Source organism: Ziziphus jujuba, chromosome 5 (genome assembly GCF_031755915.1).
Source record: "Ziziphus jujuba cultivar Dongzao chromosome 5, ASM3175591v1".
Classification (NCBI taxonomy): domain Eukaryota; kingdom Viridiplantae; phylum Streptophyta; class Magnoliopsida; order Rosales; family Rhamnaceae; genus Ziziphus; species Ziziphus jujuba.
Window position 1 is genome coordinate 784,697 of NC_083383.1, and position 271,406 is coordinate 1,056,102.

General features: G+C 34.9%; 46 protein-coding genes, 1 long non-coding RNA gene, 4 other non-coding genes and 1 pseudogene across 83 annotated transcripts in view; 29 read left to right on the forward strand and 23 right to left on the reverse strand.

Moving 5' to 3' along the window:
- Nucleotides 1–1,174: 1,174 nt before the first annotated feature.
- Nucleotides 1,175–5,025, reverse strand: LOC107416066 (3-hydroxy-3-methylglutaryl-coenzyme A reductase 1). Its single transcript, XM_016024520.4, has 4 exons — nt 4,023–5,025; nt 3,321–3,502; nt 2,165–2,511; nt 1,175–2,068 (listed from the first exon to the last, which is right to left on the reverse strand). Exons 1-4 carry the CDS (start codon nt 4,949–4,951, stop codon nt 1,817–1,819), a joined length of 1,710 nt encoding a protein of 569 aa, XP_015880006.1. The 5' UTR covers nt 4,952–5,025; the 3' UTR covers nt 1,175–1,816.
- Nucleotides 5,026–9,308: 4,283 nt separating this feature from the next.
- LOC107416035 (cinnamoyl-CoA reductase 1) lies at nt 9,309–12,334 on the forward strand. Its single transcript, XM_016024479.4, has 6 exons — nt 9,309–9,555; nt 9,965–10,134; nt 10,335–10,520; nt 10,693–10,855; nt 11,680–11,869; nt 11,964–12,334. Exons 1-6 carry the CDS (start codon nt 9,438–9,440, stop codon nt 12,097–12,099), a joined length of 963 nt encoding a protein of 320 aa, XP_015879965.3. The 5' UTR covers nt 9,309–9,437; the 3' UTR covers nt 12,100–12,334.
- Nucleotides 12,335–12,622: 288 nt separating this feature from the next.
- On the forward strand, nt 12,623–14,702 carry LOC107416048 (cinnamoyl-CoA reductase 1). 2 transcript variants are annotated; one of them, XM_060817689.1, is made up of 6 exons: nt 12,623–12,860; nt 13,098–13,270; nt 13,389–13,574; nt 13,677–13,839; nt 14,013–14,171; nt 14,341–14,702. In XM_060817689.1, exons 1-6 carry the CDS (start codon nt 12,728–12,730, stop codon nt 14,364–14,366), a joined length of 840 nt encoding a protein of 279 aa, XP_060673672.1. In that variant the 5' UTR covers nt 12,623–12,727; the 3' UTR covers nt 14,367–14,702. The 2 variants fall into 2 exon arrangements, with proteins under 2 accessions (XP_060673672.1, XP_060673671.1); XM_060817688.1 differs by having other exon boundaries at nt 12,630–12,860; nt 14,013–14,202.
- A 547-nt stretch (nt 14,703–15,249) lies between these two features.
- Nucleotides 15,250–17,256, forward strand: LOC107416049 (cinnamoyl-CoA reductase 1). The gene is made up of 6 exons (XM_016024496.4): nt 15,250–15,391; nt 15,690–15,859; nt 16,023–16,208; nt 16,363–16,525; nt 16,626–16,827; nt 16,956–17,256. Exons 1-6 carry the CDS (start codon nt 15,271–15,273, stop codon nt 17,104–17,106), a joined length of 993 nt encoding a protein of 330 aa, XP_015879982.3. The 5' UTR covers nt 15,250–15,270; the 3' UTR covers nt 17,107–17,256.
- Nucleotides 17,257–19,768: 2,512 nt separating this feature from the next.
- Nucleotides 19,769–21,758, forward strand: LOC107419790 (cinnamoyl-CoA reductase 1-like; annotated as a pseudogene).
- Nucleotides 21,759–22,524: 766 nt separating this feature from the next.
- LOC112491992 (cinnamoyl-CoA reductase 1) lies at nt 22,525–24,568 on the forward strand. The gene is given in 6 exon segments (XM_048475158.2): nt 22,525–22,578; nt 23,277–23,337; nt 23,340–23,461; nt 23,644–23,806; nt 23,907–24,108; nt 24,246–24,568. Coding segments are annotated over 6 exon segments (735 nt in total). The 3' UTR covers nt 24,379–24,568.
- A 2,265-nt stretch (nt 24,569–26,833) lies between these two features.
- On the forward strand, nt 26,834–28,815 carry LOC107419792 (cinnamoyl-CoA reductase 1). Its single transcript, XM_016028601.4, has 6 exons — nt 26,834–27,152; nt 27,234–27,403; nt 27,531–27,716; nt 27,857–28,019; nt 28,196–28,385; nt 28,526–28,815. Exons 1-6 carry the CDS (start codon nt 26,918–26,920, stop codon nt 28,659–28,661), a joined length of 1,080 nt encoding a protein of 359 aa, XP_015884087.3. The 5' UTR covers nt 26,834–26,917; the 3' UTR covers nt 28,662–28,815.
- Nucleotides 28,816–32,499: 3,684 nt separating this feature from the next.
- Nucleotides 32,500–35,908, forward strand: LOC107419828 (uncharacterized). The gene is made up of 6 exons (XM_016028643.4): nt 32,500–33,492; nt 33,781–33,904; nt 34,151–34,280; nt 35,101–35,137; nt 35,264–35,504; nt 35,642–35,908. Exons 1-6 carry the CDS (start codon nt 33,262–33,264, stop codon nt 35,716–35,718), a joined length of 840 nt encoding a protein of 279 aa, XP_015884129.1. The 5' UTR covers nt 32,500–33,261; the 3' UTR covers nt 35,719–35,908.
- A 194-nt stretch (nt 35,909–36,102) lies between these two features.
- Nucleotides 36,103–40,653, forward strand: LOC107419827 (SWI/SNF complex subunit SWI3B). Of its 3 annotated transcripts, XM_048475810.2 has the most exons (8): nt 36,109–36,207; nt 36,390–37,971; nt 38,102–38,526; nt 38,663–39,049; nt 39,593–39,731; nt 39,912–40,045; nt 40,123–40,316; nt 40,635–40,653. In XM_048475810.2, exons 2-7 carry the CDS (start codon nt 37,782–37,784, stop codon nt 40,273–40,275), a joined length of 1,428 nt encoding a protein of 475 aa, XP_048331767.2. In that variant the 5' UTR covers nt 36,109–36,207; nt 36,390–37,781; the 3' UTR covers nt 40,276–40,316; nt 40,635–40,653. The 3 variants fall into 3 exon arrangements, with proteins under 3 accessions (XP_015884127.3, XP_048331767.2, XP_060673343.1); XM_016028641.4 differs by lacking the exon at nt 40,635–40,653 and having other exon boundaries at nt 36,103–36,207; nt 40,123–40,375; XM_060817360.1 differs by lacking the exon at nt 40,635–40,653 and having other exon boundaries at nt 36,114–36,207; nt 36,357–37,971; nt 40,123–40,375.
- Nucleotides 40,444–42,487, reverse strand: LOC107419831 (psbP domain-containing protein 3, chloroplastic). 2 transcript variants are annotated; one of them, XM_016028644.4, is made up of 10 exons: nt 42,305–42,487; nt 42,149–42,221; nt 41,853–42,025; nt 41,685–41,759; nt 41,512–41,592; nt 41,309–41,391; nt 41,109–41,184; nt 40,877–40,995; nt 40,756–40,800; nt 40,444–40,655 (listed from the first exon to the last, which is right to left on the reverse strand). In XM_016028644.4, the coding sequence occupies exons 1-10, from the start codon at nt 42,405–42,407 to the stop codon at nt 40,629–40,631; spliced, it is 855 nt and encodes a 284-aa protein (XP_015884130.1). In that variant the 5' UTR covers nt 42,408–42,487; the 3' UTR covers nt 40,444–40,628. The 2 variants fall into 2 exon arrangements, with proteins under 2 accessions (XP_015884130.1, XP_015884131.1); XM_016028645.4 differs by having other exon boundaries at nt 41,685–41,753; nt 42,305–42,484.
- A 1,787-nt stretch (nt 42,488–44,274) lies between these two features.
- Nucleotides 44,275–50,240, forward strand: LOC107419841 (AT-hook motif nuclear-localized protein 10). 3 transcript variants are annotated; one of them, XM_016028658.4, is made up of 6 exons: nt 44,275–44,481; nt 45,164–45,699; nt 46,671–46,723; nt 48,023–48,154; nt 49,248–49,409; nt 49,610–50,240. In XM_016028658.4, the coding sequence occupies exons 2-6, from the start codon at nt 45,171–45,173 to the stop codon at nt 49,835–49,837; spliced, it is 1,104 nt and encodes a 367-aa protein (XP_015884144.1). In that variant the 5' UTR covers nt 44,275–44,481; nt 45,164–45,170; the 3' UTR covers nt 49,838–50,240. The 3 variants fall into 3 exon arrangements, with proteins under 3 accessions (XP_015884144.1, XP_015884143.1, XP_024930535.1); XM_016028657.4 differs by having other exon boundaries at nt 44,276–44,481; nt 45,134–45,699; XM_025074767.3 differs by lacking the exon at nt 44,275–44,481 and having other exon boundaries at nt 44,722–45,699.
- Nucleotides 50,241–50,334: 94 nt separating this feature from the next.
- LOC107419840 (uncharacterized) lies at nt 50,335–53,583 on the reverse strand. Of its 2 annotated transcripts, none has more exons than XM_016028656.4 (5): nt 53,007–53,583; nt 52,094–52,436; nt 51,597–51,868; nt 51,188–51,384; nt 50,335–50,966 (listed from the first exon to the last, which is right to left on the reverse strand). In XM_016028656.4, the coding sequence occupies exons 1-5, from the start codon at nt 53,194–53,196 to the stop codon at nt 50,526–50,528; spliced, it is 1,443 nt and encodes a 480-aa protein (XP_015884142.1). In that variant the 5' UTR covers nt 53,197–53,583; the 3' UTR covers nt 50,335–50,525. The 2 variants fall into 2 exon arrangements, with proteins under 2 accessions (XP_015884142.1, XP_024930533.1); XM_025074765.3 differs by having other exon boundaries at nt 52,094–52,542; nt 53,007–53,147.
- A 1,130-nt stretch (nt 53,584–54,713) lies between these two features.
- Nucleotides 54,714–56,006, reverse strand: LOC107419799 (heavy metal-associated isoprenylated plant protein 28). The gene is made up of 3 exons (XM_016028611.4): nt 55,617–56,006; nt 55,268–55,340; nt 54,714–55,109 (listed from the first exon to the last, which is right to left on the reverse strand). The coding sequence occupies exons 1-3, from the start codon at nt 55,620–55,622 to the stop codon at nt 54,910–54,912; spliced, it is 279 nt and encodes a 92-aa protein (XP_015884097.1). The 5' UTR covers nt 55,623–56,006; the 3' UTR covers nt 54,714–54,909.
- Nucleotides 56,007–58,770: 2,764 nt separating this feature from the next.
- On the forward strand, nt 58,771–64,207 carry LOC107419815 (increased DNA methylation 3). The gene is given in 10 exon segments (XM_060817010.1): nt 58,771–59,032; nt 59,606–60,216; nt 60,219–60,275; nt 60,278–60,553; nt 60,632–60,771; nt 60,889–60,986; nt 61,301–61,572; nt 61,691–61,779; nt 63,137–63,320; nt 63,460–64,207. Coding segments are annotated over 9 exon segments (1,956 nt in total). The 5' UTR covers nt 58,771–59,032; nt 59,606–59,645; the 3' UTR covers nt 63,729–64,207.
- A 1,912-nt stretch (nt 64,208–66,119) lies between these two features.
- LOC107419812 (probable inorganic phosphate transporter 1-9) lies at nt 66,120–68,808 on the forward strand. The gene is made up of 2 exons (XM_016028625.4): nt 66,120–67,001; nt 67,480–68,808. Exons 1-2 carry the CDS (start codon nt 66,307–66,309, stop codon nt 68,396–68,398), a joined length of 1,614 nt encoding a protein of 537 aa, XP_015884111.1. The 5' UTR covers nt 66,120–66,306; the 3' UTR covers nt 68,399–68,808.
- Nucleotides 68,809–69,063: 255 nt separating this feature from the next.
- LOC107419814 (cysteine protease XCP2) lies at nt 69,064–70,744 on the reverse strand. The gene is made up of 4 exons (XM_016028627.4): nt 70,196–70,744; nt 69,867–70,102; nt 69,601–69,741; nt 69,064–69,444 (listed from the first exon to the last, which is right to left on the reverse strand). The coding sequence occupies exons 1-4, from the start codon at nt 70,659–70,661 to the stop codon at nt 69,226–69,228; spliced, it is 1,062 nt and encodes a 353-aa protein (XP_015884113.3). The 5' UTR covers nt 70,662–70,744; the 3' UTR covers nt 69,064–69,225.
- A 5,109-nt stretch (nt 70,745–75,853) lies between these two features.
- Nucleotides 75,854–78,872, forward strand: LOC107419813 (protein CUP-SHAPED COTYLEDON 3). Its single transcript, XM_016028626.4, has 3 exons — nt 75,854–76,207; nt 77,171–77,445; nt 77,832–78,872. The coding sequence occupies exons 1-3, from the start codon at nt 76,006–76,008 to the stop codon at nt 78,657–78,659; spliced, it is 1,305 nt and encodes a 434-aa protein (XP_015884112.1). The 5' UTR covers nt 75,854–76,005; the 3' UTR covers nt 78,660–78,872.
- Nucleotides 78,873–79,551: 679 nt separating this feature from the next.
- Nucleotides 79,552–81,308, reverse strand: LOC107419826 (uncharacterized). Its single transcript, XR_001581636.4, has 2 exons — nt 81,021–81,308; nt 79,552–79,774 (listed from the first exon to the last, which is right to left on the reverse strand). It is a non-coding gene; the product is annotated as an uncharacterized LOC107419826 (long non-coding RNA).
- Nucleotides 81,274–86,940, forward strand: LOC107419824 (monosaccharide-sensing protein 2). 3 transcript variants are annotated; one of them, XM_025074399.3, is made up of 8 exons: nt 81,274–81,415; nt 83,132–83,159; nt 83,266–83,503; nt 83,736–83,854; nt 84,090–84,650; nt 84,872–85,809; nt 85,917–86,104; nt 86,306–86,940. In XM_025074399.3, exons 4-8 carry the CDS (start codon nt 83,776–83,778, stop codon nt 86,748–86,750), a joined length of 2,211 nt encoding a protein of 736 aa, XP_024930167.1. In that variant the 5' UTR covers nt 81,274–81,415; nt 83,132–83,159; nt 83,266–83,503; nt 83,736–83,775; the 3' UTR covers nt 86,751–86,940. The 3 variants fall into 3 exon arrangements, with proteins under 3 accessions (XP_024930167.1, XP_015884124.1, XP_015884125.1); XM_016028638.4 differs by having other exon boundaries at nt 83,132–83,503; XM_016028639.4 differs by lacking the exon at nt 81,274–81,415 and having other exon boundaries at nt 82,947–83,503.
- Nucleotides 86,941–87,129: 189 nt separating this feature from the next.
- LOC107419825 (protein MULTIPLE CHLOROPLAST DIVISION SITE 1) lies at nt 87,130–89,518 on the reverse strand. The gene is made up of 5 exons (XM_016028640.4): nt 89,043–89,518; nt 88,633–88,908; nt 88,334–88,500; nt 87,733–88,120; nt 87,130–87,577 (listed from the first exon to the last, which is right to left on the reverse strand). Exons 1-5 carry the CDS (start codon nt 89,085–89,087, stop codon nt 87,407–87,409), a joined length of 1,047 nt encoding a protein of 348 aa, XP_015884126.1. The 5' UTR covers nt 89,088–89,518; the 3' UTR covers nt 87,130–87,406.
- On the forward strand, nt 89,325–89,396 carry TRNAW-CCA (transfer RNA tryptophan (anticodon CCA)). Its single transcript has one exon. It is a non-coding gene; the product is annotated as a tRNA-Trp (tRNA).
- Nucleotides 89,519–91,769: 2,251 nt separating the features above from the next.
- Nucleotides 91,770–92,710, reverse strand: LOC107419816 (RING-H2 finger protein ATL80-like). The gene has a single exon (XM_016028629.4). The coding sequence runs from the start codon at nt 92,534–92,536 to the stop codon at nt 91,967–91,969; it is 570 nt and encodes a 189-aa protein (XP_015884115.1). The 5' UTR covers nt 92,537–92,710; the 3' UTR covers nt 91,770–91,966.
- Nucleotides 92,711–94,860: 2,150 nt separating this feature from the next.
- Nucleotides 94,861–96,891, reverse strand: LOC107419821 (outer envelope pore protein 21B, chloroplastic). Its single transcript, XM_016028633.3, has 5 exons — nt 96,654–96,891; nt 96,308–96,382; nt 95,456–95,608; nt 95,272–95,370; nt 94,861–95,089 (listed from the first exon to the last, which is right to left on the reverse strand). The coding sequence occupies exons 1-5, from the start codon at nt 96,744–96,746 to the stop codon at nt 95,006–95,008; spliced, it is 504 nt and encodes a 167-aa protein (XP_015884119.1). The 5' UTR covers nt 96,747–96,891; the 3' UTR covers nt 94,861–95,005.
- Nucleotides 96,892–97,034: 143 nt separating this feature from the next.
- On the forward strand, nt 97,035–101,031 carry LOC107419817 (dolichyl-diphosphooligosaccharide--protein glycosyltransferase subunit 1A). Its single transcript, XM_016028630.4, has 10 exons — nt 97,035–97,266; nt 97,563–97,607; nt 97,803–98,437; nt 98,547–98,694; nt 98,774–98,950; nt 99,302–99,370; nt 99,523–99,612; nt 99,960–100,118; nt 100,204–100,428; nt 100,659–101,031. The coding sequence occupies exons 1-10, from the start codon at nt 97,174–97,176 to the stop codon at nt 100,848–100,850; spliced, it is 1,833 nt and encodes a 610-aa protein (XP_015884116.1). The 5' UTR covers nt 97,035–97,173; the 3' UTR covers nt 100,851–101,031.
- Nucleotides 101,032–101,202: 171 nt separating this feature from the next.
- Nucleotides 101,203–102,786, reverse strand: LOC107419820 (peptidyl-prolyl cis-trans isomerase FKBP18, chloroplastic). Its single transcript, XM_016028632.4, has 6 exons — nt 102,552–102,786; nt 102,229–102,299; nt 101,964–102,050; nt 101,701–101,850; nt 101,558–101,617; nt 101,203–101,452 (listed from the first exon to the last, which is right to left on the reverse strand). The coding sequence occupies exons 1-6, from the start codon at nt 102,784–102,786 to the stop codon at nt 101,396–101,398; spliced, it is 660 nt and encodes a 219-aa protein (XP_015884118.1). The 3' UTR covers nt 101,203–101,395.
- On the reverse strand, nt 102,180–107,841 carry LOC107419818 (MLO-like protein 9). Of its 2 annotated transcripts, XR_009638858.1 has the most exons (16): nt 106,946–107,841; nt 106,370–106,427; nt 106,042–106,280; nt 105,827–105,943; nt 105,683–105,740; nt 105,503–105,591; nt 105,220–105,294; nt 105,043–105,131; nt 104,870–104,919; nt 104,702–104,742; nt 104,430–104,603; nt 104,184–104,219; nt 104,008–104,075; nt 103,850–103,910; nt 102,552–103,703; nt 102,180–102,304 (listed from the first exon to the last, which is right to left on the reverse strand). XR_009638858.1 is itself a non-coding variant. In XM_048475030.2 (15 exons), the coding sequence occupies exons 1-15, from the start codon at nt 107,090–107,092 to the stop codon at nt 103,332–103,334; spliced, it is 1,674 nt and encodes a 557-aa protein (XP_048330987.1). In that variant the 5' UTR covers nt 107,093–107,841; the 3' UTR covers nt 102,180–103,331. The 2 variants fall into 2 exon arrangements, 1 of the variants encoding a protein (XP_048330987.1); XM_048475030.2 differs by having other exon boundaries at nt 102,180–103,703.
- Nucleotides 107,639–107,710, reverse strand: TRNAD-GUC (transfer RNA aspartic acid (anticodon GUC)). The gene has a single exon. It is a non-coding gene; the product is annotated as a tRNA-Asp (tRNA).
- Nucleotides 107,842–108,035: 194 nt separating the features above from the next.
- LOC107419773 (protein S-acyltransferase 21) lies at nt 108,036–113,405 on the reverse strand. The gene is made up of 10 exons (XM_016028573.4): nt 112,919–113,405; nt 112,278–112,391; nt 112,060–112,180; nt 111,385–111,572; nt 110,981–111,049; nt 110,671–110,742; nt 110,438–110,566; nt 109,850–109,930; nt 109,559–109,765; nt 108,036–109,121 (listed from the first exon to the last, which is right to left on the reverse strand). The coding sequence occupies exons 1-10, from the start codon at nt 112,961–112,963 to the stop codon at nt 108,219–108,221; spliced, it is 1,929 nt and encodes a 642-aa protein (XP_015884059.1). The 5' UTR covers nt 112,964–113,405; the 3' UTR covers nt 108,036–108,218.
- A 2,382-nt stretch (nt 113,406–115,787) lies between these two features.
- On the reverse strand, nt 115,788–119,471 carry LOC107419768 (MLO protein homolog 1). Its single transcript, XM_016028567.3, has 14 exons — nt 119,018–119,471; nt 118,821–118,878; nt 118,440–118,675; nt 118,214–118,330; nt 118,062–118,122; nt 117,755–117,840; nt 117,569–117,643; nt 117,393–117,481; nt 117,261–117,310; nt 117,092–117,132; nt 116,797–116,970; nt 116,627–116,662; nt 116,398–116,526; nt 115,788–116,262 (listed from the first exon to the last, which is right to left on the reverse strand). Exons 1-14 carry the CDS (start codon nt 119,141–119,143, stop codon nt 115,834–115,836), a joined length of 1,707 nt encoding a protein of 568 aa, XP_015884053.1. The 5' UTR covers nt 119,144–119,471; the 3' UTR covers nt 115,788–115,833.
- Nucleotides 119,472–120,498: 1,027 nt separating this feature from the next.
- LOC107419785 (uncharacterized) lies at nt 120,499–123,794 on the forward strand. The gene is made up of 5 exons (XM_048475610.2): nt 120,499–120,708; nt 121,705–121,837; nt 122,527–122,623; nt 122,967–123,053; nt 123,404–123,794. Exons 1-5 carry the CDS (start codon nt 120,648–120,650, stop codon nt 123,548–123,550), a joined length of 525 nt encoding a protein of 174 aa, XP_048331567.1. The 5' UTR covers nt 120,499–120,647; the 3' UTR covers nt 123,551–123,794.
- Nucleotides 123,795–124,493: 699 nt separating this feature from the next.
- LOC107419772 (glyceraldehyde-3-phosphate dehydrogenase B, chloroplastic) lies at nt 124,494–127,472 on the forward strand. The gene is made up of 8 exons (XM_016028572.4): nt 124,494–124,771; nt 124,919–125,032; nt 125,523–125,687; nt 125,815–125,982; nt 126,085–126,245; nt 126,404–126,465; nt 126,599–127,055; nt 127,155–127,472. Exons 1-8 carry the CDS (start codon nt 124,673–124,675, stop codon nt 127,288–127,290), a joined length of 1,362 nt encoding a protein of 453 aa, XP_015884058.1. The 5' UTR covers nt 124,494–124,672; the 3' UTR covers nt 127,291–127,472.
- A 763-nt stretch (nt 127,473–128,235) lies between these two features.
- Nucleotides 128,236–132,944, forward strand: LOC107419848 (serine/threonine-protein kinase/endoribonuclease IRE1b). Of its 2 annotated transcripts, none has more exons than XM_016028668.4 (6): nt 128,236–128,807; nt 128,939–129,173; nt 129,500–131,001; nt 131,379–131,551; nt 131,842–132,088; nt 132,367–132,944. In XM_016028668.4, exons 1-6 carry the CDS (start codon nt 128,653–128,655, stop codon nt 132,815–132,817), a joined length of 2,763 nt encoding a protein of 920 aa, XP_015884154.1. In that variant the 5' UTR covers nt 128,236–128,652; the 3' UTR covers nt 132,818–132,944. The 2 variants fall into 2 exon arrangements, with proteins under 2 accessions (XP_015884154.1, XP_048331712.1); XM_048475755.2 differs by having other exon boundaries at nt 128,692–128,822.
- Nucleotides 132,945–133,830: 886 nt separating this feature from the next.
- LOC107419786 (glucan endo-1,3-beta-D-glucosidase) lies at nt 133,831–136,240 on the forward strand. The gene is made up of 2 exons (XM_048475547.2): nt 133,831–135,551; nt 135,798–136,240. Exons 1-2 carry the CDS (start codon nt 134,090–134,092, stop codon nt 135,827–135,829), a joined length of 1,494 nt encoding a protein of 497 aa, XP_048331504.1. The 5' UTR covers nt 133,831–134,089; the 3' UTR covers nt 135,830–136,240.
- Nucleotides 136,241–144,151: 7,911 nt separating this feature from the next.
- On the reverse strand, nt 144,152–148,923 carry LOC107419857 (glutamate receptor 3.3). 8 transcript variants are annotated; one of them, XM_060817376.1, is made up of 7 exons: nt 148,625–148,923; nt 147,593–147,952; nt 146,121–147,466; nt 145,749–146,026; nt 145,472–145,503; nt 144,979–145,385; nt 144,152–144,710 (listed from the first exon to the last, which is right to left on the reverse strand). In XM_060817376.1, exons 2-7 carry the CDS (start codon nt 147,858–147,860, stop codon nt 144,237–144,239), a joined length of 2,805 nt encoding a protein of 934 aa, XP_060673359.1. In that variant the 5' UTR covers nt 147,861–147,952; nt 148,625–148,923; the 3' UTR covers nt 144,152–144,236. The 8 variants fall into 8 exon arrangements, with proteins under 8 accessions (XP_060673359.1, XP_015884166.1, XP_015884169.1 ...); XM_016028680.4 differs by having other exon boundaries at nt 148,621–148,923; XM_016028683.4 differs by having other exon boundaries at nt 148,573–148,923.
- Nucleotides 148,924–150,559: 1,636 nt separating this feature from the next.
- Nucleotides 150,560–153,610, reverse strand: LOC107419784 (uncharacterized). The gene is made up of 9 exons (XM_016028594.4): nt 153,415–153,610; nt 153,264–153,290; nt 153,070–153,149; nt 152,382–152,454; nt 151,991–152,048; nt 151,576–151,627; nt 151,383–151,407; nt 151,188–151,279; nt 150,560–150,972 (listed from the first exon to the last, which is right to left on the reverse strand). The coding sequence occupies exons 1-9, from the start codon at nt 153,517–153,519 to the stop codon at nt 150,921–150,923; spliced, it is 564 nt and encodes a 187-aa protein (XP_015884080.1). The 5' UTR covers nt 153,520–153,610; the 3' UTR covers nt 150,560–150,920.
- Nucleotides 153,611–156,318: 2,708 nt separating this feature from the next.
- Nucleotides 156,319–160,296, forward strand: LOC107419851 (F-box/kelch-repeat protein At5g42350). Of its 3 annotated transcripts, none has more exons than XM_025074841.3 (3): nt 156,319–157,040; nt 157,792–157,868; nt 158,269–160,296. In XM_025074841.3, exon 3 carries the CDS (start codon nt 158,358–158,360, stop codon nt 160,092–160,094), a length of 1,737 nt encoding a protein of 578 aa, XP_024930609.1. In that variant the 5' UTR covers nt 156,319–157,040; nt 157,792–157,868; nt 158,269–158,357; the 3' UTR covers nt 160,095–160,296. The 3 variants fall into 3 exon arrangements, with proteins under 3 accessions (XP_024930609.1, XP_048332439.1, XP_015884158.1); XM_048476482.2 differs by lacking the exon at nt 157,792–157,868 and adding an exon at nt 158,084–158,164; XM_016028672.4 differs by lacking the exon at nt 157,792–157,868 and having other exon boundaries at nt 156,320–157,040.
- Nucleotides 160,297–161,430: 1,134 nt separating this feature from the next.
- Nucleotides 161,431–166,209, reverse strand: LOC107419842 (U-box domain-containing protein 44). Of its 2 annotated transcripts, none has more exons than XM_048476481.2 (4): nt 165,516–166,209; nt 164,229–164,800; nt 163,832–164,141; nt 161,431–163,225 (listed from the first exon to the last, which is right to left on the reverse strand). In XM_048476481.2, the coding sequence occupies exons 2-4, from the start codon at nt 164,781–164,783 to the stop codon at nt 161,649–161,651; spliced, it is 2,442 nt and encodes an 813-aa protein (XP_048332438.1). In that variant the 5' UTR covers nt 164,784–164,800; nt 165,516–166,209; the 3' UTR covers nt 161,431–161,648. The 2 variants fall into 2 exon arrangements, with proteins under 2 accessions (XP_048332438.1, XP_048332437.1); XM_048476480.2 differs by having other exon boundaries at nt 164,229–164,810; nt 165,516–166,207.
- A 1,221-nt stretch (nt 166,210–167,430) lies between these two features.
- LOC107419856 (uncharacterized protein At5g43822) lies at nt 167,431–169,684 on the reverse strand. Of its 2 annotated transcripts, XM_016028679.4 has the most exons (6): nt 169,409–169,684; nt 169,160–169,278; nt 168,904–169,083; nt 168,601–168,657; nt 168,154–168,218; nt 167,431–167,936 (listed from the first exon to the last, which is right to left on the reverse strand). In XM_016028679.4, exons 1-6 carry the CDS (start codon nt 169,538–169,540, stop codon nt 167,893–167,895), a joined length of 597 nt encoding a protein of 198 aa, XP_015884165.1. In that variant the 5' UTR covers nt 169,541–169,684; the 3' UTR covers nt 167,431–167,892. The 2 variants fall into 2 exon arrangements, with proteins under 2 accessions (XP_015884165.1, XP_060673351.1); XM_060817368.1 differs by lacking the exons at nt 167,431–167,936; nt 168,154–168,218; nt 168,601–168,657 and adding an exon at nt 168,664–168,819.
- LOC107419855 (uncharacterized) lies at nt 169,685–172,081 on the forward strand. 2 transcript variants are annotated; one of them, XM_016028677.4, is made up of 6 exons: nt 169,685–170,041; nt 170,417–170,534; nt 170,755–170,910; nt 171,159–171,205; nt 171,427–171,514; nt 171,683–172,081. In XM_016028677.4, the coding sequence occupies exons 1-6, from the start codon at nt 169,865–169,867 to the stop codon at nt 171,775–171,777; spliced, it is 681 nt and encodes a 226-aa protein (XP_015884163.1). In that variant the 5' UTR covers nt 169,685–169,864; the 3' UTR covers nt 171,778–172,081. The 2 variants fall into 2 exon arrangements, with proteins under 2 accessions (XP_015884163.1, XP_015884162.1); XM_016028676.4 differs by having other exon boundaries at nt 169,718–170,041; nt 171,150–171,205.
- On the forward strand, nt 172,057–182,245 carry LOC107419791 (uncharacterized). The gene is made up of 29 exons (XM_016028600.4): nt 172,057–172,168; nt 172,358–173,047; nt 173,153–173,246; nt 173,375–173,450; nt 173,845–173,909; nt 174,024–174,068; nt 174,176–174,276; nt 174,365–174,506; nt 174,886–174,947; nt 175,077–175,150; nt 175,231–175,301; nt 175,914–176,001; nt 176,078–176,150; nt 176,243–176,338; nt 176,689–176,797; nt 176,886–176,979; nt 177,073–177,156; nt 177,246–177,402; nt 177,641–177,837; nt 178,212–178,256; nt 178,535–178,563; nt 178,663–178,784; nt 178,860–178,907; nt 179,322–179,446; nt 179,541–179,836; nt 180,267–181,125; nt 181,350–181,424; nt 181,751–181,870; nt 181,958–182,245. Exons 2-29 carry the CDS (start codon nt 172,705–172,707, stop codon nt 181,979–181,981), a joined length of 3,714 nt encoding a protein of 1,237 aa, XP_015884086.1. The 5' UTR covers nt 172,057–172,168; nt 172,358–172,704; the 3' UTR covers nt 181,982–182,245.
- Nucleotides 182,246–193,708: 11,463 nt separating this feature from the next.
- On the reverse strand, nt 193,709–196,221 carry LOC107419767 (WUSCHEL-related homeobox 8). Its single transcript, XM_016028565.4, has 3 exons — nt 195,585–196,221; nt 194,276–194,759; nt 193,709–194,081 (listed from the first exon to the last, which is right to left on the reverse strand). Exons 1-3 carry the CDS (start codon nt 195,814–195,816, stop codon nt 194,075–194,077), a joined length of 723 nt encoding a protein of 240 aa, XP_015884051.1. The 5' UTR covers nt 195,817–196,221; the 3' UTR covers nt 193,709–194,074.
- A 252-nt stretch (nt 196,222–196,473) lies between these two features.
- TRNAG-GCC (transfer RNA glycine (anticodon GCC)) lies at nt 196,474–196,544 on the forward strand. Its single transcript has one exon. It is a non-coding gene; the product is annotated as a tRNA-Gly (tRNA).
- Nucleotides 196,545–198,694: 2,150 nt separating this feature from the next.
- On the reverse strand, nt 198,695–200,494 carry LOC107419776 (HMG1/2-like protein). Of its 2 annotated transcripts, none has more exons than XM_016028576.4 (8): nt 200,346–200,494; nt 200,201–200,249; nt 199,942–200,049; nt 199,555–199,612; nt 199,423–199,467; nt 199,262–199,342; nt 199,056–199,154; nt 198,695–198,965 (listed from the first exon to the last, which is right to left on the reverse strand). In XM_016028576.4, exons 2-8 carry the CDS (start codon nt 200,239–200,241, stop codon nt 198,948–198,950), a joined length of 450 nt encoding a protein of 149 aa, XP_015884062.1. In that variant the 5' UTR covers nt 200,242–200,249; nt 200,346–200,494; the 3' UTR covers nt 198,695–198,947. The 2 variants fall into 2 exon arrangements, with proteins under 2 accessions (XP_015884062.1, XP_015884063.1); XM_016028577.4 differs by having other exon boundaries at nt 200,201–200,255; nt 200,346–200,467.
- A 4,592-nt stretch (nt 200,495–205,086) lies between these two features.
- Nucleotides 205,087–207,875, forward strand: LOC107419794 (uncharacterized). 8 transcript variants are annotated; one of them, XM_016028605.4, is made up of 4 exons: nt 205,132–205,291; nt 206,492–206,678; nt 206,791–206,840; nt 207,084–207,875. In XM_016028605.4, the coding sequence occupies exons 2-4, from the start codon at nt 206,603–206,605 to the stop codon at nt 207,684–207,686; spliced, it is 729 nt and encodes a 242-aa protein (XP_015884091.1). In that variant the 5' UTR covers nt 205,132–205,291; nt 206,492–206,602; the 3' UTR covers nt 207,687–207,875. The 8 variants fall into 8 exon arrangements, 7 of the variants coding, with proteins under 7 accessions (XP_015884091.1, XP_024930169.1, XP_048332341.1 ...); XM_016028606.4 differs by having other exon boundaries at nt 205,136–205,291; nt 206,556–206,678; XM_060817705.1 differs by having other exon boundaries at nt 205,142–205,291; nt 206,556–206,678; nt 206,786–206,840.
- LOC112492147 (small nucleolar RNA snoR101) lies at nt 206,001–206,063 on the forward strand. The gene has a single exon (XR_003056488.1). It is a non-coding gene; the product is annotated as a small nucleolar RNA snoR101 (small nucleolar RNA).
- Nucleotides 207,876–210,883: 3,008 nt separating the features above from the next.
- Nucleotides 210,884–215,803, forward strand: LOC107419832 (uncharacterized). Its single transcript, XM_016028646.4, has 9 exons — nt 210,884–211,484; nt 212,179–212,224; nt 212,310–212,388; nt 212,476–212,521; nt 212,623–212,721; nt 213,730–213,798; nt 213,880–214,222; nt 214,355–214,503; nt 214,747–215,803. Exons 1-9 carry the CDS (start codon nt 211,011–211,013, stop codon nt 215,578–215,580), a joined length of 2,139 nt encoding a protein of 712 aa, XP_015884132.1. The 5' UTR covers nt 210,884–211,010; the 3' UTR covers nt 215,581–215,803.
- Nucleotides 215,804–216,854: 1,051 nt separating this feature from the next.
- Nucleotides 216,855–220,023, reverse strand: LOC107419833 (glycosyltransferase family 92 protein At1g27200). The gene has a single exon (XM_016028648.4). The coding sequence runs from the start codon at nt 219,816–219,818 to the stop codon at nt 217,992–217,994; it is 1,827 nt and encodes a 608-aa protein (XP_015884134.3). The 5' UTR covers nt 219,819–220,023; the 3' UTR covers nt 216,855–217,991.
- A 5,402-nt stretch (nt 220,024–225,425) lies between these two features.
- Nucleotides 225,426–229,617, forward strand: LOC107419850 (probable serine/threonine-protein kinase PBL21). Its single transcript, XM_016028671.4, has 7 exons — nt 225,426–226,113; nt 226,213–226,248; nt 226,417–226,589; nt 226,818–227,007; nt 227,654–228,045; nt 228,488–228,827; nt 229,174–229,617. The coding sequence occupies exons 1-6, from the start codon at nt 226,035–226,037 to the stop codon at nt 228,791–228,793; spliced, it is 1,176 nt and encodes a 391-aa protein (XP_015884157.1). The 5' UTR covers nt 225,426–226,034; the 3' UTR covers nt 228,794–228,827; nt 229,174–229,617.
- Nucleotides 229,618–235,774: 6,157 nt separating this feature from the next.
- LOC107419854 (probable serine/threonine-protein kinase PIX13) lies at nt 235,775–239,137 on the forward strand. Its single transcript, XM_016028675.4, has 6 exons — nt 235,775–235,989; nt 236,307–236,734; nt 237,336–237,471; nt 237,612–237,748; nt 237,850–237,973; nt 238,419–239,137. The coding sequence occupies exons 1-6, from the start codon at nt 235,911–235,913 to the stop codon at nt 238,829–238,831; spliced, it is 1,317 nt and encodes a 438-aa protein (XP_015884161.1). The 5' UTR covers nt 235,775–235,910; the 3' UTR covers nt 238,832–239,137.
- An 8,861-nt stretch (nt 239,138–247,998) lies between these two features.
- On the forward strand, nt 247,999–261,227 carry LOC107419822 (uncharacterized). The gene is made up of 39 exons (XM_016028634.4): nt 247,999–248,260; nt 249,040–249,116; nt 249,220–249,319; nt 249,649–249,756; nt 250,223–250,339; nt 250,796–250,946; nt 251,292–251,539; nt 251,660–251,848; nt 252,025–252,101; nt 252,193–252,310; nt 252,501–252,584; nt 252,873–252,968; nt 253,112–253,213; nt 253,522–253,590; nt 253,883–253,978; nt 254,071–254,178; nt 254,629–254,742; nt 254,965–255,048; nt 255,174–255,302; nt 255,711–255,909; nt 256,026–256,166; nt 256,253–256,296; nt 256,978–257,061; nt 257,163–257,231; nt 257,331–257,407; nt 257,712–257,781; nt 257,893–258,042; nt 258,380–258,445; nt 258,530–258,674; nt 258,833–258,897; nt 258,996–259,061; nt 259,266–259,359; nt 259,666–259,702; nt 259,842–259,899; nt 260,025–260,135; nt 260,227–260,294; nt 260,394–260,460; nt 260,582–260,650; nt 260,757–261,227. Exons 1-39 carry the CDS (start codon nt 248,234–248,236, stop codon nt 260,838–260,840), a joined length of 3,858 nt encoding a protein of 1,285 aa, XP_015884120.1. The 5' UTR covers nt 247,999–248,233; the 3' UTR covers nt 260,841–261,227.
- A 439-nt stretch (nt 261,228–261,666) lies between these two features.
- On the reverse strand, nt 261,667–267,276 carry LOC107419823 (protein NLP4). Of its 2 annotated transcripts, none has more exons than XM_016028636.4 (5): nt 266,670–267,276; nt 265,001–266,036; nt 264,189–264,233; nt 263,201–264,107; nt 261,667–262,994 (listed from the first exon to the last, which is right to left on the reverse strand). In XM_016028636.4, exons 2-5 carry the CDS (start codon nt 265,895–265,897, stop codon nt 262,123–262,125), a joined length of 2,721 nt encoding a protein of 906 aa, XP_015884122.1. In that variant the 5' UTR covers nt 265,898–266,036; nt 266,670–267,276; the 3' UTR covers nt 261,667–262,122. The 2 variants fall into 2 exon arrangements, with proteins under 2 accessions (XP_015884122.1, XP_015884123.1); XM_016028637.4 differs by lacking the exon at nt 266,670–267,276 and adding an exon at nt 266,251–266,617.
- Nucleotides 267,277–270,802: 3,526 nt separating this feature from the next.
- LOC107419839 (catalase isozyme 1) overlaps nt 270,803–271,406 on the reverse strand; it is a 3,408-nt gene continuing 2,804 nt past the window's right edge. Inside the window, 4 exon segments of the mRNA NM_001323871.1 lie at nt 270,803–270,813; nt 270,816–270,874; nt 270,997–271,090; nt 271,190–271,257. Coding sequence (NP_001310800.1) covers nt 270,816–270,874; nt 270,997–271,090; nt 271,190–271,257 — 221 coding nt within the window. The 3' untranslated portion in view covers nt 270,803–270,813.

Sequence of the window (271,406 nt, forward strand, 5' to 3'; positions counted from 1 at the left end):
GTGTAATTTTTAGTAATTATTAATATTGTCATCTTACCACAAAATTAAATCTGAATAAAAAAAAACAAAAAAATATGCTATTTATCAACTCAGCTACAACCTCAGCCGCAAAGAAAAGATGAGTTAATAACGGAGCATGTATTAAATGTTCATACAAGCAAGAATAATCAGCCGATTAGTGCTTGAGAAATGATTATCTGAGATCCAGGAAAATAATGTTAAATGATGCCCTTTCCAAGTTGGATTAGCGCAGCTATTACGAGTTAAAACCATATTAAATAAGGATAAGTAGGTTATTAATTTCACATGCTGTTGTCACAGCGATCCCTAAACAATGAGAATGCCAACTAATGTTTTGTTGGTTTTCTTCTAATCCCGTCTGTCTAAGGATTGGTCAAACTGCTTTTTTTTGGCCTTTTGCGCTTAAATTTAGAGGTCGTAATCAAATTATGGGACGGAAGAGAATCTGTTCACTTGATTAATTTCAAGCAAGCAGCAAAATGACAATGTAATAGGCTATGCTGTCATGGAAACTTTTTATGATTTACACATGTTTTATTTCTATAAGCAATCTATTTGAAGATTAGCGGGCCAATTTCGTCACGGAAATAGCTTTCTCTTTTTTCTTTTCTTTTTTTTAAAAAGTTTAACATAAATTGACAATAATTTATGGTTTTCTTTTAAAAAAAGAAAAAGAAAAAACCATTTGAATTGACATGCCATACTCGGGAATAGCAGGGAAAACAGCAGACCACCTTGATGTAAAATGTGTCGACTTGACAGATGAAATGAGTACCACCCAAAAATAAATAAATAAGTAAAAAAAACGAAAAACAGGAAGAAGATAAATAGCGTCGCGGCAGAGGAACATGACAAACTCAAGCTCACGGAGAAGCTGGAATTAATGCAAGAAAGAGAGACATAGCACTGGAAGGTTGAACCGGGAATCGATTCTCATGCTTGCCAGCTTTCTCACAAACTCTTAACTGATATTTTTGGTGAAATGAAAATGCTAAACTATGAAATCGTCCATTCATTTTCTTTTCTTTTAACATCCTCCACTCTTCATTTTTCCTGAAAAAATCGTTTAATATTAATCATGGATTTCACAATCTGCGATATATGGGTCGGATTGAGACAGCGGCTGTATGTAAAAGCGAAAGTTAGGCTAAGGTGAGGCAAATCACTTACAAGCTACATTCTTCAATTAAAATTCAAAATCTCTAGTTACTGCGTACAAAAGCGACAAGACACAACTTCACAAGGAAAAAATTAAAAAGCGACAAGACCGAGAAAAAAAAAATGAATAGAAAAAAACAAAACATCGATCCACTTGCAACCTTTCCACGTGGCCATCCGGTTCCCAACTCAAACATATTACTACACCACACCTAACAACAAAGATGAGAGGACAAAGAGAAAAACGAGAAAATTACACAATTAGGAAGAGACACAAACCATATATATATATATATATATATATTAGGGTGGGCCGTGGGGCGGCTCTCTGCACTGCTTGTATGTATGCATATTAACATCCTAAGTGGCAGAGGGTGGCGGAAGGAAAGAAGGGCAAGGAGAGAGAAGGGTGTACAAATAGCCATGTTATCTTTTCTTTAGCGGCAAACTTTACAGCTATGGAAGCTGCCAATTCCACATGTGCAAATGCAACAACATCATCCTCCAAAATTTTCCCTCCCCCAACATCCCAACTCGGTGTCTACTCCTCTCTCTCTCTCTCTCTCTCTCTCAGCCTCTTTTTGCTTTTATTTCCACTTTCATTTGCAACAGTTGGGACCACCTTTCTTGTCTCTCCTTATGTTCCTTCACTTGCTGCTTTGGACACGTCCTTGCTGGATCTATTGTATTTCATGTGACTCTTCACAAGCTGCCCAGCTGCAATGGCAGACATCAATGACAGTTCCCCAGCCAACACCGAACCGGCCACTATAGTCGCCAACAGCCTTGAGTTCGATCCTGGCAATTCTTTACTCGCACCCTTCACACCAAGCAAATTCAAGCAAGCAGACTGCGAAGCAAGCTGAGTCCCACCTCCAACCGTACCAACCTGATTAATGTAAAACACAAATGTAACCCCCATCAAGTTCTCCATCAACTATTTCCATTCATAAAACCACATCAGCACATATAATGTTTCCATTACCTCAATTGAAGGCATTGTCACAGAGACATGAAGGTCCTTCCCTTCGTTCACTGCTTCCATCATGGTAATGCAGTGTGAACTCTCAATATTTTGTGCCGGATCCTGGCCTGTGGCTATAAATATTGCAGATACAATGTTGCTGGCATGGGCATTATATCCACCAAGAGCACCAGCAACAGCAGAACCTGCAAGGTTCTTGAGCATATTAAGCTCTACAAGGGCAGCTACATTGGTTTTCAAAACCTTCTTCACTACCTCTTCCTTTATTATTGCCTCACAAACAACTGATTTGCCACGTCCCTCGATCCAGTTTACAGCAGCAGGTTTCTTATCCGAACAAAAATTTCCTGTCAAATATTGGCAGACAAACACCATAAGATGGGACGCCTTTTGCTAATAAACCAGACACATCATAAAATAAAAATCCATAAGTATACAACTAACACCATCAAGAAAACGATAAATATTGAAACTAGATGATACAGTTGAAAATGTCTCACATACTAAACTTTGGTGAAAGCACATGGATTTAATATAACAACTAACCCTGGTAGTTGTAATGAAGCACCCAAATGAAGATTCTTCTGTGATAAACACTGCCACATTCTATAATAGATGGCTTTTATAATGACAGTGATGTTAAAATGTCAAAGCTACATCAAAAAAATTCATAATTGGAAGGGGGACAATTAACATCGGCGATAATGACTTCATTACAGAAAAGCCTGTATGATTAATAATAAACTAAGATACGTCCTCCTCAATACCAATATTAGAAATGAAACCTAATAAAAATAAATTCAACCATTCAATTCAAGAAAAGAACAGTGGGAGAACTCATAAACAGTACAATGGTGAAAACAACCTTTCCAACTTGTCTTCGTAACAAACCAAGTTCAACACTATGGTGAATCAAGAAGATTCAATAATAATGACACCAATAGAAACAGAGGAATGTTTCTGTGCATTAAAAAAAAAAAAAAAAAAAAAGAGTATCAAATTTTTACTACACAAATTAAATCCAATATCATGCAGAACAAAAGAACAAAGCATAACACTCAGAAATCATTTAGCCCGAACCGAGTTGAAGTAAATTTTACCAACAAGTAAACCAGAAAATGTCACCTACCAAAGAGAGAAGCAGAAAATAACTAACCAGATATGCCAATAACATCCATGTCAGGAAAATCGCTTTGAAGGAAATCAAGGACATTCTGCACCCCTTTGGAAACCATGTTCATTCCCATGGCATCGCCTGTGCCGCAGGTAAATCTCATATAGAGATTCTTCCCAGCAATAGAGCACTGAATTCCTTGGAGCCTTGCGAATCTACTAGACCTGAAACCAAATGAAGAAAATATTAGTAAACCAATTTCTTGCTAAAGGGAAGGTTTTTTATTTATTTATTTTTTAATCCTTTGGGTTAACTAACTGATAAAACCAATAACCTCCGTGCTAGGGAAAGTAGGAGGAATAATTGGCCGCCAGCCAGTTCCTCTGGGAAACCCAAATTCAAATTCTGAACTTTACCTTTTCTTTGTCTTTTTTATAAATTTACGTTCTCAGCACTCGAACGTAAATTTTTTTTATTTTTTTATTTATTTTATTTATTTTTTGTATTTTGAAAAAACAGAGAGGTGAACTAACCCATAAAGAAAATAAAAAATCAAACCCAAGTCCCAGTCTAGATAGACTCCAGTCTAAAAACAACATAGGCATAAATACAAACAAAAGAAGCGCATTCACTTTTTTTTTTTTTTTTTTTTGGGGGGGAAAAAAAAAATGAAAGGTAAACGAATAAAAAAGGACTCGTCACATGAAAAAAAACAAATGAGGAATGAATGAAACGCAAACAGACCTATTAAAGACGACGGCGAGAGTATCGAAATTGACAGGATCTTCCAAAAAGAACTTCAACTCCGCAGCCCTCTTTGCCGACCCGAACCTGACGACGGGAGCCCTAGTCATGCCGTCTCTCAAGAGCATGCTACTGGCCCCGCCCGACACATGGATGGCCTTACACCCTCGGTTGGTGCTGGCCACCAAGCACCCCTCTGTCGTCGCCATCGGCACCGAGTACTCGAACCCATCCAGCAACAACGGACCGGCAATTCCAACCGGTATCTGAACGTATCCGACCGGCATTTCACAGCACTGCCCTAGAATCGACTCGTAATCAAAGCCTTCCAGAGGCAAACCATGGAGCGACCTCCCCGTCGTCCTCTGAATCGCCTCGCGCCTAACGGCAGCTGCTCGCTTGCAGTCGCCGATCTGCGATTCCAGCGAGTACGACGGAATCGTGCCATCGACGACGGATTTCACGATCTCCTCGTCTTCGTGGGAAGACAATGTTGGGGGATCTGCTACCAATTTGGGGGCGGGGCAAGGAGGAGGTCGGAGGAAGTTGTGATTGGCATCGTCGTCGACGAGGTCCCAAGCGTCGTTGGAGGCGCGAGCAATGAAGGACTGGACGAAGTCGATGCCGAAGAAGCCGAGCAGGTAGATGAAGGAAGCGATGAGGGAAACAATGGCGGCGATTTCAGAGAGGGTGACGACGTGGAGGGGAGTGGAGGTTCGGATCTTGTCGCGCCAGCGGTGGAGGAGGTAGTAAGCGACGGAGAAGAAGAGGGTGAAGAAGACGGCGTTGGTGAGATAGAGAGGCAGTGGGAGAGCGTCAGACGCTTTGGGGGTCGTTGGGGATGGTGGAGGAGGGCTTTGGTGGTGGTGGTGGTGTTTGGGATTGGGAGATGACCGAGGAGCTCTGGGCGGCCGCCGGCGGATATCCATTGGCGGTTCTCCGGCGGAAACGGAGACTAATGGAAAAGGAGGGAAGAGCGACGGTTTAGGAGGATTTGCGTTGTGGGAAGACCTTTTATAAGGAGTATGGACTTTGGGACACGTGTGGGCTTCGCCACTGCATTTTCATTTTTCATTTTACAGCTCACACGGTCTCTCCGCACGCGCTATTCTTTGTTTTCTACACTCTTCGTTTTATTTTGGTAAAGTAAAAACCTCCTTTTCCGTTTCAACCAAAAAAAAAAAAATTTTGATGATAATGCCCTCCTTTCTTGGAGTAGTCCTTTTTTTTTTTCTTTTTTTCTTTTTTTCCGGAGTGAATCTCCTTTCTTGGGGTGGTCGTAGAAATAGATAGGTTTGCTCACATTTTAATTTAACTCCATTGATTCTACTCAAATATTAAAAAAAAAAAAATTTCCATGTAATTTAATACAGTTAATTTTTTTTTTTTTTTTTTGCTTAGTTGACATAAATTATTGTTTTATATATTAATCACGAGGTAAAAGTGATATATGGATTAAATAAAAATGAAAATGTAATAGAAAGGGCCAAGTTATAATTTATAGAAACAAATAGATGTAAGGGAATGTGCCCAATACCCATGTTTGAAAAACGATAATGAAAACTATCATCTCTCTTCAATCTTTTTTGTTTTACTCCTCTATATATATTCTATCCTCAATGAAAATTAAAAATAACATAAATAACTTTTTTTTTCCTTCGTCTAGCATTTCCATTCAATTTTTGTTTTTCATCAAATCCTAAGATCTTAAAATTTCATCTTCTCCAACTCAATATCCCTCTCTCTTTTTTATTTATTGTAGAAATAATATATACTTTTATATTGGTTGCTTTGCAGTGTTAGAAACGCATTTGCAATTTGTTACCCATTTTCTGAACTTGTCGGCTTCACTTTATAGATTTCATTTCAGATATTCTATGTTTTTTCTGGTATCCTGTTATTGGATTTTTGACGATTTATGTTTATCTGTGTTTGGGTCTAATTCAAAAAGGTTCTGGGGTTGTCTCTTTTACTCTTGATTTCGTAGGTATTCTTTGATTTGTAAATTTTTTTTAAAGAAATATATATAGAAAAATATTCTTTTATTTCAGATTTTTAAAATCGAACTAGCTTATGTGTGTTTTTTCTTTAGTAAATTGGATTTGTATAAAAATGGATTATAACGGAGATTAGAGCTGGTTTTACTTTGTCGTTCATCATGAGTTTGAGACATTACCACATGATCATTCACTATAACAAAAACTCATTGATCGGAATTTGCATTCGAAATACACCTTATTAGTACCCAGCAATGACTGAATCTTTAAAGCCGGTATTAAATTTTCATGTGCAGCAGATTCCTTTCATGCTATGAGACTATCGTGATATTCATTCTAACAAAATATAATAAACAATGAAAAAGAAAAAGGTTATAGAGACTTGGTGAGAAGCAAAGGAATGGAAAGAGTGGTGAGAAGAAGAAGAAGAGAAACAAGGGGCAAGGAGTTTTAGACTTTTTTTTTTTTGGTAAATTTGCACGCCGACTAGAAAGAGTGATTGAAGAAAAAAAAAAGTTTTTCAACTTTATTTTTTTATTATTTTATATTAAAAAGGGCAATTTTGAAATATTAAAAAGTTAATGGGTAAAATAAAAAATATATGAATGGGATGGTCAATTTTCATCGTAATCCATAAACTAGTGGTATTGGTCCAAATTCTCCTAGATGTAATTATAAAATATATAATGGAAAGGGCCAAAGTTATAATTTTGGTTTTATGGTAAGTAAATTAAGGAGCAGCCCGTAATATTGGAGTTATGATGGTGTGGACTGTGCAGCGTGGCGGATCATGGTTGGGACAGAGGAAAAGGGGAAGTTGGGGTGTGTCATGTTTGTGGGTTAAAGGGCTACCATATTTGTCCAATCTACCTAAGCTGGCCGGTCCCTTCTCTCCCCGCCATTCACATGGTACTACAGTGAAACCAATGATTTAACAACAAAAACGAATTGTACCCCTTTTTTTTTTTTTCCACTATTCTAGGTCATTTTTCCATAATTTATTATTATTAATACTCATAGGTCTACTTTTATTTCTGATTTTTTTTTCTTTTTTTTTTTTTTGGGGTTTTTGCGTTGGTGCTTGATGCATTGTATCCTTAAATTAGTTTTGTCCACTCTTCAACAGTTATGAAACATGCTGTGGAATTTTTGTACGGCTATCTAATTTTGTAATTTCATTATTTTTTGCTGTAATAATTGTGATTCACGTTTTTAAACTGTTAAAAAGTCAAACTTGGAAAATCTACAAACAAATAGAATTTTAAGCTAAGAAAAAACAAAAAGTGAAAAACCAAATGCAGATGTGAGCATAATTTATGGTTCAATAGATTTAAAAAAAAAAAAATCTGACTATTATCTATTTCAAACGGTTACTTTCACTTTTGAAGGGAAAAAAAAAAAAAAGATAGAGAGAGATAAAGAAAAAGAGAAAAAAAAATTAAATTGATTAAATCTTAATAAACAGTTAACCAGAGCAGGATGTCGACACCCTGGATGTGAATGTATGTGAATGTAGCAGCTTCTTCATTGGAGCGGGAAAGATAAAGGGTTAAATTAAATTTTGAATTGAAACGAAACTAGTTATTAATTATTTAATGACACGAGTAATCAGTAATTAGAGAGCGACATTAATGACCAACTTAACTTTAAACTCAGCTCCAGGGGATGTGAGTGCAGTGTGAATAGTGTTGTGAGATTGACTGGATACCATTTATAGTTAAAGCCAAAATGGAGTTATTCACCAAAAAAAAAACATAAATAAATAAATAAAGCCAAAATGGAGTTTGAAACTTGTTATAATAGTTTTTGCGGGGTTGGTTTGTGAAATTACTTTTCTGCACTGGGCAGCTGCATTTCTCATTTCAAGTTTGAAGAAATACAACCACCTTCATAAGCCAATACATACTCAGTATAATCATATTAGCATTAGCGTAGGGTTTTTCTAAGAAAAGAGGGATTAATAATTGTATTCAAATTAATGGCATGGAATTTTAGAGAATAGGAGCTACCTAATGCCATTTATGATTGGTCCCTCTGTCTGTAATATACGCAAGAAGGTTATATCACGGAATATCTGTACGCGTAAACGAGGACGACCGAGTAAAACGCACACTTCATTTTTATTTTTTGGTTTTGTTTGGTTTTGTTTTTGGTTTTTCATTAGAAACCAACGCTAATTAGTTGTAGAAAGAATATTCATAGAAAATCCTCGTCTCATTCCTTCGGTACTTCTTCTAGATTCTAGTAGCTCCTGATGAAAGCCCAAGTTCCACGTGGCCCACGCCTTTTCTTGAATTATTATATTAAAAAAATATATACGTATTGGAGTAATTATGTAAAATTTATGGTTTTTCTGGTAATATACAAAACTTTTATAGTTTACAGATTGCTAGAATAGAGTGAAAGGAAATCCAATGCAGGCATGCGTATTTATGGCTATGGCGATTGTCGCCTCTGCAACGCATATTACGTTGAAAAGTCAATCCTCTTTTTCACTTGACTTTGTTTGTTTGGAATTTTTTCGGTCGAATGCTTTGTTTAGATTTGGATGAAAATAAAGGAGGCTACAACTCTCAACTTAAAAAACTCGGAATGGAGTTATAAATTAATAAAGCCGGGGTCTGAAAAAATAAACATTTCCCGTTTCCACATTAATGATTAATGATTCATAATTAAACTAAACTAAACTAGTCCTTTTTTTCTTTTTCAGGGAAAAAAAAAAAAAAAAGGGAGAAGAAGGCATAAACTGGGCCATAATATATATAAGATCTTAAATAAATAAAAAAAATTAAAAAGTAGTAACCTTTAACTGGCCCGGGCCCTCTCAATTGAATTCAACCCAGAAGCTCCCAATTAGTATTTATTTAATTTTTTTGGGTTAATATTTGGTTTAATAAAGTGTCAATTTACTTTACTTTTCATAGAACTCAAAAATAAAATAAAATAAACTTTTATTTTCATACAAAATTAAATTTTAAACGCGTAAAAAACTAAATTGAGTGAAGACTCGCCGTCAAGCTCAAGTGGCAGAGTTTCCACACCCCAGCCTGTGTGTGCTCGGGATCGAGTCTTGGGGAAGCAGGGGTGCCTGGGGGCCCAGCCACACTAGCAAAAAACAAAAAAAAAACCTAAATTAAATGAGAATGGGCTGACTAGAAAGCCCATTTTGAAAACCCAATTATGAGAGCAGAAATCCAAATGCACGCCTTAAACGAAACGACCAAATGATAGCCGAAGGCTTTCATGATATTTGTTCCAGAAAAGGAAAAGAAAACGGAAGCGGTACGGTTAATTCTTGGATGCGTAAACTTACATATAATAATAAACATTTACTTAGGGGTGACAACCGCGAGCTCTAGACGACAATAGGTCTTGTGTGTTGAGAGAGAGAGAGAGAGACGGCGGGTTAGGTTTGGGCATGGCTTCTGTTGAGAAGGGAAGGATTTGTGTGACAGGGGCAGGAGGGTTCGTTGCCTCGTGGGTTGTCAATCTTCTCTCTAAAGGCTACGTTGTCCATGGAACTGTTAGACAACCCCGTATTTCCATTTTTTCATCTTTTTCCTTCTTTTCCATTTATTTATTTTTAACTTCCAAAACCGTTTTCTTGCTTTTTTTGGTTGATCAAAACCTTTTCTAGCTTATTGACTTTTACTTTTCGTGTTTCTCATGATTATATTAGATGTTCTGTTAATCTTAATTCTTGACTATTAGTACTTGCTTCATGTTTAATACATTATTTTATGAAATATTCCTACTTTCTCACGTTTTTATTTCAGATATATGTATATATATATATATATATATATATGTAATAACCTGTGCCTTTAATAGACATAAAGATTTATTTTCAATATAACATAGCAGCTTGAATATTATTTTCTTGGTTAAAGAAATATTGAAAATGGCCTAGTTGTGTGAGTACTAGTCCCTGCTAATTTTGTGCAGAGGATGACAAGTATGCCCACTTGCGTAAACTTGACAAAGCTCCCCAGAACCTGAAACTATTCAAAGCAGATTTATTGAACTATGACTCCATGCTTTCGGCGATTGAAGGATGCAGTGGAGTATTCCATGTTGCTAGTCCAGTGCCCTCCACAATTTCTTCGAATCCTGAGGCAAGAATCTCTCATGCAGTCAGTCTCACTTTGAATGTTCTTTTTTCTTTTCTTCCCCTCAAATTCATATCACTTGCAATGTCTTATACTGTTAATTGGTCACTGTCTTAGGCTCCTAGCATCATTGCAATTGAAGCATTTTGTGCTCTGCCTTACTTATGACATCGAAGTATTTTGGTCCAATATTGTATGATGTGCAGTTGGAGGTGCTTGAACCTGCTGTAAAAGGCACTCTTAATGTTCTTAAAGCATGTCTTGAAGCAAAGGTCCAGAGGGTAGTTTTTGTATCGTCGGTTGCTGCTGTGGTTATGAATCCTAGGTGGCCCAAGGGACAAGTTATGGATGAAACATGTTGGTCTGATAAGGAATATTGCAGAACCACCAAGGTACTTTGAACAGAGACATTCTATTGTTTGGCAAACTAAAAATGCACGTAATTTTTTCTGTTTCTCTGTTTTTAAAATATGATATGCATGGCAATTTAATGACATAGATCAAGCTTGTGCTACATAAGAATGTTTGCGTGGGTACTAACTGTGCATTTTTATTTTTTACCAGAACTGGTATTGTCTTTCTAAAACAGAAGCAGAAACTGAGGCTTTGGAGTTTGGAAAGAAAACTGGGCTTGATGTTGTTGCTGTTTGTCCCACTTTCGTTTTTGGGCCAATTCTCCAGTCCAGTATAAATGCAAGTAGCTTGGCTCTCATTAAACTTTTGAAAGGTACCTACTGGGTTGACATCCCTTCAGGCTGCATCGTATTTTATAGATTTGCATTTGAGTAATATTGAACTGAAATTTCAGTAATGTATTTGAGTAATATATTTGAGTGATATTGAACTGAAAATTCTAAGCTGAAAAGTAAGTTATTGTCGTTTTTGACAGTCTAGACTTTATTCTTCAAATCTAGAATTTCATTAAGTTGCATGTATGGCTGCACTTTTTCTTGTATAGCTAGGGTGCATTTGGTTTGTGGAATGTAAGTTAGTAACAAAGGAATGGAATTGTAATGGATTCCTTTGTTTTGGTTGAAATATAGAATTGCTGAGTAAATAATGATTGAATTTGTTATGATTGGTTTATATAAATCCTATATGCGTTAATAGATGAAAGATGGGAGAGGAGACATAGAAAAGAATGAGAGACATTAATAAGATGATGGAAGGAAATAGGAAAATTACAGAAATATTAGAAAGTGAAAAATAAAATAAAAATGTTGGATAGGAATGTAGATAGTCTTTAGAAAAAGAAAAAAAAGTAAAAATAAAAAATAAAAATAGAGGAACAAAAACAAAGCTAAGAAAGGATTGATTAGATTGGCGAATTCTTAGCCCTACATATGGAATGAAAATTCTCTCATCTTGGCTAAATAGGCATTCCATAGAAATGTCCACTACTTTAGATATAAACCAGCCAAAGAAGGGAAGAAATATTCCAATGGAATTCCAATCCAAGGTTGGTTTTATCAACTAGATTCTATTTATGACTTACTTATTTTTGATAGATGCTATATTGAACAGGCCTTAACAATGTTATAATGAATGCAGGAGGGAATGAGTCGGTTGAAAACAAGCTTCGGATGATAGTAGACGTACGGGATGTAGCTGAAGCACTGCTTCTGGCATATGAGAAACCTGAGGCTGAAGGAAGATACATATGCACTGCTCATGCAATCAAGACAAGGAATCTGGTGGATAAGCTGAGGAGTATATACCCTCATAACAATTATCCAAACAAGTAAATAACTAATGCTTTCTACCATAAAGGGATTTTCATATTTCCTGTAAATGTTGTACTAATACAAGGCTTATTTGGCTACATATAATGGCAGCTTTGTTGATGTAGAAGAAGAAGTTACGCTGAGTTCCGAGAAGCTGCTGCAGAGGTTGGGATGGAGGTACCGATCATTGGATGAGACTTTGATTGATTCTGTAAAGAGCTATCAGGACAATGGACTCTTGGATTAGGACTACTTTACAATGTTGCTGTCAGGCCGTGCCTTGACTTTCCAACTTAGAGTTGTTGGCTTCCTCAACAACTACAAATTTGGCATTTGAACAATGGTAATAAGCAATGTGGTGTATTTGAGCGCTTAGACCCTTGCATACGTTAGTTTAGGGATCAATCGAGTTTTGATCCCATTGTATCTAAAATTGTATAATGGCAGTTTCAGATGATGGATAACACTATCTATTTCGTTTCTCTTCCCGTCATTCCAATTCTATCTTGTCTAATTTCTCTCGTACCCACTAATTAAACAAAGGCTATAATTATCTGCGTGCCAAATCCCATGGAACGCAAAGCTCACAAGCAAAGCAAACCAAAAAGAAAAAGAAAGGGAGGGTCACGTATGAAGTTAAAAATGTCGTCGGATGGGATTGAGTGAGAGCGTGCGCGTGCGTGACCCCTGCGCCGCTGAGAGTCGTTGACCTAGACAAAGTAGAAACTCAGTCGTTTTGTTTGTGTATTTTACTAATTTTTCTTTATAGTAAATGAAAGCTACAGTTGTTTGGTTGTTGGCTTTGACTTTTGAAATTGAAATGGTTTAATGTTGAGATCTCCAAACTCCAGAGAGAAGGTAGGTGAGGTCTGGAAATGGCTTCTGTTGAGAAGGGGAAGGGAAGGGTTTGTGTGACAGGCGCTGCAGGGTTCGTCGCCTCGTGGCTTGTCAAACTCCTCCTCTCTAAAGGCTACGTTGTCCATGGAACTGCTAGAGTTAGACAACCCGGTATTTTCATTTATTTATCTTCTCTTCCAACATTTATTTTGGGCGTCCAATCTTCAAGTTTTCGTGATTCCTTTCCATGTTTATTTTTGTTACGTTAATTTTAAATACATTCATGAAATATTACTAAAATTTCTCTCGTTTAATTGAATCCGGATCTAAATATTAACATTGATTAATTTTGAAGTGGCTGTACTCTAAATAGATTATGAAGTCGTGGTCCTTGCTAATATTGTGCAGAGGATGAAGAGAAGTATGGTCACTTGACAAAACTTGAAAAAGCATCCGATAATCTGAAACTGTTCAAAGCAGATTTATTGGACTATGACTCCATGTTTTCAGCAATAAAAGGATGCCATGGAGTTTTCCATGTTGCTACTGCAATGCCCTCCACAGCCATTTCAAATCCGGAGGCACAAGAATCCCTTGCTTTTGAACAATTAATTAGCCACACACACACACACACACACACACACACACACACATATATATATATATATAAAATATAATATAAAATATTTTGTACTTCAGATAGAGTTGGTGGAACCTGCGGTGAAGGGCACGCTTAATGTGGTTAAAGCGTGCGTTGAAGCAAAGGTGAAGAGACTAGTTTTGGTGTCATCTATAGTTGCTGTGGGTAGAAATCCTAATTGGCCCAAGGGTCAAGTTATGGATGAAACATGCTGGTCTGATAAGGAACATTGCAAAAGTATAAAGGTATATGTAATGGGTAGTAGAATTGAACATTATATACAAATATTAATTTCCTATATGTTACACTGACTATTATTATGTACTTTAAACATTTTTACCTGCTAGGATTGGTATGCTGTATCGAAGACGCAAGCTGAAAGCGAGGCTACGGAGTATGCAAAAAGAAGCGGGTTGGAGTTGATAACTGTTTGTCCGGGTCTTATTTTGGGGCCGATTCTACAGTCCTATGCAAATGCAAGCACTTTGGTTCTGCTTAAACATTTCAAAGGTACCTCATCCGTAGACGCCCCTATATTATTACATACTATGAATTGAGTATATAAATATATATATATAGGTACCTCATCCGTAGACGCCCCTATATTATTACATACTATGAATTGAGTATATAAATATATATATATATATATATATTTCGAGTATTGATATCAATTAATTCAGGAGGAAGTGACTGCGTAGAAAACACAAAGTGGATGATGGTAGACGTACGGGATGTAGCAGAAGCACTGCTTCTGGGATATGAAAAGGCTGAGGCTCAAGGAAGATATATATGCACGGCTCATGATATCAACACACATGATCTAGTGGATAAGCTGAGGAGTATATACCCTCATAACGACTATCCCAACAAGTAAACAATTAAGCAGCCTTTTAAATATATATATATATATATATATATATTTATCAAAAGGAATTCTTCTATAAATATTAAATATATGTATATGGTATTAATATTTATTAATTGGCGTGCACCATACAATGTATGCAGGTTTGTTGATGTGGAGGAAGAAATAAATCTTAGTTCCGGAAAGTTGCAGAGGTTGGGTTGGAGGTACAGGTCATTGGATGAAACTCTTGTTGATTCTCTGAAAAGCTATCAGCATGCTGGACTTTTGGATTAAGATAAAGGGGAGGACTGCTTTAGCATTATTATTAAACTGTTTACTTTTCCATTTTTAAATGACTGGTAATAGTCGAGGACATCTAGAACTAGTACTGTACTGCTGTGTTGTTGATATGTTTTTGTTTGGTCAGTGGATCCTATATGTAATAGTTATACATAACGAGCTAGTTGCTTGTAATTATAAAATATATCAATATAAGTAATTGTAACGCTGGTTGTTTGATTAATTCCTGGAATCTATCCTACAGTTAGAGGAATTACTAGATGCCAAGACGACTAATCCCTACTCCTGAGTCATCGTCATTGACGATGGATCTATTTCGTTCATATGTTTGTCCTTGTCCTGGTCCTGGGTCTCCCAAGAGGCAAGACGTTGTTAATCAAGTTGTTGAGTATGAGTCGGTGTATTTATTGAGTTGGCCCTCTGCCTCTTATGCAGCCTATTAAAAGTTTATTCACTTTGCTCTTGCTGGAAACGCAAATGGGCTAGTCAATATCAGTTGCTGTTGCCGACTCTGTGAGCCAAAGGGAAACCGTGGCTTTCTTATATGTATAATTTAATATTCCAAAAAGGCACCATTTCTACTATTAATATAGCATTTTTATTTATATCCAATTTTAAGGGATATTGTGGTCTTCTAGACGACACATGCTTCCATTTTGGTGGCGGACTAACTAATAGTGAAGTTATTGGTAGAGGGTGGAATATAATTATATAAATACATATATATATATATATATATATATAGAGGGAGAGAGAGAGAGAGAGGGGGTAGGTGAAGCTATGAAATAGTAATGGCTCTGCATCACAAGGGCAGTGTTTGTGTGACGGGCGCTGGTGGCTTCGTTGCTTCGTGGGTTATCAACCTTCTCCTCTCTAAGGGCTACCTTGTCCACGGAACTGTTAGACAACCTGGTATTGTATTTTTTTCTTTTTTCTTTTTTTAAGCTGAAAGACAACCTGGTATTGTTAATTTCCATTTATTCTTCTCTCTTCCTGACCCCTTTCTCTCTTAATTTGTTTCCATTTACATCCCACAAGTTGCCACTTCCTATTTTACGGATGTGTTTGAGCTTATATTTCCCATTCCCTTAATTTGCCCAACAAGTTGAAGTTCTGGCAACCAACAATGAATGGAAAAAAAAAAAAAAGAGAGATTAATTTCGAATATTTATCTTAATTGTGACTTCTTTTGCTTGCAATTATTGTGCAGAGGATGAGAAGAATGCTCACCTGTTTAAACTTGAAAGAGCAGAGGAAAAGCTGAGACTGTTCAGAACCGATTTGTTGGACTATGACTCCATGCTTTCGGCGATTGAAGGCTGCGATGGAGTTTTCCATGTTGCTAGTCCAGTGCCTTCCACCACTGTTCCAAATCCTGAGGCATGCATGCATGAATCCTAATTCACTGTATATTAATATATATGGGAGTTTTCCTTGGTCTTTCAATCAATTAATTCACATCATATAGTGACTTTATTTTTGAAAAAACAGTTTTATGTTTGCAGTAGTCTCAATTATATATCTTAATTTGATCTCTTTTCAGGTAGAGGTGGTGGAAACTGCTGTGAAGGGCACACTTAATGTAGCAAAAGCATGTGTTGAAGCAAAAGTCAAGAGACTAGTTTTTGTGTCATCTGCTGCTGCAGTGGGTATGAATCCCAAGTGGTCTGCGGGTCAAGCTTTGGACGAAACATGTTGGTCTGATAAGGACTACTGCAGAACTATTAAGGTAGGTGAAACTTGAGTTACAAGCATTAATTAATAATGCTGTGTATGCACAAGAATATCGTGATCTTGACATCTCTATATACATATTTATAGATATATAGATATATTTGCAATTAGTGAATGGTGTAATTTCATTTCTTTTCCGGCCTGCACAGCACTGGTATAGTCTTTCTAAAACAGAAGCAGAAAGTGAGGCTATGGAGTTTGGAGAAAAAAATGGCCTTGACGTTGTAGCTGTTTGTCCCAGTCTTGTTTTGGGGCCGATTCTACAGACCAATGTAAATGCAAGCAGCTTGATTCTGCTTAAACTTTTTAAAGGTATGTAGCTTAATTTGCAGAATTTATTTGGATTGAAGTTGGAGGAATAATATACATATATGTATATTATAGAAAATTCTAATAAGCTCAATTATTAAAGGAGGAAATGATGAGAGTGAGACAACATTGGAAAACACGGAAAGGAGGATAGTGGATGTACGGGATGCAGCTGAAGCAGTGGTTATGGCATTCGAGAAAACTGAGGCTCAAGGAAGATACATATGCACCTCACATCCAATCAAGACAAGCCATCTGGTAGATAAGCTCAGGATTATATATCCACATCCCAATTATCCCAACAAGTAATTAAGCTAGCTGAATTAATAAATTCCCATTCAATATATATTTATATATATTGAACCAATGGTTCAGATATATATTGTGCTAAACCGTATATTTGTATGTAAATATAATGTGTATGTATTGGCAGCTTTTTTGATGTAGAGAAAGATATAAGACTCAGTTCCGAAAAGCTGCAGAGGTTGGGTTGGAGGTTCCGAGCATTGGATGAAACTCTTATGGATTCCTTGAAGAGCTATCAGGATGCTGAACTTTTGGATAATGTCATACATGCTCTGTAATAATATGCCAACTCTCTCACTCTCCTACTACCCTCACACCCAGCTTAATTTTAATGGCGATTGGTACATCAGCACTACGAGACCAACGTTGGTGCAACCCAAGTGAGAAATAACATTTTTCTATTCCAAAAATAAAAATTTGAATTTCTATTTTTCTACCAATTACATGCATATATACATCATTGAGTGTTACAACGGGCAGCGTAATTAATCAATGGCGATGACATCATGCATAATTCAAGCCATTCATTCGTCATGCAATTATACATTTTATTAAAACAGGGAAGGGATCCGGATCTGGTGTCATTACAATTATCCAAACAATCTGATCCAATCCACGAATGTGGCCAACAAAATCAAAACTGAACAGCCCTTTAATAGACCCTCCTGAGTCCTCATATATACGTATATATATATATATATATATATATATATGAATGACTTGGGTAAATTACCTTAAAATTACTTAAAATGTCATTGTGCGATTTCAGTTTGAAATTTTAATTTGTATGAATTAAGTTCTGAAGTTTCAAAATAATTGTAAATTAGTCAAATTTGTAATGGTAGTATTAAAATTGACTGTGTTCGTATAGTATGATATCATAATTATTTTTTAAAAACAATAAAAAATATTTTAAAAAATACATTTATTATTTTTTTCATTTTATATTTATGGTATTTTATTTGTGAAATTGTATCCATTTCTCTTTTTATTTAAATTAAAATATCCACAATCATAATTAAATATTTTTGAATCTAAAATTAGATAAAAAAAATTAAAATAAAATTGGCATTTTTAGTCTAATAAAAATAATTTTATTAGATCAGAAATTAACAATAATTTTTTATGCCCAAATAAAAAAATTAGACCAAAAATTTGAAAATAAAAAGAAAAATTTTTGATCTAATTTTTACCATAATTCATTTTTCAGACATAAAAGTAATTTTTAAAAAAAATAAAAAATTATTTATTAGTTTTTTCATTTTGTAGACTAAAGTGGTTTGATTTTTCCATTTTTGAAAAATTTGACCAAATAAATTATAAACCAAGATAGATATGGAAATGAATTGTGGTATATTTTTCCATTTTTGAAATTTTTTTTCCATTTGATCAGAAAACAAGCCATTCAAAATGGAAAAGGAAAAAATAGAACAAAAATTATAACAAAAAAGAAAATGAAGGCCATTTTTCCATTTTTTTTTATTTTGGTCTATTTTAATTAATTTTTCCATTTTTTTATTTTTGGCCTCCATTTATTTTATAAAATGGTCGAATTTTCAATTTTTTTAAACAAGTATTTTATAAAAAATTTAATTTAATTTATAATTTTTGGTATAATAAATTTATATTTGTTAGACGAAAAATTTCAATTTTTTTTAATCTAATATTAGGTCAAAAAATATTTAATTATAATTGTGGATACTTTAATTTAAAAAAAAAAAAGAATTGAAAACAAATGTAATTTTTTTCAAAATTTTTTTAAAAGAAATTATTATTTTTTTAATTTTTGGTGAAATTTTTATCTTGGTATTTTGGCCTTTCTTTTTTAATTCTGGGCTTAAAAATTATTTTTAATTTTTGGTCAAATAAAATTATTTTTATTAAATCTAAAAATTCCAATTTTATTTTAATTTTAATTTTTTATTTAATTTTGGATCCAAAATATTTAATTAAGATTGTGAGTATTTTAAATTAAATAAAAAGGAACGGATATAATTTTTCAAATAAAAAATTATATATATAAAATAGAAAAATAACAAATGTATATTTTCAAAAAAATTTAAACATTTCTATTTTTAAAAAATAATTATGACATCTTAGCACTATAAATTTTAACATCACTGTTATAATTTGAATTAATTTGTAACGGTTTTAAAATTTCAAGATCTAAATTGCACTAATAAAAAATACAACATAAAAAATATTATAATTCTAAAACCTCAAAAATATTAAAATGCAATTTAGTCTAAATATTTGAAATAAATAAATATGAGACAGAATGTTGCGGTGGCAATTACCAAAAACAGTGACAAGATTTTTTTTTTTATGTTAATTAAGAAGATCTTCAATAATAAATATGAATTACTATTTATATAATATAAAAATTGATATTATTTAAATTTAAATAATATAAATATACAATTAATTTAAAAGTATTATCTAAAGTTAACGTGCATAAAATGTATGTACAACTATTAATTAATTAAATATTTTTATAGTTTATTTTTTTAAATCAATTTGTTAAAAAATATTTTATATTTTAAAAAAATTTAAATATTGACAAACTTTTCAAAAGTAAAAAATTATAATAGTGTTTTTTTTTTTTAACCGTATCAACATTTATTTTATTTTAAATAATTATTTATTTCTTTAATATGATAAAAACAATTAATAATAAACGAAACTATTAAGGTGCAGTATTGTTAAAGTTTCCTTTTTTTGCTTATTGCCTGGTACGTAGCAAATTTGTTTTGAATAAATTCAAATAAAAAAAAAAAAAAAACTGGTTTTGTATAAATAAAAAAATCCAAAGCCGATAAGACGTATGATGAGCGAAAAGTCAAACTAAGCAGTGAAGTTAAAAAAAAAATAAATAAATAAATAAAATTAAAAAATAAAATATATATAAAATATGCATATCCTCACTGAGCAGGGAAGAGCCAAGGGTCAATAAACAAATAAAAGAAAAACCAAAACAATATATATATAAATATATATATCCCCTCTCTCTCTCTCTCTCTCTCTCTCTCTCCAACGAAAATCAAATTGGAATGGCATTGGATTTGGATACGGAGAGGCAGCAATGAATGAAGGGGTATGTGTTACAGGGGCAGGAGGATTTGTTGGCAGCTGGCTTGTCAATCTTCTTCTCTCCAACGACTACTCCGTCCATGGAACTGTCAGAAATCCCCGTATGTATCATTCTCCTCTTTGTCTTTTTATCCAACCAATTTTGTCTCTCCGGATTAATTCACTGCCGCTTTTTCTTGCAGAGGATACCAAGAATGGTGCCTTGTATGAGCTTCCCAAAGTTTCTCAGAATCTTAAACTCTTCAAGGCAGATGTACTTGATTACCATTCTCTTGGTCCCGCAATTGCAGGCTGCCACGGCGTCTTTCATGTTGCCAGTCCTCTACCGTCTTCCACTATCAAAGATCCCCAGGCAACATTGAATAATACCCTTGCTACTACTTTTCATACTTAAAATGTCTTTTTTTTTATTTATTTATTTTTTTATGGTAATAATTTGAACAAATTAAGTCAATTAATTAATTCTGAAGAAATTAACCAAAGTGCAGACAGAAATGGTTGTGCCTGCAGTAAAGGGCACATTTAATGTTCTAAAAGCTTGTGTGGAAGCAAAAGTAAAGAGAGTTGTTGTTGTATCCTCTGTAGCTGCTGTTATTATGAACCCCAATTGGCCCAAGGGTCAAGTGAAAGATGAAACCTGTTGGTCTGATAAACAATACCTCAAATCAATTCAGGTCTTAGATCATTAATATCCAGACCTATTGTTATTCTTTGTTCTGCAATCTCTCTCACTCTAAATTAAGCTGAACCACCATAAAAATAATGGTTTCTACGCCCGTCTCAATCCAATCCTGCAGACATGGTATCATCTTTCAAAGACAGAAGCTGAAAGTTTGGCCTTGGAGTTTGGCAAAACAAATGGACTTGATGTTGTTAACTGTTTGCCCTTCCCTTGTTTTGGGGCCAATTCTGCAGTCTACACCAACTTCAACAGCTTTGCACTTCCTTAGCCTACTCAATGGTACTTGTAGCTTGTAGATGCACATCTCTTTAGTTATGCACCTTTTTTTTTTTTTTTTTTTTTATGTGTTGGTGGATGAATTTAAGGCGTATCTTTTTTATAAAGTTAATGGTTCCTGCAATGTTGCTGTGGGCATATCGTATATTTGGTAAATATTTGGGCCTGTGGGTATCATATAGGAGAGTACAAAACATACCAATTAATGCATTGGTTAGTAGTGGACGTCCGTGATGTAGCTGAAGCACTGTTGATGGCATACAAGAAACCTGAGGCAGAAGGAAGATACATTTGCACTTCACACTCAATCTGGTTGGATGATCTGGTCGGCAAGTTGAAGAATATTTATCCCGACTACAACTATCCCAAACAGTACTCAGCTAACTTTCATCTCCCTTTTTTCTATCATCCACTTACTTCCGGATCTTTTCCATCTCTATTTCCTTTATAATTATACATTTGTTTCTTTACTTTTTTATTTAATTACCATACCACCCGGTTCTTAAAACAGTGTTACCTTTTTTACTTGTATATATATATACATACATACATATGTATTGGCAGCCTTAGTCGAGGGGATGGAGAAGAGGATCATAAGCTGAGTTCAGTAAAATTACTGCGGCTGGGTTGGAGTTTTCGGCCATTGGAGGAAATTATCGTTGATGCTGTTGAAAGCTACAAGAAGGCTGGACTTTTGGATTAACAAATAGTACTAGTTCCCAACTATATTATGGTCTTTGACAATTTATAATATATTATGGTCTTTGACAATTTATAATATATTATGTTCATGAAAGTCAATAATTTAACATGAATCTATGTACTCTATCAATTAGATGTATTCCGTTGATATCCTTGGAAAGTATTCTTTTTTGGACTTAAGTCACTTGCCTAAAACTATATGATTTTGTTATCGAAATTAAGTTGCTGTGGGATCTGACCCTTCTCCCATATTCATCCCCTGTGGTCTTGTCATCTGTGGAGGTATTGGGTTTTCTTTTGCCCTTTGACCCTTTCACTAAAATCAGTCATTTCACCTTAGGCCTGTGTACGTTCTTTCTAGATTGCTGATTGACAGTTGTCCTGATTTTGACCTCTGGTTCTAATCAATAAATATTTAACTTTTCGGGAATTACTGAAAAAAAGGGTGATATTACAAAAAGTTAAATTTCATACTAATAGATTCTTCAATCATTACGACTTGAGAAATTTTGGCCTTCGGTTGTGCTTTAAATGCAATCTTAGCTACCAACAAAAAACAAAAGAAAAAAAAAAGAAAAAAGAAAAAAAAAAAGATTATATATAATAATGGATGGATTTGGTGGACATGTTTAAGACCAATAATTCAAACTACATATATTTACCCCAAAAAAAAAAAAAAAAAAAATTCCAAACTACATATAAAACCGCAAAAGGTTATATATATAGCACCTTAATTTCCTCTAGGAAATAATAATAATAATAATAATAACAAACAAACAAACTATAAAACCATGGATAGGCAATGCATAAAAGTATAGTACTAATTTGACTGATTATTATGTTTTGTAAGACAGTTTCGTTGAAGTAGAGGAAGAACTAAAGTTGAGTTCGAAGAAGTTGCTGAATTTGGGATGGAAGTATAGACCATTAGAAGAGAGTATTGACGATGCTTTTAAGAGTTATGAAGAAAAAGGTCCTTTGGGTGAAGACTGGTCGACTGGTTTAAGTTCCCGGAAAATAAAGTCACAAAATAAGAATAGCTAATTACATAATATGCTTGCCAATATTAATGGTTTATAATTAATTATCAATGAAAGTCAATGTTTCAATTATGATTAGATTGAAGTTATTTAAGATATTACAGTCTGCCAATTTTAGTAAAATGGGAGTATCCAGTTTTTTTTTTTTTTTTCCGTTAAAAAAAAAATATTTCCTAATAGTATCATAGTTATTAGACCGTAGTCCTGCGTCATGTGGCATTACTGCATGATACTATATGAAACAATAAAGTGGCTTGGCAAAACTCAAATCTTAATTTCCAAATCCGCATATATGAAGACTGAATAATTTTCTTCCGCTAAACTAGATTATCGAATTATGTTGTGTTGTATGCATCGAACAAATAATATAATGTAGCAGATTTTTTCTCATCTTTATAGGGATCATTATTAATATCTTATAGTTTTTTTTATTCTTTTTTTTTTTTAAGAAAAAGTAATAAAAGAAAAAGTCAAAAAGAGTGAATACATGACTGTTTTCCAAAAGTAGTAGACTAGTTGAGGCATGCATGAATCCTATGGGAGTCTTCCTTGGTCCTTCAATCAATTAATTCATATCATATAGTGACTCTACTTTTGACAAAACAGTTTTATGTTTTTAGGAATCGCAAGTATATATCTTAATTTGATCACTTTTCAGGTAGAGGTGGTGGAAACTGCTGTGAAGGGTACACTTAATGTAGCAAAAGCATGTGGTGAAGCAAAGTCAAGAGACTAGTTTTTGTGTCATCTGCTGCTGCAGTGGGTATGAATCCCAAGTGGTCTGCGGGTCAAGTTTTGGACGAAACATGTTGGTCTGATAAGGACTACTGCAGAACTATTAAGGTAGGTGAAAGTTCAGTTACAAGCATTAATTAATAATGCTGTGTATGCACAAGAATATCGTGATCTTGACATCTCTAGATACATATACATATATATATATATATATATACACATATATAGATATATAGATATATTTGCAATTAGTGACCGGTGTAATTTCATTTCTTTTCCGACCTGCACAGCACTGGTATAGTCTTTCCAAAACAGAAGCAGAAAGTGAGGCTATGGAGTTTGGAGAAAAAAGTGGCCTTGACGTTGTAGCTGTTTGTCCCAGTCTTGTTTTGAGGCCGATTCTACAGACCAATGTAAACGCAAGCAGCTTGATTCTGCTTAAACTTTTTAAAGGTATGTAGCTTACTTTGCATAATTTATTTGGATTGAAGTTGGAGGAATAATATACATATATGTATATTATAGAAAATTCTAATAAGCTCAATTATTAAAGGAGGAAATGATGAGAGTGAGACAACATTGGAAAACACGGAACGGAGGATAGTGGATGTACGGGATGTAGCTGAAGCAGTGGTTATGGCATACGAGAAAACTGAGGCTCAAGGAAGATACATATGCACCTCACATCCAATCAAGACAAGCCATCTGGTAGATAAGCTCAGAATTATATATCCACATCCCAATTTTCCCAACAAGTAATTAAGCTAGCTGAATTAATAAATTCCCATTCAAAATATGGCTATATATATATATATATATTGAACCAATGGTTCAGACATATATCGTGCTTAACTGTATATTTGTATATTTATATATGTGTATGTATTGGCAGCTTTTTTGATGTAGAGGAAGATATAAGACTCAGTTCTGAAAAGCTGCAGAGGTTGGGTTGGAGTTTCCGAGCATTGGATGAAACTCTTATGGATTCCGTGAAGAGCTATCAGGAAGCTGGACTTGTGGATTAGGAATAATATCATGTAGGATAATGTTATACATGCTCTGCAATAATATGCCAACTCTCTCACTTTCCTACTACCCTCACACCCAGCTTAATTTTAATGGCAATTGATACATCAGCACTACGAGACCAATGTTGGTGCAACCCAAGTGAGAAATAACATTTTTCTATTTCAAAAATAAAAACTTGAATTTCTATTTTTCTACCAATGACATGCATATATACATCATAGTGTTACAAAGGGCAGCATAATTAATCAATATATATATATATATATATATAACTTGGGTAAATTACCTTAAAATTACTTAAAATGTCATTGTGTGATTTCAGTTTGAAATTTTAATTTGTACGAGTCAAGTTCTGAAGTTTCAAAATAGTTGCAAATTGATCCAATTTCTAATAGTAATGTTAAAGTTGACGGTGCTGATATCAGTATGATATCATAACTATTTTTTAGAAATAAAAAAATATTAAAAAAATACATTTGTTATTTTCCATTTTATATTTATGGTATTTTACTTGGAAAATTGTATCCATTTTTTATTTAAATTAAAATATCCACAATCATAATTAAATATTTTTGAATTCAAAATTAGATAAAAAAATTTAAAATAAAATTTGTATTTTTACTCTAATAAAATAATTTTATTAGATCAGAAATTAAAAATATTTTTTTATGCCCAAACAAAAAAAATTGGACCAAAAATTTGAAAAAAAAAATTGATCTAATTTTTACCATAATTCATTTTCAGAAATAAAAGTAGTTTTTTTAAAAAAATTAAAATTATAAAAAAAAATTAAAATTATTTATTATTTTTTCATTTTGTAGACTAAAGTGGTTTAATTTTTCCATTTTTGAAAAACTTTTGACCAAATAAATTATAAACCAAGATAGATATGGAAAAGAATTGTGGTATATTTTTCCATTCGACCAAAAAATAAGCCATTCAAAATGGAAAAGGAAATATTTGACCAAAAATTATAACAAAAAAGATAAAATGAAGGCCATTTTTCCATTTTTTTGATTTTGGTCTATTCTAATTAATTTTTCCATTTTTCTATTTTTTGCCTCCATTTATTTTATAAAATGGTCTAATTTCACTTTTTTGAAAAAAATATTTTTAAAAAAATTTAATTTAATTTTTAATTTTTGTTATAATAAATCTATATTTGTTAGACGAAAATTTTCAATTTAATTTTTTAATCTAAGTTTAGGTCAAAAAATACTTAATTATAATTATGGATACTTCAATTTAAATAAAAAAAGAATTGATACAATTTGCAAAGTAAAAAACCATTCATATAAAATGGAGAAAAACAAATGTTTTTTTTTCAAAATTTTTTTTGAAAACTTAATTTTTAAAAAAAAAAATTATTTAATTTTTATCTTGGTATTTTGGCCTTTCTTATTTTAATTTAATTTTTTATTTAATTTTGGATCCAAAATATTTAATTAAGATTTTGAGTATTTTATATTAAATAAAAAAGGAATAGATATAATTTTTCAGATAAAAAAACCATATATGTAAAAATGGAAAAATAATTTAAAAAAAATTTAAATATTTTTATTTTTATAAAATAATTATGACATCATTAGCACTATAAATTTGAACATCACTATTAGAATTTGGAATAATTGTTAACGATTTTAAAATTTCAATATCTAAATTGCACTAATAAAAAATCCAACACAAAAAATCGCATAATTCTAAAACTTCAAACTATTAAAATGCAATTTAGTCTAAATATTTGAAATAAATAAATATGAGACAGAATGCTGAGGTGGCAATTACCAAAGACAGAGACAAGTTTTTTTTTTTTTTTTTTTTTTTTTCATGCATAACAAGCTAGTTGCCTGTAATTATAAAATATATTAATATAAGTAATTGTAATGCCGGTTGTTTGATTCTTTGAATCTATCCTACAGTTGAGGAATTCCGAGATGCCAAGACGACTAATCCCTACTCCTGGGTCATCGTCATCGACGATGGATCTATTTCGTCCACATGTTTGTCCTTCTCCTGGTCCTGGGTCTTCCAAGAGGCAAGACTTTGTTAATCAAGTTGTCGAGTGCGAGTCGGTGTATTTATTGAGTTGGCCCTCTCCCTCTTATGTAGCCTATTAAAAGTTTATTGACTTTGCTCTTGCTGGAAACGCAAATGGGCTTGTCAATATCAGTTGCTGTTGCCGACTCTGTGAGCCAAAGAGAAACCGTGGCTTTCTTATATGTATAATTTGATATTCCAAAAAGGCACCATTTCTATTATTAATATAGCATTTTTATTTATATCCAATTTTAAGGGATATTGTGGTCTTCTAGACGACACATGTTTCCGGTTTTGGTGGCGGACTAACTAATAGTGAAGTTATTGGTGGAGGGTGGAATATAATTATATATATATATATATATGGGGAGGAAAAAAAAAAAAAAAAAAAAACTGGTTTTGTATAAATAAAAAAATCCAAAGCCGATAAGACCTATGACGAGCGAAAAGTCAAACTAAGCAATGAAGTGCAAAACAAACCATCCATAAAAATAAAACATGCATATCCCCACTCAGCAGGGAAGAAAAACAAAAACAATATCCTCTCTCTCTCTCTCTCTCTCTCTCTCTCTCTCCAACGAAAATCAAATTGGAATGGCATTGGATTTGGATACGGAGGCAGCAATGAATGAAGGGGTTTGTGTTACAGGGGCAGGAGGATTTATTGGCAGCTGGCTTGTCAATCTTCTTCTCTCCAAAGACTACTCCGTCCATGGAACTGTCAGAAATCCCCGTATGTATCATTCTCCTCTTTGTCTTTTTATCCAACCAACTTTGTCTCTCCAAATTAAGTTACTACCGCTTTTTCTTGCAGAGGATACCAAGAATGCTGCCTTGTATGAGCTTCCCAAAGCTTCTCAGAACCTTAAACTCTTCAAGGCAGATGTACTTGATTACCATTCTCTTGGTCCCGCAATTGCAGGCTGTCATGGCGTCTTTCATGTTGCCAGTCCTATACCGTCTTCCACTATCAAAGATCCCCAGGCAACATTGAATAACACCCTTGCTACTTTTCATACTTAAAAATGTCTTTTTTGATTTGTTTTTTATGGTAATAATTTGAACAAATTAAATCACTTAATTAATTCTGAAGAAACTAACCAAAGTGCAGACAGAAATGTTTGAGCCTGCAGTGAAGGGCACATTGAATGTTCTAAAAGCTTGTGCGGAAGCAAAAGTAAAGAGAGTTGTTGTTGTATCCTCTGTAGCTGCTGTTATGATGAACCCCAACTGGCCCAAGGGTCAAGTGAAAGATGAAACCTGTTGGTCTGATAAACAATACCTCAAATCAAGTCAGGTCATAATTCATTAATATCAACACCTATTATTACTCTTTGTTCTGCAATCTGCATCCTACAATCGTATCTCTCACTCTAAATTAAGGTGAACCACCATAAAAATAATGGTTTCTACGCCCGTCTTAATCCAATCCTGCAGACATGGTATCATCTTTCAAAGACAGAAGCTGAAAGTTTGGCCTTGGAGTTTGGCAAAACAAATGGACTTGATGTTGTGACTGTTTGCCCTTCCCTTGTTTTGGGGCCAATTCTGCAGTCTACACCAACTTCAACAGCTTTCCTCCTCCTTAGCCTACTCAATGGTACTTGTAGCTCGTAGATGCACATCTCTTTAATTATGCACCTTTTTTTTTTTTTTCCTATTATTATTATTATTATTTTTATGTGTTGTTGGATGAATTTAAGGCGTATCTCTTTTTATAAAGTTAATGGTTTCTGCAATATTTGGTAAATATTTGGGCATGTGGATATCATATAGGGGAGTACAAAGCATACCAACTCACGCATTGGTTAGCAGTGGATGTCCGTGATGTAGCTGAAGCACTGTTGATGGCATACAAGAAACCTGAGGCAGAAGGAAGATACATTTGCACTGCACACTCAATCTGGCTAGATGATCTGGTCGACAAGTTGAAGAATATTTATCCCGACTACAACTATCCCAAACAGTACTCAGCTAACTTCCATCTCCCTTTTTTCTGTCATCTACTTACTTCCGGATCCTTTCCATCTCTATTTCCTTTATAATTATATATTTGTTTCTTTACTTTTTATTTAATTACCATACCACCCGGTTATGGATTGGCAGCCTTAGTCGAGGGGATGGAGAAGAGGATAAGCTGAGTTCAGAAAAATTACAGCGGCTGGGTTGGAGTTTTCGGTCATTGGAGGAAACTATCGTTGATGCTGTTGAAAACTACAAGAAGGCTGGACTTTTGGATTAACTAATAGTACTAGTTCCCAACTATATTATGGGCTTTGACATTTTATATAATATATTGTGTTCATGAAAGTCAATAATTTAACATGAATATATGTTTTCTATTAATTTGATGTTTTAATCATATGACTATTTATAGAGTTTGTTTATATCAATAATGGGATTGACTTGTTTATTTAAATTTTTAATAGAATTATTTGTCATTTATTTTTTTTAATATTTCAATTGGTCCATTAAAAAGTATTTATTCTCTTTAAAAATCCAATTGATTTATTGTTTGTTTTATTATTATTATTATTATATTATTATTATTATTACTATTATTTATTAATTATTTTGTATCTATATATATATATATAAATAAATTGAGAATGAGCCATTAGTGATATATACTATTCACATATTGAAGTATCAGGGTTTGTCTATTTGGTGAAAATTTAAAAAAAAAATATTAAAGAATAGTATATCCATTAGGCACTACTGTTTATGTTAATATTATATTCTATTTTACAGGTAGATTTGATAAATTAATTGCTGTATTTAAAAGTTAAAAATTTAATTAAATATAATTTTATAATTATGTGTGAAGATGATGAAATTTTTTTTGGCTAAAAGTGAAGATGATAAAATTATAGTGTTATAGTTGATATATGATTAATTGTTTATTATTATGGTAGCACTAACATTCGATGTATTCCGTTGATGTCCTGGGAAAGTAATTTTTTTTGGACCTAAGTCACTTGCCTAAAACTATATGATTTTGTTATCGAAATTAAGTTGCTGTGGGATCTGACCCTTCACCCATATTCATCCCCTGTGGTATGTCATCTGTGGAGGTATTGGGTTTTCTTTGACCCTGTCACTAAAATCAGTCATTTCGCCTTAGGCCTGTCTACGTTCTTTCTAGATTGCTGAGCGACAGTTGTCCTGATTTTGACCTCTGGTTCTAATCAATAAATATTTAACTTTTCGGGAATTACTGAAAAAAAGGGTGATATTACAAAAAGTTAAATTTCATACTAATAGATTTTTCAATCATTACGACTTGACAAATTTTGGCCTTCGGTTGTGCCTTTAATGCAATCTTATTTAAAAAAAAAAAAAGGATTATATATAATAATGGATGGATTTTATGGACATGTTTAGGAGCAACAATTCAAAATACATATATTTACCAAAAAATAAAAAATTCCAAACTACATATAAATACCCCAAAACGTTATATGTATAGCACTATAATTTCCTCCTAGGAAATAATAATAATAATAATAATAATAATAATAACAAACAAACAGTTTATAAAACCATGGATAGGCAATGCATAAAAGTATAGTACTAATTTGACTGATTATTATGTTTTGTAGGACAGTTTCAGTGAAGTAGAGGAAAAACTAAAGTTGAGTTCAAAGAAGTTGCAGAATTTGGGATGGAAGTATAGATCATTAGAAGAGAGTATCGATGATGCTTTTAAGAGTTATGAAGAAAAAGGTCCTTTGGGTGAAGATTGGTCGACTGGTTTAAGTTCCCGGAAATAAAATCACAAAATAAGAATAGCTAATTACATATATATGCTTGCCAATATTAATGGTTTATGATTAATTATCAATGAAAGTCAATGTTTCAATTATGATTAGATTGAAATTAATTAAGATATTACTGTCCGCCAATTCTAGTGAAAAGGAAGTATCTATTGTGTTGTATTGTATACATTACAAATAATATAATATAATGTAACAGGTTTTTTCTCATCCTTTTGGGGATCATTATTAACATCTTATAGTTTTTTTATTCCTTTTTTTTTTTTTGAAAGGAAAAGAAACAAAAGAAAAAGTCCAAGAGAGTGAATACATGACTGTTTTACAAAAGTGGTAGACTAGTTGTTGCATAATTAATAGCACCAAAAGAAGATGAGCGGTCCCCATACGGTTGTAATGGGTCCCTCCTTGGTCCCTTTCAAGTTTGAACACAACTCAATTGCATTTCATGTTAGTTTTTTTTTCTAAGACTGACTTTTATATATATATATATATATATATTTTTTTTTTGCTAAATAAAAAAGGTTTTTATGAGTATTATCTGTTCAGACTTTAAAGATTAATAGGCCATTAGTTTCTAATTCTGTGAGAGTCCGCAAACTGCCAATCCATGATTTTTATTGCCCTTTTTCATAGTAATATATACACATACAGGAGTCATATCAAGGCTCAATAAGCAAATATAATAAGTCAACGGCTAATACTCAAGCTTAGTTGTATGTCACGTGGATTAGAAAGTTCACACAGAAAGGAAGCAGCCAGCTTGAGTGATTAGAAATTGGAGGCGACCAGAGTGGGAATGGGGATTGCTTATTAATGCGCACATACCTACCACGAAGGGTTGAATTAATTATTAAATAATGGTGTGATATAAAACGTAGAACCAAGGATGAACTATTCATGCCACTGGTTGCATCATGCGTTGTGATTTGTGAGGGTCCCTTTCTTCCTACAGAGACGCTCGAACTTTATCCATTTCTCGCTTTCCCACTTATTATTATTATTATTATTATTATTATTTTGTATTTGTGTTGCATCTCCTATAAACTGGCTTTGGCATGGGAGTTCTATGTTTGTTATTAGAGGATTTTAATTCTTTTACTTTAATATGATATGTTGATACCAAATACACTAATGCATGAGTTCTAATTCCTCCATCTCCAATGTCCAAAAAGTATATATGTTTATTTTATTTTGTTTTTTTTGGTACATTCAAGTATGTTGTTTAATCATTTACCCAAAAAAAAAGGTATGTTGTTTAATCCAACCAAATACGGATTTATATGAAAATGGATTCCGTCTAATACTTCATGTCATAATTTATACCTCAAACATACACTAGGCAAGAACAATTTATAACTTAAATGTGTACTTTTATATAAATATATAAAAATATGTATATATATTTTTTTGGTGAAAAAAATGTATACTTCTATATTTACTCAGTGATATATATACATTTAATTAGTAATTATTACAAGTTTTTAAAAAGATTATTTTTATTAATGTTGAGCTTGAGATTCTTGGATTAAAGTAGAGAATATCTCACACGGATATTATACTCAACCAGAAATAATTAAATAGATAACATAATTTTTTAGTCTATATTTAAAATTTTTATTTTTATATGTTAATATTCACATCTCTATAAATAGATTATATTAAATATAAAAATCAATAAAATTTTGATTATAATTAGATTATATTAAATATAAAAAATCAATAAAATTTTGATTATAACATAAATTTATTTATAACCTTTAGAATTATTCATGAGGTATTTACAATTAAAATAAAAATGCTTAATTAGATTAGGCCCCATATGCCTAATTTAAAAGGGAAAAGTGTCTTGAACATGTAAGCTTATAGGTGAAAAAATATATTGAATCAACTCAATTTATAGAAATAAAAAAAGCAAACACAAAGTTGAAAAAAAGAAGAAGAAAGATTTGACTTTTGGAAAATCCTAATTCCTAATAAGAAGGAAGGTGCAGAGCAGAATGGAAAGGCAGTGCATGATGAAAGTGAATATGAAAATGAGGATGATCATTGTTGGACGTGAACAAATTGCGCCGGGAATGGATGTGTTGATGTTTAGTGCATACGTGTAAGCAAAGCAACTAAACTAGGGTTTAAGAATGAGTCCCCAGGCAGTGACGATACCAACAGACAGAGAGAGAGAGAGAGAGAAGGTGGGTGGGACCTACAATTCCCCACATTTATTTATTTATTTATTTTTTTTTGCTTGAATACAATTCCCCACATTTGTCTATTTAATTATATATATATATATATATATATATTTCGATGAATGATGAAATGTAAATCATGAGTGTCCTTTCTTTTTGTTTTTCCATGGACAGCCATGAAATCTCAATTTCTGGACTGCTCCGCTTCCTCTACTTTGTTGTTCTACTAGTAATTACCATGTTGTTGTTGCAGTTACAGCCATTTTACTAGTACTCTAATAAGTGCTGCTACTGCCAACTCCCAAGTCCAACACGACAACCCGCAGCTTCACCAACTTCCCTAGATTCTTCTACTTGTAGCTTTTTCCTGCTCATCATTCTTCTTTTTCTCTTTTCTTCCAATAAAGCCCAACCCCATGCTCTCTACGGTCAATCCAATCCTCCCCCTACCACCGACCTCAACCTTTTCTTGGCCCATCTAGCCTTTCTTTTGCTTTTTTCTCTTTTTTTTTTTTTTTTTCGATTCCTCTTTTTCTTTTGTTGTGATTAATTATTGGGCTTATTTTGTATATCACTGTGCATCAAGATCTCTTTTTCTTTTTATTTTTCCTTTTAGAATTGACCTCGTGCTGCTGTTCCCTCGAATCTCTTTGGAATTCAATGGATTCCAAGTATATCTCAGTGAAATTTAGGGTTTATCTAGGGTTTTTCTTCTAAGATGTGGCTTTGTGATTGTTGGCTCTGCATTAGTATCTCTTAGTAACATATACTGTCAACCAATCAATCCGATCGTCTTTCTTTATTTCCTTTTTCTTCTGGGGAATCTTCCTCTTTCGCTTTCAGAATTTGGAGTTTGGTTTGTGACCAAATCGTGTCTTTCATGGCTTATCAGTCGGTTCCGGGTCCGGGTTCGGGTTCGAGTTCGAGTTCTGGCTATAATTTTCTGAATTCCCCTTTTGGAGACACCACCTACACCAAGGTCTTTGTGGGCGGCCTGGCCTGGGAGACACAGAGCGACACCTTGAGACGTTACTTCGAGCACTTTGGGGAGATTCTCGAGGCCGTTGTCATCACCGATAAGAATACGGGGCGATCCAAAGGCTATGGTTTTGTGAGTGTATATTTGTTTTCACTTTTAGGGATTGTGTTATTTCTGTTATCATCTTCCATATGCCAAATGTCAAATCTTTATAAGCTTTTTGAATGATCTGTGAGAGCTATTATCAGTACTGCCGGTATGAACATTTTTTTTCTTTTTCTTTTTTTATGTTTCTCCTCAACAGCATTTCATTTTCAATGTAATTGTCATTTATGCCAATCGAAATCGGCTTGTTTGTTTCTGTTTAGTGTTAACAAAAGAATGACTTGGTTTCGGTTTGTATTTATGTGGAGGGTTTAGGTCACTTTCCGGGAACCAGAGGCTGCTAGAAGAGCATGTTCTGATCCAACTCCAATCATCGATGGCAGGCGGGCAAATTGTAATCTGGCTTCTCTTGGGCGGCCCCGGCCACCTATGCCTTATGGTACTTTCCATTATTTTGGTTTATAGTCTTTAGATTATATATATATATATATATATATATATTTGTGTGTGTGTGTGTGTGTTAAATATTGTTTTGCTTCCTGTGATGTTAAGATTGGAAGTTTAAACGATTATAAGATTATACTATAACAAAATCAAATTAAATTTCCATGGCTCTTGCTGAAGCTTTTCACTAGTCCAGCAGACAGTCTCTGATTGTCAACACTTCTTTATTTCTTTCTCATAGGACGTCTCAGACCAGCTGCTCCAAATATAGCAAACATGCAAGTTACCCGCGGGGCTTATGTCAGTGGTTTTGGCTTCCAGCAACCAGTCTCTTATAGCTATCAACAAGGTCTAGTTTATCCTCCATATGGGTAAGTTAGGAGAACTGGTAGTCACTAGTTTCGATTTTGAGCTTTGCATGTCTGGATTCCTAGCATTGAGTTAATCTCTGGTTTATGTCCTTATGGTGACCTACTCAGACAATATTTATCTTAATTTCTTTCACTGTTGTAGCTGACTTCTTAAAATGTACCTTTCCTTGTTATTTTCTCTGACCAATATAGTTTTATTGGGAGAGTTGATGCATTGGGTTATGTATATTAGTATTTGCTGAAGACTAAACCAAGGCTCAATACAAATAAATGTCTGATATCTGTGACGTTAGTTTTGGCTGACTGCGGAATAAGGGGTGACCAGTTAGGTCCATTGGGTGCATCTCCTTTGCAGCTACTTTCTCATTCTCTCTTCCTTTCTGTGGCATATACCAATCACAGCATGCATTGCCACATAGAATATTGAGAATACTTAGTCATTCCCTTGAAAGCAGGGTTGGTTTTGTCCAGACTACAGTGATGTGACGTGGTGTGATTGGTAATTGCAGGAACTCAAAAAGTGTTAGTTGCGGAGGATATGTGCCCCCGGATCAATGTTAATTGAACAGGCAAGACTTATGTGCTGTTTGACAAGGGCCATGGATTGAGTTATTAGTCTCACTATCTTTTGATTGATCTCATACACGAGATGACGTTTTCTAGAATAGGAATACGTAGACTATAGGTGTAAATCTTGGTTCTCTGCTTGTAATTAATGATGGTGTCTTATGTTCTTTATTTTCATGCAACACCATTCACCTTAAATCCTTGGTTGGAGCTGCACTTTCGAAAGAATGTATTGATTGTTTTCTCTATGCAGGTATACGACATATGGACCCGAATACATCTATCAACAGGTCAATAGTGCTCAAAATTTGCATTTACAATTGTCATTTACAGTTATTAGGTTATGAAGGAAGTATGAGTATGGCGTGTTAGTCTTGCAATTCTAATTTGTTTCCTCTATGTCAATTTTCCTGTAGGGTGGTTACATTCCTTATTCGGGTCAGCAGTACCTTCAGATATATGGAGTGCCTGGGACAGTTAATACAACTATTTATCCTTCTTATGGACAAATGGGTCAAACTCCTCCTAGTGGTCAGAGTTATACAACTCTGCATGGATATGCAATGCCCGGTCATCAAATAGTGCAGTTTGGTGGACCTAGTGTTAATGCTATAACAACTTCACCCATGCCTACAATTCAAGCACCATATCCTACAGGTATATATCCACACTGTTTGACTAGTTTTCTTGTCATTTAACATGAAGACCTTTTGAGTTTTGTGCTCCAAGTATGCATAAAAGTCTCAAGCCTTACTTATGAGTTGTATTATATGGTGGATTTATGTGGAACACAGGTTTCTTAGCAACTATAGGGTTGGAACATGACATTTGTTTTATAAATATCCAAAATAGAGGTTTGTTGAATAGCTAAATGGAGTTGAGTGTGGCAAGAACTAAAATTGAATGATGGACAGCAGGAGAAGGTGCAAAAGTAATACATTCTTTTTTATCATTATCAAATACACATTAAGGGCTAAGTGAAAATATAACTTGGTAGAGGATTTGTCAAGGTTGATATCATTTACCATTTAGGAAGAGCTTATGGAGCATGGAACTGCTCTGTTTTTTAAACAGGTATGGCAGCACCTGTTGTGGCTCAACCACAGTTTATAGTTCCTGCTCCTCAGTATATGCAAGGTAGTGGTTCGGACCAAACAGCTGGGTGATGGGATGATTGAGGTTAGTGCCATGCTTTTGGGATTATTCATATCATGTAAAAGCCTATCTTGGACATAATGTTGTAATATGTTCATGGGTGCAGGTGTCCTTAGATTGCAGCAGGACTAAGAGCAGCGGAACTGCTACTTGAGTGGCAGGCTTCGGATCTAGCCTTGCAAATGATTTGTTTTGCATTCTAGAGGTATTATTTGTTTGTGCCATTAAATATTTGTTAGGAGTTGTTTTTACTACAATATTTTATTTTAAGCTTGATGATAATGTGGGTTCCTTGCTTGCTAAGATTTTCATTGAATGGTCACAAGTGTTTGTTTATTGTTTGCTTTTATGCAGAGGGATCTAATATCAGATATGAATATTCTGCAGGTCATACATAATCATGCTCACCAGAGACATCAGATGTCAGATTCCCTCCTGATGGCAGAGAAGGAATGTAGGGAGGATGCAGGCTGCCAGAGGCTGCTCTTCCTTTGGGGACCCTTTATGATTATTGTACTCTACTTTTTTGAACCACGTTGTATAGTTCCTTTGCTCATCAGGATTGAGTGGCGGACTTGTCATTAGATTTGATTATGGGTGCTGGAAACGGATTCTAGCAGCCCATATACATACATATATATATATATATATATATATATATATATATGTAGGAACAACACAAGTAATATGAAAAAAAAAAAAAAAAAATTGATAGAATCAACATATGATTCTTTTGTTAGTGTAAGTAGTAGTAGTAGCGCAGCAGTCCCCCAGCATTTTGGGGGTGTATAGTCTCTGGTGTAAAATGGTGTATTTTGTGGGTCTGTCGTTAAAATTGTGATATGCCTTTTTGTGCATATCTTGTGATTCAAAACTATGGAACTCCTATAATCTATGGATGATTTTGGGAGCCTGGCTTCAAACAAAAGGAGAAGCTTCAGGTATATTCTATGCTAAAAATAATGAAATACTTATGTTTTTTCATTTTCCTCCATTAAAGGTGTGTTTTTAGTATTCGTACTCGGGCTATCTATATTTCCTATTTGAAGGGCCGGGTTCAGAGGTCTTTTGAGTATGAGGTAAAAAATATCTTATTCTTCTATTCTTACATTTTAAACCATATGGTGTCAGAAAGAATAGCAAGGTGACCTAGCCTAGAGGGTTTTCTTAGTTATGCTTATTTAAATTAACAAGAAATCTTTATTTTATGCAATTCTTTTCTTTGAAACTCTTAGGATTGAAGGAAGCATCGATTTTATACTCATTATTTTTTAAAAAGAGAAAATTTTGGATAACAGAATAACTGTATGGTGATATATGATGCAAATAAATTTGTGAACTAGTAAAAAGCCAATACATTTCAAAAACACAAAAAAAAAAAAAAAAAAAAAAAATCTACTGAGTCGCTAGTTGTTGGTTTTTTTGCATTATTATTATTTTTTAATTTCCATATTTTTTTATTTCAGTCTGACGGTGAGTCGATATTCGTATTCTGATAAAATAATTTGGTGCCTGCTCTTGTCTCAAAAAAAGATAAAAAAAAAGGGGTGCCTGTTCTGTAACATTCAAAAACCGTGTATATTGTTAATACGGGTGGCTGGGCTGGGCTGGGCTGGGAAAGTAGGACATTGGACCAACATAAAAAAAACAAAAAAAAAAAAAAAAAAAGAGGAAAGAAAGAAAAGGAAAATACAATGCAAAAAGCTCAGTGTGTATGAGACGCAATCGAAAAATAAAAATAGGTGGCCGTAATTTGGGAATTTACCAGGTCAGAAAAATATGGTGATGGAGGAAGAGAAGAGTCAAAAATCCATGTCCCCGGGCAAGCAGAGCCAGCCCGTGAAACCTGAAACAGCGGCCAGCGACTCCCAGGACGCCGTGGCGGCGAAGCCAAGCCCAGCCCTAAACGCCCCCAGTTCCCGTCCTTCCTCCGATGCCGATGTAGCCGCCCACCTCCCTAGCTATTCCAGTATGTATATATATATATATATGTCTATATTTATTGTATCCCCACCCCAGTCCCACCTCAATTTAATGATAATTATTATTAGTATTATAAATTTATGAATTTACAAAAAGAAAACATAAAATTGATACAGGTTGGTTTTCGTGGGACAAAATCCACGAATGCGAAGTGCGGTTGGTGCCGGAGTTCTTCGAATCGCGGTCTGCATGGAAATCGCCAAGAGTTTATATGTACTACCGCAACTCCATAATCAAGCAGTACAGAGACCAGCCATCGCGGAAGATCACGTTCACGGAGGTGCGGAAGAGTCTAGTGGGGGATGTGGGATCAATACGCAGAGTGTTTGATTTTCTGGAAGCTTGGGGACTCATCAATTACTCCCCTTCCGCCCTCCAAAACAAGCTCCTCAAGTGGGATGACAAGGATTCCAAACCCTCTTCTTCTGATCCTCCTGCTCCCCCCCCTCCTCCTCCTCCTACTTCCAAGGACGACGTCTCCAAGAGGAACTGCAACCACTGCAAGTCTCTCTGCAGCATTGCCTGCTTTGTGTGTGATAAGGTCTCTTTCCCCCCACCCCTACACTACCGTTCCTTTTTTTTTTTTTTAAATTATTATTATTATTATATATATATATACACATATATAAAGTAAAATTATTATTATTATTTATTGTTTATATTTACACATGGAGCAGTACGACATGACTCTATGTGCTAGGTGCTATGTTCGTGGTAACTATCAAGTTGGTGTGAGTTCTTCAGATTTCAGGAGGGTTGAGATCAATGAAGATTCCAAGAGTGATTGGTTGGATAAAGATACTCTGCATCTTCTAGAAGCCCTTTTGCATCACGGCGATGACTGGAGGAAGGTTGCACAGCATGTTGGTAGAAGTGAGAAGGATTGTGTCTCTCATTTCATTAAGCTTCCTTTCGGCGAAGAATTTGTTGACCGCGAGTGTTTTCAAAGCATGGATCCTAGGCATGCTGATTGTGGACCCGACACCCCTGCCACCACCTCATCCTCCACCAAAAGAATGCGTCTCACTCCTCTTGCAGATGCAAGCAACCCAATTATGGCTCAGGTTTACATGTTTTCTTATTTCATTGATATTATTATTTCTTTTCTGACATTCAGAATTTTAGGATTGTTTGCTAATTAATTTATTTAAGTTCATGTCCAGCTTGGTACAATTATCCAAACCATTTTCTATAGAAAATTCATTCATTCAACACCTACTGCATTATGGTTTCTTTCCGAGAAACTTTACCTGTTAGGTTTCTGCCTGATCCTATTGGCTGCTTGTGAAAATCACCAGGGGCTCTGACCACATTGTCTAAAGCTTTATTCCCTTTTTTTTTTTTTTTTTTTTTTTTTTTTTTTTTTTTGGGTCACTTGGGTTAGTCGAACCCTAGCTAAATTATGCGTTATAACTTCACATGGAGGGAAGTGAAGCTTATTCTTCAGTTTGTCACCTTGTCTAGATAATGAACATTGATTCTGAGTTTCCAAGAACAATGTTAAGCTTGCATCGTGCATTCACATGAGGTTGGCTATGATATTTCATTTTTGACATTGCTGTTTCCCTGAGTTGGCTAACATTGATTTTTTGTGCCATGCATGTCAGGCTGCCTTTTTGTCGGCTTTGGCAGGTGTGGAGGTTGCAGAAAATGCTGCCTGTGCAGCTGTCACAATGCTTTCTCAGGTTGATTACAGATCAAGTGGAGGGGCTCGTGGACCTCAAGACACTAATACAAGATGGAATAGTATGTAGTTGTGTAATACATGTTGCTTATTAAATCTTCTCTCAAGCATCTGACATTGTCTTTGCTATGCATCGGAAATTATGTTGTTGTTTAATAGCTTAGGAACTATTATGTACTTTCATAAGGAGCTATTGCTAGACCATCCAACAGTGCATGATACTGGTTTACCTTCTGATGCAGAAGTGGATGCTGCATCCAACGGAAACACGAACCTAAATACAGCAGCAGAAGGAGCTTGGTTAGATGCAAATTCACAACTTGAGAAGGAAGAACTTGATGTCGAGAGAGCCATTTCTGGGATTACTGAAGTGCAGGTGTGTTACTTTTCATGGTTACTGGTTGGTGCGCTTGAGTTAAAAACTTATTTGCTAATGGTTATAAGTCATTGCAGATGAAAGAGATTCAAGATAAAATTGTTCATTTTGAGGCGCTAGATTTGCAGATGGAGAAAGAGTGGCGACAATTGGAGCAAATGAAGAACATGCTCTTTGTTGATCAATTAACTTTTTTGTTTCATAAAAGTTCAGCGCAAAAAACTGGATGAGGATGGAGAGAATTGTAAAAACGGATTGGTGTTGCATATTTGTAAGAACTCTGGAATCTAAATTAGTCTATTTTGAAATAGTTGGGTTCCCCTTCTGGTATAGGCCTTTTGATTGATAAAATTTTTTCCCGCGTCTTTAACTATTTACTTTTGAGGCAGCATCAGAAGGGAAAAATGCATATTACAGTTGGCCGGGTGTTATTGATTGAAATGAATAAAATATTTACCATGACAATTATAACTATTATTTAGGAAAAACAGAAAAATAACTAAACTGGTAGGAACTGAAAATCCATATATATATATATATATATAATATGTTCTTTCTTCTGTTTGTGGCTTTGGTTCTATTCTCAAAGGAACCTAAAGGATGTGACTGCCTGCAAAAGCAAAGAAAGATGGATTTTCAGAAAGCAATTCCATCATCATATCGTCAAAAAGGGGGAATGTTTTGATATAAGGCTATCCGTTCAATCTCACCTTCTCAATTTGGGTACTGTATTTCTCTGATTCTTCCTCTACGAACTGCATCAAAGTAGTTTACTGTAAGCATTTAAATATGGAAGAGGAAAGTAGGGAAGAAACTAGACTTGTTATATACCTGTCCGGTGACTGTATATAATTTGTTGTAATAGCCGTTGGAGGACATCCCAAGTGCCGACAGCAGATATCTACGACTTTCACCAGGATTTTGCAGCGAGTACGTGATGTAATAAAATCCTGGACCATATTTAGCGTTTTTAAATTAATCAACGTATGATCCTACACTGGTATAAAAAGAAAGAACGAAAGAGAAAAAAAGTGTGACAGAGATAAAAGTCCACTGGAAGTACCATTTTTGGCTTTGGAATCTTGAAGTTTCGCAGTGACTCCTGGGGGTCTTTGCCAGCTCCTATCTAATCCGCTTACCTATGAAGAGATTTTAATTTCATATATGTATAGATTAAGATATATATATATATATATATATATATATATATGTTATATGTAATGCATGTATGAGAAAGAGAAAGAGAAAGAGAAAGGCACACACCAGAGTCTCGGCAAACTCTTCAACTTTGCCAAAAGATTCCATCTTTGTAAAATCAGGGCCTATCCCAGTGATGACAACGCTAACTGAAGCCAAACCCCACCCAACCATTATTCAAATGAATTAATATTAATATGTAATGGCAATCGTAATACGTATCTAAAATTTATAGCAATAAAAATAAAATAAAAAAAAAATGTACCTACCATTAGAGCTAGAAGCCTCTCCTGGGTAGAAAGCGGTTACGGATTTAAATCCATTTGGCTCTCCAGTCCCTACTTTCCAGTCTGCACTCCAAATTGAAACACATGGATTAATGTTAAGATTAAATAAGAATAGAACTGCAATTAACAAAGTTGCAAATCAAATAGAAGTACACCTTTGGGAATCAATATCTTGAACTTGTTCACATCATCAGTGTAGAGACGGAAACCCTCAGGCACCGCATCTGAAACTTGATAAATGCATTTCGCATTAGTAATACTACTTAAATTAGATTTTTGAGATTTGAGATTTGAGTATTAAGAGAGACCAAAAAAAGACGCACTAGTATTGTTGTTGCTATTGTTGTTGTCCACCGACGCTGCCGACGCATCCCAAACAATTGCCGGAAAACAAGATGCAGCAGCAAACAATGTGGTCGTCCCAATCAAAATTTGTCTTCTTCGAGCTCCTCCGCATTCTTCCTCTTGTTGTTGTTGAATATTACTATTGCCAAAACTGATGAGGAATCGGAATAGGAATTCAATTCAGCAAAACTATATTAGAAGGGAGCATCATCTCCAAATCTATTAACCTAAACATCAAGCAGAAGAAGAAGAAGAATTGATGAGGAGCACAGACCATGATTGTTTCTTATGCTGGCTGTTGTTGCTGCGAAGAAGCGTGCTGAGTCTGAATCTGGATGAAGTAGTTTCTGCAGAAATTGTAAAATAATCTGAAATTAAATTCAAATGGATTAGATCAGGTGGGGATAAGGTATCGTATACCACACCACACCTAGTCTTAAAGTGTTGCATAAAACTGACGGGTGGCTCATGGAATTGGGACGTCTCGCTGACGTCGGAGGACCAGGAGCACACCAACACCCAACACACGCCATGTCTTTTTTTTTTTAGATTGCCTTCTCTCTGTTTCTGCTTTCTGTTTCCTACAACTTTTTACGCCCTTTATTTCTTTTTTTTTTTTTTTTTTTTAACTCAAATACAAATTATCCTCTCTACAGTATATATATATATATATATATATATGTAAATGTCTTTCTCTATTTTTCATCCTCCTTCTGAGTTCTAACATATTTTCAGTTAATTTCTTAAAATTCTGATGTATAATTCAGAGATTAAAGAAAATGTAACCTTTGTAACTTTTTTTTTTCTTCTACCTTTGCTTTCAATATTATTAAATTCATTTCTTCTCCCTTACTAAAAAAAAAGGAAAAAGAAAAAAAGAAAGAAAGCATAAATACGGAATTCAATTGGTGAATTGTCTTTGTTTGATTATTTTATTTTAGTTTTCAAAAGCATGATTGGGCTACATAATTCATTTCACAGAGACAACAAAAGAGAAATATTTGTCCAATATTGTCGTCTTTTTCTTAATATCTGTTTATGCATCAATAAGAAAAAAAATATTCCATGCTGATCATGTCCTACAATTAAAAATCCTCTAACTGTGGTCTGAATTTGCATATCATAAATTCCTCATAACTTTACATTCTTTTCTTTTTTCTTTTTTCTTTTATGACATTTCACCTATTGTCACCAAAATATTCCTTTATTACCGAATAGTATGGGATAAAAAATTCTGTAAGATTTTGATGCACTTGCTATATTTGTGTAACCCGGAAATAACAGCAAGTCTTTTTGTAGGTTTGATTTGCATCTCACTCACCTTCAATTTAGAAAACATGGTAAAAAATTTAGAGTTTCTTATAAATTGAATATATTTCAAACATACAAGTTTTTGGGATAGTTTTTTTTTTTTTTTGAAGAACAAGTCGAATAGTTTAAATGATAATATTTTTTAAGAAATTAAAATTGATAAAGAAAAAAAAAAAACCAATAATGAATTGATTTTTTGTTGAGCGTTACTCAAAACTCTGATCCCAGTCAGTAATGTTTGAAAGTTTTGGAGGGTTTAGATGAGGTGGCAGTGGATGGTGAAAGAGGCAAGAGATCACTGGAATTATGTACACAAAGTTGAGTAGTTGGTATTTAGTCAAATTTAAGTCTCTTCTTTCCACTATATGTTTAACTTCTTTTACATACCAACTGCCCATTACCAACCCATCTTCTATTATTATATTTATTTATCAAACCCCTTTTTTATTATTTTAGTCACCTAAATTAAAAAAAATATATATTTTTTTAATTTTTTCATTGAATTTTCCATTTATTATTTTATTTTTAACGTATTTATTTTTAATATTGGAACGAAGATTTTAACTCGATCATATAGGGAACCATTTACCACTGGATTCACTGTAGTCATCATTTTGTTGTGGGTATTTTTTTGTTTTTATCTGTAGAGTTAATTATTTATGAAAATACTAGCTATTAAGAAAGAGAATTATAATTGAGCATGACTCCAACAAAATTAAAATAAAAAAATCAACCAAAAAAAAAAAAAAAAAAAAGAAGAAGAAGGAGCCAAATATAAGAGATGGCGAATACGTTACACGTGCGGAGAGTATTAGAAAGTGAGATACTCTCTAAACATAAGCAACACGTGGATTTATACAAGTTAAACTTCAGACAGCGAGTGGGTTAAAGATGAGAAAAAGTGGGGAAAAAAAAAAAAAAAAGCAATTAAGACGTTGGAGGAAACTAAAGAATTAATTATTATTTACTATGATTTCTTTATTTTTTTGGTGGGTATAAAGTAAATTAGGGGTGCTTTTTACCTGTTTTTCATTTTCTTCCTTTTTTTTTTTTTTTGGCCTAAACAAAAATAATAAAAAGCCCGAAAGAGGTAAACCATGGCATGGAAAAAAGAGAAAACCCAAAATAAAAATAATAATAAGATAAAAATATCTTAAATAAAATATAACTAAATATTCATATTTCTCGCATTTCTTAGAAAAAAGCTTTGGAGCTGCTCTGCCTTTTCGTTTCCAAACCCTAGAATTCCCTTCCCTTCTAAATTTCGGCTCCCTGCTTAATTTTTCTGAATTATTGGTAAGTTTGTAGTTATTTTTTGGGTTATTTTCTGGTTTTCCTTAATTTTAACTGTATTTTTCTTTCTTTTTCTTTTACTGTGAAATTCGAAAAAATATATATATTTTTTCGAAAATTGTCCGTCTGTGAGTAATGCTGATTTCTGCTCGATTTAAGCTTTAAGTGATTTTTTTTTTTTTTTCTGTGATCCACGTTAATTTTGTCAAAAAAAAAAAACTTTATTAATTATTAATTATTATTATTATTATTATTATTTTTAAATTTTTCTGTGATGGTTTTAAACCAGGTAACTAGATTTTATGCTATCCTTGTAGTTATTAGGGTTTTCTTTTATGTTTTTCCTATTTACTGGAATTTGCTTAAATTTTTATTCCGAGATTTGAAGGTAAGTAGATAGCAAAAATTTGGGTTTAGGCTTTGATTTCTACCCTGAATTTGAAACCCATCCGTTGAAAGTTAAAGCTCAGTGCAAAAATGTTTGCTTTTCTGGGGATACTTGGATAAGCTACTGTTTATTTCGCGAAGAAATTATCTCAGTCAGTGTGAAAAATTAAATCTTTGGAGGGTTTTAGAGTCGTTCATTCTCGGTGGTACTGATGGTGATCTAAGTGAATTTTAATTTTTTTGGTTTGACAAAAAAAAAATCTTCCAGGGAAGGGATTATAATTATATAGAATTTTAGTACAAAAATGTCAGGATCTGAGACAGGAGTAATGACAAGTAGAGAGCCTTTCAGCGTGGGCCTCCAGAAAAGTCCGCTACCATCACAGCCGGTCATACAGAACATGCGTTTAGTGTATAGTGCTGACGGGACAGCTGTTTACAAGCCCATGGCCGCCACGTCACCTTCATACCAGTCGTCCGGCGTTGGCGTTGAGACCGGCGCCGGAGCTGTTGGCGGTGGGGATGGCGGCGGAGATGGTTCAGCGGGTGGGGCTATAGTGCCACAGGGGATAAATAGTGAGCCAATGAAGAGGAAAAGAGGGAGGCCTAGGAAATATGGGCCAGATGGCAGCATGGCATTGGGTCTGGCACCTGCACCTCCTGCTGTCACGGTAACCCAGTCTAGTGGAGGAGGAGGAGGATTTTCACCGCCGCCGCCGCCTGGTTCTACAGTTGGCCCTCATGCTTCAGGAGGATCCGCCTCACCCACTTCCTTGAAGAAAGCCAGAGGCAGACCACCAGGTTCAAGCAAGAAGCATCAGTTGCAAGCATTAGGTATCTCATTTTGGTTTTTTGTTATTATTATTATTATTATTATTTCTTTTTTCCAACTTAAAATCTGTGTGGGTTTTGCTGGCTTACTGTGTCTTTTGATTATGTATGTATGTCACGTGATGAGATTTTAATGTTTTAGCTGTTGGGTTTTCAAAGGTTACAGTGGGCTCTATTTGACCTGTTCTAGCGCCCCGTTGACCTTTTTTTTCTTCACCCCCCCCCCCCCCCCCCCCCCTCTCTCTCTTTTTAAACACATTGCCGCTCAGAATTGTTCTTTGGTTTGGGGCTTTGACAGCAAAAGGGATTAGTTAATAAAGGTGTGTATGCGTGGATATAGACAATAGGTTTATGCTTTGTTTGATGATATAGATTCTTAGTTGTTAAAATTACTTATCTAACCCTGTGTTTTGTACTTCCACACTGTTGCCTTATAGAAAAATCTTATTATATATTCCTTTTATCTTCATTTTTCCTTCATGATAATATATAATAAAATTTCATATTAATAGCCCCTAATGGTTAATATATATTATACTTTGGTACAATGAATAAGTTTTTATTAATTATTACTGTTATTTATTATTTTAGTTTTTTCTTTTGTTGATTTCCTGTTCAGTTTTAGGTTAAACAATGCCAATGAAGTTTTGATAACAGTTGCTTTGCTGCCTAGTATTTCCTTTTAATTTTTTCTTTTTGTTCCCCTCTTTTCCTTAAATTCTATAGTATTTAATGTCGAATAAGTGCAAATACTGCTAAAATAGTGTTTTATTCCTGCATACCTTATAAAAGCAAACAACAAAATGAAATGATTAATCTTTGTCTCCGTTTTCAATTCATTTCACTTTAACATGCATTTATTAACCTTATAATGTTTGTTATTTTCTTTCTTCTTCCTTTAAAATTTTCAATTGATGTTTAAAATATGTTGTAAATGGTGGTGTTTCTTCTTTTTTTGGGGGGGCAACTTGCAGGATCAGCTGGGTTTGGATTCACACCACATGTTATCACTGTGAAAGCTGGAGAGGTTTATATTTGTCCTTCCTCTGGTTTTACATTTATTTATTTTGGTTTCTTCTGCCCATTCTTAATTGTATATTTTTCTCAATGCATCTGGATATCACTGTAATTTTGTTGAACTCAATAATTATCTTGTGAGATGGTATGTTTTGGTTCCTTGCATTCAAACATTCACAGCACCTAATTTTTTGGTGCCAGTGTATATTGTTCGCACTATCTACTTGCATATAATTTTGTGTTATTTTTGCCACATTGATAAATGTTGCATTTTTTATTGACAATTTAATTCAAATTGAGCTTTTGAGAACATTTGCTCGATTTCAGATTTTTTTTCAAGTTGTATTATGTCATATCTGCGAGTGATTAAGATTTTTGCAATTTATAAATCACGTTAATAAATATTGTTGCTACTGGATTTTTTTTTTTTTTTTTTTTTGTGATGAAATTGCTACTGGATTTGTTAAATTCAAATAACTTCATTGTTTGAATATTCCAGTACATTAAAATGGCAGGCACGATTATCTTTTTAATGTGTTATTTTTTATTTTATTGTTATTTTTTCTCAAGATTTCTCTTTCTTTTCCTTTTATTTTACTATTTTTGATGGGACTGGTGTGAGAGAACTGGAATCTGGAGCTTCCATTTAAGAAAGTTTTAAACATTCATTTTTCCTAAAAGGTAAACCTTTTTTGTATTAATTGGCCACACACATTTTTACTACTTTATTTTACTAAAATGAGAATTTCAAATGGCTGATTTATCATTATACAAATTATTTAATTATTCTTTTAAATGAAAAAACTCTGCTAATATTATTTAAGAAATGGTATCCTGATTTTTCCTACCCACCTAAATATTTTATGATAGAGAGAAATTCTTTAGAACCTGGACTAACAGAGTTTGTTTGTTTTGTCTACGAAGCTGTACATTCTTTCTTTTGCTAAGTGCTTATGAAGTTCATAATCCACAGTTGCTGCTGCAAATTCCTTACTCGATTCAGAGTGGGATAGAGCATCTTAACTGCAATAGGTTTCCCTTTAAACTAATTAGAGAAAGTATGAGTTTGAATTAAAAAACTAAATATTTTCACTAAAAATGGAGATAAATTAAAAGCTTCTGGACATATCAACTGAAACTATTATTTTTAATTTGAACCATTTATCCGAATGGTTACCATCAGTTCTCCTACGTAAGGGTGGATTGTTTATTTTGTTTTTTTCTCCTTTCTATGTTTAACTATGTTTGCCTTGACTTGTCATTTTATATTTGATCATGGAATTGGATTTCAACGTATTTGGTTTTTCAGGATGTATCGTCAAAAATAATGTCGTTTTCTCAGCATGGTCCAAGAGCAGTTTGTATCCTGTCAGCAAATGGAGCCATATCTAATGTTACACTTCGTCAGCCAGCCACATCTGGTGGAACTGTAACGTATGAGGTTTGTGAGATTACTGGTGAATTCTCTATTGGTGATGCCTTGATTACAAGTTGAAACTTCAATTTATGAATTGTTGACTACCTGATAATTTTTTTCCCAGTGTGATATTTGACGACTTAGCTAAAACCTTAGTTGTCAAAGTACATGTTGCAACAATTTCTGATGTATAAGAGAAGTGGATTGCGTATCATAATGTATGAGATACTGTAAAATACATTCTTCAATAGCAATATGTTTAATATATATTTAAATTACTTATGTATCTATGAGCATGTGTGATGTAATTTGTGTATGCATGTGTACATGGTATTAGGTGTTTATAGTGTTTCAAAAAGATTCTATCTATAGCCCACTGTATCATATAAATCTTCAGCTTAAATACGACCATCAATAACTTAAACTAGGAACGTCGTTTAATGTCATCATCATGCCAACGAATCTTTGCTCTCTATTTATTTTTCTAAAAAACGACATAAAATTTATGGCAGACTTCTCCCTATTTTCCACAAAAGTTTTGTTTTGATTCCTTTTTGCATGTTGGTGTATGATACAAATAGTGGGTCAGATGATATGCAACTATTTCTGGTTCACCTTAATTATTTTTATCATTTTTATATCACACGTTTCATTTAACAACCATGTTATATCTTATCTGTTTATCCATCATGCAAGAATGTAGGCAAGGTAATTGTTGTCTGAACTCTGAACTGAGATGGAACACATTGTATGTTATAAAATTTTTAAAATTTCATTTCAGAATATGTATAAATTCATTATTGTACAAGTAGAGGGCCTACCTTAAGTTTCTTTGTTCCTAAATGTTTTCACCTGAAGTGCTTGTAGTTTTGTGAGAGAGGTAAGTCCATATTTGCAATGGTTATCAAACCTCTTTAATGTATACCTGTCACCAAATCTCAATTCAGACAAGTGATTGTTGTCGTTACGTGATATTAGTTTTGGGAAGTACATATGGTCCCTGACGTGTCATGGTATACTGTTATAACTTACTACTGTATTGGATTAGCTTCATCTTAAAACTATATCTACTCATGAAATTTGCACTGTAAAATTTAAAAATATATTTCATTTGCAGGGGCGGTTTGAAATTCTTTCACTTTCTGGTTCATTTCTTTTATCTGAAAATGGTGGTCAGCGTAGTAGAACTGGGGGTTTAAGCGTGTCTTTATCTGGACCAGATGGTCGTGTTTTAGGTGGTGGTGTTGCAGGGCTTCTAACAGCTGCTTCCCCAGTTCAGGTATAATTACATTTTAGTTTAATGGAAGATGAGTTTTACCATAAATTTTTTTATCCCATTGTAGCCCTTTTGATGTTGATGATGTAAACTGGTTGCGTGTCAGTATAGGAGAAGGCAATGTACTTAATAAATACTTGACATATATTGTTAAGAAAAGGATTATCTGTTCATGCAGCTTTGACTTCCCATTCCCATTGCAGGTAGTTGTTGGGAGTTTTATTACAGATGCTTGCAAGGAATCAAAGATAGCAAACATGGAACCTTTATCTGTTACACCAAAACTTGTAGCTGTTACCGGACCAACTGGGGCCAGCAGTCCACCGTCCCATGGAACTCTTAGCGTGTCTTCAGGTGGCCCAGGGAGCCCACTTAACCAGAGTACAGGAGCATGCAATAACAATAATCCGCAAAGTATGCCATGGAAGTGAATCCTTTGTAACTTGTTTCATTTATACTAATTTGTGTAGAAGGAAAGAGCAATAATATCGTGTTTTGCAATCTCCTGGAAGTCTCTACCTACGTTTGTAGTTTCAGCTTAGTGTAAGTTTGGTAGAATAAGGAGCGTAGAGTGAAAATTTAAACTTACCTTATGTAGGTTATTACAGTCTTAGATTGTTAAATCAGTTGGTAAGAGGAGCGAGTGATACATAGAATTAGAGGAAAACATTGTGCTTCAAAGTAGTCTTTAGGTTAGGACGAGATGATGATGTAGCTTAGCTTGTAAGTGGTGGTTTATTGTAGTTTGTTGTTGTTGTCGTCTATAATGTATGTTTAACTTGATCTTTGTTTCCCTAATGATGAAGATGGTAATTGGTACCAATGTTCCTACAATTATTTTTCTTATTTAAGCTTCAGCACAATTTCGGATGATCTAAACTTCTGGGTCAGGTAGGTAACGATGATAAAGATGAAGTCCACTGGAATCTCACGAAAATTACGTTTACTACCATTTGCTCTTCCAATGCAAATATGGAATACGGAAAGCTGAGAAAATATCGTTGTTTACATTTTCTTTGGGACAGAATTTTTGAACATGAAGACATATTTCCTTGCACGAAGAGAAATTTTGAATTTTACACGGGTATACATAAATCCAATAGAATACAAAATGAGAATCTAGGCTAATTTCCTCGCTCTCTTCAAGAGAAAACGCAAGGAAAAGAACCCAAGAGCAAAAGTCTGCCAAAACCATCCTCTTGAATTAGCCGGATCCACCCTTTTAGCCAGGTGCCATGCATATGCAGCCTCCCCAATATGAGCTGCCACAGATAGAAGGAACACCATCCTCATTATCCACATTGACCTGAAGATGAAAAGGCTAAATCCTCTCAAGAGTGGCACAGGTCCTATGTCTGGTAAATAAGCTGCACAAAATAATGTAGTCATTCCGATCACACAAAATAGCCATGCGTAAATGGTTGGTCCATCCATGCTTTTCTTTTTCTTCTCTTGCCAATATGAGATTGTTGCTGCCATGCCTTCCCGAGGAGTTACCATTGGAATGTAACCAAGTTCCTCCTTAGCTTTAAGGAAGGAGAAATAATGGGTGATACCAACCTGTGAATAACAACATTATTAATTCAGTAACTGCTGAAAGTTCTAAATTTGCAAAAAGAAAAGATCTGACTCGCCATCCAACAGTTTCTCAGAATGGATGGCACCACATTCTTCCCCTCCCCCCATCCCACTACTTCTTCCCGATTTCATTTGTGGCACTAAGCATGTATAACCCAGAGTACCTTGAGGTTGCATGTGAGACAGAGAGATATTAAACAAACCTTGTATACTTCTGCAGGAAGGATCAAGGGCTGAGGAAGCCACCATTTATTCAACCATGGATATAACATCGTATAGATTGCCCAGAAAATCCTGCCCAAAAGAAGAGCATGTTGGACAGCTAAGGAAGTTTTAGGTAGGTCATAACCCAGGCTTCTAAGTAGAGGCCGGACGAACTCGAAAGTGTTGATGGGAGAGCCTGAAAAAAAAAACGAAAAAGAGAAAAAAAAGAAGTAGGACACTTTAAAACTTTTAAATCCCAATTTATTATTATTATTCTTTTTTTTGCTGACAACGTATAAACTCAAGTTTCATTTTAATCAATTATGTGCCTTCAATCAACAATAGTCCTGGACCACAAATTTAAAAGAGGGAGGAATTAGAAGAGTTATGAAAGTGGTTCATTGTTACCATCAGATACAAAATATGGCTGGCCAGCAGCTATTGGATGTCTCCCCTTCCCAGGTATGTCATCTAAAAGTCCCATGCTCGCCAATATTAATGCGAGTACCAGGTTATCAACATATATCCAGTCAGTTTTCACACTTGGATCCCCAATTTTAAATGGCAGTAGGCCCAACTTTGCCAGGAAAACTATACGCGGGAGGTGCCTTTCTTCACCAGGTCCATAAATAGCTGCCGGACGAACTGCACAGGTATAAAGAAATTTCCCATTCTTCTTCCTATCAAGCATGGAGACAACCAAATACTTAAAATGCAAGTACAGTGGGAAAATCCAGTCAATATCAATATCAAGCACGTTAATGCTATAAATGATGAGAGGTCTAGACGGTTTCAGTTCCCAGTATCAATATGGTAAAACAAAATACCAAACCACAAAGTCCACAACCACAACTGCAAATTACTTACAAGGACAGCAGAAGTAATCTCACAATCGAATCACTTACTTCAAGGGACGACCATTGCTCTTTAGAACCAACTGCTCAGCAATGGATTTACCACGTCCATATGGATCAACATGGTCATCCATTGGAAGATAAGGCAAGGTCTCGTTTCCATTCACGATCTCTTTCCCACCGAATACAACATTGTACGTGCTAACATAAACAAGTCTTTGTACCCCATACTCAAGGCAAGCATCTATGATATGGCAGGTTCCATTTATGTTTATCTCATCCACACGGCCAATTTGCAGCATTTCTTTTCCAGACATGCCGAATGAAGCAATGTGGAAAACACAATCCGCACCGCGGACAGCCCTTTCAACATCCTTCTTTTGGACAATATCACCTATCATTATTTCAATTTGGGTCAAGTCGAAGAAAAGCATATAACCAACCAGGACCCAAAAAGAAGGGATTCAAAGCATGCCTGTACTACTAATGTAAGATCCATGCTGAGCAAAACACCAAAAAGAGTTACAAATTAGCATTTTTTCCTACCCGAGGACAGGATAATAGCAACTACTCTTTAAAGCATCCAAATAAATTAATTCATGCATTGTAGTTTCAGTGCAAACAACTCGTTATTTTCCACCATGTAAACAAAAAGAAACAATTTTCTTTTTACTGTTTTTCTTTCAGAAAGAAATGGTATCCTGTAGTTTTTTTAACAAGTTAGAGATAGAAATTTGGAGGGAGTTTGACAAAAAGCCATGGCTAATTTGCTAAAAAGAAAAAGTAAAGAGTGACTGTAAGACCGATTGACCAAAAGAAGAAGAAGAAACGTAACCCTAAAGGTAAAGGGTGAAACTTGATGAATATCAAATCCCTAATCCCAATGATGGACCTCCAAATTGCAGCAGCAATGTCAAAATATGCAAACTGAAGACGGATGTGATCTGATATCGGAGAAACGCACCTTGGATGCAGTGGACTCCATGTTTGTGGAGATCGTTGGACCAAGGCGAGGTGGATCGAAGGTCAAGGGCTTTGACCGAGCGAGCACCTCTTCGGACAAGCTCCAAGCACAGAGCCCAACCCACAAATCCCAACCCACCGCTGACGACGAACGTGTTGCCCTCTATGCCTTCGTTCTCGCTTAAGTGCATTTTTTCTTTTTCTTTTTCTTTTTTTTTCCCCTCTTTATTTCTTCTTTTCAAATTTTCTTACTGCCTCTGCATTTATTCTTCAATTCTCCATCTTCTATTATAGATTCTTGGCCTCGCACCCATCATATAAATATTTTTTTTCTAAAAACTGTGGAAATGAAAATAAATATTACACGTTTTCTTTCTTTATAATCTGTTTTGGTGCCTGCAGGCCATGTGCCAAGTCAGACCTAATATATCTTGTGCACTTCATTTTATCTTTTATACGTTGTTGTTAAGAATTAAATTGCATGCTCTTTCATCCATGTTTAGTTAGTAGCAGCCCTTGATCTTTTTCCATGCTCATCCTTCACTTAGAGCTTCCAAATCTAATCCAAGAGCTTCCAAGTCAAGTCCACAACTTCCAAAGCGCTACTCGGGCTAAACATAAACAACACTCTATCTATGCGCTTTCTTGAATGAGATTAGAACTTTTTTTTGTAAGTGTATCTTAAAGTGGGCTTTAGTTTATCATGTTTGTGGGGTTAAATTGTATTGCTTTTGAGTAATTAAACAATTTGAATTTTCTCATCCATCAGCGCCTTCATAATGTTTTCACCATTCTTAGAGTGACATCAATATTGTTGCATCCTTTCAATGAATATTTAAATTAATTATAAGTCATATTTCGTTCATTTGATTTTTTTTCAATTTTGTTTTAATTGTATTTTATATTTAAAAAATATTCGTTGAGATCTTTTCTCCATATTCATAAAGATTGTTTGTAAAAAGTACAATATAAAGTACAAAATGAAAACATACGGAGTAATATTGACTTTTAATTTTTTTTTATATTTATCAAAAATAAATTTATTTGTAAATTTTTATTAATTAATTTTAATATTGTAAGACCAAACAATGTTAAAAATTGAAAAATATAATTTAGACAATTTATAGATAAAAATTAACAAACATATATTTTTTAATATATATAGAAAGTTAAAGGTTTCTAAAAAAACGTGAGATCTAACTAAATATAAAGGCAAAATCAGAAGGTCAAAATGGAGTTTTCCTTTACTTTATTTTTCGCCCTTAAATATATGACCAATTGTTATCTCAATGCACAGATTTCTTGTTAAATAAAATAAGAGTAAAATGTTAAGAATTTGTGGTCATGCATACTAATATGTACTAGATAAAAAGGTAACCATGGCAAAGACATCAATTTGGGTCCCCCAAAAAAAAAAAAAAAAAAAAAAGAAAGGTAGGTTTTGGAATTTGGATATTTTGCCTTGTGCCGCCTATAAAAATAAAATAAATAAGTCATTCATCATGACAAAAGAAAAAGATACTTGCATGTCATGATCATTAATCTATGATTGGAAATTTTGGAACCCATAGAAGGAGAATCTAGATTATGAAGTTTCACATTGATATATATATATATATATATATATATATATATGTATATAATCTCTATTATCAATTATATCATCCATTCAGATTCTTTGAGTCAAAGAAGAGAAGTTGGCAAAAGCTGCAAAAACTTAGATCCTTTTGTTTCACTCTATGTATCATCAATTCAATTTAACATGTGGCAATTCCTTTTGTAAAAGAAAAGGGGAAAAGGGGCATTAAAAAATAAAAATATATCAAAAAAATAATAATAATATGGAAAATCACAAACACACAAGGGACAGGGATAAGGGTTGAGGGGTTGAGTTAAAGAAACTTCTAGAAGAAGTTGTTGAAGTTGCTGAATCTCAAGCTTCCATAACTGGCACTGGCATAAGCATGGAGGAGCTCGTTTTGGGCAGACCAGAAATCAGCTTTCAAACCCCCTCTTCTTATTGCTTTCAGTATTTTGTTCCTGTGGGCATAACCTGTTACCACTACTTTCTGACTGTTTGCATCCACTTCCACTTTTTCTATCCCTGTTTTAATAATATTTAAAAAATTAATAATAATAAACACAGAAAACAAAGAAATTATATATATATATATATATATATATATATATATGTGTATATTTATATTGCTTCGCAGCTGGTTGGAAGAAAGATACAGAATCAATAAAGAGCACAAAACAAACCTTTTAATTTTGATAGGCATTTCCTGAGCCTCTTCTCATGTATACCAACCATCTCCACCTTCAATTCAACACTCTGCAACCACAAAGTTAATGGACATCTATATAAGATAAGAAAGGTAATGTTATGTTATTTGATGATTTTTTGTTGGGAATGGGGAATGGAACAGATGCAGATCAATCAATGCCTCTTGATCTCATCATGAATCAAGGCAACTTTAATCAGTTTCCCATGAAACAAACAATAGAACTAAAAATTCCCCTTAATAATTAAGAAAATTGAAGCTACTGTATGCTGAAGACAAATATCTTAGGGAATGGATTTGCGAAAAGAATTAAAAGAAATAGTTACCTCCATATATATATATATATGTATGTATGTATGTATGCAACAAGTCTAGACTGGAAATTAGTGATGAGTGATTGATGTAGAAAATATTAGAACAAGAGGAAGAAAGTGAAAGAAAGAGTGGATTCGAAACAATCAAAGGAGCGGAATTATGGATGAAACAGGTCGGGAATGTCAGGCGGCTATATATAAGAGAGGGAACATCCTAGAAAAGATGGAATAAACAGTAAAGTGGGGTCTTGGTTTTTGGGTCTAGGTAGACTGGTAATAGAACGAGGCAAAATTGTCTGCTTTGCTTTGCCCCCCCCCCACCCCTTTTTTTTTGGTTCAAAGGGAAAGGTAAAGGAATATTTATTTAATAAACATATATGGCAAAACCAGATAAGAAGAAGGAAAACGGTTAGGACTTCTTTAGTAGAAGAGAAGAGAGAGAGAGAGAGAGAGAGAGAGAGAGAGAGAGAGAGAGAGAGAGAGAGAGGTTCAAGGCTTGCTTGGTGTGTTGAAGCTAGCACTTTGAAATGATTGGGTTTGACGAGTCCAACTTGGCTTTTTTCACGATCTGATCGGGGGGATCTTTGGGTTGGGAGCAACAGCAATTAACATATTATTACACTTGGGCCACTCTCGTCTCTCTCGAAAGGGAACATATCTATAAGGAAAAGACTACAAGTACAATCGACAATTAACTTCATACTTAAACAGGAAGCATTATTTGCTGATCATAGATCATCTCATCTCAACCGTCCATATATATATGTCGCCATAGCCAACAAGTAACAATTTTGTAAAACCAATGATCCATTTCTTCATGGATATTCAACCTGCAGAAACGTGGCATGCTTATACGATTTCTTGGGTTATTAAAGTTGTTGTGTCACAGTCACCATGCATAGTGGTCGTCCATATTGCAAGCAAAAGAGTGCAAAAAGAAAAAGAGAATAAAAACTTAAAATGAAGTCGACCAAATAAAAACTACATCAGCAAGTTTGGTATTTTCTTTTTGTGCGCCCTGCGGTTTGCTTGGCCCATATAATATTGGATACAAGATACCATATAATATTGGATACAAGATACTACCAGCCTCCAACATACATATATATATATAAATACCGATGGTAATTAATTAATTAGGTCCGCTTGTTTGTGCTCTTGTTACTGCGTACCAGATTTATTACAATGATCATGAAAAAATCATTTTGGTTTTCAAAAAATATAACATGAAGAAATAGGGTGGGCTGGCACAGTTGGCTAGCGTGTGGGTGCCATAGCCTCTGAGTGAATAGTGATCATGTGGCGCTGAGAGAGAGAGTTGGAGCCTCTCTCGCCCCATAAATTTGTACAGTGTGTGATCCATATCCATGGGTACCCAAAGAAAACGGGTCAGTGGAGCCGACAATGATTCGATTCGATCCCAGATGCTTGGGGATCAGCAGCAGGAATGGAGGACGAAGAATTTGCTTTTAACCAACCAGATTCAGCATCTCGAATTTTCACACTGAAACATGTCATTTTCTCGAGAATCTCGCATCATTGGACTTTGGACATTCCTCTCTGCTTTTTGAACCGTTTTAGCGGTTTCTTCACCTTCCCAAGTGACTGTCTCTGTTTCGTTTCTAATAACGTATATAAAATTAGTTTATGGTTTTTAAGAAAGTGAAGTCTGCAAGGAGTCTGGGTACGCGAAACAAAAAGAAAAAGATGTGTTTGATTCCTCGTAAATCCTAATCCTCCCGCTAATTGCCCTTTGGTCTATAGGATTTTGGCTGCAATTACTCCATCAAAGAAGAATGATTACTTTTGTGTAGCACTTTTACTCGCATGCCAAAGTCATTAACACGTAGTTTATATGTTTTATTTATGTGAAAGGTTACTACAATCACCACAAATTCCATGAAAACTGGAGCGGTTTGATCACTACATCCATGTCCACGAATCAACGACTAATGTTCACTTAAAAATATAAAAAAATAACTCTGCAATCTGCATGAAATTTGAATTTTGGAAATCTAATAGAGGGCGCAAGAAAGATCCACTCGGTAATCTCCTTGGTTTTCCTTGGTTAAATCTATATATTAAAAGCAATTTTCTGCTCATGGTTTAGCTGGCTTTTTGTTATTTTATTATTATTATAATTTTGGTAATATGGCTTTCTTGTTAGCACAAGCAGATTTAACGCAACATATTGGAGAAATTCTCCTTTTTTTATTTAATGGAAATAGTGAAAAAAAAATATTCAATACTTTATGCATATACTTGGAAAATGATGTATGGTGCATATATATAATGAGAATGCCATATTTTAAAATTCAACACCCATTAGCTTTTGATTTTCAATTTCCTACGTTCCTCATCTTTTTGTCATTTAATAAAATTGATAAGGAAGTTTAATTGATTATCCCAAAAATAACCAAATTAATATATTTTTTTTAAATGCCGTTATTTGTAACCACAAATTTATAATTAGAGACATTTAATTTTAATAATTTTTATATTAAAATTTTAAAAAATAAACTTTTTAATAATAAATATTTAGATTATCATATGCCAAATATGTTTTATTGATTCTTCTTCTACTTTGAAAGTAAATATAGTTTAGGGTTTCAAAATAATTTCTCAATTGAGAAATTATTTTGAAACCCTAAACTATATTTACTTTCAAAGTAGAAGAAGAACCATACCCTCCAGTGAAACTATCTTCCAATGAAAAAGAAAACAAGAGAGGGAGAATGAATATAGTTTCATTTTGTGTGGGGTAAAAATTGCTATTCACTTTACAGATGGTAATGTAAAAAAGGAATGTCAAATGGATGAATTATCATGGTTTAAATTTTTTAATAGTTGTATCATTAGATGAGCCTATGAGTATGAAAAGTGACAATTTTAAATTCCCTTTAGTTTGCTGAATTGGGCATTAATAATATGACATGTAAAGTTTTAAAACACGACTCATTTTCTTGGAATTGTGTACCACATACATGTCCAAATTAGTACACATGTGTCACATTGTATGCTGAATAATTTGACAACTTTCTGATATTCCATAAAATTGTATAATACATGAAACAAGCTTACCATTCTAATAATTCTTTGTTATATATAATATTTTTACAGTGCCTATTACTGTCCCACAAAGGGCTCTATGGGGAAACCCAAACATCTCCTCCAAGTCCAGAAGGACACACCCGTGCTTTGACTTGGCAGCCCGTGATTGGGTGTTTACCAAGGGATACGCTGAACCCACAGGTTTCGTACTTGAATGAATCACACAACTCCACCCTCCTCCTGCTTTTCCACACGGGACTCAGCAACTGATTCGAAATTTGACACTCAACATTGCTCATTGCTCAGTGGTCACCGTAGGGGACCAGAGAAGCGCAATCTTCTGACGGCATCGTCTCACCAGCGGCAACACTGAGGGAGTAAGTCAGAATTTTTAGCCAAATACTCCACTTTATAGAGGGTTTGAGTTTTGATTTTTGGATCCTTAGTTGATTTTTTTTGGAATTTAGGGATTATGGTCCGCCCGTTCTTTATTTTTATTTTTAGTTTTTTTGGATCAAAAGGCCCGCCGCCCATTTTAGTGTAGGAATAGGATGGCATAAGAGAACCATGTGTCCAGCCGATCCAAAGCCTTTTCTTTTCTTTTGTTACAAACTTTGAACATTTTCTTTTATATGATTATTGTGCTAGTATCTTTTACAGTCCTCTACCATTTTTTACTCTACGAAATTTTCTTGCAAAATTATCATCTTGGTTTTTGGTAGGAAGAGGATGGCATAAGCGAACCATGTATCCAACCCAGTTGGCTATCGTTAATGCTTATCTGAGTTGAGTTTAGAACTACTTTCCTTACAAGTTTTAGAACTACTTTGATTACAAGTTCCTCTGAGAATCTAACCATGATTTGTTTGATAAATTACTCGTGTGTGTTTGTTTGTTTACATAATTTTCCCTTTTGTGGTTGATTTAGTTTACCTTTTGTGATTCTGTAGGGTTCAATTATTCTTTAAAGAATAGGCTACAAGATCGAGCATGAAGTTGCAACATAAAAATGACAGTCCTAGAGGTTCAGTTAAACCGTCATTTGATTACCAGCACTTTTTGCTTAACTTCATCATGGGAACTTATTTAGGTCCTGATATCAAGTCTGATAACCCTTAATACTCGCTATTTCAAAGACTAGCTGAAGGTTCATCCTCATATGTATTGAGTGACTTGGGCCCATCGTACGTTAGTATGTCTCTTTTGGAGAATTTATACTACTATGTCCTGAGAAATGCTCATCCTAGACTGCGATTGGGACGAAATATTTTGCATAAGTATCTGAAGGGCAGTCTTAGTTTGCCAAGTAATGGTTGGCAATTCACAAGTTTTTTTGCTCCGAATCTTCATGAACAGATATGGTATCATACAAGTTTCAGGATCATTAAAGGAATTGTTTTTATTGGTGATCCCGTTACATCACATATTCAAGAGGATGATTTAGAAAAGTTCAAATCTTTATCTGGTATGGATAGTTTCAAAATAAATTTAGACGAGCTCTTGTGTCTTGAACATGAATACCAGGATAGCAAAGACAGTGAGCAGGATTGCATGAATAATGGTGAGGAAATGGTAATTCATCTGTGAGGTTTATCAAAAAATTTAAGAGAAGGCGCCAATGTGACCCCTTGCCAATGCATTTCCTCATGTTGTTGCTATGTCAAAACATTATAGTGAAGAAGGAGAGTTCCCAAGGACGTACAAGTCGGATGGGCCTGCCATTATGCCTCTTTTGTCTGTTCCAAGTGTGGAAGAATGTATCTCAGGTGCATCTACAGTTCTGTCTGGGACTGCCAGAAAAGCGGTTGTTGGACCTCCAGTCGGTGTTGTGGATGTTGGAGTTAGTAAAGTTGCATATTATTTTCGAGTTTCTCTGCCAGGTGTCATGAAGGCCTATCGTATGTTTCTCATCTTTCCAGATTTATTTTTTACTTACCCTGCTGATAGATGATGTTTAATAATACAGTGATTTTCAGTTCGAGTTGTTGGTGACGGAACTTCTATACGTCTATATAAAGATCCTTGGTTGCCTCGTTCGGGAAGCTCACATGTCTTATCACCAAGGTGTCTGGATTCTAATTCCAGTGTAGCATGCTTAATATGGACCTTATTAATTTAATTTTCTCTGATGAGGAAGCTGCTATTATCCAGAGCATACCAATTGGTGGAGTGGGTTGCTCCGATCGTTTTGCATGGAGATACAGTGAGAATGGTGTGTATACTGTTAAAACAGGGTATTGGGAAGCAAGAAAACTTGGTATTGGCAGTAAGCTTAGTGGTCCGAGCAATGGACATGTTTTGTGTTGGTGACGCGATATTTGGAGACTTCAAGTGCCCAATAAAGTTAAGATGATGCTCTGGCATTATTGTCATGAGGCAATTCCATGTTTAAACTCTTTAGCCTCTAGACATGTTGCTGATAATAGTACCTGTTTTATTTGTGAATCTGTTACAAAAACAACTTTGCATGCCTTATGGGGTTGTTCGAGAGTGGTTGATTTATGGAAGAAATATGATTTCTATGCTCAGCTAAAAGGGAGACCGTATGATTCTTTTGCTGGTTTATGTTACTCTGCCTTTGATCTTTTGTCTAGCTGCCAACGTGAGATTTTTGCATGGACTTGTTGGTGTTTATGGAATAATAGGAATGTCTTATTGCATGGAAATTGCGTTCAATCAAATTCTTCCATTTTGGATACAGTAGCTCGTTTAAACTCTGAATATAAAGAAGCACTGGGCAGTTCTGCAGTTAGTAGATGTGTAAGAGAAAATCTTTGCTGGTCACCTCCACACGGGGATATTTTGAAAATAAATGTAGATGCTTCAGTCAAAGCCTGTAATCAGAAGTTGGGGATAGAAGTTGTTGTTAGAAATGCTGCTGGTGAACTGATGGGGGCTTTGGCTAAACCCTTCACAGGTTCATAGCCAGTCCTTTATGCAGAGCTTTTGGCAATTCATGAAGCATTAATTTTCTATTTGGAAGCAGGTTTTACTTGTGGGGAAATTGTTAGTGATTGTCTTCGGACTGTGTTTAGTGAATGAGAGGAGTATTGGGCACCAATTGGATCCTTTCTGTTTCTTGGTTGAAAATATACAAGCACTGCTGTCCAATAATAATTCTCTGGTTTGTTCTTTTAATCCAAGAGAAACTAATACTATAGCTCATTCTATTGCGAATTATGCTACTGGGTTAAATGTTTTAGAAACCTGGCTTGAAGTAGGCCCACGGTGGCTTATTAGTGCTATCCAAGCTGATTATTGTACTTCATTTTCCTAATTAATGAAACTATTTTCTTTTATTAAAAAAAATATATATATATGAGGAATAAAATAAAAAAGAAAAAAAAGGGAGTTAGACAATACGACGTCATTCCATTGCGGAAAGTCGAGAGTGGAAGAAACGAACGTTTATGTCTAGCGGGCGGGCGGGCGCAGTAGGAGATGGCAAGTGGCAAAGAATAATTGGGTGGTTTTAGGAAATGGTGGCGCTGCGCCATTTCTTCCGTTACTTTAAATTCCCGCGGTGCCACAGCCGCAGGCATCCTCCGCAGTAACTGAGTGACTCCGGTATTCTATCAATCATCGACGCCGGCGTCGTTTATCCAGCGGCACCCATCGCATATTCATAGCCCTCGTGTCGTGCGTGAGAGCGAGTAAGAATTTATTCATATTGCCCACAAAAAAATTAATATTTACAGTATTAAATTAGAGTTTGATTTGCTCATAATATGGGATTTTTTTTAGGGTTTAACTCCTTGGCATTTAATGTCAAATTTGCTCATTCATTCACTCTAAAAGAAAAAACTCCCAAATTGAAACTACGTCGTCGTTTTGTGTCCTGATTTGCCTCTCTCTCTCTCTCTCTCTCTCTTTCTTCACTATTCTTTTGCTCTCTCCTTATGGCCGCAGAGGGAGATAGAGGGCATTCTTTTCCCTTTTCCCTTTTCCCTTGCGAGGAGTTGAAATTGTTTGTTACTTTCTTTTTATTTTTTATTTTATTTTTTGTACCTCTTAGCTATTATTATTATTATTATTATTATTATTTCTTTTCTTGGTGAAAGTTCACAGCGATTATTTTTACCGTATTAATCTTTCAAACACGTGCCTTCAATCCACCAATACATATAATATTATGAAGGATGATAAAAGTGTTTGTACAATGAACGGTGAGGCTGTGGTTTATCAACTTCTGGAATCCAATGTATAAACTTGATTCTTTCTTTTACCAGCTGATGAATAAATCATTTGATTTTTTCTTTTGCCAGCTGATGAATAAATTATCTTCTTCCTTCTTTTTTATCATCATCATCTCTTTCTGCCTTCAACCTCCCACAATCTGAATTTCACAAAAAATATCAGGATGCAGGATACACAATTTTGAAGTTCCTTGAAGCTTCAAAAATACATATCATGCAATTCAAATCCCCTACTCTCTTTCACAAAGCTTGATTAATTGCTTAAATGTCGTAAAAAATGTGTAGATGGATGGTAGCGTGGATGATGAACAGAGTTCTGCTGATCAACCACAATTGAAGCCCTCCATTGTTTTAACTGGAACAGCAAAGGAAGGGAGTGCTGGGCCTCCTGTTGGTCTTGTTGACATTGGTGAGAGTGAAAATGCCTATCTTTTCCGATTGGCACTTCCTGGTGTCCGCAAAGATCAAAGTGAGTTAGTTCCATATAAACAAAGCTTAAATGGATTTTATTTTATCTTTCCCTTACTCGAATCTTTTTAATTATTATATCGGATATTTTTACATTGGTAATTTATTTTCTCTAAAAGGGTAATGATTTGTTGCAACAGGTAAGATGAAATGTCAGATCCAACGCGATGGGAGAGTTCATATTGAAGGAGTGATGACAGGAGTTGGGCTGTTGAGGGACTCATCGACTGTTTATCAGATGAAAGTGCAGCAACTATGCCCACCCGGTCCATTTTCCATTTGTTTCAATCTCCCTGGTCCTGTAGACCCCCGTTTGTTTTCTCCTAATTTTCGGCCCGATGGCATCTTGGAAGTGGTGGTTATGAAATACAAGACACACTCAGCACAACAATATCAGTCGCACCAGTGAACTTTGCATAAGATGTTTGTTTGTTTTTTTTGACCTTTATTCATTTAGCTTTCCTTTTTCCAGGGCAATGCATTCTTCTTATTCTTTTTCTGTTTCCTGCAGGTAGGGGAGAAGAGATAGATGGTTGGCCACAGATACTCCTAACTGACTTGCAAAATGACTATTTTTATATTGTGTGTTCTGGGAAAGATTGGACATAAATGTACCAAACATCAAATGTCAACGTTTACTTTGCTTGATTTGGTTTAGAGATGTTCATACACCTGCACAATTGTTTATCATGACTTTCAATAGGTTTCTGTAGTCTCTACTTTTGTAACAATTTGTGACAGTTTTTGGATTTTGTTGTTCGAAACTATATGCTAAACTTTGCATATAGTCTTTAGTAGCCCAGTTTGAAAATGAGGCGGTTGAGTTACAAAGACCTTTTGCATTTTATAGCTAATGGCAGTGTAATAAATTTCAAAGGTGAGCTGGAATATGATGTGGAAATTATGGCACGAATTCCTTTTTCGTTGATGGAGCGAAATTGCGGAGATTTATATATGAAAGTCAGTCTGCCCAATGCCTTTCTGCGAAGTGTTGAATATCGAATATAATATTTGAATAAGAGGAGCAATGCAACTGAGAGGATGTAATAATGGTTAAATTTCAACCGAAAGGGAATACAAACATCCTAGTCGTATTACTATAGAATTACAGTGAACTGTTTTTCCGGGGGGTCATCGTGTATTTATTTATTTATTTTTTATTTTTTTTTGGTGGACGTGGTCATTGTGGATTTATTGTTTTGTTTATTGGTCAAGTTTTTTTAGCAATTTTTCATTAAAAAAAAAAAAAAAGAAGAAGAAAAAAAAGGGTCTTTTAGCAATTAACATGGTCCAAACCCTGTGTCACCACCATAAGGTGGTCCACACGGACGCTATATTTGTCTTGGAGCCTATAGCCATAATGAAAGTCCAACCCACAATTCTTGTGGCAGCTTGGTTTGTCATAGAATTAATGGAAATACATTTTAGGTTTAGGATTGGGTAAAAATAAGCTAGTAAAAAACGAGTCGTAGGGCTAAATAGTGCTTTGGGATACGTAAATTAAGGTTAGATTAAATCAATTTTACGTTGTCGAGTAACGATTACTTTATCTTTTAATAAAGAAGTTTTTGAAATCCATATTTATCTTTATCATTCCAGAAAATGGAATACCCTCTGACAAATTCACTCTATTATTACCTCCTATTTAGGTTTTATCTTATTCATTTATGCATCGTCTAATTGCCATATGTGTCTTTACTCCTCAATAAATAAAAAAAAAAATATATATATATAATAAAAAAAGAAAAGAAAAGAAACTGGCCTCTTCAGAAAGAAATACTTACTGATCTATGAATGAACAATTCATTTTTTGAAGTTAAACATGGTCCAGCCTACTCCTGCTTATAGCCACGGTCTATGTGCTTTTTTTAACCGTAGAGGAGAGGATACAAATTCCACTACAAGGTTTTAGTGAAAACTTGCCGTAGCCCTAGCACCATTACTTTTCAAATAGACATTTAACGTACAAGATATTTGGTACGAACGGGAAAAATGAATACAAAATAAAAGAGTGTAATATATATAGAGAGAGAAGAATAAGAAAAGGATGACAAGCTACCTACCAACATGGCACACATTTGTCAATTTTCACGTTTATCTTATAAAGTGGACATTATTATAAGTTTCAAGTTGTTATTGGCAATAGTAAACCCTCCTCGTCCATAAAATTTAAATCCGCATATTCGTAGATGTTGATAAAGTGCTTTACATTGAAACTACCGTTTCATCTCCTTACAAACAAAAAAGAAAAATGGATAATGAAAAAAAAGGGGAAATGTTGACATTTTCGACACAGATAGAAGTGTAGAACTTAAAAATTCTAACGAACAGTATAATTGTATGATTTTAAAATCGAAAAAAGAACTACCTAACCATTTAAAAAAAGGGGGTAGGAAAATATTCCAAGATACCAAACCAAATGCAGGAGAATGCACCTAACCAAACGTAAGAGTCCTTGGAACAAGAAGCGAGGAAAGGAGCAAACAATGTCAAAATCAATCCCAATTCACAGCTCGCATCGCCCATCCTAGTTCAAAAAAGTCCAACCGAAATGCACATTGAATTATCTTTCTACGCCAATTATGATCCTTATAATATTACATGTGTGACGCAAATGAAGAAGCATGGATCCGCATATTCATAGAATCATGAACTCTCAGTCAACAGTCCACCCTTGCTTCCTTGGATCACATCACATCACATCACATCACATCATCGTCGACCTCCACGAAATTACCCTCTGCCTCTTCTTGCCTGTGACTGCGTCGTTAGATTGACTGACTTTTCTTCCTTCCGAAACCAAAAAAAAAAAAGAGAGTTCCCAAACAAAACGACCGCTTTTAATATTAATATATAATAAATAAATAGATAAATAGAACTTTATTAAAAACCCAACTCCGCGCCGGCCCCCAAAAAAAAAGAAAAGGCTCCGTCTCCAAAATTGGTATTGAAATTGAAAAACAAATACCAAAATTGAAAGTAAAAGCATGGCGTTAAAGGTGCTTTCAGCGCTGGACTCGGCGAGGACTCAATGGTATCACTTCAAGGCCATCATCATCGCCGGCATGGGGCTGTTCACGGACGCTTACGACCTCTTCTGCATCGTCCCCATCATGCGATTCATCGGAAGGGTGTACTACGAGGACGCCGAGAACAAATACCAGGTGCCGCCGGTGGTGGTTTCCACTCTGGTGGGGCTGGCTCTCGTGGGGACGGTGATAGGGCAGGTGGTGTTCGGAAGGCTGGGAGACCGAATCGGAAGGCGACGGGTGTACGGGCTGGCATTGATGCTGATGGTGCTGAGCTCCATAGGATGCGGATTCTCCATCTGCAGAAGCAGGGGGTGCGTGCTGACCAGCCTGGGGTTCTTCAGGTTCATCCTGGGCGTCGGGATTGGCGGCGACTATCCCCTCTCCGCCACCATTATGTCGGAGTTCGCCAACAAGAGGACGCGTGGGTCTTTTATAGCGGCGGTGTTCTCGATGCAGGGGATTGGGATTCTGGCCGGCTCCACCGTAACTATGGTGGTCTGCTCCATCTTTGACGCGGCATCTAAAGCAGATAGAAAAGACAAGCCCACTCCCAACGAGGCTGATATTGCATGGAGAGTCATACTCATGATTGGTGCAATTCCCGCTGCCTTAACTTACTATTGGCGTATGATGATGCCTGAAACTGCGAGGTACTGTATTTTTTTATTTAAAAAAAAGAAAAAGAAAAAGAAAAAAAAAACAACTATTCTACTAGACTACTCCTTCCTCCAAATTCTTATTAAGTAAATTAAATTAAATTGGAATTTGATTTGGTCTAAAGACTCTATACTGGTTGCTGCCTGCATCAGATGATTGGTGGACATGATGAATGAGTTATATACTGGTTGCTATCTGGGGACTTTTGTTTGTTACAAACTTAAACTTACAAAGAAAGTCCCCTCTGCTTGTGGTTGCTGTTGCTTCAAAATTATATAGGGTAATTGGTTGAAAATTAAAACATAACATAGATAATTTAATTTTCTAATATTCTACACAGAAATATTGGATAAAAAATTAAAAAAAAAAAAAAAAAGGCATTGAATTTCAGTTTGAAATGGAGTAAGTAAAGTAATTAATAAATTTGAGAGTGGCTCATTCTCAATTCTCATTCTAAATTTATTTATGCAGGTACACAGCTCTTGTTGAGCAAAATGTCCTCCAAGCCGCCAAGGACATGGAGAAAGTCCTTGACGTTTCTATAATGCAGATTGCAGAGGATGAACCCCAGCCTCTTCTTAATCCACCCTCCTATCCCCTTCTCTCCAAGAAATTCTTCCGCCGCCATGGCCGCGACCTCTTCGCCTGTTGCACCGCCTGGCTGCTGGTGGACATCGTTTTCTACAGCAGCAACCTCTTCCAGTCTCAAATCTACAAGCGCTATCTCAAAGACAAACACGATGTCAACGCCTTCAAAGACGTTTTTTATGTTGCAAGGCTCCAAACTATCATTGCCATCTGTTCCACCGTTCCCGGTTATTGGTTCACTGTCTATTTCATCGACCGGATTGGACGAGTCAGAATCCAGGTCATGGGCTTCTTCATCATGGCCATTGTCTATTTCTCCATTGGGATTCCCTACTACATGTATTGGAACAAGCATACCAATGCCGGTTTCATGATCCTCTACGGCCTAACCTTCTTCTTCTCAAATTTCGGTCCCAACACAACCACCTTTATAGTCCCTGCAGAGCTTTTTCCGGCGAGGTTCCGATCTACATGTCACGGCATTTCGGGGGCTTCCGGGAAAGTTGGGGCCATTATAGGATCGGTCGGCTTCTTGTGGGCTTCTCATAATAAAAAGGAGGATGGATATCCTAAAGCAATAGGAATGACTGCCTCATTGGTCATATTGGGTGGAGTCTGTATTTTGGGAATGTTTGTCACTTATTTCTTCACACTTGAAACCAAAGGAAGATCGTTAGAAGAGAATGAGAATGATGATGATGAAGCTGATGGAAAATGGTTGCTTAGATCTTTCAATACTGGTTTTGATATAATACTTCCACATAATTCATCTCGCAATAATGGAGTGGGTGGTGCTGCATAGCTATTAGCAATATATATACATATGCATATATACAAGGTTTTGTATAAGAACCCGTTTGGAAAGGTCGTCTCTCTGTTTTTACTTTCTCTTGGACAACATATACACCTGGAGGCTGAGTACATTTTACATTTACATTGATTAGGCTTGGAGGGTTTGGATCATGGCAGATTCCTCGACTGCTTGTAAAGCTAAGCTTGCAACTTTTTCTTTATTTCTCTTTTTGTAATCATTCATAGCTACAGCTATAGCTAGCTAGTGTCATCAATTTTCGGTTATAAATTCTCGTACATATAATCTTGTGTTGCTGCATCTTCGTTGGTTTTCTTGTGTCACTGGCAAAAGTTCTTTCGACATTGGACATTATATTTATACATATGAATGAATTTTATGGGGCTAGCAATTGGATTGCAGAGTGGCCAGAGTAGATTTATTACTGTAGCAAATATAGCCTTGTTGTTGTGTGATTGTTTGATTGGCCGAGTTCTGCTCATTTATTTGGGCTCATGTTCAAATGTATACTTGAATTGCTTGACCTATTTGTTACAAACTCTTGGGCCTATACGGAGCATGGACTTACATTGCCTTTACCATTCTCATCCTCTGTCGAAAGGGTGTCGTTTTGTCAGAAAAATGGAGATGGGACAGAGAGATAAAATTGGGCGAGCTTCTGTAAATTCGTGTTGTATATTGATTTATAAGATTACATTTTATTATATTACATTGCATATATTGGTTCACCATAATAATTTCATTCTGTGGAAAATAATAGATTGATTGAAAATTGGTAAAATTAAAAATCAAAGGCACAATGTTTTGTCGATTGACGACTAGCTCTTGTTTTTCGTAGGATAAGAAGCCATTTTGTTGATTCCGCATAGGCCTTCTGGCTTTCCTGTGTTTCTTTTCATTCTGATGTAACCTTTCTCTCCCCATTTTGGTCCCCAGGAGTTCTTCACAATGATGTAATCCAATCCCTTTGATGATCCATAGCCAACGGCCGCCACGCCGTGGTCTAGATGGTTTCCACAGTCACCATCGAAAATGCCCTGCCCAATAATCATAATAATTAATGATTCATTTACATACATATATATATATATATATATATATATATATATTTATATATGTATGTATATATTTATACATATATTGGATTTGAGAGTATGAGATCATAAATTTAAAATTTAATTATTATAAATTACCCCTCTATAGAATTGAAAATCCCTGCCAGAAGCCTCAATAGCCACGCTCAAAGGTTGGTTTGCAAGTGCCTTTAAGAGGCTTCGTTCATCGTTTATGGGGACATCGTGATACCCACTAATGGTCACTACCTCTTGTTCATCCTGTTAAATAATTCACCATTCACCAAACCAATTAAAAACCATGTACATATGTCTAAACTTCACATTAATATATTATAACATGTGCAAACTTATTATTTAATCGATATATATATATATATATATACCTTTTTCATATCACAGGTTCCCTCTTTCATGATATACGGATAGTCTTCTTCCTTATGAATACCGCCATTAGAAACAATGTAGGCAAATGCGTAGTCCATGAGACCCCCATTACACCCATTGTTGTGGAGATTGTCGCAGTCAATCAGCTCTTGCTCCGACAAAGATGTCAAATTCCCAGTAACAATCTGGTTTATGCCCTCCACGGCTGCCACGGTTGAAAACGCCCAGCAACTTCCTATATAATTAATTTGATCAAATATTTTTCTGTACTGAAATTAATAGAGTACTATATATAGGATATAGGATATAGGATATAGGATATACTTACCACATGAGCCTTGGTTCTTAACATGAGTCACGGCTCCTTTCTTTCTCCAATCCACAGATTTGGGCAAATCCGCAACATCTTTGTAAGCGAATTCATCAAGGGACGTATGCTCTCTCCTTGTTTGGTCAGCTTTCAGTCCCAGATACATGTTGTTGAATTCTTCATGGCTCAAATCTGCAAACTCGTTCAATCCAAGCCAATAGTTACTAACTTTTTTGTTTGTCTCATCGATGTGCTTCAGATTATCTTTAAAAATCTCAAATCTTTGCCGCTTTTCTTCAAAATTCTCATAAACTTTGCGATGTTTTGATATCCAGGACTCAAAGAGTTGGATAAGTTTGTCTATGCATGTCAAGTCCTCAGGAGAGTAGCCGACGATGGAGAAGTCACGAGCCAAGGCCAATGAGGCCAAAAAGGACATGGACAAAGCAAGAACGAGTAGCTTGTAAAGTGAAAAAGAAGTCATTTCTTTCTGTCAGCGGGAAAGTTAGGAGAGAATAATCTGACGAAGGTGGGGGGTGAAGATTACGAGGGTTTATATAGCCATTAGCTATATATGTCATGTTTTCATATCATATAGCATATATATATATATATATATATATATACTACTTTCAAGTCAAGTTATTTTGGATCATTTTCCACTCTAGCTAGACCGAGACTTTAAGCTTGGTTTTCCCTTTGTTTAGGTTAGGTGGCTTTTAATCCGAGCCAGTTATGATGGATATATATGCCTCGATTGAAAATATTGCACAAATCATCATCGCATCGAAGACATTAATGTCATGGCCACAATATTGATTATACTTCCACAACCTATATTAATTAGCCCATCCATTCTAAGACACCATATGCCACGATCGGCATTTCACATTAATTTCCTACTCAAGTTTATAAATTTGTTTCTCCACATCGCGCATCAAATTGTAGGAATGGAATTTGAATTTCTTTATATTTTATTAAATATGAACTTGCCGGTGTTTTTCATATACATCACTTTGAATCGCATCGCAATTCTTTTCAATAGAAACTTATATAGGAAAAAAAAAAATTGGTTAATTTGATGCTTATGTGAATAAGAACAAAAAAATCATACATTTACATTATCAACAATTAAGACAAATATGTCTAGAGAAAAATAAAATCTAACATAAGTACTTGTTAAAGTGATGTAAAATATAAGATGACTACTTTTTATGACTACTTTTTAATAACTTAAATTTTACCAAATTGAAAATTTTATATATTCAAACTGTGACAACTCCATCAAAAAAGAAAAAGAAAAACACGTATAAATTAGCAAAGATATGTATTTAATTTGTTTGTTTTTAATAATCTATATATATATATATATATATATATATATATATATAATTTTTAGATTTTAACAAATCATGCCATGTGTCACATTATATAATGATGCAATCAATCTTTCAATTTGGATAAGGGAGGCATAGCTTAGGCCTCCTCCTTGCATGTACCGTGGTTGGGTATAGGCTTGTTGTCCAATATATAGCATATTAGCCGAACGTAAGTGCTGTAGCCATATGTGTATATATATGTAGCTATCCACATATGCATAATAATTAAAATCCATATATATATATATATATATATATATATATGTATCCAAATTAAACTGATCTACCCTAAAGGCTGATATTTGATGATAGTAGGGAAAAAGAAAAATTGAATTGAATAAAAAGGCATGCATGAAGTATAAGGTGGGTGCAATTCAAGCTCCCTCATTCTGCTGCAATTTACAAATCATTATGACCTCTCATCAGCCCCCAAAAGCAAAGCAGCAGGAATTGGCAACCAGAGCTATGTATTAATATAGTTTTTTTTTTTAATTGTTATTATTATTTTTATAAATTTAATTTTGTTTCAGTTAACAGATATGAGCAGCTTTTAGTACGGTGCATGTGGGTGTGGGTTTGTGAAAATTATGATTGGTTTTTTGGCATGGATTGCAACACAGTCATTGCCATAATAATTGCAATTTTTTTGTTCTTTTTTGTATTTTTGGGTAATGGTGACCAAAATTTTCACAAGATGTCCTTACCTTATGATGATGGGTTGTTTTCCCATCGTTTCAACTCTCAAGTTGGCCAGCTACTAAACCTTGGAGTTGTAGGCATGCACCACAATCTGTATCAACTTCTTGTTTCTTGGCTGCTTCCTTAATCTATATATATATATATATATATATATACATATATGTATATCTCATCATTTTTACCAATTACACTAATCTTTTCTTACCAATAATGATGACTTCTATCACACCAAGAGAAAAATATATAATACAATGGAAGTACATACTCCCTTATCTAATATACATGTGGATTTTATGAAATGGAATCATCATGGGATCCACATTTGTATTAAAAAGAGGAGTATGTACTTCTGTTCCATCAGAAATATTTTCCACACCCCAGGTTGAAAATAATATTGGGATTCTTAACTTTTGGACATTTGCAATTTTTCAATGAACTGTGAGTTGGTATATTAATATACTATTAGAAAGTAAAAACTTAATTGTTGAATTGTCCATTATAGTGAAAAAGAAAAGAAAATTTTTAAGCTATTTTATATATAAGAGTGTAAAGAAACAGTTAGGTTATTTATTTATTTGTTTTATAAGGAATAAAAAGCAGCAAAGCATTAACAAAGGTAGGTTGGGGGGCATTCAGCCATGACCATTTAGGCAAAAATAGAGTAGAAGAAAGCAAAGCCAAGAACAAGAGAAGAGGCTGGTGGTCCCTGCCCAGGTACCCACATCCCTCTAATTGTTTTATTTATTATAATTTTTGGGGTAAAAGTTTTGAAAACATTGGATTGGTTTGTGGTGTTGGCAATGTTATTTGTGCGATCGGGGAGGACCCACAGGCAGCAAGCGCAGTAGGCAGTAGCAATGGCCTTCGACTTGTCCTGTCACTCAGCAGTCCTCCTCGCACGTGTGCCTTACATTCTCCTCGTTTTACATTGTAACGGCTAATCATCAATGCCACCTGAATACATATTTATGGTTAAATATAAGATTATTTCCATTTTCCAAGGATAAACAATTCAATTTTATTTAATAAAAAATAAATTCTAATAATCAATAATTCAACTGAATTTGAGATTGTATATAAATATTATTTATTTGTCTATTTTTAGGCAAAAATGTGAGGGTAACATATATTATAGCAAAAAATGTAGTTTTAGAGAGAAAATAAATAAATAATGAGTATGTAGGACAGGAAATTGAAAAGGTGGGCGTTTGCAATATTTAAGAGGGGGCTATCCATGAATGATTGAGATTGAAATTGAATAATGGAGGGAGGGACTGACCATTTTGCTTTTTTCCATCTTTCTCTCCTATCTCCTATCTCTTTCTTTCTCGTAGGGCGGGTGTGAGAGAGAGGGAGAGTAGGTCGGTGGTGGCAGGGCCGTGCCTGACTCCTCTTATTTAATATATAATGTAACACGCACACAAACTCCTCCAACTTTACTGTAATTGTACAATCCCCCCCAACCGCAGGAATTTCATTTCAGTCTTCTTCTGCTCTATGGAATGGCTTTGCTCTTTTTATTTTTATTTTTATTTTTATTTTTTTGAGTAATAACTTGATTTAATAATTCATTTATTTATTTATTTTTATAATCAAAATGTAGTAGATTCCAACCGCACACTAGTACTGTTTCTGAAACTGGTGTATGATTGATATTTTGGCTACATCTATGATTGTGAATTGAAGCTCATGATATCATATCCATATATGGGATTTCTTTTTGTGTGGTGAGGTAGGGAGCGAATCTCTATTTGTTTCACCATGCATACAGCCATCCTTAGTTTTCATTATGTTTGTTTGTTATACACTAAAGAATAGAAGAGAAAGAGACAGCCATCTTATAAGTCTGCTCCTTCTCATCAAATAAGATTAGTCTGGTAGTCAATTCTTTTACACTTACTAAAGCCCTTTTAAAGTGGAAACCATCAGGACGGATAAAAAAAAAATATATATATATATATATAGATATATTAAAAAGGTCTGCATCTTCTCTTATCCCACGTCTCTCGTATATTTTCCCAAACTTTCTTCTTTCAACCAAATTTTGGAAAGGAAATCATATGCTACTTAAAAAAATAAAAAATCAACTAACTCAGCTGCCGGAGAGCCTGAGGCTGAGCTGCATATAATATATATAAATATACAGGTACATTCGTAATATTATTGGGGTCCAAATCTCGAGACACAAAATCCAACATATCTATCCATACTCTACTCTATGGTCCATGTATGTATAGCCCAAAAAAGGTGTACGCTTCCCTGATACCATTGGTTGCTGCCTCTTCCTCACATCTTATTTATGCAAATGCAACCTAATAGTGATGCATGACTTGGTTTGTTTTGTTCATCTGCAAAATGATAATAATAAATAAAAGAAAGAAATAAGAGCAAAATGCAGGGCTAAACATGTATTTGCTCGCAGGGCTAAACATGTAGGCTTATGTAAGCTAGCAATGTGGCAGTTGTTATATGTATCTTTTACTTGCGTAGGTCACTAAGATCCAGACGCCTTTGTTTTTCAAAACCCACCCGAAATAATTTTTACCTTTTTCATTACCTGATCATAAGCTGCACGTGCACGCCGACGCTCGCTCCTTTCTTGGATTCACAAAAACATATTAACATGCATTTATACATATATATATATATATGTGAAATCATTATCGTACAAATTGGTTAGGATAATTAATGATGTTCCATACGTAGGTTTTGATTAATTAATTTTTACTGTATTTTAATCTTATAAAATCAAAATCCGTTGTTGTGATAGAATTGTACATATAAATAAACGAAAATGGAACGCATTTTAAAAAGAATCTAAATCCCACCAGTCCACTAATCCAGTTGGGTAGCACGGGACTTGGTTCTTTTCCGTCCGTGCCTGTGAGGGAGTCGTGAGTTATCCAAATGGGTTTCTACTCCAACTATTAGGTTCTGTGACTGTGGAGTACTCTCAAGACTCACATGTACAACAATAATATATACATATATACATATAAAAGGAATACGATGGAGATATGGTTAGTTTATTAAAATGTGAAAGAGGACCAAACCATGACACAGAGAGAGAGAGAGAGAGAGAGAGAGAGAGAGAAAAAGATATGATATTGGGGTTAATTAGGTGTTGTTTAACTTTAATATGTAATAAAAAAAATAAAAAAGAGAATTACGTGGTGGTGATATCACTATTGAGAGGGAAGCCTAATGTCATTGCTATCAGAAGGCTCTGACTCCGTTTCTATCAATCAACATAAAAGATAATAATAATAATATAATAATATTATATATGCTCACAGACGCACGCATAAATCTGTGAAATCAACTTTAGCATTTACTACATCCACAACCACAACCACAAGGCCCACAACTCCCTCCAAGAGTCCAGTCCTCTTAGTTTTTGTAAAGTATATGCATAAGGAGTAGACCCCACCCCTCTTTGTATACTAAATATTATTACTTTGCCACATTCGGAAGCCTCTCAGGTGCGCTACTGTAGGCCCCTACATAGCCCTTTTTTTTTTTACCACCCAAAATTTGTCCGACTTTTAATTCCCCTCCCCACCCTGTCAATCAATATCATCAAACCCCTTCCTTTAGCTCCTTCATCTTCGGTTTCAGTGTTTCCTTTTCCTTTTCATTTTCCTCCTCCTCCTCTATATATATATATATATATATATAGCATTACATCCGCTTGCTTCATTATCTCACGTACCCCTTTTTCTAAATTATTAATTTGTGGTCTTTGGAAAAATGTTATCCATCGAAGAAGTTCTTTGTGAGCTTAGCGGGGGAGACGTGAATGAGCAGGGTCTGCCTCCGGGGTTCAGGTTCCATCCAACTGATGAGGAGCTCATAACCTTTTATCTGGCTTCAAAGGTTTACAATGGCACCTTCTGTGGCGTCGACATTGCCGAGGTTGACCTTAACCGATGTGAGCCTTGGGAGCTCCCAGGTATACTTACTTATCATCATCTCTACAAAACCCGTAGACTATATATACATGTATATACACACATATGTAAGAATATTCCCCCTTTTTTCCCTTTTCTCTTTCGAATTCAATTTACCTAGGAGGTAGCTCAATCACTTTTTGTTTTTTTTTTTACTTGCTTTAGCTAGATCCCTTAATTTTTTATCTTTCTTTTTTATTTTTCAATTCCCCCCAAAACAAAAATTATATATATATATATATATATATATATTGTGCTTAAAGTAATATTATACTATTCAATGTCACTCTTCTTTCAATTTGTTTATAACATAATCACTTTTTCACTGTCACTTTTAAACTAACCTAATTAACGTATGTACAGCGGATGAGTTAGAGTTACTAAGTTGTATCACTCCCTAAAAGACATAAATTAATAAGCTGGATTTATGTATACCGTTCTTCATGGATTTCAAAGATTAATCCCTTCACCTTGTTAAAAACCACTCCAACAGCATAGAATTACTTTCGAACTCATTTGATTGCTATTTGATGGGAGTGAGTTCCATAGGTGATTAAGTTATATTTATAACTACTCTCTATACATATACATATAATAAGTTATAAAAGTGTCGCTAGCTGCATATAAGTAAAATACGTACCAATAAGCATATAGTAATGTTTAATTAATGGGGCAGTTTGCGCAGAAAATCTAGATATCGATCTCATCTTACAAAGGAAGGAGGCAGATGAAATAAGTTTCTGACAAAATTTCAATCATTTAATAAATGCGCGTCGGATTTGAAGTGGGAAAACAGAAACCAAAAAAAAAAAAAGAAGAGAGAGAGAGAGAGAAAGAGAAATGGGTAATTATTAATTAATATTTAATAGAAAATAGAAATGATAGGGAGTGGTGTCCGGGTGTCCCATAAAGATAGATGAAAGTAATGAGTTTTGTTGTCCTGTGGCTGTTGCTATGTTGTTCAGATGTGGCAAAGATGGGGGAGAGAGAGTGGTACTTCTTCAGCTTGAGAGACAGGAAGTACCCAACGGGGCTAAGAACCAACAGAGCAACGGGAGCTGGATACTGGAAAGCCACTGGCAAGGATAGGGAAGTTTACAGTGCCTCTTCAGGAGCCCTTCTCGGGATGAAGAAGACCCTTGTTTTCTACAAAGGCAGAGCTCCAAGGGGCCAAAAGACCAAATGGGTCATGCATGAGTACCGTCTCGATGGTCACTTCTCTTGCCGTCACACCTGCAAGGTTAATTCATCTCTCTTTCCCACGTGCCTCCTCCCCATCTTTTCTTTGATTTGTCGCTTTCCGAGTTGACTTATTATATTTTTATTTTTATTTATAGTATACTATTTTATATAAATATATTTTGAGCTGTTTGCTCTTCCATGCCCTCGACTAGACCATTTTCATTTTCTCTTTTAATCGCTTTCACTTTGGGTTTCCTTGGTTTGTTATTATATATTCTAGCCTTTGGTGGAGGAGGGGGGTCAGTCTTTTATTCGAAAGTGATATGACTGATTTAACATGCACTATATATCTACATGTGTAATGTTAGTGTATATGGTATTATTCGGTGTATGTATATTTTCCTAATTAATTCCCTTTAGAAATTAAGTTTAATCTTCTTGCAGGAGGAATGGGTGATATGTAGAATATATCACAAAACCACGGAGAAAAAAAACCCATTATTCCAAGGACGCCAAAGTTACCTCATGGAGCTGGAGGGTGTGGGCGTTTCTTCAGCCACAGCAAGTACCGGTTGCTTACCTCCATTGATGGAGAGTAGTAGCAGCCAGACTACATTATTGGAATACCAAAATGAAAACGCAATGCAAGGCCTACAAAACCACCCATTTGTGATTCCGCACCAAGAGAATGATCTTAAAAGGCTGATGATAAGCCCAGGTGTCTCCCAACCCCACCTCTTCCCAATGAATGGGTTCCAACCGGACTCCTCCTCACCCACAACAAACAAAAACAGCAACATCAACAGCAATCCATTGCCATCATCGATGCTCTTCAAGTCCCTCCTCTCACATCAAGATTGCACTTTGAAGGAACGAGCAGCAGCAGGTGCTAGCAGTACCAGTAGCAGTACTATTCCCAAACAGAAACAGTGCAAGACAGAGTGCAACTTTTCCCTTCATGATGGTAGCTTACAGTTGTTGATGGACAAGAATGATCAGCCGAACCCGTATCATGATCGTGATCATGATCATCAATGTCAAGATCCATTGGCGCTTTTTGACATGGATTATAGTGCGCTGCTGGCTGCTGGGGGAGTAGGAGGGGTAGGGGGTTTCACTTTCTCATCGTCATCGGCCCCTCCTACAGCTGCTGCCCCAGATGCTGCAGCACTTGCTCACATGTCCACTTCACTTCCTTTCAACTTTCAGCCCTTGCTACATATTCCTCCCACCAAACTCCTCCCCGAAGATTCTTGGCCTCTCCATCCTTAAAATACCTTTTTTTTTTTTTTTTTTTTTTCCACTTCTTTTGCTCAACCATATTACTTATATCCTAGTTAAAACATTTCCTTTTATGTATGCATACTTAATACCACCATCCAACTTATCTATTGTGTATACACATATATATTTGTTCTGTAGTATATATTAATTAAAACCAAACCTTAGCTATTTATATATAATATCTACGCATTGCTCCGCTTCCTTTTCGGCTTTGAGAATGGATTTTAGGAAAAATATATATATATTGTAAAATGGTGCAATGGGCAAGTTATTTAGGTTAGATTGGGATGTCCATAATGAATTTGAATGGCATCGATTGATGCTGTTCATGTATTTGACGTTCAAAACGATTGATGGGATTGAATGCGGGGCCCCCCAGCTCTCATCCAATGCATCTCTGTCCTAAATAATCTCCGTCGATCATTGACGTTGTATCAGTTTTGAAATTATTACCCATCCTTCAAACATATCCGGAAAGTTGGATATTATATCTCACATAAATGAAAGTAGAATATCATTTAGGTGGTATGGAATATGCATCACAGGTATCTGTGACATGCATGCAAGGTATATGTTGGTTAACCAAATCAACCGTCCACGTGGCACAAAGGGTACATTTTTTTCCTTTTATCCGCGAATATATTCAAGGAAAACTCCTTTTTGTCTTGGCCCAAAAACCAACAAAAAAAAAAATTTAATTTTTTGATGTGGCATTTGAGCATTCAAAAAGACCATGCACTATGGGCCTACAGGGCACAAATTCTTTTGGGTGGAGAGCACAAAGCCTCATGAAGCCCAGAGAAGCTACCTTGCTCCCGTAACACCTTTTGATTAAGATGTTTCTGGTGAAAACCCCTTAAATTAAATTAAAGGCAAGTAATGATCATCCAACAACACAAGCTGAAATAATTTGCTTTCAAGGTGCATTTAGTACAATCAACTACTCTTCATCAAAGTTGTTTAAAGGTAACAAATACAACCATTCACTGTCCAAATGCCTAGGCATGAAATCGAGAAATTATTATATCCCGAAAATTATTACATACCAAACTTCAATAGAGACCACATTTGGAAGCATCCATACCTAAGCAGTCAAGATGTCCCTGCACCAACAGAAAGGAAGTTCAAAAATTATCTTTAACAGTAAATCCATTATATATAATTTCTAATGGAAAAGCAACAAACGAAACACCTTCCGAGTTTGAAACACCATGCCTATGTTTCCTCTAGTAATATAACAATTTATGGCATCGGCCATCTAAAACGATCACATTTGACATGAAAATAGAGATTCTGATAATTTCCACAAGAAAACATCAAAGAGGCCACAGGGCAGACTTATCTGGGCACCCTTTGGATACCCAGATGAGACTAGAAAAAGTCTCTCCTACAAAGATTGCACGCTGGTTTACATTGAACAGGAAAACTTGTAGAAAAGAAAACAATAACGACTGAAAGAACCATCCACCAAGGACACAGGTTATCACGTGAAATTCCAGGAGAAAAAATTCAACAACTAAAAAACATTTCTGTTTGTTGAAGCTGCTGAAGCTGAACTGCTTTAAAACACATACCATATTGACTAATCAATTCTGTCTTCATTTCCTTTCAAGTTTCTCCTAGCTGGATATAAACTACAGCAGATAAAATGGTTACTATGGGAAGATATATTTCAGGGGAATTCTATTCGTATTGAAGGACAAAATGATATGTCTGTTAAGAATACACAAAACCCACAACATGGTTTTCAAAATATCAGAGTTAAAAAGTTCATTGTGGGGCACATTTCGGGTTTCTCCACGATTGACCCCCAAAACAAAAACAAAAAAAAAAAAAAAAAAAAAAAGAAAAGGAAAAAAAGAAAAGGGAAATCAATGCAGAAAGAGTGTAAAAGAAATATCAGCCCAAAAAAAGAAAAATGTCTAGCACAAAGCACAGTGTAATCTCGTGAAAGTTACTAGCAGACCTAAATGACTGACTAAGAAAATTGTTAGCTACATAATGCTTATTTGTTACTTACAAGGTCAAATTTGTAGCCAAAAAGGTAACAAGGCAACTTCACCCAATGACAATATCTAGCAAGTCATGCGGGAAAAATATCCTCCGTCTAATAGGATTGTTATTGAAATCCCACAAGAAAACCCAAGTTGTCCTATAAAAATATCTTATTTTCCAGAATATGGATTCGGACCAAAAAAATAAAAAAAGACCGAAGAGTAAAATCTAATAGCGATTGAATAGAAATGAAACGGCACAAAAACAGAAATACGGAAATTAGAAGCTGAAATTGCAAGCAGAGATTATTAAAATCGAAATGAAAAAGGGGGAGAAGGAGGGTAGTAAACGGACCGAGAAGCAAAATCCCTCGGTGGATCTATTTGTCGAATTTATGATCGTTCTTCGAGGAGGCGGAAGACGATGCGTAATCAGGCGGAGAGTAGATCAGAGCAGCCACCATGGCTCCGGGAAGCACCACGTACTTTGCCAACACCGCTAGCTTTGTCACCAATGGCTCACCCCTCATCCACGCCATTTCTGATTTCTGATTTCTGATTTCCGATTTCCGATTACGGATTTCCTTCAAACTTCTTCTTCTTCTTCCGCTCCCAAGGTCCTAACTACGCTCCAGACCAGCCGCCACGCCACCGTGGATCCACTACTCGCTAGCAACGCCTTCTGACTGAATGGGCCGACCTGGGCCGAAGTTTTTCAAAAGAAGCCCAGCTATCTCATCTTTCACTAAGGTCTTCCCAATCTCAATTATTTTGTTATCTCTTCAAAATTCCAAATTAATTACTTTTAGAACCCAAAAAAAAAAAAAGGTTTGCTATTTTGTTTTTGAGATTAAAAATAAAATAAAAAAATAAAAAAATAAAAGCAAGAAAACCAAAGAATAAATAAAGTTAAAAATAATGTACAATTATTGTATTGGTGATATGCCCCTAGGAAGGGTGGGATTCATGAAACATTAAATTAAGAAAAGTAGATAAATAAATAATAGAAGGGGATTATATGATAGGGGCCAGGGCAGGGGTGGAAATTTAATGTTAATTAGAAGGTTTTGGTTGTGGATGAGGGTGAGGAGGAGCATGGTTGTGATGGTAGGTTTGAAGGTGAGGAAGAGTGATACAGGGATGGTGCTTGTACTCCTCCAAGTCATTGTACTTTACGTACGGACTGCTCTCCAGGGGAAATTGCAAATGCATAGTTGATGAGGATGATGTTGGTTCCTTGATTACATTATTATTTTGTTCACTTGCTTTATCTGTCTCCCTCTCCTCCTCTAATATCTCCATTTCCTTCTGGTTTCTCACCATCTGTTGTCCACTGCTTGCCATCTTTAAAATTTTGTCTCATCAACAAACTCTTCCTCTTCTCCTTCTTCCCGCCCTTACTTGTATGATGTATCTCAATCTGTGCTGATATATTATTTACCACAAAATCCCAAATGCCAATCAATGCCTTCCCACGTTACCCCCGAAATTACTGGGCCTCCTCTGTTGCCAGTCAAACTTGGGCCAAACTTTTCCTTGGGCATGGGTTTGTGGTGTTTCGGCTTTCAATCCACCCCTCCTGAATTAGCCTCCAATCCGAACAGCAAAATATGGCCCTTTTCTCTATCCACGTGGCGTCTTCTTATGTTTATACATATACGTAGCAGCTAATAGTCTCCACCTTTGACGGGTAGATTTTCAACAGATAGTGTTACTCTTCCCAAATTAAGATGTTTTTAATTTTAATTTTTTCTTTTTGTTTTTTGTTTCGCTATTTATATAAATATCTCCTTTTTGCTGACATTTGGAGCGCGGTTTTACGTGTCATGGGGTTTTCCCTCTTAAAAATCTTATCTAGTGTGGAAATTTCAAACGGGTCCAACACTGATTTTTTACACTATTTATTAGGCTGCTCTGTTCCTTTTTTTTTTTTTTTTTTTTTTTTTGTACAATACTTTCTTAGGGTAAAAGTATTTACCTCTCCTTTTCCTCAAAACAAAAAAAGCCATATCAACTGGAATTAAGTGCCTCTATATGTACTAAAAGTGAAACAGTTCACCTATTCGAATAAAGACGAATTTTACAGGAAAGGACGTAGCTACGAATTTTTCAATAAGTAGTCACACCACGTTAAAAAATAAATAAATAAATAAGAGCCAAAATACCTCACGGATTCTTCTGGATTGTTAGGACCGTTTGGAAAGAAAAGATCAGTAGGTTACACCCTCCACACTTCGTGTGTAGTTACTGCTTTCCTACTTAACTACAAAAACTACTCCCTCTTTTTTTTTTCTTTTTTTCTTTTTTTTTTTCCGAAACGTTTAATGTTTGTTCAGCTCACTGTATACACTGTTTCAGAAAAGCTCACTATGCATCTCTGTCTATATATATTTTTTCCTACATGATATCTTAAATTGTTATCCTCTCCAAACGTTAATATTTCTGGTTCCTGGTTGAATTTGGCAGTCAGTGACTCGGTTCAAGAGCGTTGAAGGTTCGTTGGCAAAATCTGTTTCTTCATATCTCTCTCACAGTTGAGTTTCTGCAGGCTACAGGATCCTAGTCTTGAAATAACTCAGGCTTTTTTTGTCTGCATACAGAGCGTCTAACCAAGAAGTCAGCCAGTTATCTCTCTCTCTCTCTCTCTCAAAAACACAAACACAAATACACATATAAGCGCTAGAAAGATTGCAGCGACTCAAAGCTGTGCTCTTATCGATAACCTCTCCCCTCCAAACCATCTCTTTTCTTTTCCAGCTTCTCCATTTTTATTAACCCATTGAGTCTCTTGCCCAAGCCTTATCTGACATCCCATCTCTACCCAATTTATCTCTCAAGGTAAGCAATCGAAACGATCTCATCGCTGAGGTTCCGTGGATGTTCCTGTTTTTTTTCCTACCTCTATGGTACCTACAGTTAATGATATTGTAAATTAACTGGTTGATGTGGGTCTATGGATTTGATTTCTGTTGTAGTGAATAATGTGTAAGATCTGGGTGTTTAGTATACATGAACCGTAGCTGATTTAATTAATTAACATTAAAATCTGGATGTTTCTTCTTTCCAAAAGGTTGTTGGGAATTGGGAGGATTTGACTTATAGGTGAAAATATGAAGGGAGCTGTACTGGTAGCTATTGCTGCTTCAATTGGCAACTTTCTGCAAGGCTGGGATAATGCAACAATTGCTGGTACTTCACAGATCAGTTTTTAATTATTGTGCAAATTTTCCAAGTCTTTATTTATTTATTTATTTTTTTGGTTCTATTCGCTTTGTGCATTTGATGAAGTTCTAACTTCTAGTTACAGATGCTTCTCTGTTTTGCTTTCTTTTGCTGTTCATTGATCCTTCTTAAATTTGATTTCTTGTCATATACTAGTATGAAACTTTAAACATATGCATGCAATTCATTTTGTATTTTTCAGGGGCTATTGTTTACATAAAGGAGGATCTTGCATTGGAAACCACAATGGAAGGCCTTGTTGTGGCAATGTCACTGATTGGAGCGACGCTTATTACAACATGCTCAGGACCCATATCAGATTGGCTAGGTCGGCGGCCAATGTTAGTAGCCTCATCTGTACTTTATTTTGTAAGTGGGCTGGTAATGTTGTGGTCACCAAATGTGTATGTCCTATGCTTGGCAAGGCTTTTAGATGGGTTTGGAATTGGTCTGGCAGTAACTCTTGTGCCAATCTACATATCTGAGACAGCCCCATCGGATATAAGGGGTTCATTAAATACTCTTCCACAGTTCACGGGTTCAGGTGGCATGTTTTTGTCATACTGTATGATTTTTGGGATGTCATTCACGACGTCACCAAGCTGGAAGTTGATGCTTGGGGTTCTTTCCATTCCCTCTCTTCTCTATTTTGCATTTACTGTGTTCTACTTGCCTGAATCTCCAAGATGGCTTGTGAGTAAAGGCAAGATGGTTGAGGCCAAAAAGGTTCTTCAGAAGCTACGCGGGGTGGAAGATGTTTCAGGTTTGTTACTTTTCGCTGATTTCCTAAATTACTACTGTCTGTATGTGAACATAAGAGCATAGCATTCTCAATTCTTGCTAATTAAATTGGCTCAGTTGCTGAATGGTCGATTTTCCTCTCTCAAACTGTGTTTGGGATATTTAGCACTTAGAGGTGTGGGAAAAGGCTAGAATTTTGGATTTAGGCCATGCCAAATCTTTCTCAAGAATAGTTGGTTGCAGGGGAAATGGCATTGCTGGTAGAAGGCCTTGGAGTTGGAGGTGAAACATCAATAGAAGAGTACATAATAGGTCCGGCTGATGAAGTTGCTGATGGTGAGGAACCTAGTGATAAGGACAAAATCAGGTTGTATGGACCAGAACAAGGCCTTTCCTGGGTTGCAAAACCTGTTACAGGGCAGAGCTCTCTTGCCCTTCTCTCTCGCCAAGGAAGCCTGGCTAACCAAAGTGTGCCTCTTATGGACCCTCTTGTGACCTTATTTGGTAGTGTCCACGAAAAGCTTCCGGAGACAGCAAGTGCGCGAAGCATGTTTTTTCCAAACTTTGGCAGCATGTTTAGCACAGCGGATGCTCCTCGATCCAAAAATGAACAATGGGATGAAGAAAGCTTGCACAGAGACGGTGAGGGTTACACATCCGAGGCTGCTGGGGGAGACTCTGATGACAATGTGCATAGCCCGTTGATCTCGCGCCAAACCACAAGCTTGGAAAAGGATATGCTCCCTCATGCTTCCCGCGGCAGCAGTCTGAGCATGAGGCGTCATAGCACACTCTTCCAGGGAACAGGGGAGACAGTTGGTGCTACCGGTATCGGCGGTGGCTGGCAGTTGGCGTGGAAATGGTCTGAGAAAGAAGGCGAGGATGGAAAGAAGGAAGGAGGGTTCAAGAGGATTTATTTGCGACAGGAGGATGTCCCAGCTGGGTCCCAACGTGGGTCCATCGTTTCACTTCCTGCTGCAGAAGGTGAGTTCATCCAGGCTGCTGCTCTTGTCAGCCAGCCCGCTCTGTATTCCAAGGAACTTCTGGATGCACATCCACTTGGACCTGCTATGCTTCACCCTTCCGAAACTGCCTCCAAATCTCCAATCTGGGCTGCTCTTCTTGAACCCGGGGTTAAGCATGCGTTATTTGTTGGAGTTGGAATTCAGATTCTTCAGCAGGTACTAACATTGATTTTTTCACTAATTTATCTTTACTGTTGATCAATGGAAAGGAAAGTGTTACTTCTCCGATTCATCACTTCATTGATTGGGTTTGAATGGTGTAGTTTTCTGGGATAAATGGGGTGCTCTACTACACCCCTCAAATTCTGGAAGAGGCAGGAGTAGAAGTTCTTCTTGCAGACCTTGGCATCGGTACGGAGTCCGCATCATTCCTTATAAGTGCATTAACCACCTTACTGATGCTTCCTTCCATAGGCATAGGCATGAGGCTCATGGATGACACCGGCCGAAGGTGATTTCCATTTTTTTTTTTTCCCCTCTACTCTTCTTTGCCTGCATTAAATTGTCAGGTCTTTCAATCAAATTACATCATCACATTTTTTTTTTTTTTGTACATATATATATATATATATATATGCTCTGTATAAAGCAGAAAGATAAATTCAATAGTAATTTTTAACAAAAGCAATGGTCTTTTTTTTTGCGGTTTCAGGCGGCTTCTGTTGACAACAATTCCGGTGCTGGTAGGGACGCTGGTAATCCTAGTGATAGGGAATGTGGTGGACATGGGGTCGGTCGTCCACGCAGTGATCTCAACCGTATGTGTGATTGGGTATTTCTGCTGCTTCGTGATGGCTTATGGGCCAATTCCAAATATCCTGTGCTCTGAGATATTTCCTACAAGGGTTCGTGGCCTGTGCATTGCCATATGTGCGCTGGCGTATTGGATTGGAGATATTATTGTCACTTACACAGTCCCTGTAATGCTAACTTCAATTGGATTAGCAGGCATCTTTGGCATTTATGCAGCTGTTTGTGTCATCTCTTGGGTATTTATCTTCTTGGAGGTTCCAGAAACCAAAGGCATGCCCCTCGAAGTCATCACTGAGTTCTTTGCTATTGGAGCAAGAAAAGCTCATGCTGCCAAGAACGAATGAAGGATTTGTCTTTCTTTTCTATTCGTGGTTCAATTTTGACATTGTATAGTTTAAAATTTAAATTGTTTGGAGATCACCTCACTAAGGAGGTTATAACGAGTCGAGTGGTTTTGATTATGCCGTGTTTCTTAACAATGGGGAGTACTTAATACGAAATCTTTTTAAATAAAAGCATTCAACAATCTCAGTATGCTGAAACTGAGCCAATTCTGTGGTAGAGTACGAAATTATTGTTTTACACCACCATCGGGATGGTGACAGGAAAAATAAGATATGATATTAATAAACAACTACATGTTCCAATTAAACTAACAAGATCAAAAACAATTCCATCCAAAAAAAAAAAAAAAACAAAAAATAAATAAAAAAATAAAAAATCTACACGTATAACGAGTTTGTTTATAAAACGTGAAACAGAGCAAAACTTGTTACGCAACATACAACTTTACAATGAACATGGTTTAGGTAAGACTCTCTAGAGAATAAAATTGCATTCCGCAAACAGTTTATACAAGGATATGAAACCAAACGATTCTATTTACAGTCCACCCTTCACTTTTACCAGGACCTGTCTTGTAGATATTAAAATGCCAGCAATCATTGCCAAGTCTTTGGAAAATGAGAACAATAAAATAGGACAGATGAAGATGCACTACTTATGGTTTCTGCATTTCCTCTGATTCTGATAAGGGAGGCTTGCTGCTACTTGCATGATCATTCAAAAAGTTTTCTTCACCACGTTCTATTGGCTTTGAATATGATTTGAATGCTCTCTCAAAATCTTTAGCATTGCCGGGCTCGATCACTAATTTGTTCAGCTTTTGGTCCTATAGAAAAGCAAAAACACTTACCATGAATTATACCTCCAAGACAATGAGTATGGATAATAAATTAAGAACATTTTCACTACGAAAGCTGAGGAGGGGGGATAATAGCTTTTCTTTCTAGAAATAAACACTAAAGCAAGGTTAACAGTACTTACACTATGTAAAGCTTCAAGCTTTCTCTGCAGTGCATCATGCTCAGCTTGAATGCGGAATGGAACACCATGTTTTTGATATACATTGTTTTGTGCTAAATCTTCATCAATGTCACTAGCAGTGGTGGCGAATGGATGATTTGCAGGAATCCACCTTACCGTATCAGGGTCAACATCTGGAGGTATAGAATCCCCCTCCTTAAGGAATATCGTTGGTCTCTTCCATTGGTATGCTCGTGATCTCCTTTTCTGATGTATAGCTTGTTCCTCTTCCGTAAGGGTAACTGGGGCTAGGCGGTAAACCTTTCCACACATCTCTACGGTTGAATTGTTCTTACCCACCTTCACCAGTGGATTATCGAATGGGTCATCATACTTAAGAGGCCTTGATCTGTAAAAGTCATTGTAAAAATAAAAAAACAAAACCTATCACTTGTGTGCAACAAGCAGTTATATAAACAAACTTTTGGCAAGTAAAAAGGCATCAACTTTACACAAGATAACAGGCAGATCTTTAAAAAATGCGTTTTCAAAGGAAACATCACACAGAAAAAAACCTAACACAAAAGCATTTGATAACAGGGTTTAAGGATTGGAACCATACATGCCTCTTCTATCAGATCTCAGTTGGCCACGTCTGACTAAATCAGCTACAGAGCCAGGACGGCTATACCTTGACTTCCTCACCATATAAACTCTCACAGCCATTACCAAAAATGCTGTTGCAATACATATCCCAATTGCAAAATGGGATCCCATACGTTGTCTCATCTAATTGAAATACCCATCCAAAAAGAAAAAACAAAAGCCCCAATACCTTAGAATCAGCGTGCCATTTCTATATCAAAAACCCAATATTCAGGAAGGAAAAAGAAAAAGCAATACGAACAAGCTTTTTTTTACCCCGAAAACAATGGGAGGAAAGGAGCTGATCATTCCTTGCAATTTGCGAACTGGGTCTTGGATAATCGTAGTCTCAGCTTCACTCTTCACTGTCTCATCTTGGGAACTCTGGTCCTCGCAACCAGAGTTTGCGGAACGGTCAATGGCTCTCAGCACAAACATTTGTCTGAGCGACAATCGCCGAGTCCAGTTAAGTCGACCATAACTCGAGCTAACCTCTGGTCTGAGCTCTACAACATATGAAGGAATGTGGTGCTTGGAGCCCAAAATTGAGGGCTACAATTTCAAATTCAAATCCCAAAAACAAAAAAAAAAAAAACAAAAAAAATGGTAAGAAATCATCTGACTAACGACGAAAGCTGTCAATTTTTCGATTTTCTAAATTAAAGGAAAAGGACTGAGAAACTTGCCTGAAAAGGAAGGGATTGGAATTGAATAGTCCAAATCGAAGTCATCGGAGAATGACGATGGAATGCTTCAATTTCATTCCCGGAAACAAGATTGCATCGAATGGGAAAATTGAGGTATTCGCTGAGCCTGAGAATTTGGGATTAGGGTTTTGAAGAAGAGATCGCAATGTGGAAAGTGAATTAACATCACAAATCCAGTCAGGCAATTCTTCCTATGGGTGTAGTGATGCTTACACTTCGCTAGGAAATATTATTATTATTCTGCTCCCAAAAACTACCAGTGGATCCGTGGCGCAATGGTAGCGCGTCTGACTCCAGATCAGAAGGTTGCGTGTTCGATTCACGTCGGGTTCAAGCCCCGTTTTCAAAAATTAAAATTATAAAAGATTTAGTTTATTTTATTTTTTTCAAGGGCACTGAAAAAGCTAGGTCGTATATACAGCACAATTATCAAACTCTTGAATAGGTTGTCCATAAAAAAAAACGAAAGAAAAACACTCCCGAATAAGAATATTAACAAAGCCACTAGTTTTTTGCCCTTTTGAAATTCATACCATAAGAATACGAAAGAGTCTTAAGTTTGTGCTTTGAACACTAGCTGTACTTTTAATAAATTTTGTTAATTGAAAAGGCATAGTTGTCCATATGAGGTCCATGAATTTGGGTGGGTCAGAAAAATCTTAAATTAATTGGACGGTTCCAAAGAAAAGGGAATGTAATTAGTTTTATGAATAAAGAAATAATGAAATATAGCAAATAGAGGTGGTCTAATACGCTTCTTGTTAGGTCAAGACAACTTAAAACCAAAAATTGCTATTCACCCAAAAAAAAAAAAAAAAAATACAAAAGTTGCTTCAAATGGAATTGCTTTATGAGATCTTTGCAAGTGATGTGTGTTTTTAATGATATCTTAAGACATCTTTCTCTATAATTTTTATCTGTAGTTAGAAAGTGCGTTGATCTTATATTTAATTTAACAACAAAGTTTATTCCGTTGATGAGTTCAATTAACTAAATTGCCTTTTATGTCACCCAAACCCACCACGACATTTCGCATACCCTAAAAATGCTTTTGTTATCTTTCGTTTAATTATGTTTTATTCCTTCCACCTACAGCCTCTGCCCTCCTTCCAACTTGAGTACTGCGGCTAAGGTGATTCTATTAATTTATAACATATATAACTCAACAACATGTGTTTTTTCCTTTTTTTTTTTTTTTTTTTTTTGGGCTATAACCTTTTTAATTTGTTAAGATGGCTTTTGCATTTTTCTTATACTCAATACACTTTAGCAGCTTCGACGTATCCACAAATTAGTCAGTAGGAAAAAAATAAAATAACCAAGCCTTTCTAAAATCTACGATTATTTTAATACGAAAAAGAGCCTATCATCTTATATTAAAACCATTGTTTCATGTAGTCGTAAACAACTTTGCTTCATACAATTTCCATTTTGAATTATTTACTCATTAATTTAGAAGTGACGGTTAATATTATCAACCAAATGTACTTGGAGAATGACAGGGACTTGATACTTGTTTGAATGATTGAAGGGGAAAAATACAAGGTAAAAGAAAAAAAAAAAAAAAAAACTTTAGTGACATTAGAGCAAGTAATACGGGATTATATTAGTATGTAAAAAAAAAAAAGAAAAAAAAAAAAAAAGGGTATCATGGAGGAAGGCGACTCTCATTTTTAAATGTAAAAATTCTGGAGGAATGGCGAAAGTGACGGGACCTTGTTGAAATTTAGACAGACCCTCGTAAAGTGGGCATCTTTTTTCTCCAACATTAAAATTCAACCAAGTGTAAGCCTTTGTTTTCCTTTTTCCTTTTATTCTCGATTCCACCACGCTCCCCCACCTCTAAAATAAAACCAATAACCTCAAACTCTTTGCCTTTTCTAATTTCTATGGGCTATATGGAGAAACATCGACCAAATCAGTGGGAGGAGTTAAAAGAAAAAAAAATGAGGAATCAGAAAACAGTAACATAAGCTATGATTGATTTGCTTTAAAAAAAAAACAAAACGTCCCTATTCCAAAATAATGAGACCAACTCGACTCGACTCGACACTGTGGGGGCATGTAAATCACGCAAGAGAAACTTTTTACTTCAACTTTCACGTCCATTAATCATGAGTCCCAAAGACTATATAACATATACCCTTTTCCACCCTTTGTAGACAAAGAATAAAATAAAAATCATTTACCAAAAGAATAAACTAAAAATGGAAAAAAGTAAACAATTTCTCCTTCTCTTTTCATTTTCAGCTAGATCGTCAATTGGCAATTTTTTTTTTTAATTTTTTTGTTTTTGATATATAGATCCTCAATTGGCATTGGAAATTCAAACTCAAATTTGATATATCCCTTCATTTTTAAGATATCTTTTGCAAATAAAACTGACTACTATATCACTCAAATTGTCCTCGTGCGCCATTTCCATTTTCATGATCTATTAAAGACATTTCCATTTCCATGATCTAATGAGGATGCCTTTAATCGAATCAATTGGATTATAGAATACTGGAAATTTACCATCAACAAATTGTTTTAAGAATTTCCCCAAAAAAATATTTAAAAAAAAAAAAAGAAGACAAATTGCTTCAAGAAAAGGCAAAAATATTTTGAAGTCTACTCCTTTAAAAAAAATTTAAAAAAAAACTTTTTTTTTTTTTTTAATAGTTTTCCGTTTTGTGCTGCCAAATTCTTAGAGAAGCTCAAAGATATCACATATAAATATACAATTGTACGTACACCAATACAATCACAGAGAGTCGGTCATCTTCCTGTGCAATTTCCCTTAAATCCTATAGATTTATACCCATAATCCAATTTAAACCGAATATGGACTAGAATAATTTTAATATATGGAAAAAAAGGAAAGAAAAGGGAGTCACAGAAAGTAGAGAAAGAGCCTAACGCTAGGACAAGAACCTATTGATATCGTCCTCTCGCTCCTTTAATCTTACCTCGTTTACAGAGCTAGAGCTCGCCGGAAAACCACCGCACTTCTGGCACCTTGTGACCACCAGAATCTGACGGCAGGAAGGGCAGGAGGAGTGGGATCCTAGCCAGGTGTCTATACAGGCCACGTGGAAGGCGTGGCCGCAGTGCGGAAGCTCGCGGATCTCGTCGCCGAGGGCGAACTCGGCGAGGCAGATGGCACAGTCGGTGAACTTAGAAGCGCAATCGGCGGTGAAGGTGAGCTTGGGGAGGGAGCGGAGGGTTTTCTTCTTGAGGCCTTTGTTTGGTGGAGGAACTGAAGGTCGAGACGAGGTTGCAGCGGCCGTTGATGAAGAAGGAACTATGGAGAGGCGCCGGAGCCAGGCGCATCGAGCGACGGCCACCAGCCCCAGCACGCAGATTAAGGCGCAAAGCAGAGCTGCGAGGATTACCACAAAGTCCGAGTCTACGGTGGCTGAGTCAGGCGCTGACGACTCGGCCGTGGACGACGAATTCACGCCGCTTAAGAATCTGAAAGGACGAGTCATGTGATTAGAGATGGGAAGGAGGGAAAGTCACAGTTTTTGGTGTTTTCTCTGAGCTCTCGGTGCGAGACTGCGAGTAACGTTTAAACTTTAAATGAAACCAAATGAATTCATCAAATACGCAATTATTATTATTATTTTTCAAATTAGCCATGTGGATGGGCCCGTCCTCCCACACCCAAATCCCAAGATGGGCATATGATTTGATATCTAGATTTATTATTCGCTTACTTAAACGCCCACTTAACAATTTGTTTTGGTAATTATACGCCCGCTTAACAATTGTAAATGAATGTTACCCACTCTATACATCCGACTTCGTCCACAGTTGCAATCTTGTGTGTGCCAATTTTTCCTCCTTTTATAAAAAATATATATTTTTAAAAGATGGTTTAACAAAAAACCTCATTTTTTTTTCTAGATATATATCTTTTTAAAGAAAACACTTTCATCCCAATTTTCGTGTGATTTGTTCTTTTTTAGGAATTTTGAACCGAAAAAGCAAGAATACAATAAAAGGGTATTTCAATCTAAAAAAGAATTTATTAGTATACATAACTGTTCTGGTTGGCAGCTGTCTTTCTTTTAACTCATCGAGCATAAAATTGTGACTCATCTAAGAAGAACCAGAAAGAAGAAAGCTGAAAACTAAGAGCCAATTAAAACCAACCACCGTAAAAAACACACACGCACTCTCTGCTACCAACATCGACCTTAATTTTATTTTCTTCGGGTGATAAATAACTTTTTAATTCAAGAAATTCCAACCCAGTCTCTACCCTACAGCTATGACTTGTTATTTTCCCCAAAGAAAAAGAAGAACATTTCATTTTGATTGGAAGTGTAGAATTTAAAAGGGAAAAAAGAAAAGAAAATTGGAGTCCCAACTGTAGAATAGCTTTTTGTTGTTGTTGTTGTTGTTTTTTTTTTTTTTTTTTTTTTTTTTTTCGGGTGAAATTCCAACTGAATGGTTTGGTGGAAGATCCACTCCATAATACATTCCACAAGGTGTCAGTTACAGTACAGGTGTGGGGCCTCCCAAGTCCAAAGGTCCAATCTCCTGGTTAGGAAAAAAACCAATTAACAATGTAAGCTTGTTCGATCAATTGGCCACGTTGAAATTCCGGCCACGTGGCCACAAAAGCTTTGAAGATTTCAAGACTCGGTTTTCTTCTTCTGCCTTTGTTTAGGACATTCCCAAATCGAGGAAAAGCGAGAGAGCGAGAAAGAGACCCGTCACCCACCCAAAAATTAAAATGATACTTCAACTAAAACTAATAAGTGAGGTGGACAACATGCACACCTTCACATATTGTGGAAACCAAACCAATTCATTTTCAAGTATTTTACTCCAACGCGATAAGTTCGACTTTAATCCATTTATCTTACTATTACTACTTTCACAGGATATGTGCATATCGCATTTTGCAATTGCCACTTCGCAATTACCATTTCTGACCACTACGAGTAAAGAGAGAAGAAAAAACCTACTGCTGCTTGTCGACAGAACCCAAAACTGGATCCTACAAAAACGTACCCTGGAAAAAACGAAGAAACTGATTCATATATATTGTATTTGTAGAAATCGATAAGGCCCAAATTTGCTTGGATAAAAATATACCCGCATGCTTTTCCTTCCCTTGGTCAAATGATTATCCTTCTAATCTAATGCTTCATCTCTCCCTAATGGTATACAATTAGCTCTTTTCCAAATAATTATATAACAAATCAGTTACCAAAATTCTATGCGCAAATGAAATGCAAATCATCCATACCTTACAACCACTTAATGCTTACATCTTAACACGAAACATCTTTCCTACCCCACTTTAATCCTACACACCCATCAGTGCAAGCTTGCCTACCAGTTGTTGCTAACCAGCTTTGGAGGTACAAACTAAGTTCACTGTTTTTCCTCACGAGCTAAACATATAATTGGACATGCAACCCCACCAGCCCACAAGGGAATAGAGTTCACATTTTTCTTGGACATAAAACCCATGGTCCCCCGCACTCACTCTCAAGCAGTACCATACCATAATATAGCATGACAGCTATTTTATGACCCAACTTCTTCGTATGCAACATATAGATCAGACCAACTAAGCAGACAGACACCTCTTAAGATCCACTACACCTTAACACTAGCATCACATTATTCTCTCAGTTCTTGACAAGAGAAAAACTTCTGAATGAGCAAGTACTCAGCCTACAATCTGGGAGACAAGCAGGGCCTTTCTTCGATGGGTGACGAAATTATTCCATCTCCAAGGCTATCCAAAGTACCAAAAATCTTTTGGGGAAAAAAAAAGGAAAAAGAAAATCAATTAAGGGCCCCCAAAAATCTGGCAATAACATTACTCACTAATCAGTTTCAGCTGAGAAGCTGTCCATTATAATTCAAAAATAGAATAATATGCTCTGCATTGATACATGTCACCTCAAAATTATGTCAAGCTCTGTCTTGTCTTCTCACAAATCAAATCTCACATTCCATCTACCATTACTATCAGCATTTAATGTCCAATTGTTTTCTCTGATCTGCACATATGGAACCTAAGGAGAAGAGACAGTAGCAGCGCATACGTCAATATAGTAATCTAATAATCTAAGGAAACTCAAGGTAAAGACTCAGTGAAGAATTGAACTCATCATCATAGTTAATCATCCAAACTAAGTCATCAAGAAGAAGAAACAAAAGATAAATAATCTTTCATAAATCTCTTTCATTCTGATACCTGTTCTATCACTTCATAGCCAAATTTGAGCCTAACATCTTGATCCCTCTGAAAATTCAAAATACTCCAAGTAAATTCAGCAGCACCTTTCGGCCTCCTCTGTCAAAGTATTAGAATAAATTAAGTACGATAACAAATTTTGAATCAATAACGCAGCTTTTTTAAAGCTCAAGGTAATACCGACCTCTCTTAATTCTTTGTCGGCATCGCATTGTCCCTTGATATTAAAGCTCAATTGGCCGTCAGTTGTCACAGGGAATGACTTCTTACCACGGATGTTGTACCGCAGTTTCTCATGCTTATCATATCGTAATCCAACACCTAAGCTTGCCGAGAACTACAATGGCATATAAAACTTAGAACTATATATTAGGAACAATACAAAAGAATTGCACATGAATTGCTCCGAAACTCTGTTTGTTTAAAAGAAGCTCCTTTCAGCAGCACACATTCTTATGCAAATGTTTAAATCTCTTTGACGCTTTCCATTATAAATTCCATTTTGCAGTTTCCATTAAACTCCTTTTCAGCACTTGTCATATAAATATTGGTTAAAAATTTTGTTTTGGTACTTGTCTTCTTAATGGAGGAAAGGCACTGTGTCTTTCTTAGTACAGAGCTAAGAATAACTGAAATCCTGAGCAGAGAAGCTAAAAGACACTTGTGTCTAGGCCCAAAAAAAAAAAAGGAACTAGGGAGATTTTTCACAACGTGCAAAACACAGAAACATGCTAAGTTGTTTGTTTTTATCATTATTATTATTATTATTTGGCTTAAAGCAAACATGCCAAGCTATTAGTAATTCAAAACCGTTGTTTTTCAGTATATAATTGAGTATTTTTCCATCCTAAAGTATTGACAGTTTAGCACAAGCTATTTTGATTTGAGAGTTATTCTGGCATCGTTATTATATTCAACAAAGTACACATCCTTTTACACGTCTCATCCTCGTTTGCTCAATTCTACTTCTAACTTATTCAAAATAACTCATAACTCTTTCAAAAAATATCAAATGAAACCCACAAGTGGAACATACATCTGGAAAGAAGCGTCTCAAAACCGCACTGAGATGACTCGGAGTTCCAACCCTTGTATCCAGCTCCGCATGAACCTAAACACAAAGTCTTAATTTAGCATCCAATACTGATTAAGCTAGTAATAGAAATAAACGTAACCTTATGCTACTAAATCAGAAGGGAAAAAAAATGTGCATATATATATATATATATATATATATATATATAAATGTAGCAACTCTGGAATAAAGAAAGCAGGGAAACCAGAGAAAAAACACGAAATCGAGTAAGAAACTGGGAAAATGATTTAAAAAAAAAAAAAAAAAAAAAAAAACAAGAGGAGGGAGTTAGGGGAGGAAACAGTACCTGCAAGTGTAATTTGGAGTCGATTGGGATTTTCTCCTTAGCATGGATCTTTAAAGCTTTGGAATCACTGCGATATCTTAGGGAGGTCTCCATCTGAGAGATTCGAGGAAAGTCAAAATCCACTAAAACCCTAGTTCCAGATGGAGATAGACATGGCGGGGGGCTGGGAGGGAAGCAATCTTATCAGTATACCTTCCTGTCCTCCTCCACTCCGCTATCCGACCCTCCAAAGTCCAACCTCTTACCAATGATCCAATCCAAGCAATGGTCATCGTAACGATTCTCCCATCCAATCGTAGCATGCCACGTCGTTGTTCAACTATATAGCCCAAGCCCAAGACCAAGCCCGCTTTAGTGAGCCCAATCCATAGTCTCCATCGTCAGTCATCCAAATTCCCACTCGTGGTTTTTAGTAGGTACTGCGAAAATTCCCATTCGAAAAGGAAACCCGTTAGCAGTGTCAAAGAGCTTGTGATATTCTGGTGTTTGAGTTGGCCAGTTGGTGTGTCAACCGGCGAAAATGGGGTTGAGGTTGGATCTGTTTTTGTTTACCATCGGCATTCTATGGGGAGCTGTGGTCTCCGATCTGGTCCTCTCCAAGGTGGACCGGCGCGTAAGTCTCTTTCCCTCTCATTTTCTAGGGTTGAGGGTTTTTCTATCAACTTAGATCTCTCACTCTCGGCTTCTTCTTATCTCATTTTGTTTGATCAGATTCAACTACTTCTCTAATTGTTATTATTATTATTATTATTGTTGTTTTCATGTTTTGGTTGTAGAATATTTCTGGTTATTTTGTCCCATTTTTTACTTTGGAAAAATAAAAAAAATTAAAAATTCTCATTCCCGTAGCTGGGTCACATACAAGTAAGTGGACTTTGTGTTGACCTTTCGATTGTTTCTGGGTTGTAGATAGATTTGAGATCACAAGCCGTGCGCATCGTTTCGACACTGAAGGTATACTTGCTTATACTTCTTCTTCGATGCCTTAATTCGCACCATCATTTTCATCATTTATAATTAATTTACCTTTAAAGGACCTGGATGAATTGTTCTTAATTTCAGCAGATTCAATTTGAAAGTGTCAACAACTTTTTTTTATAGGTAGTAATAATAATAATAATGAAATGTGCTTTGACGGTTCTATTTTAGGTGGAGAATGAAGGAAGCGATTTGGTTTCGGAGGTTCTGTTGGCGTTCCCTGATAACCGGATAAAACATTTGGCATATTTGGCTGCTTCACCTAACGAAGGAAAAGGAAAAGCAAAAGTTTCAAGTAATGCTTACCCTGTAGAAGCAGCCCAACCTAAAGATGTGCCTCCGGGCTTGACCTTTTATTCGGTATCTCTACCAAAGGGACTGGGCAAGGGGGACAGCTTAACCTTTGATGTATTGGCTGTCTTCACCCACACCTTGCAGCCATTTCCTGAGAAAATTACTCAGGCTGATGTGCAGCTCCTAGTCTTCCAAGAAAGTGCACACTACCTCTCTCCTTATCAAGTCAAAGTCCAATCCCTCAGTGTTAAATTACCTGATGCAAGAATTGAATCCTATACAAGATTAGAAAATTCAAAGATTCATGGTTCCGAGATCAAATATGGTCCTTATGAGAATCTCCCTCCCTTCTCATACTCGCCTATTGTTGTACATTTCGAAAGCAATGAACCTTTTGCTGTTGCCCATAAATTGGTTCGAGAGATTGAGGTTTCCCACTGGGGTAATGTTCAGGTGACAGAGCATTACGATCTTGTCCATGGTGGTGCTCAAAGTAAAGGGGAATTTTCCAGGTTTGACAGTGGTTTATTTTTACATGTATCTTTTATTGTTAAGTGATACAATGCTTATTGAAGGTTTTATTTATTTATTATTATTATTTTTTTCCTTATTCTGCTGCAGGCTTGATTATCAAGCTAGACCTCATGTAAGGGGTGCATCCGCCTTCAGGCGTCTTGTTGCAAGATTGCCACCAAGAGCTCATTCTGTCTATTACAGGGATGAGATCGGCAACATCTCAACATCTCATTTATGGGGTGATTCTAAAAAGGTAACTATTTTATTTCATTTGAGTGGACCTTTTCAACTATTCGTCATTGTTTTATTGAATTCTTCTCTATGAATTACAGACCGAACTCGAAATTGAACCTAGATATCCAATGTTTGGTGGTTGGAAAACTGCTTTCACCATCGGGTATGGCTTGCCTCTTCATGACTTCTTATTTGAGTCAGAGGGAAAGCGCTTGCTTAACTTCTCCTTTGGTTGTCCTATGAATGAGGTGGTCATTGACACTCTTATTGTGAAGGTTTGTATATGAGCATATCTTTGAGACTGGATTTTAACTCTTTATTGTTCCAAGTGCTATCTGGTAGTGTTTATGTTGCTATAAATTTGCTTAGTCTTTATGCTGCCTTGTGCATTGTAAACTCCTCTTTTGGGTACGGAATTTGATTTCAGGTCAGAATTAGTCCTGCATAATATTTGTGTTATATTTATTGCATGCCATCTTGTAGACTTTATGCCAGATGGTAATTGTAAGTGGCTTCCAGTAACTTCCTTTTAGAATGTACTTTGCATCTATTTCTGTCAGGGATGCATTTAAAAGCATGAATTAGGGTTCATGTTCTCTAGTCTAATTTGTTAATTGTGACTACAGGTTGTTTTACCTGAGGGCTCTAGAGACATCTCTGTATCTGCTCCATTTCCTGTAAAGCAATGGCAGGAGGTATTAAAAGCCTAAGTTTTGATGTTATATTGGTGCTTTCTGTAATCTTTTGAATGTATTATCTTTGTTATATTCTTTATGTATATGGAAATGACTTTCATCAGTTATATAAATAATGGGTATGACCTCTTTATGTATATGGTTCTCTGCAGAAAAAAATTTCCCACTTGGATGTTGATGGTAGACCAGTGGTTGTGCTGGAAAAGACCAATGTTGTGCCAGAGCATAATCAGTATTTCCAGGTAGATTGTTTGCCTACTTAAGGAGGTGGAAAATTGCTTAACGTGGTCCTTTGTATTATCAAATAAAAAAGCAATGTTGTGTATGATATATTTGTTTATCCTGAGCAGATTATATTGTCTACTAAACCATAGTGTTATTTTTGACCAAATTAGTAGGAAATGCAAATATCCATCTTTTGTTATTGAATGTTAGATAATTTTAAGTTTTAATAGTAGCATAGATTTTGACAATCTATTTTCATAGAAGAAGTCAATGTTCATTGACTTATGATACAGTTATGTTTTCCTTGTCATGCAAGAGTTATCATTGTGTTTAACGTGCATTGATATTATGACTTGTTTTGCAGGTCTATTACAAGTTTAACAGCTTTGCGATGCTTAGGGAACCATTGATGTTGATATCTGGATTTTTCTTCTTTTTTGTTGCCTGCATTTTATATACGCATGCAGACTTGTCAATCTCCAAATCATCTGCCTCTTATTTGGCAAAAATGCAATGGGATGAAGTAAGTGGATTTTTCTGTCTAATATTTAGTTACAATTTACAATCAGAAAAATAAGCCTATTTTGTGTGGCTCTGCATTGCTTTAGGTGCAAGCAGCAGTTCAGCAAGTCCAGAATATTGTCAACCGTTGCCTAACAATACATGATAAACTGGAAGCATCATTGTCGGACCTCTCTAGAACAGGGGATATACAAGGCTGTAAGGCAGCTCGAAAAGCCGCTGATGGCTCATTGAAAGAGCTGATAAAGGAGCTGAAGCCCCTGTTGTCATTCTTGCAATCATCACAGCAGGCTGCTCAAATATTGCCCAAGGTTTTGTTACTTTTTAATTTGTTTTGGGGGATATCTATAATAAGTGGAATTTCTGTGCAATATTTCAGTTCTGAATCTTCTAATTATGATAAATGTTTGGTTTAGCGTTTGTGTGTTTTTTAGAATGTAGCATTTTATTACCTTCTGGGATACTTTTAATACGTATATTGATGTTGCATTGTTGCTATAAATGTTTATTTGACATTCAATTATATGCTTAATTTATATAGGTGGAGGAGCTGGTGGCAAAGGAGAAAGATTTGCAAGAAAGATTAATGGCCAAACACGGTGCAGTGGTTGACTGCTATGAGAAGAAGTACGGGGGAAGGGAAATTGAGAATAGGGTTGCTCAACAGCAGCAAAAGATTACTGCACTGAGGCACGAGGTTGACGACCTTCTTGAGATTATTGATGAAATTTGAGACTTAGCTAGTAGAATGTCAACAACCTATGAAATTTTTTCCATGTCGTTTTTGGTTAGCAAAAACTATCCAGCTACAGCAAATAGAGTTTAATGACCCAAACACAAATGGGTATGTACTAGTAAGAAAAGTTTTGATGGTCATAATGATATTATTTTCCTCGGAGCACTTTCAAATTGAATTTGCTGCATCCCCACTCGTATCATGCGATCTCTTGTTCAGGTCATTATGCAGAGTTTCTCTCTGCTATGTTCTGAGTAGCTGTTTGATTACTAGTCACTGGTCGCTTCAATGGCATATGATTATTTGGATGTGATTGTCTATAACCCTTCTTGATGGGCAATTGCGCGGATTGAGATTTAATTAGTTATTCGAATTGGACGCAAAAATTGCATGTACAAAGAATCGATAGTACATTTATGTTTTCAGTGTAAAAGAATCATTCCACTCGATTGTCGGTTTCTTTCGAACTAGTAGGTTGCTGTTCAACTGCAAAGTTTAAACCAAAACTTGACGAGTTCTGATAACCGAAATCAGGCCTGGTTTCATTCAGGCGGGATCACTTGTAAAAGCTCCAGATTTAGTTCAAAAGTAGACCCAGGCTGCAAAACATGGAGCAAGTTATAAGTGCACATATGATAAATACGCGTTCTAAAGCCCATTAAAAGATGGAACAAATTTTGCAATCAAGATTTAGAAGTGCTTACAGGAATCTCGCTCATGCCCTTTTGGCCATACCCTGCCTCAGGAGGAACAATCACGGTACGCTGCAAAACAGTTTATCACATTAATGGTAAATAAGGCTGATATGAAGAAGGAATTGTAAGGAGGAGAATTTGAGAAAGCGAACCTTTCCCCCAAGTTTCATGCCTTGAACAGCAGAGTACATAGCAGGTGGGGGTTTGGGTGCAGCCTGTGCAGAAAACAGACCATTTGGGTTGTCAACAAAATCACGCTTGCGTTCTTTTCCAGGAGGTGCTCCAACTTTGAACTCGTATGGCTATTCCAACAAATGAATGTCAGCATGAGAATAGAATCCAATGTAACTCCATTCATTTTTATGACATTGCTCATGATCATCATGGTAAGTAGAGACGATATGAGATTGAGAACCTGAGCTATAACACGATTTCCAGCCAACAGTTTTGATTCTCTACTTGACACAGCCGTTATCCCACGGTATATGCAGTCAAAGTGCACCTGTGCAACTTATCCACACAAATATAACTTTTTTTTTCTTGATATAAGCGATATATTAAACATTGTCAAATCAATTTGGTAATTAGTATCTTAAAACGTAAGCAAACAAGCTTGTACCTAACACAAAAAGGAAAAAAAGTATCAAGCAATACTTGTATTATTGATGTTTAGGATAAACCTGAACTGTTGATCCCTTTTCTGCTACTGGACCATTTCCTTCGACCAAATCATAGTATTTCAGCCCATCAGCTGCTCTTAACAAACAAAAAAACGGAGCAAAATACATCATTTCAAATGCTAGGAACGGAAATCAAATGCCTTCAAAGCAGCTATTTTGCTAGACTGTTTACAAGATTCCACAAAATTAAATCTAAATTTTTGGAGTGTTTGAAGCTAATCTCTTACTGTATAGAACAGTACAAACAGATTCATCTAAAAGTTTCAATTATACGCCACTTTACAGTGATTTACGAGAACCCAGAAGGATAAGAAAAGACTGACAGCTAGTAAGATAGTCTTCAAGAGGGATAGTCTTCCTGTTGCGCCTCTCTCTGGCATCGGACGCTGGAGACAAAGATAAGAGGCCCAATGGCATACAAGTTGCTATGAGAATTGCACTCCTTCTGGAAATGGGTGTGGAAATAACGACTTTCTGAGCCCTTGTCTGCTCTTGGTGTTCGACGGGTTTTAAACAGACTTGTAAAACACGGTGACGACCAACCGTAGCCATGGCCATCAGGGAAATTGGAATAATAAACAGAGAATCGAAGCCAAAACCATGGCATTTTTTTCATTTACAGCCCTTCATACCTCATCTATCCCTTCCGACGAAATTACAATTACATCCCCACATTTTGTCATCCTTATGCACGTGTAGATTGTTGGGTTGGGTTGACCCCATAATAAACATATACGAAATCCAAACCAAATCTTGAAAATGTATAACAACATATATTGAATTCGAATACAATAATCTCCTCAGTTATATAATTTGATTTACAAACAAAAAAAAAAAAACAAAAAAACAAAAAAAATAGAGAGTGAAATATCATACTCTTGGACTTGAGGTAATTGATTAATATTTGATGTGTGAGATGAGGCCTAATTCAATTCATGCATGTTAAAATTATGAATGGATTTACAAAATCCAAAAAAGAATGCTGCTGCTGCAATGGACTTTCTTATGACTGCCAAGGTTGTGGTGGGTGGAGCTTGGCCAAGTCTGAATTGACAGAGCACGTCAAGAGAAAAATTGATGTATTAGATGTGCAACATCGATCATTAGACTCCACTGAGAAGGTCCCTTTCAGCATATGGGAAGGAACTGTTATTAGGAGAAGGTGGCTGTTGCTGTTGCTGTTTCCCTTGAAGATCCACACTGGCCATGATGTTTGCAGTGTGGTTGGGGCCTGATGATGAATTTGATTCCATGTCTGACAGTCCATCGCCCTGGCCATGGGTTACACTTCGAGGACCGCCAACTGGGGTATGCACCGGAGAGCTGTCTGTGGGGCTTCCACCCAATACCGCTGGAGGAGACCGTACCTTCTCATCAGCCTTCCTCTTTCCACCACCAGCAGCATTTTTACGCCAATTCTTTAGGGCCTTGGAAGTTTGATCATCAAAGATTGACCTCTTCATGGTTGATCCCATCTACATACACACACTCACACACAACAAATAATTGTTAACCGAGTCTAAGACCTGCTTGGTTGGTTTTCATTCTTGTTCTGAATCAACGATTTTAAGGGTCAGTTAGTGGTAAACAAACAGAAATAAATTACTAGTATTGGGAATACCTGTGTCACCAAAGCATACAGGGGAAGAGTAATGTAGCTGCACACGAATTGGATAACCACCCTGCCCAACATATAATTTTCACAAGCCAAAGTATGACTAATAGATATAGGAATGCAACACCCCCATAAATCATATCACAATGTGCCAGAAAACGTACCCAAGAACAACTCTGAATATCACAAGACCAAAATCTTCATGAAAACAAGATCTCAACCCAAACTCATACTGCACCAGCACTTGAAGCATTTAGCATCCCACAAGTGGATCATAAATAAGCAAAATAACTATGAGACCAAGGGATAAAAGCAGAATAATGGTTTAATTATTACTTACCCATATCCAAAAGAAGTATGTTATCTCGAACGCATTCTGGACATGTAAGATGCAGAATCAGCTGCCCGAAAAATCTCAAGAAACCTCAATTTGAGGAAAAACAAGAACAAAAAATGGTATTTTTAAGGATTACTGGCCTAACTACTGCCTCGTTATATATGGCATTATACAGAACTAGACTAAGAAATTATGCTGAAAAAAAAAAAAAGAATCTTAATTGTATCTCTACATGTCATAAACTTAAACCTGAAACAGGACGAAATGGATGAGATAGAGGGATAATTCGGGCCAACTAAACCAAAAATGTCTGTCTGAGACTTGTACTAGAGGTATCCCTTGCACCACAGCATGTCTTTCTTGGATTTCAAGTGCCATTCTTGTTATAATTGCTTGAAGCTTTGTTCCCACTGCTAAGATTACCTTCAAGCATTACAATTATTAGTCCTCCCCATTTCAACCATATTCCCTCAAGCTATACACCATCCCAAACTCTTTTTCTAGAAACAATATTTACTTACAACGAGAGGGAGTAAGGACAGCCAAAACGTAGCCTCCCATCCTGAAAATAATAAAAATAAATCCAATCGGTAAATAATATATAAAAAACAATTTATAATCTTAGGTTTCAATTAATATATACAGACGTAAAACTGAATGACTAAAGAAGCTGAATCAGGCAGACTAACCATGAACGTTGAGAAGCAAAAACAACACCATTGCAGCCCATAATAGTGGACTGGAATCACCAAAATATTACGTCATGAAATGCTTAAGCTCAAGCAAAATAAGGAAACTTGCTTATTTCAAAAGGCCAAAATTTTTCTATGAAACAAAAGTTGTAACAGAGCAGCGTAATTACCTGATCCCCACAACTACCTTAAAGTCATCTTCTAATGACCGTTTGATATATTTTTGAAAGTCAAACCTACTTCCAGGGGCTAAATGAACCTGTAATTAAAAGCTTGTATCAGTCAAGTAAGCTATTAATTTGTTCTCGTTATTGTAAAAATGTTCAGATACATTTAAGAAACTTAACAGTGACAAATCCATGTCGCATGGTCAAGTAGTCAGCTTTACGAACAGACCTAAAGAATTGTCGAAACAAACATACCTGCAAAGGTGAACATTCAAGAAAGACATTAATATAAACAAAAAAGGGCAACCAAAATATTCATACAATGATATAAAATTAGGTTCATGAATCAATATTGATATTCCCCACAAGTCAAAAGAAAAAATAAAGAAACCATATGCCTCATATAATTCTAGAGTTTTAGCAAATATACTTTCATTGTGAAGGTAGTAATTAATTTTCTTACAAAATAAAAGGTGACTGGTGTTTTAGTCCAGATTCTTGTATGATCCTTTACAAAAGATGTTTCATGGGTAAGCCTGAATCTTGATGGATCTGTATAAGAATAACAAAAACACCCCACTTGAGCACAGAATTACTTGGACAAAACTAACAAACCAACTAGTAATAGTAAGAAGAGAAATACCATTCATGAATTCCTGGTGTTGAGTAGTTTCTCGTTCCCACTCTTTCCACCCACGGATCTGCATATAAGAGAAGAATTGAAACCTAACTATGAGTTCTAGATGAATAAGCTGATACAGTATACAAATTATGGCAGACTACCCACCTTTAATCTCCCAAGAGCCATGGTTATGGCACTGTATATTACATGAAACACTGCCAAAAAGAATATGAAGATGTGCAATTGATGTAACCCATTTACTGATATAAGCGGCACATGCCCCTATATCATAACACTTCCATTATCAGTATTACCAAACAGGTAAAGGAAAACACAATTTATATTCATTTCTTAATGGTACACATGCACGGTACACTCACCGGCTTGCACTCAGCAGATTCGCCTCCAGCGGATAAAAATCTTCGCTGATACCATAAAAGCCTACGATGATGTTCTTCTCCACCACTTTCAGACTCATGATCTCCTGTTTCCGACATAGCTTCACTTCTATTGGAGCAAGGCAACATTGTATCTCCATACTTTGACCGGATACAGATTTTAGCAATGTAAGTTTGCCCAAATGTCAATAGCAGAGAAATGAATCCTAGAACCATAAGTTCTGCATTCAACATAATATGGAATTAATTGCAGAAACAGTCATTTAGTAATTATAAAACCAAAATACTCAAGCTCTGATGGTGGTTTTACCCCCTTTCACTTTCTCAAGGGCTTCATATAAAGCTTTCTTTTTCCTTTTTTGAAACCACTGAAACCCAGAAACCACATATAGTAAGTTTAAACAAATCCTTGAAAATATGCATGATCGAATCTAATTCAGCTTTGATTGTATAATAACCAAAAAAAAAAAAATGTACTACTTTGCCCAAGCTATATATATATATATATATATAACTAAAAAAGATGAGCAATCAAAAAACAGCAAATCTTATGCGTTTAAGCACTTTCAGTAATGCCTAAATCTCCTCTGCCTCCATATATTTCTTATAAACATATTCAAGAATTCAAAAAAAATTCGTTTATCAATGCGATGCCAAATTGGTCTATATCAAGAGAATTCTCTATCTAGAAAAGCAATACAAACCAAAACCCAACTAAACCAAGAAACAGATATTCAGATGAGATAAAATTAATTAACCAATGTGTATTAACCATGTATCAAATAATATTAAGAAGAAAAAAAATGCAATGAATGATAAGTTAAAAATAATAATAAATGAAATGAAAAATGAAAAAGAGAAAAAGGAAAATTAATATGATGCTCACTTCTCCGAACATGTGAAGAACTTTCTCCAAAAGGATAGAAATAATAATGATAACAGCACAGACAGCGGCCACAGCCCATGTAGGCGTTTGGTCAAGCTCTCTCGCCTTAGTATGTCCTCCTCCATGATCTCCTCCTCCACCTGCCATTCCCAACACCTTCTCACCTTATACGCCAACACCTTCTCACCACCACCCTTAATCCCACTTCTCATCTACCTCCTCCTATTCAACCACTCTCCAAAAAATCCCACATTCATCCTTGTTTATTTTATTGTTATTATTTTTTAATATGTTTTTTTATACAAGTTTCCTTCTGTTTAGAATTCAGAAATGAGAGGATTCAAGAACACCATGACATTCAGAAAAACATTTTTTTTTTTTTGTTTTCGCATTTCCTTTGTAACGGTACTGAACCGGGGATGTATAAAAAAAAATAGAGAAAATAACAAGTGGCGGTTGGAGTTGGAGATTGAACGTGTTAGTGGTTGTTTAATTACGTATTTGCCATTGGAGAATTTGTTAACCAGAGTGTTAGTAGGGATTCTTGGCTAAATAAAAATTCAAAGGCACAAACACGGCCACGATTGGTCAGACATGGAGATAGCCCCTCTACTTGAGTTTGGGCTTTCATGAACTCAGTACCTTATTTGGGCTTGACAGAACTGGATCCATCCAAAAAAAAAAGACAAAAATCGCCGTTGCCGGGGATCGAACCCGGGTCGCCCGCGTGACAGGCGGGAATACTCACCACTATACTACAACGACTTGTTGGTTTTGACACTTACTGGTTTAAATTAACTTATTCTCTTATCCGTATTTCAAAAGAAAATGTGAAAAACCACTTTTTTTTTAGACAATAAAAGAGAAAAGACTGCATGGCGTGGTTGCTGGGTACAGATGCTTGTCTGCCAGTTGACCAAGGGCTTCATCTGTAATACCAAGACTCTTGTATCACCAAATTTATTTTCAAAAAGCACAGTTATTTTTCATTATTTCTCATCTTTAAAGAGAGCAGGGTGTTACCGTATTTTTCTCATGGCAGAGGAATGGAAAATCTCATTAAAAGGAAACAAATGTGACGAATACAGTCTGCAAAAATTGGCAACTAGAATGAGGAAAACCCAATAAACTGTAAGAACAAAGTTGAAGAATCCAGGATTACAAGTTAGTAACAGCAAAGCAACCTACACATGGCATGTAAGAAAAACCATTTTAAAAAAGCTTCATACTGCCCAACTCTACGTATGTTGAAAGAAGTCGGTTTTTCTCATTCTCAAGACAATCTGGAAGAAGGAAACCGATTTTGTTGATTATCGCTTGGAGTGAACACAGGAAGCTGGCCACCGCTCTGTGCTCTACCCTGTTGATATGTAGAACCTCGATCCAGAACACTAGTCAGTGAATTGCCGCTATTTCTGGTCCCTCTAACAGGTTGTTCATTCACGACAGGTCCCCCGAAAAATATAGATTGACCTGTGTAGAGCAGTTCTGCTCCAGGAACCTGTGAAGAAGAGCCAACAGGCCTGGAAGATGAGGAGACGAAACGTCCAGCTTCTTGATCCCAAAAGACAGAAGATCTCGTGTTTTCTGCAGTACTAAAGTTATTCTTTCTCGTGGGGATTTGCGATACATTTTCATTGCCTTTGGTTGGTTTTGCTGAAGACTGAGATTGATCGGTTGATGACTGATAAATGGGGTTGTAGTGATCTCTGTTTGAATTTCTCTGTTCTAGTGGTGAAGGGATGACGTTAGAAACGTGGGGACCGCTAAAGCTGCTAACACTATGATGAGAAGCTTCAATATCTTCCCGGCTAGCTCGACTTGGTGGATATGAGCTCCTAGAAGGAGACAACCTTGATGGTCCTGCTTTAGCATTTTTGTTCTGGAACCCTTGATCAGTAGTACTAACTGGACTGCTTCTTCCACTTATACTGCTGGTGGATACATAATCAGCATCATATGCTTGATGTCTAGAAGCAACCGGGCGAAGCACGGATGACGATGCTCTTGCTTTATTGGCCGCCTTCATAGCCTCATTAGAATCCAATTTTGCAAGCTTCCATGCACTAATTCGAACTGGACGCTGGGATTTCTTTCCCTTATCAGGCTGCTGTACAGCATCTGGATCGACAGTGGATGGTAGACGTCCTGGCTCCAAGTGAGGAATAATTTCATCCTACATTTGCAGGATCCAAAAATGATCAAACAAGAAAAATACTTGCTATAAAGGAGAACTGTGCATCAATGAATGTGACAAGTTGCTCATGAATTTTCTATTAAAATCACTTAAAATTATAACTATTATTTAACCAGGTCTTTCTCTATTTTGTGTATAATCATAAATTTGTTAGCATTTCAACATAGATGATTTCAATCTCTGGACAACTTGTTAGAAAACATGAGTTCTGTATGATAAAGATTACAACACTTATATTGAAAAAATACAGGTGAAGTACTCAGCAAAACGGGGGAGAGAAAATTTTAACACAATCAACTCTTAAAACTCATTAACATAACTTGGTATTTATGATATATTTAAAATATGCACCATTAGTTTATTATTAAGAGAAAAAACTCCTAATTCTGTGGAAACATAGATAAAGGTGGCAATACCTGGTGGTCCACGAAGATTCGTGGAGGGGTACACCAAGCACCTTTATATTGCAAACTCATCCCAAGAGAGCTTCTCCCACTTATGGCAGTCACGGCTGAACTAGTTGGTGAAGAAGGCAGACTTTGATGATCACCTCCATCTAAAGATGGTCCAGGAGGTTCACTTTGTGTTCTCATGGCAACAACATACTCATATGTTGTGATACCCTGGATTACAGCAGCATAATTAGCATATGCATAATCAAAAAGCTGGAGACAGATAAAAGGGGATAAAAAGTGCAATGAAAACACCTTCCGTATCAAAATCATGTGGAAGAAAAACAATTCTCCCAAAGGCACAGTAGCCAAAAAGGAAATAGACGTACATAGGGCCTGCAAGCATCATAAACAATTTTTCTGTAAATAGAATATAGCACAATGGCAAATTTATCATTTCTCAATTTTAATTGAAAATACTAAGTCCATTATCAATAGTGACCAATACCAACACACCAAAACCACAACAAGGTCATCACCGCTAATAACATAATTTCCACTCAATCCCACCAATCTTCCAGAGCCCTATCATTCCACCAATGCCTCACTGTGTTTCCATTATGCCACTACTTCCACCAATATTATTGCTACCAGCAATATGGTTTACTACCATGAAGATCAGTATCACCATCAGAACCATTGTTACAATGCTTATTGATCATCAAACAATCACACCATTACAAAAATGATTTCCTGATTTGTGTGAAACTTGAGTAATAGCAACAAATGGAACCTAACATGTTTTTATTTAAAAGAATAAGGGAAAAACAAAAATATAAGCAAACACAATCAAAGATAACAACCTACGTGAAGGCAAAATGGAAAAAAATGCATAGAACTTACCACCACAGTAGCAAAAGGGGCTCGAGAGAATCCAACTCCAAGTTTGTCAGCTATCTGACTATTCATACCCTTTTTATCAACAAAGCACCGAACAAGGACAGCAATACCAACCCCAAATTCGACCATAAGCTGGACCAAATGGACAAGATAGGAGGGACTATACTGAGTAAAATTTGGAAGGATAAGATAGACTAAAAAGCATAATCCAAGGAACTAGAAGTTAAAAGCCTTACCCAAACAAGGCTTGTCGCCATGAGGCACACGAATGTGATATAGTTTTTCCTACCAACACAATTATTCAACCACTGCATCAAAGATTCAGATATTTAGTCATGCACATAATCAACAAAGATATTTAGTCATGCATATAATCAACAAAGATATTGTGTACAACACATCATTGAGACAAGTTACTTATTATGTAAATAAAACATAACAACAAGCAGTAGCAGGATGGTTAACTAACTAATCAACTGGGAAGGCAGATAGCCAATTAAGAAAGTAACCTGAGTTACACTACACGCATTAATATTCAGAACTTACCCGACAGTGATGATCAAATCCATCAACACATTTGTCACAACTTCTACAGTGTTTACTGAATTTACGTACCTACAAAAGCACATAACCATATCAAGTGATCCTAAAATTAAATGTTCTCCTCAGTTTACCGGCAACATGCAACAATATGTTGCATTTTAAAATTAAATGAAAGTAAGCCTTTAAATATTTACATAAACAACATAGAAAGCACATTCTAAATAAATAGTATGGATATGACATGTCCATGACAAAATATTAAGATAAAATGGTAGTGTCATAATTGGGAAACAATTGAACCATGTGTTTGTTTGTTTGTGCATGTTTTAGGACTACAAGGATCTCAATTGTCAAACAAAAGCAGACTGCTTGCACAAGGAATGTAATTCCCAATAAGGATCCTATACCTCAGCATTGCACAATGTACAGAACAAAGCATCCTCTCCTGACTGTTGCTGCAGAATTTCATCTTTGCAGCAATCTTCTATTACAAGAAAACCACAAAAGAAAGCTCCAAGTTTTGAGCACCAACTTGAAGTGTGCCTATAAGGTCTTCCTCCATTATTTAATTCCATTTTTCTGGGATCTTCAATACCTGTTATAATAACACACTGTAAGTGGCATTATGAATTCGAAATAAATAAAGGCATGGGAAGGTGCTTACATGCTTAAATTATGATGCTCAATCCCAATAGATGGATAATGAGTCACATCCTCACTTTAATAAAGCACATGATGATGAACAACAACTTTTGCATGTGCTTCAGCCAAAAAATTTCAGATTGGCTGGGTAAATGAATAGGTGAATTCCTAGGTTAAAAGGTTTGACATCATATAACAGCCCATATACATTTGTTTGAACTTTGTGCACAGCCTCTCTGGACATCGATCTAATATTCATTTTCACATGGAATGGTGTTCATCTTGATACACTAATCAACCAGCGTCCAATTACATCACAAGGTTGAACTAAAATTGAGACAAGCAAGAATGTGACAATGACTTAAATTATAACGTATCTAAAGAGATTTTAATACAATATAACCACAATCAAATTAACAGATTGCAGCTCAAACACTGACCAGGCACATCTGCGTCATTCTGTGATCTGTAGGTAGACATGTTGTCAGCTTCAAGCAGAATACCAGGATCAGCTGGATCAATGGCTGTGCATCGAACATAAAGGATGAAAACAGCAAGGGCCTGAATGTCAATTCAAGCCATAAGACAATGAAAATAACCAAAGTGGTGGATTTTAGAGGAACCAAGAAAGCAGAAAGATAGGAAGGATAGAGCTTACAAAGAAAGAATAGACACCAATAGCTGCATATTCATAAATATTCTTCCCAAGAAATGGAGCAAAGAAGGCATAATATGCAACAGATAGCAAGAAGAAAACTGTTATAGCCACAACCTGTGCAAAACAAAAGAGATGAGCATATCAATTGTTGAAAAAGGCAGGAAATACATTCACTAGTACCCTCAAAGCTGCAAAAATACAGGCCACCAATTGATGATGACAATGATTTGAGTATAAAAAGCATGCTGATTCCATTGCCATTTGACTATGTAAAGCCCCAGAAACATTAACCGTGATGTTCTTTTCAGATGTAAAACAAACCTTAAGATTTTACTTGGTTAATTTTCGACCAACTTATTTTGGTGATAAAGTATGGAGCGAAAAAAAGTTCAAGCAATACCTTCTTCTTTTTGCACAAAAAAGTTATACATGTATATATATATCCAATTGGTTCACAAAAGCTAAATAAAATACTACAATTTCAGTAAACAAAAGCCTCTTACTCTTGTTTCGATAGTAATTATTTAAACAGCCAAAATATGAGCAAAATGAGGAGATATTAATAATGCAATTAAGGTGCACAATTGAGAGATAAAAACCCTACTCAAAACCCCATTTGCACAAGTATGTAAACAATATACCTGGAAAGTGTGAGCAGGGAGTTCCCATCCATGACGCCGAGCCATGGCCAAGAACCAACTTCAAACTCGATAATAGTCAATAACATCAGAGAAGAAAATCCGCCATAGAAGGTGAAGCAACTCCAAGCAACCCCAGAGCGCAAAAGCGATATCAGATTCTCCAAGTAACTAGTTCAGAACTGGCCCATTCTTCTTCTTCTTCTTCTCCTCCTTCTCCTGCTACAACCCACATTGAAATCCAAGGCTTAAAAATACATCTTCTTTGATATTTTCAATCTCGACCCAAATGATACAAATGCAATTTCAGGACAACCCGTTAGGTTAAGTTGGACTTTTAGGGCTTGTGGAGTCAAAATCAAGCAGTGTTTGGAAGAAGATGAAGAAGAAGGATAAAAATCTTTGGAATGCGTTTGATTTTGATACCTGGTTTTCCACTCTGTTTTTTAATATAGATACCGTTCTTTTGTTTGCACACACCAAACTGCATGTGCCGGCAATTTAATTTATTATAAATTAAATTAAATTGGCTCCGCATTTAAGGAAATGTACTTCTGACTTTTATTTTATAGAAAAACAATTAAATATCACCCAATCAAAATTCTTTCTTAATTTGCTTATGCTTTATCATAACCGTCCATCAAAAAATCACATCACCACTCGGTTTGGTAACTCCGGATATGTAGACCTTTTTATTATTATTTTGATGGTGAATCCAAGTTCAATTTCATCTTTCCGTTAAATTGTCAAAATCAAGCTATGGCCCACATAATTCAATACAATTACAGACTCATTCACTGTTATCTATGAGATTTATATCCCATAGAAGAAAATAAACATCCTCTAATCTACTTTTCTCTATTTCTGGGCTTATTGACATTGTCAAAATTGACAAGGAGCTATAAGTTGACCCAAAAAACAAAATTAAATTAAATTAAATAAAATTAAAAGATCCAACGAATTATTAAACAAAATCAGGTGTATAGCCCAAGTGAGATGCCTTTAACATTAAACAAAATGTTGGCCACTGTTTTGTTCAACATGGACTTAAACTTTTGTCTTAAAGCTAATGTTGTTTTATCGCAAATGCCTTTAACTTAATTATAATATCACTTATCCTATTATATATGGATGGCTGTCTTACTTTGATTAATGAATTGGAATCTCTTTCATTTTCCTTTTTTCCTAAACCTTTTTCAGAGACAAGGCGACAAAACACAACCATATATAATTTCTATTTTATTTCGATAACATTTACTTTTTGTGTGTGTGTGTGTGTTTTTTTTTTAAATTGACATTTATTTTTGGGTTGGACATATACCTGCAGAATAATTAATAAAATATATAATTTTTAAAAATAAGGTTCAATTTTATCCCATTTGAACTTCAATTTGACATTTTTATAGTAAACATTAACATGATAATGAAACATAACGACGCATACATATAGGTGTTAAGGTTAGAAAGTGAGAGAATTGACCAAATATATTCATTAATTATAGGTATGATTATGAATCATGTTTATTAACTTGCTTAGTTTCCAACTTCACTGAACGAACCTCGTTAATATTTCAAACAATCATACATTTCTTTAACTTCAGGCTTGCAAGACAAGGATTGAGATTGATCTATAATGTATATGCTTTGGATATGATATTAGGCTGGATTGATTGCTTAGTAGATTTATTTCATCTCTAGCATTATTTTTTTTTTTTTTTATAAACGTTAGTTTATTTTATTATTATTTTTATATTTTTTGTAATTTAAGTTTGTTGAGATTGAAAAAAAATATATATTATATTTTTTAAAACTAAAATATTATATATTTGTTCTTAAGTTTTGAACTCAGCCTTTTCATACAATGATTTCCAATTCAATTTCTTCTATTTTGATATAAAAAATAAATAAATAAAAGGAAGAAAAAATATATTTTATACAAACATATTATATATGTGATGGAATACTAACAGTGTGACTAAATATGTATATATATAATGATGTGGGTAACATAAATTTAAAAAGGTTTAAGAAGATTTATAATAAAGTCAGCATTTTAATGATATACTGTTTTAGAAGATTGGAGAGAATTACTATATATATTTTTTAGCCCAAAAAAAAAAAAAGAAAGAAAAGAAAGAGAATAACTATATATAGTATTTTTTTTCTATTCTTCTAGTATTTTTTTTCTTAGATTGAAAAGGAAACATATTAACATACTAAATGAATATGATATATAAATTGATATCGTTTAAATTTTGATGATACAAAATATATCATCAATTTTAAATTATTCTTTAAAAAATACAAAATTATTTGTAATTATTAATTAATTATATAAATTTTATTGAATTTTTTCTTTTTTGAAAAATTATTTTTAGAAAATTAACCTTTTATGAAAAATTTTGCTTTTAAAAAATTTCACAATGTTTGATAAAAACTTCAAAAAATAGAATATCACTTTAAGAGTGTCTTTTTTTATGATCACGTCAACAAAGTAGAATGTTTAAAAAAATCCATTGGAGAAGTTTTTTTTTTTTAAGTGGCTATTTATTTTCTAATGTGACCCCAAAAAAAAAAAAAAATCAGCACTAAACAGAATATTGAAAATACTTAAGTGCGAACCAGAAGAAGATACTATTTCATGTATAGAAGAAAAAGAAAAAGAAAAAAAGATAGGATATATTCAGGAGCCCTAAACCAAAGAGGAAAGAATGGGTTATTAATTGTTTAAGTTTTCCCAAATAATAGAATGATTGAATTGCATTAACTTTCAACTTAACAATTTAGTTGTAGTATATAGGAAAAGGCTAGCAAAACTTAATTGATCCCATTTAGTATATACAATTAACAAAACTGCAAGAAGGATGGGATTGTTTTGTGAATAATGATAAAAGAAAAATATGATAAATTGATGATTATCAAGGCTTAACAAAGGAAAAATCATGACTTTGGGGTTCATTAATGCCATTATTAATTGTTAAAACTGCAAGTGAGTGTTGATGAAGGTTTGGTGGTGATGATCCATGATCGGCCTGGTCATGGGGTGGGGAACCTTCAATCTCAGAGAGGTCGAGGTCGGTGTCAGATTGATAAGATCTTGGGGAATTCATAACGCTTTCGATGTCTGAATGGTTATGGTTGGACCTGTACTTGTGGTTGTGCAGCAGATGCAATGGGGATGTGCCATGGCTCGGTGTGTTTTCACCGCTAATGAACCCTGAATTGGACCCATCTCCTCCTCCTCCACGTTTCCTCTGTTTCTTTCTCTCTTTCGCTGCCTTTTGCCATTTTTTGAGAGCTTTGGCTGTTTGCTCTTCAAATATTGCTTTCTTCATGTGAGACCCCATCTGCACATACATAGCATATATATAAATGGATTAATACATACATACATGTATATATATATATATATATACACACCACAAGTAAATATTCAAAACCAAAATAAAAACAAAAACAAAAAAAAATAGAAAAATGCTTACTTGAGTAACCAATGCATAAAGAGGGAAGGTAATATAACTGCATAAGATCTGTAACGCTACCCCGAGAAAAACTCTTGTCAATATTGCTGGTAAGTTTTCATGGAAGCATGATGTGGGCCCAAATTCATACTGCATACATCACAAGCACATCTGTCATACAAACCTTTGAATTTCTTCCAATAAAAATATCCATATACAACAAAAAATACATAGTTTAATTTTGACTTACACATATCCACAAGAAGTAAGCCATTTGGAATGCATTCTGTCCAAGATCACCCAAATTAATTAGTATATAGTGATCATTTAAAGCAATCCATGTATTATATTTTATATATATATATATAGAGAAATATATATGTAATAATTTGCATGTCTATAATAAAGTAAAAGAGATACCTGGAAAAGCGTGAAGTGGATTAGGAAGAGAATCCATTCAGGGCGATTAAACCAGAAATACTTGTTGCTTGGCTCCACCACAAGAGCTCCTTTCACTACTGTAGTTCGTTCTTGGATTTCTTGAGCCATCTCCATGATGATTAGTTCAAGTTTTGTACCAACAAGGAGAAGAATCTGCAACCCATTATTATTATTATTATTACTATTATACTGCAAATGCTTATTTAGTTAATTATAGAAAACATGTGAATTAATTTCATTAATTTTTGGTGAGGTTTTTCTTAATTTGTCTTACAATGAGCGGTGCAAATGACAACCAGGTTAGCGTATACCATTCTGCACAAACACACACAATACACGTGGAATTAGACTTTCAGATTATGATGAACACCCCGATAATTAAGAGACTTTTTTGTGTATTTTGAAAGAGAGAGAGAGAGAGAGAGAGTAAATTATATATTTACTGTAAACGTTTAGAAGCAGAAAGATGATTGCAAATATCCACAGAGGAATGCTGCAAATTAAATCAATTGTTATGTGTAAGTAGAAGAAAATGAATTGGTAGTGGCAGAGTTAATTAGGATTGAGAAAGAAACCTAACACCCACGACCACTTTAAAGTCATCTTCCATTGATCTCTTTACGTACTTGTGGAAGTCAAATTTGCTATTTGGCGCAAAATGTGCCTGCATTTTGATACACAAGGCATTTATTAATTAATTGTCAGAATTTTATTAAATTAAAAATTGTAGCTATATTAAGGAATTACGAACGTTAATAAATCCTTGACGCATTGTCAAATAGTCGACTTTTGTCACCGAGCCAAAGAATTGTCTGAAGAATGCCACCTGCATAAATTTAATTTCTTAACAAAATTTCAGAAAATTTAATTTAATTTAACAGTTGAGCGGTTTAACAAAATTTCAAAAGGAAGGTCAACGTTAGGGATCAAGCCTTACAATCCATCTAATTCCGGGTGTTGTAGAAAAGCCAGAGTGACGTTTCACAAAGGATGTTTGATGAGTAAACCTGAATCTTGCAGGATCTGTATGGATAACAAAGTCAAAACCCCTCCTTTAATTTTAACAGTGCCCTTTAGTTTGGACCTCCAAAAATAAAATAAATTACTGTCTTCAACTTTGAAGACCATAATGAATATGTTATATATATATATATATATATATATATATTATGTACACATAATCCTACCGAAAAAAAGAAAAAAAAGAAAAAAGAATAAAAGCAATAAATTATAGCTTATTATACCATTTGTAAACTGATATTCCAAGGACGATGTTTCTGATTCCCAAGACTTCCATTTCTTCATCTGCTCAACATTAATTTTTGCTTGGCTAAGTTTTGATTAATTTCTTGTTGTAGGGTGAGAGTAAACCCGTGTAAAAGTCGTAAATACTTACTTTGGCCTTGGCAAGTACGATGGTAACCACGCTATAGAGAATATGAAACACAGCCAGGACGAATATAAATATATGCAACTGGTGCAAACCAGAATATGTAATCAACGGAACCTTACCCTAAATTCCACATAAAAAAAAAAAAAAAAAATTAACAAATTAAATCATGAATTATTAACTTCTCCCTATATTTTATAGTAAAGTTAAAGTTGTGGCATGCTTTGCTTACATATTTAGAGCAATACTCTTCTTTAGCAGGTGCCAAGACTCTGCGCCATATATCATTCTCAGCCAGGGAAAGCAATTTTCTCCTGTTATTTCCACCATCATCTTCCTCATCCTCCTTTCCATTGCCAAACTTGCAGGGAAGCATGGTATCACCAATTTTTGCTGGGATGCATATTTTCGTTACATATTTCGTACCCACGGTCAGTAATAGGGATATAAAACCCAATAGCATTAGCTCTGTCAAAAAAATGAATAAATGTATGTTAATTAGGTTTAACTTTAGCTTAGTTATCCACTGACAAGTGACAATTAACCTTCTATCATCAATCTACGTATATATGATGGAGAAAATAATAAATATCAAAATTAATTCAAGTCTGACCAGCTTTAATTTTCTCCAGAGCTTCACTCATGGCCTTCTTACGGCGTTTATGGAACCACTGTCGTCATTACAAAAGAAAAGTATAAATATAATTATATAAATAGGTAGATGGTACTATTTGGATATACAAACAAAAACAGAATCCAAATTAGCTAGGAATTAGGAAATTTGGAAAAAAAAAAAAAAATACTAAAAACCTTAGATAGGGAATGGATTGCATGCTCTATCAGAATAGAAACGATAACAAAAACAGCGCAAACAAGAGCAACAGCCCAAGTGGGTGTATCTTTAAGAGTCCTTTCTCCAGGAGAACCAGAAGCCATGGCCTGCTCTGGATGATCTAGCTGTCCAACTAAAATTAAGCTGATAGATTAAATGTGAAGAGGGAAGCATTCATAGTGAGAGGTTATAAGTAATAAGGGTGGGGGTTAATTAAGTAGTAGAATTAAAAAACAAGGCAAAGCGTGTTTTTGGAGAGGAAATCTCACGCTGTAGCCTAAAGAGTTGTCTATACTGGATGGTTTTTAGTGCATGGTAGGTAACCTATTATCTATCTTATGGTGTTTGGGTTGGGGGAAGATTTCAAAACACCATTATTCTAAACATTTTTAATGGAAGCCGGCTATTGCAGCCAAAACAGAGACCGACATTGCAAACGGTCATGGAATATCGATTTTATATATACATATATATATATATATATATATATATATATATAGCAATCATAGTCTACTTATCAAAACTGGCGAGGTTTACAATAATATTATTCAACAGAAGGAACTCATATTTGCCTCGTAAATTTATATATTTATATACTTGGTAGTAAAGTACGAAGAAGCGGTCACAAGGAGTTCCAGAATGACTCGGGAATTATGGAAGAATATGTATATCTTACCCAGTATATATAAACACCGTAGATGCGTTGAATGCTTTTTCTTTTTTTCTTTTTTTTGGATATTTAGGAACCTCTTCTTGTTGTTGATGATGGAGATGGGTTGCCTAGAAGACACCGAGCTTATCAACTATTTAGTTCTTCAGTATTAGCGCCATCTTTTGTTGTTTTTCAGATTGGCCTCTTGCTGCTCAAATATGTTCTTTTTTTTATTAGTTATTTATCTTTTAAATCAGATTCTTTAAGATTTGGTATTCCCAAATACTCCATGTAATATTTAATAAATAATACTAGACTTCTTTTGGTGGTTAGACCAAGTCCTCACATACTATACGTTAATTTTAAGTTAGGCTTGTGAAAAGCCAGATAAAATCCATTTTAATTTTACCACTGGTCCGTCCGTCGTTGAAGGATTGCAATATTAATATGCAATCAAAATCCTCAAATAAATAAAACTATTCCCACCTTTATTTAACTTATCAGAGAGCCCAGAAAACCCGTTGCGAGGTGTCCTCACGCATTGAATGAATATGAAAGCAATTGATTGGGCTTTCAAGCCCGTTGTTTTTGAGAATCAGCCTGTTACAAAAGTCCAGGTACTCCTTTTGCCCGGAACAAACAAAAGGAAAACCCACTCGCAAATCCGCAAGATGCTATTGTAAAACGACACCCCCTTTTGGTCGTTTGAAAAATCGGACGAACGGCACCGACTGGGGAGATTCAAGTAGACTGTAGATGTAGCTCAGCCTATCAATATTTTTGTAGTTTGACTCTTTTACGAAACTAATAAAAAATTAACACATAGATATCATCGAACGCACTCTCGTTTTTCTCTCCTTTCCACCACTGTCTCACTCTCATATCCTTTTCTCTCTGGCTGGCTGTCTAGCTCGCTCGCTCGCTCGCTCAGTGTTGTTGTTGCTGTAGGGAAAACAATGACTGCCCTTTCCAATTCGTTCATGTTAACTAAAAATCCTGGAATCCAGCTATCTTCCGGTAATTCAAACCCCCCAACTGATTGTTCTTTTTTCGCTTATTTTCACTGCTTCTTTTCTTTTTAAATTTTCCGACCCCAGTAGATCTTCTTGCCCTTTGGGTTCATCATATCTGCTTTGCTGCGTTGCAATGCAATCCTGAATGTGCATAAATTGTTGCCGAGCTGCTCGAATCTTTTAGCTATCAAGAAATCGGTGTCTGTAGCGGCAAATAGTTTTGATTTTTGCGGTTAGGTGTGATCTGGGTTCTTGTCACATTTTGGCGAACTTAATTGGTAGTGAAGGGAAATACAAAATAGGTTTTATGGTTTGTCTCTTGGAGAATTTAGATGTTAAGACTGACATGCTCCTTTTTAACAACGTCTTGCGTTAAGAAAAATGAGAGGAAATGGATATTTTTCATTTCGTGTTTCTTCAATTTTCTGACAAATCCCTTTAATTGTTTTTCTATTCATTTCCTATATATCGGTTATTTCAAACTGTTTCTGAAATTTGTTGTGCCGGTTTAACTTTAACAACATGTTGCTTAGCTGTTATTGTGAGCCCCATCTCAGTTCTTATGCATTTCTGATACCGTCAAAATGTTAGGTGTTATCTGTATCTGTATGCATTTCTTTATCCATGTAGCGTTAAGAAACCTGTGGAATTTGATAACTGAAAAAAAAGAAAAAACTATTGGATCATAGTAGCGTAACGTTTGATTTCATCTAGAGCTTTTGCGTTGTTGTCTAATTTCCTATATGTTATAACATGGCGGTAAATTTTGTCGGGAGGGTAAAGAACCTTCAATGAAAAATGAAAAACGGCCTTCCATTGGATGTTCTCATTATTGGGTATGTTTTAAATGCGTATGCATTCTGCATGCTTCTCCATATCTAAGACACACTAACCATGTTTCCGGGAGTGTTTTGCTCACTTACTGAGTGTTAGTCTGTTTTTATCTCCTTGGCTTTGGCATGCTATTAATCTTTCTATTCTTTTTTCAAAATATTTCTAGGATGTCCTCTGAAACCATCAGACCATTGCTTTGGGAGTATATGCCCATCTAACTTGTCTATCAGTCACAAGCGTGGAAGGAATGTTCAACTTTGTACCTCCAGAAGGCCCTTTGCTGTTCAAGCTGCATATAGGTATGCTTTGTCCTTCGTATGTGTCCTCATGTTCGTAGTCCTTGTCTATATTTTGTTGTTGCAATATTGCCAACTGAAATGATTTCATGTAACTTGTTTGCTAGTTTAGCTGTTTCTAGCTGCAGAACATCAACCAGTGAACTCAACCGGGTGTTGCGATGCCTGGTTAGATTTAATAGATAAATGGAACAAGGGACAGAAAGAATAATGACTAAAAGTTGAGACCTGGGATATGGTTTTGAGTTTCCTTCTTCTGTTTTCCCCACCCAATTTTCCTGCTTATCAAGTGAAGAAAAAATATGGGGGTTTTTCTAGTTTAGGAATATTTTGGTTGATGAGTTAATTTGTGGGCTGTAGATAGCTCTGTTTATTCTATAAGATGTCTTTGTGAAAGTCTCTCCTATTGAATAAAAAAGAAAAAATCAATACAACCAAGCGCTATCCTTATTCTTATATGTATGAGCCTCTTCGCATATGGTCTGTTCTCATGTGGCTTCTAATGGTAAATAGAATTTCAATAAATGTTATTACTCCAAATGTAACTTGACTTGTGGATGTCTAATTGGGTGTCCTTTTTATCATGTTTTGCTTTGTGTATATGTTCTAGCTTTCATTAGATCAGGGTTATTTGGGGGATTTTCCATAAATGACTATAAAATCTTATGTTGTTCCTGCTTTTATGATTACAGTGATGGTGGAAGGGCAAACAGTGGAAGCATTTTTATCGGTGGCTTTGTTTTGGGGGGACTTATAGTTGGCACACTGGGTTGTGTATATGCACCTCAGGTGGTACTTGTGACCTATAACATTACCTTCTATAAATTCTTGGAATCATTATTCTGTGCCATGCAAATGACAATGAATAATTAAGTATCTTAATATAAGTGTTTGTAAAATAATGTATTGTATAGCTAAGGAGTTTCTTACTACTAAATAATTTTAAATTATGCTTTGTAGTTCCTAAGCGATTAGATTGAACTATTTGGACTTTAGATGCACTGTAGTTTGTGGGCTACATGGCTATAAACTTCTCATTTACAGTCATATAGCTGCAAGCCAGTTTAATCATTTTCTGCCTGACCAGTTTTTTTTTTTTTTTTCTTTTTTTCTTTTTTTCTCTTATAAACAGATCAGCAAAGCACTGGCTGGAACTGACCGGAAGAAGTTAATGAGTAAACTGCCAAAATTCATATATGATGAAGATAAAGCTTTGGAGGTGAGAAGTTGTTCTTTGCTAATTTCACAAGCCATTCTCATGATAAATGCTTTGTACTGAAATTTGCTTTGCCTAATTTATCTACGAGAGAGCCTTTTTCTATTTATATATTGAATTTAGTTTTATTTTTTATGTTTTTCTTCTTTCACTATGCTGTGGACGGCATGTTTGTGTTTGTCTTTTTGACATTAATTTCATTGTTTTCAGTTTTTAAGTATTTCCTTAAATGTCATGTAAATTCATGGTTTAGTTCATACTCTAATAATAATCTCCCATAAAGATCGATCAAAGAAGTTCGTTCAACCTCTTTATGCTGAAATTTGTCTTGGCCTTTTAATAATTGCTTCCAGAAACAGCGAAAAAAGTTGGCTGAGAAGATTGCACAGCTCAACTCTGCTATAGATGATGTTTCTTCACAACTTCGTACAGAGGATGCCCCAAATGATGCACCAAATGGAGTAGCTGTGAACTCGGATGAAGTGGAAGCCGCCATATGAGATTGCTGTGGTTTACAGTATTGTACCTGTTTCAGATTGGGAAATAATATTTTGAATTTCTTGCAATGTTTTCCTCTACTGCTCGAGAATCAATATACTTTGTCTGTTTCAATATAGCGCGTCCCAGCTTGAGTAAATAGATTGTTACTAATATTTGGAGTGATTACTCATTGTAGCAGCTGTTTTGTGCTGCGCATGTTTTCTTTTATGAGTATCAATGAATTAGAATGTCTGCTTCGTTTGATAGCCTGTCTCGTTGCAGAGAATTGTGAGATGAAGAAATCTCCTGGAGGTCATAATTGGATTGGCAAGCAAATTCTTTTTCCTTTTCTCTTTTTTACTCCTTTATGAGCAAGATGAATTTCTCATTTTCTTAGTTCAGTATAATGGGTTAATCGTTTAAATAGGCATCAATTTTTCATAACTTTTATTTTATTTTATTTTTGAATATAGTATTATTATATATTACTATTTCTTTAAACAAGGAGAACTCCGTATGTGCTTACAATCTGCCTGAAAATGATTCTCAATCATACAAGATTCGGTATTCACCTTTCTCCCTACAGTGAAATGACAGATATTCTTCTTGAATCAAAGCGTTTTCTACCATCCACTATGATTCGTTGTCAGCCATAAATCTCCTAATAATAAAAAGGATAAAAATCTATGGCATTAGCTAGATGTAGGAGATTATAGCTAAGCCTTAATTTAGATTGTGCACGTTAGAAATTGGACACATTCATTTTGACGCATTGTCCATGCAAGCATCCATCATATGGAGAGAGCAAATAAAATAAATGTAAGGGGCAATGTAGGAAAAGAGAATGGGGTTGAATGGTCTATGGTTCATAATATTTTTAAGTGGCAATTCCAAACACGACCTTATCTATGTATATCTTCTTATACAGCGCATGCTCACCACACATTCCTTCAAACACATTGCAACCATAATTTCCAAAAGAAATAAAATAAAATGCAAAACAAAGTAGAGGAAGAAGTCTTAGAATAACTGAATAAAACGAATTCAACTCTTTCTCTCTTTATGTATGTGTATACATATATAAGTATAAAGGGTGAGAAAGTCCAGTAGTGTAGCTTCTATTGCAGCTAGCTCTATCATCCATGGCTACCCACGCAGCTCTAGCTTCTTCAAGAATCCCAACCAACACAAGGCTTCCTTCCAAGGCCAACCACTCTTTCCCCGCACAATGCTTCTCTAAGGTTGTCTGCTCTCCTTTCCTCATCGTCACTTTTTCTTTCTTTCCTAATTCATCAAGTTTTAATTAATGCGTACTGCCCATGAACTTGTTTAATTTATTTTCTCTCTCTATATATATATATGTATATGTCTTTTTCGGGGGTTTGCAGAGACTGGAAGTTGCTGAATTTTCTGGGCTGAGATCCAGTTCTTGTGTAACCTTTGCCAAGAATGCCAGAGACTCTTCCTTCTTTGATGTCGTGGCTTCACAACTTACTCCTGTGGTTCGTCTTACTATCCACTTAATTTTCTATTTATTAAACTATCTATATTCTGATTTATATAAACGTAAAATACTTATAATTTACTTATAATGTATATACATATATATATACATACACATATAAGCCCGACCCCAATGATCAAAAAAATATATGCAAACACACACACACATATATGTATTCATGTTGTACGTTTAAACTTATTTTGATCAGGGTAACCAACGTTTTTCCATATAAACTGAACCCAGCTCTATATGTAGATCCATCAAGCTCTGTTTCCGAAGTGTTTGCAGGTTTTTGTATAATAAATTTACGAATTTTCTACAGATTTTTACATTGTGACTTGAGATATTAATCCTGAAAACATGTTGGTGGATTCATATAGGTTTACTTATGTGACAATGGATGCTTCCTATATATATATATATATATATGTACATGTATGTTGCGGGTTTCAGCACTAAAAGAATTTGAATATGTTGGTCATGATCAGACAGCAGGATCATCCGCACCTGTTAAAGGAGAAACAGTGGCCAAATTGAAGGTAGCAATCAACGGGTTTGGACGCATTGGGAGGAACTTCCTCCGCTGCTGGCACGGCCGGAAAAACTCACCCCTTGATGTCATTGTTGTCAATGACAGTGGAGGTGTCAAGAATGTAAGGAAGCTCTATAATTTAATGTACCGAATTCTCTTAGTTAAAGATTTTTGGAGAATTGATTAGTTAAGAATTTGGAATTAGTTCCACAATATGTAATATAATAAGCAACTATATGTATATACAGGCTTCACACTTGCTGAAATATGATTCAATGCTGGGGACCTTCAAAGCTGATGTGAAAATTGTGGACAATGAGACCATTAGCGTTGATGGGAAACCCATCAAGGTGGTCTCTAACAGGGACCCTCTCAAGCTTCCATGGGCTGAGCTTGGCATTGACATTGTTATTGAGGTAACTAAATCCTCGATCATCTCACCAAATACCAAAAATTGATTAATTCCATAAATAAAAACATTAATATTAACATAATTGGAAAATTTTGAGCGACAACAGGGAACAGGTGTGTTTGTTGATGGCCCTGGAGCTGGGAAGCATATTCAAGCTGGTGCCAAGAAAGTGGTCATCACTGCTCCAGCAAAAGGTGCTGACATTCCCACCTATGTTGTCGGAGTTAATGAACAGGATTACGACCACGATGTTTCCAACATCGTCAGGTAAGTATTCAATATTAAGCATCTTTTCAGTGTTGTTGATTAAGCTGTCAATTCTAGCTATGATTCAGCATTAAACATCTTTTTAGTGTTGTTAATTGAACTGTCAATTCTAGCTATGTACATGTATCCATAATGTGGGGTGTTGAATGCGTTTGCAGCAATGCTTCTTGCACCACAAACTGTTTGGCTCCTTTTGTGAAGGTCTTGGATGAGGAGTTTGGTAACTAATTAAGTCTAAGCCTTGTGTATACGCATCTTGTAGCAGTTACTAGCTAATTAGGAAATATAAAAGTCAATGGACCTGTCCTATATACGGCTTGACCAATGGATTTTTGCAATATGCATGCATGCAGGCATTGTGAAGGGAACCATGACAACCACTCATTCCTACACAGGAGACCAGAGACTGTTGGATGCATCACACAGAGACTTGAGGAGAGCAAGAGCAGCAGCACTGAACATAGTGCCAACAAGCACAGGTGCAGCGAAGGCGGTGTCACTGGTGCTGCCTCAGCTGAAGGGGAAGCTGAACGGCATTGCCCTCCGTGTGCCTACACCCAACGTCTCGGTGGTTGATCTAGTCATCAATGTGGAGAAGAAAGGAATTACAGCAGAAGATGTAAATGGTGCTTTCAGAAAGGCAGCTAATGGACCATTGAAGGGCATTTTGGATGTGTGCGATGCCCCTCTTGTTTCCGTAGACTTCAGATGCACAGATGTCTCTTCCACCATTGACTCATCCTTGACCATGGTCATGGGTGATGACATGGTCAAGGTGGTTGCCTGGTACGACAATGAATGGGGTTACAGGTGAGAAGTGGTCTCTCTGCACATCTTCAATTAACAAAATGAACAAAATATAATATTTAATGTTTTAACTTTAATGTATAATTTGTTTGGTTGATGCAGCCAAAGGGTTGTGGATTTGGCACATTTGGTGGCGGCCAAGTGGCCAGGCGCCCCAGCAGCAGGGAGCGGGGACCCATTGGAGGATTTCTGCAAGACAAACCCAGCTGACGAGGAGTGCAAAGTATATGAAGCTTAATTAAACCATCAATTACATATCATGTGGTCATCCTTTTTTTTTTTTTTTTTTGGGCTAATTGTCTTACAGGGGGACCAAATGGAGCTTACTTTGTTCCCAATGAAAGCTGAGGAGAGGGACTAAAATCTTTTGTCAACTTTACCTATTAATTTAATAAGCTGTCCAAGATTGATTCTAAGGCATACACTATTCACCCAACCAAAAAAAAAAACCTTATTTTCTAAGTTTTTTTTTTCTTTTTTTCCTTCAATATATTTGGACCTCAAATTTCCAAAAACAAATAAATTATATATCCGATATAAATAAGAAAAATAGATGCAACGTAAAGGAATGTGGATGCAATGTGAATTTGAGCTCCATACCTTTAAATTTGGCTTGAAAGTTCATTTTTCAGTTGTATTCGAAAATTATAAGTACCTTATTACTAGGTCCTGATTTATTACTTTATTATAAACTCTGCATATTAATCAGTTACTAGAAATTTATATTGTATGAATAGCCAATTTCTCAATTGATGGTAAAAGACATGGTTTCCTGTATAAAGATCTAGTTCGAAAATATTATAGTAATAGCAATAAAGCCATTTCCTCAAAAATAAAATGCATATTACTTATTTTTCCAAATGAATAAAAGAATACAACCATTAATATAAATAATTTTGGCCGTTTGGTAATGTTTAAATTACAATAATTTGTATAATCTTTATTTGTATTCTATAATAATTTTTTTTTATGTTTATAATCAACAAAGATCTAAATATAACTTCATCTTCATTATCACAAAAAAAAAAAAAAATTCATTTTCATCTTATGGCAGAATCGGTTATAAAAAGAAATAGTTATAAACATGAATAGAACTTAGAAGATAAATTAAATATTGTACAAATAATTCCATAAAATTTGCTATTACATGTCTTTACAAGTAATTCGTCGTGTATCTTTTTTTATTTTAAAGGCAAAGAACTATTTCTATTTCTTATAGAAAAATATATTTTAAAAAAATTTTGAGAAATATAAAAAATATGTTAAAATTTCCACGAATTATTTTTTTTATTTTAACGCGGCAATTTCCTACTTACTTGTTAAGTCGGAGTTACCCGATGGGGCACCGAACCCGAAAAGTCAAAAATGGAGGATGTGCGAGTTCCGTAAGCTGTAACAGATCAAATAATCAAAAAATTGCAAATGATGGAAATGGCAAAGCAGCAAATTTTGACCTTGCAATTGGATGCCTGAGCTGTTGGCCTCCCAAATTTCCAAAACCCTAATTCCCCTTGATTCCGTTATTTGTTGCCAATTTCAAATTCTCATATTGCTTAAAACCGCTAGATCCGAACCCCAAATTCCAATCTGAATCTTAGAAATGAGACGATCTTTGATTATTTTTCTGCTGCTGGAACTATTGTTTGCTCCAATTATTCGATGTTTCTCAAACTTGGCAATTTCTGAGAACTCCCTCTCCAATCCGTATCTCAAGGGCTTTAATCACTTCAGCAGCTCTCTTTTGCCGTCCACACCGTGAGCTCTTGTTTAGTTTGGTTTCTTATTTTATTTGAAATTATCAGTCATTCTCTTTCTTTCAATCAATAGTTGTAATTCTTTTTTCTTTTTTTTCTTTTTTGTCGTAATTTAATTTATTTTTTATTCAGTAAGAAAGATGCAGCAGTGGTAGTTGCTTTGGATGGAAAAATATATTACGTAGACGCTAATTCGAAGGAAATTCTCTGGTCATTCTCGTCTGGATGGCCCATTTATTCTTCTTATCAGATTGACAATGACAATAGTAACAGTAAGGTTAATGCATCTGAGTCCATTAATGACTTCTATGTTGATTGTGGCGATGATTGGGCACTCTATTTGCATAGCAAGAGCTTTGGTAAAGTGGTATGCAGCTAGCCTTCTAACCCACACTTTTGTATTTATAATTATATATATATATATTGGGTTTAGCTACTTTTTAAAAAGTGAAAATCTCGTTCTGACCCATTATATACACATATTCTGTTAAAATGCCTTTGTTTGAGACTTGGTGCATTTTCATAGTCCATACAGCTTGAATCTTTGAGTATTATTATCTTATTTTTTCGGTCGTTGTCATTCTTCAATAAAATCTATTAGGTTTATGGGTTTCCTCCAGAACCTCCATCTTGGGCCATCTAGAATAATGTGATTGCATTTCATAATGTGACAATGGCTTTTCCATGTTTCAGAAACTGCCTTCGGGTGCTGAAGAATACGTAAAAAATGCTCCATATCTGTATGACGATGGAGGAGTCACATTAGGATCAAAGAGCACCACGATGTTCCTTGTTGATGCCAAGTCTGGAAAAGTAATTTATACTCGTAAGTTGGCTAATTCTCCTCTCTTATCAGGGGTTCAGAGTGGTGAAGAAAATCCTGTTCTATTGAAGGAAAATGCTGAAGAGTTGGTAGAGTCCAGTCCCGTTGATCTTGAAACAGTTGAGCAGCTGCTTTACATCATGAGAACTGATTATGCACTGCAGCATTATTCTCCAAAAACTGGCAAAATTTTATGGAATGTGACAGTTGCTGAATTTGATGCTTCCTTTCGGTTTCCCACTATCGAGGATGAGCATGGAAAATATAAGGGTCATTTGAACTCACCATTATTTCATCAGCTGAAGCCTGCTATTCTTCGTATACGTGATCATAAGTTGATGGAATCTCCTTCTGTATTTGACAGACTAGACGAACGACTTCCACTTTCTCTGCCTGATGAAGGACTTTCACATCCTCACCAAAAACGACTTCCTCTGCCTGCTCATAATCATTATCTTCCCTCTTTGGCTTATAGCCAAATTCCGGTTCCTTCTGATGGCCAAGAATTACTTGCTCTTCCCGTATCTGAATTTGAGGATTCTGGGATCTTGGGTACCCATGATAGGAGTTTTGGTAAAAGGAATATTACTAGTGTAGCAACTGAAACTATAGGGACTTTTTATCAACAATATTTAATCCAAGTACTTCCCATTCTTTTATTCATTTTGGGTTCAATCTTTTGTTTTGTGGCATTCAGAAAACAACATCCTCCTTTAAGTAAGGTGGCCGAAGCGTATAAAGTGCAAACTGGAGTTCCTAGAAAAAAAAGGCCACGGAGGTTGGGAAACAGTAAGAGTTCTGTCAATAATGAGAAAAATTCAAAATACATCTCAAATGAGAATAATAGTGGGGTTTCTAATGGACTCACACGTATTGAAGGAGGTGAAAGGAAACCTCTGCCAACCCTCAATGATATTGTGGATGGTCACTTAAATGGACGTAGGATCGGTAAGTTACTTGTTTCCAACAAAGAAATTGCTAAGGGAAGCAATGGCACTATTGTACTTGAGGGAATCTATGATGGTCGTCCAGTAGCTGTTAAACGGCTTGTGCAGACTCATCATGATGTAGCTCTGAAAGAGATTCAAAATCTTATTGCCTCTGATCAGCATCCAAACATTGTCCGTTGGCATGGAGTGGAGTATGATCAAGACTTTGTTTATCTCTCTTTGGAGCGTTGTACTTGTAGCTTGAATGACTTAATTTTTTTTCACTCTGCATCTTTTCAACATCAAACTATCACCAAGGATCAGGATTCCCAATTTTCAAAAGAGTATACCATACAACTACATTCAATGATGGAAAAGAATGCAGGTATTGAATTGTGGAAGGCTGATGGATATCCTACTCACCAGCTGTTAAAATTGATGAGGTTAGTCAAATGTCCTTCCACTGCATCTCTGTTCTTATTCATACGCAAGTTTCTTTTTATATTATATAAACAAATAGGAGTTTGAAGTACTAAAGGCAGCATATGTACTCTGCTTCTAAACAAATGTTTGAAGTGAAATACCTACTGCAGCACCTTATACTGGAGCAACAAATTATGACAAACATTGTTTCTTTTATCGTGTTCGTTATTTATGTTGTATTGTGTTGTCACAGTTATTCTGTTTGGAAAACTCAAAGTGAATTCATGAAGTTTGACTTGTAAAATAAGAGGGCCAAGTTTTCAATTGAACAGGGCTCTTCTAGCAATTGCAAATATTACCTTAAGAGATACTCAAGATTGATGAAAATCTTTTACAGGGATGTGGTTTCAGGACTTGCTCATTTGCATGAACTTGGCATCATACATCGGGACCTGAAACCTCAGAATGTTTTGATTAGCAGGGACAGATCTGTAGGTGCCAAACTTTCAGATATGGGCATCAGCAAGCGCCTCATTGGGGACAAGTCTTCCATAACTCAGCATGTGACTGGTAGGTTTCTATAAAAATCTTAATTAGTAAATGTTTTTCAATTCTTGATGTGTGCAGCATAGAAAATGTATTTGTTACATAAGCCTCTGAGGAAATTTTGTCAGTTTGGAAACTATATGGCCTTTGGGTTTTCTTATTGAGTTTTTATTTTCTATATTCTCATGGTTAAAGTTTTGAACTTTTGTTATAATTTGGGAGTACTTTACCCTTTTCTTTTAATATACATCTTTAATGCTTTAATGGCTATAATGAATCTGTTCTCTTTATATCTGTGTCTATGTTGGCCACAGGTTATGGAAGTTCAGGTTGGCAAGCACCTGAACAACTTCTTCATCAGCGCCAGACACGTGCAGTAGATTTATTTAGTTTGGGTTGTGTTCTCTTCTTCTGTGTCACTGGGGGTAAACACCCCTATGGCAATAATTATGAGCGCGATGCAAATATCGTGAATGACCGGAAAGACCTTTTCCTTGTCGAGAATATGCCTGAAGCTGTAGATCTTTTTAATCATCTCTTGCATCCCAACCCTGACTTGAGGTAAGGTTCTATGCCTTGCTCTTGTTTTTTAGGAGAATTTGAGTGGTTTTATCATTATCTATAACTTGAAGAAGTAAAATATTCTATTTAGCCGGTATTAGATTCTGTTACTCACGATGCAGTAAAAGATATTTCTGCTTTCTCCTAATCTGCAATAGAGATGAATTGGGATACTGGATCCCCAAATCTATAGTCCAAGGCATATGCGTTGGTAAGTGTCTTCTGGAGTTGGAGTGAAAGTTTATTCTTGTGATGACAAGTTTGTAATATGCTTGTAGGCCAAAAGCCAGAGACGTATGGCACCATCCTTTCTTTTGGAGTTCTGAGATCAGACTTTCGTTTCTTCGAGAAGCTAGTGACCGGGTTGAATTGGAAGATAGGGAGAATGGATCTAAACTCTTAAATGCATTAGAGAGTACCGCAACTGTTGCCTTCAATGGGAAATGGGACGAAAAATTGGAATCGGCATTTATTGATAATATCGGCAGCTACAGACGGTACAAATTTAACAGTGTTCGTGATTTACTGCGTGTCATACGAAACAAGTTAAATCACTACCGGGAACTTCCCCAAGAAATCAAGGAGATATTAGGGCCAGTTCCTGGGGGGTTTGACAGTTATTTCTCAAGCCGGTTTCCAAAGCTCTTAATTGAGGTTTACAGAGTAATGTATGATTACTGCAAAGAGGAGGAATTCTTCCGCAAGTACATAGAAAGCAATCTTATCTAGGCCTCACTGCTACAGATACCGTTCTTTCGTTCCATTTTGTGTACATTTTGTAACTTTTTCTGTAAGTAAAAAGAAACTGTATCATATTACAATTTACAATGAGTATAAAATAAATGCTAAATATACATTTTCTTTCTCGAAAACAAAAAATAAATAAATAAAATAAAAACGAAGAAAGAAATTTTTGTTGAACCTTAGGAAAGCGAGAATGATTCCCTCAGCTAAAGTCTGGCATTTTTTGGTAATAATAAGCTTTTAAGTCTCGTGCGCAAAGGAAGCAGCATAATTAATGTCAATTTTTAGTTTGTTTACTTTGAGCATCTTTTCTTTGTTGTACTTGTACGTGTAAGTGTGACTGACTGGCTTCCAGCTTGAAAGTCAGCCATTTACAGTTCGCAAAAATTTATTGACAGTGTTGTTTGAATTTCAAGACGTACGTGAGTGTAGGCCGGTGAGTAGGACCCAGGTCCCAGGTCATGTTTAGGAATGAATGATTGTGGTTCACTGTAAGCATAAATATGCGTGCGGTGTGAATACTACTTCCATAACAGCAAATTCATTTTTACGAATTCACATTACATTCCAAATCCAACTTCTGTGCCAAAAAGAAAAGATAATTAGCTTTTAGCTGGAAGAATCTCGTGATAAATTGAAGCACATTCAAACTCGCGCCGAATCTCGTGTGGCCTTCTATTCTATTTGTCCTTTTAACTTAATTTAATTTTATGGGACTTTTTGAGGTTCAATTTATCTTTTTGACAAATTAATCCAGACAGCGGGTTTTACATAATCCCAGATAACATTTTCACAATATTCCTAGGGATATTGTCTGGGTTCAACTTCTAACCGATCGCATGGTTTTTTATTTTTTTATTTTTTTTTAATTTATTAAAAAATAAAAAGAAAGAAAAACATCCAACTATCGTGCAATTAACATAGGAATTTGGAAGAAAGAAGAGTTTACTATTTATCCTAATATGATATTTTATTCAATCATAGCTGTAAATATGCTACGTACATTGCTGCCAAAAGAAGACTAAATTCAAATTCTAGTAAAACATAAGGTGCAGAAAGTCATCATCATTTTACAGTAGGGAAGGGATAGCAGCATAAAATTTAATTTCTTTTGGTGCTACGAATATATAAATATAATATATATATATATATATATATAATATATATGTATGTAGCCCTATTCAGCACTGGTGGTCTCGTACTAATGAAAGACTCGCTCAAAACACAAATTAACTGAAGAAACTGTGCACTATCACCATGGCTCCCAACCAGTTCTCGTTCATCGTCGTCCTACTACTACTGCTACTCCATTTAAGCCTTTTTCCATTATTCATTTGGGGTGTTGGCATAAACTACGGTACACTTGGAAACAACCTTCCATCGCCAAAGAAAGTAGCTCAGCTCCTCCAATCAACGCTCATCAACAAGGTCAAAATCTACGACACAAACCCTGAAATCCTGGAGGCCTTTTCCAACACCGGAATCGACCTCATCGTGGCAGTTGAGAACTACCACGTCTCCAACATCAGTTCCGACGTCTCCGCCGCCGATGAATGGTTCGCCGCCCGCATCGCCCCCTTCATTCCTGCCACTTCCATTGTAGGCATTGCCGTAGGCAACGAATACTTGACCACCACCACCACCAGCACCCCCACAAGTTTTATTAATAATAATATTGACCCAAACAACAACAACGCCTTGGTCCAAGCCATGCAAAACTTGCATGCAGTCCTTACTTCCCGAGGGCTTGAGCGCAAGATTAAGGTGTCCACCCCACATAGCATGGCCGTTCTTGCTTCCTCTTTCCCTCCTTCTTCTTCCACTTTCGCACCGAATCTTGTCGAGACCATGGAGGCCATTGTTGGCTTCTTGGCCGACACTGGTGCTCCATTTATGGTGAATGCGTATCCGTATTTCGCTTACAGGGACAACCCCAGCACCATTAATCTCCAGTACGCTTTGCTGGGGAACTCAACTTCAACCTCAACCGGGGTGGTTAAAGATCCCAAAGGCTACGTCTACACCAACATGCTGGACGCTCAGATCGATGCGGTTCGCTCGGCTATAATTGCGTTGGGATTCGGAAACCGGACGGTTGATATAACCGTATCGGAATCCGGGTGGCCTTCCAAGGGTGATAGTAACACCGACATTGCGGCCACCCCCGAAAACGCAAAGACTTACAACACAAGGCTGATCGAACGTGCGCAGTCCAACAGAGGGACACCCATGAAGCCCAAGGACAGGATCGACATTTTTGTGTTTTCTTTGTTCAATGAGAACAAGAAGAAAGGGAGTGCCACGGAGAGAAACTTCGGGATCTTGAATGGCGACGGGTCTAAGGTTTACAATTTGGATTTGAGCTGCGATTTCTGCAGCGGGGTTACCAATAACAATAACAACAATGGATCAGGAAGTTCATCTGGAATTTTTGGAATGGGAGAGAAAGCCTCTGCTAGCGGAGTGGTTAGGGGTCCTTCTGTTTGGTGCGTTGCAAAGCCACACGCTGACGACAAGGTTCTTCAGGCGGTGCTAGATTTTTGCTGTGGACCAGGTGGAGTGGACTGCAGGGAGATTTATGAGAATGGGGATTGTTATGAGCCGGATAGGCTTCTTGCTCATGCATCTTACGCCATGAATGCTTATTATCAGATGCACGGCAGGAACTACTGGAACTGCGACTTCAAAGGCTCCGCCCTTGTCACCTTCAGCGATCCAAGTAAGCAACCACTTCTCATTGTCTGGCTATATTAATTTTTCAATATCATTAATTTTTCATATATATATATACATATATATTTCATTTCTTTCACCACTAGTAATTAACTATTTATATTTTTTACTAGTTCTGAGTTTCTCTAAACGTTAGCATTCATTTAAGTGCTTTAGTGGTTTTTGTTTTATTTTTCTTTTTGTTATCTTTTGGTTTTCAATGTCTAATTTCTAATGTTTAATGTTTAATCAGGTTATGGGGCTTGCAGGTATTCTCAGCAGTGATTACGTTTGGTAGCTAGCCTGCCATGATTATGTGGTTGACAGCTCTTTTGTTTTGAACTTCTATGTGTATTTGGAGTGTAGTTATAGATCATCATTTGGAATCACTAATTTGCCATGGAAAAAGATAGGCTTTTGTTTGGCCATGACCTACTTGCAAAAGCCTGAAAAAGAAGAAGAAAAAGAAAAAAATTTCCTGTATGGTTTTTGTTTTTAAAGCTGAAAGATGTTGAACATTTGTTTGGTTTGTCTGAAAAAAGGAGGACTAAAAAGAATCCTTTTCATGGGGAGAAGATAAAAGTTGCAAGCCAATGGCTGCACATGCACATGCTTGAAAAGCAAGATGTCCCCGTAATCAATGGCTTTTTGGCTTGAAATTTGAAACGCCTCTCCCTCTGTCTTTTCTTTCGTTCACTTTTTTTTTTTTTTTTTTTTTTCTCGTCACGATTTGATTTGGGTTATTTTGAAAAATAACCACCTTATAACTTCATTTTAGTAGAAAAAATTTTTTTTAAAAAAAAAAATCACTTAGAGACAAAAATATCCTTAATAAAATTGGAAATTATGCAAAAAGATTTTTTTCTTTTTTAACCCTTTCCTTCTCCCTCTACACAGTCGTGGTGGGGTTTCTCATTAATAGGAAATCAAAATCGAACAAAACAAATTCAATAATCAAAAATATATTAACTAATAGTACAAACGCTTCAAAACTAAGAACAAAAAGTTTGCAAGAAAGAAGAGAAACCTTACAGCAACCTAAAGATCAGAAATGAGGTTGCACAAAATTTTCAAAAACTAGGATCAGAAATGCTTAACTAATAACTCTACAATAATGAAAAGGAGAAACATCCTTTCTATTTTCTTGTTCTTTTTCTTTTCTTTCTATCCAAACATCCAAACAAATGACAATACTTTAGATGTCAGGATATGAGGTAACTACATGCAGTTGACGAAGATTACATGAACAAGATTACATTTTCTTTTCTCACATTTTCTCTTGACCCTAACAAAGCATTAACTCAATTTAGTAGAACCCCACAAATATTCACCCCACAAAGAACTAATAGCTCATTCCACTTAAATCACTTAATTGACAAAATTAAAGCACTAAATCATAGATTACATGAACAAGATCACAAACCCAATAGCAACTATTAGCTTCCATCAACATAATTACATTAAACTCATTTCAAACTCGAGCATCAACAAACATAGAGCCCCCAAAAATGCAGCACCACCACCCTAAACCCAAAAACGCCACATTTAAAAGCCAAGAGCAGGACCAAAGCTCTACTTCTTAGATTGCCTACCATTTCCCGAATCAAAGAGAAGTAAACAATTCCACAGAACCATAAACAGCGAATTAACAACCAAAAAAAACAAAAACAAAACTGCTAGTATAGAAGAGAAAAATGCAGAAAAATGCTTACCCAGATCATCCTAGGAACTAAGAAATTTTAGGGTTTGTGGATTTCAGATCTAAGTGTGTGAGTCTCTGAGCTTAGTGTTCTTGTGAGAGTGATAGAAGCTAGCAAAGGCAGAGAGAAAAAGAAAGAAAGAGAGACAATATGTAGAAGAAAATCGGCTTCACGTGGCCCTTACATTCCACAATCTGATTTTCAGTCCATATTTTTAGTCAAAAAAAAGTTCTTGAAACTCTTACCTCTTTTAGCTATTCCTTCACTTCCTTCTTCAGCGATTCCTTCACTTTCTTCTTTCACGATTCCTTCACTTTCTTCTTCGGCAAACTAACTGACGAAAATGTGGACCTTCTGTAGAAATTTGCAAGCTAATTTTGATTTTCCAGAAACTTGTCTCTCTGCTCAAAGACGAAAATCAAACAACATCGCATGGGCATGGGGAGGGAGAACAATTTTCCAAAAACTGGTTCTTCTATGACACCGGCGAATGGGAGGACAATTTTGCTTGAAGTGAAAATGGCGCTGGTGTGTTTCTAAAGGGAAAGGAAAAGCTTAGCTTTCTATTTCGAAAGGAAAAGGGAATGGAGGAAAAAAAAAATCAAAAACAACAAAATAAAATAAAGTTGCATTTCGGTAGAGAAAAAAGACCTCCAAAAAAAAAGTACAAAGGGTATTTTGGTCCTGATATGCTAAAAATTAGCTAAATTTTTAAAAAAAAACAATTGCTATTTTTCAAAAATGGAGTTGTACGGTGGCTATTTTTCGAAAAAACCCAAATATAAATACAGGAATATATATATATATATATATATGTATGTATATTTCTTCCATAAAGTCAGTAATTGTTTAAAAATATTTTCTCTTATTAATAAATTTAAGTAATTTCTTCCATACCAATTTTTTTTTTGGGGGCATTAACAGCTAATTAATTTGTGTCAGCACGCCTATATTATACAATTTAACCACCATCACCTTTTACTTCTCAGTACATTATACTATATATTAGTAGGAAATTAAGCAGTATAATAAATAATGCAGTCATCCCACATAAATATAAAATAAAATAAAAAATTAAATGAGAAAAGAATAGAGTTGGCATTCCCATAACTTACATCGTGCGTTTTAACGGCTGCATGTGTACACAATTTGTCCAAGAATAGCCATCTAACTTCAATTTTAACATTCAATGCTGCAAACTCATTTTCCATGCATGATCGTTTATCTTTTTCTCTCACCTTGTTATTTTCCCATTTTACACTGATTTCCTTTCGGAAGGCTTCACTTCATCTGTGTTTAATTACAGATATCAACACATGTTGTCAAAAAAACAAATTCATAATTAATTAATAGCTTAGGGTTATGATAAAGGAAAAATTCATATATATATATATATATATTATACAATATGAGTATATTATTCAAGAGCCTTTTCCCAAATATATACATATAGATTTATATGTACACTATAATCATAAATGTTCTCCTAGAAATTATTTCTTCACTTAGAAAATATGTCAAAATGGATTTTAAAATTGAGACTTATATGATCTCATAGAAATTAAAATGTTTATCTTTAAGAAATAATTTTTGCATATTAGATTTTCAGTATTAAAAAATTAAAAAAAAAGTTAAAGAATTAATATGTAAAACAAAATGAATTAGACAAAATGGATCCCATTCTAATTGTCCAAGTTAAGTACAATACAAAGGGTTTTTTTGAAAAATAGTCACCGTACAACTCTATTTTTGAAAAATAGCAAAATTTTTGTTTAAAAAAAATTTAGCCAACTTTTAGTACATCAGGACCAAAATACCTTTTGTACTTTTTTTTGGGGGTCTATTCTCTCTACCAAATGCAACTTTCTTTTATTTTGTTGTTTTTTTTTTTTTTTTCCTCCATTCCCTTTTCCTTTCGAAACAGAACTAGGGCATTCGAACAAAGCTAAGCTTTCTCTTTCCCTTTAGAAACACACCAGCGCCATTTTCACTTCAAGCAAAATTGTCCTCCCATTCGCCGGTGTCATAGAAGAACTAGTTTTTGGAAAATTGTTCTCCCTCCCCATGCCCATGCGATGTTGTTTGATTTTCGTCTTTGAGCAGAGAGACAAGTTTCTGGAAAATCAAAATTAGCTTGCAAATTTCTATAGAAGGTCCACATTTTCGTCAGTTAGTTTGCCAAAGAAGAAAGTGAAGGAATCGCTGAAGGACTAGCTAAAAGAGGTAAGAGTTTCAAGAACTTTTTTTTGACTAAAAATATGGACTGAAAATCAGATTGTGGAATGTAGGGACCACGTGAAGCCGATTTTCTTCTACATACTGTCTCTCTCTCTCTTCCTTTTTCTCTCTGCCTTTGCTAGCTTCTATCACTCTCACAAGAACACTAATGCTCTATTCTTCACCACATCTCCCTTTGTCTTTGTAATTTAGTTGCTTCTTAAATATTTTAAGTAATATGAATTATCCTTAGTTATTTTTAAATTTAGATTCTTTAAGGCTTGTACAACTATTAAAACACGTTTATTGTATAGTTAACCTCCATTTCATTGGACAGATTGTTGGAATTTTGTATGGGTTTTTATGGAAACTTTACCAATACTAAATAATTAGCAGAGTTCGTAGTCACAATTCCTGGATTTATTATGTCTGCAGACTTAGATGAAGAACTTTTTTATAGTTTTAAAATAGAAATGGTTTGCCTTTTGCTTCTCATGGTGATTTGATTAAAATGTTTTGAAGAATTGAGCTATAGATTGTCAGCAGGGATGTATTTGATTATTTGTAGCTTGTGAACTTTGTTTTTTTTTTTTTTTTTTTTTTTATTGCCGTTACTCCTAATGTTTCAAAGATTCATTTATGGACCCCTACAATTCTCAATGGCTTCAATTATGTCTATAGTTTGACATAGTATGTTTAAGGCTATTTTCAGATTCTTTTCAATGCCCACTTATCAATCGGTATCAGGGTTTGGAGTATTTGGTAGTGAGTGATAAATAGAAGTCTAGTAAAGTGAATTGTTTAGAAGACTCATATAACCCATGGATGGGGAGCAGTCTACAAAGTGTTTCTTGGATAAGCTATTGGTTCATTTACTTACGATAGGAAGTTAGATAGATAAGTTTACAGAGTTTTCCTTTGGTTTTTATTTGAAAATTACCGTTTTTTGACTAGTTGGTTCTCCACCCTGGTGTAGATTTGAATATGCTTCTGCATTGTCATTGATATTTCTGTAAGTATTTTACTTGTTAATATTATATACCTGATCTTTTCCTTATGTTTAAATTTTATTTTATGCAATTATTTCTGCTAGTTTTTGCTTGCTAATATACCGATGCTTTTATCTTTGAATGTTGTTACTGCTTTGCCAATTTTATTATGACTGTCCATAATGCTGTTAGTTTCATTGTCAGTGCATCTCATCTGGTATTATGTGTATTGCATGGTATGCATGGATAATTCTTCTTTTCTGATCAATTAGTTTTACTAGTAGCATTTACAAAGAAAATTATTACTCTAGAAAGCATGATATATTTAGTTTTTGTATCATCCATGCCTTCTGCTATAATTTTGTTGCTTGTTATATCTTACTTTTATCTCTAGCATATAATTTCATATATAATATACATCTGCGTGATCTCTTGAAGTGGACATGTCTTGATCTGCTGCCTAAGTTTAGGGTGCATCTTTTTTGAACCTTGTCAAATTGTAACAGTGAATTTTTAATGCATTATGTAAGAGTTCTAGATTATTTTTTGTCAGGACCCGTCCAGAATTCCTCCCCGGAACCCTAGACAAGCCCTGATCCCAGGGAAATACCACCGAACCTTACAACGGAAAATCCGGCAGCACCTCCCCTAAGGGTAGGATTAACCAAAAATTACCTGCACTCAAAACACACTTCTATAAATATCCCCTTATTCCTCCCACAATACTACAAATTGATTCCACAAATTTCAGCACTTCAAATAACAGCAACTCAGTGCATAAATAATAACTACACGTCCAATACAGTATACAGAGCATTATACAGATAAATGTGGAATTTATACAATGACAGATAAGAAGTAATACAGGATGGAGAGGAAAAAGGGAAGAAATACTTCTTGTACTTTCGGCAACGAACTGAGATGTTGGGCTCGCCCCGGACAATCAACGTCTCCCAACCTGGACCTAGGGGAATGGAATTTAAAAACGTGAGATGCTAATCATCTCAGTGAGTGACCCTATCTACTGAACACCTTTAATATAATAATATACCGAATTAAAGAGATTTAATTAATCAATACCAAACAATTAAATAAATAAATAAATAAACATTTGAAGTAATAATTTCTCTCAAAACCCTCACTATTCACTCCGTTGGAAATGTTCCCCTTTTAAAACAATTTCACAAAACCCGATATTCGTACTTCCCGAAAACCAAGGGACCAAATAATTTAATAAACAACAAATAAATAAATAAATATCCCAAATATAAATAAACTGCAATAAATTATAATAAATAATTTTTGAACACTTTTGGGGTTTGAAACTTTATTTGAAAATTTCACTTGACGCACCACACCATATACCAGTGATGCCCTCCGATACCCAGCATCCTGAGCACCAACTGGTTGGGAGATTAAAGAGAGAAACTTGCAAAAGGCACTTCGGCGTCCCGACAGTACCGCTGCTGAAACCATCATCCCGACCAAGGAGGGGGGCGGCTGTGGCCAATAACAAACTTGCCTGCCCACGGTCCAATGGCAACTCACGGGTGAAATAATAATATTTGCTCGCTGAACCACATATACATGTACCAGAACACCAATACTGTGTGAATGCGTCTAAAATAATTATTAAACCAACCGTACCGTTTTCCAAAATTACCGTGGGAAATATACCAAATTTTCACAAAATACCATCCCATATATTTCCTTTTCACAATCCGATACGAAAACATCAATAACAAATAAATCATAATTTTCTCGTAACACGAGGTGCAACAATTAAAATACCGCGGGCATAATTTATACAATTTAAACAAATATTTTCATAAAATAATTAACCCAATTATGCCCGAAAATAATACTTAAAACCTCGTACGATTATTACCGAAATATACTTTGCTCATGCATAATAAATAAATTAAATCACAATAAAACCATAATTAAATTGTACCACATGAGCATAATTTAAATACCAATTAAACATAATTAATTGCCCAAAATATTTTTTAAAGGTGGGTCACTCACCTGGAGCATGCAATTAACCTAAGATTCACTATGGAATCAATTCCATGACTCACCCGTGCTCCTAGAACAAAATCCACACACAGTCAAATAAATTAATATTTTAATCGGATAATAATACCTGGTATCCGGGAGGTCAAACACAAACGTTATCCAAAATAGTCGAATAATATACCGAATCGAAACTCGAGTGATGAGGATCACGGATTCGGTCTTACTTTCCAGTGATCGGACCCGAGGTGGCCGGAATCTCGCCGGAAAGCTTTCGGGTTTCGACTCCTCAATTCTCCCAAACCGTCGCAAATTGGTGGAAAAGGATGCCGGATTCGGGTTCATGAGGTCGAACACAGTGGACAAGGACCGGCGATGTGACTGGGTACTCGCCGGAACAGTAACTTCCGGCGAGCCGCCGCGGTCATCGGCAATCGTCGCCGGCGGCGGCGCGTGTGGTGGCCGTTGGCTGAGGTTTTTTTCAGATTTGTAGATCGAGGGGAGAGGAATCCAACGGGACCGGCGATGAGGCAAACGGAGGCCGGACGGCGGAGAAATCGGGGTTTGAAGAATTTCGGCCCCTCACCGGAAAAAGCTCCGATCCCGACGCGTCGGAGGTCCCGTGGCCGTGAAATTTGGTGGGTAAGCCGGACTTGAGGAGGTGGTGAGGGGTGGCTGGCATGTGTGGCCAGAAAGAGGTCAAACGGCGGTGGAGGGAAAAATCTAATAAAAAAAAAGATAAAATTTTTACCTGAGTTTAGTTTGAGATATGAGAAAATACAAAAAAATGAGAGTGAGAGGAAATGAGATGCAAAGAGTGACCTTAGAGAAACCCCACGAACGGCTGTGTAGAGGAAGAAGGAAAGGGTAAAAAAAAAACCTTTTGCGTAATTTTCAATTTTATCAAATGTATTTTTGTCCCAAGGTGGCTATTTTTTAAAAATAAAAAATTTTTATTATTTTTCTAAAATAGAATTGTAAGATGGCTATTTTTCGAAAAAACCCTTTTGATTTGATCCTCCTCTGATCCTACTTACAAAATATAGGACCCATTTAGAATATGGGCCCTAAAGGCACCCACAATGAAGGCTAAAGCGTAATTCCACAACAATGCATGGACCAAACATTTGTAAAGCCCAATTCTACGGGTACTGAATTCCCCTGCTTGTTTCAACTATTCTTCTTTTCTTTCCATTTTGGTTATGCTAGAAGTCATGCTTCTAGTCCTAGAATATTTGTGCTTGCAACTTATCAGAAATGAATTGACATGGAAAAAGAAAAACAGACAAAAAACAAGGGGGTTAAAAAAAAAAGGAAAGTGCAGTATGAAAAAACAAAATTGGAAACGTTTTTTCGTTGAAGTGCAGGACAAAGAGAGGCTGCAAATGAGAATTGTCATATAAAGTTTCTAATCCTATAAATACAGAATGAGAAACAAACAAATATATCAATTTTACATCAAAAATTATAAAATAAATCAATCAGTTTTACTTAACATATATATATATATATATATATATACACACACACAATCCAACTAAAGCTAAAAAGGATGTTCAGAACATATGCTTAATACAGGATGTTCGGAACTCAATATGAATCCCTTGACATGAATGCAGAAAAATAAAAAGATTTTTATGATAAGCAAAAGCTAAAGAATGCTTGATCCAAACGCATATTAACAATTAGCTGCTTATAAATTGGCTTGTATATATATGGGATAATCTAATTACAAATTCTTTTAATAAATCAAGCAAGTTGGTTTATGTGTTAAATGCCACTTCTAGTAGTAATTTCTGTTTCTGTCCTGTGTGGATTCCTTCCCACTTCACTGTTATTATTACTTTCTGACAAAGATCTCTCAATTTTCCTTCTTTTGTTTCTACCATCTTCCTTATTATGATCTACCTTCTCATCAATTATGGACAAAATTCGCCGGAGCCGCCTAGATCGTGAGTCAGTTGGAGGATCCAATACAGAATCAGTTGTGGCAGCATTGCGCAACTGGTTCAAAATCTGCACAAAGTATACCAAAAGTGCTGTTAAGCAAGCTAGGCCACAAATGAGAAAGAGGCCCCAGAAGCTTTTAAGGTGAAGCCTGTCTGATTCTATTTCAGCACTCTCCAAACTGCAACCGCTTCTCATCAGCCACTTGTCATGTATGCGCTGAAGATCACCATTTTCAGAGAGCTGGAGAATTGCTGTTGACATGTCAACGGCCAGAGGAGAGTCCCTTGGAAATGCCTGTCAAATGAACGAACAATAAAAGGATGACATGGTCAAACTTTTGTAACTTTTGTAGATAATAGCTAAAAGTATAAATTACCTAGTAGGATCATTTTTAAGCAAAAGAGTTTAAACCAATAAGGATGCAACATATTTCACGTATGGGAGGATGTTCTAGTAAAAGCGTAGATTCCCAATTTTATTTTTCCAAAAATGCAGTCAAATAAAATGTTGGAAGAGATTTTCCCGAGCAACAGAAATACAAGCAAAGAATGTAGATACTCACAAAACCCCAGCCACTTTTGGTAAACTCTTGCCCCACAACTCTGAATTTGCAATGGCTTGATAGGAAGATTTCAATATAAGGGCGCTCATCAACCACAGCAGCAACACCTCCTTTCTTAGGACCATTCTGAAGGGCCGTAGCATAAGCTTCAGGTGATCCAAGGGGAACGAGTCTAGACTTAGCTATGCGGAGTTCTTCGGTCAAGTAATGCTCAGCATAAGAACCCACTTGATATCCAATTGGATCATCATTCTTTATCAAGGTTTCAATTCCTTTAACAGGATAAGATAGCTTCTGCACTGTGAGGATTGATGTCAAACTTGCAGTGTAACTCGAGTTTATAATCAAAACCACAAAAAGCCATATAATTAGCACCAGACGACCAAGAGTGCTCACAGTGTTCTCTCCTGCAAGATGGTAGAGGAACCAACTCAATGAAATGAAATATTCTGCAGTATGCCCAAGGCACAGAAATTCTATGCAAGACACTTACTATGAGCAAAAAAAAGGGTTGAGAGGCTAAACCTGCAGATTGACAACCAAGAGATGTATGAGAAATCAATTATTCTAGAGATCACTTGAGAGAATGAACGGCATTGACAGAAATACTAGCGTGTGGCAATATATCATGCTCTACTCTGCCCTAGACAGTAAGATATTTATAAAACAATTTAATCCTCACAGATGATAGGAGGAAGCCAAAATGCACTAACAAATACGATTTCTCACAATACTTGAGCTTTGCCATTAATAAATGACAAATAACTTACCACAGAATGGTTATAAGTTGCCTTTTGGGTGGACCCCTGAACTCATCATTTGTCCTATGCTCCAAAACCCACACAACTATTCCAATAACAAGAAAGAAAGCAGCAGTGACCATCCACATCTGCAGAGTAAATGGCTGCAGGAAAGCCCAAGCACCAGTATTCATTTTTTTAAATGGAGCCACAACAACAAGACCAGATGAAATATATGGCTGGGTAAAATCCACAATCTTTGTCCTATTTGTATAGATGGCAATATCTCCTACAGCAGCATCAAATACCTAAAAGAAGAAAATGAGAGAATCAATCATTAAATGCACAAGCTTTTCCTAAAACAATAAAGCTGCAATGAACTGGTAAACTACTACTACTCACACCCGCTGTGATCAAATTCACTAGATCTGTGTAGCTGGGGTTCTCATGACCATCTCCAAAGGGGATAAATCGGTATGGAACTGCATATGGTAGAAAGTTTACAGCAGCAGTGAATACATCAACGCAGAAACCTTTGAAGAGATCAGTTCCTTGCACTTGTGATATGAAGTCCCGGTAACTGACCCGAACAGGCACACCAATCCTCAATTGCTTCCCATTATTTGGAAACACCCAACCACGGGGCTTTACTAACGTCTCACCCGGCCAGATAACACTGTATAATTTCTGGTTTACAGCTGAACGATTAGGTGGCCTTCCATACAGTGTCTCAGGAGGGACAGTTGATAAACCAGAATAGTTGGACCAGTAACCAATTTGTCGAATACCAGTTCCTATCACATTTAGGATATCATATGCAGGAAGAACAAGAGATTTCTCTGAATTAAACCTCAAAGGACCAGTCAAACCAACAAGCTCACTTTGCATTATGTTCTCCAAGAGGAGCAAACCATCATCAAAAATGCTCATTGCTTCAAGGTTAAGATCACCACTGCCTTCTGCAGAACGTATCCTAGAATCAATAGAAAATGAAATGACCCCGCCCTGCTTAAAAAACGCATCAATGGCATGAGCAAGCAACCAAACAGAATCATAAGCATAAAGCCCATAAGAATGCAAACCCAATGAACCACCAGTCAACTTGTTCCACCTAGAGATAAAAGCTCTCTTTCTATCTGAATCCGGTGAGTGCTGGCGCAAAACCAGGACTCCTTGCATAGATTTCATGGTATCCATGGGAAGAGGAGAAGTAGAATCTAAAACAGATGAAAGCCAATCTGTAGTTATCCATACAAAGCCATTACCCATCATTCCCAGATATTGTGCCACAGAGAAAACCATGAAACCTGAATCAGGATTTACATGAAGAACTATAACTCGAGATTCCATTAATGCAACCTTAACAAGAATATCGAGGATGTCACCCCGTTTAACACCAGATCCTGGGGGAATCCCAACCTTATAGGAAATTTTACAGCGCCTCTCTGCTAGTTTATCATCTAAAGCTGACACACCATTCCTTCCATAATCATCATCAACATAAATGGTTATTACCTCCCTCCAACCATAATTATCAACTATCTCAGCCACCGCAGTCATTTGATACAAATCGCTTTGTGTTGTCCTTACAAAAAAAGGGAACTGAAGAGAATATAGAGTTGGGTCTGTGGCTCCAAATGATAATAAAGGAACTTGGAGTTCATTAGCAACATGAGATATTATATGCGCAACTACAGAAGATTGTGGCCCTAAAACTGCGATAACATCTGTCTCCATGAATTGCAAAGCTGTCATTGACACACTTATTATTAGCAAGTGTTTAGGACTATCATCCACAACATGATTGTTGACCATGATAATCAAAGAAAAGCGAAAAAAAAAAATTGAGAGGAAGAAGTAGAAGATAAAAGTACCTTCAACCATGCCAAGAAACCCATTACAATTGGAATTTTTTATTTGCACAGCAAGTTTGGTTCCAGGAAGAACGCTGGAATTAGAGTTGACATCTTTGATTGCTTCCTCGATGGCGATTTTGGCGACACGACCAATTGTAGAATTCAAGGTAAAGATAGCTCCAATGTTCACAACAGCAGGTCTTGAAGAAACATTTTTAGCATGCCCAATCGGAAAGGCTCCCAGATAGAGAAACAGCAGCAACGCCAGAAAGCAAATACAATTCATTTCTCAATTTGCCTTTCACAACTTTCTTTCTGCTCCCAAGATGAAACCAACTTGGGTTCTTCACAAGAGAATTACTGCAGAATTCATATTTTCTGCTGAGCATAAAAAAGATTTCCCTTTAAAGCTTTAGAGATATGATGATGAAAACCAATATTCTCTACTAAATTCGAATAAACAAAAGTTTGCAAAATCTATTCGAGTAACAAAACCCGATAACCTCATCCTTAACAGTAGATTTAAAATAAATAAATAAATAAATAATAATAATAAACAACTAATTAAACGTGAAACCTCTGTTTGACTTCCCAGAAAAGGGAGGGATGGAGGAACCTGTTCATATTGTCAAATTAAACTTCTATATATAAAGTTTATTTTACCATAATTTTCCTTTATCTGGAAACCGGAAGAACAGTCATGTGCTTCAACATTCTCATTTCACTTTATTTCTTTCTCTAAGCATTTCATCAAACCAACACAACGAAAAAGAACCAAAGCATCAAAGTGACAGGTAAACAGTATAGAAGAAAACCAAAAGAATCTTCTTCTTCTTTTTTTCAAAGGGAAAAAGGAAAACGCAATCATGGAGACTCCAAAATTAGTAAGAAATGCTCATCCATGAAGCAAAGTATTTTGGTTTCGGAACCAAACCCAATTGATGCAATAAAAAGAAAATCAATACACAACTCCATAAAGATCCAAACTAGAAACTCACATAAAACAATGAAATCCATTATCCATATAAAGACAAAGCATTCATCACCTACGTCCATCCGGGTTTACGGTTAAAAGTCCATTATCGAAACCTTGAGTTTAAGAGGGTCAAAACAATCACAAACATATTAAATATGCTTGAAATTCTTTCACGTGATATACAGGAAAATGACAACTTATTTTTTATTTTTTGGTTTTTAACATATGGTGCCATTTTAGGAATCCCGTACTCTTTCTATGTTGGTCATGCGGTGAGAATACCTTTTTTTTTTTCTTTTGGTAATAATTTCCTGAGAATACCCGGAGATAGACGTAAAGAACATTCACATTCTGGTCTACTCCACCCGTACAATTTTTCTGTTTTTTTTTTTTTTTTCCTCCTTTCATGCCTACTCACAACTCTCACCTGGAAAACGTGCAAACGAGCTTCGCTAGCTCTATTATTATAAGAAGCACAAAATATCATGTTAGAAGGATAAATTTTATGTAAATCCGATAAATTTTATGTAAATCCTCTCTATTTGACAATAATTAAATTTGTAATTTGCAACTTAAAAATTAAGTTATAACAGAGTTGTGAATATAATTTTTCATAATGAACCAATGTAAAGAATAAAATAGTCTATAGTTTTCAGGATAGTTCACATCTATAACCTATAGTGTTCAACACCAATGTCAAAATTATCTCTTTTTTTAATATATTTAATAAAAAAAGAAAAGAGAAGATGATTTATTGCAAGCAGGCAATGACTTTCATGTTATTTTTTGTAGCACCTAATCCCACTTGATCTAATTTTTATTTGGAATATTTCGATTTAAAACCCGCGTGATAAATGCTTACGTGTGCTATTATTTCTTTACCCCACCACTCTCTGAACTTATGGTGGAATCAGATGCCCTCAACATTATCGGATGTCTAGCCAACAGAGACAAGAGGTCTCTTCACTGGAAAGCTCATCATATTGTTAGTGACATTTTTTTGTTGTCTCAAAATTTTGTAGACGCCTCTTTTGTTTGGGTCCCACGAGCAGCAAATAGAGTTGCTCACTCTGTAGGTCAATGGGCAAAGAGGCTTAGTTTCTTTGGTGAGGTGGATCACAACCACCTGCCTTCCTCTATTTTGTTGAATTTGATTCAGGATAGTGATTCGGTTGTAGCTGCCTGAATCGGGGCTTGGCGATTGCCTGCCCTTTCTTTTGGTTTCGAATAGATTCCCAGTTTCACCCCAAAAAAAAAACAAAAAAAACAAAAAACCGACCCCGTCATTTCAATCCTCGTTTTGTCAATTTTTTGCTTTTGCCTATGACCGCAATCCTTATTCGTTCCACCAAATTCCGTCCAACCAAATTCGTTATCGTCTTCGGTGGCAGTTGCAGCCGATTGGCCAAGCCCATGCTTCTGTCCCTTCCCTGCCCCAGTTCGAGTGGCAGTGCAGCAAATGCTGGAAAAACTACCAAAAAAAAAAAAATTTTCGTTATCGTCTTTCAAAATTTCTTACGAATATTTTTTTGCGGAAGACATCATCTATTCATCTTTGGCCTTTTCTTTTCTGTCCATTAAACGACAATTCGGTTATGAAGCTCTTACCGTTCTCGCTTTCCCTTCCTCCTTTATTTTTTGTCGCTGACAAGGTTACCCGAGCAATCAATCGCCAGGTCTCCTCAGCTCCCGAAAGCTTCTTTCTCTGTTTAGTTTCATCAAGTCGGTTCTGACCCAGCTGGACCGTGGTCCTTATCACAACAGATGTGTGTATTACGTTTTAACTTGAATCAAAAGCCAGAGACTAGTTTGTCTCTACCAAGCCAATCACATAGGACAAAGTTCAACTGTTATTCTCATCCGTCTAACCCACCCATGGAAAACGTTTACAAAATGCAAATATGGTGCAGTTTCCAGTTGCTCTCTATTCAGAATTACCTTTGTTCCAATGGTAAGAACCTTAGACATAAATTGGGTTAATTGACCGGAAATAAATACCACCAAAAAAATAAAAATAAAAAATCAAATATATTCGGCTTTCACTCTTTCTCTGAGTCAGCCCAACCAACTAATTAATTGGTTTAGACTCCACAGTCTCCGTTGTAATCGAAAGGATATCCTAATCTTATGTTATGCATATGTCTAACCTGGTGAATTTAAATTAAATTACAAACCCACCGCTAAAATCCATAACGGTCCCAACTGAGTCGAGTTCCTACCTTTGTTTTTGCGAGTTGACAATATATTGGTACATAATGCAGTAATCATTCTAAGCAAATAATTAGTGGCAACTGGAACTTCAACTTTTCCTGATAAGTTAATTTGCTCATGCTATCTTTTCATGTTGACCTGAACGTCAATTTGTGAATCTCAGAGCTCTCCATCTGATCCACCAACATGGCCATTTCCATGATGCAAATCACTGTACATACACAAAATTAATAATTCAGAAGAGCCAGTGACGAGTAGGGTCAATGATTTTGCTCAGAAGCCCTAAAAGTCTACTGTATGAAAAACATGGAAATTAACCTCCCTGACATCGCAGAACGTTGCTAAAATTTGGCCAAGTTTCATATATAGAATACGTAATAGTATTTGCATATTGCAGTGATGGTTGAATTAGATACTGAACCTTACCTTGTTTTGCTGCAATGCTTACTCAGACCTTGACATAAAACCTTGCTCACATCTCCTACCTTGACAGACCCTTTCTTTATCAGTTCCGCCAACTGCATTTATAAATTAACATGAACGGACATAACTGTCTTTTTCCACTATGCAAATAAAATAGAAAAATTATTTCTTTCAACAACAGGCAGAATTTGTGATCACCTCATCTTCTGTTTCCTCAAGTAACCTGTACCATTATACTCACAGGTTAGGTTTCTGAAACTTTAGGCTTAAAAATGGCAATAAAACTTAATATTTTCTACACAAGGCAAGGCAAGGCCAATTACAACATTTCAAAAATAACCTCCACTCAAAAGGAATACAGCAAAAACAAATTTGATTTCTCGGTTCTCACCTCCCACAATAAGAAGATATATCTTTTGAATATGCTCGAGCTTCTTGTTTATCTAAAAACACAAGAAACCAGAATATTATGAGATCCAACGTGAGTTCTCTTTGTGTGGCAACAAACTGCTAGCCTTACCTATAAACCAATGTATACATGAAGTGGTTCCTTAAAACAATACTTCAGAAAGATACCACTAAACTAGAGTCGGTAAATTAAAAGACCTAAAATTAATTCCAAGTACAGATAACATAATAACTGCAATTCTTCCTCTTATATTAGCTGTTTGCCAAGTTACTGGAAAAACTATTAGTAAAGTTCTCCCTGATTGAGGAGAATCAAGTGCATCAGCCTAGAATCTATGTCAATTATATAGGATTTATCATCAGCTCATCAATCAGATCTACTATGAAGAAATACATACCTGTCGTAAGGTTATCCCAATTATCCACTTTGATCCACTCTTTTCTGGTTGAATCTACCTGCAAATGATGGACAGAAACTTAAATGTGCTCACACCAGATTACTTAAATGTGCTATATAAACTGAATAGCTAATGAATAACAGTTTTTATGGAAGATGTTGAATGTGCAGCTGCCAGGGGTCCCATACTTTTAACAGAGTTATATTATGGCAGCAAGAGAGTTATAGCAATACTTCAAGAAGACACTAGAGAACATCTTATGTTAACCAGAACGTCATAGAAAGAAATTCTGAAACATAAGGTACACCGGAGAAAAACCAACATACTGAGACTCCATAGGAAAATGAAGAGAGTAACACGGTAAAATGAAATTAATTCAAAGTAGATTTACCTTCTGAAAAGTGTAATCTTGCATCTTTTCACAAAGCCCATCGAGGAGGTCAACAACTCTTAGCTCACTGATTCTATTGAAAAAATACAATAACAAGTCACCATATGTGCAGATTCTATGGATGTCTTAGTAACTCTTTTAATAAAGCACTCCCAATGAGATGTAATATCTACTATAAAAGTGAAGGTGGTTGGCAATGAAATGGCTATAGAGTGCCAAGTATGAATCGAATAGCGCATTTAGAAAGACTCAAAACTTTGCCAGAATTTATGTCAACCCCAGTATGAATCCAACACAATGTCAGTGCCTTGTCATTATCTTAATATACACAATTATATTCCATGTTTAAGAAAGACCCTAACTGAACAACAGTCTTGCTTAAAAAAGACTTACTACACTGATTAGTTTTCCTTTCTCAAGACAGTTGCTAATAACAAAAATTCAATATGCCCATTTCCAACAGCCCAGAATTAACTAATCCTTTTCATCTGTTGCATTATACAAATCTTGAACGAGTTTTACATAGTTATAACAAAATACCAAGTTACTTACTAACAAACTATACTCGCCAAAATCAATCGTATAAGCCTCCTACCAATCGCATTCTAAAAACATTTCCACGATTCTAATTAACATGAATATGAAGTTTACTGCATTTGAAAGGCAATGAGATATTGAAAGTATATACCTGTAATCAATTACCTTTCCTGTCCGTTGACCTTTAGAATCCAAGCGGTGTCTCATATCCAAATGATTCCTAGGCTTCTCCTGCAGAATTTTTTCAAAATATTTGTAGCAAAAAAATAAATAAATAAAATAAAATAAAAGCAAGAGAATTCCGAATTAGACATAATGATAGTAATAATAAAAAATAAATCTTACATTCGAAAGTCCTCGCTCTAGCTCCTCCTGTAATGCATTTGCGATGAAAATTAACACAAATAAAAACAAATTACTAACAATCAATTTTAAATTTATTTGGATCCAAACTTTCGGATCGAGAAAATATGGAGACGATAAGAAAGAGAATTACTGCGACGGCATTGCAGGCAGCACACTTATCGTCGATGCAAAAGGAGACCGAGAAAATGGCGACCATCAAAATTAGCCTCAGCAACATTGACCCGGCCATCGCCATCGTCTACGTCTCGTCTTCTTCTACGTCTCTCTGGTCTCGCTCCTCTCCCAAATTTCTTAAGCCTCTCTTCAGTCTTAACATCGTCCTCTTTTCCCACGCTTTCTTTCAACCTCCCCGGTTGGGCTCCTTTCCATTCTGGGCTCAACCTTTTTTGAACTAATTATGACCCAACTGTGCATTCAATCTCGGCCCATGTCGACAATCTCCACACACTCTCTCTCTCTCTCTTCTCATGTTACAAGGATCATTATCTGTTCTGAATTATTTATATTCATGAAGAAATTAATTTTGCCCAGCCTGCTAATCCTGTGGTCAAGTGGGTGAGTCGTGTCCACCATATTACAGCTTCGAGGAGAGGCAGGCACAAAACAACCAGGAGAAATTAATTTTTATCATCCAAAATAAATATTAAAAAAACTTGGCAGATGACTAAAATAAATTTAAAAGGTCAAAATATTGTGGAATTAGCTTAGCACATAGCATTAGAGTGTAGAATACAAAATTTCCACCCATTAATAAAAGGAACTGATATGTCTATGCCACCATTCACATGATAAACCCAACCCAACCCCTAAAAGCTGGAGTCCTAAACCAATATGTTTTTATTCAGGGATTACTTACATAGGGCCATAGGTCACTTTCAAATATCCTTTTCTTTTTTCTTTTTTTTTTCCCCCTTTTGTTTATTTATTTATTTTATTATTATTATTATTATTATTATTTCCCTATCCTTTATGCACTCGAGTACCATTCACTCGAAAAGGGCACTATTTTTTATTTTTCTTATTATTATTAATTTTGCTGGAATTTTTATTATTATTTTTTAATGGAGAAGAGGGCACTATTATATAATACGTAATGGTGCATACCATCCTCAGACCATTTTGTAATTAAGGTCATGTGGTCCAAAGCTAAAGTCCTTCAGCATCATTTTCTTTTTTATATATAACTTAGGTTCCAATTGGACAACTATGATGAATTCCCATGTGACCTTGATTATTCTTCTCTGTCCTCAAATTCTTTTGTTTATACACCTATTCATTTCTCCCATCCCATACCCCAAAAATTGCCCATCTCTGCCCTATCCTCTGTAACTTTTTTGTTGTTATTAATTTATATTACTTTTAGTTGTCATAAATCTATTCATCTATTTGTCCAATCGTAGGCACCGCGAACGTTGGCAAGCAGCGTAACTAGCTATAAGACTCCCTAAATATCCTTCAAATTATTATTATTTTTTTTTAAATCCCAAAATTCATAATAGAAGTAGACATGGATTGGATTCATCCCATTTTATACCAAAATACAATTCAATTTATATTTTTTGATTATCTAATATAAAATCTAATCAAAACATTTGAAATGTTAAATACAAATCAAACCAAAACATTTATGATCGATTTGGATTGGATTGGTTAATCGGTTTAAATTTTACTAGTCTATAAATATATAATAGAAATAAAAAGTTTTCCAAATATAAAATATAAATAATAAATTTAGTTATCCAAATATAAAATATAATTAGCATAATTTAATATAGCTATCATCTTGCTCCTATAATTGAAAAAAAAAAAAAAATGTAGCAAGGTAAGTAAATGTTTAGAGTTATGGTGGTGGTACAGCGGTAAGACAAGTAAATGTTTAAGGTTCCAATTCAATTTGAGGATTGAAGATGAGATCGATGGGTTAAAAAATATATATATATATATATATATTAATATATAAAAATGAAAAAAAAATATAAAATATATCATATTTTTAATTATATAATATATGATTTGGATTTTATTAGATTTATATTTTCAATTCATAACCAATATAATCTAAATAATTTATAATATTTTGAATCTAATCTAATTAAATTGATGTAAAAATTTAATCAAAACCACTAAAAATATATTGGATTAATTGATTTAAACTGATTTGATTAGATTTTGTTCACTCCTAATTCATACAGGAGGATGAGATTAATAAAGTTTAGGTACCCCAAATTTTATAGTCGGGCATATAACCATCATTTTTCCTTATTTTTCATGCCACTTATATAGGTTAGAATCTCAAACATTATTATGAACTTTTGAAACTTATGTTGGTATTGTAGTGGTTGAAAATTCAAATGAAGTTCACCTATAATAATGAAAAATAATAATAATAAATAAATAAAGTGCCAAAAAATGACTTACTTATTCGTTGCCCCATCTAATACTTTCGAATTACATGAATGCGATGTATCAAATTATCTCTCAAATTAGGCTGTCCAAGAAAGCCTATAAATCACTTGGATTTCCTAATTTATAAAACCCAACAACCAGAGGTTCGCTATTCGATAAGGCTTGTTTTTCTTTAAATAATAAGTAATAATAAGGGCTTGTATTATTGTTATTTTACTTATTTATTTTTTTATTTTAAAGAAAGAAACAGAACGAGGGCAGTTAATTTAAATTTAATTTAACCGACACAAGAAAAATTCGGCTTCCTGAGCTTGATGAATTGGGGAAGTAGTTAGAATTGGATGGATTGCGGTGCATAATAGTCATCTTTGACTCATAGCACACAGTGGGCCCCACTGTCTCTACCTACCAGTGGAAATTCCCGGTTTTTGGCCAATCAATAAATTTGATTAGTTTTAAAACAAAAAATAATATTAAAAGTTTCAATCAAAAAAGAAAAACATAAAAAAACACAAGGCAGGTGTGTAATGTTACTGTGCAGCCAATTTGTGCTCAGAAAAGCGCCAGATAAACCAACAAAAAATAAAAAAGGAGGCTCCAAATATTATTTTTTTAATATTAATTATTTAAATGAGGATAAAAAGAGAAGCAAGAAATGACTGAATGCTACCACCAACAACCGTACAACCCAGAGAGACGGTGATTCACAATCTCGAAGAACGCGGGCCCCATCTCGAAATCAGTGAACCGCGATCGGCGGCTGTGACGCTAGCTTGCACGGTAACCGTTGAAGGAGAGATCGTATTTGTATAAAATGAAAGCTTAGACGCATGAGAAAAATAGAATTTCAAAAAAAGAAAAGAGAAAGAGAGTGAAGAAATACGAAAAAGTGGTAAATGCCAAACGGGAAAGAAAAGAGAGAGAGAGAGAGGAGCTGAGGAGGAGAGGTGAAAGAAAGAAAGCCTGAGGCTGATGGCTCGCCTTTTTCTTTTCTAAATAATAATAATTCCATTTTTTTAATCTGTGCTGTGTCGCTTTACTATTCTCCTTCCCGACCAATCTAGCAAAATTTTCTATTAATTTATTTTATAATATAAAATATTTTTATTTATATATAATGCTGTATATTTATTTTATGTATATAATATAAGCTCAGGCTCTATAATAGAGTATGATGATCGATCCCTTTTGTAGTATTAAAAAACCTACTCCGGTTTTAAGAGCTTGAGAATCCCATCTCAGAGTTTGAGCTTTTTCCTTCTCCAAGCTTCATTGGCCGCTCAGTATCAAATTCAACGTTGTTTCGCATTTCGATTTATCGCTGCTCTGCAATGTTCCAGCAATGTACAAGTAAGTTGTGTTCTTTGGGTGAGGAGGGGTTGGTTTCGGGGTCTGATTTTTATATGAGATGGTGTCTGGTTTCCATAAAATCGGTGGAAAAAGTAGTAAATTTGGAAAAAAGAATTTAGATTTAGAGGATAATTAAAAGCAGTTGTTCTAAAAATCAGGTTTTTGATACAAATCCGTTCTTGGGTTTCATATACTTTACTAATTTTCAATGACCAAAATGGAGCATCGGCGTGCTTTAGTTTCCCTTTCTTTTTTTTTTAAATATATATATATACTTTTTTAATTTTTCATGTATGGTTTTGAATTTTGATGGAAAATTGCTGCTGATTGATTCGGTGACATGATATGGAACTTGATAAATACTACTCTGATTTGGTTTAAATGACTCTGCTCAGCTGATTCCAGATTGCGATTGTAATCTTACATTAAAATCCCAAGATTAATTATTCTTTTCGTTAAAATACACATTCCAAAATGGACCACAATTTCTTTATTTTACCATTTTTCTTATCTGTTTGAATGATGTTGAACTTTAGGGATTGAGGCATTTATATATATGGTGAAACTTGTGAACGCACTAGTAAAATTATGTAAATCTAACAGATTCCTTTTATAACGTATTGCTTCAGATTTGGTAGTGGTAAAATTTGGCGACCTTTCTTTTTATTTCTTTGTAAATACAGGTTACGCAATTGTTTTATTTTCTACTTGCATACACAGTTTATTATTCTTTTGCTTTTTGTATTTTCAGCATAGTAATCGGTTGGCCATCTGTTTGGTACAAGGGAGTATGGACAAGAAACATTATGTTTTACAATATTCTGTTAGGTAGCTCAAATTCAAAATATAGTGCTCGATACTTTCTTCTTTGTTTTTTTTCTTTCCATGATTTTCATATGCTTGCACCTATCTGCATATTAAAAAGAGAAGATTTGATATATTAGTTAATAATGGTAGTCCGCTGCTTGTATTTTATAATTTGAAAATTTTGGATTTGGCTATTCGGTATGTAAATTTAGAAATTTGCATGTGTGAACTTATAGGTTACCCCTTCCGATGTGTAGTCTTGATGAGTGGATTATGTTTATGCTCTAACTTCCATGAATTATGGGTTCAAATATTTGGTATGTACCTGTAGAAATTTGCCTCTGTGGAATTGAAGATTACCTTTTTTAAAAGGTTGTGGCCTTGATGAATGGCTCATGTTATATGTTTCTACTTCATTCAGGTTATGGCATATTTGATGAATACCAGAAGAGTGGGTAGTTGTAAGATAGTTATGGGTATATGTTGCTTCTCTCAAAAGACTAATACAGAATGTTGTCCGAGAGACTGACTGGTGAAAAATCTCTAAGTCAAGACTTCGAAGCTTTGAGTGTGTCAAAGCGTCTCGTGAGAAGTGTGAGCCATAAGTTAAGGAAGAAGAATCAAAGAGGCCGAATAGAGGAAGAGGATGATGTGAAAGGGATATCTTTGAGATGTCTTACTTTTTATGGCAGGGGTGGGGGTTGCAAAGTGGGAGCTGACATAGGTGATGAATTTGGAGATCCAAGTAGCAGGAGGAGGTCAAGTGCCAGTGATGAAGGCAAGGGGTATAAACCGATATGCAGCACTGAGGAAACTGGAATGGACTGCTTCTCATATGGAGTAAAAGAGAGATTTTGGAAGAAACATAACAGAAAGGAGTTTGAGCTTGAAGAGTCCATAAGAAATAGTAGAATGCACATATTTCTTCCAGATGACATACTGGAAATGTGTTTGGTGAGGCTCTCACTGACCAGTCTTATGACTGCACGCCTTGTGTGCAAGAAATGGAGATACTTAACTACCACACCTCGTTTCCTGCAAATGAGGCGGGAGGGTTATCATCAGAATCCATGGTTGTTTTTGTTTGGTGCTGTTAAAGAAGGCTACTGCTCTGGGGAGATACATGTACTGGATGTGTCCCTAGACCAATGGCATAGGATAGATGCTGATGTTCTCAGAGGAAGGTTCATGTTCTCTGTTGCCAGCATCCTGGAGGATATTTATGTTGTTGGAGGGTGTTCTAGCTTGACCAACTTTGGCAAGATGGATAGAAGCTCATTCAAGACACATAAAGGAGTAATGATTTTTAGTCCTTTGACTAAATCTTGGCGTAAAGTTGCATCTATGAAGTATGCAAGATCAATGCCTGTCTTAGGAGTTGCTGAGGTCAGTTCTGATTTTTCAGCTGTTCAGAGTCATCAAATTCGAACAGATAGGCGTTTTTCCCGGTCACGGGGTGGTGGGGTGTCAGATGTTTATGAAGATCCTCATAGGCTCTCTCTGAGGCGTCAATATAGAAATGCATTTGAAGAAAGCGAGGCCTTGCCAAATAGAAAGTCATTCAAGTTTGTTAGACCAAAAAGTGATCACTCAAGCACAAAAGGTTATAAAAGGTTTGTTCTCATTGCTGTGGGTGGTCATGGATCTTGGGATGAGCCTCTGGATTTTGCAGAAATTTATGATCCTTTGTCAAATAAATGGACAGAGATCCAAAGGTTGCCTGTAGATATTGGTGTTGTTTGTGCTGGGGCCGTTTGTAATGGGATTTTCTATGTTTATTCTGAGACTGACAAGCTTGCAGGATATGATATAGAAAGAGGCTTTTGGATTGGAATCCAAACTACTCCATTTCCATCTCTTGTTCATGAGTACTACCCAAAGCTTGTATCTTGCAAGGGTCGGCTGTTCATGCTTTCTGTTTCCTGGTGTGAAGGAGATGGTCAGATAGGCCGGAGAAACAAGGCCGTTAGAAAGTTATGGGAGCTAGACCTTATGTATCTTACCTGGACAGAGGTCTCAGTACATCCTGATGCTCCAATGGACTGGAATGCCTTTTTCATGGCTGACCGAAGCCTGATTTTTGGGGTTGAGATGTTCAAAATATTTGGTCAAGTACTGGAATTTTTGACTGTATGTAATGTGTCAGATAAGCGGATGAAATGGCGTCATTTATCAAGCAGTCATGTATCTCATGAATTGGATGCTTCATCGTGCATGACAAAATCCATGGCCGTGCTACATTTGTAAAGTTCTCTGCATTTTTTTAGCTCCAGTAATATTTTAGATTTCCATCCTCCCTCATGTAAGACATATTGAGCATACACTGCAAATGTGATTGAATTCTTCAGATATAATGAATTTGTATCCTGGTAACTCCTGCCCATGAACTCAATTTCCTTAATAATTTCTATTAGAGGTATGTATGGTATGCGCATTGTCTTTGATTTAATATGATTGGTTATATAATTTTAGTCTCACATTGTTTGACCCTATATTGGTTTATCAGTGTGTATCTTAGACTCATTTTTTTATCAAATTTCAGATTCCTGTTACATTTTTAGCTTAGTGACGGCATGTTTTTCAAAACTTTTTGACATTCTTCCTCGGGCACGTTTGACTGAAATAAAAAAATAAAAAAGAGGTAAGCAATTATTTAGCGAAGGAATTTTCGGTGCTTTTATTGTACTGATTAGATAATCGTATTCTGAATCTTTTTATTTTTATTGTTATTATTTTCTTTTGAAGGGATTAACCAAGGAATTGATAAAATTGCATTCTGAATCTGAATGGTTTTCATATCTATCGAAAAGTGTTTTAACTATTTTCTCGCCAGATCTTTTGGACAAATGTTAAATTATGTAAGAGGAATTTTATTTTATTTTTTTTGCTGCAAGCATGATTGGACCTGGAATCCTAATTTGCAGTTGATCATTCTGGTTAGAAAAAAACCTGACGTATAAGTCTTATTCATCCGATTAAGGATTCAAAACTCAGCTTATGGTTTCTCCGTTGGGTGCTGGGTTGAGATATTCAACTTTTCTTCTGGAGTGGAGCTGCTGAGTACTCAACTATTCAAATGGAAGTATGTGTCAACTAGTGGACGGAAAAAATTGATTTCTAGATCGGTGTCGGAGACAAGTTTCAAGTATCCAAAATTCCCCAGCGAAAAATGAAACTCGTTTAGAGCAGTATTAATTGACAAAAAAATGCGTCAAATAGATTTTTTTTGGGGATAAAGAATGCGTCAAATAGATTTGGACGAAGAGTATAAAGCCAAAAGGTCATTATCACTTGCAGTGCAATATAATTTTGTATTTCAGTGAACTTTTCAGCTCTTAAGGTAAAGAAAAAAAAAATCCAACCTTGGAATTTGAAATTCCAAATCCACTTCCTGCGTTTGCATAACCATGAATACTTTAGTACGGAGCCTAAGATTATATGCTTTCTTTCGCAAAACTAAATAAAATGGGAGTTGAAATGGGCAGAGGGATTAGAGGATAACGAAAGAGATTGCATAAATTTTATTGCCCCTAATGATCAGGTAGAATCTTACTAATAGTGAAATTGAGTTTTGAACTCCATATCCAGCAGAAAAACAAGAATAAATTTAACAATCTTGATTCTAATTCTATAACTGTAGTTCATGAATAGAATCTTTAAATTGATGGAAACTGCATAATCAAAAACAAATGAACAATAGTCAAAATCCTTTACAAAAGGTAAGCCGTAAACCTGTATAAAACAATATCTACCTTCGCTTTGAAGCTTTGCACACCACACCAAGAAAACTCATACAGAAGTCTATCCCATGTTTGGAAAGACTCCAGAGAAGTTTGGTAATCTATCAACATGCTTTAAGGCACGTTCAGCAATCTGGCGAGTTCGGTAGTCACCATGCTGGAAAGCATCAACAAGTGCAGTACTCAAATTTGGATCTCCAGAAACTTCATAGGCTATTTCATCACTCCGCAAAATTCTCTCAACCACCCAAACTGCCCTCCTCCTCAGATTTTCTGTTCGATTTTCAAGTAAAACATCTAGTATAGGCTTGATTCCCTCCGTCTCGCACAGGACCAAAACCCCTTGTTCAATATCAACTCCATCATCCAATATGGTGGATAGTGCTGCAAGTGCTGCCTCGACTACCTTCTCATTTGTGTGATCCAAAAGAGCTACCAACTTCTCCACAGCTTGTCCTTCCAAAAGACAAAAACTTTCTCTAAGAGAGCATGTTCCACGGTGAAGCCGACACAATCCAGTTATGACAGGTTGTTTACTTAAGCATGGAAAGATTGAGGCACAAAAACCAGGTTTTGGCAAGTCGGGCAATTTTGTCAAATTTTTGGATTCTTGTGACAAGTTCTCCAAGGCTGTAGCAGAATTCATCTGAACATTGTCAAGTCCATTAGACTGTAGGAATTCAATGAATAGTGCAGTAAGATTATTCCTGCGGCAAAGTTCAATGGCACTTGGCTCATCTTCCAAGGCAAATGTGACCCTTGCTAGAACTCGAACAAGTCCTTCCAGAAATGGTGTCACAAAGCGACTGCCCTTAGTCTCCCCCTGCCGGATAGCAAGTACTCTTGAAATGACAATCTCAAAGGCACCTTCATCTAGCATCTGCCGGGTGAGGCCCAAATCCCTCTCTGGAAGATCAGCTAAGAGGCCAACAGCTGCAGCTTGCTCTTCAGTGATTCCGATATTTTCTGATATGACTTTAATTAGGCTTCCAAGCTGGCCCACTGTCCCTCGTAAGGCATCAGCTAGTTCTTGACCCATATGTGGAGAGAGGTGCTGGAGAAGTCTTACAGAAGCTACACGCAAATCTTTTTGTGGAGCCTCGATAAACTGAACCAAACTGATAATGGCACCTGAGCTTTTAATGGCAGCCACAACATTCAGAACAGTAGAGGAACTGCTAGTGAGTCCAACAAGAACCTGAAGCAGCTTGCACTCAATTCCTGGGCCAGTATTGCTAATGAGATGTAGCAGGCTACAGACTATGTCTTCTGACACTAGAGTCTGGTGATCAGATCCAACTGGAATGGAATCAAAGTCATAGCCTGAGTTCACCACATTGGCAAGAATTGTTGCAGAGACCTCTTTTAGTCGCATGGGTAGCTGATTAGCACCAACAGCAAAAAGGTCCTTGACTAGAGGAGGGAGTATTCCTGCCTCTAGCAGCACCTTGGAACTTGGCTCACAAGATGAGATTTGGTTTAAGGCTTTCAAAGCAGCTTCTCTGGACTGCATATTACCACTTTTCATGATATTGATCAAAGATGAACCCACAGTTTTAGCCACTTGGACTTTTACATCATTGTTCAAAACCAATTCACCAAGAAAATTCGCCATGGATAGTTTAGTTTCGGGAGGCCCTGGCACCATATCCAAAAAAAGAAAAAAAGAAAAGAAAAAAAGCAGTGTTTTATATGACAAGGTTACCATGATCTATGTTTTGAAGAAAAAGAGGATCATATCAATGAATGCAATTCAAACTTATACCACCAGTTCATAAGCAATAGAACAAATTTAACGTATGGATGACGGTAGAGACTGAATAGTTACATCAATGAGTGTGAGAGTTTAAAAAAGAAAAAAATAAAAGGCTTTGCATTAGCAGATACACGCAATAAATGACAGGATTAACATACAAGTATAACAGAAGCGAAAAGATAAAATAATTTATCTTGTTTTCTTCTGATACTCCCTTCCAAAGAATCTTTTTATAGATGAAATGAGTTTGATGAAAAGAGAATGAAAAACATTTAGCATAGAGAGCAATTATTAGATTTATCAACGGAATATCTTTTAACACTGAAAACAAACTTCTATTCCAGCCAAAAGTAAATAGGACGGTTTGTTCGTACCAGTTTACAGCCATTTCTTAATTTAAGAAGAAACTAGCCTAGGGGTATCGGCCGAGTTGATAAATTTTGCAAATGTTAAGCAAAGAATTAAGATTTCAAATAACTGCAAAGTACCTTCAAGAATTTGTGTCAGAAGAGGCTTTAGTCTACCATTTTCAGCCATCTGCCGCACATTGTTCTCGCACCTCTCTAGATTTTCTAGCATTTTATCAGCCTTCTCAACAGTCAGAATATTCTCTGATTTGCTACTTGTCATTCCAACCAACATAAGAATCGCACCATTAATTGAACCAATCTTCTCAGACAGGACTTCAGATTTTGAAAGCTCATACAGCAAAGAAACAGCTTCCTCCCTCTCTTTGGACTGCTCATGAGATAAGAACTTTACAATAGTACGAACAGTGTCTCCCTCAGCCAACATTTCCTGCAAAGAAAAAAGAGATTCAATAAGCAAAATGCCCCGAGTTCATCCACGCCAAACCGTACAGATAATGGGCATAACATGGACAACCTTATTCTCATCATTTTCCTCAACTACAATTCGTAAAGTTTCCAAAACTTTACACCTGACTTTACGGCTGCTGCTCTTCAACATGTCAACAATCATGGGTATCAACCCTGCACTGCGTGCAATATGCTTATTTGCCCGGCTTTTTTGGCAGATATGCTGAACATACTTCAAGGCCAGTAGAACATCACTTTCTGAACTGCTCAGATTCAGTGACCTGCGAGCCATGTCAAGCTGAGCAGCTTCATTCCTAGCAGTCCACTCTTCAATGGTATTTCGCAATGCTATACTAGGCTTCAGATCTGTGCTTTTCAATTCTTTCAGAGTCAATGGGCAGACCAACTTCCTTCCACTCTCCCTGCATTCCTTGAACCATTTTTCTATTGATTCGCGCTCAAATGTTTGCCCATTTTCTAAGGTAACAGGATCACGCATGACTAGTTTTGTTAAAGGGCATACAAATGCATCATAAATTGGCTCAATATGTAGTCTCTCAAAATGATAGCTGTCATCTGACTGGCTGCCAGGGTCATAACTTCCGTCCCAATTTTCAGCCATCTGACCTTACTTGCCCACTGCAACAAACTAACAAAGTATAAAGATAAGTCAGAATCAGAACCAGTATAGTTACAGTGCAATTTGAAATGGAACGAGAGACACAGGAAAAAGGAAACCGCTTATACAAAAACATAAAGTTGGAGGAGGATTGGAGGGGGATAAATGTCTTCCAACAATAAAAGCAAAGTGAAGGAAGAACATCTTTAAAGTTGTTTTTATTTATTTATCATTATTATTATTTTAGCCAATGGGACTGACGGCCTGATATTGAATATTAATTTGTCAATAGAAGGGCCAAGTAGACAATACAACAACTCGCTCAGTGAATACTGGGATAAATCCCTGAACTTGAAACTTGGAACTAAATCTCCCCTGTATTGGAGAAGCCGTGTATATACATACACACTGAAATCTACAACAGCCTATGTGAATCAACCACGGACAGAAATTCAGAAACAAGTAAAACTTTCAAATCAAACCAGCTTTATTCGGGAATTTAACCTTTAGATTACTAGCATGATGAAGGAACCCACAACAATGATGGCGGGTGTAATGATCATAAAAATTGAGCACATCACAAACAAATCGACCAAGATTTCAATTAGAATGATTATTCAAATTCGTCAAAAGCAGATTTTATTCATCCGAATAATTTCCTAGTAAATTGAATGTTAAGGCAATTCAGTGTGAATAAAGTTGTGAACTTTACACAAGAAGGATAGCAAGCCCTACCTTTTGATTCTTGTCACAACGAATCCTTGAAGGGAAGGACGCTCGGATGAAAAGCCCTAGTTCTTAGTCTGAGAACCTGACAAACTGACTAAGGTGGAATCTCTGAGCATGCCGGAAACGAAGAAGAAGTCCTCTGCATCCATGGAGAAGAGGAACCTAAATTTTGGGTCGTCTTCTTTCTTCTTCCTTTGAATTGGATTGAGAATGAGAGAGAACAAAAAAAAAAACAAAACAAAACAAAAACAAAAAAACAAAAAAGGAGCGAAAGGAAAAAAACAACAGCGAAGGAGGAGGAGCTCGTGGTATGAACAGCGAAACCCAACAAAAAGATAAAAATAAAAATAATTTTTTAAAAAAAAAAAGGAAAAACATTGAATAAACAACTAGAGGAAGAGAAAGTTGACTGGACGCCAACAGTCATCGGAGAGAGAGTGTGGAGCCAGCGTCACCAGCCGCTGACCCCACTTCTTCTAAAGCAACACCAGCCTGGCTTATTCTGCCATTTTTTGTTCACCTACTTTTTTTTTTTTTTTTGGTTCCTTAAACTGAAGCTTCCTAACCAATATAATTACTTAATTTTGGTTATGAATGAGAAATGACCATTATTGTGACCAAAAAAAAAAAATATTTATCAAAAATGTTATCTTTATTAGCAAATAATAATGATATAAAAACAGGATCGCAGGCGAATTTGATGGAGGGGGTTAGAAGTGAGTACATTAGCAAACCCTGTGCGTTTTGTTTCTTTTTGCTATGCTTTATATTCACCTGAAATGGAAGTTCCAACAAGAATATATAAAGTACATTTTTAGCCCCCAAAAAAAAAAAAAAAATATATATATATATATATAAAGTACATGAATAAGAAAATCAATTTTAATCCATCTCTAAGCAGTAGCATGCTTCTTTATATAATTGTCGAAATCAAATGGATGGTTTAGCAGGTGCGTAAAGATGTTATCAACCTGAAATTAAATTGTACTCTTTTACTGCACTTTCTTCTAAACTTTTATGACAAAAAAACTGGTCAGAGCCTGAAATTGTTTATGTTGGTGCTCTAAAAGCAATCCATATTTAATAGATTCTCTTATTGTTCAATTCCTTCAGTGGGCCAAGACGTCGATTCGTGGGCAGGGTATAAATGATTACTATTCTCAAATTTGATTCGTAAGAATTTACTCAAATTTAGCTTAAATTTTTAAAATGTTAAAATAATTTATTTATATTCGACTCGGTTAGTACATAAAAAGTTCAACTTATATCAACTCAGTTTATTTTAACATAAACATTTAAAAACTTAAATATATATATTTTTTAAAGTAAAAAGTTTGTCATTCGTTATTAATAAATTTCATTTATTTTATTATAAAATTAATTTATTTTTTATAATTTATATATTTAAGATATAAAAATAATTATTTAAGCACATTTTTTAAAATATAAAAAATAAAATTTATATATTATAAATATTGAATGTATTTAAATTCATAATATAAATAAATAATAAATGTAAACTATTTATATGCTATCCCCGAGTTTGATTTATTACTTAAAATCAATTTGCAAACATCATTTATTGTTTAAACCCGGTTTATTTTCTTTATGAGACGAGTTCAAATCGAATTCGGACTGATCACGAGTTGCTCGAGTCTATCTATAATCTATCATTGAGCATATGCAAATAGGCTTATCAAGACCAAAAGAGATTGCACACACAAAATTCCCAAAAATAGCTATTTCTTAACAATTTCTCTCAACTTAGGACACTTTGATCCTCTTGTACAAGTCGAATATATGGATATTGATGGAAGAATAGCCATTTTGTTCATGATAAACCAGCCATAATGACTTTCCAAACACTTCAAAAGGTGAAAAAATTGAATTGCCAGTAACACAGACCAAAGCGGAGAGAGGGTGAAAAGTGAAAAATGTCCACATCTTTAGGCACCAAATCTAAGAGGTTTAAGTTATGACATCAGGAAGATAAGAGGTAGCTTAAAATGAGGTACAATATAATAAAACCATCTAATCTTAAATGGTTTACACTCAAGCTTACGCAAAATTTTCACAAATTCAACATGTATATGTATATCACAAAATGGGATACGGTTTATATATGCCTTGGCAACATGCATTTTGGAAGTAGCAAGGCATAAGTCTATCTCGGTCTTTCTAGGCAGCTTTGCCATGGATAGCATGAATAACCTGATTTCCTAAAACAGTCTTGGGATACCCGCAAGCTGCCAAGACGAAATGGCTATCCTTAGCACACCAGACGACGAGCGAATATTGCCACCCAAATAACAGGAAATTTTCAAATTGCAAAATGCTTAATGTCTGAAGCTACCAACATTTCGGGAGCCCCATATGGACTAGATCATGATATCTCTTCTGCAAATATGATATCAAAGATGACTTGCACTGCACACAGATAACATATATGTTAGACCACGTGTGTTGTTCGCTTGCTTACTCATGAAAGAAGCAAACCTAGGCATTCCCAAATAATCTAGAAACTTCATGCCAGAAGTAAATTAGAGTTTCCAATGGCTCAAGTAAGCTCTTATACAGTCGATCTTGATCAATTTATTTTGAACTTCTTACATATATTTCCCTCATACTAGCAATCTTTGCTTACCTTCCTCCTTGGGGATGTTAGGCTGATCAATCAAAAGTTGCTGGAGTGCACTTAGGTCACAGGAACTGCAATGTAGAAAAAATTCAATAAACAGATGAAATCTATATAAAGCATAGTTTTTTAAAACAGACATACAGACATATAAGACAGACGAAAACGAAAAATACATTTAAATGTCCAAGTAGTGAAAACAACCATGTAGAGGGGAAGAGTAGAAATCTTCCACCTTTGCTTGTTCGTACTTCAATTTACTTTCTTAATTTTAAATTGTTAAAACAAAAATGCGAGTAAACTTATTAAAAAAAAGAAAAAAGAAAAAAAGGTACTTTTACAAAATTTGTGTCAAAAACATGTTTCATGGAGCACATTACAGCTTCAGAAGCGACAGATTTCGTCCCATGAATATTAAAACCAAACAATTCCTGTTTTAAGATAAGCATTTCTTACTTGGGTTTCAAGATGAGTGTTGAAAGTGCTGAAACCAATGACGATTTAAGAAGGTACCTGGAAACCGAAAGAACAAGGCAATATTGAGAAACCAAATCTTATAGGATTTGAACCAAAAGGGAAATTGAGTGCAGAGGCTAGCAACTTAATGTAGAGAGAGATCATGATGTTGGAATAAGTATACATAATGCACAGCTAGTGCGTGTTGCAGAAGAGCAGCTGCCACAAGCTAGATTAGAAAACGAATAAAAATTATTGAAAAGAAAAATAATAAAATTCCAGAAAGTAGATTAGAAACCATACTCGAAGTGGTGCATCTCATGAAGAAGCATAAGCCCATCCAAGCAATCTGCAAGACTGGGTTTTACGCCAACACGTTGCTTCAGCTGTTTCAAACTCGGTTGACTAGACCCACCTCTCATCATCTGCCTACCATCACGATGAATCTTCTCAAGCCTCAAGACAACACCATGAAACTCTTCCCTGAAATTAATACCACAATATGAGAAAATAATATTCCAATGACTTAGGTAAACTTGAACTCATTCAAACTACTTACAAGGTCTTTTTCATCGAAAGCAAAATGCTTTGCAACGACTCCATCTGCTTCGTCAATACTGCGTCTTTAATGTCACCGATATTATTCAAACAGCCATAATTCTTAGAATCTCGAAGCACCTGGTTTTGCACCCAAACATACGAATTCTCAAGTAACATACAGATAGGGGCAAAAAAAAAAAAAAAAAAAAAAAAAAAAGTGAGAAGAATTTTCCGATGACAAAGTAAAAGCTACGTTAAAAATTTAAACCTGCAACCTCTGGATGATGGAGGAGGAGCTTGTGAACTGCAAGATCAAGCGAGACTGGAGGTTGGCCCAGCGGTCCATCTCGTCTCGAGCCCTCCTGAACCGTTGCTGATACTTTTTCACCACCGCCTCCATCACTGCCTTCACAAAGGATCGGATTCGGCGCGTGGACAATTTTGGTCTAACCACCGGCTGACTACTATGCAATGTACTATGTGGAGGTTTAGCCTCTATTTGCTTTTTTGGGCCGGACTATGGTTTTCCGAATCCAATTTGAAACAATAATAGCCCAATTTATCCTGGGCGGTTCGGGGCGGGTGTATTTGCAATTACGACGTTATCCTCAAGACTTTTCCGGAAATAACGATTATAATTTTCCTCTAGTTGTGCCCATGGGCAGTTGATCCTATTGCGTTCGGTGAATTGGGGTTCCGAATCTGAATCTGAATACGAAGCAGGATGGAAGAACAAGACTCAGAAACACAGAGCTCCGGAAGTGGAGGAGAAGAAGAAACGCTTAAATTAGAGCCTGAAGGATTACGACATGACGTTGAAGACCAACACGTTTTGCAGTTTCTGGATTCCCTTGATGGCTATATAACGCTAATGGATTCATTGTCTCTGACACTCCGCCAGGTAAAAGTTACGCTGTTAATTGCGCAATTTCCTTTTGAAGATGTCAATATCCTATGTTATTTATCGCCAACAGCACGAGGCAAGAGGAGCTGCCGATAAAATATGCTACTAACTTTAATGTAAAAGTTTCCAACTTTACACAATTTCTCATAAATATGGAAATGTGTTTCATCTTTGGTAGTGGCCCCACTTTAATTTATTTGAGAAATTATTTCACATTTTTCAAATTTAGTTGTAGAGGTGCATCATCATCAGAGGTAGGTCGGTATTACTGTGTTAGTGTCAAATTCAGGATAGGATAGCTTAGATTTATTGGTCTTCATGAGCTTTTTGTATTGAAATTGAAACTGAAATTAAAATTGAAAGTTTTGACAGGGATGGCTTGAATTAGCGAGTGCTCGACATTCCATGGGTGCATCTCGCGTCAACAGTGCTCTGTTGAACCTGAAATTCCACTCTGCTTCTACCTCATTGCAAGTAACAAGAAATGATGGTAAACTTCATTCCGTCATTATCAAAATCTGTTATATGTATGTCCCATGTAAACTCTTGAAATAAATTTAAGTTGAAACTAATCAATAACCACTCTCTAAGCCGCGCATCACCATTAATAATTATAGCAGTGCTCCTAGGCACACGGATGTTAACGATTACCTGTTATTCGCATTTGCTTGTTCCTTTTTCTGAGGCATTGTCATATTATTTATTTGTAGTTGATTCAGAAGCGAACGAAGCAAACTTTACATTGTGCAAATGGGCATCCTCCAATAGTGGACACAGCTCAGCAGGAGAAAAATTTAGGGAGGACAAGTTGCAGACGAAGCATGATAGTCCAGATCTACGACACCGTAGCAAATCCCAGTTTTCAGGTATAGATGTGTAATCCTTTACATGATTTGGTGTACTGGTCAGTTGACTGAGAAAACACCTAGTATCATTTTCTCCATGAAATAGAGTGGTAAAGATCTGGAACACTATGACCCCAATGTTCTAGGTTTGTGACTTTGTGTAGAGTATTATATCCCAGATTGCAGGAAATTTCTGTTTCATTTCTGATCTCTTCTGATTGGATTCTGTTTTTATCTTGTTCTTTTCTATTTGACTGAAGAAACTCCAGATGAAACCTCAGTACAAAGTGGAGCTTCGCTTGTAGCTGATGATCATGTAAGTCTCTCACAAATGTTGGTGTTGTATGCTTGATTTTGATGACTTTGGAGTGGACTAGATTGGCTAATTTACATCACCCTCATTTCTTCTTGTGCTTTTCAATACATGGTTCATTCCCTTGGTTATTATTGATACTGTTAGGCATCTTATAAAATTGGGTTGAATGCTGTTTAAGTGAAAATGAGGTTATTCAATAAAATTTGTCCCTGCTGTCACAGGTTCAGAGGGAGCGATCCAAATCATTGTCGGTATTTGGCACTTTGGTTTCTCCAAAGCTTCGTGCGGCTCAACTTTCATTTGAAACAGGTGATGGAGTTTGCTTCTTCAATTATTTACTCTTTAGAACATATCTCTCTTTCCCTCTCCAAACTCCTAACTGGTTTTGCTCTTTGAGGACCTAAGTTTAAGGTTATTATTATGTCAAACTTATGTCACTTAGATCAAATTGGGAAGCTTTATTTTTTTTTTCTGCAGCTTTGGAAATGCTTGTAGAAATTGCGAACACACGTTCAACAATGCTCTCTGCTTTCAATCGAGTCAAGAAAGGATTGGAAGACATTAAAAGTTGATCAAAGCTGGTCTTTTAAGGCATATATGATATTTGGCTACTGGAAAGTTCAACATCTTCTTTCCCTTTATCCTGCTCACTCTGAGCACATGATTGATGTGCCCCAAGTTCTGAACTTATGATCTCAATTCTCAAACACACAGTTTTTTTTTTTTTTTAATTTTGGGTGCATATTGTGATTTCTGGTTAAATTTCTCTCTATGTAATGTATATTTGAGGTGAAATTTTGGTGCATCTTACATGTAACATCTAGGTTGTATAATTCCTAAAAGTGGATGCCGGTAGCGTTTTGTCTTGCTGGAAAATTTTGGTGACAGGAGATAATTTAATGGATTGCTACAATGCAGGCTCAGAAGAACTGCCATATTTCAAACTCTCTTATTTACTGGAAGGTGCAGGGCTCTTTCTATTGTGCTGTTTAAAAGCCCTTATTGATTGGTTAAATTTTAATATTCAAATTAATATAAAATACATTACAATCAACAAAACAAACAATATATATATATATATATATAATCTTTTAAAATTATATATGAACATTATGTAAATAAATAATTATGATCAGGTTTTTATTTTTTCAGTGGTTTATTCGGAGTTGGATTTAGAATCAAGTTTAAATTGAATTGAAGGCGAAATTTTTTTCATAATTAAAACATTAAAAAGCTATATAAATTCTCCTCGAATACTTTGTAAAATATCAGGCTTACGACGTCAATAGAAATTTTTTTTTAAAAAAAATCTAATACTTACGGCAATATTTTCAACTGCATCAAAACTACCATTTTACCCTTCGATTTCGAGGGATAAATTTCAGGCGAATTTCGATCCTCTTTTTCCCGCCAAAAAAAAAAGCCCTCAATAGCTTGTCCGTAGATGGTTCGTACAAAAGCCTTGCTGAGAATTTTGCACGCACCAAAAGTAGCCGAAAATGGTGTCTGCAACTCCGGCGAAAAATCATAAAAATGTCTACCACATCGGAGGTGTCCAGGTGGAGTTCCCGTACCGTCCGTACGGGACGCAGCTTGCGTTCATGGGTAGAGTCATCTCCACACTGGAACGGGCTCACAAGGACGGCCATTGCCACGCAATTCTGGAGTCACCCACCGGAACCGGGAAATCGCTCTCGCTCCTCTGCTCAACCCTAGCTTGGCTGCAGAATTACAAGTTCAAGAACCAGTTCGCGAATCTCTCTCACTCCAAGCCCGATCCTGAGGCGATGACTGATCCTCTGGGTCATGGTGGTGGATTTGTTCCCGAAGACGAACCTTCAAGTAATCCTCTTTTCGAATAAAGAAAAAAAAATCAATGCGTATTTGGCACTATTAATTTTTCCACTTTTTTAGCAATCCTATCACTAATATTTTGATTCTTTTTAGGTGCACCAGTGGTGGAAGCTTCGGGACCTGCTAAATCTATAGAAAAGAGTAAGAATCAGAAGAAAAGGCCAGCACCTATCATATATTATGCATCGTAAGTAATATATTATCGAATCATGGTGCGATTAGAATAATTGATTTTTCTAATATCTTTTTTTTTTTTTTTTTTTTTTTTAAAGAAACTCTAGAATAACTCTTTCTGTCTTCTGTTATCCATTTAAGGAGGACACATTCGCAAATTTCACAAGTAATTCGTGAATATCGCAAAACTGGTTACCGTGTGCCAATGGCTGTTTTGGTAGGTTGGCTTGTTTCTTCCAATATTTGAGTTAAATGTTAGTATTGAACCCTTACAAAGTAGTGGTAGTAATTAATTATTTGATCTGAGTGGTTTGTTTTATGCAGTCAAATTGTGTTATTGTTTCTTAGAAGTAATCGTCTCTTGGATCGGTTTCTGGTTTATCATGGTGATCTACGTTTGTCTGCATCTTTGTTTGAATATGGTCAATAGAAAAACGTATAATTCCTTACGAATGTTTTTGGTTTATTGCACAAAATATTAAAATGACTTTAGTCAGAGTGGATATGGCCAGCCCTCATAGTGGTCATGGGTTCAAAATGTGGCCAAAGTGTTAGTCTCAGTGAGATTATTGCAGTTCGGACTTATAGTAGTGGTTGCCCTTTTCCTCCAGGCCTCACGGAAACATTACTGCACCAATGCATACGTGCATGGGAAAGAGAATATAGATGAAGAATGGTGCACTTATTTCCTTTTCAGAGAATAAATTTTTTTATTCATTTTTTTTTTTTTTTTTGGAGGGTGGGGGCAGTATCTTTTTTTCTGTCTAAAACATGTTATTGAATTTTCCAGTAAGTTGCTTTTGAAGAATCGAGAGGTGGGGTGCCCAGAATTTAAGTAAGTGATTTCTCAATTCAAATACTTGCTGCATTGATGTTTTTAATGTTTGGTTGCACTGTTAGCATAATTTGTGAGCTTAAGCAATTGGTTTCTCCTACAATCAGAAATGTACATAAAGTCAAATGCCATCCATCCCTTCAAAAAGGAGGCTGCCATGAGGCCCATGATATAGAGGATCTTGTCAAAGTTGGAAAAGTTGTCAGAGGTTTGCCTTTCAATTTTCTCTCTATATCTTTAAAGCAAGTAAGCTTAGTGTTTTATCGATATTTCACAAAGATTATCTTGTTCTCCAGGTTGTTCATATTATGCAGCACGTTCTATGGCAGGCGATGCACAGTTGGTATTCTGCCCATATAACTACATTATCAATCCAGTCATTCGGGGAGCAATGGAAGTAGATATAAAAGGAGCTATTGTAGTTCTTGATGAGGCACAGTATGTTGCAACATGCTTATCTAGTTTTGTTTGTACTTTATAAGCCTCAATTTTGTGGAAAAATGTGGTAAAATTAAAAAATAAGTAAATATATAAAATTAAAAATCTAACTTCTTGTACTCTCTTCTCAATTTTGTTGAATAAACAAATTTCAACATTTTGATGTGAGTTAAAGCAAATTCTACAGTCATAAATTGTAAATTTCTAAAAATTAGCATCTTCCCACTTGAACGTCATTTTTGAAATTTTACTTTGAAAGTTATAATGCAGGGACTTTGACTGTTCTATTTGCTTGAAGAATTTTTACATATAGACCATGAAAATGCATGTTTAGACCCACTGGTCCGAGTGCTCCAAAATTTGTTTTACCTGTATGCAGTAACATAGAGGATATAGCCCGCGACGCTGGTAGCATGGATGTCGAAGAAGATGTTTTGCATAGTAGGCTATAAGTCAACTTCTTCTTCTTCTCTCTCTCTCTCTCTCTCTCTCTCTCTCTCTCTCCGTCTCTTTTAGTTTATTTCTTTTCTTGTCGTGAATGTTGCTTACATGTAGTTGTACTTTTGAAAGAACTGCAGATGGAACTTGGTCAACTCTGGCCAAATGATGCTTCAATGTATCAACCTTTGTATGAAATGACACAGGTATTGTCCCATTTAACTAATATTTGTTTTCAAGTGCCTTTTATGATTTTCTGGTAATAATGGTTGGTTGTCATGTATAGGACCTCATAAGTTGGATTGAACAGAGGAAAAGTATGTTGGAAAAGCGTGAATTTCAGCATTATGTTTCTTGGTCAGTACTGTCTGACAAACCTTTTTTACTGTTTTGTAGATTATTTATGATTTTTTTTTTTCAGTTAATAGTTTATACTTTGATGTAGCACCATTTCCTCTGCCATTTTGACCATTGATAACAACCCAAAATCTTTTGCATAATATTGTGTTTTTCAATTTTTATTGATTAGTGAAATTATTGCTAACCTCCCTTTCTAAAGCAATATCTCTTTCCTTATGTTGAATTATTGATTATTTTTAACTTGAGTCAGCAATAATAGGTCAATTGTCTTTTCTCAATTCCAATAGTTAATGTCGACCTTTTCAATATTGGTGTTATTTATCTTGATCTCATTTATGGAATTTCAATATATTTCTACCATTTATTTTGAGGATCAAAATAATTTCAAGTGTCCTACCATGTTCCTCTTATCACACCAAAACTCCATAACATAGTTAAAAAAGTAGCAGTTATGCTCTCATATATTCTCTGCTTCATTAGGAGACATCTTAAAGTTCACAGCTGACAGTGGATAAGTCTTTTAGGTGATTGAGATTTGGTAATGAATAGGCTCACGGTATTGTCTAACCATCTGTTTTGTGATGGGATGGGGTTAATTGTATGCTACAGTTGGACAGGTGATAAGGCCTTGAGGGAGCTCCAAGAAGCAAATATTTCACAGCAGTCCTTTCCAATCCTGCTCGAATGTGCCACAAAGGTTGGTTAGTTACGAATTCTTGGATGTTGTGTTCAAACTGTATTTAGCTGTGTCAGCATATGTTCCCTCATTCCAGGCAATCAAGGCTGCTTCAGATACAGAGTCAGAGGTACCACATTTAAGTGGCTTGGCTGTAACAACATTGGAAGGTACATGCTTTTTATATTTCTGTATGCACATCCTGAATTTACCTGATTTATCATTAAAATATTAACTCACATTATTTAACGATGTCAAACAGGATTATTCTCTTCACTTACATATTTCTTTTCAAGAAATGGTTGTCATATGTTTGACTATCAGCTTGCTCTACGAAGATATGTTAAAAGAGATGGTGGTAAGCAGTTGACCTAATTGTCTTTTTATATCCTTTTTCTGATGGTGACAGTGGACAACTTTGTAAATATTATGTTTACCATCTGGAGTTAATATCTCTTTTATCCTAGCATGTCAATGAATGTAAAAGATTGGATATTTTTTCCGAGTTAGTAGAAATTCTGTTCATGTAATGGTTACTGCAGAAATGGGGTTTAACTTGTTCTATGTAATAATAGTAATTAAGTTTTAGTTTTTACTGATTTTAGAGGAAACATAATGAAATCTTGTTACAGAAATCACTAGTCTAAGAATGGATCTAATTGTATTACTCTCTGTCCATGAAACAAAAACTTTGCTGATTATGTTCAGGAAAAGCTTTTGGTGAATGGACACATACCTTAAGTTTGTGGTGCTTAAATCCAAGTGTTGTGTTTAGAGACATTGCTGAGCTTTCTTTCTCAGTCATTTTGACATCAGGGTAAGTACAGGACAGTGCATACCAGTTGCAAGCCCTATATAGAATATTCTTTTTTCAGAGTTATTGACATATGGCATCTGGAATTTAGGACTTTGTCACCAATGAATTCCTTTTCATCTGAACTTGGCATTCATTTCGAAACTAGTCTGGAAGCAGCACACGTAATCGATGTCAACTCACAGGTAGAATGATGGAATTTTTTATTTTTTTTTTGTTTCCTTTTCTGGTCATTATTTCTTTTTGGTTTCACATCTTATCAACCTTTGTCACTGTAGGTCTGGCCTGCTATAATATCTACTGGGCCAGGTAATTTTCCATTGAATGCAAGCTATAAAACAGCTGATGGATATGCTTTCCAGGTATTTTGCATATTTTATAGTTTGATCTTATATTTGTTAATAATGTGCTCTTTTCTTGTGTCATTAATTTTTTGCACATCATTTTGAAGGATGCACTTGGAAAATCATTGGAAGATATTTTCAAAACTGTGCAAGGTGGCTGTCTAGTCTTCTTCCCGAGTTATAAGTTGATGGATAAACTATGCAAGCGTTGGTGCGAAACAGGTCAATGGTCTCAATTAAATGCAAAAAAGCCCCTTTTTGTGGGTAAAGTTTTCTGTGACCCTCTTACTTGATATATTTATATGTTTGGCACACATGAAAGTTCCCTTTACCAACTATCAATAGGATTTTTACTGTGGCTTATAATTAGCCTTTTTGCATTGATTCTGGGACAAAGCTGATTTTTTAAATGGTTTAAACTGGAAGTTGATTTTGGCACTTTTCTTCATTTTCATTTTCATAGAATGCTTGAGACTTCTTTAACTATTATTGGCTAGTGCAGAACCCAGGGGAGGAAGCCAGGACGATTTTGAATCTGTTTTGAAGGGTTATTATGACTCAATTCGTTATGGTAACAGACCTCTTCCTGTGAGAAGGAAAAAGGTTAAGAAAATGGGCCTAACGCACTTATCTGCAAACCATTCTGTGGAAAATACCAAGTCTCAAGGAGCTGCTTTTCTTGCAGTGTGCCGAGGAAAGGTGTATATCATATTTAAATTCTGTAAACAATGCATGAAGTTTGTGATGATTTAGGAAGAATACGGATTTATTTATGGAACCACTGTGTTTTGCATGCAGTCTCTATTTACAGTGCATTGTGCGGATGGACATCTGCATGCATTATAAAGAAAAACAAAATGCAAAATGAAAGTTGGTACATGAGCATTAGTAAAGATTTTTTTTAAAATTTTTTTATAAGACAGAGAGAGAGAGAGAGAGAGAGAGAGAGAAAGAAAACCAAACAGGACTTGGAAATTATGGTGTATCCTTTTTATATAACAAGCCAAAATGTTATCTATCTACCATACAATATTTAGTCTCTTTCAATTTCTTATTGCCACATTCACTTGCAGGTTTCAGAAGGAATTGATTTCTCTGATGACAATGCTCGAGTGGTTGTATCCTTTCTAATCCTCTTTGAATTTAACACCTTTTCTTATTTTGGGTGGGGTGGTTAATGAATAATCTAAGGTGTGACACTTCAAAACATAATAGAGTTCCCTTGTATATTGTAGTAAAGGCAGTTTGGCTTATTATGGATTCTCAAGCCTAGTTTTCTTGTGTAATATTTTTTCTTATCTATGTAATTGGAAACACCGAATTCAATCTAGAAACAGGGTTACTGTGGATTCACTTAAATGATTTTTGAGTATCAGTTGCATCTTAACTATCACAGATAATTGTTGGCATTCCATTTCCCAACACGTAAGTTGTCCCTTTTCGTTTTTTACCTTTCATATGTAATTTATGGAGAATAAATATCCTACATAAATTATAATCTGCTGACTGTTATCAAATTATCAGAAATGATATTCAAGTTGCATTGAAGAAGAAATATAATGATACATATAAATCATCCAAAAACCTTCTTAGTGGGAGTGAGTGGTACTGCAACCAAGCATTCAGGGCTCTAAATCAAGCTGCAGGTGTGCTATTGGCACTCTGATAATGCTTTATCTCTTGATATTGTATTATGATATTAACTGGCTTTTATTTGGTAGGACGTTGTATACGACACAGGTTTGATTATGGAGCTATTATCTTATTAGGTAAAGGATTTCCTTAGTTGATTTTTTTACCTCTTAAATTATTGAAAACTATCTTGTTTTATATATATATATATATGTATAAAGTTAATTATAAATATTTCAGAAAAAGAAATGGAATATCCATGAAGTTACTGCATGTAATGCAGGAAACAAGTCTCAGAAAGTGTCATTGACAAACTCTTTGAGATGTCTTTAAGGCCACTATTTGAGTTACTTCATAGCCAAGTTCAGATATTTATTTGATTCTGGAATTCATATCAGACTTTCATCTTCAATTTCTTTTTGTTCACCAGACAAAAAATTCCTTTACTTGTATTCTAGTTTCCATGTAAATATAGTCGGATTCTATTTTCAAACTCTGCCTTCTACATGTTTGTGAAATTGTGATCCTGAATTTAATTATTTTGCAAGCAGATGAACGTTATAGGGAAGAAAGGAATAGAGCATATGTGTCAAAGTGGCTAAGGAATTCCATTAAACAGTATGACAGCTTTGACTTGTCATTAGAAGGATTGAAATCCTTTTTCACTGATGTCAAGGTCTATATCTTTTTGTATTAATGTCCTTTCTATTTTTCATTTCCCTTACTTTTCAGTGGATAAACGTATTGGCAATATGGTTAACTTCTTGCAGGAACATGTGGATAAGAAAATGGTTAGTGTATCACAAAATTATAATGTTAGTGATGAAAATATCACTTTCATGGATCAAAGTAGGGGGGTTACAACAAAGGAAAATCAAAAAATGAAACGGTCTGAGCATTGTGGGCAGAAAGGGATTTGTGTTGCAAACTGTAATGCTTCCTTTCCCCAGCTAGAGTCACAGGATAATGCGACAGTTCAAGTTCAGGCATCTTTACGACTGGATGAAAATGCTGACAACCTCAACGAAATTATTGACCTTGAATGTAGTCCCCAGAAAGATTCAGGGTAATTTTCGATCTCTTCACTTTTAATAAACTACTAATATTTTGATGCACCAAACAAAATTCTGGCATTTGTGGTAAGGTTTCTTTAGCTGCTTCCTTAATAAGTTCATAATTAAAATCTGTAGTTTCACTAGCTACATTTGAACCATTTGCCGCGAATCATTTGCCGTAAAGACATGCAGCTTCCTAATCCCACGAATGGAAGTAAAAACAGAAAGAAATTAAGAGTCAAAAGCTGAAACTCCGACTTTTTTTTTCTGTTAGACAAATCATTAGATAATTGGTTACTTGTATTGCACATGCCCTTAGTCATGAACATTCATTTAGGTGTTCAGTACAAAAGGCATAATGTTGGAGATGGAGGCTTTTTAATTCCTTTATCTCATGTAGCAGCAAACTTTATTACATTGTAAAAGGCCATCCTTTTGCAGGTTTCCTATGGTTTTCTCCCTTGAAGATCCAGAAGGATCCATTGTCAAGGAAACCCCATGTGTGGGAAGTCCAGAGCCCTTAGACAAGGGTGAGTACTCTAGTTCAACCATAATTGAGGATCAGTTATCATTTCATTCAGCATCTTTACCCTACAGCAAAGCTTCTTCACCAACCCAGTGTTCGATGCTTCTTACGCCTGAAAAGGATGCCACTGTTAATTTTCACAGCTTGATTCCAGAAACAGAATCATCTTTGAATTCAAGTGTTAATTCTCATACCCAAAAAAGGAGGAAGTCTACTTTTTCTCCCTGTTCTAGCCTTGTTGAAGAAGAGCATAATGTTCACAATGCCAAAGCTCCTTCCAATAGAGATGCTAATCGGAGAATTGAATTTGGTGTGGACATCAATTGTACAGAAAACAAACTTGATTTGCATGTTCCTAAATTGCTCACGTTGAGCCACCATGATGTGTCTTCTGGTCCCCTAATGGACAAGAGAGTACAAGTTTTTTGTTCACTTTGCAAAAACTCATTGGGGCTTCCTGAGAATCATCAATATATCATGTGCTCTTCAACATCGATATCAAAAATTCACTTAGAATCTCTGCATAAAAATACGATGAACCCTCAGACCAAGAGCACCTCTACAGATGTACCTGTTCTTGTAACTGACGTTTCATCGGTTCATCAGCAACTCTGCAGCAGAAGTCTTGAAGCTGATTCTGGACAGGGTATATGGTGTGAAAAAGATGGATGTGTATTCAATACCATTTTCTGCCCCTTCTGCAGTATGCGCAACAATTGTCTAGGTGTACAGGTCATGGCAACTAATGCGTCAAGCATTCATTTACTTAACAAGGTAGATTTTGATTTATCTTAAACAAGTTTTTGGAAAGGCCTCCAATAGTCATTTGCCGTTTAATCGTTCTTTTTTTGGATGCTTAATATAACCTAAAATTTTCTTTCGAGGATTGCCATGTGATCGTTTTTCAATTGCTTGTTAAAAGGCTGTTCATGTTTATCTTTTGTGCTGGGCTTCCGTGTCCCTTCCTCTTCAGCTGCTTACTTTGCTTCCAAATGCAGATCTTGTTTTATATGGATCGGTTAGAAATTAAAAATCCTGAAGCAGCTTCTATCGAGGAGACTCAGAAAGATGAGGTAAGTTTGTTGCTCAACTTTTATTCTTATTATTTAAAAAAAAAAAAAAAAAAATGATGGGTCATTGCATTCCGAATCATGCTAAGAATTAGTTAGGCATGAGCAATAATTACTCTTAGAATTGTTGCTGACTATATTTTACTTGAGAACATTTTCTGGTTTGCCCATATTGAGGACATTTATAAAGGGACTTTATCTGTCTAAATATATGTTATCAGAATCTGTTTGTTTTACTTGTCTTGTTTGCCCATCTAAAAGACATTTATCTACGAGTAACTAAATTACAAAACCACAATGTAAATAACATGTGTAATGAAATTTTGTAGAAAAACTTGCCGGTTAGAAGCTCAAGCATGGATAGAGTTTCGATTCTGAATTCCTTTGACAAATTTGCATATATTAAAACACAGCATGACTCAGGAGGCTGGAGGACCACAAAATCAAAGGTTAGAAATTAAGTCGTATTTTAACTGTTTATTTATTACGCATTCTGTCAGACCTAAAATTTAAAAAATTAATTTGTAATGCTGCAGCTGAAACTTCCAAAGAGAGGCTGACTCTCTACTGGAGGGGGTTAAAGACAACTTTTTTTAGCTGAAACTTTTGGCAGCTCTCGGATTAGAAAGAAATAATTTATTACATTTTTCGTAATCCATGTAAATGTATGAAAAAACAGGAAATGTTTTGTACATTCCCTAATGAAACTCCACGGACCAAAATGTGGCCATTAATACTTTAACAAAGGATATGCTCAATCATTCACCACAACTGGAAAAAGAAAAGTTGGCATCAAATAAGGAAAAATGCAAAATTTTCCTCCACCTTGGGAATGTTGAACTCCATGGAACAAGCTTTTACTTGTTTGTCAATGCACCAGCCTTTATTGGCAAATCAAAGCGTGCACGTCTTCCGGTGCTACCTTACGAGTAGGGACCAGAGGAATCTCAATGTCGATCGATGTTCTTACAATCTCTGAAAACCAGATAATTGTAGGGAGTTTTGATGAAAATGGAGGTTTCATTAGAAGTTAATGCACTCTTAGAATACATGGAAACCTGATGATATTCCCTTCGATGACATAAGAGTCCATATCTGTTACAGTGGGGGGAAGAGGTAACTTTCTTTAGAAAATAAACCAGCTTGGAAATTAAGAAAATAAATTTCATATATTTTGAAAACTGCATATATATATATATAGTTCACTAGATATGTTGCTGATGAAATTTAAGCTCATTTATCAAATAGATTTCTATCCCAATTAAGACTCTTAAATGGTGATGATGGTTTTAGTAAGTAAAAATTATTTGTATTGGAAAATTTGTTACTTGCAGCAGGCTTTAGATCTTCTTCAACAGACAATCCATAACTCTGGTAAAAGGTAGCCCACTTATGCGAGACAGTGAGCCATAACTCTAGTCACATTATGCCAAAGAAGGCTATACGGTGTAGCCCATTTACCAAAGGGCCTTAAGAAGGCAACCTGTACAATATTTTGGGCCTTGGATTAAAACACACGATGGCTTATGTTGATGGCCCAATCAACGTCCATATTCCTTTGGAGATGGACCATTTTTGTAGTCGTGCCGTTGTCTTCAATCATTAATAGGCTTGGTCAAGGCTCAATTACATTAGATGGCCGTAGTTAGGTTCACTTATACTAGACACAGGGTTAATGCTTAGAGTTTTTTCGAAAACTAACCACAGTCTAAATTTATTTTTGAAGAATAGCAAAAAAATTTTTTTAAAAAAAAACTAGCCCACTTTTAACTCATTTGGATCAAAATATTCTTCATTAAGTTTTGTTCTTTTCTTTTATTTTTTGTTTTTGTTCTCCATCAAAACACGTTTTTTTTTTCCTTTTGTTCTTTTCATTTTTCTTTTATTTTTTTTGTTTTTGCTCTCTTTGGTTTTCAAAACACAGCTAGGGTTTCCTTTCCAGTTTCCCTTTCAAAAATCACGATTGCGATCGCCACCCAGAGGCAGAGGAGAGCACACCATTGTCGTCGTCAATCGCTATATTCCGACCTCTCTAGTCATTATCGCAGCCACAGGTACCGCAGCATAGTCTTGTGTGTAAGTATAGCATTTCTGGTCGAACCTGCCCAGCCCAACTAAGAAGAATCGAACAAAACTGGCCAACTTCCAGTCTTGTGTGTAAGTCTGTTTAGTTAACAAAATTGTGAATTTTGTTTTTTTCAAATTGTTCAATTTCTGCAGTATCGGGTTCTATGGGTTTCATGGGTTTTGTGAATGTTATTTCTGCAATATCATGATGCTCCATTGATGTTTAAAAATTAAAAACTGTAATTTTGTTTTCGTTGCAATATCATGATGCTCCATTGATGTTTAAAAATTAAAAACTATAATTTTGTTTTCGTTTTCGAAAGAAAAATGCACAGAAAAGCTGGTTTGAAAGAAATGCATAATTTGTTGAGTTGCTTATGGATGACGATAAGAGTGATGAGGAAAAAGTGAAAAACCATAAGCAAAAAAAAGTCATCTCTGCAAATTTGAAAAAGCTGCAGCAGGTTTGTAATGTAAAATATTCTTCATGAGTACATTGAACTGCCTGTCACTGTTTAATGCAAATGTTTGGGTGACTATTTATTTATTCTTTTTATTGGGAAATATAGGAGCTAAAATTCCCTGCTTTCACGTCCTCTACAACCGCAAACTTTTTCATGTCGATACTTAGTAGGGATAACTATCTCTTTGAGACTCTTTCACGTCCTCTATAACCACCAAGGGCTAGCCGTTGCCACAACTGCAAGGTAACCTTTCTCTTAAAGCACCAGTGCGCTCTGTTTTTCTTTCCAACAACTTTAACATTTTTTTTTTCTTCTTGTTTGCTTAAAATCTTCAAGTACAAATTCAAGTACATTGTTGCTTAACATCTTCAACTTTAAATTAAGTCTCTGTTTTCTTTCCTTAATGGACATTAACTCTGGTTTCTTTCTTCTTTTTTTAGAATGAGAATCTGCTTTGTTTCCATATTTATATATATATATATATATTTTTTTTCCTTAATTAAAAGCTAACAAAAGAATAAAAAATGAAACAAAGGAGAGAAAAAAGAATAAAGAAAAATGGAATTTAAGTGTTCAATATAAAGGTATGTGCTTGTCTATTTTTTATCCTTATTTATAGATGTTTATGAGATGCTTGAAACTTTAATTAATTCTTCAAAGGGGTGAAAAAGAATATGATTGCTCTTTCATTCTTCAAGCTTTACTCGATCAATATATACAGAATGAGAAAGCAAAACCAATATATATGGTCCACCCACCCTTTGAACTGATTAGAAGCCATCTATTATTTTTTATTCTTTAAGCTTTACTCAATCAATTTATTCACATTTTTTTTTTTTGAAAATCTTTTTATGTTATTGCATTTGATATATATCGTTTTCTTATATAAATGATGAATTTACAAAGAGTAGTGCTCAACCTCCTTTTTTTTTTCTTTCTTTTATTTATTTAGTTTTTGTGTCTATAAAACGGTTGATTTTAAGATTGGATTTTTAGCTATTATGAACTATCATTGTCACTAGTTTGCAAGGGCCAACAGTGAAAGTAGGAAATAGCAAATTTGACCATTAGAGAATTAAAGATGTTGAAATATATATATAGCTAACGGGTTTAAGTCCATGCACGGTTTTGCTTTTATAATTTATTAATGTAGTCTCCAGTTAAAAGAAAAAAGAAAAAACTAAGTCACTGACAAGCCTGAGCTAACGGAGTATAGTGGATGGAAGAATGAAAAAAACATTGAGAAAACATTGCATAAACACAATTCAACTTTAGCTGTTTAAGTTGGCTTATTAGCTGGTCACTTAGTTAAGTTCTGTTTGGTTATAGAGTTACTGATTGCATTGTAAACACTGCTGATATAAACAGAATTCAACTTTAGCTGTTTAAGTTGGCTTATTAGCTGGTCACTTAGTTTTTCAGCATGTTTATTGTTCTTTGAAAGGACCTTGATGCTAAAGACACTTATAGTAGGAGTCATGTTCTTAAGTTTTGTGATTAATTAGTATAGTGCTCTAAAACATATCGATTCCTTTAAGCTTGAATACTTCTACTAATGTTATAATGTTATTACTGAATTAATTAAACTTCCTAGTTAAGCCTTAGTTATTTAGACTAGAAAGAAGACCATGAAAATGGTAAAGCATACTTGATTGGAATTTGAATAATGTTAAGTGATTGTCTTAACATAACTTATTTGTTCTTGCAGTTTATGACTTGAGAAATTGCTATATGTACGGTTCTGCATAAGATGCAGCTTTAGCATGTATTTCTGATTGTGCCAACATTTACTAAGCTTGTTATAGCATGATATACCGTCTAGATAGATTGTTATACGCATGTGACATTTACTCTGTTTTTTCTCTGCATTTTGCTCAAACGTATGTACCTTTAAGTTGTTTACATTTTGGTATAAGCAATTTGTTCCATCCACATGTGTGCATGGGGTTTTTTCTTTCTTTGTTTTGTTATTATTTGTATTGGGGGATTTTATTAAATGGATATTACTGAAACTAAAACAATATACTCGTTGTTATTATTAATTTTGAAACACTGTCAATCTCTTTTTTGTTACTAATATTGATTTTCTATATTTTTCAGCATTGGAGGAGTAAGTGATGGACCGAGCAGAAAATTGAAGCACAAAATTTGCGATCGTTAGAGTTACAAGTGTTTGCTGAAAAAATTACACACACACGTACAGAGATAGAGAAAGAGATATATATATATATATATATATAATAGATAAAGAAGCATTGGTGCCGGTTTGTCCCCCATTAATGTAAGTTGCTTCTCTGAATAAAACAGAAAAAATGTTGCAAACTAATTTCGCTTTAATGTAACGAACTAATCTGAGAACCTTTATTTGTGCTGTATTGAATGGTTTTTTAGAATTGTTGATAATTTCCATAATGTATTATTTTATAAATGATAAGTCATCTCTTTATAAATTGCTCAATTTTGAACATTTGTCATTATGAGCCATGTTTATAATATTGTGTTATTTGGTGTGACGGAAATGTTTGTGTTGCATGGTTAGAATGTGAAATGTGAAATTAAAACTATTATGAAGTTGTGTTTTTGTTGAATTTTATGGGAGGTTTGAATGTGAAACCATAATAATTAATATGTGTTAGAACCATAGGTTATCTTTATGAAGCAATGTCACATGCCCATGGTTGGTTTGTTGCCTAATGTATAATGTACACTAATATATAGAAGATATTGTAGCTTTTAAATCCACATATGCACTGGTTCGAAAAGATTCTTTAGCTACTTTCATTTTATTTTTGCACAAATCCCGTTAGGTGTATGTCATTTAGGTTCTGGAAAATTTTCCGCTTGGCGAATAATATTTTCCTCCAAGCGGAAAACTTTTTCCTCTAGGTGGAAATTGTTTTCCTCCAGGCGGAAAATTTTTCCTCCAGGCTTTCCTCGTGTCGAAAAAAATGTTTCCTCCATATGTTATGCTTTGTTGTATTTGATTTGCAGATAAATGGATTCAAATTACCAACGAAGGTTTTGGGACTTGGAGATATCGAGGGAAAAGGTTAATTGTAGATTGAACTTCTGGAAAGCCAGTCACGTCCCCCGTTGTAGATGATGTGACCCCCGTTGATAAACAGTCACGTTCATCCATTGTAGACGATGCAGGACCAAGTGTTACGATTATCGAGAAAGTGTCTCCATCAAAGTTTTCTACCGGGAGACATGCAAGAAAAGTAGCAGCTGCTAAGCAAAGTATAGATATTGGGAAGCGGGATAGAAAGGCGGCAGCAGCTATTACAACTCCTTACAGTGTTGGAGGCTTGAGGAAAAAACTACAGCGCACTTTCCCTAGTGCATCTTCTACTTTGAAGTTCGACGCATACAAACAAGTACCCACACGACTTGTAAATTTTTTTGACCAATTTATGAAGTCCGGTTGGGCAGCAAAGGTTGATATGGACATTTTGTCTACGGGTAAAGACTTTTTCCAGTTGCTTATAACTGGTGAGAAGTGGCTAAATCACGATGTAAGTATTTTTCGATCAAGATTTTTATTTTATAATTTGATAAATTTCATAGATAGTTGTTCAACTGCATGGATGTAATTTAAAATTAACTCGTCTTTCAATGCAGCATATGGAAGTCCTACCTTACTTATTTCGTGTACGTACCAATCGATTCCCTGATATTTTTTATCCTAGTTTTGAGGTGATAGATGGAGGATTTTGGGTAAGTAAAGGTCAGGTGTCCTATATGTGGCTATTGTGATTTTGGTTAACTAATAATTTATTTTGTTGTAGGTATACATTGAGCAGTGTTATGGAAAATTCCTCGCCAATCCATCTAAGTTCCAATTCTCATATGCAATGCAAGAATATGTATTGGGGATTCGAATGAAGGAGTTGAAGCCATAGAAATGCGTAAATCATGTACAATATACATGTCCAAATTGTGTAATGTTAACTATTCATTTATTCATGTGCCTTCCTTTATTTGTTGTGCTAACTGAAATCCTATAATGTATTGACAGTTGTTGATTCCACTAAACAAGCGCAACATACATTGGCTGGTGAGGCACATGGACTTGAAAGAGCGTCGTATGACTGTATATGACTCAGATAAGGCTGGCACCGAAACAGGGGAGAAATTTATTTTCAGAAATTATGCATTATGTTACCTTATTTACTGCGGTCTGCATCCTTTTATGAGCAGCGGCCGGATCTTGTAAACTCCGTTGATGAGTTTACATGTGAATTGGCACAAAATTCCCCTCAGCAAAATAATGGGTAAAGCCCCTTAATACGTACATGTTTGTTGAATAAATATTAACTATTGAATATGGTTTTAATAATACTAATATATGTTGTAATAATTGTTTTTTTGTAGTGGTGACTGTAGCATGTGTACACTCAAGACCATCGAGTTTTTACATGCTAGATTACCAGTGACATTCATACAAGATGACGTTGAGTTCTTTAGGAAGAAGTATGCATATGAGGCTTACAACAAATAACTAAGCATATGAGCTGGGTGGTGATGCATTTTTCTTTCCTTTTGTCATGTTTATAGATGCATATTCTTTATTATATTAGACTTTTAATTGTAAAGATAATGGTGGCTTATAATGTTCATTTAACAAAGATAACGATGTGTTATTGATGTAAGGATAAGTAATTGACCTTATAGAAAATGTGCCATGTTTATTTATTAGAATTTCATTATGCACAAACGTCTTACGAGCTCAATTGCAAATTCTAAAAAATTTTCCGTTTGTCGGAAAATATTTCCTCTAGGCGGAAAACTTTTCCTCCAGTCGGAAATCCCATATGGAGATCAATTGAATCCTCTGGATAATTTTCCGCCAGGCGGAAAATTTTTCCTCCAAGCAGAAATCGTTTTCCTCCTGTTGGAAAAAATTTCCTCCAAGCGGAAATCATTGAATAATTTTTACTTCTATCAGAAACTAATTTCCTCCATTTGGAAAATCAATTTCTATAAATTATTTAAGTTAATAGTGGGGTAAAAAAATTGAGAGTGGAGACAAATATTATATAAGACGAAGATGAAATTAACAAAAAATGTATTGACATTTAAAATCAATAACCATTTTAAAGAAAAGAAAAAATGATATATATTTGTTTTTCTTTTCAAAATCATTTGGACATTTCATAAAATGATATGTAAACTAAAGATTTAAAATCAACTCCAGAAAGCCTCTTTTCATTTGGGATTAAATTTAAAAAAAAAAAGATTGCTAATAAATCTTCCACCGTGAAGTAGAAAATATAATATCCAAGATATGAAATAAATATCAAAACATATTAAACCATAACACTAAATTAAAACTTTCTAATTTGAAGCATAAGGCAATGGATTCGTACATCTCTGCCTATAATGTCCAACACCACTGCATCGACTACATTTACGTCCAATAACATCTTCACCTTCGGATGGTATGCGTTGCATCCTCGGCCTACCGGCTCGCCTACGTGTCCATCTTGGTGGAAGAACAATACAATTTGCCACGTCATCCGGGGCATGCCACTGTTTTTTATCTCACACAGGGTAAATGGACTCAGCATAAGTTGCACGATATGCATCCGTGGTGTAGTAATGAGAACACATGCCATAAGGAGCAATTTTGCAGTCTCTACAAGCGGCAATACAATGATCACAAGGATATTGATCAAGATCGAAGACTTTGCATGAACATGTTTTTTATTGGAGATTAAATGTACCCCTCAATCTCCCACCTTCCACAAGAAATTCATGCATATTAATGGCTTTCACACATAGTCCGATAGACTCCAAATTTCGTAGTTTGAGTTGCTCTTCCATATGGTTAGTCACAGGCTTCGTCAATTTTGCACCTGCAGTATGTCGCTCATAAAACCACATTTGCAGTAAATCCCGTATGTGCTCAATTAATGCTACTATTGGCATCTCTCTAGCATCTAGCAAAATACTATTCAAGCTTTTTACAATATTGATGGTCATGATAGTGTACCTTCTACATGGAGAAAGAGAACGTGCCCACCTTGTAGGGTCACATGATCGAATGTACTGGGCAGCCCTACTGTTTTTTGCCTCAATTTGCCCCATATAAAACTCAAAATCTTCAACCAAATATGCACTAGCTGCGAGCATGAAATATTGTATTATTGCTTCATCTTTTGCATGTCCATTTGCTTTAATATTTCTACTTATATGGTACGTGCACAAAGCATGGTATGCATTGGAAAAAACTTTGCGTCATGCCCTTTCAATAGCGGGGTGTCTATCATTCACAAACACCAAAATTCAGAAAATCTCCGATGGCATCCTTGAGGTTTTGGAAAAACCATGTATATGCTTGCTTGTTCTCTCCATCTCCAATGCCGAAAGCCAAAGGATATATTTGCTTATTGCCATCCATGCCCGATGCAATATACATGTACCCTTTGTATTTCCCTTTCAATGTAGTTGCATCAACAGCCAACACGGGTCTTTGTAGGATTTAAATCCCCTAATGCTTGCTCCAATCGCCATAAAGAAATGTACAAAATTGTTATTATCGTCTATTTTGACACATGTAACAGTTCCAAGGTTCTTCGACACTAACTCATAATAATAGGCAGGCAACTTAGCAAAATTCTCCTCTAGAGATCCCCTAACACTGTTAAGTGCATACTCTTTACCTCTCTATGCTTTGTTGTAGCTTATATTCACCCCATATTTCTGCAAAAAATCATGTTGAATTTCTTTGGGTTTGTAAACACGTGCAATACTTTCATATTCAGATTTGATACATTGCCCGATAACCCGGCTACTAGCCTACTTATGTTCTCAATGCACAATATCTAACGAGCAACTGTATACATTATCAAAAATTCTCACAACAAATATTTCTCCATTTTTAAATGTAGTTGCACGTAGTCGCCATTTACAAGTATTTTCCAAGCATACAACCTCATACCGTTGGATAGTTGACCGTGTCACCTTGAACTCCTTATTTTCTCGCATGCAATAGATACTCAGTTTATTCTGTAAGTCACGTTTGTTGCGAAATAATTGTCCAACTACTATGCTCTCACAACCAGTGAACTTTGACGAAAATATGGCCATAGAACCACTTCTGTTGCTCGATGATATGTGGTCACTTGTAGCACGATGAACCCTAACATCATCAACTCCTTCATTGTTCATTTCAGGATGCATATCATTATCATTGTCAGGCAACTCATGATCAAAATCTACATCATTATGATCAACATCATCCCCTACTGCATTGTAATTCTCATCATGATCAATATTATGCAACTGCTCATACTCCTCATCATTAGGAAACCGTTCAGCATAGTCACCTCCAACATCAACTCCTTCGTGGATGTTAAATGATGTCTGGGCCCCACAAACATCAACTTAATCTCTAAACTGAGTTTCTTGGACCATAATTTCCTAATATGTAGCCTAAATAGGTTCAGTACCGGAAACTTGTGGTAGACGAACGCCAATTGGAGGACAAGAAAAAGAATGAAGATTACTCCCACTATCTGAAGGAGAGGCTGTTTGATGAACATTTCTACATATATGTTCAACTTTCGAAATCACCTCAACATACATTGGAGGCCGCATCATTGTCATCCCTCCATTCCTCACTTCTTGAAGAAAGCATTTCACATCCCTATCACAGCGTATTTCTGTAGGATCCAACTTTTCTGCACATCGTCCATATATCCATTTTAGTTTTAGCAAATATCCATTTCGATCTATCTCAATAGAATTGAAAATCTCATCCTTTAACTCTAATTTTGTGCATCTCTTACAGACGGAAACCATTATATTTTTACCATTTCGATATTCCCAATTACCACCATCATTTTGTACCAATGTTCCATTGTATAAAACCGCAATTACAATATCATTATCTTCCATTTTACTACAAAATTAAATGAATAACGTTAAACTAAATCAATAAATATATAAAAATTTGAATAATACTAAACAAATATATTAACTGTATTAAAAAAGTTAATTCTGTTTTTTTTTCCGCCAAATATAGCTTTTTCCTACTGGCGGAAAATTAGTGAAAAATTAGCAAAAAACTGACAAACTGGAGGAAAATGGCGAAAGTTCATCTTTTTCGCCAAATTTCTTCTGTTTTTACTGTTTTTCGCAATTTTTCAGTTTTACACAAATTTTTCCCCTTTTTCAAACCATATGCCACCTAAGTATCTTTAAACTCACATATAACAGCTCATAAATTAATTTCTTGCATACCCATATTAAATAAAAAGCTTAAAAATTCCAAAACTAACAAAAAATATAAGAAAAAAGAGAAAGAGAAAAAAGAAAAAAAACATATATTTCCTTAGTTTCATCTAATAAAAAAAAAGATAAAATTTTTACCTGAATTTAGTTTCAGATATGAAAAAATACAAAAAAATAAGAGTGAGAGGAGATGAGATGTAAAGAATGGTCTGTTAGAAAAATCCTTACATGAATGGCTATATAGAAGAAGAAAGAAAGGATAAAAAAAATTTATTGTGTAATTTTAATTTTATTAAGGATATTTTTATCACAAAATAAGTAGTTTATAAAAAAAAAAAAAATTACAACTATTTAAAAATCATAGGATTGCTACTTTTCAAAAACAACCCTAATGCTTAGGTAATGACCCATTTGAGTGAAATGATGATCTGTTGGGGCCCACTGACATCAAATGATTGTCCGCAACTGGCCAACCAATGTCAACCAATGAGCTTGATTAATGCCAACTGATGCACAAGATGGCCAACTAAGCGAGGCAAAATTCATTATGGACCTTATGACGCCAGTTATGGGCATCAAAGTGGGAGTACTTATCCAGTTCAAGGCTTTGGTAATGCTTAAAATTTTTTTAAAAAATCAACTACAGTTGTGCCCAAAAAAAAAAAATCAACTTCTAATGTGTTCAAAATATAATCAGTAAAATATTCAATAATTTATATTAATAAAAATATTGTAACCCGTGAAAACTATAAATAAATGTAATAACTTATTAAATTGAATTTCTATAACATTATAATACTAAAATGAACATGGTGTATATAAGTAACTTTAAAAAAAAAAAACCAATGATACATATAAAGTTATGTTATTTATTTTTTATACTAAAATTAAATAATATATAATAAATGGCAAAGAGTGTTACCTTAATATGTATGATTTTTTTTTTTTTTTTGTCTACAACACTTGACAACAGAAATATTATTTGCTTATATATACTATATATTACATTTATTTAGATATGAAAGTGGTTAGAATTATTTGAGTTTTTATTTAGATGGCTTTACTTATTACCATTTTTTATTTTTTTTGAAGGAGACTTATCCTGTATTGTTAGCCAAAAAAAACAAAAAAGAAAAAAAAGAGAACTCAATTATTTATTGGGCTAGTATGGTTTCTGCATTTGTCATTCAATTACCACATACGATGCCATAAAAATTTCGATTGAAAAAAATAAACAAATCAGAAAAATGATAGATACGATTAAAATATTGAATCCGAAATTAAAATAAATCACCGAACTCAAAAACATAGAACTAGATATTTTTCTTTTCATTTTCGTGTTGAACGCAGTTAAGACTTTTTGTCTATTATCTAGCAAAAATCTGACTGGGTGTGTACTCGTTTTAACTTAGCTCTTTATTGAAGCTGGCATTATTTATTATTTAGGCCCCATAACCCATCCGCAGCCTAGCCCTATAGCCTACACGCAGTGTTAAGTTTAATTTCACTGGAAAAAGCTAAGACATAAATAATAAATGCCATTTATCAAATAATAATAATTAATCTCCGTAATACAATGAAAATTTCATGACTCATTAATGCATATTCAAAAAACAAAAAGACAAATGCATAATTATGAACCTAACCTAAATGGTTAACAGCAAAAGTACTGTGACACCTAAATTCAAAGCCCAGTTCAAGGTAATCATATAAATTTATACAAGTTCAATATTGCATAATTAAATGTGCTCTTATATTATTATAGTATAAGTCCAATAATCAAAGTCCCAACTACATACAAACGCTCTCATCCAAGTCAAATGAGACCGCTACCTACCTGTTGATGTCTCAGTGAATACCAAATCTTCTGCTTTTACCAACTCATCACATCCTGCACAAAATCCATAAACAAAAACTGTTTGAGAAATAGCTAAGAATATTATCTGTTTGAGACATAGCTAAGAATATTATCTTGTAATAAACTCTCCCAAGAAAACATTATTTTCTCAATCCAAATTCAAAGTTGGAAACATAATTATAGAAGAATTAACAGTAAACAAAACAAAAAATAAAGCGGATACATACTTTGTTTTGGTGTAAGGTTCAAATGATCCAAACTGGTGGAAGATAGCAGCAGAATCTGTGAATTCAGTATCATCTATCTCTGTCCTAAGAAAGTAAACGTTCTCATTTTCATCATGGAGTTGAATGTTTTCTGGATTTGAGCTATCCTGTTCTTTTAGAGATTCAACTCGTACTTGTGCTTCTGCTTCTGCTTCCAATTCCACATTGTTTGTTGGTGGAATCAATTGCTTCTTTTTGGACCGAGCTCTCCTGTTCTGGAACCAGTTGTAAACATTAGTTTCAGAAATCTGACCGTGTTGTGCGAGTTCTGTTGCGATCTCCTTGACCTTCAGCTTGTTTGGAGTTCCATTGCCTTCATCAAATATTTGCTCAAGGATTTGAAGCTGCAGAGGTGTTGGGGTCCACCTCTGTCTCGAACCCATCTTGTGGCCGCCAGATACCATTAATGAATCACAATAAAGATTTCCCACCCTCGTTCCTACTCCTGACAGACCAAACATTTATACTTTGAGGGCCGAAAACAAAAGAATTTTACCTTTGCATCTGTTTATCCCAAATTTTAATTTGAGCTTGTTACACTGACTTTCCCATGTTGCAATGTTAAATTGCACAGAACACAAGCATTTTCATGATTATTAGTTATTAGTTCGGGTTATCATCTATCGATGTATCATAAAATCGACCAAAAAAAACAATTGCTGGCACAAATGATGACTTGAAAAAAAAATGACATGTTAAAACACAATAAAAAATAAAAAAAAATTTCTCAACCAACAAAGCCAAAAAACAGAAACATAAGCAATAAGAAAAAGTTGTGATTAATAATTCAAGAATGCTTCAGTTAATTTAAAGAAAGTGCATTCAGAACAAACAATAAATACAAATTCGATGCGTAAATATAGAGTTATGAATCGACATTCGACAGATGTCAGAGTCAAATCAAAAGTCTTACGTACAGCAGTATTATCGTGGTCAAGTGTCAAATAAAATCCAACAACTAATTATAATTATCATATCGTAGCGTTTTGACACTACCAAATAAATGGTTTGTTTAATTATTAATGGTGAACCTTGCATATGTGTAAGAAAATACCACAACTAGCCATAATTCAGCCACCAACAGATCCATCATCTAAAATAACAAGTGAAATGCAGACAAATGATGATGGGGAAAAGGTTGTAAAACAGAGGAGAGGAAAGGATTAGATTAAATAATTATAAATAATTACAAGCAGAGTAAAAGAAGCGATTACCACAAGGAGTTAATATATAACATAAGGCGTAAGCAAAGCAAATAATAAAGACACACCAGAAGGATCCTGGAGGGCAGTGATTGCTTTGTGCATCTCAGCAAGTTGCTCGCAAATGGTGGCATAGACAGAGATTTGGCGCCTGAGGAGCTCCATTTGATCGTCTGTCATCACCTTCACGTACAACCCTGCAACCCCATCGGGATTTTGTTGGTCATGATCAATCTGCAGTTGCAGCAACTCTTCTTGATGGTTTTGCTCTTGACTCTCCCAAACCCACTCCATCAGCATACTTTGGCTTAGATTTTAACCATTTCCCTACCAACCAACCTATTCCAATTCTTTTAGATCAACGGAAGGACAAAAGAGAGAAGAAGAAAATTAGATTGCAAGTATAGCTGGCTATTGGCTAAGGATGAATGACTTTTTAAGGTTAAAAAAAAAAAAAAACAAAATTGGCAGAAAAAGGTAGACAGGAAAAGCGCAAAGAAAAGAGTAGCAAGTGAGGCTCATAATTTGCGGGGGGTGCTTGAAATTGAAATTCTGTTTACAAATATGTCTCCTCGCTCTTGTTCGATATGGAAACTCAAATATCTCCTCAGGATTCGACCAACTGATTGCGCGTGAAAAGGCCAAATCCAAACAATTGTTTTGCCGTTGCTTTCTCCTTTATTACGCGCTTTCTTATTGCACTTTTTTGCCTTTTTTTTATTTAATCTTTTTTCTTTTTCTTTTTTTATTCATACAATTAATAATACATATGGACAAAAGTTAAATATTCAATTAAAAACCCGTAAAATGAGTCCTCTCTCGACGGACAATTCATATTGGCATTTCCTTCGACTGAATTTGACCTTTTGGATTTATTTGATTGCTCAGATTGATTTGGAGGTTTTAAATTATTTGGTTTTGTATAATAAAATTGTATCACCAACTTCCAACCATCAAGCACCAGTGGTCTAGTGGTAGAATAGTACCCTGCCACGGTACAGACCCGGGTTCGATTCCCGGCTGGTGCATTTTTTGAAAAGGAAGCCTGCCATGCATCTATCACTTCTTTTTTTAATTTATATATTTATTTTTCGAGTGGCAGCGCAGCCAATGCTGTAAAAACCACCAAAAAAATATATATATATATATATCATCACCACATCCTCATACCCGTTCTGTTAGCTTATCCCATATAGTCAGAATGCCGTTTGTCTCCCATTACCGGCACAAAATCGGCGACAAACACAAGCACAACAAAAATGTTAAAACATATTTCGTAAAAACAAAAACTACGTTAAACCGTTGGTTGGTCAATCAAAGTAAGTACGCCAAAGGACGGGGACCACAGCGAACGACACTTCGACTTCAATGGAGAGCGTACTAAACTTAATAATTTTTCTTTGAAACGAGGGGAAAAAAAAAATAAAAATGCTTAGATAGAGAGGAATCGGATTCTTTGTTGGGAGACAAAAGTAGCTGTACCTAACAAGCAACACCACTAAACTCAGAGTCACTAATAGAAAGGGAAGTGAAAACAACAGACAGCGCCATGTCTGCTTTGCAACACATGTCAAGCTTGAAGACCCATAAAAAAATTTTAACAAAAAAAACTCATTTAAGATCATCAGATAGACCAATAATAAGATTCTGCACAACCAAATTCCTTAATACCAATGGCAGATCAGATTGAGTTTTCTCACTCATTACTGCTTAAAAGTTTCTTCATTCCTTTCATAAGTTATGTTTATTATTATTTACGAAGGTTATGTTTTGGCCGTTCCAACAGCTTTCGAGTTTTGATATCGTCCAAACATTTCAGCATATAACCCTGACCACTTGCTTGCACTATCTGAGATCATGATTCGAAATCCAAATAACTCCGTTGGTTTATCAAATACCACTGGGCCTTACAGCAATAAAATAAGCCGAATCAAATCGGCTGTCACATAAAATACCAATCAAAAACTGAAAAACCAAGACAAGCAGGAAGGCAAAGGTAATTTTGTCCCAAAATCAAATTAAGTCAACAAACATAACATAAACACTCTTAACAAGCAAATCCCGAAGCTAAAGAAGTAGCTCCAATGGATCAGTTACTGTAGCTACAAACAATGCCAACAACAAATACAATAAAACCTGGGATATGTTTTAGACAACGCAAGCCTTCAGACATACTTTACCATTTTAACAAATATTGCTATTAAACATTAGCATAATGCATTCTACAGCCACATTGTAGTGAGGGGCGGAACTTGTATTGTTTCTATACTTGAATTGAAGAAATAGCATTTCTATAGATGAGAATTGGCACCAACATTTAGGTTTTAGCAGAGGAGTTGCTATTTACATGTCTAGTTATTAGAGAGAGAGAGAGAGAGGGGGGAAGGGGAAACAAACAAACAAACAAACCAAGCAGAAACTAATAGATTAAAAAGTACGTGCAACAATTTAAACAAAACAGTGCAAATAATGAAGCCCAACCACAAAAACTCAACCTGATGTAAATAATTAATATCTGTTCCTCTTAAACTTTAAATGCAAAATTTATCCTAGATGTCAATAACTTCACATTTACTTTAGACTAACAGCTAACGGTAACAACATTTGACCTAACAATTAACATCCATGAAATTAATTTATTTGTAAAAATCAAACCGGTAACCTCTAAAGGGCGAGGTCATGAGACCCTCAATGGCAGACAACCATCTATCCATGATATCCTAATATATCCATTCTAACCAATTATTGCCCCATCTAATCACGACAAAAATGAAAGAGCAAAAAGGCTAACACAGAAAAATGTTTTTGAGTTATGAATAAAAAACACAAAAATGAAGAATGGAAGAGAGAGGGTCAGAGGAAAAATGACTAACATACACATCACATCAGCCACATCCTCTTCACCTGGAACAAACTTAAGAAACCACCCAAAATCTTCTTCAACAGTGAAGAAAGATTTAATCCTTGAGAAAAATGCTACCATTGTGTAAAAATACTTGGAACAGCAATACACAAATACATATAACACATTATAAGAGCACCAAGCGAAATGATATGATATATATAATCAAAACAAACACCACAAGCAAAAATCAGTTAAATGTACAACAAAAGCATCAAACAAATAGGACATGAAAGAAGTAAGAATATTAAAAGCATTCAAATCATTGAGAATAGCTGCCCTAGAAACCATTGAACCACTTAACTAAATAATTAGACTTCAAGAAATTACAAAGAGAAGTAAATCTCCCATCTATAACTTTTTGGTTACAAAATGGAAAAACAAGGAGACAAAGGGAGCAGCAATATATTTCTCAAAAGAAATGATAAAAAGAAAAGATACCAATTAACATTTAACGACCAAACCATTACTATGGAATGATCCAATATTGTGACACCCTAGATGACTAAGCTATTCTTTAAGTCATTTCCTACTCGTCATCATCCTCCTGCAGAAAGCAAGTAGCAATATCGTTAACCAAATGCTAAAACACTTTTAAGAAAGCACCATATAGAATAGTACGAACAATAAAACCAACCTCTCCGCTGCCTTCATCATCTCCTTCATCTTCATCATTCACTTCAGACATTGACTTCTCAGACCCTTCTTCCTCCTCAGCTGCATTAGGTCCTTCAGCCTAGTGATATAACATTAGATAAACAAGTTATGGAAAGTCTGAACAATATGCAACCAAAGATAGAAAATATATATATATATATATATATATTTCAGGAAAATAAAAACCTGTCTCTTGTTATAAGCCTTCATGTTCTTTTCATACTCAACCTTCCGCTTCTCTGCCTTTGCTACATATGGTGCCTTTTCCTGGAGATTTTTATTTAACTTGAAAAAATTAATCCATCAATTCGCAAGGACTTAAAGAATCTGATGCAAGTAATACTCACAGCGTCAGACATGGACTTCCATTTTGCCCCAGCAGCTTTTCCAACCTGATATTTTATGCATAACATGTTACTACATTAAAACACAAATGATACTGACTACGAGGCAATTTGATCGAACGTATATAAACTTACAGCAGAGACAGCTTTATTTTCAGGATTTTCCTTATTGAACTGCTTCCTGAACTCTTCCCTTTAATCATGATAAGCACAAAGCATAGACACACAAACTCCGTTAGAAGGTCCTATATTTCACGGGGAAAAAAATTACTGCATAAATGCTTCCATATTTCTATGATTTATCGCAGAGTCTGCTGTGGGCGATTTCGACAGTCAATTTCAAGGAAAATAAGAATACCAAAATTTACAGATTAAGGAGGAAAATAGTTAAAAATACATATTTGGATTTTCCTTTTTTTAAATTTCGGGAACTTAGTCTGCTTTACTATTCCTATTCACACCTATTCCACGAACATTTCCCATCGAAAATTCAACACAACAACGAAAACCAAAAGTATTTACATGAAAACGAAGAAAGCGCTGGCTGGCCTCTTAGGCTTGTTCGGGTCCTTCGCCTTCTTACTCGATTTTCTCCCAGCTTTTGTGGTTGCTCCACCCTTCACAGAAAGCCTGTCACCATACAATAATCGATTTATATATATATATATATATATAAACACAAAATCAATATGCGTATTCTTAGATCTGAGTCCATATCGACCGCTAATCCAAGCCTTAAACAATATATGAAGTAAAAGTTTTACGCAAAAATAAGACTTACTTGGTGTCGGCTTTCTTCGAATTGGATTTACCCCCTTTCATGATGAAACCTGCGACTTAAGATCGGACCAATCACATATTATATCAAAAAATTGACCATACCACAAGAAATTTTCTCGAAATTCGATGGTTTGGAGTGGAATTACCTGCTTGATGAACCTGGGCTAGGGTTCAGATTTAGGGTTAGGGTTTCAGCGCAGGAGAGAGAGAGAGAGAGCGATGCGAGAGGAATGAGATGGGAAGGGAAGAGAGTTATGACACCAAAACGCGGAGATATTATTATTATTATTATTATTATTATGATTTTAGCTAAATTGAAATTCAATTGCTCACGAAATGAAAATGGGTTTGGGCGGGATTCTAAATTTCATGCCAGGTCAGCGATCCATGCGCTTTCATTTTATTGGCTGCGTGAGACTTAAGCTTTTTCTCTCTCTTTCTGTTGTGTTTCCCTTTGTGTTTGTTCTTGTTTCACCATCCTACTTTTCCCTTCCCAATTTCTACGGTTTCCCTTTTTTTTTTTTTTTTTTTTTTTTAGCTTCGACGACATAAATTCCTTGCTCACTGAAACTCAAGTATGAAATTCTGTCCTTTTTTTTTTCCTTTTTTTCTTTAGCACGGAATTATGTCTCTTATTATATTTTTTTTCCTTTGATGTGAAAAACAAAATATTTCCTAAATCCTAAGGGACTAATTTGGTAGTTCCTTTACAAATTTTCATATGTTATTTCATAAATAATTATTACTTCATAATTATGTGAAATTATTTTAAAAATGGAAGATTGATAATCAAAAAATTCATAGTGGATATTATTTAATATAAAGAATACGCTTTTTATGTTATAAAATAAAGCAATTTCATATTAAACTCCCATTTTCATTGATAACATATTTTGATTGTGTTCAATTGTGTTAAAGTTACACTATGTTGATACTCGTTTTTTTTTTTTTTTTTTTTTTTGGGCATTAATGGGATTAGAGTGTGTTTGAACAAACTTATATGCATTTCTCCCTTAACAATTTTAAAAGCACACTCCTTTATATCGATCTAATGCATTTAGAAGTTGCAAAACTCTCAAGTGCTTCCACAATAATCGAACCCCAGTTGAAAGTTATATGTTCAACACTATTTGAGAGCAAAGAGTTAGATTTCAATATTTTCATCCCCTTCGTTGCAAATTGGTCAATGTGTTTTTGGGGGCATACGTGTTTATGATTGAACCTGTAAAAGAGAAGACGAGTAAGAGTTACTGCGCACCGTTGTGGTACCATTGTGATAACGCTCAAACGCTCAAGTCAATTTCATCGTTCAACTAAAATGCTCCATGATAGTTTCATGAATTTCTAAAATAATAAAGGATAATATTAACTACGAGTTAGTCATTCCTGAATATGGGTTGGCTTTATATAATGACATTGATAAATTTGGTAGCTTTAATCGTATTTTAGTTACCTTGATCTGGATTCATTGAAATCATTCCATACATTTACTCTAATTGTTCGACAATCAGTTATACTAATATTATTTAATATATATTATATATTGCTTTGAAATGTTAGGAAGATAATTATCATTTAGTATCCATAGACATGATAAGTATTAAAATTTGCTACTTATCCTACTAAGAATATATCCATTAGTGAATATGGTTTACTTTTTATATCATATAAAAATTAATATTGTTTAAATTTATATTATATAAGTTTATAAAAAATTTAAATTTATTTTCTAATGACAATATGAATGGTTATTTATGACTATTTAATGATTACATATATTTTATTTATTTTTTTAAATTGATTTTTCAAGAAAAATATAACAATGTTTAGCAAAATTTTTAAAAGTAAAGAGTCATCTAGACAATGTCTTTTTTTTTTCTTTTTTTTCTTTTTTTAACCATATATGTCAATTTAAATAGGCTCATTGAAAAGGTTTTTCTTTTTAGCTATCTATTTTTCTCATGCATCTTATGCAGTGAAAAATATAGGTAATAAATAGAGCCATTAAATATACTTTAAAGTTTAGTATTCAATTGGAATGGTTTCCATTCTATGACATATTACTTAGTATTCGTGACGTATTTATAATATATTTTCTACAAAACAATTATATTATATATAATAATTATATAGTTAGGATATGTTGATTTTATAAGGTGAAATATAGTTTTAAAAAATTAAACTAAAATGAAAATGATTAAAAAAAATTAAAAATTCTAATAGGACGGGATGTTTGTTAAATATAAGATAAATTAGTTTTGCAATTCCATCTACAGATTCTACACTCCATACAATCCTCAAAAATTGTAATTTATCAAATTATCCTTTTTTTATTTTTTATTTTTCACTTATTGAAATTTTGTTTTCTATTAACATTAATCACAGATCCACCAACAGATAAAAGCTGTCAACAGCATACCATCAGAGTAGCAGTAACTTGTCGACTACACTATGGTCCTCTATTGCAGATGGTTTTAGGATTTTCATTTTTCAAGAAATAATTCTTTAAACGTCTAGTATTTCTGAAATAAAATCCAAAATATTTTTCTTATTATTTGCTTTTGGATCTAGATATATACTACTTCATACAATTCCACAATTATTTTGACCTTTCACTTTTGGTCGCAGAACAAATAAAATAAAATAAAATAAAAAGTTAGATAAGTTTTATATGAAATTTGGATTTTATGTAAGGTGGTTATTTCATTGGAATTAAAATGAGAGAAAAGAAATTAAAATTTTTATTAAACTTGATATAAAAGAGTAAAGTAGTTAAAACCAGTGTTCTAAAAAGGGGAAAAAGATATCGTTTAGGCGTGATGCTTTTAGATAACATCTTGTATAGTAACAAGATTTAAAAAAAGACAGTTAACGCCTAATGCATGCCTAGGTGTTAAATGGCGTGAGCCTGTTTGTTCAATTTTTTTTCTATAATTATTTTTTAAAAAATATTTAAAAACAATGCATAAAATAAAAAAAAATGTAAAAAAATGAAAACTTTTTAAATGTTAAGTTTTTTCTTTTATAAAAAAGAAATGATGAATAAGAAAAAAAAAAGTAATAAATTAGAGATTTTACTAGCAAGTAATGCTCGTAATGCACAATCATGAATTGTCGAAAATTATAATAATGATGAAAATGATGATAAGATATAGAATGATATGTTACCATCTAAAAAAAGTTCTAGAAATGCTCAAATTGAAATTAAAGAGCTTAAAGAAAATGATTTTGTATCAGATGGCACGAAAGATGAGTTGGATGAAGATATAGATATTGAATTAGAGTCCGATAAATAATTAAATAAGAGGTAGATTATGGTAATAGCTAAAGTATGTACTAGTTTAGAAATTATTAAGTACTTGTAGGCTTATAATGTATATGTTTTGAAACTAATTTATTGTTAGAAACTTGAAAAATATGAATTTTCATAACTCTATTATGATCAATTACATGCTAATATATATTTATTGCACATATGAAAGTAATATAAATTTATATATATTTTACCATTTAAAATATTAATTATTTTATTTATTTAATAATTTTATAATAATTAAAATAATAATATAATTATGAAACACATTTTTACGTCTAAATTTTACCTAAATTTGTAAAATTTAAAACTTGATCTTGCGGCGTCTTACACCTTTTAGAATACTGGTTAAAACTCAGTGACATTAGAAACCGATCGCAATGAGAATAAAGATGAGAAGAAGAGTGGCTGCTTAAGGTGAAAGAGAGACGAAAATAAGAGGTCCTCAGTTGGGCTTTAGATGAAGGACAAAAGTTTTTCAAAAATAAAAAATAAAAAATAAGAACCTTGAGAAATAAGGATAGTCTAGAAAATTGAAGAAGTTGTACTGTGCAAAAATATTTTAACAGTATAACTAAAAATTATATAAATATAAATATACAGTATTTATATTTAAAGTTTTACTGATAATAAAAAAAAAAGTAAGTTTTTCTATTTACCATTATTAGTGATAAGCTTCATGTTGAACTGTCAAATAATAATTTTATGCATTTAATTATACATTGATATTTTATATTAAATATTAAATATAAAAAGCAATTTTTTTTTAAGACAACTAAATAAATTATCAGATGATAGATTGATTCCACCATTAATAGTATTTTCATTTAAAATAAGTTATTTATGATTAATTGAACTCTTATTTAGCCAAGCAAAGAAATGTTAATATAATAATTGGTGTCTAACAAAATGTTTCAACAATTTAGGGCTGTAGAACCCAAAAAAAAAAAAAAAATGGCATGGGAGTAATGGAAATGACAATTTATAATTTATCCACGGAATATTAATTTGTTTTGAAGAATTAACATTTATCTAAATAAGAGGAAGATTAATAATTTATTTTTAGGATAAAAATATACATATTATATTATAAAATAATGAAAGGTCCAATTTGTAAAGTTTAAAATTTAGAAAAAAAAAAAAACTAATTATTAACAAAACACTCTCTCAGGAATTAGATTCTTAGTAATAGTTTCCTTATATGGTGTTTGATCTCGAAACGGAAGTCAAAGGACTTAAATTTTAATTTGTGGATTTAATTGAGAGTAAAATTGTTTTTTTGAAATGTGTAATATCACTTTTTAAAAATTTAATAATACTGTTTTAAGGGATTTACTTTAGTTTTTTCAAATCCAATCGGGCCGTATTTTTCATATTTTAAAAATTTATCTACATATAGAAAAAAAAAATTCTAAAAAAAAAAATTAAAATTTCCATAAAGAATGAAACAAAGTGCCTTACAAGATAAAATTAGCACGACTAAAAAATTATGAAAAATAACTCATAAAAAAAAAATTTGAATTGGAAAATATTTTCTATTTGGGATGAGTAAAGATCCAGTAGGCCCAGGCAGAAGTCCAATAGACAAAATGGGTTATGTTAGGGCCCGAGGTGGAATGATTGTTAAGGGGTGGGAAGGTGAATAGGTTTAATAGAAGCTGCCGGTGATCGTTCCGGTTATGGGGCATAAGTTTTGCGGGGCCAATGCCAATGCAAGTGCAAGTGCTAGTGCTGTTTGATATCTATTTCCTTCCTTTGAATTTCTAACGAGGTATTGAGGTAGGTATACTATTCCTCCATTCTTCTCACCATTTATGCAATGCTTAGTTCCAACTTCAAATCTTTAGGGTTTCAGAATTTCCTAGGAATCTCATCGTTCTCAACGCCGTCGTTTTCCGTGTTAGCTGATTGTGTAATTTTGTTTTCCCGTAAATTTTTATCATTTTACTTATCGAACGAATTGAAAATTTTGTTTATTGCTGATCACAAGAATGTGAAGACGAATATGGTTCTTGCATTTTTGAAAAATATAAAGAAACTCAGAATCGCTGAATATTCGTTGGTTTTTGGTGTTTCACCATTGCTCTGTCATGATTTTCGCTTGGTTGGATTTTGGATGATTTTGGTTAGACTCCAAAAATTGTTTAAAGGGTGATCCAGCATTTTGTCCGTAATTTTGTTAGCTACATAAGACATTCAGGGAGCCTGACCTGACCTCTTGTGGTTGTTTCTGCTATGCCCCTGATTTCCAAATCTTCTTAATGGTTTCAAGATTTCTTATTCTTAGTAGTCAATCATATTTTTTTTCCCCCTCTTCTCTTGTATCTTTGTACGGCTCATGTTGTATGAAGCGTGCTTCTATCACATTACAAGAAATGGAAGTTACTGTCTGTACTTCAACTTCTGCTCCGTAGTTTGATACCAGGGGATTTTTCTTTTCTTTTCTTTTTTCCTTCTCTATTTTTGGTGCAAAGATAGTGCAGATGATGGTTTACACTTGATCTCTGAACTTCAGGTAAGTTCACTTGTTGACAGCTTTCTAACTGATGCGCTATTCTTTGCACTGTGGTCCAAACATTTTGCTGTGCCCTAATTTGTAGCATTTGAACAGTACAGGGGTGTCCGGTGGTTGGTTCGAGTGGATAAAAGGTTTATTATAAATAAAAACCAAGAGAAGTGGAGAAAAAGAGTTGGTCTGAAATGGGGTAGATTTTGAAAGTCCTTAGTTTACATTCAAATCCTCAAGTCTGCCATGTTGTTACTGTAGAGAATTTTAGAAACTGATTATTTATAGTTTTCTTTCTGGTGCTTTCTATGTTATTGAATTCTGCTATTCAAACTGAAGACAACCAACTTTAGCGTTCAGATACTTCTCTTGCACACATTTTTTATTTGATTCTGGAGTCATAGTTATGTTTTCAGTTCGTCCAAGTTGCATTTAGCACTGCTGCTTTATCTCTTACATGTGCACATTGGTAGATAATAGAGATGGGCAACAAGTCAAAGAAGACTAATGATAAGAGGTGTATGATAAAATGGACAGAACAATGGGATGATTTTTTCATTCAGGCACTTGTGCATCAATAGAGCATGGGCAACAGGGTTGATAAGGTTTTTACTACTGCAGCTTATGATCATGTTGTGAAAGAATTGCGGGAAAAGATTGGTGAGCCATTTGAAAAATGTCATTTGAAGAATAGGCTGAAAACTCTCAAAACATAATTTTAGTGAATATTATGACATTTTCAATGGAATGAATGATTTTTTATGAAGCCCAGATACAAAAATGTGGAGTGCACAGCTTGAGGTTTGGAAAGCTCTAATCAAGGTTTTTGATCTTGTTTATTATGGAACGTTTACTGAATTTGGATACAAAGTGATCGTTTCTATTTGTTTGCATGTAATGTGATCACACTTGCTTTCTTTTCCTTGTGAGATTCATTTGTTTTCCAACAGCTAAAATTTTGTCACAATGCTTGGTAATAATATTTCTGTGTCTCTTCTATTACTCTTAATTTGTATTTTGAAATTAATATCTCAATTCTGTAGCTTGTTGCTTTCATATTGATAGGTAAGGCCTGATGCAAGAAAATGGAGGGCTACACCCATTGCTAACTACAATAAATTGGTATTGCTTTTTGGAAAAGAGAAAAGCGATGGCGTTGCTGATGCAGAAGGTGAGATCCACGTGGGAAATGGGGGCAACTTGAATTGTATTGATCATGTGCTGTCACAGAATGAAGTCATTCTTACTCTAGAAGACCTAAATGGTATGAATGACGGTGATCAGTCACCAACATCTCTAGAAGCAAATTCTCAAATAGATTCTCAGGCACCTTCTCTATCTGCTACATCATTGAAAGGCAAGAAAAGAAAGGCTCCTAGAAATTTTGATTTTGAGAGAGAGTTTGCCAACATAAGGGAAGCAATTAAAAATGTTGCTGTGGCAATTAGGGAGGGAAATGCTGTTGCAGAGAGAGGTCGACCTCATGTTTACTCAGAGCAAGAAGTTTTTGCAGAACTGGTGAACATAGGTGTTGATTCGCAGATACGGTATAGGGCATACACCTTTCTCATTTCAAATGCTGGAAGGGTGAGGGCGTTTTTTGGGTGCCCAACTGATGAACGCAAGGAATTTTTGCTTCAGATGATGTATAGTCCCCAAGACTGTTGATTTACTCACGTGGTTGCATATTGGTTTTTAGGCTTGTCTATACTTTGAAATTCTTAATGATTAGGGAATTCCTCGTGTAAATCTTGATTATGAAATATAGAGTTTGTTTACTCAAAAGGCAGTTTTTGAAACTTCTGAACGAAATTCAGGATATAAATATTACAAGCTCGATGAAAATGGTCTGTCTTATTACATTTTCCAACTAGTTTCAGTTATATGTTAGTTGTTATCTTTCATGCTACGAGTTCCTCTAACTTAATATTGTCAATCTCCAATTCATATTTAAACAATTGGAATCTCTAAAGCATGTCTAAAATTTATGTGGAATTCAAGTTTTGGGTTCTGGCCGAAATATGTTTGAGATTTGTGGCAGCCATATCCCAGCTACCTAACTTCGCTGTTTCCCCTTTCTTTGCTTTAGGTCTGAAAGTTTCAGGAAACACTCTCTACTATTCTCATTATTTAATGCGCCACACAAGGATTTCCAAGTAGAAAGAAACAATAATAAAGCAGCAACCAGTATAAATGTTAGATTCCTAAATACCTTATGACGGGGTGAGTCAAGCTTTGCGTTGGAAAGCATATGAAGGCCTGGATAAACCTCTTGAATGAGAGCAGCTTGTCCTTCATTAATGAGTCTGCTAGAAATATAAACTATGGTTTTGGAAGGACTATTAGCCACAATCAAGTTGAACCTGTTATACTGATTTATCACCCCTCTCACCAATTACTCTGCGAGTTCCTTGGGACTTTTCGCGCTCTGCAATCGTTAAATTCCACTGGAAAGGTCATTAAACCAAAATGTAATTGAACAAGTGGTAATTAAGCTCAAAATTGTTCTCTACTTGTAGGAAAATCAGAGGCAATTTTCCACGGCTCGTTGGCTCATGGAGGCTGTGATGTTCTAAAACATTGGTCAGAAGTGCCAGCCTTCCTCCTCTTGGATGGGATTTTGTAGCGGTTAAATTTTAAATATCATACAATAGGGATCGAGTTAAGAAACTGAACCATCTCTATTTATATTACTAGAAAAAGAAAAGAGCCGTCTCTATTTAAATAGACTCGTTTTGCACATGAAGGTAAAACTTTCTATAAATGGTAGTGATAAGAGTAGTAGGGAATTTCTGATGCCTGTTACATCCTATGTGCTTATCAATCACCTTTACCCTATCACCCACAAACCCATCTTTTCCAAAATTTATCGATTCCTATGTTTCTTTCATCGAAATTCACATGCTCGGATACACAATTTCATGTGCTTGAGCCAGTACCAAAAGATATGATTTCGAAAGCTTTTAGAAAGTTAATTTACTTGCAACAAATTTTTTTTTTTCTTTAAATATTTTACCTGCAACAGTTAGATTCTAAAAAAATATACCAAACTTTGTTTTCGGGTAAAAATAACTACCCTCTAATGGTACTAGAAGTGGTGTATGATCTTGATACATTATGATAATAAATATTTAATATATCGTCCAAATAAGTTTGTACTAATTTCCTGCTATAGGTCTACATTTAACTTTTTTTTTTTTTTTTTTGGTTCCCTTCTCCTTTTTTCTTTTGTGATGAAATGCTATGGTCTTATTTTACTTTATCTTTCCCCCCCAAAAAAAAAGTCATTATATTAGTTGGTCCCTTTTTTTCGCTGAAATGTATTAGTTGGTCTCATTTATTATAGTTCTTGCCCATTTAATGCATGGGTTGCACATGTAAACAAATACACATCTTTTTTTTTTAAATAAATTATATATACAAATCCGAAAATATGGAGAAGAAATGAAGAGTAATTTTAAACATGAAATACATGATGGACTTTATCATCATCATCATCATTATTATTATTTTATGAAATTTACTCGATTTGAATCATGATGATATTCATATTTTTAAATAAAAAGTTTAGTGAAAATGTGAAGGTTAAACTATGAACTTTTGGAGACTGAAAAATAAAAATGAAAAATGAAAAAACAAAAAAGGGAGAGAGAGAGAGAGAGAGAGAGAGAGAGAGAGAGAGAGAGAGAGAGAGAGAGAGCGCAGAAGGCACATGTTCTATGTCAGAGGAAGCCAAAGTTATTATTTTATGAAATTTACTCGATTTCAATCATGATGATATTCATATTTTTAAATAAAAAGTTTACTGAAAATGGGGAGGTTAAGCCGTGAACTTTTAGAGACCGGAAATAAAATGAAAAAACAAAAACGAGAGAGAGAGAGAGAGAGAGCAGAAGGTGCGCGTTAGATGTCGGAGGAAGCCCAATTTTTCGTTCACCGTTTCTTTCCTTTATTATTTATTTATTTATTTATTTTTGGATCAACGTTCACCGTTTCTTTCCGAACATGTTAGTATGCAAATTATCCTACAAAAACCCTACCCTGCATATTACATACAAACCCAACAAGAAAGGTCAAGGTTAATGAGAAAGGGCTGAAATCACACACATACATATATAATATATTTGTTTCTTCAATATATATATATATATATATATATAGGTAAAAAGGGGCTGAAATCACATGGTCGTGATAAAATTATAAGTTTTATGCTTTTTTTTTTTTTGGTTAATATGTTTAAAATTATCAACCAAATAATGCTAATTTTTCTAAAAAAATGTTAATTTATTTGTTAGCGTTAAAATTTGGATAATTATATCTTTTCATGTAACGTAGGGTTAGGTATCAATTAATGTACGTATTCATTGACATGTAAATCAAAATTTATTTTTCTCTTAAATCTTCTATAAATTACGCACAATGGAACATAATTTAGGAAAAAGTCAAACCAACACTCCATTGGCTTTGCCTATTTTGCCTGAATACTTTTACACTTCTTTTAAAAATGGTAGAAATGTTCATTTTTTTAATAAAATATTATTTATTTTTGTAAATTTTTTAATAAAAACTTCATCTGTAAATTATATATACATAACAAATATAAATTAACACATTCAAGTAGAACAGAGAGACAATAAAAAATAAAAAAATGAAAAAGAGGGTGTTAGAGTAGTTTCCCCTTTTTGTCCCTGAGGGTGAGGACGGCACATAAACGAAGAGCACGGCAGGTAAGATTCATCACGTGATATCCACCCCACCGCGCCGTTCGTGTGAAGCGCACGTACTACTGACCGACCCAACAGCGAACTATCCACGCGCCCAATATTCTATTATTCTTAAGAAATATAAATAAATAAATAAGAGATAAAAAAAAGGAGGAAAAAACACGAAAAGCAAAGAAAATAAAATAAAAAAATAAAAAAAATAACCGATCCTGATTGGAGAGAGGGGGAGAGAGAGAGAGAGAGAGAGAGGATAGAAGGAAAGAAAACAATGGGCGAGGTATCAGAGACGGCGATGACGACGACGGCCAAGAAGAAGAAAAAGGGTCGACCTTCTCTCTTAGATCTCCAAATACGCTCTCTCAAACAACAACAACAAAACCTAAACCAAAACCGAAATCTACAGCCACAACCACAAAACCCTAATTCTCTCAATTTCACCTTCAACCCCAACTCCCGATCTTCTCGCCGGAAACCAAATCTGAACGCCTCATCGCCGCCGGCTCAGGACTGGATTTCTGGCGTCGGCGGAGAAGATGACGATGACGAGCGTAAGGAGAAGAAGCATAAGCTCTTACTCGGATTCAATTCGAATTCCAATAGTCACTATCAGACATTGTCGCTGAACTCTTTATCAATTAATTCGGTTCCCAACGGCTCTGGTTCGAATGCCGATGGCGACGATCCCGAGGTTGCTTTCAAGAGGCGCAAGATCAGTCCCGCACATCATGGATCTATTCAAACGGTGATGATCAAATGTTACTCGCTCGTTCTGAAAGTAACTTTCCGGAGAAATGATTTTGATAAACAAGGAACCAAACTTCTTCTTCTATTATTAATTTTTTTTTCCCTTGTTATAGTTTCAGTCGGGCCCTTTTTTTTTGAAAATAAAAATAAAAATTAATTAATTAAAAAAATTATCCTCAAATATAAAATTAAAGACTTTAAATTTGCGTCGCTTCTTTTGTTTGAATGAGTTTTCGAATAGCTTGGGATTTCGCGCGTAAGTTGAAACTATTTGGTGGTGGACTTGTTGGATCAGGAGCGAATGGGGATGTGTTTGACCCGGTCAAGTTTTGGACATTGTTTATTTATTTTTGTTTCAAATCTCTGTATGGGTTTCAGGTTTTATTTATTTCCTATTTTAATTCTTTTCATTAATTTTTATATTCTTGCTGTCTGTATTAATAATCAGAGCCTTTTTGAACCAAAAGAATGCGCACACCTTTCATGTCCAAAAAGCTTCAGTTTGTCTTTTCTTTAATTATTTTCAGTTCTTTTTCACCTGTACTTCCTTAGCTTCTGGTGGCTTTTACTGTGACTACCCTGTTTGAATTATTTTATTTATTTTTGTTTCCAATAACGACAGAAATTATCTTATATAACTTTTATTTTTTTGGCTGTAATTTTCACCATTGATATTGGGTCTAATTTTGCAGAACCAGAACCAAAAGGTTTTGATAGCGACAGACAGTAGTATACATGGTATCAAACTGTCAATCAATCCTAATCTTCTGGAGAATTTTTCCCAAGTAATTTAATTCAATGAATTCCAATTATATGTGGACAGGGTCGCAGGTGGAGTCCGGTCCCACGACACCTTTGCCAGACAAAAAGTTGTTGGTGTTCATCCTTGACAGGCTTCAAAAGTGTGTGTTTTATTGGTATCCAAATTTTTCTCTTTTTGTTTACGATTTTAACGAGGCGTTAATTAATTTATTTCAACTTCCTTGTAGAAAGGATACTTATGAGGTATTCTCCGAGCCCGTTGATCCAGAAGAGGTGCATTTTTTTTTCCTTCCAATTCTGATTTTGCTTGTTTACTTTTATTCAATTGTATTTGTGTATCTATTTTTTGATTTGATATTATAACCACGGTACAGCTTCCTGATTACCATGACATTGTCGAGAAGCCAATGGATTTTCAAACTGTAAGGCAGAAACTTGATGAGGGAGCCTATTCATGCTTGGAATATTTTGAGGTTAGTAGTTGATTTTCATGATATTGCTTTCTGTATTTTTTCTGTTGAGTTTTGTTATTTGTCTTTGAAGATCTTTTTCCGCCCCATATTTTTGATTGGGTGAACCTACCTACCTTGCCCTCTCTCTCTCTCTCTCTCTCTCTCTCTCTCTCTCTCTCTCTAAGTAATGCACTCAGATTATTATTTTGCTGCCTGGTTTTTACTGGAGATTTCATAATATGTTGGATGAAGTCTTGTTACATTCCATCTGTTATCTCCCTCTTCATCCTAGAGGAGTGAAAATGGTTAATGTAAAGTTTTCACCAGAGTACATAGTGTAGAAAATAAAAAGCACAGAGAATAGTGTTTATATATGTTTCTGATAATGCTAAGCAAAGAAAAAGGACTAAAGTAGAAAGGATTTTATGATAGTTGATCATGATCAGCATCGTTTCTCTTTGCAGAAAAACAATGCAGTTTTCTTAACTTTTACATTGGTACCCAAGGACAAGGTTTATTAGACGAGCACAGAATTGATCGAGTCATTCATTTTGAAGTTGTAGGAACTTCTTTTGTAGTTTTCTTTATGATGATAAGATATCTGTACTTATGTCTAATTAGGTAGTTAAGGTTTATTGGTAGTTTAGGAGAATTGGGAGATTTTAAATTGACCCCCAATAGCTGCCTTGCAACTAAGCTCTTGTATTTTAGATTTTTATAACAATGCTTTGTAATTTGTATGCCTCAAGTTGAGCCAGTTGCAGCGACAAAAATTAGTCGAAAGAATGAAGATAATGAAAATGATTTGCATGTAATGGTCTTGGATTCTTGTGGCCTTGGTTCATTATAAGTTGGCTGTCAATGTCTCAAGTCTGTTGTAGGAAATCAACTTTATTTTAGAATTCTTTCATCTGGTGAGATCTTATGTGCTATAGGATACCTTATTCCACTCGCAAATTATTTGTTTCTATATAAACATTTTATGTTGGCAATAGGAGTTTGTAACCGTAGACTATTTCATTGTTGCAGAAAGATGTTTTCTTGATATGTACAAATGCAATGCAGTATAATGCAGCAGACACTATCTACTTCCGACAGGTTTGTTTCAGTTTCAATTTTTATTTCAGCTTCCAACGTTGGAATTTGATCATTTTTCTGATGATTAACTAATTTTTTCAGGCGAGATCTATTCAAGAGCTTGCAAAAAAGGACTTTGAGAATTTGAGGCAAAATGGTAATAATTGCCAACCTCAACCCAAAAGGAGAGGCAGACCACCTGGCAAGAGCCTTAAAAAGTCAATTGAAAGGTCTCCTGTTGATTGTGTTGGTCCTGAATCTCTGTCAGATACAACTCTTGCTTCTGGAGGTGAAAAAGCAAACTGGTCCAACACTTACAATTTAAGAAAAGGATCTACTACATGCAAGTTGAGGGCTGCTGATGCATTAAATGGAGTCTCTCATGGCTCTCTAAATGGCGAAACTTGCACTAGCTGGTTTTCCGAATGGGAGAATGAATTTCCAGGTTTGGGGATTTAACGGCTGAGTTTTAGGATTTTGTCAGTGTAACTTCAATGCTTACTTTCTCAATCTTATTTGTTCATCGCTCATATTTTATCAACTAATTGTTATTATTTTTTCCCTTCTTGATGTACAGCTTCAGTATTGAGGAGTGTGATGAAGTATGGAAAGAAACAATTTCCTGTTGATGAGAACAGACGTGACACTTATGGGCATACATTGGCTGCTGGACATGTGCAAACGATTTTAGATGCCCTTGAAGGAGAATGGAAGGAACTAATGCCGGTATGTATTACTATTATGGTAAATAATTGTTATTTTGTTCTAAATGGGAACCTGGAGCTGCTTACTGATGTGTGAGTTATCGGTGTGGGGAATTTATATGGAGAGTAATACATGTAGTCTAATCGGCAAATTGTTTTATAAAATGCTGATATCCACAATGTATTTTATATTCATTTGATGTTATTGTGTTGTGTTTATCTGGGATTTGATTATTTTGTTTTATTTTATTTTTTAAATAAATAGGTAGGTCCTTACTTGGAATATGGTTATGCACGAAGCCTAGCTCGTTTTGCTGCAGGTCTTGGACCTACTGTTTGGGAGATTGCTTCAAAGAAAATTGGAAGTGTTTTGCCAATTGGAATAAAGTTTGGTCCTGGATGGATAGGTGAAGATGAGACATCACAGCAGCAGCAATCGTTATTTTCCAAGAAGTTTTTATCTGATCCCATGGCAGACGACCATAAAAGCAGGCTTCTATCTCCAAGTCCATCGGTCTCAAATTCAGTTGCTGTAAATGGGTGCTTTTTGCAAAGTAGAGAAGACCCAAATACTACTAGAAGATTAAATACCCACAATGAGTCGGCTTCACTTGACAGTAATATTAGCCATTGTATAACAACACCTTTGCCTCCTTTCCCCCTCCACCAGGATTTTATAATTAATTCTGGGGTCAATGGTTTACAGAGTGGGAATGTGGCTTATGCTCTACCTCAAAAGGGAGTGTTCAAACCTGCAGCTGCTGAAATGCTTGGCATGGTTTCATCAAGCAACACTACTAGTTGTCACCCAGTGCCTAGGAATGATATTGATTCAAATGAAGCAAAGTTGTCAATAACCACAAATAGATCAAATCCCGGGAATATGTTACCGCTTGGATCAAGCCTTGACTTACATAGAGCACCCCAACTGGGGATCGGTGGGGAAGGATCTTGGCAGCCGCAACTGTCTATGAACCATACACAGGATTTTTATCATTTGGCCTCCGACCTGAATGTCAGATTTCAGGCACCGGGTTCACCAGGTTCCATTGTGCAGATTGGTTCTCCTCAGCAGCCAGACTTGGCGTTGCAGCTATGAGGAATGAGGATGGGCCAGTTATAAGTTTTGCTGATTGAGCTGAGTTGAAAAATTCTTTCAAATGAAGGGTGTTTCTGAATGAATTGTTAACTTCGAAGGGTAGGGAAAAAAAAGTTTTGTACAGATATATTCTTCAATTGTTTATGTTAAAACCGTGGCATTTGTAATCCATGGGGAATATGCTGTTGAAAGATTTAATTAAGAAAAAAAAAATTTGTAAGCATGGGCGTTGTGCAGTGAGTAATTCAACTTTGTCATCGAATTCCAAACTCTGCCCTCTTTTAAGGAGGTGAAATTCTCACTGAATTTCAGATAAGAACAAAAAATTGAAGATTAATTACTGTGCAGCTGGTTAGCAGTAGTAAGAACAGCAAGTTGGAATGAAAAACACAAAATAAATAAAATTGAATTAAAATTGGAAATTGTTTTAATACCATTTTCGTGGAAAGGACGCAGTCAACACCTTTTGCTAGCATAAAAATTAGGCTCGAAAGTTCTTGGAAGTTACTGTACCCCTTTTGGAGTCAAAAGTCATCTCAAAGAAATTTCAACACAAAAGATATAGCAGCAGCAGGAAAGGAGATGGAAATTTCAGTATCCTAGAATATATGTTTCGCTGTAGTTTCTAGGCATCTACATCCGAATCACCGTATTCAGGAAATATATTATATATTATATATTATAAATTATATATATATATGAGCGCTGTGCCTGAAAGTGATAAAAACCAAAGCGATAGCTTGCTATAATACCAGCTAGGGAGTTTTACTTTCGGAGGTGCAAAATGTTGCCAAAAAATCATCCGCAGCTACAGCTAGAGTTGGAAAATGGAATTTCAAGATTGATTCCGTTTGTTATGTATTTTAACCTGACAGTGAGCGGGATGAGCTTGGTCTGGAGCGCATACCAACACGGGGACATATCTATGTTAAGGTTTGTGGCTTTCGTTTATTTTGGATACTTTCTGTCAGATTACTGTCTGGAAGAGTATCGTCGATTGCCTCAGGGGGATGAATCGCTTCGGAAAATGTTATTGAAATTCGCTTTATGGGCTTTACCAAGCGCTATCCTCTTCGGCTTTGCATATCAATTTGGGACCTTCCTTGACCTAATTCCAACTGTTTTATTTTATGTACTCGCCACGGTCTGCAGTGCTTGCTTCTTTTATGCGCGTATTATTTGTGATGAAGTTCACTCTGCTAAAACTAAACAACTCGATGGTGGTGAATACGACAATGTCAAGCATATTCCATCTGTTTCGGAGATTGTCTAACTTTTTCCAAAATTATATATATATATATATATATATATATAGACAAATCAAATAAATTAATGTTAATAATAGATTGCATTTTAACCAAACAGTGTATGTGGAAGTATGTAAAAAAGAGCAACCAAGCGAGTGCTCAGGCTCTACCATCTGAGCTGCGTCTCCATATATATTGACAGTATAGCAAAACCCGACCCTTCTAACATTATGATGTTTTTATTTTCCTTTCTAGCTAGTCCTTTGAAGAGACAATCCTATGGATGCATTCGGTTAACTTTTGTGGGTTTTTATATAGAAGATTTGTCACAAATCTCGAGGGAGATTTTGTTTTGTTTTGTTTTTGTTCTTTTGTGCTCTATTATTTATTTATTTATTTATTTTTTGGGTTTTGTTTCCATTATGTTACCAAAAGAATATTGGATATTACCAAAAGAAGAAAAAAAAAAAAAATACCAACAATATTGGAAGAGCCTTCCATCTGCCATCTGGTCACTAGGCTCACGAGGTGAACAAGGATTCAATCAATATTCAATAGTAACCTTTTAATATATTCACAAAAAGGGGGGAAAAAAACCTTTTAGTTTTATAGTAAATTATTCCAATCATCGTTTTGGACCATTCGCCCCCATATAACCAAAAAATAAAAATAAAAAATTACTCCAATCATCTTCCTCGAGACATACATATAAAATACATACATAGTCTAACAATAAACAAACTGAATAAGTAAAATTCATAGAACAATACCAAAGTAAACTAGAAACCATAAGGAGATTAAAAAATAAAAAGAAATCAATTGAAGGAATAATAAATTCCATTGCTAGTCTCTTTCTCATTTCGACTACAAGGTCCAATCATTTAACAGTTGAACGTTAAAGGAAGAGGAAAAACAAAAATCCTTTCTCTCTCCCCTCATCAGAAGGAATTAACAGAATGATATGAACAATTAAGAAAAATGGGGCCCAAAATCAATATCACTACTCCACCTCATTCTATGCCCCTTTCCAAATGCAATATGAACTCTCCGAGTCCAAGTCACCAATTTTAATCAAAATTGAATCTACCATCAAAATTAAATCTGCTGCACTCGATCTTCAAAATCCTTATGCAAGGAATGGATTGAAAAACAATATGTTCACATTCACATTTGCCAAACCATTTTGAAGCCGTTTAGAGTATGGGATCCAAACCATCTCCGCGTAAGCACCTTCAAGCGCTCATCTCTAACCTCGCAAAACATGTGGGACCAGCCTTCCGGCTCAATTGGCTGGAAGCCTAATCCAGGTGTTCTGTCCTTGGAAGCGGGGTTCACAGTTTCCTTCCAATCAACAACGTAAGCCGACACCCTCCGGCGAAACTTCGTCTGAAACTCCGGCCACGCTTGGTACTTGTAATGGTTCACCACCGCATTCTCCAAGCTCATTTGCTTACTCTCGTAACCGTTTTTCAATTTGAAATGGTGGATCACGTTGAGCAGCGATGGATCCACCGCATCCAACAGTACAATGGATTTATGCCGCTGCTCAATCTTCCTCCGACACGTGTACCCCTGCGTCACACCTTCAATTGGGTGGGACCGTTGGTTCGACGGACCAAATTCGTTGCAGCTTATTGAAACTTGACCGGTGCGGCGGGGCGAATCGTGCGATGATGATGATGGATGTGGGACCCCCGGCAGCAGAGATTTGAGGTTGTGATCATTAGAAATGGAATTAGCAACAGCAGCGGCGGCGGCCCATGACGGAGAAAAAACGAACTCGTCCACATCCACGTACATCATCCAGGTGCAGGATTCGGATGCATACAAGGCACTATGGGAGAAACCGGCTTCCTGGGTTTTGGGCCAAATCCAAAACAACGCCGTCACGTCGTAACCTTCTCGGTTGAGCTCCTCAACCACACGTTCCAAATGGTCATGGCTCGCGTTGTCGTACAAAATGAACTTGTCCACCCCAATTTTGGAATGGTAAACCACCCACTCTTTCAAGAACTTTGCCACGTTGAACACCATTGTACATGCGCACAGTTTCGATTTTGGTTTTGGCCGCTCCATCTCAACTGCTTCGGAGCTCCGGGACCGGGACCTGGATCTTGGGATGTAATAAGCAACCGAAGGAACCACCCGGTTTTCTTCCACCATTTCCAGGGACATTCTGATCTCGGTCGCGGAGCTAAGAACCGACGTCGTATTGAATTTGGGGTGGCGACACCTGAAGACCTCTTGGCTGGAACTCGTAACGTCGGTCTTGACGGGGTTATTAATTGAGGGATGGAAAAACACGCACCTGAAGACGCTTGGGGAACGGTTAATCCCCTGTCTTTGATTCACGCCTTTGACGAACAGAACGACGTCATCATCGGTGGAAAACGACTCATACACCAAGAAATTCCACCTGTAAAGCTCAGCATCAGCAGAAGCCGAGGAAATCGACGGCTGGTTCTCCGTTGCCTTGGTCAGAGTCGGCATAAAGAAGGGCCGGAGACGACGGACGCTATTCGGCATTAGGCATTTGAAGGTAGTTCGATTAGTAAAGGGCAACTTCCCGGAGAATCTCGCTGGAGACGTGGCATTGTTCTGGAAAACGCAGACGTAATCGTCTCCGGAGGCGAGAGGCGAGAATGGAGTCCCCGGGGAGACGATGGCCAAAATCTCCCAATCGGGAATGAGAACGGAGACGGAGCGGAGGGAGAAGTTGATAGAAGAAACGTGACGGGAAATGGAATGTTGTTGTTGTTGTTGTTGTTGTTCATGGATAGCGTAGTTGTAGAAAGCGGAGTTCTTATTGGTGGGACGAGCAGAGAGGTTGTGATCGGAGGAGGGGCGATAGAGGAAGGCGTCGGCGTTGGCGTTGGCGTTGGCGTCGGCGTTGCCAGAGAGGGCGCTGCGGTTGAGATGGAGAGAGAAGAAGGCGAAGAAAAGGATAAGAAGGAAAGTGAAGAAGATGGTTGTAGGGACTCCGCGGGGCATGGCTTTGCTCTCGCGGAGTTCAACAACGATGATTGAATTGGAAAGACAGAAGAATTCCAGAAACCCACAAGGGAATTCAGATGGTTATATTATTTTTTTTTTTTATTTTTATTTGAGATGGAAGCGATTGGTTAATTGTGTACTTCCATTGCCTTGCGCACTCTGCCTTTCTCACTTGTTCCCACTACGTCGTCGTTTTTTTTTTTTTTTTAAATTTATTTATTTTAATTTTAGTTTTTATTTCTATTCTTTTGTTTAAGAACTCTTTTGTTTTGCCTGCTTAAATTTAGGAAAAATTTAAATTTAAATCGAATCAAAACAGAAAATTTCTAGCTAAGGTAATGAACGTCCTGTATTTTTCTGGGGGGATCCGATATGAATTTTTAAATTTAAAATTAAAAGAGATTAGATTTTTGTTATTTGCTCCAAATAAACCCAAAAAAAAAAAAATCTGGCCTTATTTTTATTTTAAAAACAAAGTTTTTAAAAAGCTGTATTTAATTAGAAGTTTAATAGATTTTAAAAAAATTTAAAAGTCCATTCTATTCAATTTCAACAGAGTTTATAAAAATTCAATAACATTAAATTTAGATTTTAAGAGATTTATGAAAAATCAGTCAAAATTTAAAAAATTTTAATTTATTTTAAAGAATCAATAATAGTGATATTCAATTAAAATTTTATAAAAATTTATAAAAATATATAGTATTAAAAAAATCATCTGACTTTGAATGAATTTTAAAAACTTTAATGAATTTCATAGAATTTTAAAAAGAAAAATTATGAATAAAAAAGTTAATTTGAAATACAATATTCAACCAAAACATTTAATTTCAATGGATTTATATAACAAAATTAAAATAAAAATCACTAGGAATCTATGAAATTCTATATAATTAATAAATTCTTTTAAAATTTATAACTGCTGTTGAATCCACAAAGTTTTATCTTTGATACACCCATTTAATATTTTAATGATTTTTTTAGAATGAGAAAAATATAATTTTAATGATTTATATGACCAAAGGCTATTTTCCCTCCCTTATAAAAGAAATGATAAGAAGAAGATGATGGGACCGAGTCGATTCTTTTGGATGTACATGGCTTATTTCCGCCGCAATTTAGGAGGCAGTATTTCATATAAAATAATTTTCCCAAAAAGTTTCCTAAATACACAGTAAATGGTGCAAACCATCTTTCCGTGCCTCACTAAACATGGTAGCTTGACAGAATAAATCACTTGATCTCCGAAAATATCACTCAAGTTACCAAATATGACAACGGATCGCCAAAATAAGACGGTTTTAAATTAAACAGGTTTATAGGCCTATGGCTAATGAACATCCGTTTTATTTACGTAATTTACTGCTTTTAAATCATTTTATTCTGTATCTAAATTTACCATAATGCTTTATTTTTTTTAGTCTTTTGGAAAGAAAAGTAATATTCATTAAGAAGAATTATCAGTGCATAATATGCGCTAAGACATATTGACAAGTACAAGTGGTGATCTTTAATTTTAATAAAGGTAATTTTTAGGGTCATTACTTTATGATGATTTATAATCATTATTCATCACAATATGCGATCTGACATTCTTAAGCACCACCCTATTTTGAAAAGTACAATACGGAAGAGAAAAATCCTTCTACTAAGTCAAAGAAAGAAAAAAAAAAGTCATATCCAAATGGTAAGCTTCTTTGTTTTTTTTTTTTTTTTTTTTTTTGGAATTTCCAAATGGTAAGTTGAAGAAGCAATTATATGAAGGTATAAGCAGAAAGCCATAATCGGTGATGAAAAGTTGACAAACTATACTTCCCTAAACTGCAAGGCAGGAAGTGAATATGTGAATTGTGGGCCACAACTCTACAGCTTATATCTTGGTTGCTCAAAGTTCGTCCTTGGACAGCACACAAAGTTCATTCCATAAACTTTATGCGATTTTGGACCAAAGTTGTTTATCATATCCTTTAAGTGCTCCAAAAGTTAGCTCACGTGTACCTTTCTTTGCTCACTTCAATACATGAATATTACTACATTGTCAAACAAGAAAACCAAATAGCCATATTTTATTTCTCTTCACTACTAATATTACCTTTTTTTAAAAAAAAAAAAAATATTTCCTTTCTTTTTGTTACGTTGCTAATCCATACGACTCACTAATTTCAAACAAGAATTTTGGCACATTACCCGTCCAATGTTTGCATTTTAAGTAAAAGAGCAACTTTTCAATGATTTCATTTCCATTTATTTATTCTTTATTTTTATTTATTTAGAAAATTAGGATAAGGATTTAAAGAGACTCGTTTGAGAATTCTTTTTTTAGGAACGTTATATGAAAATCGAGACCAAAAAAATGTTCTTATAACCGCGTTTGATTAATTTGACGAGGCTTTTAATTAGTTATATAATAAATTACCGATAAGCGTTACTGCTGTATTGGGGATTTGTATAGCACATTTGTCGGATAGCCATCTGTTTGAATGATAAAACTGACATGAAAAACACTACTGGAGATGGGAAAATCGCTTCTATGAAGTATGAACGCCAAGAATCATGAATTGTTATTATTGGCACCACCATATCTTTCAATTTTCCGCTATTAACTTTGGGCACTAACGAATGGGCTAATTTTACACAAAGGGAAGCAACTACCTCGTATATATCCAAATAGTACAAATGAAATATGAAAATAAAAAACTATACGATCTAGGTTTTTCAGGCTGTTTAGGAAGGTGGAATAAATCGGCTTTGGTTTTTTTGCTGTATAGATTGGTCTTCGTCTGGCACAGTTAAAGGCCACTGCATACATATTTGTGTATGATATATTATAAAAATATACGGATAGCAATTTGCCCGGCTCTATATGGATCAGTTTATTGGACTTACATAATAACATTTAACATGTTTCTTCCTACAAGTTATGATACGGACTTGTATAAATACATACAGCTTTGTTATGGTGGTAGGCAAATGTTAGGGGCGTAAATTTTAGTGCATAAAAAAAAATATATATATATATATATATATTATATATATATACGTGTGCGTGTACGCGCGCGAGCGCGCGTGGAACTAAAACCAAACAGGATTTTAATTTTTTAGCATTATTGTTTGTTCATTCTCTATTCCCAATGTCCACCAAGAAAATAAAACTGTTCGTCTCCAAAAATAAAAGAACAAAAAAAAAAAAAAAAAAATCCGAGGCCCTGGGGAAAATATGGTAATAATTGAAACTACGGCTCTTCCAATGAAATTAAAAAATAAATAAATAAATAAAAAAATCTCGGTTTACTATATTACCTGCATCCTGTGAATGTTATCAGTTGTGGGAAGGGGTTGATCTGATCATCGTTCTTTTGCATCTTGTTGATGCTCTTTCGTTTCCTCTCACAAACTAAAAGTAGTAGAAAGTGAATTAAAAAATAAAACTGTAATTAGCCAAGAAAAACTGGAGAAAATTTGTAAACAAAGCAGGAGAAATTCTTGTGTTGATATATTATCAGTAAAATGACTATTAAAAATAAATACGGTGTGCATATAGTTCTCCTCAATGGTATGAAAAGACGTTTGTTAAAGAACTACTGGATTAAGAAATGACGTCCAGTCCAAGGGAATAGCTCAGCTCTTCTATATTGGCGTGGACTTGAAATACGAAACGTACCCAAGCTCACTTTCGAAAGCCCTACAGGCCTTTTCATGGCAGATGGTCCATAGATTGCTGGGCTACCCATTATGACTTAGGCCCAAAGTTTTTTTTTATTTTTATTTTTTAAATAATAATTTATGCATAGAAGGAGAAGCTTATTTCCGTTCCACCGATGAATAAAATAACAACAGGAAAAAGGAAATGTTTCAGTTGGAATATCCATTACAAAATTATAGTGATTTAAATAAATAAAAATAATTTGTTGGCCAGTGGTTGTATCCCAAAGTTGGGGCAGTCATTATTTGATTGCTATGTTGATCACGCGAGATGGGCCATATCTGGCCCACAACGCCCTTGGTCTCAAGGATTGGAAACCCTTTTTACCTACTAATCATGCTGGAATTCAAGAAAAATACTCAAAAACTTTTTCGGAATCGCCGAACCAGAGCCAGGATGTTTATAAATTTTTGAACAAGTTGGCACCAAATTATCTCTCGCTTTTTTGATTTTGTTTTTTTTTTTTTTTTAAATAAAAGTCTGCATATTAAATCATTGACCAACAAATATTTCTCCTTTATTATTATTATTTATTTTTATCTCTTTTGATATATGTGTCGATGATGCTGACAGTGGATAAGAAATAGATCATAGCTTGAAATGGGGCTCCGTATACCCATATATCTCATTCTCTGCTCCAAAGTCAAAAACATAGTTTTGATATGGCCTAGAAAATGCTGTATTTAGAAAATAAAAAATAAAAAATAAAAAAATTAAATGACCACTAACTTCACTGAAAACGTTGGGGCTCTGGCGCTTTTGTGATTGGAGGCTCCAAAATTTTCAAATGGGGGTTCATCGGGCGTGGCATGAAAAAGGTCTCGTTTTTTCTACGTCTTTTTTTCTTTTTCCTCAAAATGTGACTGTGAAATAACGTGCCTTCTGTCTTCCTTCCCAGACCGAAAGACTTTTGTTTTCTATAATCCGGATGGTCAAAAGTAAGACAAGCACGTAATTAAGCATTTTTTACCTATTGAACGCCAACCATCGTTAAAGTCAGCAAGGACTAATCTTCTACGCCATCATATTTATCACATTACAACCCAAAGCTTACCAAAACCGTTTGACTTTTTTTGTTTGTTTGTTTTTCAAACAAAAATAATAATAATAAAATAAAATAAAATAAAAAGATACAGAAAGATAACAATAAAAATAAAAATAAAAATAAAAGGATTTTACATTATCCATCCATATCCACTGAGAAATATATAATCTCCCTTATTTCAGATCCAAGAAATTTCTGCCTTTTTTTCAGGGGGACAATAATATTTGATGAAACGTAAATTGTGGACCTTGTGATTTTGATGTTGCATGTTGTATCACAACTCATTTCTTTGACAATACCTGCAAAGACAAAGAAAAAGGTTGTTAATTTGGACATTTTATTCTTTTATTTGTCCTTCCCATAGTTTTTTATTATCCATTTTAAAATAACTTTTGCCTTTTTTTTTAAATTTTTTTTGTGAATAATAACTTTTGCTTTCCATTCATTTGATTACGCTGATTTGTCATCCTAGATCTTAGTGCCTCACCCATTAGAATTTCAATCAATATATATATATATATATATATTTTTTTTTTCCTTTAATGAAAAACAAAAGGGTAGGTGGGCCCACATATTTCACGAGCCCGGCACGCGGGAATCAGAATGGATAGCAGAACGTCACCGCATTCGAATCCAATGTCTGTAGACCATAAAAAGAAAATATAATATCTAATAATAAGAAAAGTGGCTCGGTTTAATTCGGAAACAGTACTGTGTCAATGGTGGTAAAAGCAGAAGAGTAGCAAGGGCAATAGCGTAACTTTGAGCCACCAGCCCACCGAAAGGTTTAAATGCAGAAAAATAGAAAGGAAGGAAGAAATCAGAGTGAGAAGGATAGGAATGGAGAGCGACTTGCAAGGATCAAATATAGAACACAAATAAATGCATAAATATATTTATTCAGGCCCACATCACGAGCCGAAAATAAATTTTAAAAAAAGAATTTTTTTTTTATTTTTTCCTTAAAAAAGAAAAACGAAAATATATCTCTCCGCTAACTGTGCCGCTGAATCTGTAGCTCGCTCTCAGAAACATCTCTTCTCTCTCTCTCCCTCTCTCTCTCAATTTTTCGCGTTAAAAGACACGTTTTCTTGCTGTACGGATTTTTTTTCCCACCCCCTCAGTGTTGGCGATTTTAGAGGGATTTGTATTTTCCGTTTATTTTGTTTAAATTTTCCTTGACCTCAAAAACAAAATTGTTTTGGTTAATAAAAGTTTAATGTAGTTAGTTAATTTATTTGCGGTTTTGGTTCCGTTTATTTAGTGTTTAAATTATTATTATTCCATTCTGCTTTTTAGTCGGGAAGGGCGCGGTCTGGGGGTCCTTTAGGGTTTGGCCTCTAAGTCTCTCCGGTCCGGAGAGGTTGAGGCAAGGACGCTTTTGCTTCTCCCGGATTCGGGGTTAGGGTTAGGGTTTTTGTTTTTAATTTTAATTTTTTTTAATTGTTTAATGGGTTTTTAGAGAATGAGTTGCTTTTCTTGCTTTAGTCCTCATCGGAAGGATGTGAGCAAGGTTGAAAATGATTACGGTACTCGATCCTCAGGTATCTCTTTTGTTGCTAAATGTGGATTTTTTTTTTTTTTGGGTATAGTTTTGCTGAATGTGGCTACTGATTTTTGCAAAACAACGCTTAAAACTGTAGGAAGTGGGAGGGGAAAGGCGAGTTCCGATGATGCTGGTACGAAGATTTGAAATTGCACTGTTTATCCAAATTCAAATTTTGTTGTTGTTATTTTTTTTTTAAAATCTGTTAATTATTATTACTATTTTAAATTGTTTATTATTATTATTATTATTATTATATTTTGAGGGTCTGGGTTTTGAAGAATTTGTTTATCATGTGCAGAAATTGGGAGAGGAAAAGGAAAAGGTAAGGCTGGCAATGGCCCGAAAAACAGTGCGGCTCGCAGTTTCACTTTTCGGGAACTTGCAGCGGCCACGAGGGGCTTTAGGGAGGTGAATTTGATTGGGGAAGGGGGTTTTGGAAGGGTCTACAAAGGCCGTCTGGAATCAGGCCAGGTAAGTTGCAGGGACTTTACCGACATCTGGCACCAATTACATTTTAAATTCTATTAGGTTCTCGTTAGAAGAGTAATTGGGATGTGTTCTATATTGCTCCTTTTATACTAAATTCTGTGATGGTTATGCATTTGATTTTTATTATTTTTTGCTTTTGTCAAAAAAAAAAAAAAAGCTTTTGGATGGTAGGAAATTTATGTTTGATATTTTTGATATGTTCATGAGCAGGTAGTTGCCATCAAACAACTCAATCATGATGGGCTTCAGGGTTTTCAGGAATTCATTGTAGAGGTTCTAATGTTAAGCCTTCTACATCACTCCAATCTTGTCACCTTGATTGGCTACTGCACGGATGGAGATCAAAGACTATTAGTCTACGAGTACATGCCCATGGGTAGCTTGGAGGATCACCTTTTTGGTACTTTGCTTAAATTTTAAATTTGCTATGGTAATCCTATTCGGAGCTTTCTAATGGACTTTTGGGGAATCTCTCTTAATTTTTTATCGTTTTCCTTTTAAGTTCCCAACAAATGAATGGGTTCTAATTTCATTAAATTTGGGAAATATTGCTTTTCAAAAAATATTACGATTTCTATAAATAAATAAATATATATATATATATATACACTTTCTTTGAGCGGTTTATTCTGTTTATAATACAATGGAAAAGTTTGAACCTTCCTACTATTGTTCAAAACTTACCATATAGTTACTTACATATAATCTTGCAAGCACTAATTCCCTTTCTCCAATTTGTTTCTTACTTATGAGGTAACATGTTAATCACATTAGTTTTGTGAAAATTGGTTCTTCCAAAATTTGTTGGATGAATGACGGATATCCTTACTGAACTTCAGAAACAAATTTTTTGCTATGGACTTTTGAAATGGCTTCCTAAACTTACGACAACAAAGGCCTGTCCTATCTAGTGGGTGTTTGTCATGCTTTTGAAACATGACTATAGGAGACAGCATGGTGGTTCTTGAAAACATTCCAAATTGCCATCGGCAAACCATTTTTAGCGAGCATAATGTTCTTGACAAATGTGCATTTCCTGTTGTCAGATCTGGAGGCTGATAAAGAGCCACTCAGTTGGGATACTCGAATTAAGATTGCTGTTGGTGCAGCACGTGGTCTTGAATATCTCCATTGCAAAGCAAATCCACCTGTCATATATCGTGACTTGAAATCAGCAAATATATTGTTAGACGGTGAATTCAACCCAAAGCTTTCGGACTTTGGACTTGCTAAATTGGGACCTGTTGGTGACAATACGCATGTTTCGACCAGAGTGATGGGAACATATGGATACTGTGCACCAGAGTATGCCATGAGTGGCAAGTTGACTCTTAAATCTGATATATACAGCTTTGGTGTGGTCCTGTTGGAGTTGATTACTGGGCGGAAGGTAATTGATGTCTCAAGGAGACCTGGAGAACAAAATCTAATTGCTTGGGTAAGGGACAAAATTTGTAACCCCTTTTTCTTTTTCTTTTCAATCGTCAACTTTAGTTGAGGATTTAGAATTGCTGTTGTTGTTGAAGCATCTTGGGGATTGTCATGAGATTCCTCTCTCTCCAACTCCTTCTTCCTGCATTCAGCTGAGGGAAAGATTCTTAGCTTCATCATCCTATCAATTACCTAGTTGGGGTTAAAAATTGTAAAATTATACTTCATTCTCGTATTAACTTTTCCAATTCCCTTTCTACCTTATTTTTATTCATTAAATCTGGAAATGAAATAAATTGTTTTGCTGTTGCCTCCTAGTGAAAAGAGAATTACCAGTTTGTTGACTCATTTAAAACATAAAATGTTTTGCATACAGATGAATACCATCTAGGTATCGTTCTGCCTTTGGGTGATTCAGCTGAACTTAGTTGTTTACTTTTCAATTGCAGTCTCGTCCATTTTTAAAGGACAGGAGGAAGTTTGTCCTGTTAGTTGATCCATTGCTGCAAGGCCGCTTCCCTGTTCGTTGTTTGCATCATGCCATAGCTATTACTGCAATGTGCCTTCAAGAGCAACCAACTTTCCGTCCTCTTATAGGTGACATTGTTGTAGCTCTCGAGTATTTGGCCTCTCAAAGTTACAAACCAGAACGTTATAAAGATGGAGTCCGTGATGCTCCATCAGCATCACCTTCACAGGAGAACAAGGATGTCTTTACCCGGAAGTCAGACAGGAGGAGTTCATTGTCAATTTAAAGCTTCTTACGGAGCTGCAGAAATGGTTGATCAAGTATGCCACTCAAAACACTTTTTCATGTTATTACCTTTGCCTATTAGCAAAAACATTTCTGGATTCGTTGAATATGAATTGGTAGCTTGAATATGAATTGGTGGAATGTGGGAAACAATGTCAATCCTTTTGCAGAAAACAAATGATTGGATTTTCTAATTCAAGTTGCATATATGATTACAGCTCTCTCTTTTTGGGGCCCTTGCTGTGTGTACTTATTTATATCTTCACATTTGTTATTGTTTTGAAATCTGGAACTTGGATCTCTTGTTTTATAATAAACCAGAAATATGGATAACTTTTCTTCATGCTAATGTTTAGGGCTTTTCTTTTTGGGTTATTGCAGGTGGGGAAGCCGTGCCAGTAGTTGAAAGAAATCTGATTAATTCCTGAGTATCAATGTAATATTTATGCATCAGAAGAATGGGTATATAAAAATGTTTTTGTATATATTTGGGTTTCAATCATGAATTGCAATTATCTCAAAGGTGAATTTGCTTGGTCAATTTACAATTCTCGACTGCTTCCAAACCAGTCTCTTCTGGCTCGTTAAAGTGGAAAAGTAAATCGTTGAGACGGTGAGAGGACTTTGGCATGGTTCAGGACCTGATTTTTGCTACTATGCTTCTCATGAGAGTAATGTTAGGAGAAGAGTACTATAGCTATCCACAGTTTTCTATTTATTTATTTTTATTCTTTAATAGCAAATTTTTTCCTAATTTTCCAATATATCCAGTGGTTTAACTACAATAAATTATAAAGTGATAAGATTCTTGCTTTTCACTACCAATTGATTCAAAATATATATGTGTATCGATTGATGGGTTCTTAGTTTCTAAACTGCATCCATACGTAATTGTAGTTTGGTTCTTGAACCTTAGTTTTGGAACTTGAGAGTCCCTAAACTTCATTCTTGGGTGTAATTTTGGTTTTTAAATTATTTTTTAATCTAATTTTAATCAGTTTTGGGACAAGTGACATTGAAACAACGAAGTTACAAAAAAGATAACTTTGGAAAAAAGCCACTTGCTGGTCATATCTTTAAAAAACCCGCCTCTTACTTAAAATACTCTTAAAATATTAAAGTGCATCGAAAACTAAGGTGTGTAAAAAAATTAAAAAAAATTAAAAAAAAGGTTAAGAGCTCGAAGTGCAATTACGATTATAATTCGTGGTTAGATTAAGAAACAAACAAATAACAAGCAGTTTACTACATCAGTTGATAGGAATTTCAAAGAATAATCTTTATTTTATATTTCATGAGAAGGCTCGAAAAGAATTTATGCTTCTTAAACTCTTTGTATTTTACCCTAATCTCCCTCAATGCCATCGAGCTAGAAATTGGCAAGCGATAATACTATTGGACATCATGCCAAAAAAAATTCTGCCAAAATATCACTGAGAATGATAGTCTAACAAAAAAATATTGATTCAATCTTCACATTTACGGGGTGTGGTAGTTAAAATTTTAATTTTATTAAATTTTATTATTGTTTAGAATGATCTCGTACGGTTAACAGTGCTAAGTTCGTATCGTATCGCTTAAAATTTCGGCCTGTACCTGTAATTCTATCAAAAGTTTTTTAATTTTTAATTTTAACAATGATGTCGAATTTTTGTTAATTTTTTGAATATAAAATCCTTAATATCTCAATCCACACCTCGAAACTAATCGTTATTCCAGAGAGAAGGGGTGTTTTGTCCGAGTGAAACAAAACAGGAGCATTGTAGTTGCAGATCATGACTTTGAAAAGGGGTTGTTTTGTCCGAGTGAAACAAAAACAGGAGCATTGTGGCTGCAGATCATGATAAAAGCATTTTTCTCGATAAGATATATATACAAAAATATAAAAAATATATATATATTATATAAACTTTGTTTTTGTTGTTGTATGTTTTTGTCGACCTCCTCTCTTCAGCCTGTGATGTAGTGGTCATAACTCATCCACTTGAGGTTGTAGGCAAAAATATATATATATGTATATATATATATCATAACTCATCCAAGTGAGGTTGTATATAAATAAATAAATAAATATATATATATATATATATATATGTCCAACGCTTGGTTCTTCGCTTTGTTGTTGTCCTCGGTATATATTTATCCAAGGCTTGGTTGGCGGATCCAAAAAATTTAGTTAAAGGGCACCATTGAAAACATTTAAAAAAAAAAAAACAAAAAGTTAAATTATAATTGTTCATATTAAAATAATAATAAAAAATACTTATTAATCAATGAATAATTAGTGAATTATATTTTCTATTTATCTATTATAAGGTAGTAATATAAAATAATAAAATAGTTTAATTATAGAAATAACATTTAAAAAGAAAAAAGATTTACATATATTATAATCAAAAACTAAAATGAAGTTGATCTTTTTTTATAAAAAAGCTAGTTTCAATGGTAAAAGATGTTTTTAGATATTATTATTATTATTATTTTCTTATCAAAGAAAGAATTTTGTTGGATTGCATGTAAAATTAAATACTTTTGGATTTTTTAGTAAATTTCTTTTTTCTTTTTTTTTTTTTTAAATATCATGTTGAATAGAGTATTTGACATTAAATTTTGTACCAATCTTGTCCTAGTTCACATCAGACAACATAAGAAACAAACATAACCTTGCTTTTTATTTTATTCATTTTTGGGTAATAAAATAATATTAAACCGTGTGGTTTTCTCGTATAAAGTGTGTCCGGACTCCGGACAGGAGGACAATGTGTTTTGCGTTTTTATAATATTTCCCTAATCATAATATACATAATTAGAGCATCTTTCACATTATGTTTATTGTTTTTTTTTTTTTTTTGGCCCCATTATAAAAATTGACAGACATTAACAAAATATTTTCAATAAGTCTGTTTGAAGGATGTGGTAAAAAAAAAAATAAAGAAAATAAATATTATTAAGCAAACCCTTTAAAATTTATTAAAAACTAAAATTTTCTTTAATTCTTTCAAAAATAAAATAATAAAATACTTAATTAATTATAAATAGATGAGTTTGGTGAAGTTAGTTTGGTAATAAGGCCCATATATCCAAGATGTGTACTCAAGTCATGTTATGTCTCTTTAATTTAGAAAATGTTGTAATATACTTTTAAAAAGCACAAAGTTACCCAACATTATTATTGATAGACTAAATAACAACGTAAAAGAATTGTTAATTTATTTTTTAGTAATTTTATAGGAATCTTCACAAAACATTATTTAGATTTTTTTTTTTTTGGGACAACATATGAACTTTAATTTTTGATGGATTATTAAAGTACAGATTAACAATGTTATAGGATGTTTAATTATTTTAGTTAAATGAAAGATACCCATAAAAATCAAACACTAAAATACAAAAAAGTATGTATAAAAATAAATAAACCTAACTAAAATACCATTAATTTAAAAATTAAAATGAATTAATACCCTAAAATTCTAATAAAAACTAACTAAAATAAATGTCAAGTAAAAAATAAGTATTAAGTTTAGTTTTAAAAACAATAATACTTATAACTTAAAATATATGTAAAATATAATAATTTATATAAAAAAAGAAACATCTGATTAGGAGAGGCCAATTATCTATTTAAAGAATTATTTTTTTAAATTTTTTGAAAACTAGTAGTATATATCTTAAAAAGACTAAAAAGCTTAGGGGGCATGCCCCCCACCCTATAAGGTTGCTTCGCCGCTGCTTCCTAAATGCCTCTATATATAAATATGGATTATATATATAATTTTAAATTATAATAATTTATTTATATATATATATATATATATGTTTATATCGGTTCATGAGTGACAACCCTACTAAAATTAACTTTGAATTAGAAACCTCCTTGGTTAAAATTATCAAGCGAAGCAAAATAATTTTAATTTATTCTTAGTGATCACCAGCCTACAAACATTTTTTGTGATGGTTCATGCATGACAAGTCCACTATCCAGGATTAAAAGGACAAAAATAAAAAATAAAAAAGGAAATTAAGGAGCTGCACTTTCTTGGCTGGCCATCAGAAAGTGTTAAAGACCAATAATAATCCATGTCTAAAAAGAAAACGGCTTTAATATAATAAAATTATTGCTTTAGAAGATTCCGTGGAATTTTAATGTTTTCGAAGATAGAAATTCATCTGGACATTCATTGTCTGTTTACCTTATTTGTTTATCTCTAATAAACTATTCCATTGTGCTTTTATTATTTTCTGGGTTCCATTTGAATTTCATTATTAACGGCTGTAATTTGGGACCTTTTTTTGGTTATTCTATTAATTTCCGGTGTTAAAAAATTATTACTCTAGTGCGTAAGTGTGTGTATATATATATATAGTATATGTTTGATAGATATTACTCTAATAATGTATGAAGTCATATTTTTGATAGATATTACTCTAATAATGTATGAAGTCCAAGTCCAAATTATGGCCGGCAAAGAAATTGCTTTGCTTAATCGGCACATCAGACAAAAACTCTTATCAGAATCAACAATGAATCCAATTTAAGGCGACGACAGCATAAACTCAATTTCTTTTTGTTGGTAAAATTGGGAACATGTACACTAAATATTAACAATTTTTTCATAGACAAATCATATGCTATTGAATTTAGCAAAAAAATAATAATAATAATAATAACAATAATGTGCTATTGAAATTTATAATTAAGAAAGAAAAATAAACAAACGTCTCCATAGGTCAGTATTTTTCTTTATTTTTTTTTTAAAGAAAAAGAAAATTAAAACTTTGTTAATTTTCTATGAGCTTTCTTGATCCACTTACTCAGGCTGCAAAATTGATATATGGTTTGGCAGAAAACCACATTCAGCCATTCGTCAAAAAAAACATAACTTGCTGTAAAACATAATCCGATAGATTCCATACGAGGAGCACTATAACGTGCACATTACTCTTCAAATTTATACGAATCAAACTTATACAAATTTTCAATTTTTGGTATGCCTTATGGGGACCCACGTTGATCTTATTTGTATGCCATTGCCTGTATTAAAGTTTTTTTTGTTTAAAAAAAAAATCTTTTAAAGGGTTTGAAAAAAAAAATAAATACATTCCAGATCCTGACCAACGACAGACTTGGTCAATTAATAAATATTCCAAAAGTTTTCTCGGCCCAAATATTTGAAACGGGCCCACACTCTGATTTTTACTTTGGGAGTAAGTCTACGTTGACTCTTTCTATCAATTTAATCCACCTCTTCCCCGCCCTCCTTTTTTCTCCTCGTTTCCCATCAATCAATTAAATAATTTTAAAAATGGGGGCGAGAACCTAACCGGATTAAAATTACAAAATTAATTAAGAAGCTTTAGTGGAATGATCTCTAACCTTTTATTTGCTTCACAACAGAAAGGGAAGAGTACCTGGCCATGTTCACGTAAAGGAAGATTTAAACTTTATAAAATTCTTATTTTATATTGACCAATAATAAAAGAAGACGAGTAGTAATTAAACTAATGATATATTATGGTAATATGCTATGTTAATCTAATTAATTATCCCTATGTGTGTGAGCATTAATGAAATTTACTCCTAGAATTGTATATACAAGAATAAGTATAGCTAGAATAATAGAATCATGTTACACATGATTTGTATTTTTATTTTTTTTTAATTTTTTTTTATTAAAAGCTGCTACCAAGAAAGGAAAATTTAGACAAGACAATGACCATGCACTAAACTGTCAACAAAGTGATTAACTTTTTCCAATTTTTATTTTGCTAAAAACTTACTTCCTTTTTTTTTCGTCTTTTTCTTGTTCATTTTCATGCGTGAAAAACATAGAACATTTAATTAATTATGTATACGTACCGAGACAATGCTTTCCCATTTCACGCACAATAATTGGTAACAGCTTATATTAAAATTAACCAGGCGGTTCATGAGTTCTGGCTATGACAGGAAAATCAATTTCAAATCCTAACACATAATTTTCATTTGACGAACCCATATCGCTGCGTCGATTACAGCTGATCAAAACAAAGTAAGTTCAGATTTAGTCATTTGTACTAGCTAGCTACAATAGTTCTCTTTCATAACACGTTACGACACATGCATATTAACATTTCAACCCCATATAGATAAGCATATATTTATATAATGTGGACCTTTTTATTTCTTTCCCTTTTTCTTTTTTCTTTTTTTTAGTTACATTTTAATGAGTGCTCGCTCTACAATTTTCATGATTTCATTTTATTTTTCATTTGACGTGCTAGCTATATGAGGTTCACTTCATTTTTGCTGCACATTCTAGCTATAGGCAGTATTAATTATTATGGAATTAGAGAACGTAAACAATTATAACATATATATTATGTAAATATCTAAGCTCGTAATAAATTTATTAAGAATGAGATATACAAATATAATATTGTTTTTCTTTTAAAATTATATATAATACAAATAAATTTATTAAGAATGAGATATACGATAGTTCTCTGTGTATCTTGACATGCTCAGACTAATAAAGAGGAGCTAAAACATCCATTTTTTTTAATTAAAAAATTATTATTTTATATAAAAGGTTTTTATTTATTTATTTGCAGAGAATTACTTTAAATAGAAGGGTTGAATGTGTCAATATCTTGCAATGGGTCCGGCTAAAAAAAAAATGTAGGAGGGGCGATTATTCTGGGTTGCGTTGCTACCATTGACTTATGAGGCTAGCTTCTCGGGGCCATTAATTTAATAATTTCGCTTTTTTTTTTTTTTTTTTTTTTGGGTCAATATTTTTCTCCCTCTTATTAATTTAGCACAATTTATGGGTAAGAATGAGTATACAAAACGATGTGTAGGAGATCATAATTAATAAAGTGACAGATATCAAGAGAAAGACCAAAAAAACAAAAAACAGTAACAAGGAGCAAGTCCAAGGAAGAAGTAGTCCCAAATATATTTGGTACGTGTTTATCTTATTCTCACGAGTCTACTTCTTTCTTCTTTCTTCGTTCCTTCCAGGAACCTGAGACACGGAACAAGTACTTAGGAGATAACTTGTGTGTCTAAATATATAGCAAAACGAAAAACAAAACCAGCTGCTGGAAAGAAATCAAAGCGTGTGAGTGATATCGTCATGGGAAATTGTTTTGGAGCTCCTGCGAATGACCATAGTAGCCAGAGCCGATCCTCAATAAAGCCTACAAGCCCTGCAGGTTGGTACTGGGTTGGATTAATTTATTTTCTTCTCTTCTTAGTTTCTCACTGTTTCAAATTCTTGTTAGTTGATTTTTAATTTCTTCTCTGTTTCTCTCTCTCTCTCTCTCTCTATATATATATATATATATAAATATATTTTAATTTAATTTGAGTATTTCCTCACCAGCTAGCCAATCAAATTAAAAACAAATAGCTAGCTACTACATGTTGCAATACTTGCGTGGATGCGTGAAACAGAAGATCATTAATAGTAGTTATTAATGATTTTATCATATTAATAACTTATAAACTTGCTTTTGTCATGTTCTCTCAGAGACATGGAAATCGAACAGCAGTAGTAATAGCAAACAAAATGCATTGGGTGCAAGCGTACTGAGAAGAGGCAAGGCTCAAACGACGAGAGGCTGGGAAATCGGAAGCGATAATATAACGGAAAACGAAACCAGTACGAGTACGAATACGAGTAACAGTATCGGTTCTGCTACTCCTGCACCAACGACTCTTCCGAATCCAAATGGAAGGATCATAACGCCAAACTTGAAACTGTTCACTCTTGCGGACCTAAAGAAGGTCACCAGGGATTTCAGACCCGACACGATGCTGGGAGAGGGAGGCTTTGGACGGGTTTTCAAAGGCTGGGTCGATGAAAAAACCTATGCCCCCTCTAGGGTCGGCATCGGCATGGCTGTTGCCGTTAAGAAATCCAATCCTGACAGCTCTCAAGGCCTTCATGAGTGGCAGGTGATCTCTTAATTCCTTCTTTTTTCCCCATTAATTACTATTTCATTTATATATATATATATATTTGGCCGGTACTATCATTCTAATTCATTATCAATTTCTTTTTTAAATCCATACATAATTATTATATCATTAGTGTTCCGTACCCTTCTATTGAAATTAAAATTAAACAGAAAAAAAAAATTATAATTTTGTTTATATAGCGATCCATAGTCATCGCGACTAATAATTATTGCGAGGACTGTCAGGACATGTTTTTTCTATGGAAATGCTGTATTTTCCCAATATTGATGAGGGAACATTAGTTTTTATGTACATATTATAGTTGACTAAAGTAGCAAAATGCCAAAATTTTCATTGGATTAGTGGGTGGGCGTGAGTCCTTAAAAGCTGTCTGTCAGAGAGAGCTGGTGTTGGCGTTCACACCGAGTAAGATTATATTAGAAATGATTTTTTTTTTTTTTTTTTTTTTTTTTTTTTTTTTAATGTTACTATCATGATTATTATTATTTTAAATTTTGGTTGGATAGATGGAGAAAATACTAATGACTGATCTTCAAAACACAAATTTTGACTTTCTAAATATTTTGGGTGGATGCAGGCTGAAGTAAAATTTTTAGGGAAATTTTCTCATCCCAACCTTGTTAAGCTCCTTGGCTATTGTTGGGAGGAAAACCAATTCCTACTTGTTTATGAATATATGCAGAAAGGAAGCTTGGAAAACCACCTTTTCAGGAGTAAGAAAGCATTTTTCTCTCTCAAATACACTAAAATCAAAAGCCCAAAAAAATGCACAATTGATATGTATGCATGCACGGATTAATCAAGTTGTCATTTTGTCAAAAAAAAATTTTTTTTTCCCCTTATTATTCTGCAGGAGGTGCAGAACCTCTTCCATGGGAAATAAGGCTAAAAATAGCAATCGGAGCTGCTCGAGGTCTGGCTTTCCTGCACACATCAGAGAAATCAGTTATATACCGAGATTTCAAGACCTCCAATATTTTGCTGGATGGGGTAATTCATCATCTATTCCTCGTAGGCTTTCTGTTCACACCTCGTTGCTGGATGGGGTAATTAACCGCGTGGCTTGCTCGTCAATTTTTATGTGTATGCAGGCCTACAGTGCGAAGCTTTCAGATTTTGGGCTAGCAAAGCTTGGCCCAGTAAATGGCAATTCGCATGTAACAACGCGTATTATGGGCACTTATGGTTACGCGGCCCCTGAATACGTTGCTACTGGTAATTACTATTTTTTTTTTTTTTTTTTTATAATTTTTTATGAGAGCTACTGGTAATTACTCTTTCCTCTATTTTTCCCATATTTTATTTAATAAAATCATTCAACCCAAAAATATTCTGGCCCTTTGTTTAAATATTTGAAAAGGGAATTTCAACATGGTCCTCTCTGTTTTTACCTTTTTTTTTTTTGTTTTTTTGGGTTGGAGATTAGGTAAAATTGAAGGAAAAATTCATTTTCGAGGGGCTACAGTGAATTGTAATACCCAAAAATGTTGAATTAAAAAGATTTTAAAAATCTTGTCATATTTTTAATTACTAATTAATTTTTTTTATTTTTTATTTTTTTGAATATCATACGCGTCTTTCGTATTGATTTTTTCAAACAACAAATAAATTAAATTGCGTTCTGTCCACGTGATGCTCACAGTTACATCTGAATCAACAGGTCATTTATACGTCAAGAGTGACGTGTTTGGTTTCGGTGTCGTTTTGCTGGAGCTGCTAACGGGTTTGCGGGCGCTGGACACTAACCGGCCACTAGGTGAGCAAAATTTGGTTGAGTGGGCCAGGCCTTCTCTTACAGACAAGAAGAAGCTAAAGAAAATAATGGACCCAAAGCTAGCGGATCAGTACCCGATAAAAGGTGCAATCCAAGCAGCTGGGCTTATAATAAAGTGTCTGGAATCTGATCCAAAGAGCAGACCATCCATGGAAGAGATTTTGGAGGGTCTAGAAAAAATCGATGCCATCAAAGAAAAGGATAAAAAACCTAAGGTGACCCGAAGTAGCGATACTGCTAGGCACCAAAATAGGTCTCCAATCCACCAAAAGCATGCTGGTAGATCTCATCATCCCTGATCCACAGCCCCTTCCCTGAGGTGCCACTGCATCTTGCAAAGTTCTTTTCTATTTTTTTTTTTTTTTTTAATGATTTTTCATTAGCAATCAGTACAGAGCTATAAATGTAATGTGTCCAAATTATGTTCCTAGAGTCCAATCTTATGCCTAATCGAGGGCTCCCAGTATTTTGTATTGTTTTTGGTGAAGGAAATAGATTATTAAAGGGGTGTTTCTTTCCGATTCAAATTGATGTAAAGTACGTTGTCAAAAAAAGAAAAATCTATCAAACCAGTCATGAAGCTCTAAATCTAATTAAATTAAGCATCAATCTGCTAATGGGGCTTGAGTCATTCGACAAAATAGAAAATAAACCAAATATATATATATATATATATATTTTGTATGTATGTATTTATATTGCTGTTATAACAGAATTGGAGTTCAAAGAAGGAAGAGCATCAATTTTCTTCTTCTGTTAAAAACCAGCAGAAATATGCAGATGAACTTGGTGATTTATTGCGGGATCAAAAAGAAATAGGTGCAAGTAGATCAAAACCAATGTTTGCTAATGCCAGACAGATCACATTGTAGATGCACCTCTTTCTCGAATTGTAATAACGTCTAATTTGAACGAACACGAAACCTGTTGAGAGAGAGAGAGATAGAGAGAGACAATTTGGCTTTCGGATTTTGCAGTTCAAATTGGTCCCACATTAAGGTGAGATTTGAAATACGGATCGAAGACCAAGTTAATTTGTATCCGTTTGTATATACCAGACAAGACCTCCACACCCGAACCATGCATTATCATATGAGAATTAAGGACGTTTAATTTCCTTCGAATCCCACTTCATAAAAGCAAGCCAAGGGATCGAAGTCATAAATCATGATTCTCTTGACCCAAAAATATCAAAAAATCATTCTCCATATAATCCTGTTTTCATCGCTTTTAATTATGAAGAGGCCGCATTTTATATATATATATATATATATATATATATATATATAACATATAATATAAAACCATGCAATCTTCAGCACCATGCATGCTTGATTGCTTGATACTCAATCACGATATCAGGAAGGACAAGAATAGGTGTGCATAATATCATAATGTGAAACTTGTACATTTCCCAATTGTCCAAACGAAGATAAGTATATCGCTATTCTTCCAGCAATATATATATATATATATATATATATTTGTATATTACTATTCATGTATTTATTTATTATCTATATGATTGGACTCTCTACAGGTTATAGCATGCTTCCGCAATCACATTTTGATTTGTTGTGGTTTTTCAAGGAAAAGAGTAGAGCCTATATGAACCCATCAACCTTGAGGCTTTGCTCTGTCACTGGCCCATAATTACATGTATGCCCGGAGCCCCTGAAACATGACCATGAGTCCATGACTAATGACTTCTTTTGCGGGGCCCTTTTTTTTTTTTTTTTTTTCTTGTATTTTTTGTGGATAAAAGACCCATGACTTCCATGGAAGTCTTTGTTTCTGTCCATTTCTCAATTGGCTTTGCTTGATATACTTGCAAACAAGCTAAGTAATATCATTGTTATACGTCCATGCATGTGGTAATTGATTTTGTGTTCTGCGTAAAAAGAAAAAGAAAAAAATGCTATTAACGTCTAATTCATCATGTAGCTTTCAACTTCTTTAAGGGACTACCTAAATATGCAGGCCAAAATTTTGCAAAAATAAATTCATAATTTAAAAGGAAATCAAGAAAATAAAAAGCCGTACTATGATATGATTTTAGTTAATTAGAATAAAGACCATGCTACTGCGTCTACATGTGCCCAGAAAAAACATAATCAATTGGTAAATGAATTGTAGTGAGGGCTGTTAGTAAACGTAATTAAGAATTATGATTCCACATGCTGCACGCTTTCCACCGCTGGCTTTACTTTTTAGTCTGGACTCTGTAGGAGGTGGACCCCCTATTCCTTTTCACATGATGGCTACCGAGTTCACAAATGACTAGAATATTTGTTCCGTGGTGGGATAAGCTACCCTAAATTCTATATGTGAAGCCTAGGCGGCGCCTGCTCTTTCACACACACTAATCATAATAATATGATGATGATGATGATGGTGATCAAGTCAGAGTGTGTGTGTGTGTGTGTGTTATTGGCAATTTTTTTTGTTTCTTTTCTTTTTTTCTTTAGCTCATTTTATACATGGAGGACTACTTTTGAAATTTTTAGGGAGGTTTTGATGGGGTTCAAACTTTTAGGAATTCGAATTCCGTAAATAATAATAATAATAAAAATCTCAGCTGACCAAAATCAACCGAACATGGAATATATTTATATATTGCTTTTTATACATACATACATACATACATATATATATATATATATATATATATATATATGTATATGGATCTGGACTTCTAGGATCGATGCTAACGAAAGGTTATTGAATGTTTATGTTTTTAAAATTTTGAAATTATATTTTAGGAAATATAAATATATATATATATATATATTGAAATATGTGGTACTGTAGATATTTATATTTTTTAATAAAAAATATTATAGGTATCATGTCAGAATTTTATAATAGACATATAATAAAAATACTAGGATTTATCAGTCGACTACAACTTTTAACTTTACAGTTTGAGTGATTTTTTTTCCTTAAATTGGTAATTGTTACCTAAATATGAGACGACAAAGTAAATGTTAGTTGGGATGCAAGAAGGGAGAAGCAGAAGAGTTTCTCAGTGCTCAAAAGACACACATCCCCAAAAACCCTCTAACTGTAATTTTTTAGAGCACGAGATCCCATGCCATGCCTTGGAGTTGGATCTTCTACAAATTAACCCTTCTGTTCATCACTCTTCTCATGCCGCAGCCTACTCCCTCCATATTAATTGATATCTGAAAGGACCACCCTCTTCCTCTCCTTTTTTTCTCCACACAAACTCTCAAATATTAATTAATTTATGGGATTCATTTTCAGGTCCACGAACACATCAATTAATCTCACTTACATCGTGTGTAAGAAAATTCTTATACACGCTAATAAGTCATGTCAATAATCGAATATGTACCATTTATTTTGTAAGAATCACATTCTATATTCATATTATACCTTATTATTAGTTGTTGAGTGACTGCTTCTTTAATTTTCATGCTCCTTTGGCTAATCTAATATATATATATATATTTTACATATTATTATTTGTTTTTTAAAATTATTTTATATGTATTATTTTGAGTACAATAGTAATATAAAATACCAGGTTATTTGAGGATAGCGATCAAATAGATGAATTTATTCCTAAAAAATATAAGTTAGATATAATATATTACTGACGTCAAGATTATAACCATTAATCTTATGAGATGAAAAGAATATTGAAGAAACAAACTTCAAGAAGTTTCCTGCGTAATGATCATAAAGTTTATTGGTTTTCAATTTAGTGTATTAATTTTGATTGGATTTTTGAAGTTTACACTAATTACAATTGATATTTTAAATTTTAAAAATTACAATTAGTATTTTCATGAAAATATGGATTCTATTATTACAAGGGTGAATGAAATCATAGGAAAAGAAAATGATAGATTTCTTAGTTTAAAAGAGGTTGATAGTATTTTTAAAACTATAAGGATCAAATTCTAATATGAAATGTTAACTCTTTTTAATCCTTATCACCCAAATATGAAACGTTAAGAAATTTCTGTCGTCTTAATAATTGCCAGCTGAGCTCAAGTAGACGCACTGGAGGTGGAAAGCCTCAATACGCGAGCAATACTGGTGTCCTCTTAATAAAAATCTTGGGCCCAAATATTTACAATGCAACACTCCTTGTATAAGGGGCCCGTTTGAGGTTAATATCGTCGGCTCATATATATGTATTGCTTGCCCAACGACAGAAAAAGAATAATAATAGTGATCTGAAGTTGTACATATTGGTCAAACTTTTCACTCTTATTACAGTTATGGAGACAAATGATGTGATGGACCACCAATTAAACTAACATATCTATTTCTTTGAATCTTTTCCGATTTAAAGGATCCTAAGTAGCTTCTAGTGCTTGGTGATTCGGGGCTGAACTCCGTAAAAGTGCCATTTGATAAATGATGAGCGACCGGGCATCAATAATTTTGATGGTTATGATGTTTCCTTGCATATATTTGGAACTTATCTCTTTTATACGGTAATATTAAACCAGTTTTTTTCCTCTCGCTCTGTCTTTTACATCTCAAAGTTTCATAGCCTGCTGCAGCTTATAGACTTAGTCAACGAAGTTATGGTCAAGTTTTTGTTCCATATAATTTTTAAAATTATACTAATTAAAGTGATACTGATCGGAGTCTGCTTTGCCATTGTTTTTTAATAATAATTTGTTTATAATTTTAGGTTTCAATCAAAGCAGTCATTAAACCAGGGGACACGAATTTCTATCCAACTTAATAAAGAGGCTGTTCTTGTATCTCATTCGCGAAAGTTGTAACGTAGAGGATGGGTTTTCTTACGTCTCATTCCTGAAAGTTGTACTGTCAAAATTTCCATCTCTTACGACTATAGTATATGTAAATTCAACACACATTAATGAAGGAAAAACCATTTGCATGTAGACGTGTAGGTATAATTATGGAGAAAAAGCATAGTTAATTTATTATTAGTATGTAAAGTATGAATTATATAAGAACCTCCAACAGTCCGGCCTGGAAAGGCTAAAACATGTAAGGGGAATTACGTGCATTGCCCACCTGGCAGTGGCATGGAAGTCACCTTTGACTTTAATGTGTGAAAATATTTTAAAGAGGAAACGGAAGGGGAATATTATGCCTTTCCTTTCCTCTCCTTTTAACTACCCCCAAAGGCCATGTATGGAATTGTGGTAATGGTGTGTTGTATAAGCGGTAGCTGTGGCAATGTGCATGATCGAGGCGTGGCGCCGAGGGTTATGATAACGTCAAATGAGTGGCAATCATGACCATGAATGGCTCGCTTTCTCCTTTTCTTTTTCTTTTTCTTTTTCTTTTGTTTAATTTGTTTGCGTACACTAGAGTAGTAGCGTACTAGCAACTAGTAAATAAATCCCAAAAAAGTCTTCCTCCCTGCTCTTTATGTTGAATTTAATTTCGAATTCTCTCCTGGTGTGTTGCTCACCCATCACCACACTGTTGTGGCGACTCATGACTGATGATGCTGACTGCTTGGGTCACCTACATCTGGAATCCTCTGGGCTCCACCCTTCCCCATTATCATTATTAGTCCCACTCGCATCTCCCCAACTGTGCTTATTTCCCCTTCATTTAATAAATATTATAATATTTCACTCCTACATTACTACTTTTTTTTATTTTACTAATTTGCCCATCGATCTCTACGTCTAACTTAACTTGTATTCGTAGTTTTGATCTCGTAACACCATTGATAGTAGATTTTTAGGTTCTAAATTCAAATAGATTTGAGTGAAATCCTTTTATCTTTAATTCAAAATATTTGAATCCCTGAAATAAAAGAAAAAATAAAAAATTTCCATTACAAATTTACCATATTACTCCCCATCCCTCGTCATGAAACGACTCCGCTTTTCTCTAATCCCATCCACACCTTGATGCGCTGCATGCATGACAACCCAAATTAACTTCCCTACCCTATCGACCACTTTGACTTTATTTAATAAAGTGTCAAACAAATCAAATATATATATATAAATATATTATACGATAAGATTTTGGGGAGATTTCATGTGCTGAGCTGGCTCATTTGTATTAATAAACTTTTTACTTACTTTTTTAAACGATGTATATTTGGTTTAATTTTTGAAATATATTTAAAAGCAATCATTAAGATAAGTCTTGATCTTCTTGACATTAAGAAAAGAAATATATAGTAGCTTATTCTGTTTCAGCTGTCTCTTCAAAAAAAGAAAACAAATCTATTTCAGCTGTTTGCTTGTTTTATTTTATAATCGACAACTATATCATATTGTAACTTTAAATATTCTTACCTATTCCATAGTCCGTGGCATGCTTGTAACATTGGGAATCAAGTGATTACGACCAATGATTTATGACATTAAGTTTTTATTTTTATACTTGATTTGATGCTTGAAAACTATATAAAATCTTAAAATTTCTTATATAAAATATAAGTGATAATGCTAATCTCCTAATTTTGCATTCCTTCTCCATAAGATTCGAATTGAAAACAGATACACATGGTTTGTACAAAAAAACAAAACACAATAAAATACATATGGTATACTTCCAGCATTATTAATGTCCTATTTATCTGGACAAGATTGATGGCAACCACGTAACCTTCAAAAATTTTTGGTATATAATATAAGTATTACAACCAAACAATTCTATAGAGAAACGAAAACATGATCCATTTTTTTGTGCAGCTTGTCATGTATAGACCACATTGATGGAGTCGATAATATTCCGTGGTAGGACAGTAATTATCTTTTAAATCCATTTCGTATTCTGTCCAAGGGTTCCCTTCGTATGAAGGCATTGACCTTATTATTATTATTATAGATGAAAAGTACTACTGGGCCGGGGTGGGGCACAAAACTTTGTACCTCCAAGATGGCCGATCAAGAGAGAATGAACAATCATGGCTACGAATATGAGATTGCACTCTGAAAAAGTTCTTCTCATATTATTATATCTATAGAATTTGCACTTTCTTATGTTACCCCGCGGATGCTCCCGAGTTTTGACTTACCTCTATGAAATTCTGAAGCTTAATCATATTCTTTATTTGTTTTATAGCCGTTGTCAAGGGTCTTTTGGTAAATTAAACCAATCATATCTCGACGTCAATTTTTGGTCTGTCAAAACGGTATGCTATGCGATCGACAATAAATTCTGTCTTTTTTGGGGAAAACATATTTAATTGGTGAAAATAACTCTCTACCTGCATAGTTTTTGTTGATTGGATACACATACAGTACAGAGATCCATTGATTATCATCAGTCCTCTCTGATGGACTAAAACCTCAATTAGATTTGGTTTTTATTTATTTATTTTTCATCAATAATACATTATATACCAATGCCGCCAGTTTCAATATTTGACTAGTAAAAACATATATCAAAATAGTCAATTGAGATTGATCTATTGAAAACTCTTTTACGTTCATATTATGAAGTTATTGAAGTTAGGATTAGATACACTTCCACGTATAAAAATTATTGTAACCTATTAAAACAATAATGAAAATAATAATAAAGTATGACTGTGGAGTGCCAGAAGTGCTCTTTGGTTGGTGTGTGTGCGAGAATGCGTCGACACGTATGTAGTTTGTTGGGTGAGGTGTTCGACTTGCTGGTGCCAGTAGTTGGGGTATGAATAACTAGGTCGCCATGTAAAGTGCAAGGTGTCATAAAAAAATAACTTATAAAATTTTTCGCACCAATATTTTTGAATTTTCTTCCACATAAGTCTTTTCAATGTTGTGAAAAATATATATATATATATATTTTTTTTTTCTCGAATCTAATACAATAAAACTTTTAATATTTGACACAATGAAAAATTATTTATTTAAAATAATTATTAATTAATAATTTATTAATAAATAAACATTATTAATTTTAAAAACATTATTTTATTTTTGGAAAATAATTATATTAATTATACAATATATATTAACTAAAGAAAAGATCAATTAAGCTTCATCAAATTTATAATCATAAAATTGATCATAGCTTAATTATTAAAAAAAATCAATAAAAAATTTCATCTGAGAAGTTTATTAATGGAAGAAATAAAAGCTATTACATAATTTTTTTTATTATATATAAAAATGTTTATATATATTATTTATTTTTTGTAAGTTTAATTAATTATTAATTTATAAATGGATCTTAAATGATTTTTTTTTGAAAAAATTATTATCTTATATGTGTAATGAATTTATTCATTTAATATATCCATTTGAGTTAGGACTTGAGTTAGAACTGAATAATTTTATTTATCTAGTAAAATTATTTATTATCAAATATTCATTTATCGATTCTACCAAAAAAAAAAAAATAATTCTTTTATCGAGGTCTCACTTTAATTCTAATTCAGCCTCTGATATAAAAAAATAAGAATAATAAAGTTTTGATGCAAACAAGGGGAAATGAAGACATCCTTTGTGTTAAATGTGCAGTAAAGGCACCAAGCCATCCATCTTTAATTAGCCATCAGTCTGGTGCCGGACACTACTTGTTCAATGGGGTAGGTGTGAGTTATTTATGCCTTCCTCACTATCTTTCACTCGTCAATCATGCTCATGTGAGTTAATTTTGAAGATTGTAATTTAAAATAAACTTAAAAAATTCAGTTTTCATGACCACTTTCAAACTAATTTGGTCAATGTCATTGATCTTTTTCATAATAATATAACACCTAATTAATCTGATAAGGAGAGGAATACGACGGTTTAATGGTTGTTTTTTAATTTTAAAATTTTAGAGAAATTTAAAATATCTTCAACTTTCAAGCTTTTGTTGTTTAATAATAAAAATCGTAATCTTAATTTTTAAATTGTAATTAAAATGTTTAGTTGTTCCATCACTGAGAAGTCAGCCTTTGTCCTGTTCATTTTCATAATAATCAAAGTGGTTGAAAACATTTATATTAAAATAAGAAAAAAGTAAAATTGTCTACAAGATTTTGTAAATTAGCTTGTTGTGGGTAAAATATTTATGTCAATCTGGCGACACGGTGTTTGGTCATTTCATTTACCAACTTCACTCAATTTCAAGCTCCAAACGGATCCAGATTTGGCATTTCGATATCACATTTCCAAACCACTCGTTTTTCCTTAGTGGAATATTGCCAAATTCCACTTCCATTTACGAAGCCTGAATCAGTTCACACTTCACAATAAGGTCCCCTATCTGTAATTTCTGTTTTGGTAATAATTGACCGAAATAACTGCAACGTTTATCAAAAAAAAAAAAAGAAAGACCGAAATAACTGCAAGAGTACCACTTGTTGAGTTTACCAAAATAGCCCTCATGCTTACGAACCATGTTAAAGGTTGTGGAAAATTAAATTAATAATAATAATAACAACAATGAATAATAGAGCATCCGACAAACTAGCCGAAAGCAAGGGGTATTTTTAATGTAAAATACGTAAATATTTTTGTTGCTCTCTTTCTCCGATTTAAATGCTCTTGGAGAGCGTGAATTTCCCAGCGTGGAAGTTTTGGCTAAAAGTCTCTCCTCCAGTAACTAAAACTATAAATACAGTTTTGACTCTTTTTAACACACTTTATACAAACAAACTCCTCAACGGCTAACTTTCCGCTTCACTCTCACTCTCTCTCTCTTTCTGCTCATATCCCGTCATTCTTTCTGGAGAGAGTCTTCACACATAGATCGTGGTAGCTCTGCTCTCGCAGTGGACCTCTCAGCCATCCACTATGAGGCTTCGTCTAAGCCTTTTCCAGGTCTGAGTTACCCTCCGTTTCTTTATTCTAACTTGAATCGCCATTTCTTTTTCTTTTTTTGGGGAAAAAATGGTCATTCAATCTCTTCCTTATTTTCTAACCGATTGATATTTGATTACCCAAAAAAAACAAAAAAACCGATTGTATATTTGGTTTGTGTTTCTTTAATCTTTCACTTTCTCTTTATCGGACTTTTTTTTTTCTCTATTATTCTTCTTCTACCTCTCTCTCTGTTATCGTTCTTTCTTTCATCTGGATCCTTTTTTTTTTTTTTTTTTGTTTCTTTAGTCGTGGAGAAAGAAATGGTTATTCATTTTGCGTTCCTAGGAAACGAAAAAGGAAAAAAAAAAATGTCGGACTTTTTCGTTGTTTGATGTTTTAGTCTTGTATTTGAAAGAGAGAAAAAAAAAATCTTGTTTCTTAAAATTGTAAATTTCTCCGTTTTCAACTTTCTTAGTTTTTTTTTTTTAATAGAATTTGTTTAAATTGTGGCCGACTTCATTCTGTTCTTTATTCATTCCGATTCTCTCTCTCTCTCTCTCTCTCTCTCTCTCTTTTTTTTTTTTTTTTTTTTTTTTTTTTAATTACAAAATAAATATTTACTACGTTTTGCTTTCAGAAAAAGAGATGAAAAAAAAAAAAAAGACTTAAAATTTTGTTTAGTTTCTGCTCTTTAGAATTTGTTTGATTCTTTCTTTATTATCTGCTTTACTTTCATACAGTTGTCGCATATTTGAATTCTGTGATTTACTGAATTGGATGATTTATAAAATGCGCAGGTGTTATTTATTGTTTGCTTAGTACATGCTGAGCGGTCTGATGTTAGGTTTCTTTTGACACCTAATAACGTAGAAGGGTGGGGCTTCCTTTGATATTTTTTTTTTTGTTTTTGTTTTTGTCGATATTTATTTTTAGTAGATGTTAAATGTTTATTATTATTTTTTCTGGTCGTTGCGTAGAGAAAGCCATGCTGAAGGATATTGTGCGATGTATGACATTTGCGGAAAACGCGCTGATGGAAAAGTATTGAACTGTCCTCATGGTTCCCCATCTGTGAAGGTAAGCGTTGGAAAGTGTCATTTCAGTTCAGTATTAACTGCAAAGTTATGATCAATCAAACTACAATTTTTTTTTTCTTTTTTTTCTTGGTGGATATATATATATATATATATATAGAGAGAGAGAGAGAGAGAGAGAGAGAGAGAGAGAAACGGAGACAGAGTTGTATATTTTTGTATGAATCTGTTTCAACTTTTGTATAGTTGAACATGCAAAATTGTCTCTGCTCATTTTTTATTGTGCATTTAATAAATTGAATGATGTGATTATGAATTAGAGTAACTACAATCGTAACTTGCTTTTATTTACCCTGTATTTTCTGTATACAGCCTGATGATTTGCTCTCAGCAAAGATCCAAAGTTTATGTCCAACGATTACTGGCAATGTTTGTTGTACAGAAGCTCAGTTCGAGACATTACGCACACAAGTCCAGCAAGTAAGACTTTCTAGGACATCTGAACTTTATATTCTTGCTGACCCATGCATCTAATGGTGGTTTATGTGATTGAGTACCATTCGTAAGGTTTATATCATTTCAAAAGAAAAGAATGTTATAAATGTCTGACAAACTTGTTTAAGCAGAGGAAGCTTTCTTGGTCTATTGTATGTTTTTTCAACAACTAGCCTAATGTTTGTTATAGCGACGACTAAATTTTCCCACCAGTACCTCTAGTCCCTGCATTCCTTTTTAACCACCAGTTGCACATTTGATCATACCAGTGAATCAACCATCAGTTTGGATAAGTTTGCTGTTCATTCTCTTTTCAGGTCATTGGTATGTATGTGATGGTGGACCATAATCCCTATATATATGAACTAGCTCATCGATGATAATTCTAATCTCTTATCCCTGATATGGTATTTTTTATGCTTATTTTCTTAATTCGTTTACTGTTTTGCAGGCGATTCCTTTTCTAGTAGGTTGTCCAGCATGCTTGAGAAACTTTTTGAATTTATTCTGTGAGCTTACGTGCTCGCCAAATCAGAGTTTATTTATCAATGTGACTTCTGTTTCTAAGGTCTGAAATCCCTACTTAACTATTTATTGGATTATTATCATAACAAGTTTAGAATCAGAATTTATTTGATGTTTGAAGCCTTTTATTTTATTAGTTTGGGTTTGAAAATGTATGCATAGAGAAGCGAAGACTGATAGCTCATAATTATTGGAAAATAGGAAAATGACAAAAGTAATTAGGAGATTCAATTTTTTAAAATTTTGAGATTATTTGGTATTGATATAATATAAGAAATTTTATACAAATACTATTACCTTTTATTCTTGAAAATAAGGATAATTTGAAAATTTTAGGAATAATTTGTCTCTCTTTTTTGGTTCGATGCACATTTGGAATTTCTATAGTGTTTACCTCTCTTTTATCATTAGGATTTCTTTTGAATAAAAAGCTGTGGATATTACATATGTTTGTAGAAGAATACAGATTGTATACAAATAAGCTGATTCTTTTTTTCAGGTTAATAACAATTTGACCGTGGATGGCATTGATTTTTATGTAACTGACAATTTTGGTGAAGGGTTATACGACTCCTGCAAGGATGTAAAGTTTGGTACCATGAATTCTCGAGCTCTAGAATTTATCGGTGCTGGTGCTCAAAATTTTAAAGGTAGTACAGTTCCTTCTGAAATATTTCCCCCCTCTATGCATGTCAATGTTCACATACTATTCAGCTGGAGAGTTACCAACAGTAAAACAAAAGAGTGGTGGATACATTACCGTATATCAATGTTTACAAACCTAAGAGTTTGGGGATGAGTACAGAAGAAGTAAATCATTTATAACAAGAGACTTGAGTTGGGATTGAAATGACATCTATTTTTGGTTTATATATTTACATTTTTTAGCTGCAATTCAATCATATACTCTGTACTTCTGAGTTCTTGCATGTGATTTTCAAAAAAAAAAAATTCTTCTGTATAACTTCTTGTGCTTAAACTGTGATTTTTGCCAGATTGGTTTGCTTTTATAGGCAGACGAGCGCTGCCTAATGCTCCGGGTTCACCATATGCCATCAAATTTGGGTCAAGTATCGATGAGTCTTCTGGAATGAGACCTATGAATGTATCTACTTACTCATGTGGTGATATTTCACTGGGCTGTTCCTGTGGTGATTGCCCTTTGTCTCCAGTGTGTTCAAATGCAGTTCCTCCTACTTCTCAAAACGCAGGTTCTTGCTCAGTGAGAATTGGCTCCCTTAAGGTGGGGAATCGTGTGGTCATTATTTTCATATTGGGTGAAATTACTTTTAAGTTCTGGTTGGTAGTGTCAATTTCACCATGGGTGCTTTTCTTATATGATTTTGTCATTTGATTACTGTAGGCTAAATGCATTGACTTGGCTGTGGCTATCCTATACATTATATTGGTTTCTATATTTTTGGGATGGCGTTTGTTTCATTTGAATCGGAAAAAGAACCCAGCTTCTAGAACAAAACCATTATGGAATGTGATGGAGGGTGGTGAACTTCAATCTGTTGCACAGCAAAAGGAAGAGAATCCTTCAATGCAGGTGTGTCCCTATATTTAACTAGTCTGGCAGAGTATTGTTTTTAATAATATTTTTCTTTGGGCAGCAATTAAGGATTTGTATTCAATTTTTAGACAGATACACTATAGATAATTTTAGCAGTCTATTTTTCTTTTACTGACAAAAAATAATTTCATTTGTCTGAGTCTTATAATTAGATGCTAGAAGATGCCCCCCATACCCGAAATGGCGTGCGACTTTCATTTGTTCAAGGATACATGTCAAATTTTTACAGGTCACTGCCTACGTCAATAGTTTAGGCAGAATGATTGACACATCAGTCAAGACAGAATGATTTTTGACTTCTTTTTACATATTATCTTCAGGAGATATGGAACATGGGTTGCTAGGCATCCAGTTACTGTGTTATGTTCATCCTTAGTGATTGTTTTTGTACTTTGTTTGGGTCTAATCCGTTTCAAGGTGGAGACACGACCAGAGAAGGTTAGATTTGACATATATATAGTTTTTCTTCAGTTGTATTTTGTTATTGTGAATAATGGATTATGCAAAATAAAGGTAGTGGATTGCACCTTCTAACAGAAGCACTTGGCGGTAGTACCATTTATTTGAGCAGGATTCAGTAGAACATTAGATAGCATCTTTGTTCAAATTACTGTATACATTGTTTCAGCTATGGGTGGGTCCTGGGAGCAAAGCAGCAGAAGAGAAGCAATTTTTTGATAGCCGCCTAGCCCCATTTTACAGAATTGAACAGGTTCTGCAGTGCATAATCTTTTTTTTTGTATTATCTGTCTCCTTAAATAACTGTTCGATAAATGTGTTAAATCATTAAATGTTAGTAGAGTTGGAAGGTTGCCAAACATGTAAAATTGCGAGATCAATATTATTTACCGATTATATATTTTTAGGACACAATTACTTTACTGATCACGATGTGCCTATTTATCCTACTATATCTGCAAAATGGTGTTTCAGCAGTTGTACTGCTATTTTAATATTATTTTAAATTCAAGTGATACTTATGTAATCTATCATTCCCCAGCTTGTATTAGCAACAATTCCCGATCAATCTCATGGAAAATCACCAAGTATTGTGACGGAGAACAACATCAAATTACTATTTGAGATACAAAAGAAGGTATTTGGTCTGTCTAGTATATTAGTTGTCAGCAGTATGGAAAGATAATCTATTTGCAGAGGACTTTGCACAGTTCTAATCATTTGTTTCATCATTTTTCTTAATTAAAAACACTGGTAGTCATTATTACTCATCTTTGACAGGTTGATGAAATTCATGCTAATTATTCCGGTACAACAATATCTCTTGCTGATATTTGCATGAAGCCACTGGACCAAGACTGTGCCACTCAAAGTGTGTTACAGGTAGAACTCTTGCGTAATGATCTTATTAGGGGGGGAAAAAAAAAAAAAAAAAAAAACACAATCTTTCTCATGGTGTTTATACGAGTAAACATGACTGTAACATGCACTTTAGGTGCATTTTAGTTATGTGGCTATGCTAATCTTCCTTTTAGCATTTTATGAGTCACTATTTGATTGTTCTATGCCTTTTCTAATTGTTAGGCATGTATCTAGCTGTATATTTATGTGTTGTTTTTGTTTTTATGTTTTTATTTTTATTTTTATTTTATTATTGTTTTTTTTTGGGGTACTTATCTCCATGGAAGCAGTATTTCAAAATGGATCCTGACAACTATGACGATTATGGTGGAGTTGAACATCTTAACTATTGCTTTGAGGTATATTGTTCTAATCTGCACTGGACGGTTTCTAATGTTTCTGGACATTTTTCCCAAAGTTTGTACACACGGTTATTCCATTTGTGACTTTCTTCTCAACATGTAACAATCATCTTGCAATTGTACAATTGATAATTAAATGCTAAAAGCTCAAGCTTTTTGGAAGAACAATGTCTCTTTAACAAGCACGATACATATCTTTATTAATACAATTCTCCATTTTCCTAAGAACTATTCTTGTTTCTTGACAAGGTCACCCATTGACATCTTTTTGTGTTGTGTATTATTGAAGCAATATTCCTCTGCTGACAAATGTATGAGTGCATTTAAAGCCCCTCTTGATCCCAGCACTGCATTAGGAGGTTTCTCGGGTAACAACTTTTCTGAGGTAATATTTCTGTCCCTTATTTGCCTCTGCGTTATATTGGATGGATTAATCAAAATGTACAACGAACCTCATATATGATATTCCTAAGACAGGCAACAGCATTTATAATAACTTATCCCGTAACAAATGCTGTTGATAAAGAAGGGAATGAAACTAAAAAGGCAGTGGCTTGGGAAAAAGCTTTTATCCAGCTAGCAAAGGTTCATTCTTCTGTTCCTTTCTTATAGCAGTGATAGTCTCATTTCTGTAATTATTTATTGTTTGCAAGCTTTTTACTGTGCTATGCTTAACTCTTAAGCCGCAAATTAGTTTTAGTTTGATTTTAAATTTTATTGTGACTTTTTCTACTATATATATCACTGTAATTGCAGTTAGCTTTTCTTCTGATCCTTTTAGACATGTTGCTATTGTTTAGTGGTTGTCTCATGCTTGGGTTCATTTTGCCTGTCCAGATGTTGTTGGTCTGTGCAATTTCATAGAAAAGTGTCTTTTCTTGTTGTTTTGACATTTTGGGATACTACAAATGAGCAGAATTTGTGTGCTTGGTTTACATGAAGTTACATGCTCCTCTACTAATTTTTTGTCATTGTTTTATATCTTTACTTAAGCTTGCTCTTAATCTCATTCCCTTGTTCTCTTGTCTACTATAGGATGAGTTGATGGAAATGGTGCAATCTAAAAATTTAACACTTTCCTTCTCATCAGAAAGTTCAATTGAAGAAGAATTAAAAAGAGAAAGCACTGCAGATGCCATTACTATATTGGTGAGTTTTGCTTCTGGTTTATTTGTTCATGTATTTGTTGTGTTCGCCAATCTATGTGTTTTTAGTGCGTGTGCATTTGTGTACTTGTGTATGAGTTGAAATAACATTTCCTAATTCACAAGTAGTGAAAATCTTCATTCCATTATCGGTAAATATGGGATATTATCGATCAAGTGAACGCTTTGTAATTCATTATTTATCTTTGATCTCCCTTCGTTGCAGATAAGCTATCTAGTGATGTTTGCCTACATATCTCTTACTTTGGGTGATACACCTTCTTTATCCTCCTTTTACATCTCATCTAAGGTATATTATTCTTCTTGTCTAGGACTGCAAAACTTTTAATTTGTCTTATTAGATTGTGTGCAATCTATATTGGAGCAATGCATTATACTTTTGATTATTAAAATCATCTGATGGTTGGATTCAAGGTATTGCTTGGTCTCTCTGGAGTTGTGCTTGTCATGCTCTCTGTTGTTGGGTCAGTTGGATTTTTCAGTGCTATTGGAGTAAAATCTACTCTTATCATTATGGAAGTTATACCTTTTCTTGTTCTAGCTGTAAGTTCCCTCCTTTTGTATCTTTTATATTTTATGTCTGATATATATACATCTTTCCTTGCGTTGTACTGTAGATGAAGTGGTACTCTTCATTTAAGAAATGTCATTCAATCAACACTATTGTGAATACGGCTTCTTATTTCATCTAATAATTTGGTTCCTTATTGATGGACTTATTTCAAACATTCTTTCCTAGTTACCCAAAAGAACTATTGAATTAAAATCAGAGAAATTAAGGAATCCTTTCTTCGGGATTCAGATGGCATCCACTTAGATAAAATAAAGGATATTATATGCATATATAATATTTTGGTCTTGGCTGGTAGGCAGAATTTCTGTCTTAATATTTTTTTTACTGATATGATTTGTGAACCCGTAGACAGTATCTGAAATCTATCTTCATATCAGGTTGGGGTGGATAATATGTGCATCCTGGTGCATGCTGTTAAAAGGCAACCAATGGAGTTGCCTTTAGAAGGGAGAATAAGCAATGCACTTGTGGAAGTTGGACCATCCATAACATTAGCTAGTCTATCCGAAGTCCTAGCATTTGCAGTGGGAAGTTTTATTCCTATGCCAGCATGTCGAGTGTTTTCCATGTTTGCAGGTCAGAAATTTTTATTTGCAACTTTAATACTTCTGACATAGTTCTTGTACTTTTATTATTGGCAAAGTATTTGTGTCAGGCATATTATTCAACTTGATTTTGATATTCTTTTGCAGCACTTGCTGTTTTTTTGGACTTCCTCCTGCAAGTTACTGCTTTTGTTGCTTTGATAGTATTTGACTTCTTACGATCTGAGGATAAGCGGGTTGATTGTTTTCCATGTTTGAAAGTTTCATCTTATGCCAAATCTGATAGAGGTATCATTATAGCTTTCATCTGCATGTTTGTTTCTTGTTATTAACATCTTATCTGATTCAAGAAATAATGTCATTTGGAAATGTAGGCGTTGGTCAGAGAAGATCTGGTTTGTTGGCAAGATATATGAAGGTGATCTACCAAGTTTTTGATAATACTGATATTGCCAATCATATATGTTGTAGAGGTTGATATTGACAAGCTATATGATTCAGGATAACATCATACTCAATTATCTTTCATAGTTGTAGAAGATCTTAAGATCCTTAGTTTTTAGATTAAGTTTCAGTATCATTCCCATATGTTGATCATACCATTCTACTCATGTCTTGACTCACATGGTGGAATATTGAGTGGCAAATTGTTTATTAGCTACCGATAATGTATCCAGAATTTATCTATCAAACCTTCCTTCCTGGGGTATGCAGGGTGTACCGCAGAATAAATTAAAAACAAAAACATAAAGAATATATGCACAATGCATTGTGCTGCAAATTTTCTTAAATGGCTACTTGTACTTGGTTGGTGTATGTAATTCTGCACATGTTCAGTTCTGCAATCTTAATAGATAATGGAGCCCTTGCATCAATATCATTCCATCTCAGAATATGGTACTCCTATCTTATTTAGCCAGTCTTGCTTGTGGACCTTAATTTAAGTTTTATACTGAGGACTACAAATTATAACTATTTTGTCTAGTTTAGTAGCCAATCTTATTTATGTCATTATTTCTTCCCTGGTGTGAACCTTTTTGTGGTGTTTTCTCCCTCGACTAAATTTTGAATCATGTTGATTCTAATTTTGCATTTTCAGGAGATCCATGCACCTATTCTCAGCATCTGGGGAGTAAAGATAGTTGTCATTTCTATCTTTGTCGCTTTTACATTGGCTAGCATAGTAAGCTATGCTGAATTTGTTTCAATCTTTTTTTCTGTAGAAGTATCATTTTCGCCTTCTTGCCCTTTCTTTAGTTTGACTTCTGATTTTTTTGAACATAGGCATTATGCACCAGGATTGAACCTGGTTTGGAACAGAAGATTGTTCTTCCCCAAGATTCTTACCTTCAGGTCTAACTCAAATGGGAACTCATTGAATAGGACATTGATGTTGTCAAAGATTTTCAGTGTTATGATGTTGCTTTCTTTTTTATTCTTTTCTTTTTGCAGGGGTATTTCAATAATGTTTCAGAATATCTCAGAATTGGACCCCCACTATACTTTGTTGTGAAGAACTATAATTATAGGTATTGAACTAATATTAATACTTGCTCTTTACTCTTGCTTGATGTTGTCAATAGGTTCCTCATATTTCTCTTTTAGGACAAGTCATATGCTAAAAACCTAATGAGGTTGGTGCTGTTAGCAAGGAAACATTCACATTTTTTTTTTGGCCAAAATTATTATAATATTAACAATATGTTCATCTTGTGTATCTTTAACAAAGTATGTGAACCCTGTCTTATTATGAAATGGAAAAAGTTAGAATATGCAGATTCTGTTTACTTCTAAATTGAAGATTTCCTCATGATGAATTTTCTCTACTCTCAGCTCAGAGTCAATACATACAAACCAGTTGTGCTCAATTAGCAAATGCAATTCAGACTCTCTTTTGAATGAGGTAAAACCATCTTCCTTTGCTCGATTAGATGCTTTCCCTGCTTACTGCTTATCAAATCTGATCGATAATTAACCTTCTTAATTACTTTAATTCTCTCTCTTCTTGCTATAGATTGCTAGAGCATCACTAACTCCAGAATCAAGTTACATTGCTAAGCCAGCTGCTTCATGGCTTGATGATTTTCTTGTGTGGATATCCCCAGAAGCATTTGGTTGCTGTCGGAAGTTTACAAATGGGAGTTATTGCCCCCCTAATGATCAGGTCAAGAAAAAAGCATTATTGGCAATCAATAGATCCTGTGTCATTCATTCCTAAAGTAGTTTTAATACCAATATAGTAAAATCATGTTTTATATCATTTGAATCATTCTAAATGGTTCTGTTTAGTTCAGCATGTTCTGTAAGTAGGAAACTACACCAATTTTGAAGAGTCTAATTGGACATCTTTTTACATCTGATATCTTGCTTAGCCATACATCACGTTTGGTTTTTTTTCCACAATACATCACTATAGTTACTTTTAAGAATAAAAAAGTTCAATTCTTTTATTCTTTTCGGAACCTCTTGCATTCTAAAGTAAATTAGTTTTTCAAATCCAGCCTCCTTGCTGTTCTTCCAATGGTGGTCCTTGTAGCTTGGGTGGAGTCTGCAAAGATTGTACCACGGTAATTAAGAAATCCCCAGCCTGGATGCTTTGTGGGTGTTTATGTGTTTGTGCATCAATCTCATTATTATTCTGGATTGTCCAGTGCTTTCGCCATTCAGATCTTCCTAGTGATCGTCCATCTACCTCACAATTCAAGGATAAACTTCCATGGTTCCTTGATGCTCTACCCTCTGCTGACTGTGCAAAAGGTGGTCATGGAGCTTACACTAGCAGTGTGCAACTGAAAGGTTTGTAGGATGGGCATGATTAACTTCCAATTTTACTGTGTAGGACGAAAAATTGCATCAATATTTTTGCTGTTTTCAGGGATTCATGCTTTCCCATATTAATTAGTATAACATGGTTTTGAAATCCATAATTTGTTTATTATTTCTCTGGTCATCAGGCTATGAAACTGGTGTTATTCAAGCATCATCGTTTCGAACATATCATACACCTTTGAACAAGCAGGTTTGAAGGGTCTTTGAATTTAGGATTGCTGTGTTGTATTTTGACTCTTATGTAATTTTTATCAAAGAGAGCTTGACTCTGATGATAATTCATTTTAGATTGAATATGTGAATTCAATGAGGGCTGCACGAGAGTTCAGTTCAAGGGTTTCTAATTCGTTAAAGGTACTATTTTAATGCTACTTGCTGACTGAATAATAGTGATATTGCTTTGAGGTTTATTAAAGATTAAGTTTTCCTACTTAGAGTGGGAGAAACAGTCTTATCACTCTATTTATTCAGTGACGGAAACATGATACCTCTTATACTTCTTCTAAGCTGTGTTAGTCATTTTTGTCTATGAAACTGATTATTTATTTTTTGGTGCAGATCGAAGTATTCCCATATTCGGTATTTTATATGTTTTTTGAGCAATATCTTGATATTTGGAAGACAGCATTGATCAACCTTTCTATAGCTATTGGTTAGTAATTTCAAAACCCAAGAACTCAAGTTAGCATTATTAAGTGGACTACTTAAGCATTTATCTTAGACAACATTTCTGAGTATTTTTTATAAGTTCAGTAATTTGTGGTCTTGATTATCATGCCTATGACTTTTCTAATTGGATCTTGCCTTGCTGTGTTTTATCCTCATATTTCCTTTTGGGAGAATTTAGCTAATTATTACCTTTCTGTAGCTCAGCTCTATTTTATTTTTATAAAATTTGGATTCTACAATCATCTTTATCCTTGAAGCCACTGATTGGATCTTTATGATGATTTAACAGGAGCAGTATTTGTTGTTTGTCTAATTATCACATGCAGGTCAGTGTGACATATTTTTAAGCGTTGGGTTTAGATAAGGCTCCTTTAGAAAATAGAATATGAGGAAAGACAGTAGTTGACGTGATATGGAACTTATTTTGTTGCATTATTATTATCTTATTTTTCATATTGGTTGTAGTTTATGGAGCTCAGCAATTATTTTACTGGTTTTGGCGATGATTGTTGTGGATCTCATGGTAATATTTTTTTGTTTTTGCCTTCCTCTTGGTTGTTGTTATCTAAAAAAATTATGTTTCTCAATCTGTAAACAAATTAGCTTATTATTGTAATTTTTTTGTGAAATATTTATTACAAAATGCAGGGCGTGATGGCAATTCTTGAAATCCAATTGAATGCAATCTCTGTTGTAAACCTTGTTATGTCAGTGGGCATTGCTGTTGAGTTTTGTGTGCATATAACACACGCTTTCTCGGTCAGTATGAACGAAAACATATGTCGCTTATTATATATTATGAAATCAGGTCCATGCTAATATGTGTTGTTGAGAATATCTTGTGGAACAGGTGAGCAGTGGAGATAAAGAACAACGTACTAAGGAGGCTTTGGGTACGATGGGAGCCTCTGTCTTTAGGTATATATATACTCCCTTGTTTCTTGCTCCAACTCGGTCATCTTTGCTTAAGATCTTTATTCTCAATGAAAGCTTATCTGCTTTGACTTGATTTAACAGTGGTATAACTCTAACGAAGCTAGTTGGTGTGATCGTTCTTTGCTTCTCAAGAACGGAAGTTTTTGTGGTATTGACTCCCTCAACTCTCTCTCTCTCTCTCTCTCTCTCTCTCTCTCTGTGTTCAGTTTATGCAGAGTTCTACTTGTTAATGTCTATACTTTTCTCTCCCTAATTATGTTTTGCTGCAGGTGTATTACTTTCAAATGTACCTAGCTTTGGTTCTTCTTGGTTTCTTGCATGGTCTTGTATTTTTACCGGTAAGTTTTCCCTATACGGCTGTACTGTTGAACTACGAAAAAGAGAAGTATCCAAATCCTGCAGTTAAGTTGGATGACATTTTGCATTCTCTTTTCTTGCTAACAGGTAGTACTGAGCATGTTTGGTCCACCTTCAAGATATGTTATCGAACCGCAAGAAAGTCGGCAATCTGCTTCATCACAACTCTAAGACGCCTGATTTATTTATCATATCACAAGAATCTTTTCTTTTTGTAGGGTTGAGATTTTCCACGGAGACTTTTTGTATGACAAAAGGCATAGAATATTAAGTTAGCTCAACTTGTAAATTATATAATATTCTACGGGCGATGAAAAGAAATCAACAAGGAAGAAAATTAAAAAAAAAAAAAAAAATTTCACAATTTGATGAGATGAATCTCGTCCCCGGCTCCTTTTCAGATGCATAGTTGATTTATTTGATGTAACGCCTACATTCCATGCTTCTTCTTTGGAACTGAATCCACTTCAAATTTCTGCAAAATAATAATAATAATAATAATTAAAAAAAAATGGAATGAATTGTTCAAACAAAAAAAAAAAAAAAAAAAAAAAAGAAGACGACTTTTGATGGCATCTTCATACTGGCCTTTTGTACATATTAAACAGTCTGGGCCTCGATTTAGGCGGAGCTGAACTTGGGCTTATATAATGCGAACATAATGCAAAGTCGCGGGCCCAGCCCGACCCATCCAGCTCATGATTCCACTTTGTGCATGAACCAAATCTGTCTAGACAAAATTCACAGCTTTTTCCGCTGAAAACGAAACGCAATCGTGATATCAGCAACGGCAATAGTTTACCATAAAATGCATTTAAAACTGCATGACGTATGATAAGAGAGTATTTAGGAGACTAATATGAAAATTGGATTCTACGTAACGTATGCGGAACAATCTCGACTCATGCCACAACAAAAGGGCGGGTCCTTTCACAACAAAAAGAAAAAAAAAAAAAACAAAGAGGAGGAGGAGGACGACAACAACAACAACAACAACAACAACAACAGATGGGTCCACTTTATTTTATTTTGAATAAAACAATCATTTATTCCTACCCATTGTCCTCTAGCCCCTATTCCTTTCTAATATACAACTTGAAGCATTGACAGGCTACTACTTATGGTACAACCTAACAGGGAAGAAGAAAAGGTCCAAAAATAGACCTTTGCTAAAAGTCTTGTCAAAAGGAAAAAAAAAAAAAAACTTTGTTAAAAATCCTGAAAATTCTCACATTTCCACTCTTTTTTATTTATTTATTTATTTTTTTAACCATCTTGATGTTGACTAAGTGAGACCAGGATACTTTTTTTGTTTGTTTCTTTCTTTCTCTGTTCTTCTCGTCTTCGACAGCATCCAACCAGCATAGTGTCTCTTCCACTTTTGGGAACAATTTCTAGTTTACAAAGCTGTTTCTCCGTGAAGCCATTGATACGTAAAAACAGTGTCTTGGAATCATGAAGGGCCTCTCAAGTGATGACGCGAGACATGGAGAGACAGCTTAATAGTGTTGCTTTCAGAAGAAGATCGGTAAATCTCAATGCACTCCTCAAGATCAGCATCACATGTTAATAACACCCACTCAGAGTCATCATCCAAGTACTTTATATCAAATTGATCCATGTCTTCTATATCGAATCTCCTTGAAATTTCTTGCACTAATTCTTTAACTCCCCAGCTGTTATGCATCCGAAAACGTGTTTTCTCGTCTCCATACGTTACCTTTACCCTTTGAAAATCTCCTACTACTTGTGATCCCCTGCTGTTATCTCTAGGTAAGGTGGGAACATTCTCCTTCTGGTGGTGGTCACTCAGTGATTTATGGCTCCGAGATCTTTGCAATGGCTTACTGACATCTACAGTAGAGGCATGCAGCTCTGCTTCACTTCTGACCCTCTTTAGCATACCATCTCCAAAGTTTTCCCCGACCATCAGATCCTCGTTACCAGCAACATTTGACATGCGAGGCTGTTGCTGTGATCTGCTGGAACAGCTCTGGCTTGAACTGGAACTCTGACTGCATGAAGAGGAAGATTTTGATGCAGTGGCTTGGGAGCTAAACATGCCACCTTCAGGTTGCATGTTTGTTGGCTTTGGATGATCACGCTTTGATGTTGAAAATGGGTCGCTCCCTGATAAATTTGGAGAGGCTAGCTCTGGGAAGTTTGTGTAGAAGGAATCAATTTGGAAAGCACCTGATGCACCTTGGACTGAGTCTATCACAAGTTGGAGTTTTTGTAAGGAGTGACCAACCTTCTTAATCTTTCGAGAAGGCCAGCGCTTAATCCCATGTTGTCGGCATATCCGTTTCAAAGTAGTGGAACAAACTAAAATTGCAAAAGAGAACATCAATATGTAGAAACTTTACTGCAGATTGTTTAACATAATGCTTATATCTTATACATAATTGCGGCTTATGAACTCCTTTTCTATACATAAACGAAAATATATCATATATACATATATATGGAGCACGGGAATCCTCAGAATTACCCAGAACCAAAACATCATATGGGAAACAAAAATAATTTACCTCCAATACTCTTTGCAGCATCTTTTAGGCTACCAGCAAAATATTGTCGAAGCACTTGTAAGGTGATAGTTTTCTCTGCCTTGGTACGTCTTTTCTCACTTGTTTTTCCCACACCCAAACTTGAGCAGCTACCTTCACCAATAGTATAACAATCTCCAGCATACTCAACAGTTTTATTGTTTGAGTCTTTTTGTAGTTGCCCTAACTTTGATAGCTTTTCACCTGAATCTTCCATTGGTTTTTCCTTTGGGAATAATGAGATAGCAGTACCACCCTGCCGGACCTCTGTGAGAGAGGCAGTCGTCCCAGGTCTGGAATTGGAAGGCACTGTAACTTCACTGACTGGAAATTCACTTTCCTCCTCCAATTCCTCATCTGTAATGACCCGTAAGCTCCGGCAGAATTGTTGTATGATCAAGGACAATGAAGTTAGCATCTTCTTCTGTTCTTCAGGATCCGTGCAATCCACAGGCAAGAACAACTCCAAGACAAAGTCAGCTACATCGGCATGGATGCTCCTAAGTCGTATTGCAACAGCAGAACGCAATCCAAACATCCTGGCATGGTGAGAGAGAGGATACTTGGTCTTTGAAATGGAAGCTATGTCATCTGAGAAGCATGGTTTATTAGTCATGAATGCTTCCCCAACAATGCCTTGACCTTTTAATAAGTGATGCTCAGAGCAAGCCTCATGAAAAGCCCTGAAATGCAGATCTGCCACATGGCAAGCATGATCCACAGTTGAAACACACCAAGTGTAGTTATCATCAGAGTGTCGGCTGCCATCCTTGGCTTGCTGGATGCATGGAACCCAAGTTTGTGCTAAAGGCAACCTATGTGTCTCACAAGCAGATCTTAAGACCTCTTGAATCTCAGGTAATGAAGCTTGGCAGTACATGTTTCTTACCTGGTAAAATGTACTTGCTTTTAACCCTCAAATGGAGCATAGAAAAATTTAATATATTACTTTTCATTTTAAATCAGTTACCTTTACATTCCTGTTTAAAATTTCTGAACTCCTTAGATCAACAGCCTGCAAATTAGCCCTCATTAGAAAGATAAATTGAAATCTTACTTATAGTACTTCCATATCTGGCATATGGTTAGCAAGTTTACCTTTGACAGGTAAAGATCCCTTAATGGACTTGAACTAAAAACCTTTTTGTAACATAAAAAATAAAAAACCCAAACAGCATAAAAGACAAAAATAATAAAATCTTAAGACTCTTTCAAAATATATGCTTGTAAAGAAACTGCAAAGCATCTATGATAAGTGTACAGAAAAAGGAAGAACAATAAGAAGAAAGAAAGTTAAAATTTCAGAATCAGAAATGATTTTAATTACAAAATAATAAATAAAAGCTAGTAAAATAGATAAGCAACAGATTTAAATCTCCAATAGTTGTTATTGATCCCTTTATGCTAACCAACTAAAATCATATACCCACATATTTTTTCGAAACCTTAAATCATTTTGAAAATCAAGCGTTCTATTTTGGGTCCTCGAGGCAACAAGTCTGGGATTTTAAGCTTTTAAAGAAAGTCAAAATCACCCTTACAACAAAGTAAGAGTTATTTATTTATGGGTCATCGATCAGGAAAGAATAAGGGACTATTAAAATTAGTCAAGTAAACGTGGTGGTATTTTTGCTGATGCTCATAAGAAAATCAAAAGTATTTCATAGCTCATTAGAATCTATAACACCCGCTCGCTAACATAAATGACAGAGAAAATCAAAGGGAAAAACAGAACGCAGACAGAGAGAACAAAGTCTTTAACTTGAGCCAAGAAAAACAGACCTCGAGTGCCTCGCAAACACTTTCAAGCTCAGAACGGTACTTAATCTTCTGAGTTGTCAAGACAACCTCCACAACACCTAAGCAATTTCTACTGCCCTTTTCAAATATGGGAAGGGCAAGAGTTCCACATACATCATTCTGTTGAGCATGACTAACTCGCGGGTACTCTTCGTTTCTGAAGAACCGAACATCAGGAGTCCACTCAGGAACCTTCCGTGAGAAAACCCGACCGGGCAATCCCATTACCAACTCCTCAGAATCTTCCTCAGCTGAGAACTCGTAATTCACAGAAATGTCCCGGTACCTGGCAAGCTTGTGACAGCTAGGATAGACGGCGCAAGGTAGATTATTAGTAGTCAGTACATGTCTACCTTCTCTATGTACAGGTACCCATATTTGTACAAGGGAATTTTTGTCTTTAATGACATCTTTGATGAGAGCAAGTGCCCCGACTAATCTCTCCACCACTGAAGAAGCAGGACCTGGACTTGCCTTGGGTCCAATCCACCACCTTCTTCCCGGTTCACAAACTTGGAATGTTTGATCTTCCAATCCATCAGAACAACCTGCAACATCAATCATAGTCTGTGGAGAAGACTCAGTAGCCAAAGGACCCCTCTCCACAGGTTCATTGAACGATGCTTTGTGTCTCTCGTCTTGATTGCTCCTTTTGGATGGGTTTGTGCCCAACTCACTGTTAGTCTCCGAAGAAGGCCAAACAAATAAGGGGTCAAAGAGGGCATTAGAACCAGGAGGACTCTGATTTAGGAACCCAGATCCATCCGTTGTTTCCAACCAGCATCCTTCCAGGAACAGTTCATCCATGAAGTCCAAATCCATAGCAGTATCAGATGGAGCTCCAAGCACCAGGGCCGGTGATAGAACACTATCATCCATGATGACCCTTAAGGCAAAGTCCCACTATCAGATTCTGCCCACTAATCAAAGAACTATCTTGTTCCACAGCTGATCTGGATTGAGCTGATTATTCAATGGAATGAGTTCGAGGAACAATTCCACTCTCAAGTCTCCAAACCTGCCAAAAATCGGCAAGAAGATCCTTGTATTAGAACCGCTCAAAGAAGCAGTTGCCGAAACATTTTCAGAGAATCATTAGATAAATAACAAAAAGAAAACTTCGACTAAATCAAAAGCTTAACGATGAAACAAAGAGGAATTGTACATATAATATGAAGATTAAGCATCTCTTTTACTATCATAAATCTAATATGAGTGAACGAAACAGAAACCATTAAACGAATCAAATCAACAAAGCACTGACGGCAAAAGAATAGAATCTCATTGGAGAATCCCCACATCCTTCAAAGTTATGACAAATCCATCATACAAAAACAAAAGGGGAGTAAGAAAAAGAAAAATAAAATAATTTAATATAAACCCACTTCCCCACTGATTCTTCCAAAGGAAGAAACACCAAAAAAAAAAAAAAAAAAAAGAAGTCAGGGCCTTTCTCAACTACATTCATTACTCTAGTTTACACCCAAAGGAAGTCAATTTTCTTAAAAACATTTTGGACGAGATGATAAAAATAGAAGCTTGAAATCATACAACAAGAGCAACCATTTGTAAGACCCAAAAACAAGAGAAAACAAATGTAAGCAGAAATCAATAAATTTAATAAAAAGGGCATAACAATAACTTAACTTACTTATTTGGTAATAATAAGAATAACTTGGTGAAGATTCTTGAAGATACCCAAATGGGTACTGTGTATTATTTATAGGGGGTGTGTATTCTTTTTATCTTTTTATTTATTTTTTTTGTTGTGAATCCTGAAATAACAAAAAACAAGGCGGTCTGAGAAACCAGAAACATCAACAAGAAGGAGCGAGGTCATAAGAGCAACAAAGAAACCGTGTCCTTCCTCTGATCCCAAAGCTGGCAATTTCTTGGCCTATCTCTTTAGACTCCTTTATGATTCCCAATCAAAGGGTATTGTGGTAGACAAGATTCTAAATGCCAGAGATGGACCCCACTAGCCCACACTCCATAAGGTCATATAACCCCCTCTTGGCTCTTGAGCGTTGTTGTTCTCGCCGCGAAGTCAACCACCAGTTTTTGCTTTGTTAAGAGTATGAGCTCAGACAGATAGAGAAAGAGACGCTTTTCCATTGTAATATTGTTAAATAAATAATATAATTGTATCTTGAGTTGCTGATGTTATGGTTGGATTGGTGTTATTAAATTCTAAGTAAGACTGGGGAATCGGTTTGGAATCAGGATTTTCTTCAAAAGTGGGTTAACACTTTAATAATTCATGAACTGGTTTTGTGCGTGGCACATAGCCACCCTTTAACACATTTTCTATTCTCACACGGCTCTCTCTCTCTCTTCCTCTCTCTTGCTGTCTTTATGTTTTAATTTTATTTTACCGTGAAAGTAAGAATCTTTCGCTGTAACAATTTAAACAAGGTGCGAGTTTGTAATTGTTTTAAACTAATTATGTCCACTTATCAACTTCTCTCCCTTTTTCATGTTGGTTTTTAAAAAAAAACAAAAAAACAAAAAAAATCATTTTTTAATATTATTATATATTTACTTACCAAAAAAAAAATTATATATAATATATGCAGAGCAAAAGAACATATTTACATATATATATATATATATATATATTTAATACATATAGATAAAGTTAGTTCAGAGCAAAGGAATACATACATAAAGTTAATAACTATAGATTAGTTTTTTATCTCCAATTTTATGGATTATAATAATTTCTATTTTAAAAGAAAAAGAGTTTTTCCAATCCACTGTCTCACCGTGTGCGCGGATGTAAGAGGATTACCGTCTACCCCTCATTTTACACTATAAATTAGTTTATGGGGTGGAAATATGTAAAAATCTCATAAATATAAGAAAGGAGAATAAAAGCACGCGCTCAATCCTTTTAATTCATGCATATGACACTGCCTTTATGATGTTGCAATATTCGATTCTATTTTATTAACAATTAAAGCTGACAAGTTCATCCGAGCTTTATTTTTTAAACTCATTTGCCCTTTAAAATATTAGCACAGGGGTTAAACTCTTCATATGTGAATCTACTCGAATCTCCACCCCCACATGTCTGCAATACATAGTCGACACTTGTCATCACATGTTTCAGTCTTTATTTTTATACATAAAGAAATAAAGTCTTGAATTTAGTACATTGTTTATCTTGAAAAAACATATACACATATATATAAATGAAGGGAAAAAAAAAAAAAAAAAAAAAAAAACCCATCGTACTCAGGCACACAAACTGAACAAAGATACCATTGAAAAAGGGCATAACAATCTTCAAGTACAAAGTAAAGGTGTGTCTCTTTTTTCTTTTATTTTTAATTTGTCTATAAATATTCCATTTCCTCATCACTATTTCAGTCTTTGGAATAACGGGATTGCCTTTCAGCATCTTTAGAAAAGACACGGACATATATCCTTTGCTTCTATTCTATCTGTGCCCAGCTCTACCTCATTGCTTTGCCCTACAAGATTTCTAATTATTATGTGGGCTTGGCCCACAAACGCACATCATATTAATTTAATATAATTAAAAGAATATTCATGGTTGACAAAAAACAAAAGCCTTTACCAATTCAATTTTTCTCAGCAAACCCCCCCCCCCCCAAAAAAAAAAAAAAAAAAAAAAAAACTAAACTTTACCAAATCAACTTATGTACTTTCAAAAAGGAAAAGACTTTATAACCTCAAAAATTCAGGTTATTTAAAAAATATTTGTCTCATTGAAGATTGGAATGGACTGCACTTTCGTGTTACGTATGGCATTCGTATTCATACGAAAAGTAGGGGCCACGCTTTTGTAAGTAGTCGAAACAATTTGCATTCTTTTGAACTTTACCAAAACGCCCCTGCCATGTCATGCCAAGTTGCATTCCCAACTTGTTTTGGTGAAAGTTTACATAAATTGCTTGTTAAGGGTAATAAGCAGCTGAGATCATGTGTCTGTTCGGAGGAGCTCCGGAATCCCTTTTTTTATTTGCCAACCAAAAAAAAAAAAAAAAAAAGGGAAAAATTATTGCTTTACCAACTGAGAGAGTACGTAGCTCCTTAATATCTAAACAAGTAATGAAACAAAAATCACCTATTAAATATATTTAATTATGTATAATTAAATTAAATATCTTTATGTGAGCAATTGCTATCAATAATGTATGGTGTAATTGTTCCGTACTTATCAGTCATTGCAACTTGCGGGGGTAAAAAAAGAATGAAAAAAATCAAACTAATTAAAAATTAATTGTTATCTTTATATATTGAATGAATATCATTAAAACAAGAATAATTCTATATTTACAACCGATATCGCTGATTAATTATATTAAAATGAGGTGGTTCCCTATAATAAATTGGCTGATTATATTATATGCAACAAAACTCTCTCTTTCCATTTATGTAAATGAGCCCCCCAACACCAATACAAATTATATACTACCATTCCATAGTATCAAAATTGAACCATATATTCTAACTTTGAAAGGATATTATATCATATGTTATCCATCCATTTAATTCCATTTTCAGGACGAAATCTAAGATTTCCTTGGTTGTCAATTATTAATCGGATCCCTCCAGGTTCTAGCTTTGATTTGAACAATCAAACAGTTTTACAGAGCCCATCCAACAAACTATAGAATCAGAGTCCAGATCAAGATGACCACCACATGCATTAAATAAAGGAAATAATTATAACGTTATATATAATGCGGCACAACCTGGTATGAATATTGTAATAATTTGTTAATTGGATTTCTATATTTTTTACCATCAAGACGCTGGCACGAAAACTCAAATCTTCTCTTACTTATCTCACCTCAACCCCACCAGAAATTTAATAATAGTTTCTTCTTATGGAAAAATCAGATTATTAGTTAAGATTTCGTCCTTTACTTGTATCTTACGTATTGAATTTGTGTTGATTACGAAAAAGGACCCTGCATTGCAGATGAGTTGAAGTTGATTACGATAACGGACCCTGCAATGCAGATGAGTTGAAATTACATTTGGTGTGGTCTTTACCAGCAGACCTTGTGTTTGGAGTGTGGTGTCCACCAATGCTGGAGCAGTGGAGACTCGGAACATTGCCTCCATGCTGTCCAAAATTTCACAGTAAGAACACTTTTTTTTTTTTTTGGAAAGATAATGAATTGGCTCAACTTGATCTTTTATCTTAATTAGAATCAAGATATACCTAAAATTATAAGTTCTTTCTGCTTGCTTTGACTCCATGGGAAAGCTTCAAAACGTGTTTTTCATCTTGTGGCAGTGAGTTGATCACTTGCTTTGTGGTTCGGACGACTGTAGTTTGTCGAATACAATAACTAATAACCATTGAAGAATACTAGAGAAGAAAAAAAGAACCATCCTCAAAAACCAAACCAGGAACGTCAGGAATTGCAAAGGAGATAATTCAATCGTCCTATATTCCAGTGAAACAGGGGGTAGAACAAGTTCAATCCCCAAATCATGCCACGCTTGCAAAAGAACCCATGTAACATGATAATAATATTGAAAAGATATATTCTACTAGTACTAGACAAGCAACCAGCAAATGAATATTCAGCATGGTTTGCCAAACACGTACATTTACCCACATTTATTATTAGAATCAAAGTACCAGGTCAAGAGTCACAATACATGCAACTTTTAGTATTTCATATAAAACAGTAATCTAAAGATTACGTTTAATATATATTATATGTCGTCCCCACAGGGCCCTTATCCTCTGCTTCACTGACTTCCCCGCACGCTCTTTGAAACCCAAAACATCTCTTATTCAATCAACCTTCATATGCTTGGCCTCACATTCAGACGAGATGCTAGCTTCTGACCAAGAGATTTATCGGCCTATATTTACCAATTGGAGCAAAGAGTAAATTGTTAGAAGAGTGTCGCTAATTCAAACAACATTGCTTATTTAACTTTTTTTTATCTTTCACAATCAGTAAAAGTGTCAAGAGGAAACTGACCTGAGACCAGTATGAGATCCAGATGCTGCGGATCTCATGGGTGACTCGTGGGTCAGACAAGGCATCAATCCATCGGCGAATGAATCGCTCTTGCCTGAATATCATCAAGTAATATGCAAGAGAACCAATTTTAAAGTCGATTCACAAATATGACATTAAAGACAAATTTCCTTTTAAGACAGCAAAGAAATACCTGTCTGGTGCCCAAGAGCGGTATCTCTCTCCAGGTTGCTTAAAGTTGTTCTCCTTCTCAATAATGCACTGCATTCAAACAAAAAACTTAAAACCAAAGTAACATTCATGCCAAAGACAAATCGATGAATTATGAATCAAGCACTCAATGAGCAAATCAATTTTTTGATCGTAATGCAACTTATGTCAAATCCAATACAAACATTAAACTTAAGCAA

Bases quoted from the DNA above. Each gene is read 5' to 3' on its own strand.
- LOC107416066 (XM_016024520.4), bottom strand. From the start codon at position 4,951: ATGGATATCCGCCGGCGGCCGCCCAGAGCTCCTCGGTCATCTCCCAAT. The intron at 3,503-4,022 runs GTCTGTTTGCGT...ATTTGGTTTCAG, and splicing joins CTCGCCGTCGTCTTTAATAG to GTCTAGTAGATTCGCAAGGC. The intron at 2,069-2,164 runs GTAATGGAAACA...TACATTAATCAG, and splicing joins TGACAATGCCTTCAATTGAG to GTTGGTACGGTTGGAGGTGG.
- LOC107416035 (XM_016024479.4), top strand. From the start codon at position 9,438: ATGGCTTCTGTTGAGAAGGGAAGGATTTGTGTGACAGGGGCAGGAGGG. The intron at 9,556-9,964 runs GTATTTCCATTT...AATTTTGTGCAG, and splicing joins TGGAACTGTTAGACAACCCC to AGGATGACAAGTATGCCCAC. The intron at 10,135-10,334 runs GCAAGAATCTCT...TATGATGTGCAG, and splicing joins CAATTTCTTCGAATCCTGAG to TTGGAGGTGCTTGAACCTGC.
- LOC107416048 (XM_060817688.1), top strand. From the start codon at position 12,728: ATGGCTTCTGTTGAGAAGGGGAAGGGAAGGGTTTGTGTGACAGGCGCT. The intron at 13,840-14,012 runs GTACCTCATCCG...CAATTAATTCAG, and splicing joins TCTGCTTAAACATTTCAAAG to GAGGAAGTGACTGCGTAGAA. The intron at 14,203-14,340 runs GTAAACAATTAA...CAATGTATGCAG, and splicing joins CATAACGACTATCCCAACAA to GTTTGTTGATGTGGAGGAAG.
- LOC107416049 (XM_016024496.4), top strand. From the start codon at position 15,271: ATGGCTCTGCATCACAAGGGCAGTGTTTGTGTGACGGGCGCTGGTGGC. The intron at 16,526-16,625 runs GTATGTAGCTTA...CAATTATTAAAG, and splicing joins TCTGCTTAAACTTTTTAAAG to GAGGAAATGATGAGAGTGAG. The intron at 16,828-16,955 runs GTAATTAAGCTA...ATGTATTGGCAG, and splicing joins CATCCCAATTATCCCAACAA to CTTTTTTGATGTAGAGAAAG.
- LOC107419792 (XM_016028601.4), top strand. From the start codon at position 26,918: ATGCATATCCCCACTCAGCAGGGAAGAAAAACAAAAACAATATCCTCT. The intron at 27,153-27,233 runs GTATGTATCATT...TTTTTCTTGCAG, and splicing joins TGGAACTGTCAGAAATCCCC to AGGATACCAAGAATGCTGCC. The intron at 27,717-27,856 runs GTCATAATTCAT...CCAATCCTGCAG, and splicing joins AATACCTCAAATCAAGTCAG to ACATGGTATCATCTTTCAAA.
- LOC107419828 (XM_016028643.4), top strand. From the start codon at position 33,262: ATGGCTTATCAGTCGGTTCCGGGTCCGGGTTCGGGTTCGAGTTCGAGT. The intron at 33,905-34,150 runs GTACTTTCCATT...TCTTTCTCATAG, and splicing joins CCGGCCACCTATGCCTTATG to GACGTCTCAGACCAGCTGCT. The intron at 34,281-35,100 runs GTAAGTTAGGAG...TTCTCTATGCAG, and splicing joins CTAGTTTATCCTCCATATGG to GTATACGACATATGGACCCG.
- LOC107419827 (XM_016028641.4), top strand. From the start codon at position 37,782: ATGGTGATGGAGGAAGAGAAGAGTCAAAAATCCATGTCCCCGGGCAAG. The intron at 37,972-38,101 runs GTATGTATATAT...AAATTGATACAG, and splicing joins CCACCTCCCTAGCTATTCCA to GTTGGTTTTCGTGGGACAAA. The intron at 40,046-40,122 runs GTGTGTTACTTT...AAGTCATTGCAG, and splicing joins CTGGGATTACTGAAGTGCAG to ATGAAAGAGATTCAAGATAA.
- LOC107419831 (XM_016028644.4), bottom strand. From the start codon at position 42,407: ATGGCGTGTGTTGGGTGTTGGTGTGCTCCTGGTCCTCCGACGTCAGCG. The intron at 41,760-41,852 runs GTGCGTCTTTTT...GCATTTATCAAG, and splicing joins CAATAGCAACAACAATACTA to TTTCAGATGCGGTGCCTGAG. The intron at 40,801-40,876 runs GTATATAACAAG...ACTTTGATGCAG, and splicing joins TATATACAGTCACCGGACAG to TTCGTAGAGGAAGAATCAGA.
- LOC107419841 (XM_016028658.4), top strand. From the start codon at position 45,171: ATGTCAGGATCTGAGACAGGAGTAATGACAAGTAGAGAGCCTTTCAGC. The intron at 48,155-49,247 runs GTTTGTGAGATT...TTTCATTTGCAG, and splicing joins GTGGAACTGTAACGTATGAG to GGGCGGTTTGAAATTCTTTC. The intron at 49,410-49,609 runs GTATAATTACAT...TTCCCATTGCAG, and splicing joins CAGCTGCTTCCCCAGTTCAG to GTAGTTGTTGGGAGTTTTAT.
- LOC107419840 (XM_016028656.4), bottom strand. From the start codon at position 53,196: ATGCACTTAAGCGAGAACGAAGGCATAGAGGGCAACACGTTCGTCGTC. The intron at 52,437-53,006 runs GTGCGTTTCTCC...AAATAATGATAG, and splicing joins TGGAGTCCACTGCATCCAAG to GTGATATTGTCCAAAAGAAG. The intron at 51,869-52,093 runs GTAAGTGATTCG...CATGCTTGATAG, and splicing joins AGCAATGGTCGTCCCTTGAA to GAAGAAGAATGGGAAATTTC.
- LOC107419799 (XM_016028611.4), bottom strand. The intron at 55,110-55,267 runs GTTTGTTTTGTG...TTATTAAAACAG, and splicing joins ATGCCTATCAAAATTAAAAG to GGATAGAAAAAGTGGAAGTG.
- LOC107419812 (XM_016028625.4), top strand. From the start codon at position 66,307: ATGGCGTTAAAGGTGCTTTCAGCGCTGGACTCGGCGAGGACTCAATGG. The intron at 67,002-67,479 runs GTACTGTATTTT...TTATTTATGCAG, and splicing joins ATGATGCCTGAAACTGCGAG to GTACACAGCTCTTGTTGAGC.
- LOC107419814 (XM_016028627.4), bottom strand. From the start codon at position 70,661: ATGACTTCTTTTTCACTTTACAAGCTACTCGTTCTTGCTTTGTCCATG. The intron at 69,742-69,866 runs GTATATATATAT...ATTATTTAACAG, and splicing joins GAACCTGTGATATGAAAAAG to GATGAACAAGAGGTAGTGAC. The intron at 69,445-69,600 runs GTAATTTATAAT...ATTATTGGGCAG, and splicing joins ATTTTCAATTCTATAGAGGG to GGCATTTTCGATGGTGACTG.
- LOC107419813 (XM_016028626.4), top strand. From the start codon at position 76,006: ATGTTATCCATCGAAGAAGTTCTTTGTGAGCTTAGCGGGGGAGACGTG. The intron at 76,208-77,170 runs GTATACTTACTT...TATGTTGTTCAG, and splicing joins TGAGCCTTGGGAGCTCCCAG to ATGTGGCAAAGATGGGGGAG. The intron at 77,446-77,831 runs GTTAATTCATCT...ATCTTCTTGCAG, and splicing joins CTTGCCGTCACACCTGCAAG to GAGGAATGGGTGATATGTAG.
- LOC107419824 (XM_016028638.4), top strand. From the start codon at position 83,776: ATGAAGGGAGCTGTACTGGTAGCTATTGCTGCTTCAATTGGCAACTTT. The intron at 83,855-84,089 runs GTACTTCACAGA...TGTATTTTTCAG, and splicing joins GGATAATGCAACAATTGCTG to GGGCTATTGTTTACATAAAG. The intron at 85,810-85,916 runs GTACTAACATTG...TGAATGGTGTAG, and splicing joins GAATTCAGATTCTTCAGCAG to TTTTCTGGGATAAATGGGGT.
- LOC107419825 (XM_016028640.4), bottom strand. From the start codon at position 89,087: ATGACTTCGATTTGGACTATTCAATTCCAATCCCTTCCTTTTCAG. The intron at 88,121-88,333 runs GTATGGTTCCAA...TGACTTTTACAG, and splicing joins AGATCTGATAGAAGAGGCAT to ATCAAGGCCTCTTAAGTATG. The intron at 87,578-87,732 runs GTAAGTACTGTT...GCTTTTCTATAG, and splicing joins AGCTTGAAGCTTTACATAGT to GACCAAAAGCTGAACAAATT.
- LOC107419816 (XM_016028629.4), bottom strand. From the start codon at position 92,536: ATGACTCGTCCTTTCAGATTCTTAAGCGGCGTGAATTCGTCGTCCACG.
- LOC107419821 (XM_016028633.3), bottom strand. From the start codon at position 96,746: ATGGAGACCTCCCTAAGATATCGCAGTGATTCCAAAGCTTTAAAGATC. The intron at 96,383-96,653 runs GTACTGTTTCCT...CTTTGTGTTTAG, and splicing joins ACTCCAAATTACACTTGCAG to GTTCATGCGGAGCTGGATAC. The intron at 95,371-95,455 runs GTCGGTATTACC...ATACTTTGACAG, and splicing joins CCGACAAAGAATTAAGAGAG to AGGAGGCCGAAAGGTGCTGC.
- LOC107419817 (XM_016028630.4), top strand. From the start codon at position 97,174: ATGGGGTTGAGGTTGGATCTGTTTTTGTTTACCATCGGCATTCTATGG. The intron at 97,267-97,562 runs GTAAGTCTCTTT...TCTGGGTTGTAG, and splicing joins TCTCCAAGGTGGACCGGCGC to ATAGATTTGAGATCACAAGC. The intron at 98,951-99,301 runs GTTTGTATATGA...TTGTGACTACAG, and splicing joins TTGACACTCTTATTGTGAAG to GTTGTTTTACCTGAGGGCTC.
- LOC107419820 (XM_016028632.4), bottom strand. From the start codon at position 102,786: ATGGCCATGGCTACGGTTGGTCGTCACCGTGTTTTACAAGTCTGTTTA. The intron at 102,300-102,551 runs GTCAGTCTTTTC...TGTTAAGAGCAG, and splicing joins TGAAGACTATCTTACTAGCT to CTGATGGGCTGAAATACTAT. The intron at 102,051-102,228 runs GTTTATCCTAAA...TAAGTTGCACAG, and splicing joins AAAAGGGATCAACAGTTCAG to GTGCACTTTGACTGCATATA.
- LOC107419818 (XM_048475030.2), bottom strand. From the start codon at position 107,092: ATGGCAGGTGGAGGAGGAGATCATGGAGGAGGACATACTAAGGCGAGA. The intron at 105,295-105,502 runs GTAAGAAAATTA...TCACCTTTGCAG, and splicing joins CACCAGTCACCTTTTATTTT to GTATGTTTGTTTCGACAATT. The intron at 104,220-104,429 runs GTTTAAGTTTAT...TTACATGTCCAG, and splicing joins TCCATTTCGTCCTGTTTCAG to AATGCGTTCGAGATAACATA.
- LOC107419773 (XM_016028573.4), bottom strand. From the start codon at position 112,963: ATGGCTCGGCGTCATGGATGGGAACTCCCTGCTCACACTTTCCAG. The intron at 110,743-110,980 runs GTAAGTTCTGAA...TCTTTGATGCAG, and splicing joins GATTTGATCATCACTGTCGG to TGGTTGAATAATTGTGTTGG. The intron at 109,931-110,437 runs GTAAGTTCTATG...TGATGCTTGCAG, and splicing joins CCCCTTTTGCTACTGTGGTG to GCCCTATGTACGTCTATTTC.
- LOC107419768 (XM_016028567.3), bottom strand. From the start codon at position 119,143: ATGGCTTCTGGTTCTCCTGGAGAAAGGACTCTTAAAGATACACCCACT. The intron at 118,331-118,439 runs GTAAGCAAAGCA...TGTGGAATTTAG, and splicing joins AAGAGTATTGCTCTAAATAT to GGTAAGGTTCCGTTGATTAC. The intron at 116,527-116,626 runs GTAAGTCAAAAT...TGATGTATGCAG, and splicing joins CTTACTTCTTGTGGATATGT to TATGAATTTGGGCCCACATC.
- LOC107419785 (XM_048475610.2), top strand. From the start codon at position 120,648: ATGACTGCCCTTTCCAATTCGTTCATGTTAACTAAAAATCCTGGAATC. The intron at 121,838-122,526 runs GTATGCTTTGTC...TTATGATTACAG, and splicing joins GCTGTTCAAGCTGCATATAG to TGATGGTGGAAGGGCAAACA. The intron at 122,624-122,966 runs GTGGTACTTGTG...TCTTATAAACAG, and splicing joins GTTGTGTATATGCACCTCAG to ATCAGCAAAGCACTGGCTGG.
- LOC107419772 (XM_016028572.4), top strand. From the start codon at position 124,673: ATGGCTACCCACGCAGCTCTAGCTTCTTCAAGAATCCCAACCAACACA. The intron at 125,033-125,522 runs GTTCGTCTTACT...GGTCATGATCAG, and splicing joins CTTCACAACTTACTCCTGTG to ACAGCAGGATCATCCGCACC. The intron at 126,246-126,403 runs GTAAGTATTCAA...ATGCGTTTGCAG, and splicing joins GATGTTTCCAACATCGTCAG to CAATGCTTCTTGCACCACAA.
- LOC107419848 (XM_016028668.4), top strand. From the start codon at position 128,653: ATGAGACGATCTTTGATTATTTTTCTGCTGCTGGAACTATTGTTTGCT. The intron at 128,808-128,938 runs GTGAGCTCTTGT...TTTTTTATTCAG, and splicing joins TCTCTTTTGCCGTCCACACC to TAAGAAAGATGCAGCAGTGG. The intron at 131,552-131,841 runs GTAGGTTTCTAT...TGTTGGCCACAG, and splicing joins CATAACTCAGCATGTGACTG to GTTATGGAAGTTCAGGTTGG.
- LOC107419786 (XM_048475547.2), top strand. From the start codon at position 134,090: ATGGCTCCCAACCAGTTCTCGTTCATCGTCGTCCTACTACTACTGCTA. The intron at 135,552-135,797 runs GTAAGCAACCAC...ATGTTTAATCAG, and splicing joins TGTCACCTTCAGCGATCCAA to GTTATGGGGCTTGCAGGTAT.
- LOC107419857 (XM_060817376.1), bottom strand. From the start codon at position 147,860: ATGAATTGTATTTGCTTTCTGGCGTTGCTGCTGTTTCTCTATCTGGGA. The intron at 147,467-147,592 runs GTACTTTTATCT...TGTCAATGACAG, and splicing joins GTTTCTTGGCATGGTTGAAG to CTTTGCAATTCATGGAGACA. The intron at 146,027-146,120 runs GTGAGTAGTAGT...TTCTTCTTTTAG, and splicing joins TGAATTTGATCACAGCGGGT to GTATTTGATGCTGCTGTAGG.
- LOC107419784 (XM_016028594.4), bottom strand. From the start codon at position 153,519: ATGGCGATGGCCGGGTCAATGTTGCTGAGGCTAATTTTGATGGTCGCC. The intron at 151,408-151,575 runs GTGAGAACCGAG...ATAATGGTACAG, and splicing joins ATATCTTCTTATTGTGGGAG to GTTACTTGAGGAAACAGAAG. The intron at 150,973-151,187 runs GTAAGGTTCAGT...GTGTATGTACAG, and splicing joins AAGCATTGCAGCAAAACAAG to TGATTTGCATCATGGAAATG.
- LOC107419851 (XM_025074841.3), top strand. From the start codon at position 158,358: ATGTTGTCCGAGAGACTGACTGGTGAAAAATCTCTAAGTCAAGACTTC.
- LOC107419842 (XM_048476481.2), bottom strand. From the start codon at position 164,783: ATGGCTGAAAATTGGGACGGAAGTTATGACCCTGGCAGCCAGTCAGAT. The intron at 164,142-164,228 runs GTTGTCCATGTT...TTTTCTTTGCAG, and splicing joins AGGAAAATGATGAGAATAAG to GAAATGTTGGCTGAGGGAGA. The intron at 163,226-163,831 runs GTACTTTGCAGT...ATATGGTGCCAG, and splicing joins TCTGACACAAATTCTTGAAG to GGCCTCCCGAAACTAAACTA.
- LOC107419856 (XM_016028679.4), bottom strand. From the start codon at position 169,540: ATGGAGGCGGTGGTGAAAAAGTATCAGCAACGGTTCAGGAGGGCTCGA. The intron at 169,279-169,408 runs GTTTAAATTTTT...GTGCAAAACCAG, and splicing joins CCATCATCCAGAGGTTGCAG to GTGCTTCGAGATTCTAAGAA. The intron at 169,084-169,159 runs GTAAGTAGTTTG...TATTAATTTCAG, and splicing joins CTTTCGATGAAAAAGACCTT to GGAAGAGTTTCATGGTGTTG.
- LOC107419855 (XM_016028676.4), top strand. From the start codon at position 169,865: ATGGAAGAACAAGACTCAGAAACACAGAGCTCCGGAAGTGGAGGAGAA. The intron at 171,206-171,426 runs GTAAGTCTCTCA...CTGCTGTCACAG, and splicing joins CGCTTGTAGCTGATGATCAT to GTTCAGAGGGAGCGATCCAA. The intron at 171,515-171,682 runs GTGATGGAGTTT...TTTTTTCTGCAG, and splicing joins TCAACTTTCATTTGAAACAG to CTTTGGAAATGCTTGTAGAA.
- LOC107419791 (XM_016028600.4), top strand. From the start codon at position 172,705: ATGGTGTCTGCAACTCCGGCGAAAAATCATAAAAATGTCTACCACATC. The intron at 175,151-175,230 runs GTATTGTCCCAT...TGTCATGTATAG, and splicing joins CTTTGTATGAAATGACACAG to GACCTCATAAGTTGGATTGA. The intron at 179,447-179,540 runs GTCTATATCTTT...AACTTCTTGCAG, and splicing joins CCTTTTTCACTGATGTCAAG to GAACATGTGGATAAGAAAAT.
- LOC107419767 (XM_016028565.4), bottom strand. From the start codon at position 195,816: ATGCTGATGGAGTGGGTTTGGGAGAGTCAAGAGCAAAACCATCAAGAA. The intron at 194,760-195,584 runs GTGTGTCTTTAT...TTGGTCTGTCAG, and splicing joins TGCCCTCCAGGATCCTTCTG to GAGTAGGAACGAGGGTGGGA.
- LOC107419776 (XM_016028576.4), bottom strand. From the start codon at position 200,241: ATGAAAGGGGGTAAATCCAATTCGAAGAAAGCCGACACCAA. The intron at 199,613-199,941 runs GTAAATACTTTT...TCATGATTAAAG, and splicing joins AGCGCTTTCTTCGTTTTCAT to GGAAGAGTTCAGGAAGCAGT. The intron at 199,343-199,422 runs GTGAGTATTACT...AAAAATCTCCAG, and splicing joins GGAAGTCCATGTCTGACGCT to GAAAAGGCACCATATGTAGC.
- LOC107419794 (XM_025074401.2), top strand. From the start codon at position 206,603: ATGGGCAACAGGGTTGATAAGGTTTTTACTACTGCAGCTTATGATCAT. The intron at 206,679-206,790 runs GTGAGCCATTTG...TATGAAGCCCAG, and splicing joins AGAATTGCGGGAAAAGATTG to ATACAAAAATGTGGAGTGCA. The intron at 206,841-207,083 runs GTTTTTGATCTT...TCATATTGATAG, and splicing joins TTTGGAAAGCTCTAATCAAG to GTAAGGCCTGATGCAAGAAA.
- LOC107419832 (XM_016028646.4), top strand. From the start codon at position 211,011: ATGGGCGAGGTATCAGAGACGGCGATGACGACGACGGCCAAGAAGAAG. The intron at 212,522-212,622 runs GTGCATTTTTTT...ACCACGGTACAG, and splicing joins AGCCCGTTGATCCAGAAGAG to CTTCCTGATTACCATGACAT. The intron at 212,722-213,729 runs GTTAGTAGTTGA...TCATTGTTGCAG, and splicing joins CATGCTTGGAATATTTTGAG to AAAGATGTTTTCTTGATATG.
- LOC107419833 (XM_016028648.4), bottom strand. From the start codon at position 219,818: ATGCCCCGCGGAGTCCCTACAACCATCTTCTTCACTTTCCTTCTTATC.
- LOC107419850 (XM_016028671.4), top strand. From the start codon at position 226,035: ATGAGTTGCTTTTCTTGCTTTAGTCCTCATCGGAAGGATGTGAGCAAG. The intron at 226,114-226,212 runs GTATCTCTTTTG...TTAAAACTGTAG, and splicing joins TTACGGTACTCGATCCTCAG to GAAGTGGGAGGGGAAAGGCG. The intron at 226,249-226,416 runs GTACGAAGATTT...TATCATGTGCAG, and splicing joins GGCGAGTTCCGATGATGCTG to AAATTGGGAGAGGAAAAGGA.
- LOC107419854 (XM_016028675.4), top strand. From the start codon at position 235,911: ATGGGAAATTGTTTTGGAGCTCCTGCGAATGACCATAGTAGCCAGAGC. The intron at 236,735-237,335 runs GTGATCTCTTAA...GGGTGGATGCAG, and splicing joins AAGGCCTTCATGAGTGGCAG to GCTGAAGTAAAATTTTTAGG. The intron at 237,472-237,611 runs GTAAGAAAGCAT...ATTATTCTGCAG, and splicing joins GGAAAACCACCTTTTCAGGA to GAGGTGCAGAACCTCTTCCA.
- LOC107419822 (XM_016028634.4), top strand. From the start codon at position 248,234: ATGAGGCTTCGTCTAAGCCTTTTCCAG. The intron at 252,969-253,111 runs GTATTTGGTCTG...CATCTTTGACAG, and splicing joins TATTTGAGATACAAAAGAAG to GTTGATGAAATTCATGCTAA. The intron at 256,297-256,977 runs GTGATCTACCAA...TTGCATTTTCAG, and splicing joins TGTTGGCAAGATATATGAAG to GAGATCCATGCACCTATTCT.
- LOC107419823 (XM_016028636.4), bottom strand. From the start codon at position 265,897: ATGGATGATAGTGTTCTATCACCGGCCCTGGTGCTTGGAGCTCCATCT. The intron at 264,234-265,000 runs GTCTGTTTTTCT...GCTAATTTGCAG, and splicing joins GTGTTTGCGAGGCACTCGAG to GCTGTTGATCTAAGGAGTTC. The intron at 264,108-264,188 runs GTAACTGATTTA...ACATTTTACCAG, and splicing joins TTTTAAACAGGAATGTAAAG to GTAAGAAACATGTACTGCCA.